Source organism: Pinus tabuliformis, chromosome X (assembly GCF_031772625.1).
Source record: "Pinus tabuliformis cultivar Carrire ecotype Pingquan chromosome X, CPIR1, whole genome shotgun sequence".
Lineage (NCBI taxonomy): Eukaryota > Viridiplantae > Streptophyta > Pinopsida > Pinales > Pinaceae > Pinus > Pinus tabuliformis.
The window spans coordinates 719936274-720224631 of record NC_142308.1 but is presented as its reverse complement, the minus strand read 5'-3'; positions in this window follow the sequence as shown (position 1 = coordinate 720224631).

Genomic DNA, 288358 nt, shown 5'->3' with positions numbered 1-288358 from the left:
ATAACAGTTCATTTATAAAAGAGTAAAATCGTGACCAACACAGAATTTAGAAGAAACTTATCTTTATTATCAATCTTCAACAATACATCCAGATCCACCCTACGCACTTAGCTACAGGGGTCCACGCACATAGCTGCTGACTTTCTAGGCCTCTGCACACCCAGCTACAGAGCCTCTACCTTCTACCCTACTCCCTTGATTCAAACTTACAGACACTTTCAAGCTATTTCCTTGCAAAACCCATTACATTCCATCTTTGAAAAGAACTACTTTCCCTCATAGAGCCCCGCTCTATTTATTCTTTCCCTTGGCCCACGGTCCCTCTGCGGGCTGACTCTATTACTATTTATTTACATTATTTTTGGGTGGACTACCCTTTGACTCAACCTACTATATTTCATGCTCTGTGCTTTCCATGGAGTCTTTTACCCTAATATTACCCAACATTCTGGGCTTCATACCCTATACTCGTTCCGCAGGGCTTGCACTACCCAACAGTCCCCCAACACAATCATCGTAACTCATCCCGAGTCACTTAGCTGGTGCATCCACTTTTGGGCAAGGGTCGTTTAACAAGTTCTGCACTATGCGTGTCTCTTCAAAAAATTCTGTAGCAGTTCGTTGTACCAGTGCCACTCGGGTCGCTGATGTATCTGTGTCTAATGGACTCGCTTGCTCAGAATCACAGGCTACTTGCATCTATTCTATATTTCCCTCCATCATTATAGAAATGGTAAATTCTTCATCGATCCATGGTTGAATGCGGTCTTTAAGTTATGCCTCCTTTTTCCTTGCAACATCCATTTGGGCCTTGAGAGTCTGAGCTTCCCTCATTGTAGTTAGCTGTTGTGTGATAGTGACCATTTGTGCCTCTCCACGAGCTGTATCATAGGCTTGCTACAATGTGTGTACCTTAGCTTCAACGCGCTGAATGGTGGGGTCCTCCTATAGAGATGTAAGTAGGCCAATGGACTGATCCAAAAGTCCTGAATATTCTCGGACTGTGCTTCGCATGGTTTCCATGCCTTCTTGAATTTCCGCACGACGGTGTTCATCATCGGGCCAGGGTTGTTGTGCCTAGAGCCGAAGCTCTGTAATCTATAGGGCAATCTCTCCTTTTTCTTTTGTGGCCTCTTCCTAGACCGTGTGGACTTCTGCGGCCATGTGTTGTACCTTGGTCAGAGTTGGAAGATCCTCAGGGATAGGTACCCTCAGAACTGTGCGGCATGCTTATGTGACGGCTTGTTCGATGTTCCTGTAATGCTCGACCCAGATAGCATGTTGAATATTGACCTGTTCGATATCATCTTTCTGCTTCCGTAAAGTGTGGAGGGCACGACCTTCCCTAGTGCGGAGTTCACTAGTGAGCCCCTCCTGTAGTTGAAAAAGTATGCTACTAGGTAGGGCAGCCAGATCTAAATCCCAACTACCCTCATCACCGAGTCTTGTGATAGCAGTAGCTGGAAATATTATAGTGTTTGGTGTGGGTGTGCTCATCAGTGACTCAGTCATACCTGTGTTGTTGGTGAGGTGAACCTTCCCCCGAGATTGTGCCTACAATATTTCCACCATCTTCCGGATTTCCCCCAACACAGTTGTCTGATCTGTAAGTAGAGTAGACAATGCAGGGCTTGCTGTGAATTCATACTCCATCCCTGTTATTACTCTATACTTTTTCCTAATAATTTGTGGGTCCTCCCATCGTGACCGTTTGCCCTGTTCTCTAGGAGCCTGAGTGTCTGTCTCCTGTGCTGGTTCCAATTCCTGCGCTACCGAAGTCGCATTAGCTAGCGGGTTTTGGGAAACTGCTTGTTGCGAAGCGAGCTGTTGTTCCTGTCGTGATTTTTCCACCAGATGCTGGAACCACTGTTATTGTTCCTTCTCCTTCTATTTGGAAGCGAGTTGTTCTAGGATGGCCTTGTCCGGAGTGCGCCATTTGAGAGGATATTTTTCCAAAACCCCATATATTGCTTCATCCGCTGCGATGAACGGAAGTGTGGTCCAAGATTGGTTCGGGTTCTTTCGCACCCAGATGTACACATGATGCATGTTAGCTTTAAACTTGGCCATGCTTTGGAGATTATTGTAGATTGTGGGAGACATGTGCGGTCGGTGAGCAATCCGGATCCGTATTTGTTCTACCATGGAAGTCCAAAATGCTTGAATTGCAGAAACCCTTGTCACGTCCCTTGTTGAGCATAGTGCCATAAACCGTATGGCCTCAGGTAGGTCATCTGTAATGCTAGGGAACTGGCTATCCACTGGCAGCGTGCTTGTTACCAAAAATATTGACAGAAGCAACCAAGCATAATGAAATGTCTTACCTTTGTCCTGTGCTTCTCAGCAGTTGGTCAAGAACTCTGTGCATAAGAATTGTGCCCAATTAAACTGCACCCCTTAGGTGCACTGCCCGGCCGGTGCAATAACAGACGTGGGTACCTCATCTACACGACACTTCCTCATGAGTTGTCCCCCGAGGAGTTGTGTAGCCACTCAAACGGCCCGGTCGTTGATGCTAGCTATGACATATCCGTGCTTTCCTTTTACCATCATGTACCACGTCTTCATTGTTTCGGCAAGGTCGACCTCGCTTCTAGTTCCTGTGGCATTAGCGGGGTCATGTCCTTGCAGTGGTAGGTGCATTATGCAGTGGATTAAATTAGCTGTGATCGGAATTGGCTCTGTCATAACAAAAGATCTCAACCTAGGCCGAGGCACTAGAGACAGCTATGAGGTTATACGTGACCCCGATTCTGAACCCAAGGTTGGGAGTTCAACAACTCCATGTGTAACTTCAGAACTTAAGTTTGGAAGTACAAAGTTTGAAGCAAGGAAGAATGCCTCGATCAGGGGTACATCTAGAGGTATGATGTATTAAATGTAAAAGCCATGCACACGACAAATACCATTGCCCAGTCTTCGCAAAGTATCTGGAAAGAGGAGGTCCGATGCCATTAAAAGTGGAAGTCCAGACAGGAAAAAATGCCACGCCTACGCTCTGGTGCACGATTTTCCAGGTGGGAGGGAAACATGCAACAGATAACTGCCATCTATTACAGAAGTATACCCAGACCTCACAATAGTTATATTGCAATTTTTGTCGATCAGTAGGACACGATGAGTGAACATGTTGAAGTTACGACTTAATGATGGAACGGACCCCAGCCTACAGGTATAGGCTGAAACACAGGGAGGATTTCAAGGACGAGGTCGGGGAAGAGGATGGGGACCCGGCCGAGGTCACAGACAGATAACTTGTTATAATTGTGGTGAACAAGGACACTATGCTCGTGAGTGCACGAACCCAACTAGGATCTCATGTCCTTATTGCAAGTAGTTCGATCATGAATTGGTAGATTGTCCAACATTGATTGCCCAATTAAATGAGAAAGTGGTGCTTCAACCTCAACCAACCCATAATGTCTAGATGATGCGTGCAGGACCCATCAAAGAGAACGCTAGTATAAATATGGTGCAAAGAAATGGCGTAATGGAAGGTGGGAACACAGGAGGGGCACGAGGCAACCCGCCTATGCGGAACCGTACTGTTGAACTAAAGCAAGGAAGGGCGGGGCCAAACGAAGATCAGCTAAGCTTCGCGAAAGCCACTACCTTATGTGAGAGGGACCAAACGGAAGCCAAAATGGACCCTTATATGATCAACTCCTTTCTTAACACCTGCATGAAATTTACTGTGGAATCAGAAAGTTGTCCAAGGGCTACAGGAGTTGATTACCAAGAGTGTCGAATTCAGCGAACCCCAGGTGGTCCGGAGGATAGGACGACATGCTCTACGCACTAGACGAGAAATGAGAATGATGGCACAAATAGGAGATTATGAGATGGATCAAGTCCTCTTGGATTTAGGCTTGGATGCAAGTATACTACCTAAGCAATCTTGGGAGTGTATGGGAAAGCCTGTACTACAATGGTCCCTGATTCAACTACGAATGGTTAACCAGCAAAAAATCTTACCAGTGGGCCAATTTCAAGGGATGACGATAGCTATCAATGGTGTAATGACCCAGACCAAATTCAAAGTCATAGAGCTTATCGATGATAGCAATCCTTACCCTGCTTTGCTTAGGATTGATTGGGCCATCGACATGAAAGGAATCATCAACTTGAAAAGGCACAGGATGACCTTCGAAATGAAGTCACTTCGCGTAGTAGTTCCACTAGACCCAGCGGAAGGGGAGTGCTACACAGAACCTGTTCGTGACGAGGAAAATAATGATGAACCAGATTACATTTATCAGATAACAGCAAAGAACCCCGATCAGATGCATTACAATGACAATAGAAGAACCTCATGGGAACATGAGAGTATCTGTACTATCGATTTTGAGGAGGAGACGGAGCGCTGGCAGAGTCGATTGTAGGGAGTTACAACACTCAACTGTAATAGGGTGACTCAATTGGCACGATATGAAGAAAGACACCACCCAAAAGAGAAGGATGTGACCACTGAAGACCAGCGCACATGTGTAGTACAAGAACTGCCCAGTGCGTTGTCATACAGGGTGCGCACACCAATAGAAGGATCGGGGAAGTTCAGATACATGAGAAATTTTCGACTTTGAATTGGAAGATATGTGCGGTGGTTAAGTTGGCACAAAATGATAGCATGAAGCATACGGGTGTATGGCGGATGACCGACACTTCAAACAAACCATAGTGGACCACAAGATCATCACGATAGAGGGAACCTCCCCCATACAACCCAATCGGACACTATAAGCAAAGCTTCTCTCACTAGACATGGTGACCACGACACGGTTTAGCAATTGTGGGCTGCCATTCGGCGTGCAAAATGACGACTTGATGAGTTGGAACAAACTGAGGCCCGAATCCGTGACCAAAGTATGAAGTTGGACAAAGCCATCGAGAAACTTCAATTAGAAGTAGCCGCTCTAGATAATGAAAAGGAATGGCCCAAGGAAACTAACATGGCTGACTTTCCTACCCTGATATGGCTGCACCAGAAGCCATAGGGGTGCGCACACCATAATTTCGTGATAGAAGCAGGAGGACATCAAGGATGCTCGCAACCCAGGTCAGTGAGAAACTGGGGGATCCACAGGAAGGGTTTTCCCTTCTGACTATTCGTCGAGGGTTCAGTCCCAGCACCCCAAGCAGTTAGAAGAGGTGCGTGACTATAAAATAGGCTGCTATACAATGGCGCGATATGACCACTGGCCCCCTGCAGAAACTGCATTTTCGACCTTGGGGATTCGCTACTACAAAGGAAAGATGGAAAGTGATCGTTAAAGATACTGCTCATGGTATGATGGTTCATTTAAAGCACCTTGAAGCAAGTGATGGGCCATTAAGGCAAAAGCATAACCATCCAAATCGCATTTATGAGCTATGGCAAGAACAAGTCGCTGATTTTCAGGTTCAATCAATATATAAACAGTGCAAAGGTCACACCACCACGTTGTACTGTCCAGCAAGAAAATTGGCCCGTATTACCTACGTCATGAGAAACGAGGAAGTTGAAAATAGTTTGTGGTTTCTAGCATTGCCACAACAATACAAAGATGTCATCTTGAAAGCTCAAAGGCCTACTGCCGGTAGTCCACAGCCAGAGTCACCACATGAAGCAAAACACTCTAAATCCCCATGGACGCTGAACACCAAGAAGAAACCTCCACTCCCAGAATTAGTTCAGTGGTCACCATGACACCTGCAGGTTGGCAAGTCCATAACGAAGGAAAAAGGTAAAACTGTTATCATTGATAGCGAGGAAGAAATAGAAGAGTCTCCCACGAGGCTCAAAGAGGACATTTCTAAGGAATACCATATACAACCAGTGTGACGACCCAAGTATATGCCTCCAAGTAAGGGGACGAACAAGGTACCCGCAAACCTGGACAAATTCAGCAGTATAATCACTACCCCCTCTCTCTCAAAAGACGTCGCAGCAGAAATTTCAGTGGTTGGCCGTGTCACCACGATGAAATTCAATGATTGTGACCTTGCAGATTGAACAAAATTTCGCCATCTAGCGACGGATGCCTTAATGGACCATACGATGGAAGGCATGGTGACCACTCTACAGCCAAAGGAGTGGCAGTGAAAGGTGGATGAAGCTGGATTACTTTGTCTCTTGGCAATTCCACACTTTCTCTGGCCCCCTATTACTATGATAGTCATCAAGCAGTTGCTCTTTCTAGTACACGAAGATACACTATGGGTCGGTAAACCCGTCTGTATCACAGCAGAACTTGTTCATCGAGTCTCACATCTGCCCTGCGCCAGATGGAACCCTCAGAAAATTATAGCCAAAAGTAACGATGTAGGAATGATAGAACAACTAAAGAAGATGTATAAGCTCGCCAAGGGAATGCGAGGGTACATCATTGACAGTATCTCCAACAACGTATTCTGGGTGGCCACTTTGTTTCTGGCAGGAAAAGTAATGAGGAAATGTTGGAGCTCTAAGGTCTCTGCCATAGTTATTGCACTAGCTGAAGAATGTGCCGCTGGTGTATGATTCAATTGGTCACAGTTTCTTTGTGAAGAATTTCTAGCCAATTGTCGTGAAGTCCAAGAAGAGGGCAAACCATTCTATTATGCGTGGTTGCTACTGTCCCTCATGCTGGTCGCTACTGAGTTGCCTAACGACAACCAGTTTCCTGTCTTAACCCCTGAATGGCTGAAAGTCACACAATATGCCTCCCTCTGGACAACCGAGCACGTAAGCAGAATTCAGGGAATTAAGATCTTTTGGGTATTAATGAACACGATTATGCGTTAGTGGATCAATACGTTACCCCAGTTAACAAATGAAGTTTAAGAGAGTATGAAGCACATTGCGGAATTCAAAGCAGATATGCATCACATCTACATCCGAGCGCGGAAGGACCCAGCCAAGACATGGACCCCTCTCTGATTCATTGTCACTAATGACGTTGTTCACAAGATTGTGGAGGCTTGGCCTGCGGCTTGGCTAGGACCCGCGGCAGTGGAATGAGATGAGGCTGTGATTTGAAAACAAAAAGAGGCAGCCAAGCGTGCCACACAACAAAAGAAGAATGAACAGTATGCTGCAGAGGTTAAGGCAGCACGAGAGGCAAAACTTGCAGCAACAGAAAAAATAGTACCAGGCGTGCAGATACCGGCAAAGGACAAAGGCACTCAGAAGGAAACCACTCAGCCGGCCACAACGGGTACCCCATTAAAGCACTCAACCACACCAAAGCGACCAAAGGCACCAAAGAAAGCAAAAACATCTAAGCCTGATAGTGAAGTTACCACCCTAACGGAGGACAATCTAAATGACATCGAAAACATCGTTTGTGAAGCTACTCAGGAGGCAATCGATGAGGCTATGTCGGAATAGCACATTGTTTTGGGGGAGCTCCGGACACAGTTATGTGAATTGGGATCAAGAATCACACAGGTAGGCCCTAGTGTTTCTACAGAAGCCTTCGGTATGACAGCTACAGAACCATTGCTCTGAGCCAAGGATTCTCAGTCTACTCTGATTCCGGCAAGCGCGTTGGTCACCAACCAACCAGAAGACTGAGTAATACTAGAATGACTTACCGGAATGGGACTAAATGTGTTTGTACTCCCATGCAATAGTTTGCAACAACTTCACGATAGCACCATAATTGAACTTCGTGCAAGGGCCGGCTGCGCCGACCAGATACTCCAAGAGCAGAGAATTAATATTGAACAGCTACGGCTCCAACACGATGAAGTAGTCACCCACAAACAGTAGATCGAAAAGGTAGTAGCAGACACTTGTTTGAGTGCTCAGGCGATAAATATTACAGGGGACTTGACCGTTGAAGCACATATTCATACGTTGGCTACGGAGTTTCAAAGGACCAAGGAAGAGGCCGCACGACTGTAGCTCGAACTCAGTGCGCAGATCATAGAATTGAAATTGCAGGTCCCACCACTGATACCTCCAGGGGTAGTAGTATAGTGCCATAAAATTATTGATATGGAGCGTGCGATGCTTGCACGGCCACTCGAAGAATGTACTAAGTTGCTAACTTAGTCGATTGATATGCTCACTATCCTTCAGGAAGATCCCACACTCCACAAGTTGGAAGCAGAGGTCTGGGAACTTTAGCATGCCTACGATCAGCTCCGAGGAATCGCGCAGACTGTTGCCATCCCGCAATGGCTGGCTAAGATGAGGGAGGTGCAGGACATGAAAATCCAAGAAGAAGCCGCGAGACAAAAGGAAGTCGTGTTGAAAGCTCGTATCCAGCCATGGTTGGATGAGGCATTTGCAGTTTCGACCACCATAGAGCATAAGGTAGCACACATGAAGTCCGAATGTGCTAGGATGGAGACATCTGAGATAGGGGCAGAAATATCGGTACCACAGGTGGAACGAATGCATCGCATGACAAAAGAATTTGCTGCTAGTACCAGTGATGCACGAAAGTTGTTGACTGATGTTTGTGCAAAGATGGATGCACCAACTCAGTGACTCAGGACGAGTCATAATGATTGTGTTTGGGGACTGTTGGGTAGCGAAAGCCCCACAAAAAGAGTATAGGGTGTAAAGCCCAGAATTTTGGGTAATATTATGGTAAAAGACTCTACGGAAAGTGTGGAGCGCGAGCTATAGGAGGGTGAGTCAAAGGGTAGTCCACCCGAAAATATTGTAAAGAAATAGTAATAGAGTTGGCCTGTGGTGGGATCGTGGGCCAAGGGAAAGTATAAATAGAGCGAGGCTCTATGAGGGAAAGGCAGTTTAGTTTTTGGATTTTTGATTCTATGATGTAATGGGTGAATAGTTTGAGAGCAGTTGTAAGTCTGAGTCAAGGGAGTAGGATAGAAGGTAGAGGCTCTGCAGCTGTGTGCACAGAGGCCTATAAAGTCCGCAACTGTGTGCGTGGACCCCTGTAGGTGAGTGGGCAGGGTGGATCTGGATATATTTTGAAAGATTGATAATAAAGATAAGTTTCTTCTAAATTCTGTGTTGCTTACAACTGTACTATTTTATGATAAATGTACTATTATGATTTCTGCATTTGCTACGATTGAATTCATGTGAACTGGATTAATCTTGATGTGCGAAGTAACCAAAAGTAATAAATATTTGCTTAAAGATTGTTTTAACTAGATCAAACCAGTAATAAGTGATTCAATCTATAATAAACGCGATAAGGGTATTCTGATCTGCGAGGATCTAGCGTAGTGCGAGGCTGCAGAACAACATGTGAGCCCCAAACCACATCCAAGACATCCCCACGGTGTGGAAACCTGGTTCTAGCACCCTCCCCTACTACCTCGAGTGAGACCCCAATCCGCACTTCGCGAGCTGTTTCCAAAAGGGTCGGTAACTACAAGATTTGTTTGGCTAAATAATTCTTCTGAACCTGGGTCAAGCCCATATAAGCCAACATATGGGTTAAAAAGAAACCTTGTTGAGGCTATGTATGCCTGTTGGAAGCAGAGGCTCTCCTTATGGTATTAAAGTTATATCTTATCGTCAATTACTACTATAATACCCTCTTCTTATTCTTTCTTTTTATCGGAGAAATTATTTCCTTAATTTTCCCCTGTTTTGAACCATTATGCATGAGATAATGTCTTTCGAGAAATTGTATCATTCTCAGCTAGAATACCATTAGCAGAGTACCTTTTTGGCATATTGTTGTCCTTTTCTTTTTTGCATAACTTATCATCAACCCAAAGCATCCTATCTCTTATTCATAACTATTGTTACACACTCCGCTCTCATTATAACCATACTCCCTACCATCCTATCATTGATATGCGTACTCTGCTTCATTTACTGCCATATTGTTCATTCCCTTTCCTTGTCGTCAGAACAACACTTTTCCTGTCTACTTGGTCATAGCCGACCTCTCTTTTAAGGAGGGGAAAGGATTTCCATCATGCCTTTGCATGTGCTATATTTATTCCGCTTATTCGACTTGATATGTTGCTGTAATATCCCATGATCAAATGACATGTGGAAGTATGCCAGTCCTTGAATTAATGTTATTAATTCTCATGGAAATTCCACTTATTATTATGGAATTTAGTTGTTACATGTAATTGCTATTCTATTTCACCAAATCAGTTGTTGTTATTTTTTGTTTCTTTTCTGTTGTGTTAATCCTTGAAATTGTAAGACAAACATTTGAAGAATTCGAGCATTACGGGTGGAAAATTAGTTCACTGAGAACCCTTAGTGTTGGAGATTTTTGACACAGCCAGTGAAATTCTGGAGCATGCAGGATGGATATCATATTTCACTAGACTTCAGGCCCCCAGTGAAGAAATCACTATCAAGTTTTTACAACACTTACAGAATGGACAGTCCACAGTAAAAGGAATAAGAGTAACATTATCAAAGGTTGTGATAGCTGAAGTTTTCGAGTTGTCGACAGAAGGAGCAGTATGGCCTAAAAATCACATAATGTTTCATGATGCAGTGGAGATTTTCAGAGACGCAGACGAGGAATTAACACGAAAAGGAAAGGGCATTCAACCATCCTCTCTGGGAGAACCATGACGCGAATTGGCAAGTGTCATCCAAAAGTACATCACCTGTGATGGTCACCAGGATGTGGTAAAACCACGACAACTCAAACTCCTAACTGTTTTAAAGCAGAAGCTCACTGTCAATTTACCATTTTTCTTGAATTCATTATTGCATGACACAGCAGATAGAATAAGACGGGCTAGACATCCTAAGACTGTAGTCAGTCACCATGGTTTGATCAGACTAATTGTTAGTCATAATCTTGTTCAACAAAACTTAACCTGGGATTTCTCATAGTGCCTTTAGAAATTAGTCAAGTTCCCGTAGTTCAAAACTCTGTAACTTTGGAAATTAGCTAGTAGAACCCTGCTCCAAAGAGGAAGAGGACCGTTCATTCAAAAATTGGACCTCATAAGTGCAGGCGGTCTGCGAGGTTGAACCCAATCCTGAGGACACTTGAAGATCCTCAAGGTAGCATCGAACGATCGGTGGAGCCATCTAGTCTAATTAATGTACAAGAATCTGAGTCAAAACGAGAGGAAAAATGCAATTCTAAGCCTGAACCAGAGAAATAAGGTAATTCAGAGCCAAAGTCGGAGGAAGAGTGCAATTCTGAACCTAAACAAGGGGAAGAAGGTAATTCTGAATCCGAACCCAAGGAAGAAGGAAATTTGGAACAAGAACCTGAGGAAGAACATAATTCGGACTCAGAACAAGAGGAAGCACAACATTTCGATTTTGAACCAGAAAATGTAGCAGGCCTCCTCAAACACCACCTATGAGCCCCCAAGACGATTTCTTGAAAGACTTTGAGGAATGGATGGCCCAAGTCCTAGGAAATTTAAATGCATACATGCAACCTGGAGGATCACTTGATCCGAACCTGAATGAAGCCCAATCTTCAAGAGATTTTGGTCATATAGAAATTATGCCTTCCCCAGAAGTTGTAGACCAGGAAGAGGAAGTAAACACAGAAGTCATTCACGAATCTGACAAATAGTCTAGTGACGTGGTTATATTGGAACATAGCTAGGACAAGCGCCAAGAACCCTTAGATATAGAGGGTATTGAAAAAACCATTCTTACAAAGGAGGCTCCTCAGAAAAAGCGAGTAGCTAAAACAAAACTAAAGAAACTGAGGAAGAAATACCAAAAGCTTCAGAAGATAGTTAGAAGGCTACGTTGGAAATTGAAAGAAACTGCAATTAGAGAAGCCCATAGTACTACTCCTGAGGTAGTCACTGTGGCCACACAAACAGAAATATGTGAGGGAAGGGAAACAAAAACCTAGACCGAACCTATTTCTACTCAGATAGTAGCCACCCAAACAAATTTGCATGCAGACTTAATGGATACAGCAGTTCAGACAGAGGATTATTCCTCCCATAATAAAAGAACTTAGACCGAGACTATACCCGCTCACAACACAGGCACCTAGAGAAAGGAAATAATCAATAATGCTCCATCATGGAGTGATCATATTATTTCAGAATTACAAGAGGAGCTAGCACAAGCCCAGCTTGCTTTAGAGCAATGTCAGATGGAGATAGTTCCTCTGCAAAGGTATCAAGAGTTGTAGAAGCAATGCAAAGAATTGACCATAACTAAGAATGAAACTTTTGATAAGTTTAGACAGGAGGAAGAAAAGCAGAGGAAAATAAAAGCCAAGCTAGATCAGGTCATGGGCCAGGTCGATGATATTTTCTCTTTATACTCTATTATCTTATCTTGCAAGTCTCCTGCCACAAATTATGCTCTGTTTTTATTAGAAAGATATTTGATGTTGAAGATTAAAGCTGTTAAGGCTGGCAAGTCAGTTGAATTGAAGACAACTGACGAATTCATAAATTGTTGTAAGGAGCATGGGACAAAGGTCCAATGTATCCTCTGTGAATTCTATTTGCACAATTTTGTATTAGAAGGGGAAGTGGATAATAATCCTAGTCCTTTTGTTGGGGATATTCAGTTCCAGGCCTTTATTTCTTTTACAGTAAACCAACTCTAGTGGTCTAAGGCTTATAACGCCTTTCAAAGAAAAGAACATGGACTGGATTTGTGGGTAAGGAGTGAACCTACACACCCCTTGCAAATTTTTATTAAACACAAAAGGCTCATGACACAGGAGGGTGTAACTAAGATTCTGGGGCCTATACATAAAGAAATCGTGCAAACGAGAAGGGAGTATTTCTTATCCATTCAGGAAAGATCCTTGATTGCATCCATGTTATAGACATTTTTGTGCCTTACAGAATTGAGCATGAAATGTCCATAATCTAAGGGATCCAAAGTCCCTAAACATGATGTTCCTACCCCTAGAGGAACAAGGCTAACTAACCACATCAATTCACAAAAGTTCTCCACCTGAAACCACTCAAAAACAAGTCAATTCAGGATCATGTCAACTGCTCCACTGAGCATCTACGCTAAATGTCAACTGCTCCACTGTCTACCTGCGTTGAATGTCAACTCCAACAAAGGCTACCTGCGCTGAGCAAGTTTGGACAAGTGGCAGGCTCATTCCTCAATGTTTCAATGCTCAGGAAGCTTCCAAAATGACACTTGCCTGAGGGAATTCGACTGGTGATGAGTAAGAGGTTCCAAATCTCCAAGTGGAAGCAAGAACCTCCAAGTGGACTCAAGAACTGATAGAGGGAGAGGACACTAGTCAAATCTCAAGCTGACTCATCCTCTCTCCAAACATCTATATATGGATCTCTTCTCCATGAGATCTAGAGGGTGGAATTTTGTTATTGCAAAGAATTGTTGTTGGTTTGAGACTGGAAACATTGGGTGCTTAATGCTTTGAAGGGAGCTGAAGAAGGAATTCCATTCTGCTGGGAAGGAGATGCTGGATTGGAGCCCTCTGGGTTGTATCTCTTCCTGAACCTTGTTATCAATCAATAAAGCTATCTTGGTTTTCTCCTATATACTGGTGTATTTGTATGATTGCATTAGTGTATTTGATTTACTTCTAATCCTGAATCATTTATGAATATGAATATTTGCCTTTTTGTTGTGTTCTTCTCTTGTCGCAAGTAGCTGTTCTCTTATAACAGGTAGCTGTTCTCTTGTGATCTCGTGGGAATCAAGTAGCTATTCTCTTGAGCAAGCGAGGAGGCAAGTAGTTGTGAACACCCAAAGAGAAGAGGATCTAGATCGAGGGACAAACGGAAGACAACAGTAAGTCTATCGATCTCCCCTCTTTCACATTTCATAAAGGAAGAAATCAGAATAGCTGTATCTGTTTGTTGCTAAGGCACTGTCACACCTTAGGTGGATAGGATCGTCCTGCATAAGCATTTTTCCCCACAACAAATTGGCGACTCCACTGGGGAAGAACTTGTTTATTCATTTCATTTGTGTTTCTGTCGTTTGTTTACTTCATAGACTTGACAACAACAATCGAACTGCATCTTTCCCGGATGCAAAGTAGAAAGTTGCTGCTTTGATCCAGTTGCTGGACTTGTCTATGATCTGAACAATGGACTCACAAATGACTTGATGATCCTTCATGATAGTCTTTAGTACCCTCTCAAAGCATCTCTTTGATTATACCTTGCTTATGTTTTTGATTTGGCCTGAAACAGTTGATTTTTGAGCATTTTATGACCCAGAACCCAAGGGAAACGAGAGTTTCTCCTTCAGCGCAACTGCTGTGAAGGCAGTCTGCATTTCAATGCAGGTCCCGTGAAGGCTACCTGCGCTGAATGTCAAACCCACAGTGTTGGACTTGCGCTGAACCAGTTTAGCCTTGTGCAGCTGGGGTTCTCTGCTGTCTGTTGCCCTGTTTTGATCTCTGTTTTTTGCAGCCTTTAACCAGCATAGGTACCAGTCTCATAACCCCTTTTCTTTGCTTAGATTCTGCCTCTTTTGTACAAAAAGACTGTGAATGTTTTTATGTGTTTGTGGCATCATTTACAGTTTTCCTTTGCATTAGTAAAGTGGTCATCCTGTAGCCTTTGATTCAGATCTGATTGATTGTGGTCTTAGAAGAGAGTTCATTGGTTGTTTGCAGATTGATTATAGATTTACTTTTGCTTATTGGTTTGAATTTGTATCTTTTAAGCATCAAAACAAGTCTTTATTTCGAAAATCGTTAAGTGTTGTAATCTCTTCTATCTTCTCTGATTTCGAAAAAGTGAACTTGTTTGTATTGATCTTTTAAAAGCAAATTCAAAGTTGTGCAAAAAGCTTTCTTTGTAGGCATTTATACTAAGAAAGTGGAAAACAAACACCTGCATTGTGCATTTTTCATTTGATAGTTTGCATGTTGGATTTAGGAAAAGTGCATTAGAGTGTGCTGATTTCTCTTTGAGAAAAGATGGTGTCTTTATTTTCCCTTAGTAGCTAGGATTTTCAAAGTTGAAAAGATAATAAAGCTTGCTTATCATCTTAGACTGCATTTAGGAATTGTACCATACATCTCGTGGTGATCCTGAAAGGCAAACTTCTAAAAAGATCAACTTAAAATAAACTGAATGAACCTAAAAACGCTTTGCAACATAACGCACAACATAGAGGTCTAGGCTAGAGACATGTTCCGACGTCGTTAAGCCTAGTGACTGTCGATCTCGTGGAAGGTGGGTGATTCCTCTTGAGGGACGATAGCGCTAGTACGGATTGTGCTCCCACGTACCGTCGCGTATATATTGGGAGACCCCTATAGGCATATCCTTTATCCTTAGGAAGTCGTGTCGGCCGCCCTATTGATCGCAATGCAGTGAACACAGCATTCACGAAGATCGACCACCCGTACCTTAAAAAGTATTCTGCGGTTTTGCGAAAAGTTTGGCACACCCTCTGCCTAGAACTCCAGAGCAGTTTCTTTTGGCCTTTTTCAGACTCTATAATAGAAAAAGTCCATCCGAGCATTTGTCACTTCGGGCTCATTAAAACATCGAAGGAGACTAGAGTCATCTTTAGCTTTTTCTCGACTCTTTAAAATTGAAAAAGCAAGTTGTGTCTAAGCATCGTTAAAATTTATTTTAAACGGAATAATCATCACCATTCCCTCGTTGGTCTTCGAAGTTAGTCTCTTTTCATCGCAGGTTCTTGTAGAATCGCTAGAAAATCTTTTGGATAGACTAAATATGTCTGAACAACCGTCGACATCCAGGACTGTGTCATCTGACGCAGCAGCGGTAGAGCCTCCTGCTGCTACTCCAACGATGTTCGCTGGTATACCATATGTCCCGGAAAATTGTCAACAACAAGCTGGAGTCCAATCAGAGACTATTTCGACGACATGGTTAGTTCCTATTTCTTCATCTGGATTATCGTCTGGTATTTCTTATGTTGAAACTCAACAAATTGATCCAATGTGTCTTCAAAGGCCAATCTACCCTTTAAGTACTGGATTTCCGCCATATGGAGGGTAGTATGCCTTTTCATTGTTCCCTCCCGGAGAACAACCATATGGGAGTTTACAACAAAGTTCAGGTCAAACTGGAATTACATCCAGCGGTTGGGTACCAATACTGCCTCAGCAACCAAGGGTTGCATATTCAATGCAACCAGTCCACCCTGTGTCGAATATTCCCACTATACCTGCTATGGTGACTGCATCGCAAGTACAAGCGCTACCTGTTGTATGTCAACCCCAACAGCCTCAGGTTGCAATACAATAGCCTCTTGTCTCAACGACTCAATCACAACCTCAGGTTAGTGCCTCCTTATCTGGAGCGACTCAGGCTCAAACGAGTACTACGACTCCTCATCTTGGTCAATCATCCAGTATTGGACAACAACAAATGATCCAACAACCAAGGCTGGTTCAATCAGAACAACCGCCATTCCAGCAATCATATCAAGGATATGAGCAACAATTCTTTGTAAGTAATGGGCAACCATATTATAGTGGTTATGCCCATCAACCTTGTCAAAGTTGCCAGCATTATGCTGGTATGCAAAGACCCACTGCTCAGGCAATTCCATTGTATCCTGGGTATGCTTCGCCTAACCTGAATCAACAGTTGCCCTTCGTAGCAACTCTAGAATTACCAGATCTAAACCGACTGACGAATGATCCAATTGCTTATGCCCCTTGGTGGCCAGCGATTCCGCATAAACTTCCGTCAGATATTCCTAAATTTAATGGAAATCCAGGTGAAGATCCATCGAATCACGTGATGACATTTCATCTATGGTGTTCATCAAACACCCTAAATGATGATTCGATAAGGCTTCGCCTTTTCCAGATGACGTTAACGGGTCCAGCGACAAAATGGTATATTGAATTACCTAGAGCCTCGTTCGACAATTTTAGCTCCCTAGCCACGACTTTCTTAACCCATTTTCAATTACCGATAAGGTATGAAACTGGAACAGAAATATTGACCAACTTCAAGCAGACGACAGCCACACATATATCCGATCATATACATGAGTGGCGTCGTCGTCGCAGGATGGTGAAGACTTACGTTCCCGATCAGCTATTAGTTGAATGGTTTATAAAGTCGTTACTTCCCGCCATAACAGAAGATGTGGCAAAAGGAGGAGTCGTAACAAAGGAGCAAGTTATTGCTCGTGCACAATATCTAGACTTAGTTTATACTCAGTCTGGCACGCTCTACGATAAAATACCTGACACCCCTAGACCGGAATTTTCAATTCCTCCTCCTCCAAAATCCAATAGTGACTCTCATGCCGGCGATGGTGTGATTGGCACGGTAAACGCGAAATCGATAAAGGCTTCATCTAAGAAAGCCCGTAAGAATTGAGATTAAAATGCGAAAGAAGAAATTCTTGCTTCGGAAGTAAATGCCGTATCAGTAGATAAAGGCAAAGAAACCAATCAACCAGGAAGCAAGAAGAAACAAAACAAAGGGAAGAAGAAGAAACAGGGTGAGTCATCTCCTGGAAAAACTTCTTCAAACCCTCCTGGGAAAGGGAAACAAAATTATCCATGTCAAATATGTGATGAAGAGGATCACCGGACAGGAAATTGTCCATAAAAAGCTGAGCTTAAAAGGTTCTTTAAAAGTTCACAAACCTCAGCTGTATTAACTGATCCATTTCCCAACCCAGGTCAAAATCGGGTTGACAGTGGAAATGCTTCCCCGTCGCAAGTGCTTATGTTGTCGGTTTCAAAACAGCAGAATGATGCTTTGATTTCGACAAGGAACAAATATTACGGGAATCCGCAGCTGTCGAACGACAAAGGTAAAGATCAACCAAGTAGTTCGGCAACAACTTCGACAGAAGTTGTACCGCCCATCACTCCTGAATTAACAATAAAACCGCCAAAGGGAGTAGTACACAAGTCGACATTTAATCCTCGCGCCAGAGCGGCGCAGCATTATAACATAGTGGAAGATTTGGCCCAATCGCCATCCGCCATGTCGACTCTTGAAGTACTACAAAATTGCCCATCCCAAAGGCAGGCTTTGTTATTGGCTATTGGTGGGGTTGATCCTAAGGATTCCAATCTTGTATCCTTTGATCCTTATTCAAGTGAAATCCCTCAACAAAACTGTTCATCGAACAATTATTGATGAGGGGGAATCTACATGCTTTATGTCGATGAGTTGCTGGAAAAATTTAGGCTCACCACCCTTGTCGAAATCGTCAACGACGTTAAAAGCATTTGATGGACGATCATACACTCCATACGGGATTTTAGGTAACTTGCAAGTTGAACTGGGGGGCAAAACAGTAGAAGTTGATGTTGAAGTAATCGATGGAAACCTCGATTACAACATCCTACTGGGAAGGCCCTGGATATATTCCATGGCCGCAGTTGTGTCGACCTACTTCAGGAAGATTGCATTTCCCTTTCAAGGAGGAATTACAGTCGTCGACCAACAAACTTTCCTCCCCGACAGTTCACAAGTTACGGGAAGCACTCCAAAGATCCATGGAAGCAATCATTCACTTCAAAACATTGGAGTAGGTCTCCTAAAAGACCCTGCCTTAATGGGTACTTTTGCCCTACCGCCTGCGAGTAATCTGGCGGAAGTAGCCACAGTGGAAACCTACAATATGAAATCTTCTATATCTAATGGATTCGGAAGATTCCTAAACATTTTGTTAGCATGGATCATCGCCCTCATAGAAATACTGTAAATACAATGGGCTCCGAGGACGGTTCTAATCTCGTGTCAACCTCGTTAAAAAATGAAACAAGGAGTCATGAGGATAGTTCTTTTACTGTGTCAACCTCATTAAAAAATGAAACAATCTCCTTTCCAAATCTCAAAGGTAAACCTTCATTCCAACCACCGAGTTGAATGCAATGAAGCTTGGGGGCATGCACCTCGATTTTTGTTATTATGCTGGGGGCATGCAAACTTAACGCAATAAAGTTCATGCTCGTTAAAAAATAAACGCAATATCGAGCAGTTTTAACGCGGAATTTATGCTCGTTAAAAAATAGAAAAGCGATATCGAGCAGTTTTAACGCGGAATTTATGCTCGTTAAAAAATAGAAAAGCGATTGTGAGCAAGCTTTCCCCTAGAGTTCAAGCTCATTAAAAATGAACCTATTCCAGTAAATAACCACTGTGATTGTAAATTTATCAGCCATAAAAGCCTTGGTCGTGTGTGCATCGTCACCTCCACTTTTCATTTGGCCGATCGTTCACCTCCATATGATTGTTTACCCATTTTGACACCTCCATATGATTGTTTACCCATTTTGAGGAACAGCTGCGAAGAGTGATTTCACCTAGCCATCCTTGTGACAGTGCCGTGATTGGAAAATTCGAACCTGTACCTGGAATCTGCTGCTAACCCTGTTTATCACTCGTTCCTCAAAAGACGAGTCTTCTTTAAGCTCTTTTTAGCTGACTCGTAAAATATGAAAAGATTTCCGAGTTTTGGCCTTCCAGCTCGTTAAAGTGACCAGAAGAGCTATCCCTCCTCTAGATTTTAATCTTTTTGGACCTGAGGGATTATTGCACAAAAAGATCGAGCGCTTGTTTTATTCGGCTCGTTAAAACTATCGAAAATTCATCCCTTCCGTATTGTTTTATACTTTTTCGGACTTAAGGGATTAGATGACGAAAAAAGGAATTTTGGAGTTGACTTTATGTACCTTTTTAGACTCTCTAAAAATGAAAAGGACCGAGTTATCCTTGTCGTTAGACTCGTTAAAATTATTAAATAGCGACAAACTTGTCTTTAGACGAGAATGAGTTTCACTATCGCTAGGGTCGTTAAAACATAGCGATGGGCTTGCTCGAAGGGCAGGTTATAGAACAAGCATATGTTATCCTCCTCAAGCTTGACGAAAATAAATAGGTACTGGTCAGCAATGACTGGGGAAAAATTGGGAGAAAATCGAGAAAACTTTGATGGTAGCAGGTCGCTCTTGAACATGACACTTTTCCTCCGTACCACAATCGGGTTGGGTTGTCTCATTCACCGGTCACATCACCATGGTCTCGCCATACCATCCGTATTTGGGGTAATTCTACCGATCCATCGCATCAGTGTCGCCATATGTTCAAGAGAAGTCGTTCAGAAAGAGTCAACCGGGTCCCATCCACTGCCATACATTATCCTTCATCCATTCATGACCGCCACCCTGAATCATATGCCACAGATCATTTTCACCTCCATTAAAATCATTAGCTCCGTTCCGTGTCACTGATGTGGGATTCATCAAGGCCCCCCTTTGACGGATCGCTTCTTGTCGACATCAGCTCATTATCCAAGAAGTTGATCTAGGAACAACCCCTTCAGTACTTTTAAGCTTGCATGCCTCAATGGCAAGTTTCTCACTTCCGGCGACAGGTATACATCAATGACCTTCGACCAGAAGATTTTGCGTGGTGTTCGACGCCAAGTCCTTTATTCACACCACGTGAATTGTACTGCAGTACCTTGAGGGTCATTATCATTATCGGTGATTCCTCTCGCGCTTGTTAACGGTTTACATCATTGACCGGTAATCAAGCGATGTCTTTCCATGTTCGACTTCAGCGCAATTCTCACATGGATCGACTTGTACTTAGAGTGAAGATCGAACGAGTTTGAAGACCCCGGATCTAGTTTCATCCATCCGGGCTGTGATATATATTCAGGAAAAATAAAGACATTTGACATGTACATCATTGCAGCAAATGATCATCCTACTCAAAGGATGATAATTTCGCCAAAATTATCAGTCTACCATCAGACGATCGTCTGTTCTATGTACAAAAATGAATTTATAAAGCTGAGAATGGGAATGCCCGCCTCAGCTAGATCATGAAAGCAGTATGAATAATAATGTATTGTATTGTATCTTATTACAGGTCTCCTCCCAGCAAATGGATGAACTTCGGACCCTCCTGGATAAAGCATTTCACCCGATAAACGGCCTCATACTTTAGGGGGCAACTGTTATAGACATTTTTGTGCCTTACAGCATTGAGCATGAAATGTCCATAATCTAAGGGATCCAAAGTCCCTAAACATGTTGTTCCTACCCCTAGAGGAACAAGGCTAACTAACCACAGCAATTCACAAAAGTTCTCCACCTGAAACCACTCAAAAACAAGTCAATTCAGGATCATGTCAACTGCTCCACTGAGCACTGAATGTCAACTGCTCTGCTGTGCTGAATGTCAACTGCTCCACTGTCTACCTGCGTTGAATGTCAACTCCAACAAAGGCTACCTGCGTTGAGCGATTTTGGACAAGTGGCAAGCTCATTCCTCAATGTGTCAATGCTCAGGAAGCTTCCAAAATGACACTTGCCTCAGGGAATTCGACTGGTGATGAGTAAGAGGTTCCAAATCTCCAAGTGGAAGCAAGAACCTCCAAGTGGACTCAAGAACTGATAGAGGGAGAGGACACTAGTCAAATCTCAAGCTGACTCATCCTCTCTCCAAACATCTATATATGGATCTCTTCTCCATGAGATCTAGAGGGTGGAATTTTGTTATTGCAAAGAATTGTTGTTGGTTTGAGACTGGAAACATTGAGTGCTTAATGCTTTGAAGGGAGCTGAAGAAGGAATTCCATTCTGCTGGGAAGGAGATGCTGGATTGGAGCCCTCTGGGTTGTATCTCTTCCTGAACCTTGTTATCAATCAATAAAGCTATCTTGGTTTTCTCCTATATACTGGTGTATTTGTATGATTGCATTAGTGTATTTGATTTACTTCTAATCCTGAATCATTTATGAATATGAATATTTTCCTTTTTGTTGTGTTCTTCTCTTGTCGCAAGTAGATGTTCTCTTATAATAGGTAGCTGTTCTCTTGTGATCTCGTGGGAATCAAGTAGCTGTTCTCTTGAGCAAGCGAGGAGGCAAGTAGTTGTGAACACCCAAAGAGAAGAGGATCTAGATCGAGGGACAAACGGAAGACAACAGTAAGTCTATCGATCTCCCCTCTTTCACATTTCATAAAGGAAGAAATCAGAATAGCTGTATCTGTTTGTTGCTAAGGCACTGTCACACCTTAGGTGGATAGGATCATCCTGCATAAGCATTTTTCCCCACAACAATCCAAGAAAAGATGGATAGTCTCAACCAATAGTGTCAAGGATAAAGATCCGTTTAATTACAGGAATTTTAAAGTTTTCGCAGGTCGTTTTGTTAGTTATAGCAATGTTATCTTGAGGGAAGGACCATATTGGTTGGGATGTCGATTTAGGAGTCCGATTATTTGGTACCCACCTGAAGGATATCGTTTTGATTATGAGTTTCCTGGAGGTCATGAAGGGACAACTTTTGTAGATTTAATACAAAAGTATGGTTTTAGGTCAAATAAAGAAAAAGTCTTTCATGCTTACTCTTTAACTGCATTACATAATAACTATTTATGTTCACGAGGATGTGAAACAAGGTAAGCAGGGGAGAATGTTGGGCTGTGCAACAGGTATAAATTTACCCTTGATTACACTATCATTTTCCTCCTTTTTATGCATTTGTGTCATGACGTAATAATGTTTTGATAAGATTTCGATAGAAAATGAATGCAACTATTTTTTATGCGATTTGACTGACAAAACTAACTTTCATTGTTTATTATGCAGAAATTGGTGAAGGGAACAACTTTTGTTCAAAATATTGAACAACAAAGGTTAAGCAGAGGAAACAACGCATGTCTTGTGCAGTCAAAATGAGAATCAGATCAGGAGGATCAGCGCATGATAGAAAGACTATCTGATAATATCATTTAGTTGCGAATTCCTCAGGATCTCCTGATCTTGAGGAATTGCATTTATCTCTTTTTTCTCTTTGGCTATAAGAAGGGAAAGACACATAGAATAAAGGAGAACTTTTCCACCATTTACTTCAGTTGTAATTTTAATATACAAAGCGTTATTTTGAAACACATTGTGTTGTAATGACATTTGGATTCGATGAATAATATATAATTTGCGTTGTTGTTCATTTACGAGATTCTGAAGTAATCAAGCAGTAATCACTGGCGTCTTGGCCCCAGTTATTGGTGGATTTCACTGTTGTTCCCTATTTTATAGTTTACCTTTCGGCAGTTCAATTACTTTGTTTTATAGTTTTATGATTGATTTATTTTCGCTAGTGTTGAGTTTGTATGTTCATTGCATAGGTTCTTATTCCTATTGATTATTTCATTTATTTAATATCGTGGATTGAGTTTATTAAGAATCATTTCTTGTTAATTGAATGCTAGAGTTTTATTGATTATATCATATGTATTCCTTTTATGTAGAATCCTAGATTCAGTTGAAAGAGCTATGTTATCACTACGGTGCACTTGGTTGATGTAATTGCAGTTAGAGCTTTCGGTTAAGATTGGATTGTGATCTTGCTTAAGATTGAGTTTTGATGTTTGAATGAGTTAATTTCCTTGAAGTTACAAATTGGTAGTTTATGGTTTGATTCGTTTACTCTTGTATTGAAATCAATATGTTATTTTAAAGCATTACTCTCTATAGATTCAACGATTTACATCACTTGCACATATTGTGTACACTCTTGAAACAAAAGACTTACCCAGGTTGATAATTAATGTGAGGAATTTAAGAGTTCTAAAAGACACCTTATTTGTGCCCAACAATTGCGCATGTTCTTACCTCACATCTTATATTCCTACTTCCCCATATTAAATTTGTTTATACTATAAGGCAGAGTAAAGAGAATTACTAAATGTTTTCCTAAGCACTAGTTCATTACACTTCCCCAACAACGGTGTCAAAATTTCAAGTAATATAGTGGACCATATTTATCAACATTTATTTGTCAACCCAGGGTAGGTAAACTATGAGGCGGAACACAATATGTGTAAACTGGCTACGTAGGTGTTTTCCTATGCAAAAATAAAGCACAAACAAAGTAAAAGTAAAACTCAAAATTGATTCCAGCTTAAAATTATTTTCATAATTCTAAATTCAATTATTGACCTTATTGGAATAAGATTTCAGATTCAAACATATACATTACACTTTCACACTAAATGCTCTTTCTGAAATCATAGTTATTTGGTCAAAATTGGTTTGAGAATGTAATGAAAAATAACTCTAAATGAAATCAATGTTCTAAGTTTATAAGAAAATTCACACCAATTTAATGACAATCACTCTTAAATTCAAAACTCAATTCCTTATAATCATGATTTCAATCATTAAATTAAGCATTATTGAGTCCAATAAATTCTAATAAATATCTTTAAATCACAATAGTAATCAATTTCTAATAAATCTTGTCTTTTACCCACGTTCTGACATCAAAATTGTGTTATTACAGGAAATTTTGTGTGATTACAGGATCACTACAGGAAAATTACAGGGAATTATGTGTAATTACAGGATCACTACAGGAAAATTACGGGAATTTATAGATTGTGTGTTAATTGATGAAAATGACTAATGGAGTGAATTTAAACATGATTAATCATTTCTAAATCAATTAAAATCAAATAGACAACACATACCAAAGGGCCCTCCTGTAATATGATGTGAAATCTACTCAGAAGCTTTAAACAAATTCTAAACCATGTCACAAAAGAAGTTTGTGTATTACAATAGCTTTAATCTTTAGTACAATTAACAATCCTTTATTAGAATAAGCATATGAAAAATAATTATTTACTAACTCGTTGCTCGGATTGATCTATACATAAATTATCAATAAAAAATTATTGAACTGAATTTGATCAAGAATGGGGTTCATTTCAATTATTTAGGCAAATAAAATATCTCAAATGGATAGTAGGGATCTGATGTGATGTTGTATAATATTCCTTAATCTTATTTGACTTCAAATTCTAATTCTCCAGTCATGATATTCGAATTCCATCTCTTGGAGACAAATTTGTGGGTTTTTCTAACTAATTACAAGAATTTCTGAACTGATTGCAGGAATTGTTGAGTAGACACCCTATGTTGACCAGTCATTGAATTGAGGGTTGTGACCATCTACAAGGAGGCTAGATAGGTATTTATCCATTAGATGAACATTTTGAATGCACTCCAAGTGTCATAATCAGATTGGATAACTTGGAACCCCATAGAGCTTAGAATAATTATAGGAATTATTCTTTTGTTGATTTTCTGTAATTACGAGAATTCCTGTAGAATGTTGTTTTGCAAATTAGTACATGAATAAATGATTATAATAAATATTTTTATCTTAAAAATAAAATATTTTTCTTATGAATGATAATTACCTTTATTTTAACCTTGTCATGCTATTATCCTCACAAAATTGATAAAAGGGAAGAATTTTGGTTCAAATTTGAAGATAGAAAAGGGTGGAATAAGGTGGTTAAAATTACCAAATTTGTACGCAACACTATTAGGTCCCTATAATACTAGTGACTACCCCATTACTATTGTAGTTGTATCCCTTATTAATATTATTGTGCCCCTATTCTCCCCATATTGTTATTACTGTGCCCCATAGAATCCCTCTATTGTTATTTTTGTGGCTTTATATTATTATTGTTAGGTTGACTGGGTTATATTGTGACTCCCTAGACTCTTATATATAGAAAGGAGGTTTTGTCATTTGAATCATCGAAAAATTGTTCATTTATGTAATGTAAAGGAGGTTGCCCCCTCAAAGAGGCTGAATTCTGAGGCATTGATCTATCTTTTCTATCTTTTGTGAGCTGGTTCATAACATTTGGTATCAGAGCTTTGGATTCTAGGGTTTCACTGCTCCAAATAGGTCATTGTGGAATTTTCGCTATAAATTTTTTCTACGACGTTTCAGAAGCTAAAAAAAAAACCCATTTGAGACGAAATCACACTGAACCTCAGTTCTGAATTTAAAAGCTTTTAGCACTATATTTGTGGAGATATGATCTAAGGAAGTTGGTCTTTTTGCAGACTCCTGAATTATATTCCAAATAGGTGACCTGGGGAAATCATCATAACTTTCTCTCTGAGCATCAAATTGAAATTTCATAAGAAGGTACAGAAAGAGGACAGACTGTAGCTTCTTTTATATATTTTTCAGAGCCAAAGGTCGAAACAGTGACTCGTGGCACGTCGTACAATTTTGCTCTACTGAACTAGTCTATAATCAGGTCACTGTGGGAGATTTGGCATAACTCTTCCCTGCAGAATCAAATTTGGATCAGATTGGTGGCATTTGAAAGAGGACGCAGAGGGATACCACAGGTTGCAATTTTAGAACTGGATGATTTGAAATTACAGAGATACATTAGATTCAATATCAAGCTCCTACAAAGTGAAAAAAGGTGTATAGTTTTTTTAAATTTTTTCATAAGCTTGGTTTGAAAAATTAGTTTGAAGGAATTCGAAGGGCATAGTAAAGCATTATTATCAGTAATTGATGCTTCAAGGAAAGAAAATGCAAAAACTTAGTAAGCAACCTGAAAGCTCTAGCATGACTCATGAAGAAGAGGAAGAAATGCAACATGATATATCAAAATTACGAGACCAAGTGCAACAAGTGTCACTTGCACAAAAGGTAACAGAATCTAAGATGGATGGTTTCAAGAAAGATGTAGAAGCTAAGATGGATGGTTTAAAGAAAGGCGTAGAAGCTAAGATGGATTGTTTAAAGAAAGGCGTAGAAGGTAAGATGAATGACGTGGAAGCTAAGATGGACGATTTGAAGACAGGCATGGAAGATTTGAAGACAGATTTGACAAAGTTTCTACAAGAAATGCTTCCTAATGGTGAAAGGGTGGTAAAGGAAACTCATGAGGAGAAAAAAAGAAATGTTAGTCATGATTTCATAGACTCTAATTTTGGATCAAAGACCCACCATATTCCAAAAATCGATATGAGGAAGTTTGATGGCAAGGATCCCGCAACATGGATATTACAGATGGAGCAATTTTTCGATCTCAAAAATGTGCAAAACACACAAAAGGTACATATTGCAACTTTATATTTGGAACCAAATCAGTTTGTATGGTATCAATGGCTTTGCTATCGTAAACAAATTATCACTTGGGAAATTTTTACGGAAGAATTGACAACACATTATGAGGATACAAAAAGCAACACTTTTTTTAGCCAATTGATAAGTCTCAAACAAAAGGGTTCAATAATGGAGCACATTGAGGAGTTCCAAAAATTTAACATAAGGGTAAAAAATATTCCAAAGGAGCATAGGATTGATGTGTTCATAGGGACTTTAAAGGATAATATCCAACATGATGTTCGCCTTTGGGAACCTGATTCATTAGAGAAGGCATTGATGTTAGCAAGAAAAAAGGAAATCAAAATTATGGCAACGAGGAAGCATACCACTCACAACTATAAATATGGAAGTATTGTTGCCCCTAGTCTTCCACAACCTATAAGATTGACACTACAACAATTGGAAGAAAAATGAGCAAAAGGGATTTTTTACAGTTGTGATAGCAAATACACTAAAGGTCATAAGTGTGCTGAGAAGAACTTATTCTACATGGATTGTGAAGAGGAAGAAGAAAAGGAGAAAGAAAGGTAAAAAGAAGAGGATATACTCCAGGAACAAAGCCTAGATAAAGAAGAAATGAATCCGACCATATCTTGTAATGCATTGGTTGGAATTACCACACCTCAAACCATCAAGATAGAGGGACAAATCAAGAATAAAAAGGTAATAGTGTTGATTGATTCAGGAAGTACCCACAATTTTATTCATTGTTAGATAACAAAAGAATTGAATTGCTTCCTATATCCAGCACCAGAGTGTCAAGTGATGGTTACAAATGGGGGAACCATAAATTTCTCTGGAAGGTGCCATAATATCAAGCTATCCATGGGAGAATATGTATTGACTAGCCCAATGCTTTCCATTCCAATGGGAGGTGCTGATGTTGTACTAGGAGTCCAATGGCTACAATCCTTGTGTACAATACCTTTTAATTTTCAAGAACTTTTCATGAAATTTTCTACGAAAGGAAAGGAAGTTGAATTAAGGAGTATTGCAGGGAAACTGAGAAAGATAATCAGCTCTAACAGTATGACAAAGCTTCTAAAAAAGGAACAAAGAGGTGTAATTGCAAAATTATGTTCGCTAGATGTTTCCACATTAGAATCATCTATTTCTCCATATCTCCAAAAAGTCTTGGACAATCATTCCAATGTATTTGAGACTCCCAAAGGTCTCCCACCTATTCATGATCATGATCATGCTATTCATATGATTCCAGGAAGTGTTCCTCCAAACATCAAGCCGTACAGATATCCCTATGCCTAAAAGAGTGAAATTGAACATATGGTTGCAGAAATGCTAGAGGCTGATATAATTCAACATAGTCAAAGTTCTTTCTCTGCTCCAGTAGTATTGGTGCACAAGAAGGATGGATTATGGTGCATGTGTCCAGATTATAGGGAGCTCAACAAGCTCACTATTAAAGGTAAGTTTCCCATTCCTGTCATTGATGAATTACTGGATGAATTGCATGGATCAATTTACTTCATCAAGTTGGATCTTCGTTCAGGATATCATCAAATCAGAATGAAGACTGAAGACATTCTGAAATAGCATTTAGGACTCATGAGGATTATTATGAATTTTTGGTCATGCATTTTGGCCTTACCAATGCACCTTCTACATTTCAAGGTTTGATGAATTCCATTTTCAAACCCTTCTTTAGAAAATTTGTGTTAGTATTTTTTGATGATATACTAATCTACAACAAGCCTTGGAAGGATCATGTTGAACATGTTGACAGGGTGCTACAACTATTGGAGGAGAAACAATTATATGCAAAAAGATCCAAATGTTTCTTTGGAGTACAAGAGGTGGAATATCTAGGTCATATTGTATCTCATGAAGGAGTTAAGGTAGACCCTAGCAAAATTAAAGCCATTAAGGAATGGAAAACCCCCACATCCATAAAGCATATGCGGGGATTTCTCGGGTTGACAGGGTATTATCGCAAGTTTGTTAAGAATTATGCGAGAATAGCAGCACCTCTAACAACATTATTGAAGAAAGATGCATTTTCATGGACTCCAGAAGCAACAAAGGCCTTCGAACATCTTAAAGAGGCAATGTGCCAAGCACTGGTCTTAGCTACATCGGACTTCACAAAAACCTTTATTATGGAATGTGATGCTTCAGGAAATGGAACTGGTGTTGTTTTAATGCAAGATGAAAGACCCATTGCTTTTGAAAGTCGTCCAATCAAGGAAAATGTTTCACACAAAGCTATTTATGAGAAGGAAACGTTGGCAATACTACATGCACTTAATAAATGGCAACCCTACCTAATGGGAAGACACTTCAAGGTAAAAACGGATCATGATAGCCTTAAATACTTTTTAGAGCAAATATTATCCTCTAAAGAGAAACAAAAGTGGGTCACAAATATGTTGGGTTATGACTTTGAAATCATCTACAAAGAAGGGAAGCAAAATGTGGTGGCAGATGCACTCTCAAGAAAGGATGAGGATGTGGAAGCATTGTTGTGTGCCATTTCTATTATCCAACCAGATTGGATAAACGAAGCAAGGGAGGAATAAAATAATGGTAAAGAAGTGTGGGAACTTATTGAAAGCTACAGCAAGATTCCATTACATCTGATACATTTAGCTGGCAAAATGATTCGTTATGGTACAAAGATTTCTTATACCTCTGTAAGAATTCCCAACTCAAACAAAAGATTCTTATGGAATTGTACATTTCTCCCTTAGAAGGGCACTCAGGATTTTTAAAAACTTACCACAGGGTTAAGAAGGAATTTTTTTGGGATGGCCTTAAATTGGATATTTAAAAGTTTGTGGCAGAATGTTTGGTTTTCCAACAAAATAAAGTTGAAACAATTAAGACCCTGGGTCTATTACAACCTTTATCCATTCCAAGTCAACATTGGGAGGAGGTTTCGATGGATTTTATCACAGGTTTACCCAAGTTTGAGGGAAAGAGTGTCATCATGGTGGTAGTTGACAGACTTACCAAGTATGCACACTTTTGTGCATTATCACATCCATTTAAAGCCAGTACAATTTCTACTGCATTAATGGAAACAATTCAAAAGCTAAATGGAAACCCAAAGACTATTGTAAGTGATAGAGATCCCATTTTCACTGGAAATTTTTGGACAGAATTATTTTCTTGTCTTGGTACTCAGTTAACTCATAGCTCATCTTATCATCCTCAATTTTATGGGAAAACTGAGATATTAAACAAATGTTTGGAAGGATATCTTCGTTGCTTTGTATCTGATAAATAAACACAATGGGTCAAATGGTTGCCTCTAGCTGAATGGTGGTATAACACTTCCTTCCATACAACAACAAAAATGACCCCATTTATGGCACTTTATGGATATCAAACACCATCCATCACATCATATTTAAGAGAAAATTCTAAGGTTCAAGTAGTGTAACATCACATCGAACATCAACAACAAGTCCCCCAACTCTTAAAGGATAACCTTGTGCTGGCACAGAATAGAACGAAACAACAAGCAGATCAACATAACAGCGAAAGAAGTTTTGATGTAGGTGATTGGGTATCCCTACGGCTACAACCATATAAATAAATGTCCCTCAAGAAAGCTAAGAAGGATAATAAATTATCACCAAAGTATTATGGTCCGTACAAGGTGTTACAAAATATTGGTACTATGGCATACAAATTGGAGCTTCCTGCAGCTTCTCGAGTGCACCCAGTTTTCCATGTTTCATGTTTAAAGAAGGTTATAGGCAACAAGCTCCCAGTTCAAACGATATTGCCAAAACTTGATGACGAAGGAAAAATTATATTGGAATCGGAAGCAGTCACAGAAACAAGAACTCGACAACTACGAAATCGATCAATTTCGGAGTATCTCATCAAGTGGAAGAACTTATCCACTGAAGATTCCACATGGGAGGATGAGAATTTTATACAGAAGCATCCAAAACTACTCAAGCGTTGAGGACAACACTTTTTTGAAGGAGAGGAGCATGTTAGGTCCCTATAATACTAGTGATTACCCCATTACTATTGTAGTTGTATCCCTTATTAATATTGTTGTGCCCCTATTGTCCCCATATTGTTATTGATGTGCCCCATAGAATCCCTCTATTGTTATTTTTGTGGCTTTATATTATTATTGTTAGTTTGGCTGGGTTATATTGTGACTCCTTAGACTCCTATATATAGAAAGGAGGTTTTGTCATTTGAATCATCCAAGAATTGTTCATTTATGTAATGTAAAGGAGGTTTCCCCCTCGAAGAGGCTGAATTATAAGGCATTGATCTATCTTTTCTATCTTTTGTGAGTTGGTTTCATAACAAACACCTTGAAAAGACATAAGTTGTAAATGTGACATTGATTGCATTTATTGCATGTGTTATGGACATTGTAAATCGATTAGGATTTAAGCGATCAAGGCATGTCATAGCTTGAAGTAATATCACTTAGCATCTAGCACCTCCACTATCACTTACCTCACACATTTGTTTGTGGTTTCTACCTATATAGTTGGTTCTACTTGGAAAAATCTAGAGTTTGAAGCTTTTCCTCCTTAGAATAACTACACGTGTCTCATAGTAATTTAGAGAAATAAATGGCAGTTTATCCTGATATTCACTGTTAATCTTGAGGAGAAAATAGTTAAAAGAGGGTTTTGTGATGAAATTGGTAGTTGACCAGTGGATTATTAGAGGATTGTGTGGTAATTTTGGAGCACACAATTCAAGTAATTTGATACTCCCCGTGGTTATGTGAACGACAAACCTATAGGTTTCAATGAAAATGTTATTAGAAATTACAATTCATTTTCTTCTCAATTAGATCATGTTGAATTATACAAGTGCAATAACTATGGGAACAAGGAAAGTTAATGTAGAAGCAACTCAACACGAATTATTCCAAAAATCAATCAAAATGAATAAACAAAGGCATGAAAAAGGAATAAAGAAAAATAGGAAGAATGGGGTTTTCACTATTTACTCAAATAAAGAGAGCCAATGGTATGTTGACAATGGATGCTCAAGGAATATGAAAGGAGAATAAAGTAAATTTCTTACTCTAAAAGAAGAAAAATAAGGTAATGTGATTCTTGGAAATAATGCATCAAGAGGGATAGCTGGAAAATGCACCATAAATCTTGATAATTGAAGAAAACTTCTTGTACATTGAAGGCTTAAAACAGAGTCTTCTGAGTGAGTCAAATGTGTGATCAATAATATGATCTCACATTTCAGTTTAAATGATGTGGAATAAGAAAAGTAGGACTCAGCAGATTAGTGGAAAATGTAGCTAGAACCTCAACAAATGTATATATCCTAGATGAAGTAAAGGGAGAAAAATGTTGTCTGGGGTAATTGTACGAAATCTATTTATGGCATAGAAGGATAGGAATATTAGTTTTGACAATCTAGCGAATCTCAAATCACAAGTAGTGAGAGACATGCCAAAGATTTCAAAATTGAATGACACTATTGTAAGCCTTGTTAACATGGAAAGAAAACTAGAGTCAACTTAAAGGAAAAAGAGTATTCATCAACAAAGCCATTGGATATTGTTCATACAAACTTCTACGAGACAGGAAGAACAAAAACATTAATATGTGAGAGATATTTTATGTTTATGATCAATGACTACACACAAATGACATGGGTGACCTTCCTTAAAGAGGAATATGAAGAATTTGAATATTTTACAATCTTCAAAGCTCTTATTGAAAATGGAATTGATCTAAAGATAAAATACTTGATATATAAAAAAGGAAGTGAATTTACTTCTGATGAATTCAATTAATTTTGTGAAAATATGATTATAATACATTTCTTAGTATCAAAGACTCAGCAAAATGGTGTTGTTGAGAGCAAGAATATAAATTTGCATGAAATGGAAAGAATGATGTTGAATGAAGCAAACACCCAAATACCTTTTGGGAAGAAGTAGTTAATATAATAGTTGAATTTTGGATAGAGCTTAGATTGGAGTGAATTAGAACAAGAATCCTTATGAATTATGGGAAGGTATACCAACTACAGTCAAGTGCTTTAAAGTGTTTGGAAGGTATCAAGATAATGATGACAATTTAGGGAAGTTTTCTTCTACAAGTGATGAAGGAATATTCCTTGGTTATTCATCTGAAAGTAATGTCTATAAATGTTACAAAAGATAATACACAAGATAGTATAAAGCATTGATATAGGATATTGGACATCTAATCCTCTAAGGGTTGGTGTGGAAGCTGAATAATCAAAGGGAGTCCAAGAGGTCACTTGGAATATGAAACCAAGGGTCACTAGACTTGTATAAATATGTATCATTGTGAATAATAATACATTCAAGGTTGATCTTTCATATCTCCTATCTTCTCCATTGTTGTGTTTAACATGGTATCCGATTTGTAGGGGTATTCATGTCCTACTCAAGCTTAAGACACTTGTTTTATGGCCTTTCCTTGCATGTCAATTCTTCCTTGATACCATACCTTGTTTTTCTCATCATAACTATTGCCTATGATCGTTTCTCTTCTGGATTATGCTTTGAAAAAATATTTCCTTATCAACTCTACATTGGCCTAACAAAAATTCCTTGCAGGGGCGCCATTACCATAATAAGAGAGACAGGTCCCTATCTCTTCCAATTCAATTTCCTTAGCCAGTGGTAACACATTAGCAGACTAAGGTTTCTGCTCCACTCTTTATGCATGTTGTTATCACTCAGATGTCTTCCCTAGAAATTATCAAAGAAGGAATAGTCCAAGGTAACCACAAACCTAATCTTTTAGACTCAGGTTCTAGCCAGCCTAAGTCTAGAGAGGGCTCTCTCTTTATAATTTAACTTTTTTTTGTGTGGGATTTTAGGCTAGTTATTAGTGTTCTTGATGTTTTGTTTTGATTGGGTGGTGGAATTAAGAAAATAGATGGGCAGAACAAGTACTCAGACCATTGGGCTATGGATTCAATCTAAGAGTGGCTTAACTCGATTACATCAATCACTAATGTAACAGTTCACAAGGTAGGCTAGCACAGAAAAAGAAAATCTGCAAGTTCAAATGGATGAGGTAGTCCTAACTAGGGAAAAGGGCAATGAAGAATCCTTAACCAGGATTAAGATGAAGAAAAGAAGGATGATCAGTAGCAAACGTCAACTAATAATCCTTTACTATGGACCAAAGGGGGGAAACTATGGAAGTAAGGGAGCAATTAAGAATTCCTAGACCAAGATAGTTTAGTAGAAAACATATAGAAAGTAAACAGTTAAAACAATGAGTATTTAAGCTAATTCTGAGATATCATTCCTTGTTTACTTTTCAGATTTCATAAGAGACACATATGAATATTCATAACATGAAGAGAAAACAATATTTAAACATGAAGAGATAATGCTTATTTGTTCCAACTGTGCACAAGAATCTAGTGAAATGTCCTTAGCTTTATTTCATAATCTAGCAAAACTAGTCTAGTCTTGAGTACAATAGCTCCTTGGCTCAATATAAAATGTCTACAGAAATGTATTTTAATCCACACTAATTACTTCATTTTGTGAATTATTTATACAAAAATTGTTACAAAATATCTCATAACAATACGAGAATTATTCTAGGAAACCAAAAATATCTTGAAGCATGAAGATAGAGATAGATGGATAATTGTCTTCTTATTGTCCCTTTTATTGTGACTGTGCTGGCTGTTGTAATTTAGATTTGTCTCTTTCATTTGATTGATACTTATGTGTTGGATTAACTTTATGTCTTCTACCTACTGATACTCTTTACCTGCTACACTTTGACTCTGTCTTACCTGTTTTACTTGGCGGCCATGTTTTACCATATACATTTACTGCGGTAACTTTATAGTAAATATGTTAGTTTCATCTACCATTCACTATCAGGTAATTTCATTCTTATCATTTTTCTATATATCTCATTAGCTTTGGTATATTTGGATAAATTTGGCATGTTGAAAAATAAGTGCTTTACCTCATGCTCTATGAAAAATAGATTTTCTAGACTATCATTTAATACCTTCCTAGTGGGCAAAGATTTTACCCCTGAGGTACTAGCTTGGTTGCTGGCCAGCTTGTTTAGTCTTTCAATATAATCATCTTGGGTCATCAGCTTGTCATGTATTACCATGGGACTGGAGAGTCCTTTTTCACTTAAAATACCATACTTTGTCATGAATATATCAATGTCTGCTTGGATACTCTAGAATTTTTTTCTCAAGATTGAGCATAAGGTTCCTCTTAGTGAGAACCTTCTTGACTTCTATGATTGCTCCTGTTCTATCTGCTATTTCCAGTTCATCAAGCTGATACCTATTTTTGCTGTTCAGGAATGTTATCAATTAGTTGGCTTTTCACGCTTATCTCCTAATTCTTCCATTGTCTTATGGATTGCTTCTGTAGCCATTTTTACTAGTTTAGTATGTTCAAAAATAACTTGAATAGAAGGCTAAACATCATTGATGGAGACAATGATGTTGGCCCAAAGAATTTCCTTCATGTCTCCAAGTGGTTGTTGCAATGTCAAGTCCTTTTCAAGGATTTTTATCCTCACTCCCATTCTTTGATTCTCTTGAGTTTCTTCTTTCTGTTGTATCTGTGCAAGTTTGCAATTAGTTTCCAAACTTGACACTTGTTCTCTAAGTTTTTTGAGCTCAGTAGCCTGGATGGTCATTTCCTCCATGGCCTTTACTAATTCAGCTGTCTTTTCTATAGATGTCCCTGTGCTTGTTGATGTACCTGTAATTGGCAGAGCAGTAGCTGGTGGAACTGTTGGTGCTAATGAAGTAGCCAATGTGGAGGGTACTATTGTAGAGATTGTAGGAATTATAGTCTGAGGAGTGGTGGCCAACTCACTGTATCTAGACTGTATCAAGTTATCCAACTTTCTTTGTTTCTTTTAGTTGATCATTCAGCTTAAGGACGAAATCTAGAAGCTCTTCCTCCTTCTGAGTTTCCAATACTTCAGATGTCTAAGGATGATGCAGAGGAGGAATTTTGAGCTGCTTTTTCAGTGCAGCTATGTCATTATTTTTCTTTTTAATAAGCTTTTCTACAGCTTTCACATCTTTTGTATCATGGCCCAATTCTATGAATAAGTCCTCTAAGGACTTTATTCTGGTATCCTTGGCCTGTGAAGAGGCCTTTTCTAACTGAAATTTCACTGATATACTATTCAGCGAATTCTAGAGTTGGTGAGCTGTAATTGCCTTGTTGGTCAAGGTGGAGTAGACCATTTCCCCAGTCTACTTGTGTAATTCTATTTGGTCAATAGGATGGATATCCTTTGCCAATACTTCAAAGTCTGTTTTCAAATAATATACAATTGACCTAGGCTGCTATGTAGTTGGCTTCATAAAAGTCATCTACATTTTTCCTTCTTTCGCATCAAAGGCTGACATTAGCCTTGTCTATTTAGTAGGAGCCATTTTTACGTAATGTGCATAACTTCGGGCCTTCAATATTTCATTACTGGCCTTTATTTCTTTATATTTCTCTCTGATGTCTTGGCTCTAACCAGTTGGAGCCTTGAAGGAGGATACTTACACGCTCTGTTGTCTCTCTAGCATTTGAGCCTGTGAGGTGGAAGGTTCTTCTGTACCTCCTAAGGGAGTGGTCTGCTTGCTTTCTACTCTTTCTATTTCTTCAGTAAACTCTTGTTCTGAAAATGGATTCAACCTTTACCTCTTGACATAAGTTTGGGCAACAGGTTTGCTAGAAGGAGTGGCCTCCTCTCTATCTCTTTTAAGATTTTTCTCCTAATTTAGAGGATTCTGTAAAATAGGTGGATTACTCATGATATATTTTGGCTGAGCAAGTTCTTCTGATATCTCTGGCTATTTGGATTCCTTTGGCTACTGTGATGACTCTTACTCTTGTGGTCCTTCCTCTATTGTTCTCCGACTATGTCCCTGTGATTCCCTTTGAGATTGGGATTCTCCTGGGACCTGTACAAATGAATCTTCATCAAGTCTTCTTTCTAAATCAAACAATACATTATTGACATAAACTTCTGTGCTATCTCGGTCTACCAAAGTGTTTTCCACCCATTCTAGTTTATTAGCATACTGTTCAGTTTCAGGAATTCTGTGGTGGATATAAGGAGATAATTTGTTCTTTTGTCTCCTATTACAAATGAACTCTAAAGGGTCATAGCTCCAGATAAAATTTTGTTTCAATTTCAATCTTTGGAGAATTTCCTCTGCTTCCTTTCCTACTTCCCTATTGTTACATATGAATGGGCCAAGATGATCTTTTATCCTAAGTTGATATTTCTTCTTGGTCTTCACAAAATGCACCTCATATGATTTAATCATTTCCCTGTAGTACTCCAGAGGAAACAATCTCATGGGGAGGTATCTGGGCAGTTTGTAGGGAGCCAACTCACAACCATATATTTTGATTTCAGTGTGGTTTTGGTACAAGTACCAATTCCCCACTCTATATTGTTTGGACAATTGTAGGACCCTCCTGATATTTGCATTAATTCTAGGGGGAGGGCTTCCTAGTAACATAGTTGCCACTGGGTGCACAAAGAGATCTATGAAATAAGTATAATAATATGAAGAGTCATACATGTGGATTAATGAAGTCTACAAGACTACCGATCTAGGGTTGCCTCTAGTATCAAGATTTTGGAGTGTGATTGGGAATTTATCTGCTTGATAATATAGAAAAAGATGATATAAAATTGAAGAATATTTGAACACTCTTTCATTATCCATTCTCATGAATTGATCATGCATATTATCAGCAATGAACTTAGCATAGTCAAACATGATGGTAGGGGGTTGTCCATGAGTGTAAATGGACATAAAGGCTATAATAATCTCATCAACAAATTCACTTGTAGTTTGGCCTAACACACTGGATATCATATCTATGATGTCTTGGCCAAGATCAGATAATATGGTAGATGTGTATGGTGGAGGAAACTTTGGAAAGTATTGCTTGTCCCTAATAAAGGTCTGAAATAACCGAGCAAGTTTTATTGAGGTGAGTGTAGGGAATTTGTTCAACAAATCTCCAACAAAAAGAGGGGTCAGGCTTTGGCTTGGTTGCAACTGCATCATTTCATTTATGGACTCAGCAATGATGGTAAATAATAAAGAATGGTCAGGGGTCATCACTGCCCTTTAGCTGGGACTATAGTTCATATGGCAGTAGTGGATAATCTCTGGGAATATGTGAACTCTGGGGAATTGGTACTTGGGTAAACCTGATTCCCAAAGTCTTATGTACTCTGCATGTTTCAAGTACTAGTCTCTGTACCTACAGTATAGTTTCAAAGGGGATTCTTAGACAGAGGTATATTTAATCTGAAAATATTTACTATCTCCTTTCTCACACTCACTGTTTCTGAGTTTATCCTTAAGCGCCAACTTCCTCTGGTCACTCTTGCTTTGGAATAAATCTGTCAACACTTTCCACATCAAGTATGGAGAAGCCTTTCCATGCAGGCTGGATACAATGTGATCCTTCACACCCTCCAACAGAATCCTTCGACACTTTGTTGTCTTCTTTTGCCAAGCCTCAACGTGAGCAGCATCAGTAGACTTTAGGACCTCAGCCTCTATGAACTCCTTCAACCCATTTTCATCTAACACCGCCTCCATCCTATCTTTCCATGCAATATAATTCGAGCTGCCTTCAAGGGCATACTCCAATCGCAATCCATTGAAAGACATTTCAACTTCGACACCAAGAAAACACTGCTGCAAATTCGAATTCCACCAGCTCAAAACTCAACTGCTTCTGATCTAAAATTCGTGAGAACAAATTATTTCTCGTACAGAGATTGACTATATGGGCTTTTACCAGATATCTCACCTTCCAAAAGAAGGATGAATCCAGAGGCTACCTGGCCCGATTACAGACTCTGCCTGAAGAAATAAAATGTAATCACTTTCTGAATAATAGATCCGATGATCAACTCTGCTCCGATACCATGTAGAAATTTTGAATAATATAACACTTATTCACAGAGATTATCCTGATTATACACTATTTGCGGAATGCATGCATAATACATAACCTCCTCTATGTTGATCATCAATTTTGCAGAATTAAAAACAATGAAACATCAATCGCATGCACACATTAACACAGTATGTAATGGGGAAAGCATACAGCTGAAAACTAAGCACTATCTGTATATTATAATGATAGATAACATGTAACAATACATAGTACAATACTCCTCACAAGTACTCAGTACTATCTCCACCTGTTACACACAAACTAGCTCAGATCTGAATCAAGTCACAGGTTCAAATCTCCTCCGTTGTCTGCCTGCCTCTACTGCGCAATCCAAAGTAAGAATAGGAATGATCCAAGCTTTTTTTCCTTGGCTTATACTGCACAATCCTCTTTGGCAATCTCAATAATTGATTGTGCAAATCTCATGCACAGCTATAGTCACAACTGATAGTAGTCTCCACCTCTAACACCTGTCTCCACTGAATTGTCGATGCACTGAGTTAACTGATGTATTCTTTAGTTGCTTTATGAGTTAATAATTAGTGAATTAATTAACAATTAATTCACATCACTCATCACTAGTGTATTCTGCAGTTAGACTAAATACAACTAGTTCAACCAAGTCAAACTGAACACAACTCCATCAACTCCTCAATCAACTCCACCAAACTCAATCACTTGAGTTCTAACTGAAGTCCATCATGCAATAGCTCAACTGACCCATAAGAAAAGTGTATTTCCTTCTAGCAGTTGCATGCGCCACATCCGTAACTCGAACTGAAGTGCTCCAAGAGGATAAGATAATGTTTATAGTCCAAATATTATTAAGAGCTAATAATATTCGATTGTTCTATTTTTAGACTGGCAGCCTAAAAATTGACTCTGCCCATATGTCTAAAAATAGAAGTCCATCTATTTTTACCAACATGACCAATCATCCACAAATAGCATCCTACAACTCATAGACCATGATACATATGTCTAAAAATAGACATAGTCTAAAAATAGACTTTGCGCCAAAAATAGCCTGCGGGCCCACTTAGTGAAGGCGACTTCTTTTCACTAAGCTCCATCATCTTGTTGCATTTTCAACATGTTGAAATGGTGTTTCAGTAGATATAGGTTTCAAAGGTAATGGCAATAGTTTTCTTTTTCCTTCAAAAATCTGACATTTGTGGCATGAGGTTACAAATTTCTTCACATCAAAAAACAAATTGGGCCAGTAAAAACACGCTTTTAAGATCTTATCAGTTGTGGTCTTCCAGTAAATATGTCCCCCACAATCACCTGCATGAAATTCTTGTAATATTTTGTCAGATTCTTCCTTTAACAAACAATTGAGAAGGATGCCTTCATGATTTTTCCAAAATAAAGCATTGTCAATTATGCAAAACTTCAAAGGTTTCATTTTTAAGAACCTACTATTAGTTCTGGGCAACTCAGGAGGAGCTTGAAGATTTTGTAGAACGTATATAATGTTAGGATACCATGGTGAGTCTATAAAGGCCTGGCTAATCTGTGGAGTCACCATCTCCTCTTCGTTATCCAATTCTGCAATGAAATTTATGTCTAGGGCCTGACAGTTTGATTCAGCCATGAGCTTGGCTAAACCTTGGCCTTTGATCAATTTTGTAGGTTTAATTTCTAAATCATATTCTAATATGGTAGCTATCCACTTCCCTCTCTTTCCATTTGGTCCATCTTGTGTTAGAATTTCTTTGACTACAACATTGGGAACATAAGCTACTATATGAGAGTACAAGATATAAACTCTGAAATCTTTAATAGCTTTAACTAGAGCGAAAGATTGCTTTTACATTATTTTATACTTTAAAGTTACATCTCTCAGGGCTTTACTAAAGAAGTCTATTGGTTGTTCAAAACCATGATCATTTTTTTACAGTAGGATTGCAACCATTGTATGTTCTGAGGCGAAAGAAAAATGATGAAATCCCTATCAAACATTGGACTGATGAGAACCGGTGTTTGTGTTAAGGCTAGCTTTATATCTTTAAATGACCTTTTAGCCTCTAGAGTCCATTTAATAGTCGAATCTTTCTTTACAATGTTGTTTAGTAATCTAATTAGTCCAGCTAAGTTAGAGATAAATCTTCTCAAAAAGTTTATTTTACCTAAAAATGCTTGTAATTCTCTGATGTTCCTAGGATGTGGTATCTATAGAATGGCTTCAATTCTGGTTGGGTCAATACGGGTACAATCTTTGGAGATTATGTGGCCTAGTAATTTTCCCTCTTCCAACCCAAATAAATATTTTTTAGGATTCAGGGAAATTCCATACTTCCTACACTTGGTGAAGACCTACCTGAGATGATACAGGTGTTGCTGATATGATTTAGAGAATACTGTGATATCATCTAGGTATATTACCAGGAAGTCATGGATTTCCTTAGAAATGGCTATGTCCATTTCTCTTTGAAAAGTGGTCCCTGCATTTTTTAACCCAAAAGGAATTTTCACATACATGAAAGTGCCCCATGGAGTGGTGAATGCAGTTTTTTCTTGATCATCTGGGTGGACTAGGATCTGGTTATAACCAGAAAACCCATCTAGCAGTGAGATTCTGGTTGAATCTACTACCCTCTGTAATATTTGATCCATTTTAGGAAGATGGTAGTTATCCTTGAGTGAGACTTTATTTATATTCCTAAGGTCAACACACAGTCTAATTTCGCCAGTTTTATTTCTTGTAGGTACCAAATTATAAACCCAATCTGAGAATCTAATTGGTGCAATAATCTTAGCTTAATACATCCCTTTGATCTCTTTTTCGATAGAAGGTAATAGAACAGGGTTAATCCTTCTAAGCTTCTGTCTAAAAGGCTTCTGGTTTTCTTTTAAGGGAATGGTGTGTTGTATTATGTTGGTATCATAGGACTTAAGGTCCTCATAATTCCATGCAAAAACATATTGGAATTCCTTTAGCAGTTCTATGTATTCCACTTTTTCATTGGGAGGTAAAGACTTTGAAAGTTTTATCATTTTGGGATCTTCTTCAGAGCCTATGTTACATTCCTCAATGTTTGCTTTCAAGGGTTCCACTTTCGGCTTTTTAGGGACATCGTCTGAATCAAATAAGTCCTCCAAAGGATTTAATCCTTTGGGTAAAAAATTGTCTTTAAGATTGATGACTTCAGATTCTTCATCGATTGCTTCATCAATTTCCATTTGTTTTAGGTTTCAAATATCTGATTTTGTAAACTTTGTGGGATGGAAATTATCTATCTTTTCATCTTCTACTTTGTTAATTTCTACTTTATCAGTGTAATCAAAATCTAATGTTATGTCTGTGTCTATGTTGCTATTTACAAATTCATCATCTAAAGTTAGAAAATTGTTAATTTGTTGATCATTATCGAACACTTGCCAGTTCTTTAAGTTGTCAGGAATAGCAAGTCTATGCCTAACCTCAGCAATGTACTAATGGTTGGGCTGAAATGGCAACTTGCAAGTACTAGCAAACATCGCTAAACTATGAGCTTGCATATTGTGTTTTCTTGGAATAACAACAAGCTTGGTTTCTAAAAAAGTATTTAGTATTTCTACAACTGTTCCTCTATAAAATCCTAACCTAGGATCCCTAGTCATATAAACAACGTTAATTTGTTTTATTACCAACTTAGAATCTCCCATAATAGAGACTCTTATGGCTCCTAACCTTTTGACCAATTTCAGACCTAACAGAAGTGCTTCATATTCGGCCATGTTGTTTGTACATTTAAAGTTCAATCTGTAGGCATGACCCTCTGAATGATCATTTTCTAAGTTGTAAATCCATACTCCTGCTCCTGCACCTAGTTTGTTTACTGACCCATCGAATTCAAGATGCCAAAGAATTTCATGTTCATAATTCTTACTGTCTAGGGGAATAAAATCTTCTTTGACTAAAGTATCTAGGTCATCTTTATTATCTGAAATCTCATGAATTTGGACACTTTGATTTTCTTCTGTCACTGTAATTTCTTTTGGTTCTGCCATAATGCTATCTGAGGTGTTTTCTTGGTTAGATTCAGCATTGTAAAGAATGAAAGAATCAATATAAGAATGCATTGAATATATAGGAAAGTTTTGAGGCCTCTCCTAAGTACTCACTACATACTTCATCAGAGTCTCTCTATACAGTTTCTTAGGATGTCCAAAGACTGATATGGTAGCATACGACATGTCAAGTTGCAAAGATCCCTGGACTTTAACACCCCACGATCTAGACAAGAACATATCATACTTAGGTGGTATATCAGCAACAACTATGTCCATAAGAATGGTCTTAGCAGGGTACTCCACTAGGGAAACACAAAGGTCTCTTATAAGTCCTAGGCACTTAAATTGGCTTGAATCGAAGTGAAATAGATCTTTATAGGGTCTAGTGATATCCATGTTTAGCTTCTCCATAACGGATTTAGGCATAATATTGTGTGAAGCCCCAGAGTCTAGCATGGAATTATGTAGGATTTTATCGTGGATGTTAAGGCTAATGTAGAAGGGTGGTATCCCTCCTTCCACTGGTTTTCCATTAACATAAGGACCGAAAATTAACTCAGGTTGATCATCAAATAGGCTAACAAAGTATTCATTTTCAATGAAGTTTAAAGATTTGCTTATTTGAGATCCGTAAGTTTCATGTTTAACCAGTTCTGTTAAAGGAACTGAGATTTTAAGTTTGGCCACCTCTGCTCCCAAATTGAAAGGCAGAGGGGATTTGTCTGTTTGAACATTTGAAATCTTAGCAACAGGGTTTTGAGTAGTTTGTTCCTCTTTTTCAGTGTTTGGAGTATTTTTAATTGGATTTTCTAATACAATTTCTAGAGATTGTTCCACTGTTTCCTTGAGGGGAATTGAAGTGTAAGGTTTCTCATTAGAAGGTTGGTCATTGGTTACATCTTCAATGATGGGACTGGGAGGATTCTGATTTGGTCTGGAAAGGATTTGTAGGGTTTTTGTAACTAGAGGATTCTGATTTGCAGCTTTTACTTTCTTAGAGTGATTAGGTACTGCTTTCTTGTTTTCATCTGGAACATTAGTGTTCTTTTTTCTCCTCAAATTGTATTGTTTATGCACTTCAAAGATGGCAGAATCATACCCTTGCTTGTAGTCAAAAGATTCTCTAGTTTGGGTCTGTAATTGTTGAAGCATGTATAATTCCTGATCATCCTGAGTCAGAAAAATAGTTTCTTCGTCATCTAACCCCATTAAGTTGATTTGGGTGTCTAGCTCAAGGTCTTATTTATGGGAAGTTTCAGCATAATGCTCTTGGAAAGGAGGTCTAATATTCTGATCAGGCCCATTTTTACCAGTGTTTTGGTTCTGGTTCTTCCTAAAGTTTGGATTCCTTATTGGAGGTGCCTGTTGGCTATCCTAGTGAGGTTTCCTTTCAATGTTTTCTATTCTGTCCATCAATTTTTCCATTCCTTTAGCTAAAGCACCCATTTTTTCATCAAAGGGTGAAGTTTCATCTTTCGCAGGTGTTCCCCTTTCGTTTCTAACCCTAGCTCTTTTGGATAGCAAATTAGCTTCTATGCTAACCGCAACACTTTGCATATCTTCTAGTGTAGGGGGATTCCTTTCTCTAAGTTGAAAAGCCATGTCAGTGTCAAATCCGTCTGGAAACTTTATCAGGGTTAAGCCAGGTGGAGGCCTAAGGTCAAGTGGTATTGCGTTATATACATTGTTGAATATAGTACAGTGGTCCTGAATAGTTTCATTTGGTCCCCTCTTAAGGTTTTCATATTCTGAAAGAATTTGAAGAGGGTTCTTTTTCTTCTCCCACCTATTTAAAAATTGTTGGTAAAAAACATCTAAACTACCTATACTATTAGGTGGTAAGTATATAAACAATGTTCTCACATCGCCAGTTAGAGTTTGGACAAAAGTTCTCATTTGAACATCTCCTATGTCAATTTCATGCAGTTCAAATTAATGGCATTTTCTTTGTGTGCTTCTGTGTAGTGTAAGATCTAGTGCCATCGAATAAAACAATTTTACTCCGATAATCTACTGGTAAGGCACCTTGAGGAGCAGGCATGACAAGAGGGGCATATATGAGTGCCATAGCTCTAAGTTGGACAGGATTAAGAACAGGAGTTGGGGTAACAGAGGGATTTGGGACAACGGGGGGAGTTGGGGTAACACGGGTAATGGGTATTTGAAGGGTAGTGATAGGCTGATGGCGGAGTGAAGGTGTGAATGGAGATGAGGGATGATCTTCAGAAGTGTGAGGAAATGATGGTGAACCAAGAGAAGTTGAAGCAGTTTCAAAAAGTTCAGGGGTTCTATCAGTAGTAAGGGATGACTGAGGGGAATTCAGAAGATAATGATTAATTGACAAGTTTTCCCATTGGACTTCAAGTTCTGCTGTAAATTCTGGATCTAGAACTGTGTCCTCAAGTTCACTCTTAGACTTGGTTTTAAATAGGGAATGGTAAAAATACTCGTCAAAAGGGAGGTCTTCTATGAACAACCACTCAATAGGGCAGGAATTGGATCTAAATAAAGGTCTTGGGCTTACTAAACTTTCTTGTCTTCTAATTATTCTCAGAATAAGGTTGGGATTGTCAAATACAAGGGGAGGATTTGGATTAGGGTTGGCCCTGGTATAGTGAGCTCTCCCTGAACCCATATTTTGAGATTTTTCTAATTATTTTCTTTTTTTTATGAATTTTTGAAATAACTTCTAATAAACCCTTTAAGAGGCTTAAAAATAAAAATTTGAATTTCTTAAAGGTTTATTAAGACTAGGGGTTTGAGTCCCCAGTATGGTCGCCACTATGTTATCACTCAGATGTCTTCCCTAGAAGTTATCAAAGAATGAATAGTCTGAGGTAACCACAAACCTAATATTTTAGACTCAAGTTCTAGCCAACCTAAGTCCAAAGAGGCTCTCTATTTATACTTTGTTTTGGGTGGGATTTAGGCTAGTTATTAGTGTTCTTGATGTTTTGTATTGATTGGGTGGTGGAATTATGAAAACATATGGGCAGAAAAAGTATTCAGGCCATTGGGCTATGGAGTCAATCTAAGAGTGGCTTAACTAGATCAGATCAATCACTAAATTAAGAGCTCACAGGGCAGGCTAGCACAACAAAAATAAAATCTGCAGGTTCAAATGGATGAGGTAGTCCTAACCAGGGCAAAGGGCAATGAAGAATCCTTAACCGGGATTAAGATGAAGAAAAGAAGGATGATCAGTAGCAAAGGGCAACTAAGAATCCTTTACTATGGACCAAAGGGGGGAAAACTGTGGAAGTAAGGGAGCAATTGAGAATTCCCAGACCAAGATAGTTTAGTAGAAAACATATAGAAAGTAAACAGTTAAAACAGAGAGCATTTAAGCTAATTCTGAGATATCATTCCTTGTTTACTTTTTAGATTTCATAAGAGACACATATGAATATTTATAACATGAGGAGAAAACAATATTTAAACATGAAGAGATAATACTTATCTGTTCTAACTGTGCACAACAATCCATTGAATTGTCCTTAGCTTTATTTCATAATCCAACAAAACTAGTCTAGTCTTGAGTACAATAGCTCCTTGGCTCAATATAAAATGTCTACAGAAATGTATTTTAATCCACACTAATTACTTCATTTTTTGAAGTATTTATACAAAAAATTTTACAAAATATCTCATAATAATACAAGAATTATTCTAGGAAATCAAAAATATCTTGAAGCATGAAGACAGAGACAGATGGAGAATTGTCTTCTTGTTGTCCCTTTTATTGTGACTGTGATGGCTGTTGTAATTCGGATTTGGCTCTTTTAGTTGATTAATACTTATGCGCTGGATTCACTTTATGTCTTCTACCTACTGATACTCTTTACCTACTACACTTTGACTCTATCTTACCTGTTTTTCCTGGCAGCCATGTTTTACCATATAGATTTACTGCAGTAAATTTATAGTAAATTTGTTAGTTTCATCCACCATTCACTGTCAGGTATTTTCATCCTTATCATTTTTCTATATATCTCGTCAGCTTCGGTATATTTGGAAAAAAATTTCCTGTTGACGAAAAAGTTCTTTACCTCATGCTCTATGAAAAACAGACTTTCCATACTATCATATAATACCTTCCCAGTGGGCAAAGATTTTACCCCTGAAGTACTAGCTTGGATGCTGGCCAGCTTGTTTAGTCTTTCAATATAATCATCTTGGGTCATTAGCTTTCCATGTATTACCATGGGACTGGGGAGTCCTTTTTCCATTAAAATACCATACTTTGTCATGAATATATCAATGTTTGCTTGGATACTCTGGAATTTTTTCTCAAGATTGAGCATAAGGTTCCTCTTAGTGAGAACCTTCTTGACTTCTATCATTGTTCCTGTTATGTCTTCTATTTCCAGTTCATCAAGATGATACCTATTTCTGCTATTAAGGAATGCTATCAATTGGTTGGCTTCTTCAGGCTTATCTCCTAATTCTTCCATTATCTTGTGGATTGCTTCTAATAAATTTTTACTAGTTCAGTCTGTTCAAAAATAACTTGAATAGAAGGCCAAACATCATTGATGGAGTCAATTACGTTGGCTCAAAGAATTTCCTTCATGTCTCCAAGTGGTTGTTGCAATGTCAAATCCTTTTCAAGGATTTTTATTCTCTCTCCCATTCTTTGATTCTTTTGAGCTTCTTCTTTCTATTGTCTCTGTGCAAGTTTGCAATCAGTGTCCAAACATGACACTTGTTCTCTAAGTTTTTTGAGCTCAGTAGCCTGGATGGTCATTTCTTCCATGGCCTTTACCAATTCAGCTGTCTTTTCTGTAGATGTCCCAGTGCTTATTGATGTACCTGTAACTGGCAGAGCAGTATATGGTGGAACTGTTGGTGCTAATGAAGCAGCCAACGTGGAGGGTACTGTTGTAGAGACTCTAGGAATTACAATCTGAGGAGTGTTGGCCAACTCACTCTATCTAGACTGTATCAAGTTGTCCAGCTCTTTCTCTATTTCTTTTAGTTGATCATTTAGCTTAAGGACCAAGTCCATAAGCTCTTCCTCCTTCCGAGTTTCCAATACTTCAATTGTCTAAGGATGATGTAGAGGAGGAATTTTGAGCTGCTTTTTCAGTGCAGCTATGTCATCATTTTTCTTTTTAATAAGCTTTTCTGCAGCTTTCACATCTTTGGGATCATGCCCTAGTTCTATGACTAATTCCTCTAAGGACTTTTTCTAGTATCCTTGGCCTGTGAAGAGGCCTTCTATAACTGAAATTGCGCTGATATATTATTCAGCGAATTCTGGAGTTGGTGAGTTGTAATTGCCTTGCTGGTCAACATGGAGTAGACCATTTTCCCAGTCTGCTTGTGTAATTCTATTTGGTCAATAGGATGGATATCCTTTGCCAATACTTCAAAGTCTATTTTCAAATAATCTGCAATTGACCTGGGTTGCTGTGTAGTGGGCTTCATAAAAGTCATCTGCATTTTTCCTTCTTTCACATCAAAGGCTGACATTAGCCTTGTCTGATTAGTAGGAGCCATTTTTAGGTAATGTGTATAACTTTGGGCCCTAAATCTTTCATTATTGTCCTTTATTTCTTTATATTTCTCTTTGATGTCTTGGCTCTGGCCAGTTGGAGCCCTGAAGGAGGATACTTCCACGCTTTGTTGTCTCTCTAGCATTTGAGCCTGTGAGGTGGAAGGTTCTTGTCTACCTCCTAAGGGAGTGGTCTGCCTGCTTTCTACTCTTTCTGTTTCTTCAGTAAACTCTTGTTTTGAAAATGGATTCAACCTTTGCCTCTTGACATAATTTTGGGCAATAGGTCTGCTAGAAGGAGTGGCCCCCTCTCTATCTCTTTTAATATTTCTCTCCTCATTTAGAGGAGTCTATAAAATAGGTGGATTACTCATGATATGTTATGGCTAAGCAAGTTCTTCTGATATCTCTAGTTGTTCTGCTTCCTCTCGCTGCTATGATGGCTCTTGCTCTTGAGATCCTTCCTCTGCCACTTTGTCTCTGTGATTCCCTTTGAGATTGGGATTCTCCTGGCACCTGTACAAATGAATCTTCATCAAGTATTCTTTCTAAATAAATCAATACATTATTGACAACAACTTTTGTGCTATCTTAGTCTACCAAAGTGTTTTCCACCCATTCTAGTTGATTAGCATGCTATTCAATTTCAGGAATTTTGTGGTGGATATAAGGAGATAATTTGTTCTTTTGTCTCCTATTACAAATGAACTGTAAAGGGTCATATCTCCAGATAAAACATTGTTTTAGTTTCAGCCTTTGGAGAATTTCCTCTACTTCCTTTCCTGCTTCCCTACTCTTACATATGAATGGGCCAAGCTAATCTTTTATCCTAAGTTGAGCTTTCTTCTTGGCCTTCACAAAATGCACCTCATCTGAATTAATCATTTGTCTGTAGTACTCGAGAGAAAACATTCTCATGGGGAGGTATCTAGGCAGTTTGTAGGGAGCCAACTCACATCCATATATTTTTATTTCAGTGTGGTTTTGGTACAAGTACCAATCCCCCACTCTATATTGTTTTGACAACTGTAGGACCCTCCTGATATCTGCACTGATTCTGGGTGGAGGGCTTCCTAGTAACATAGTTACCACTGGGTGCACAAAGAGATATATGGAATCAGTATAAGAATATGAAGAGTCATACATGTGGATTAATGAAGTCCAGAAGACTACCGATCTAGGGTTTCCTCTGGTATCAATCTTTTGGAGTGTGATTGGGAATTTATCTGCTTGATAATACAGAAAAAAGATGATATAAAACTGAAGAATATTTGAACACTCTTTCATTATCCATCCACATGAATTGATCATGCATCTTATTAGAAATGAACTTAGCATAGTCAAACATGATGGCAGGGGGTTGTCCAGGAGTGTAAATGGACATAAAGGCTATAATAATCTCATCAACGAATTCACTTGTAGTTTGGCCTAACACATTGGATATCATATCTATGATGTCTTGGCCAAGATCAGAGAATATGGTAGATATGTATGGTGGAGGATCCTTCGTAATGTATTTCTCTTCCCTAATAAAGGTCTGAAATAACCGAGCAAGTTTGATTGAGGTGAGTGTAGGGAATCTATTAAGCAAATATCTAATAGAAAGAGGGGTTAGGCTTTGGCTTGGTTGCAACTACAACATTTCATTTATGGACTCAACAGTGATGGTAAATAATACAGAATGATCAGGGGTCATTACTGCGCTTTGGTTGGGACTATAGTTCATATGGTAGTAGTGGATAATCTCTGGGAAGATGTCAACTCTGGGGAATTAGTACTTGGGTAAACCTAATTTCCAAAGTCTTATGTAGTCTGCATGGTTTAGGTACTGGTCTTTGTACCTACAGTATAGTTTCAAAGGGGGTTCTTAGACAGAGGTATCTTTAATCTGAAAATTTTTATCTGCCAATGGGAGATGGTATAAATCCCTGTGAGGAGTAGAAATGGGCTAGATATTCAATGCAATTGGGACATCCATCCTTGGTTTGTGTGGTTTCAAGGATGGGGGTGAAGGGTTTCAGTGAAATTGGGGAAAAATGGTCTAATTCAGAGTATTTTGGAGTCACTGGGCAACTATCTTACTGAATTACTTAGTAATTTGAAGAAATTTGAGTCAAGGTTTGGGAATAAAACAAGGTTTCTCAGCGAATTTGGGTAAATACCTAGTTTCAGCTCTAAATGGAGTGATGGGTGACTATGCACTATTTGCAAGAAGTGCACGTGACTGAAAGGTGGTTTGGAGTTTCAGCGGCTTCAGCAGGTTGGCAGTTGGACGTGGGTTGACAGTTGCATGTAATCTAGTGCTTGCATGGAGGTTTGAGTGGTCTTTTTCACGATACAACTAAAAATAATGAGTTTTCTAGTTTTATTCACAAAGTCAACTATTTTGGCGAGTACACAGAGAAAGGGACATTTGGCATTAAGTGGGGGATGCGACGTTTTGTCGTTTAGCGGGAGGTGGTAAGAGAGATCACATCGCACTGCTTTTGGGCTAAAGTGGTTTTGGGGGGAGGTCGCCTGATGCCGTTAATCAGACGTCACGTAACGACGGGGTGAATAGTGAAACCACCCATATCAGGCGGGTAAAGGACAGCCTTCGGAGGTCGCCCGATATGATCGTGGACTATTGGATCAAAAGGGATCAGATCGTATCGTAGTCGGGGTGATGATTTGATATGAAGTTTAATGGAGGGGCATGGCGGGGTTTTAATGTGGTGGGATTTAATTAATGAAGGATTATGGAGGTTTAATGATGTCGAGAGTGATTTCATTGGCGGGGTTGATTATTAATTAATCATTGATTGATTAATTAATCTCTTTTATTCGGTGGTGGGTCTTGGTTATTAATTAGCTGTTGATCAACATAATTAACCCATTAATTATTCACTAATAAATTTTATGTTTCAAACTTCGGGGCAGGATATTAACATAGGGGTTTTTAATAAAGTATACGGTAAAGTGGTATTTTTGGGATTTAATACATAAAGTTAGAAGTTAATATGAAATGAAGGCGAAAAAACGAAGTGTGCTAAGTATAATGTGTTTTGAAATTTATTTACTTTTCACATAGAACATTATAACTTAAGCTAAATGTGCATTTGTGGGTTTTTGTGAAAAGGGGGTTTGCTTCGGGGGTGATTACTTTCCCTAGGAAAATGGTGCTTTTACCTTAGGAAAAGGGGTTTTTTAGGGGAAAATGAATGAATTGAAAGGGGGTGAATGATTATGACGGGATTTTAGTACTCAGAACCTATAAGTTATTGGTCCGAGGGTCCGGTCCCTCCAGAAGCCCTAGAAATGCTCTCAGCCCCTTTAACTTAAGGTTTTAGGTACTTTAAGATTTTCCTTGGAAATTAGTTAAGTGAAAAAATGTAATGAATGAGGGAGGTTAATCAATTTACTTTGTGTACTTTGGTAAATGCTCAATTATCATCCATACTTTAGAATTTTGATGGTGAAGGTAAATGATATGATTTAATCTAATCAATCATCACAATTTTGTAACCATTCAACTACTTACCCATCTACTCATCCTACCATTTTTTCTACTCTTTATTAGGGTGCACTTAAGCTGGCAAACCCTCATCAAAACTTTTCTTTTCTTTTTCAAAAGTAATCTATCTAAGTCTAACCTTATTACATCCAAGGGCTCAAATTAAATAGTTAAGCTCTGTTTATTTACTCTACCTAATCTAATTATCTACCAAGGTCAAACAGTTTGGTCAGATTTTCATTCTCTATTTATAAACATGAAATTCAAAACATGGAATAACCAAGATTAAACTATTTGATTACCATGGATTGTGGCATGAATAACAAGTTGCACACAATCATTTTTATGCAAAAAAGTAAATAGTAGTGGCATTTGGACTTGCACACTTTCATGGTCTTTTTCTTTTTCTTGGGGTTCATTTTTCATGTTTTTTGACCTTTTTCATTCTTTTTGTCCTTTGATCTTTCTTCTAGGACATACCCTCTTTACATTTTTTATTTTTTTTTATTTTTTGAATATGGAAAACATTTGTAGAAAGCAAAGGTATGTAAATATTACAGCTTTGACCTTGGCTATTCAAAAATTATGACTCCTATTGGTATAGGAACATAACATATGTTTCAATGGAACGCGTGATATCTGAGCGCATTATAAATGTTGAAGCCTGGTCTTTGCATCTAGAACGATTTGAGCTTCCCCTCTGTAATTTCCTATTGATTGCCTACATCCATGACTTAGGCATTTGACTACCTGACCTTCCCTCTTCCCAACAGTACTTCTGCATTGGTGTTTTTTTTTTCTATGTAAGACTAATTCTATTAAGAAAGTAAAAATAATGTTACAACGAGGCCCTTCCTCTACCATTGTTTCTGTAGTTCATCAAAACCATCTAAGCTGCCCCAAATTGGGGAAACCAGCTTGACATTGCAAACATAACCAGCAAAAAACCCTGAACAATCAGCAACTCCTCTAGACTCGACATCAGAACAATAAAATATCTTTGGACTCGACATCTCTGGACTAGACCCCATAGAAACAAAACCAATGCTCAGATAATCTAACTTCAAAGACATTAACTGACTGGACCAACCCGTCATCAGCAGAAGGAAATCTGGCTCATGGGTGGCACCGAATGCCACGAGGTGTCACTAGTCCCCTTCCTCGTCAGGTGGCTCCTCGACCACGAGGCATGCATATTGGTCCAATACAATACCTTTCCCTTTCGAATCACCACCTAGTTGCTCCACTTCATGACGGGTGCTGCTTGAGCTGCCAGCAAATCTCATCGTGAAGGCTACCCCTACAGAGCTATCGCCAGCCTGCTGTATGCCTCCTTCGTAAACTTCGCTTCCCTGCATTTTGCTGTGACCAAAGCTTTGGCCAGCATCCTTCAATTTTTTCTCAAGACCCCGTCCCAAATCTGGATGTTTCACCTCCTGTGAGAGCTCTGCAGGAATTCTTGCCTGCTCCCTGTTCAGCTCGTCTTCTTCAATGAAGATGATGGTCATGTTGGCAGTTATATGGGTCGATTAAAACGGCTTTGGAACCTGAATTGGGTGACATGGGGGACAAGGCTAGGACGCAGCTGAGGAATTGCAGAGTGGAACCTGAGGTCGTTGGGCAAATCCATGGAAGCCATCCCACGCACCCGCCCACTACGCGTATTGGGATGTCTAGGCAAAGACCTGGGAGGAGGCAGGTTTTCCTAGTACTGTGGAGGAGAGGGGGAGCCGATCTTGGTGCTACCTGAGGGCGAGCACTGCCACCTCAAGTTCCTCCATGGCGACTTCTCATTCTATGCCTTACCATGCCCGCGAGGTCAGAGAGCGAATTAGCAGGGTAAGCAGTCAGGAGGGGAGATTGGTTGTGAAAACAGGGCTTCTGAGCGGGATTTACAGGGCAGATCTGAGAGTGGGAGAAGTGGTTTCCATTCCCAAGATCAATACAATAGAGATTCCAACAATGTCTCCCTGTAGTTGTTCTACTACAAGAGAATTCGACCTGCGGCGGAAAGCAACTGAGGAGCGGTGGGTGGTCTGAAGGCTCAGAGGATTCCATTCTAATATCAATGATTTCCAACTCTCGGCCAGAAGGGCCATTTATTGCGACCTGCACGCTAGCCAGGTTTCGCCTGCTATGAGCTTGGGTTAGAGCGCAATTCACCAGCTGGCAGGTCCTTGTGCCGATAGTTCTAATGGCTTCCATTAATGCTCTTGGGAAACACCCGTATCCGGGTGTGCATTGGTGCTTTTATTACTAATGAAGATGCAAGAGAATTGCCAAAGAATTGATGGAGGGAGATATTGTTAGGTTGATGTCTGAGGTGCACAGAACTTAGCGTTGTTAAACTCCTTCCTTTCCTTTGGCACTGATACATGTACTGGTGTATGGGGAAGAATGTGACTATGTGCTAAATGGTAGCTCTTGGGTTTTTTAATCTAATCCTTAGCCTCTTAGTTTACATAAATGCACATTTACATTGCAGAAATGCACTTTGGTGTATTAATAAGCTAGTTACACCATTTTGTTTTTCTTTTTGAATGATTGGTTGAATGTACACCAACTCATCTCTTTGTAGTTTCTGTGTGTTGGAATGAAGAACATTTATGTGTGTTGGAGTGGAGTGTTGAATATATTTTGTTTAATCCTTCTCTGTAGTGATTGAATTCCATGAAAATCTTTGTGTGTTGAGTCCTTATGGTGCATTTGTGTGTAAGCTGGAGTGGAATTTGTGTGTAAGATGGTGTGTGCATTGTTGAGTTTGCCTCGACAATTTTACAGGAAATGGAATTTCAAAGCTAACTGCATATGATAACTATTCAATTGAGTGTAGACACTTAAAAAATAATTTTTTCAGACCAGTCTTTGACCCTCCAAGAAAAGGTGTTTCTACTTTTGAGTTCTAGTTGTAAAAAAACTATGTCATTGCCCTCATTAACTGCACCATGGATTTCTCGTTTTCAAAGAAAAATGTTTAAAATCATTTAATAAGTACATAACAGATTGATCGGCATTTATATATTTTCCAAGCGCACTCCTTCCAAGAATTGTTATGGTTTCCAAAGAAGACGACGAGTGACTCGACCCCCCTAGAATGAATGTTTCTTGTAAGAAATCCTTTCAATCTCTCAAAACTATTCTAAAAGTAGCTAGAAGTTGCATGAAGGTTGAGTGTTATAAGTTCTGAGGAGTTAGAATATGCTTCTATTGAGAAGTGAAAGCCTCATTTATTCACTCTTCAAATAGACGTGAAGATTTAATTAATCTGAGTGTTACTTTATTTTCCGAAAATTAGCCAAGGAGAATATCTCGAAAATCTTTTTGAGAATGATTTTTTATTAATTTTATGCCAGTATCATATTCTCACCCTATTTACCCAAGTGATGAATGCAACTAATACTTTATGCATAATTTAATCAAATCTTATTTTTCAGAAAAATTGGTGTTTAACATCTTTCTTTAAAATTCAGTGTCTCATTTATTCAAACTTAAAACAAACGGAAATATTTCATTAACGTGGGTGTGAGATCTCCAATGATTGTCCCATTTATATGAGTATTGAGAGAAGATTGTTTTATTTGAAGAAAGTGTCGAGTTCAGAGAATGTTGGTTCGTACCCTAGTCAAAGCATTTATATATATGAGCATGGTGTGATAGATGTTGAAGTTTTCATAGCCATCATTGTTGCTTTGAAAGTGTATATGTTGTAGCATTTTATAAGGTCGCATGTCAGCATTGGTTATTGTATTATTGAAGTCCAAGGGAACAAGAGAGTTTAGGTTTCTATATGCAACCATACTGTGCACAGGCTAAATTTTCAAATTTGATACTCTGGAAAGCTTCTCTAAGTAATAAAATATTGATGCTCCTCTAAATTACCACAAGTTCAGTAAGTATTGCAGAGTGAGATTGTTACTCCTATTGGTACACAGTGTTCATAAACATTAGGGACTATTTATATTCTTTAAAGTTGCAACTATTTGGCATTGTGTGAGATATTAGTTCATAAGCAAGTGCAACATTGTTATGAAATGGATCAAATCGATGACGCATTAAAGTTATTGAATAGCCTAATATGTTACACTATTGATGGGATGGTAAAAGTCAGTAAGGAAATTATTTTTAACATTCAAACTTTCTTGAAAATGCACAAGAAAACATTGAATTTTTGTAACTAGAATCTCAGTTCCAGCAAGATGAGCTTCAACAAATTTGTCATTCTAAATTATTTTCTTCTCGTAACAATCCTTTGTTCAAAGTTCAAAAAATCACCCATCAACAGCTAGCAAGTGATGAAATCAGTAAGGTTGAGGTTGATTCACATTTAGTGCCTAATGAAGGAGCATATTTGCAGAAAGAAGCAGAAATGCATTATACACTTCCCAAGCCCATCATTAAACCTTGGGAAGAGATTCTCCATAACAAGCATAAAAATAGTCTTGGTTATGACAAGGATGTGTCCTTTCATATTGCAGATTACTCAAATCCCATCCAGTTTCAGAGTTTTGGATTTCTTTATGAAATTTCATCTTCAGTTGTTCTAGATTCTAGTCCTCTTCCACGACAATGATAATAGAATGTTAAATGCCAACATTATGACAGATTTGTCCATATGAAAGATCAATGTTTTTATCTTCATCCATGTGAGCATTTTCATAGAACCACGCATTCTTCAAACAAATGCTTCAAAAACAAGCCTCTTGCAAGAAGAAATATTCATCTTGGATGGATCACTTCTTGGCAATGGGCTTCAACAACCAAGAAGATATTTCAGTCATATGTCAGAACTTGTTCTAGAGTATTGAATAGTCTTGCAATTGAGTTTTCTATATATCCTCACCTTGTATCTAACATGGGGGGAAGTGATGGCCATATACAAGCTTCAAAGCCACATCAAGCAAGCCTGAGCCACAACCTGAACCTGCTGCCTAATTCAAAGTTGTTCCTAGAGACAGAGATTCCCCTGATAATTCCTTTTCTTGGTGTCAACTATCTATGTGGGATTGATACCTCCCTTTTCAGGTTGAGCTTCTCCTTCTTCATACAATTAGGGACACTTCCTCTAGCATAATACTTCAGCTTCTTGATAGTTCTGGAAGAGTTCTAGAAATTGGATTAAGCATTCCAGAGTTGGTTGTCATCCTTAAACTGCCAAAAGTTGTAGACCTCCCTTTTCTAGCTTGAATTTCTCCCTCTCCAAAGCATTAGGGACACTTCCTCTAGCATAATATTTCATCTTCTTACTAGATTTGGAAGAGTTCTAGGAATTGCACTAAGCATTCTAGTGTTGGTGGTCGTCTTTAAACCACCCCCTTATAGCAACATTTCAGAGATAACATTCAACCTAGTGCTTCCATGTATATTTTTTCACATTTTGTATTACATCTCTCTTATTGGACTCATACATACCCCGTCGGATAAATGGGGGGAATGTTGGACACCTAATCCTCTAAGGTTTGGTGTGGAAGCTAAACAATCAAGGGGAGTCTAAGGGACCACTTGGAATATGAAACCAAGGGTCACTAGACTTGTATAAATATGTATCATTGTGAATAATAATTCATTCAAGGTTGATCTTTGATATCTCATGTCTTCTCCATTTTTGTGTTTAACATAAGAGTAGATGAAGAATTACCTCAAAAGGAGAAACCACAAGAAAATACATATTCAAAGGAAACATCCAACATAGGGCATGAAAAGGAAGAAGAATAAGAATAAGTGGAAGAACAGAAATAAAAAGATGAATAAGAGGGAAATGTAGAGAATCAACATCCAAATACTTCATATACATATATTTTTTGAAATATAATCCGGAAAATCAAATTTTTGGTGAAAAATTTTAGGAGTTCAAACCAAAAGGAGATTATTACACTCAACACATCATGAAAACAATTCCTTTTTCTCTAAAATAGAACCCAATATTTTTTCACAAGATAGTGAAGACAAGTATTAGATCTATGTTATGGACAAAGATCTAACGGATTGAAAGAAAATGAAACTTGGGAACTTGTACCTAGACAAAAAGATAAGAATGTTATTAGCACCAAATTGGTTTTCAGGAATAAGTTGAATGAGGATGGAAAAGTTATAAGAAATAACATTGGATTGGTTTACAAAGGATATGTATAGGTTGAGGGTGCTTACATTGAAAAAACATTTTCTCTCGTCTCTAGAATCAAGGCAATTAGAATGTTCTTAGAATTTCCATGTTTTAAAAAGTTCAATCTATCAAATCGATGTCAAGTCATATTTTCTGAATGGAGACCTAGAATAAGAGGTATATGTTGAACAACTAGAATGATTTCAATTATTAGAAAATGAAGACTATGTATCATATTAAAGAAATTTCTTTATGGACTATAGCAAGCTTCCATGGCCTAGTAATCAAGACTTGACAAATATTTATAGCATCAAGAATTCAAAAGAGAAGCAACAGAAAATAACAGTTACATCAAAAAAACAATTGTTGATAATTATTGTCTATGTGGATGATATCATTTTTGGAAGTGATGTTGACATAATGAGTCAAGGGGTTGCAACATAAATGAAAAAAGAGTTTGAAATATCCATGTGAGGAGAATTTTCATTCTTCCTAGAATTATAGGTTGTTCAATCAAGTAAAGGTATATTCATCTCTTAGACCAAATATGTTAAGGAGATATTGAAGAAGTTTAAAATGGAAAAGTGTGCACTTGTTAGCACTCCCATGGTCACATGATGAAAGTTAAGAAAAGATTATGAATCACTAGATGTGAATCAAACCTTGTACAAATCATTCACTGGAAATTAATTATATTTGACAACATCAATATTTGATATCATATAAGCAATAGGGTTGGTTGCAAGGTTTCAATCTACATCAAGGGAGACACATGTGCAAGCAGTGAAGATAAGTTTCAGATATATGAAGGGGACTATGGACTTTGGCTTATGATACTAAATAAGCAAGGATTTCACCTTAACAATATTAACTGATACATGTCAGGTAGGAAGTGTTGATGATAAGAAAAGAACTAGTGGCAGAGCATTTTTCTTGAAAAATTGTTTAGTATCATGGTTGAGAAAGAAGTAGACCATAATATCTTTGTGCATATCTAAAGAAAAATATGCTCTAGCAACAACATGTTACACTCAAGTCCTCTAGATTAAGTAGACTTTGAAATATATCAAGATATATTATGATCGACCTATATCGATTATCTATGATACTTAAAGTGAAATCAATATCTCAAAGAACCCTGTCATGCATTCAAACACAAATATATTCCTAACAAATATCATTTCCTGGGAGAATAGTTAGTTGATCAGAATGTTAAGTTGGAATACATTGTACTAAAGAAAAAAATGAAGAAATCTTTACGAAGCCCCTTCCTAGAGAGACATTTGAATAACTAATATTAAAGTTGGGAATGATGCATGTCCCATATCATTAATGAAAGGAAACTTAACGTCAGGGGAAGTAAGCTCTTTCTCTTGATTTATTAAAAGTGGAAGGATTGTACATGGAGATAACCATCAGATCAAGGGGAGCAACCCTTTTCCATTGATGTCAAATGGGGATAAATTGCATGCAAATGAAGAAGTTGTAGTCAAAACGAGAAGTTGCAGTGACAGGGGGAGTTTGCGAATAGGGAGAGTTCCTAAATAATTTGCCAAAATTGTCTAAGGGTTATCATCAATGACAAAGGGAGAGATTGTTGATTCATGCATTTCCACTAGTGTCAAATTCAGGTGGAAACTTGAATAAATACATCCCAAAGTTAGGGGGGACCCTTTTCTATATGTAAGCTTTTCTATATGTCAATGTTAATTGTTGGCCTATGAAGTTTATTAGAGATATTTTGGTTGTTGATGTTCTACAAATAACACAATTTATGAACACTCTATGTAATGATTTTGATAAGAAAAAATGTGATATGATGGTGAGGAAAAAAGCAACATGGAGTAGTGAGGGATGAGGAGCAAAGTTGTGCAATTAGAATCATAAGGAAGATCTAAGGTGGGGAGAAAATATGTAGTGCTAAAGGTGTTCTAAGGCGTAAACAACTAAAATTTAGGAAAATATCAAAATTTCATATAATGGGTAAGCATTTTCATGTTCAATAATTTTTTAGTCTCTCTATCAATTAATGAGACAGGAAAATTGTTATCAATAAACGGCCCATCTATAGACCCTCAACATATAGGAGTTGTTATACAAGGGAAATTCTACAAAATATATAATACACCAATATTTTATACTCCTCTGCCACATCCTTGGTTACAAAGGTTCTATGGTGTAGCATATGAGGGCTAAGAACCCTCGGGATATCACCATATCAACGTTGTATCAAAAGGTGCATGCCCTTGGAATTTCCAATATCACAAAGGTGTAGGTTATTGGTCACAAAGGAACTAAGGTGTAGCACATGAGGGATAACATCCCTTGGCATATTCCCATATATACATTTTGATAGAGGCCCATAATTCACCAATATCAAGTAATGCGTTTGGTTGTAGACGTGTTAGCTTATAGCCTTGAGGGTTGAAGACATTGACATATCAACCACAAAAAGTTTTAAAGGTGTAGTGAACATTGAATACCACTATATCCTAATATCCCATTGCCCATGTCTGTCAATAAATAGAAGAATTTTTTACAAGAGATAAAAACAATTTCCTTTATCGAGGACCCAAAAGTACTTTTTTTATGAGCATTTTTGGTGCTAAATTTTTTTGGGTGATTTCTAGATGTAGAGATTCCTTGTAGATTCAAATTGTTAATTTTAATTTACTAAAACAAGAGCTTGAATATACTCTAGTCATCAACGGAAAAAATTAAACGGTCGCGAATTCACGAAGCATACAAGAGAAAGACTTCATTCAACACATTACATAATGATTTCCTGGGGAAAGCCACAGCTTAAAACCTCTAATATTTGTATATTTCATTAGTCAGAAAATATAATAATATTATAATGCTTTGCTTAAGCCTGAGAAACCGCTACATTATCTCTATCTATCTTGCAGCTTCCTATACAAGCCTAGGCCAATACTTAACCAATTTTATACTTGCCCAAGTCCTTATTTCTTTGTGTTGTTTCCATGGGAATTAGCCTCCTATTAATTAGGGAAATTCCTCAATATGAATTTCACAATCCTCATAGGCCTTCTTCTGACTGCATGCACCACCTGTACATTTTTCATGATTATACAACTGATAGTACATGTCCCTTGAACTTCAATCTCAACTGGGTAACTCTCAAATCTGACATGCATGAGTTATTTATAATTGGTTAACTGGTAAAACACATGAAGCAACACCACATTGTCTGACCTTCTACTAGTTACTCCATCATTTGGAACTAGTTTAACTAACTTTACCTCATTTAAACTGAATTAATTAATTACAACTCAAAATAAACTCAACCAAGGATCCTATAAAGTAGGACACACTCTACATGACTCAAGTTAGACCCTCACCTAGAATTAACTGATCCAACTAAGTCAAATTAACTTAGTTAACTCATACAAGTTGTCTTTTAATGTGGAATTAGAATTTTAATCTTAATTTAGTTCAATAACAAAATTAAATCAAGATTTTCTTGTTGCATTTTCAACACTCCCTCTCAACAAGAAATGGATTATCAGATACCCCAATCCTTCCTCTATGGAACTTGAATTTGTCACTTGGCAGTGCCTTAGTCAACATGTTTGTATCATGTTCCTCTGTAGGAATGTACTCCAACAACATGGCTCTCCTTTGCACACAATCTCGTAGATGGTGATACTAGATGTCGATATGTTTGGACCGACCATGCAAAACTGCATTCTCAAAGAGTTTGATACAACTTGGATTGTCATAGTAAATCATTATAGGATCAATCTACTGACCAAATAATCCAACAAGGGTCTTTCTCACCCAGATAGCCTCACAAGTTTCTTGACTAACATCCATGTACTCTTCTTCTGTCGAATTGAGTGCAAATGATCTCTACTTCTTATTGTACCAAGAAATTTATGCTGACCCAATATTGAAGATTCCCCTTGATGTTCTCTTCCTATCTGATGGACTCCCTACCCAATATGAATATGTGAAGCCTTAAAGATTCACTCTCTCTATTCGGATGTACCGAAGATCAAACTAAGTGGTGCCTATGAGGTATCTCAACACATGTTTAGTTTCCTTCCAATATATTTTGGTTGGCTTAACCATTGCCTGAATAAGATGTTGAACTAAAAACATATATCTAGTCATGTGTTCACCAAATACATAATTTAACCAACAAGTTTTGTGTAAATAGTAGCCTCCACTACTTCACCTGAAATAGCATCTTTCTTCCTTCAATTCCCTGCTACAGGAGTCTCCATGGGTTTGTTTCTCTCCATGTGGAACTTCTTCAGTATCTCGTTGGCATACTTTCCCTGTGAGACAAATAGTTATTTATCTCCTTGCCATACTTCCATACCAATGAAATAATGCATGAGCCCCAGGTCCTTCATCTTGAATTCCCTTAGAAGATCCTCTTTTCAAGTTTTACTAGCTTCTCATCACCTGTTAGAATTAAATCATCGACATATAATACTATAATCAATAATCTACCTTCAACCACAATATGGTAAAGGTTTGCATTTGCTTCACTTTTGGTTAAGCCCAACCTGATGAAATAGTTGTCGAGCCTGGGGTACCAAGCACAGGGTGCTTCTTTCAATTCATACAGCACTCACTTGATTCTACACACATGTGACTCTCTGTTGAAGGTATCAAATCCTTCCGGTTGCTTAATGTACACCTCTTCCTCAAACACTTCTTTGAGGAATGTTGTCTTCACATCCATTTGATGTATCTTCCATCCCATCTACACTGGAAGTGCTAGAATAGATTTGATTGAAGAGTAACTTGCTACTGGAGAAAAGTTCTCCTCATAATCAATTCCCTCCACCTGAGATAACCCTCTAGCCATAAATTTGGCCTTGTGTTTCTCAACACTCCCATTTGCTGCTTGCTTTACCTTGTAAAGCCATTTGGAACTCACCACTAACTTGTCTACTGGTCTTGAGACCACTTCCCAAACATTGTTTTTGATAATAGAGTTATATTCCTCTACCATGGCATCAACCCATATTGGTTTCTGTACTTCTTCTTTGAATGAGAATGGCTCAACATCTACACTCTTGCTCATCAGATCCATGTAGGTAGTGTATGGATATGGTGACCTCCTCCTCCTATGTTGTGATGTGGGTGCTCCCACATTCTCTATAGCATCATGCATCAATCTATCATCTTCTCTAGTTCACTTACTTCCATCTGTGGAAGTCTTTGCATGAGTGGTTTCTTCCACTCTCTTCTCCTCTGCATGTGGCTGCTACACATCATCCTAAGGTTCTTTCTTTGGAGCTGAAAGGTCCTCACCTACATTTAATTCAATCTCCCTCTCAAGGGAACATCCCATGGCCTTATCTTCATTAAAATTCACATATCTACAAACCATTGTCATCCTGTGATATGGAAGGTACACCCAATAGTTGTGAGGTGTATCAGTGTACCCCAAAAATATGCCCAACTTAACTATTTGCTCTAGATTTTTCCTAGAATCCTTCGTAACATGGCAGTAAATTGATGAACTAAAGATCTTGAAGTGTGCCACATATGGTTTCTTACGTGAAAAAACTTCTTCTAGTGTACTCATCCTGAGAATCCGATGAGGACTCCTGTTCTACACATATACAGTTGTGTTGCATGCTTGAGCCCACAAGTGCAAGGGTAGGCCCTAATCATGTAACATCGCCCATGTAGCTCCCACAATACTTTTGTTCTTCCTTTCATCCACACCATTCTATTGTGGGTTATGGCGTGCTATTAAATCCTATCAAATCCCTTCTAATGAACTAAAATTCTTGAATTCATTCGACACATATCCTCCACTGTTAACACTCTTGAGAGCCTTCACTTTCCTACCAGTGTATTTCTCAACAAGTGCTTTAAGTTCACAAAATTTAGAGAACGTCTGATATTTCTTCTGCATGAAGAAAATCCAACACTTATGTGAGAAATCATCTACAATTATTACATAATACCTGTGCTCGGACGTGGAGGCTATCGAGAACTATCCACACACATCTGAGTGAACTATTTCAAGGATCATTTATGATCGACTGTCCTTATCATGAAAGGTGGATTTGGTGTACTTACCCAATGTACACCCTTTGTATGTATCTCTCTGCTCTAGTGCACCCTTGGGAACTCCTGTAGAAATCTGTTGCATGATCTTCAAAGCTCCATGGTGAAGATGGCCCAATATTCTATGCCATAATTCACTAAGGTATCGACTCTACACCTTCTTTGCCTTTGTGTTCAATGCTGCACGATCATCTACATCCAATCTGTAGAATTTCTTTACTTGAACCCCGATCTACTTCACTTGTATTGTATCTATGTGATGAAGGAAAACCTTTCCTTTGCTAAATATGACATTGTAGCCATGGTCCTCTAACATAGAAACTTAAACTAAATTCTTCTTCAAACCCAGGACATACATGACATATTTTAATATGAGAGGAGAACTAGTCTCCCTCTTAAAAGTAAAATTATTTCATTTCAATCGCATTATACCTTCCATCATCTCTCATTTCGATGTGCATCTGGAGGTCCTTCTCCTCCAATTCATTGAAAATTTATTTTTTGTCAGTCATCTGGAATGAGGCTCCACTACCTAGATATCACACACTACCCATCACCAATGTCACCATGCAAGTTATTGAACCTTGGGAGACAACCAATGGCTGAGTAAAGGTCAGTGCCTAAGACATTTATTAAAAATGATAAAAAAAAATATTTGTTGTCCCATTGTAAAACTTCAAAAGTATTTTCTTTTACAGGTAATAATTATGAAATCTTCTTGGAATGAAAACACCTTTCAAAGTGGCCTCTTTGACAATAAATGTTATTTTAAGTTGTAGTAAAGAGATGAAAAAGATATTTGAAAGTTTTGAACAACAAGCTACTTATAGAAGAATCTCTTGCTTCAAAATTTAGCAGAAATATGGAAAATAGAGGAATGGAAATAAAGAAAAGAGGATCACATATTAAGGTTACTTAACTTCAACTTACAGATATTATGAATTCAATAAAACTATATCATTAAAAACCAATTGATTAATTACTCTTACCCATAGAAGAAAAACATTAAACGATTGCATAGGGACATAATAACACATGTCACATTCAAAGATATGTTCGGAATCAATTTGAATTTTTTTTTTTTAAATTCCAAGAAGATGAGAAACATTACACAGAAAAAGTCTTTGCCTTCTAAAGTCAAAAACCTAGAACCCTTCCTGCTTCTCCAAAATTTATTTTTGTAGGATCACTACAATGATGACAGTTACAGAACTGTTAACTGTCAAAAACTACTAACTACTTCAACTACTTTGGTCTATTTGGTCCTTCGAAGGACTTTATCTATGATAAATTAATAACAAAATTATATCACTATTACAAATTCAATTCTGGAAAATTATAATAAAATAACAAGTGGCATTTCTTCATTGAGTAACTTATGATTCGTGTGCACGGTCATTTGTAGAGGGTCTAGCTTCTGTTCTTGTTACTGTAGGGGGCATCTGCTCTCTACATTTCTTCCAAATTGTCACATCTGAGCTATGACTCTTTACAAGCCTTGTGTGATCCATTCTGAAATTAGTAATTCAACTGTAAGTTGGCTTCTCAGTAAAAATAGGCTTGATCAACCATAATAGTTGAAAATATCTGTGAAGATAATTAACAATTGTTTCTCCTTTCAAAAATATTGTTTTTTCATGAGAGGCACCAATCTTCCTTTTACATTCTACCAACAAAGCTTCATAAGCTTCCCAGGGAAGAAGATTTCCCTATGTTGATGGTGCTGAACCTGCCAACATCAGGGGATCTCCCCGTATGAAGTCCCAACTAGACCTCACATTGTTTAGTGTAGGAGTCCCATCTAGTACAATGGATGGTTCCCATTGTCTTAAAGATTTTCCTCAACTCTTGCTTGTCAGCACAGGAGAGTGGTTCACTTTTTCTTCGAGAAGTGAGATTCGCGTGCCTGGTGAGCGTAAGTGTCACTTGTGTCAATGGTTCTTTCACTGTCGAGGGAGAGGGTGAGAGTGAGTTCTAGGTCGATTGGGAGCAGTCCCAACACTACTAGGAACACACAACACAATATGACATGCACATCTTCTGGCGGAGCAGTCCACACAGATGTGGTAGTCACAACATACAAGGTAAGATAACACATACAACACTCATATATCAGTCTGAACGAGTGCAACGGTTGTTACAACAAGCTTCATGTGAAAGGTCTGTCTGATGTCCGGGAGAGCAGTCTACACGGGCGAGACAGCGTTAACAGCATATACAACACATTTCCATTAATAGATTATGCATTACAACAAATGAAGCAGTTCAAATTAGAACACAGTTTAAAGAAACATGCATTACAAGTGTTAAAGATAATTCTTACAACAGATACAATACATGTGTGAAAATGTGTTGGCCTGCTAGCAGGCTTCTGAATAAAGAGAAAGTTCCAAGACCAATCGTTACACCATACATCACTAACCCTGAGTGAGGGGCATTGGAGCAACTACTTACTCCTCAAAGAATAGATTACAGACTCTCTTAGCTATGTGGAAGGAGCTAAGGTGAAAATTCCTTTCCATGTACAAATGAGGGGGTATTTATAGCCAAGGGTGAAACTGACCCTTGTGGTTGTTTGACTACCCTCATGACCGTTTGGCTTCCATGACTTTTCAACTTACATGACTCTTTGTTCAACCAGTGGGTCTCTTGGACTTCCATGTCACATCACATTGATGACAACATAACCCATAGTGGAGATGTGGGTAAAAAGACTCATAACATGACTTGACATCACTTGACATGACAATGCTGGTACATTCGTGTTGCTGCTGGAGTGCATGTCGAGCTACAGTGCTGCTAGGTGATGGATGTCTTCATGGTGTGTCATGGCTTCACCTTCGTGTGGTGAAGTGCATGGAGTCTTCTATGGTCATTGGTTCACTTGACAAAGCTTTAGCATGTTGTTCCTTTCTTGCATGCTGGAAGGCTTGATAGGCTTATCTGTTCGTGAAGGTGCATGTTCGTCACATCCGTATGCTTTTCATGCTTCGTTCATTTGTAAGTTGGTGAACTTGTCTTTCTACATGTGCTCCCTCTGTTCATCCCATTCATCACCTTGCCATGTTTGTTGGTGTACCTGTACTTGTAGTCACTCACGATGAGACGACATCAAATCCAAAACCTCCTAGTCTACCATGGCACATGATCATTTTGGATGCAGGTGACCGGGAGAGGTGGCAAGGCTGTGAAGCAGGAGAATGGCTCTGGGTACTGCTGATGAAAACTGCACAAGAGTCACTAATTGATGGAGACGGTCAATCTGAGTCAACAGTGATTGCATGTGAGGTCTGGCTCGACTGGGAGGCAAAATTGCACAAGTTTTGGGAGGGACAGCCCAGGCTGTAGGAAGGAAAAGTAGGCATGCTCTGTGCATTTTTCGGAACGAATGGGAAGCAGGGGATGGACTACCAGATTTGCATAACTTTTGTAGGTTTTAACCCCATATAGAAATTACCTGCATACAAATTCTAAAACACATAAAATAAACAATGCGAGATCATGACACATGAAACACATATACACAGAGATTTTCCCCTAGATCCCAAAACCGGGACTACCAACTTGATTTTTCATTATGTTCCTTTCAATGTACATATTTATACATGCCGAAGCATCCAATACCATGGACTGAAAACCATCCTGTCCAATACCATGGACTGAAAACCATCGCGTCCAAAAAACATGTGCGAAAATCATGCAAAAAACCATAGGTGGGTCCGCCCATCCTAACATAGGGTCCAAAACCAAAATTTACCCCATAAAGTTGGGTTATGGGTACACCTCAAACCCCTGTGACCCCCCCCCACTACACAATCAGCACAACGAAGGGGGGCTTCGCCCCCCCTCTAACCCCCCAGTTAACTATGTGGGCTAGTCGTGGAAAGAATATAACGCAACCCAATATAACGCAACCCAACATTTCCCCATTGTCTCTCTACACCAAGATAAATTCTCAGAGCTCACAGATTTTGTCAATCCATCTGCAGTATTCTTTAAAGTCTCCACCTTTACCAGCAACACCTTTTTGTCATCTATCATATCTCTCACAAAGTGATACTGAACATCAATGTGCTTTGTATTTGAATGATATGTGGAGTTATTTGCCAAGAAAATTGCACTTTGGCTATCACAGTCTATCCTTATAGCCTCCTGTACTAACCCCATACTTGAACACAATCTCTGCAACCAAACTGCTTCCTTGCTTGCATGAGTGGCTGCCATGTATTCTACCTCTGTAGTTGATAGTGCCACTACATATTGTTTCTTACTCATCCAACTGACTGCACCTCCAAATAGGTTAAACACATACCCACTTGTAGATCTTCTCTGATCCAGATCTCCAGTCCAGTATGCATCAACAAAGCCATGAGTATCCAACATTTTGTCCAATCCTGATCTTCCTTGGTAGCACAAACCATAATCACTAGTGTCATGCAAATATCTGAAAACCCGCTTCATTGATGTCCAGTGCTCCTTCCCTGGTTTGACATAAACCTACTTAATACTCCCACTACATGTGCAATGTCTGGTCTAATACAGACCATTGCATACATCAGGCTACCGATTGCACTTGCATATGGAACACGATACATGTCCTCTTCCTCTTCTTGTGTCTTGGGACACTGTTCAGCAGATAACCTCACACCTATAGGAATAGGACCCTTCACTGGTTTACTATCCTGCATATTAAACCTCTGGAATATTGTCTCGACATACTTCCTCTGGTTTAACCAAAGCTTACTCATTGCCCGATCTCTTTTACTTTCCATGCCCAAAATATAGTTTGCAGCACCAAGATCTTTCATGTCAAATTTGGAGGACAAATGGGTCTTCAAATCCTGGATAATTTCTTTGTCATTTCCAACTAGAAACATATCATCCACATACAAGACCAGATAAATAACACGGTCACCAATTTATTTAAAATACACACAGTGATCTTCTTTGCTTCTGGTGAAGCCAAGTCCCCATATAAATGTATCAAATTTCTGATAACACATCTTTGGTGATTGTTTTAACCCATACAAAGACTTCTTTAACTTGCATACTAGTTCTTTCTTACCCTTCACCGCAAAGCCTTCAAGTTGCTTCATGTATATTTCCTCTGCCAGATCCCCATGAAGAAATGTTGTCTTCACATCCATCTATTCTACCTCAAAATCAAAAGTAGTAGCAACAGATAAAAGTAATCTAATAGAAGTTCCCTTGGCAACAGGAGAAAAACTATCACCAAAATCAATTCCCGGCACTTGGGAATAACCTTTTTCTACCAACCAAGCTTTGTACTTCTCTACCTTTCCTTCTTCATTTGTCTTCTTCTTGAAAACCCATTTGCTGCCAATGGGTTTCCTTCCAGCCGGCAACTCCACTAGATCCCAAGCCTCATTTTTGTGCAAAGATGCCATTTCATCAACCATGGCCTCTTTCCAGAGTTTTCCATCCTCTGAATCTACTGCTTCCTTCACAGTTCTAGGATCATCGTCATTAATAGATAAAGCAAAATTTGAACAGAAAGCAGATGGACTATACCTTTCTGGCTGCCTTCTTTCTCGAAATGATCTTCTCACACTCAAAGTTTGTGGCTCTTCATCTTCTGATTCCTCCTCTGCTGTAGAGTCTGATTCTTCCTCCTTAAGCTCAAACTCTATCTTCTCAGGTTCCTTTGGTTGGACCTCATGTTTAATAACATCTTTTACCTCTCTAAACACCACATCTCGATTGTACACAACCTTCCTTGTTACTGGGTTCCAAAGCTTATAACCCTTTAAACCATCCTTATACCCAACAAAGATGAAATTTTCAGATTTACTATCCAACTTGGTTCTTTTCTCCTTTGGAACATGTACATATGCATCACATCCAAATACCCTCAGATGTGAAAGAGAGGGTTTCTTACCAGTCCATACCTCTTGTGGAGTCTTATCCTCCAAAGCTGATGAAGGTGATCTATTGACCAAGTAACATGATGTCTCCACTGCCTCTGCCCAGAATTCCTGTCCTAACCCGACACCACTGAGCATGCTTCTTGCCCTTTATATTAACGTCTTGTTCATTTTTTCTGCAACTCCATTTTGCTGAGGTGTATACGGAGTAGTCTCCTGCTGTGCTATACCACACTTCTTACAAAATTCTTCAAATTCCTTACTGTAAAACTCTCCACCATTATATGTCCTCAACACCTTTATCTTCTTCTTTGTCTGGTTTTCCACTAGAGCCTTAAATTCTTTAAACCTGTCCAAGAATTCAAATTTATTCTTAAGGAAATATATCCATGTATTCCTTGAGAAGTCATCTATAAATGATACATAGTACACAGATTTACCCAGTGATGGAACCTTCATAGGTCCAAACAGATCACTGTGCACAAGCTCTAATATATGTTTCGCCCTCTTACCACTAGAGGGGAAACTCACCCCATTCTGCTTCTCGTATACACAATTTTCACATAAATAAAAATCTAGAGAGATATTACTCATACCTTATACCATACCTTTACCATGAAGTATCTGAAGGCCCTTCTCTCCAATATGTCCAAGCCTTTGATGCCACAGCATGGTCTTCTCTCTAGAGACCATTAGATTTTCTGCTCCACTTTCAGGAACCACAGAACTGTTCAACCCATCAATAACAGTGCTACATTGCAGCTTGTAAGGAGTTCCAATCCGAACTCCCTGCATCAATACCAGTGCTCCCCGAACCATCTTGCAAGTATCCTTCTCGAACACTGTTTTTACACCTGCATCATCTAGCTTGCTTACAGAAATCAGATTTCTGGCTAATGTAGGAATATGTAGAACACCCGGAAGTGTTCTAACTCTTCCACCTTGCAACTTTACTTTTCCATGACCAACGATTCTAGTCTTCCTATCATCCCGCAAGAAGACATCACCACCATCATATTTCTCATACTCACAGAACCACTCTCTATGGGGAGTGAAGTGAAAGGATTCACCTGAGTCAATCAACCATGCCTCATTATCTACATGTGTACTTAAAGAAGCCAAGTACACATCCCCACCTTCATCTAAGGTGGTTTTCACCTCTACAGAAGGAGCATCATCAGATCCCTTTCCTTTGTTAGGAGCTTTAGATTTACAGTCCCTTCTGAAGTGTCCTTCCTTTCCACATTTCTAGTATACCACCTTTATAGGTTTTCCTGGAGATTTAGATCTCCCACTCGTTGACTTATTTTTGTTTCTATTCTGGGACTGTCCTCATCTAGACAAGGCATCACCATTCTAGCTCTCCATATTTTCCCTTCTCATCTCCTCCATCAGCAAGGCTGAGACTATTTCATCAAACTGCAAGGCAGTTGCATTGCTACCTATTGCAATAACCAGACTATCCCACGAATCTGGTAGAGAACACAACAAACTGATGCACTTATCTTCATCTAAAATTTTAATATCAACAGATGCTAATTGACTTACCACAATATTAAATGCATTTAGATTCTCTTTCACCGAGTCTCCATCTTTCATCCTCAGGTTATACAACTTTTTTCGCAAGAACAATTTATTCACCAGAAACTTAGATTGGCACAAAGTCCCTAAATTATCCCACAAAGCCTTCACCGTAGCTTCCCTTGATACATTCAACAATACTAAATCTAAGACACACAATCGTATTGTGCTTTTTTCCTTCTGATCCAACTTCTTCCATTCTTCATCAGACACTCCCATTGGTTTAGTACCCAGATCTACCGCAATCCACTGATCTTTATCCAGCAACAGATCCTCCATCTTGAGTTTCCACAACTCAAAACTCTGACCATTAAATTTCTCGATCTCTATCTTTCCACTACTCGCCATCTTCTTTTACAATCAGAATCGATCTCGCAAATCTCCCACTCAACAGGGTCTACCACAGGCCTGAGCAAAACCCCTCAGCAACAAAGGAGTCCCTTGAAGCCAAAATAGCTCTGTACCAAATGTAGGTTTTAACCCCATACAGAAATTACCTCCATACGAATTCTAAAACACATAAAATAAACAAGCAAGATCATAACACATAAAACACATATACACAGAGATTTTCCCCTAGATCCCAAAACCAAGACTACCAATTTGATTTTTCATTATGTTCCTTTCAATGTTATAATACATACTTATACATGTCGAAGCATCCAATACCATGGACTGAAAACCATCGTGTCCAATACCATGGACCGAAAATCATCGCGTCCAAACAACATGTGTGAAAATAATGCACAAAACCATAGGTGGGTCCGGGTTTGCCTCAAACCCCCTGTGACCCCCCCCCCCCCCCTCGCTACATAATCGGCACAACAAAGGGGGGCTCCCCCCCCCCCCCCCCACTCTAACCCCCCAGTTAACTACGTGGGCTAATCGTGGAAATAATATAACACAACCCAACAATTTTCCAGAGGAACGGGTTGGGCTACATGAAGGGTCAACAGGCAGAAATTGTGCAGTTTTTTGGAGGAGCTGCCCAGGAGACTGGCAGCTAAAACTATGAAAGTCCCAGAGGGAATTGGAAGTTGGCTGTTGGGTCACTGGCAGCTAAAACTATGCAATTCCTAGATGGAACTGGCAGTTGGATACTCAATCACTGGCAGTAGAAACTACACAATTCCTGGACGAAACTAGCAGTCTGCGGCTAGGAACTGCTAGCGAGGAAATTGCATTGAAGCTAGGAAGCTGACTTGCTGATCATCTCTGTGCAATTTCTGAGTTGAGTGGACTGCTAAACAACATAAGGCCTGCTCATGAAAACTGCACAATTTCTTGGATGAGAAGTCGATTGACTGTCCAGATGACTGACTGGGAAAGCAATGCAATTTTCTGAAGGAGACATGGATGGGCACTTGGTTTCCATTCATCCTATCTACGTAATTTCCTCAATCAGTTGAGCAAGTGAGGTCAGTGGCCTCTGCACAATTTTTGAAGGGAGTCAGTCCTGGCATGACTTTTGGGTCCGACTGTCCAGGTGGTCAACATGGAAGCTGATTGAACTGGTTGTGAGCAACGTAGCTTGAAAATACTAGCATTGTGCTTCTGCGCTATTTTGGTTGATAGTCGATAGAGTCGATGGTGGGGTGATAGACCGACTATCAGAGGGGAGTTTGGTCATCAGGACTTCAGCAAAAATTACTAAGCATGTGATCAATCGAAAGATTCATAGGTGATCATGCAAACACACACTCACATGACTCGACGACGAAATGACTCAAACCATCCAGACACACATGTTCGACATGTCTGACCGACGGTTCAAGTGACAAGCAAGGCACCCATGATTGACTGTTCATTGATCAAGACGATGCTTGCACAACAGCGAATGTGACTCTATGTGTGAGTGTGAAATATGCTTTCATAGCGAACACAACAACCACATATGAAGCAAAGACTTCGAGCATAACCAGAACATGGTCGCAAGCATGACTTAGACACCAGCATGCAGAAACTTGAATGAAATGAACAAGCAAGGCGGATGTGAGGACTCAAATGAGCTCACGGAGCAAACCCGCATGTGTGCAGTCATCAAGTGGAACTCTCAAGGGAGGCTCTAAAATTGGTGCATACCAAAATTTTGTAGGATGGTTGTAGCCACTACAATACTTGGAAACACATTGGTAGAACTCCAACTTCTTTGTTTCGATTCATTGCTAGCATAGGGCCTTGGTCTTTCTAGGAGTATTGAACCATTGTGTGGGTTACTTCAGCTTCCCCACTTACCCCATGGACATACATGGTTCACCCTTTTCCAACTCAGTCAAACACGATCAAAAGTTCAGCTTAGATCTCAATGTTTCAAACCCAGGAAGGGTAGTTTAGCTCACGAGTTGAAGATTTCTAGAGTATTAGTTTTCATCTCTGGTGTTGCTCCACTACTAGCAAGCCTGGACAGTACCTCGAAAAATTCACACAAGAACACACACATTGCTCCATTGCTAGCAAGCTTGGTCAATACCCTGGTGGAGTTGCATGCTTCACCTCTCTGTGCAAGAAGCCTTTCTCTTCTTTTGCCTTTGTATTTTTCAAGAGGATTGTGCATAGGCACTTATTTATTTTTGGGGCGGAAGAGGGATCCTGACTTATTGAGAGTAGAAGAGGTTGTTCCTTCAGAGAAGCATGTAAGACCTCTAACATATGTTTTCTCGTTTAGATTTCCCCTTCTCTATTTCTACTAGTTGGATGAGCTTGAACACACAGAGCAGAAAGCTGAGTATAAGCATGGGGCTTCCCAGTGTGGACATAGGTTCATGGTTGGACCAAAACTTCCCTTGCAGATGGTTCATATTTTTCGTCAAGACTTCATCGGCCGAAGATTACAACCAACCAAGTGCTGCAGTGTCACGAATTTTCCTAAAATTTCAGCCACATACTCTATTCAAAATCTAGAACGTAGTATTTGGTAGCACTTATTTCCGAAAACAAAAATAGTAATATACCAAGCATACAAAACAATGTAAACAAAAATAGTAAGCAAAGCAAAGAAAGTGAAAGCAACAACAAGTAAGCAAAGCAACCAAGTTAGCAAGCAAACAATCATGCAAACCAGAAAGAAAAGACAAGAGAAAAAGAAAACACTAACCCTACTCCTAAGCTAATGGTGCATGGGCCATCTCACGTGAGGTGATACTTCCAATGCAACCACCGGTGCATTGGTTGACCCATGTTGGTGAAGGCATGGTTCGTGAACAAGACAGCTATGTGAACCAGCAAACAAGAAAGATATAACAGTGAAGAGAAACACACTCCGAGTTTACACGCGACCACAAAACAAAGATGAGTGAATGTGCATGACATGCAATCTATGGAGCTACCATGGTGTTGTGCTACATTGCATGTAGATGTTGAGTGTGTGCATTCTCTTAACTGCGACATGCAAGAAAACGTGAGAAAGGTAGGCCACTTATGTTGTGCATGTATGCTTGTTGTGTAAGATTCCTCCAACTCATGAGCGATGGGATTGTGTATCTTGAGTGGAGGAAGTGAAATCTAGGTGTTTGGTTGATCTTCAATGCAAATCAGAGAGTGATGAGGATCCTTGAGTGTTTCAAAAATTTCCTGACTAGAAATGAAATCAACCTCAGGACAGTGAGGGCCTGACATAACCATCAGCTTGGGCCGAAGTGGCTCGAAAGTCTACAGGGTTTCGACTTCGTTAACAGATATATCATCATAGACCAGTGTCTTGGACATATTGACAATGGTTGAATCAACAACGTGATCTGATGAGGAAGTGGATAGATCATGACAGCTAAGATCAAAAAATTCAAGATGTTTGTCGGCATTCTCATGATTTGATGAATAGGGCAGAGGGGTAGATGAGAAGCAAAGATGTTCACCCTCTGTGTTTTCAAGAAATATAAATGACAGATTGAACAGATTTTTGAGGAAGATGTGTCCTCCCCGCACTGTAATGACAGACTGACATCTGAGGTGTCCTGTGAATGATCAGAAGTAGACACATCTGGAAATTAGTTTTCACAGGAGAAATCAATAATGGCAGAATCACCAGGGATATCAGGATGAAGCGGATGAGGCGCAGCTAGAAGGGAGGCATCGTTCACCGCGGGTTCTTCTTTAGATTCTCGCACACACTCATCATGAATGATGGCATAGGTTGGCTGCATAATACCAACTCTGTTGATAGCTTGATCCTCATTCACAACAAGTGAGGGGTCTGGAATGGGAGAACACAAGACAGTACAATCTGGAGGATCAACAGAATGCGAGGATGGAGGTCGAGGGAAAGATTCCACATGACAACCAACAGGCTTGCAAGGTAAATCTTCAAAAATCTCAAGAGTAGGTGGGGTGGGAGAGTGTGACAATTCAACAGAGTCATGTGCATGATATCCCACATCACTCCACGGTGGTGGAGATGTTTGATGAGGTGAAGGCGGACAGTCACTTGTGATGGAAACTGTGCCTGCCTATGATTTCCAGCTCCATCATCGAAGCATGCTGAGTGGGGTTCAGATATGTGAAGAAGATACTCAAATCTTCCATAAAGAAATTCCCAATCAATTTCATCTTCAGGGAATCAGTATGCAAGATTACAAAAGCATGTGTAAAATTGATCAATGGATTCAACGGGTACTTTTTGTAATTTTAGAATTTCTTGATCAAGTGCATTCCAATTAGATTGATTAAAAGCATGATCTATCTCTATGACCAGATGAGAAAGAGAATGAATATATTTTTCCAATAGCGTGGCACACCAGTGCATGGGGTGCCCTCGAAGCGTGTAGATGAAAAGCACGCGGCTCATGTATTCTTCAAAGAATCCATGTCTTTCGCATGATCCTACAATGCCGACCATGTGCCTAACCAAGGCTACGTAGCCTCCACCATCAAATGTTTTATGAGACAAGTTATCAGAGAGATTTTCCGAGATGATGAAATTGTTTCCATAAGGCATACACTCCGGAAGAGCAACTCGGTTGTTAGTAATGATAGATATGTAGAGATTCAAAATAGATTTCAAGACTCAGCCTATCATCTGGCCCTCCTTCTAGCACCAAAATTTTGATGGTTCTTGACCCACCAACATCAGGATATCTCCTCGGTATGAAGTCCCAACTAGACATCACACCGTTTGGTGTAGGAGTTCCATCTGGTACAATGGCCCTGTTGCCATTGTCTTAAGGATTTTCCTCAACTCTTTCTTGTCAGCACAGGAGAGTGGTTCGCTTTTTCTTCGAGAAGTGAGGTTCATGTGTTTGGTGAGTGTAATTGTCACTTGTGTTAATGGTTCTTTCATTGTCAAGGGAGAGGGTGAGAGTGATTTCCAGGTCGATTGGGACTAGTCCCAACACTGCTAGGAACACACAACACAACAGGACATGCATAGCTTCTAGTGGAGCAGTTCAAATGAATGCGACAGTCACAATATACAAGGTAATATAACACATACAACACTCATGGATCAATCCAAATGAGTGCAACAGTTGTTACAACAAGCTTCATGTGAAAGGTTTGTCTGATGTCCGAGAGAGCAGTCTACACAGGTGAGATAGTGTTAACAGCATATACAACACATTTCCATTAATAGATTATGCATTACAAAACACGAAGCAGTTCATATGTAGAACATAGGTTAAAGCAAAATGCATTACAATTGTTAAATATCAGTCTTACAAAAGATACAATACATGTGCGAAAATGTGTTGGCCTATTAGCAGGCTTCTAAATTGAGTGAAATTTCCAAGACACATCATTACACCATACATCACTAACCCCAAGTGCGGGGCGTTGGAGCCATTACTTATTCCTAAAAGAAAAGATTACAGACTCTCTTGGCTATGTGGGAGGAGATGAGGTGAAAAGTCCTTCGCATGTACAAATGAGGGGGTATTTATAGCCAAGGGTGAAACTAACCCTTATGGCTGTTCAACTACCCTCATGCCTGTCTGGCTTCCATGAATTTTCGACTTACATGACTCTTTGTTCAACAAGTGGGTCTCTTGGACTTCCATGTTACATCACATTGATTGAAAACATATCCCATAGTCGAGATATGGGTGACATGACTCATGACATGACTCGACATGACTTGACATGACATTGTTGGTACAGTCTTGCTATTGTTGGAGTGCATGTCAAGTTACAATGTTGTTGGGTGATGGATGTCTTCATCGTTTATCATAGTTTCACCTCCGCATGGCGAAGTGTGCAGAGTCTTCAATGGTCCTTGGTTCACTTGATGAAGCTTTAGCATGTTGTTCCTTGCTTGCATGCTAAAAGGCTTGAAAGGCTCATCTGTTCATGAAGGTCCATGTTTTTCACATTCATCTACTTCACATGCTTCATTTTTTCATCCGTTGGTGAACCTGTCCTTCTACATGTGCTCCCTTCATTCATCCCATTTGTTGTCTTGCGATGTTTGTTGGTGTACCTGTACCTACAGTCACTCATGACGAGATGACATCAAATCCAAAACCTCCTAGTCTAACATGGCACATGATCATTTCAGATGCAAGTGACCAAGAGTGGCAGCATGGATGTGAAGCAGGAGAATGGCTTTGGGCACTGCTGATGAAAACTACGCAAGAGTCACTAAGTAATGGAGATGGGAAATCTGAGTCAACAGTGACTGCCTGTGAGGTCTGGCTTGGATGGGAGGTAAAATTGCACAAATTTTGGGATGGGCAGTTTGGCATGTAGGAAGGAAAGGAAAGCATGTTCTATGCATTTTTCAGAATGAACGGGCAAAGGGGCCTGGACAGCCAGATTTTCATAATTTTTTAGAGGAAGGGATCAGGTTTCATGAAGGGTCAACAGGCAGAAATTGCACATTTTTGGGGAGCAACTGCCCAGGAGACTAGCAGCCAAAACTACACAATTCCTAGAGGGAACTGGCAGTTGGCTGCTGGGGTCACTGGCAGCCAAAACTACACAATTCCCAGAGGGAACTAGCAGTTGGCTACTCAATCACTGGCAACAAAAACTGCACAATTCCTGGAGGGAACTGTAAGAGCTGTTGGCGGGGAAAATTCACTGAAGCTGGGAAGTCGACCTGTTGATCATCTCTGCGCAATTTCTGAGCTGAGTGAACTGTTGGACAGTAGAAGGCCTGTTCATGAAAAATGTGTAATTTCTTGGATGAGTAGTCGGTTGACTGTCCTGATGGCTGACTGGGAAAACTGCACAATTTTCTAAAGGAGACAGAGATGGGCACTTGGCGTCCATTCGTCCTGTTTGCGCAATTTCCTCAATCAGTTGACTGAGTGAGATCAGTGGCCTTTGGACAATTTTTGAAGGGAGTCAGTCCCAGGGTGACTTTAGGTTCTGACTGTCTAGGTGGTCAACATGGAAGTTGATTGAACTGCTTGTGGGTAGCTCAACTTGAAAATAGTAGCTTGGTGCTTCTCCATTGTTCTAGTTGACAATCGATCGAGTCGATGGTGGGGTGATGGTCCAACTGTCAGAGGGGAGTCTGGTTGTTAGGACATCAGCAAAAATGACTAAGTGTGTGAACGATCGAAAGATGCATAGGTGATCATGCAAACACACACTCACATGACTCAATGATGGAACAACTCAAACCATCTAGACACACATGTTCAACATGACTGACCGACGGTGCAAGTGACAAGTGCGACACTCATGATTTACCATTCATTGATCAAGATGACGCTTGTGTGACAGTGAACATGACTCTATGTGTGAGTGCGACAGATGCTTTCATAGCGAACACAACAACCACATACGAAGCGATGACTTCGAGCATAACCAGAACATGGTCACAAGCATGACTTAGACACCAGCATGAAGAAACTTGAATGGAATGAACGAGCAAGGTGGATGCAAGCACTCACACGAGCTCACAGAGCAAACCTGCGTGTGTGCAGTCATCAAGTGAAACTCTCAAGGGAGGCTCTGAAATTGGTATAGGCCAAAATTTTGGAGGGTGGTTGTAGCTGCTACAACACCCTATTGATCCCAGCATGAGGGAAATCCTTCCCTTGTTCTTTTATCAAAATTGGTGTTGAATTTTAGAATGGATTCTTTAATTTATCCCAGCTTTGTCTCAACTGTCTTTATATATAAAATTTTCAGTACCATTTTATTAATCTCCAACGCTAACTTTGTCCTATCTTCAATTTGCATTTCTCTTAATTCCTATGATAACTTGGAATTAAGAAAATCAATTATCTTCTTGGCTAGTTGTGCATGTTGCTTGATATTCTGTTTACTGGAAGTAATGATGCCCTCCAAATCTTTGATAATAGCCTTCTCCTCTGCTACAATTGATATGAACTCCCAAATTTTTTTCACTGTGTGAGTAATATCGTTCCAGATAATTTCCCTAGCTTGAATGAGGACAATATTTCCCTTTACTCTTTCCTTCAACTCTTTAATCTCATAGCAAGCATTCTGGTAGTCATTCTGGTATTTTGATAAAGTGTCTTTGGCCATGGCCAACTCCATTTCTTTTATCTTAAGAATCTGCTTTGTATCATCTAGGTTTATTTGCATTTTGTTTATTTCATCCTCTGATATTTTCAATTTAGTCATTACCCTGGTCCATTTGTCTGTTGGATCATCAACATCTAGTTGTACCAAGATAGTACACACATGTGTATATAGATTCTACTATAGGCTAAAATTCATCTCCTTGAGGGAAGCTATTTCATTCTTCCTCTATAAGAGTTCATTTGTCAATATCTTTTTCTTTCTTTACTTGGGCTACCTCTGGAGCCATGACATGCTCCACAAAAGGTAATTTCAACTTTTTCCTTCGCACTTGAATTTTAGTTTTTTCCCCTTGCAAGAGTTTTTGTACACCAATTCTTTTCTCAGGATTGACACCAATTTTGACAATCAACTTCTTCAGCTCTTCATTCTAAGTGCATAATGCTCTGTAATTTTCCTTCTCCAGCTTTAGTTGATTTACAAATTTTCCTAGTAAAGCTTTTGCCTTACTGGAAGTCAAAGATGTTTTACTTAGATCACTGTAAACTAATTCTCCAATATGCCTGTGCAAATTGATTTTGTCAGGCAATGGAATTTCTCTTGCATCCACAGTCAATTTGACAAACTTAAAACCTTCTGATGTTAAAACAGTTAGAGAAGAAGGATAAGAAAAATATAATTTTAATTGGCTTCATTCAAGATCCATGGCAGACAACAATCTTGTGTGATATTCATAAATAGATTATGTTTCAAGCTAAGACTCAACACTTTCCTTTATCTTCCTATTTATTTCCTCAATTTGACTATATAGTTGTTTTAGAACAAGAACAGAGCTCTGAGAAGTTTCTTCAGGCACATGGGAGGAAGGTGTACATGTTACTTCTCCAAATTGCAACTGAAAACCCATTGCAGCTGAGGAGCTTCCAACAAGATATTTAGGATCCTTTTTAAACAACCTTGGAGTTTTAGAGACTTGATTTGTCTCACCCTCCAAATAAATTATTTCTTCACTGCCTCTCTTCAAACCCTTCTTTGTAGGATGTGGAGTTTCAATCTCCAGCCTTTCTTGTTATTCTATATTACCACCATTTTCCAATTTTTCAATATATGGTTGTGGTTCATGTATGTAGGGAGCATATGGATTCTCTAGTCTCCTTTTGGAAATGATATGATGAGGATCATAAGACCATTTCCCATCATGTTGCAACTTAATGTCTTTGATCATTTTCCCAACCTCTTCCATGGCCTATCTATTGTTCACAATAAAAGGCCCAATTGTTTTGGTCAATTCGAAAATATGCCCCTTATTTGATGGTACAAAGTGAATATGGTCAACATTCAAGCTTTGTCTCATGAAATCTAAAGAAAATAATCTCATGGGTACAAATGTTGAAAGTCTATAAGGGGTAACCTTTTCTCCATACATTCTGATTTTAGCATAATCTTCAAATTGGAACCAATCACCTACTTTAACATATTTACTAAGCTACAGAAGGGATTGAGCTTTTGGAAAAAATCAAGGTGGAGTAGAACTATTTATGATTGAATAGAAAACTAACATAAAAGAAGTAGTGAAATATGTGAATCCTTCATAATTTGAATGATTGCTCAAGGTGTCTGTTCAATTCACTATTGATTGCATTCTTTTATGTACACCCATTATATTCAGACCCGAATGCATGAAACTCTCAACATGAAAATAAATAAATAGATAAGTTACTAACGATGGAAATCTAAAAAATCATGTAAGAACTAGGTCTGACAGCTGAGAATTGACAATGTTTTCCCAATAAGTTGGTATATCAAGCACAGTTTCATGTTGCAGAATTAAATTGAACATTCACAAAACAACTCATCAGTGACAATTATATCTTCCCTTATCAAAACCTTAGCAATTATCTGCAAAACTAGTCTCACATCTTCAACAAACATTTCTAGAGGAAATTGAGTGGGATCCAAAGGTAATTGTTGTCCTGTCGGCACTAAAAATATGGTCATTTGGGCATAATCCTTCCCATACAAAGTTTACAATATTATCAACAAGGTTTCCTTGGAAAATGGAGTGTGAAGGATTGAAGGTGGAAAAACTACTGCTAGATGCATTAAAAGAATAGATATCTGAAGGATATTTTCACCTAACACATATTACAAAACAATTCTAGGGATAAGGAGTAGAGACCAACCTGTTACACAGTATTTTGTCACACCTCCTGTTCACTTCATGTTCCATATCCATGCCAAAATGTTGACTACTCTGTAGCATATTCGTCATGATATACAGACCAAAAAATCCCTAAAGAATCAAAGGAAAACTGCCCTAAATCCATTCTAAAGAAGGTTGCCTAAAAACCTAACTTTTGGCATCAACGCATTTTTCTCCATTGCCTACCGTGATGATGGTAGGTTCCTCAATTATACACTCACACTGACATCACGTTTTCATAAGAAAACCTGCACTGAACCTCTTCTAGAGGTTTTTCTAAAACTGGAGGAAAAGCTTTGCTCACTAGAACCTCCAGGAACAATGAGTTGGATATTGGTTGTTGTTGATATGGTAGAGATCTCTCATTTGGGCCTCTTGATCTTATAATAATGGGCCTTCCCCTTGATATGTGGACCTTCCTCCCTCTTTTATGGATCCCTAACTCCCTCTCCCTTCCTTTAAATTCACGCCCTTCCATTCCCAAATGGTTGGTCATTGATTACTGCATCCCTATGCTGAGATTATGCTTACATGCTACCCATTCTAGCTTAGAGAATGAGTGCTTGAAGAGTATTTTCCTGGACTTGTACATCCACCAAAAGGAGGTCTCCAACATCATGTCATAGGTTGTATGCTTCCCTTTTTAGCTTATTAATATATACATATGGTGTTCACTTTCCATAATTGTGTAAATGTTTATGCTATTTGCTTAATGTTTCTTGATGTGTTAAGTAGTTTATGTTTGATGTATGCCATATATTCTTTTGTATCTTGCATAGTACTTTGATCTTCCTAACAGGTACCTGGACGTGAATAACAACTAAGGAGCAAGGCCTGGAGTGAAATATTCAAAGCCATCTCCAAGGATCAAGCGATTAGCATCAGAGCGGGGTAGGTTTCTCCTTCTCTCTACATTTTTCTAACATAAGCTAGGAAAGTGTATGTTAGTTTGTTAAATTTGTTGCTAGACCCACTCATTGGGCTAGAGGGATCACCTCTATCCGCAGAGGTGAGTTTCCTTCACAAAAAAATGGAGACTCCATTGGGGAATCTATAGCCTTTTCATCCTCCTTTCTAAACTAATCTCTTGATCAGTTTGATCGACCATCATGTTCTCAATTAGTTTGGGTTTGTATAGATCTACACAAACATTGGTTGCTATCTTAGAGTGCTCATTCTGGAAGTGTTTGTGAAATTCTTTTATTTTTTTCCTTATTCCTCACCCAGCGTGTTTTTTTCTCTAACATTTGCACTACCAGTGTGCTTTTTATTAAAACAGTAGAAATGATCCATGTTTAGCACCAGTTTGGCCATAACAGCCATGTTGATCCCTAAGATTGGAAAAAAAACCTACGTTTTTATGTCAAACTCCAGTGTGTCTAAGCCCCTGAGGTCTTGTTTTTTCCTGCATGACTGGATTTGCTGATGTTTTGATTGATTACCTCATTTTATTAGAAATTTCTTACTTCTTTGAACTTTCAATTTTTTGAGTGCAATTGGATTTATTTTAGGGTTTATAGGTCTTTTGATTGTCACTTGCCACTTGTGAGTGTCTTTGCGTCTATGGTTAACTAAATGATTAGGTCTATTCATCTAGTAAAATCACTTGGAACATTGATTTACATTGGTTTTGGTTTGTCTTGTGCAAAGTTGTTTTTCATGTGTACTAGGTCATCTTGCATTTGAAATCCATCTTTGTCATTTATCAAGCATAGATTACATTGTTTGGTTTGCAAACTGAAATGAGTATATTTTCTTATCTATTTGAAAGAGAAAGTGAAAGACATTTTCATTTAGTGCTTTTGAATTTGGTGTTACTTTGATTAATGCCTTGTTTGCATTAGGAGTGCTTTCAATTAAAATCTTTGTTTTTTTCTTTGAAGCTTAGTTGCATGTGAGCATATGAAAATCAAAGAGAACATCATATAGGTAAAATGCATGTTAGTAAAGTAAAATTCATTTTTTCTTTCAATAGATCACATATTCATTGTGAAATTTAAGTTTAGTTTTTTTCTTTCATTTTTCATTTGGAAAAGTTAGTGGAGGCATATTGTTTGATGCATTCTCTTGTTTAATGCATTAATTCCTTGAACAATCCTCCTTCATTAGTATAGAATTCATTGAAATGAAAGGTTCCATTTTTCTCATATAGTTCCATTCTAGGATTCAGGTGACATCATTTGAGCCCAAAATTGAAACTTAAACCAAGAAAAACATTTAGCCTAAGGATCATTTGGAACTTAATGCAAACATTTAGAGGTCTAGGCTAGAGATGTGTTCTGATGTCTATAAACCTAGCAACTATCATTAAATACCTGCATTGTATCCCAGGGGTGAAATCTCATTCCAATACGGAATTATATCGGAGGTTCTCCATTACTCTTGGGTATATCAAAGGCACTCTAGTATGGAAAGTATATGGGAACTCTCTCACTGAATGGTTATGCATTAGACAGTGCTAACACGAACTTGTGCTCCATGTACCGTCAAGTATATATTGGGAGACCCCACTAGGTTGCTATCCTCTAGCCATAGGTAACTGATTCAGCCACCTTGTAAACATGATAGACCGAACACAACATTCAGGGATATCGATCATTGTACATTAAGTCCTTGGTTCTGGCTAAGGTGTATATAACGGTTCACGGATAATTGGTTAGCCCTCTTTCCTAGTACTCCCTTATTTATTTATTTATTGTTTTTAAGAACAAAAATTTGACTGCACATGATAGCATGACTTACCTATGCCATTATTCTTGACCTCATATTGCCTCATTAATAGTAAATTTTAATTGTATGCTCAAATCAACCAGCCCTTATTGCTTTTGAGAAAAGGTCATCATGGCTGAACCACCGGATTCACATTACATTTCCCCTTCATCATCTGACACTGAAGGGTCATCACAAGGAGTTCATCCTGAATTTTCACAGTTACTTGAAGGCCAAGGTTTTGAGCTTGGAATTATCTTGAGTATTCAACCCCTTGGTTCTCGTCCTCCACCTCGAGACTCATCATCTCCGAAATCTGATCCAGAAACACTTGAGAGTCCACAGAGGTTTTTTTAATTCCCTCTAAATTCGCTTTTTGATCCAGTGGTTATATCTCATCAACAGCCTTATAGTCCATACAATAATCCTAGTGTACCTTTGGAGTTATCTCCACGATCATCTCGGATTACTCCTTGCCAAATGTTTCCACCCATGGCTTCAGAAGTTGAGTTTCCAGCCTCTTCTCAAGGTCCTCTAGAAGTCTCGGCTACTGATACTCTTGGTTTTGACAATGATTTTGAATACGACTTTCCATCTTAAGGTTATCCATATGTGGAAAGTGTTGCACCTCCACCACCACCTGAAAGAAGTAAGCCTTTGTTTCTAGTTGGTTATACATCTTTGGCTCAATTGGTTTTAGGTAATCCAAGTGCATATTCACTTTACAGAATCCCATTTGTTCATTGGGCACCATGCCTACTTCTGTTTTGTTTGTTTCAAATGTGGCCTCTCAAATTCCTGTACCGACTATAGTTTTGTCAATTCCTGTACAACCAATAGTTATGGTTGGGGCAATTAATGTCCCTATAAGTTCCTCAGGTCCTCCATTAAGTAAACAATATGTACCACCACCTATCCCACCGCATGGGAGGAAAAAACCACTTCTTCCTTATGTACCTCTTATTTCGAGTGGACCTTATGTGAGTGCACCTCAAACTCATGCTACTGGAGCTAGTCAAAATGTTGGCAGTGTACCTTATCCTGGTGGATCATCAATTCCATATGGATCGGGCCATATCCCATATCAACAGCCTCTTTCAGCTTAGATACACTACTAGCAACCGTACCCTCATTATGGCTGACAAAAGCCTCAAAATCCAATCTTTACTCAATAGGCAGGCCCCCAAATGCAGCCTGGTTCAAATCCCTCATTTGGGGCATCTGGTCAAATTCAAGTTGGAACTTATCAGTACCAACCTTGAACTCAACAAATTCCACAAGGAACTTTCCACTAATAGCAACCTTATGTACAGTAACAAACTTATGTACAACAAGGACCTTATGTGCAACAAGGATAGCCCTTGGAGTAGTAAAACCAACCCTTATATCAACAAGGTCAACCTTTACAGCCACAAGGTCAACCCCTATAGCAGTAGGGCCAACAATTTTACCACTAGGGTTAATAGTTGCAACAACAACCTTATAATCCATATGCCTTGCAAGTTTTTTATCTACCTTATGCTTCTCAATGGACCATGGCGGTCAGTATCAACCTTACCCTAGTCAAAACCCACCTTTGTGGGGGCAGAATCCACCTTTGTATGGTCAAAATACCCCTCAGTGAGGGAAATATCAAGTTCCTTATGGTCAACATTTGCCACTTTTGGGGCAGGACCCATACCAACAAATATGGAATCCACAAGTTGGTCCTTATCAAAGGCCTCCCATGCCTTTCAATCGATAATTTCCATTTCTAGCAATGTTGGAACTACCGTATGTGTCAAGACTCACTAATGATCCAATACTTCATTCATCATATTCACCTCCGGTTCCTGCTAAGATTCCTCATGATTGTCCAAAATTCAAAGGAAATTCTACAAAATACCCCTAGACCCATGCTATGACTTCCCATTTATGGTGTTCATCCAATTCCTGGGTTGAAGACTCTGTTCGTCTATGTCTTTTCCAGCGAACCCTGATGGGTGTTGCTAAGAAATGGTACATCGAGTTACCTCGAGGTGCCTATCAAGACTTGAATTCTTTGGTAATGGCATTCCTCACTCACTTCTAGTTACCAATTCACTATGAAACTGGTACCCATCTTCTTACATCTTTGAAACATAATACTGCTACGCACATCTCTGATCATATCCATGAATGGAGACATCGGCGTTGCCTTTTCAATTTTGAGATACTAATGAGTTGTTAACTGAATGGTTTAAAAAATAATTCATCAACAAAATTTCCAATAACATAGATATGGGAGGTTGTGTAACCGAATATCAAGCCATTTCCCATGCCCAATATTTAGATTTGGTGTATTCCCAATCTGACATGTATATGATCTCTTGCCTGATGCTCCGAGACCATCTACAGATCCAGCATCTTCTAACCTCCAAATGTACCACATGTCGATGGTTTTATTGGATCAGTGACTCAAACTTCCAATAAATCTTATTCAAAGAAAAAATTCATCTCTAATAGTACATCCAATTATCCTTTGAATCCCTCTCCAGATCCTGGTAAAACCTCTGAGTTTAATGTCATGTAGTCTACCACAGTAGACAAAGCCTCCAAGGGTAAAAAGAAGGGTAAAGGAAAATAAAAATCTAATACCCAAAAACAATATCCTGCAAAGTGATCTATTGATGATGCATCTAAACGTAAGCCCAAATATCATTGGCTCATTTGTGAGGAATATCACTATACAAAGGATTGTCCCCATCATGCGGAAGTTAGTCTCTTGTTAAAAGGAACTCAGGGGACACCGGTTGTACTGAAAGAACCTTTCCCATCACAGCAGACCCAATTGGTAGAACAACCACAATCTTCTACATCTTCGGGTTCTCAGGTTTACATGAGAGGAACAATGCCTATTTCTATTGCCACCCGATCAAAAGACTATCCAACTCCTCCAAAACAGACCGTGGAGAGAGAAGTTACTTATACATCTTCTACTTCTACTCCACCTAGTTCTCATCCTCTTCATATTGAGAGACCTAGTAATGACTCTATTATCCGACCACCTCCCAAGGGTGTCCTTCAGAAATCATCGTACAATCTAAATGTGCGAGCTACCTAAGATTAAAATATTGTCAAAGATTTAGCTTAAGCACCTTCAAAAATTTTTGCCTTAGAATTTCTCCATACTTTTCCAACGCAATTGAAAGCATTACTATCTGCTATAGGAGGAATTGACCCTACAGATTCGAGTTTGATTACTTTTGACCTGGAAAATCATGTTCCTCATCTTCCCCATCAACTTGTGTTTTTAATCCAAGTCATTATAAAAGGGAAGAAGATTCATTAGACTATGATTAATGAGGGTGCTTCCACCTTCATCATGTTTTTTTCATGCTAGAAATCTATAGGCTCTCCACCTCTCAACCAGTCTCTGAACACCTTAGAAGCCTTTGATGGCAGAGGATCTTGTCCTTACGGTATTCTCATGAGCTTTCCCATCACGTTGGAAGGGAAAAATGTTGAATTAGAAGTAGAAGTTGTTGATGCAAATTTGAATTATAACCTTCTACTTGGACAAAGTTAGACTCATGTTATGTTTTGCATGGTTTCTTCTTTGTTCCGCGCGCTCTGTTTTCCTCATGAAGGGAAAATAGTCATCATTGATCAGTTAGCCTTCTTCTCTTTTGGTTCTTCAAATGGCAACATGCCATATGTGGGAAATACTGACATTCCTTATGAGAGCATTGGGGCAAGTCTTTTTAAATACTCTGTTCTTATGGGACCTTTTTCCCTCCCACCTCCACACGTTGCTTCTGTCAACATGATCTCTACTTCTTACGATCCTTGGATCATTCCTCCCCCCATTTAGGTTGATTCTTTTGGCAATGCCATGCCTCTCAGCCCAACAGAACAAGCCTATCGAGATGTTGTTTTGGCTTTGGCAACCACTTCTAAAATTCATACTACTCTTAGTATGCTTCTAGACACGTATTCATAGTCCCCGTGGATTGGCTCTTGGGATTCTCCAGATCCCTTAAACAAGACATTTCCCACTACTGAGAGTATCACTGAGGTTCTGTCTCTTGAGAAAAATCCCTAGAATGATGCTGATGCAGGAGCATGAGACTTGGAGGGAAAAAACTTCAAGCTTATTCCAAAAAAAAAAAAAAAAAATCTACAAGCAAAGGAGTGGGATCCTTTAGCCATCAATTTCCATGCTTTTCTAGTTTAGCATAGAGATAGAATCTAGGAATAAATCATGATGTAATAAATGTTAAATAGTTAAGTTGTAGTGGAGGTTCTCGAGGAGAATACCTCGCTAAATAGATAGGATTAGTTAGCATAGTGGAGGTTCTCGAGGAGGATGTCTCGCAGTACTAATAGTTGAAACAAATTTAAGCCTCTGTGTTAGGATCTGGTTGTTAACATGAACCAGTATATATGTAATTTGGATGCTATTGTAAAGGGATTTTGAACGCGTGCTTTTATCACATATATCTCAAAGGAAGAAGAGGATTTCTCTATGTATTGGTCGATCCCGGAGGCGTGGTGACCTCTGAAACCCTTTCTGTTCATCTGAACTTGTATTTGTCTGTTAAACTGGTGTTTATGAGTAATTTTGGCTTCACGCAGCGTTATCTGTTAAACTTTTATAACAATGTTTCGGCCTTGTTTCCCAACTAATACTTTGATTGAAGCTTGTTGGAGTGTGTTTCCTTCATATCGACGTGTCTCATTTCCTTTAAATGCATTGTTTAGTTCCGCAGGCGAAACTCTGGTTTACACTGAGAAACCATGAAAAACTTAGTCTGAATTGAGAATCTGAACTTGAAATTTTATTAAGTGTGGCTAATACCCATATCGGGTCCACAAACATTATCACATCGCAATGTTTGAGTAGAGAGGAACTAACCCTTTGAAGGGACGAAGTCCGAAGTTGCGACATTCAGATCCGAAACACTATAAAGGAGGTTTTATAAACTATCGGGTCCGCGGGGCTTATCGCATCGCAAGTCTTGAGTAGGAAGAGCTTAGCGAAGGAGCATTGGAATCACCAATTGCGATTGCCAATAACACTATAGTGTTATCGCATTGGAAAGGACCGTTAGTGGAGCGTGATGTTATTGTTTCGTTACACGTGGAAGTGTCGATAGCGACTGCCGATAGTGTTATTCCATTCCTATGGAATAAAGACCCCGCTAATAGTGCATTTGCATATTAACGCATTCCTTTGAAAAACTGCGTCGATAGTGTGTTTTCGTATTAACGCATTCCTTTGAAAAACTGCATCGATAGTGTATTTTCCTATGTAATAGCTCTACGAAAATTAAACCCCGCCGATAGTGTATTTCCATGGATAATAGCATTATGGCGATTTGAAATTGCCGATAGTGTATTTTATGCATAATTGTGTTATTTCCATTCAAAAGCCTGCTGATAGTGTATTTCGTAATTCCCATGGAATTACAACTTCAATAGTGGAAAAAGGGCCCTGTTGTGTAAATTGTTCCTGATAACAAGGGTTGGGGCGATTAAGGGAAAAGGATTGGTAATAGTGCTAAAAAGGGGAAAATTTATAAAACAGTCAGTCTAGGAATAGATGACTGATACTCCAGTTGGGACTGAAGAAGATATTCAGCCATAATTAAAGGAAATTGTATCAAGGTTTGAACGTTTGTCCATATCGCTTGCACCCAGGCCACCATTAGTGGTATCAGAGAAACCTATTGACACTGAATTGAATCTTAGAAGCATGAGAAGGAAATTTAATATGGCTTTCAGAGTTGGAAGAGGACAAGGACATGGTAGAAGAGGATGGCAAGTTTCAAATGCTGAAGTGATGGAAGTTGTGCAATAGATGCAGGCTAGAATGGAAGCATTAATAGCAGGTAGAAATATAGATGATGGAGATGTTAGTGAGCCTGAGGTTGAAGCTGAAGGAGAGGAGGTAACTATAGCAGTTACTCCTAAGATTAGGTTCTTCCAATCAGTGTTGAGATCCACAGCTAGGCCAAAGACCGAGGTTTCAATATATGGAGGATTGGATATATAAGAATTGATAGACTGGATTAATGGCATGGAGAAATTCTTTGACTATGAAGAAACAGAAGATGAGAAGAAAGTAAAGTTTGTTGTCACCAAGCTAAAAGGACATGCAGTGCTTTGGTGGGATGGAGTGAGTGGAAAGAAAGAGACTTGGCAAGATACCTATAAAAAATTGGAGCAGGATGGTTGCAAAGCTAAGAGGTAAGTTCCTACCAAGTAATTATCAGCAAGCCTTTTTCAGACAGATGCAAAATCTTAGACAGAGATCTATGACAGTGAAATAATACACAGAGGAATTCTATAAGGTAAGCATAAGAGCTGGACAAACTTAGGATACTGATGAGAATACGCAGAGGAATTCTATAAGGTAAGCATAAGAGCTGGACAACATCCATTAAAATTGTTTTATTTGGGTACTGGACAAGGGAAACACATAGATCTTTTATCAAGCCTAAACACTTAACCTGGCCGGAGTCAAATGAAAATAGGTCCTTATATGGTCTTGTGATGTCTAGATTCAATCTCTCCATTACTGAATTAGGCATAAGGTTATGAGAGGCGCCTGAATCAAACATTGCATTGTGTAATATCTTATCATGAATATGCAAGCTGACATAAAAAGGTAAGATTCTAGTACCTCCTGTCTTTCCATCAACTTCTGGACCGAAAAGCAATTCTGGGGTGTCATCCAACACATTGACATCATCTTTGTTGTGGGTCAGTTGAAGGGACTTCTTGATTTGTTGTTTGTAAATGTTATGTTTAGCTAGCTCTGAAAGAGGAATGGCTATCTTTAATTTACCAATTTCAGCTTCTAAGTCGAAAGGTTTTTCAGATTGGATCTTGGTGTTCTGGTTAACAACTTTTTCTTTGTCAATTGACTTTTTAGAGGTTTCTTCTTGACTTTCTATCTGATCTTGAGGTTTATCTTTTTTGCTCAACTTTTGAGAAGTGTTACTTGGATTGTGCTGTAAAGGCGGTGTAGCCAATGGCTGTTGATTTGAGGGAAATGCTTCAGTTACCTCTTCAACTGTTACTTCATTTGTAATTGAATCAGTTTTGTCAATTGGCTCTGTGATAATAACCTTCCTGGGCTGTTGGCTATCTTTTGTTTTCTCAGGCTGTGTCACGTTTATAGTTCTGCTTCTCAAATTGTATTATTTATGAACTTCAAAAACAACTGTGTCATAGCCTTGTTTGAAATCAAATGATTCACCTGATTTAGTTTGGAACTGATTAATGTCATCATCCTTATGATCTTCTTGACTCAGAAAAACTTGTTGATCATCGTTCAGGCCCATCAAATTAATGTGGGTATCATCTATCTGCTCACTAGAAGTGGATGCTTCAGCATAGTTTTCTTGGAACGGAGGCCTAATCTTTGGTTCATGGCTGGTCTTGCCAACATTAGGATTTTGATTTCTTCTAAAATTGGGATTCTTGATAGGATTATTCTTTGGTGCCTCCCATGATGATTTCCTCTCAACTGATTCTACTTTGTCACCTAATCTGTGCATACCAGTGATTATTGCATCTAATTTCTGATCCCAGCCTGAAGGCTCTTCTTTGAAGGTAGTTTTCCTTTCAGTTCTGGTCCTATTTCTCTTAGCTATCAGGTTGGCTTCTACATTAACTGCTATATCTTGCATCTCAGCTAAAGTTCGGGGAGCTCTTTCTCTCAATTGGTATGCCATATCTGAATCAAACCCATCAGGAAAGGTGTATAGGGCCAGATCAGGTGGGGGTCTCAGATTTTGGGGCATAGCATTGTACACATTGTTGAATCGAGCACAATCGTCCAAGACAGTTTCTTGGGGACCTCTTTTGATAGCATTGTATTCAGATAAAATATGGAGTGGATCCTTTTTCTTCTCCCATCTGTTAATAAAGGTTTGGTACAGGGCTTCGGGGTCAGCTATAGAGTTTGCTGGAAGTGACCTGAACCATGATCTTACATCTCCGGTTAGACTTTGCACAAAAATTTTCATTCTAACCCCATCATCATCTATCTCATAATTTTCAAAATAATCCTGCATTTTCTTAGTATGTTGAAGGGCTGAATAAGAGCCAGTACCATCAAAATATGAAATCTTGGTTTGATAATCTTGAGGCATAGGCCCTGGATTGGCAGGTAACTACAGTGGAGCATATCTATTAGCCATGTTTGGTGGGACAATAGGGATAACAGGAACGAATGGGACAAGTGGAGGAAAGGGGATGAGAAGGGTATGTGTAGTTGATGGAGGGGTTGAAAGGACACCTTGTGAAGTGGATGAAGAACTGGGAGAGTGTGGAACGGTTGTATGAGGATGTAAAGAAACCTTAGCAGGGGTTGGAATATTAGTTTGAACTCCTGCCTCAGAACTTGAATCAGATAAAGTCTCTTCCGATTTTTGTTTCTTAATGATTCTTGGAATCAGGTTTGGATTTTGGAACTCAGGTGATGGATCTGGATCCTGGTTAGATCTTGTATAACGAGTTTTCTTCTTAGGAGCCAGCTTCTATGATTTTCTTTGGGAGAATTTTCTAAGAATATTAATCTTTGAAAAGGACTGATCAAGTATAGAAAAACTGTATGGAACTTAAGACTGAATAAAGATTGACTGAGGCAACCTTTATATAATCCTGCAAACGGAAAGCAAAGGCAGTTTCTGAGGTTGTATGGCTATCACTTAGGCTTTATCTACAGTTTTAAGAATCAGACAGGGGCTTATGAATTTCACTCAGGTCCCCAGTGGAGTCGCCATTTATGTTAACACCCAGGTTGTTCCCTTTGACTCCTGAGGGAATACGGCCGGGGTAACCACTAACCAAGCTTTGGATTACAGGTTCTAGCCTACTTGTAATCAGAGAGGGCTCTCTCTTTTTAGTTTTAACTTTGTTTTTTTTTTTTTTTTGAAGATTTTAGGCTAGTTATGAGGTGGGAGTTTTGTTTGAATTTTGGTTATCGGCTATTGTTCAAAGAAGGGCAAGCAAGTATTAAAGAGAGTTCAATCCATTGGGCATGTGGAGTCCAGAAATGAATAGCATTCGATATCTGTGATAAAGAGAGGTTCACTGCAGGGCCAGATGGGTATTTATGATACAAACTTTGATTTGTTTTTTAGACAAAAAACAGTATAAATCACACTAGAAAAAGGCAGTTAATGGTTCTTTCACAGTGTAACAGGGAATAACAGACAAATCCTAATCAGCAGCAAGTGAGAATTACTGAATACAGACTTATCATGTGATTAGAGCAAATAGGAGCATTTAAGAATTCCATAGTCGCAGCTAACCCTGGAGAAAACATATTTAGTAGTAAAGATTGAGTTTAGGGTGTTCTTAATGGACAAATCCTGAACTATTCTTTTTCTTTTCTACCAAGACTAATCACCAAACATCATAAATAGATTAAGCAAGAAAGGAAACACAAATACAGTTAGGAAACACTTATTGTATCACGCCATAACACGAGAATCCTGCAGCAGTCAATAGTTTCATCACATCACGCCCAAGCCAAACTCATTTTTTTGGAAACCAACAGCTCCTTTGCATTATATCTTTCAGAGGATATACAGCCGAGTTCTCTTGAACAACTGAGCAACAACAACCCCCAATAAGCTATGCGGGGGTGCATATATACAAAATATCACAAAAATATCTCAGCAATGAGTTATTGCACAATAACTGTTGTGGGGAAAAATGCCTATGCAGGACGATCCTATCCACCTAAGGTGTGACAGTACCTTAGCAACAAACGAATACAGCTACACTGGTTTCTTCCTTTATTAAATATGAAAGAGAGGAGATCGATAGACTTACCGTTGTCTTCCGTTTGTCCCTCGATCTAGATCCTCTTCTCTTTGGATGTTCACAGCTACTTGCCTCCTCACTTGCTCAAGAGAACAACTACTTGATTCCACGAGATCACAAGAGAACAGCTACCTGTGACAAGAGAACAGCTACTTGCGACAAGAGAAGAACATAACACAAAGGCATATATTCATATTCATAAATGATTCAGGATTAGAAGTAAATCAAATACACTAATGCAATCATACAAATACACCAGTATATAGGAGCAAACCAAGATAGCTTTATTGATAAGTAACAGGGTTCAGGAAGAGATACAACCCATAGGGCTCCAATCCAGCATCTCCTTCCCAGCAGAATGGAATTCCTTCTTCAGCTCCCTTCAAAGCATTAAGCACCCAATGATCCAGTCTCAAACCAACAACAATTCTTTGCAATAACAAAATTCCAGCCTCTAGATCCCATGGAGGAGAGATCTATATATAGTTATTTTGGAGAGAGGATGAGTCAGCTTGAGATTTGACTAGTGTCCTCTCCCTCTCTCAGTTCTTGAGTCCACTTGGAGGTTCTTGCTTCCACTTGGAGATTTGGAACCTCTTACTCATCACCAGTCGAATTCCTTGATGCAGGTGTCATTTTGGAAGCTTCCTGGGCATTGACACATTAAGGAATGAGCCTGCCACTTGTCCAATTACGCTCAGCGCAGGTAGCCTTTGTTGGAGTTGACATTCAACGCAGGTAGACAGTGGAGCAGTTGACATTCAGCGCAGATGCTCAGTGGAGCAGTTGACATGATCCAGAATTGGCTTGTTTTTGAGTGTTTTCAGGTGGAGAACTTCTGTGAATTGCTGTGGTCAGTTAGCCTTGTTCCTCTAGGGGTAGGAACAACATGTTTAGGGACTTTGGATCCCTTATATTATGGACATTTCATGCTCAATACTGTAAGGCACAAAAATGTCTATAACAGTGGCCCCCTAAAGTATGAGGCCGTTTATCGGGTGAAATGCTTTATCCAGGAGGGTCCGAAGTTCATCCATCTGCTGGGAGGAGACCTGTAATAAGATACAATACAATACATTATGATTCATACTGCTTTCATGATCTAGCTGAGGCGGGCATTCCCATGCTCAGCTTTATAAATTCATTTTTGTACATAGAACAGACAATCGTCTGATGGTAGACTGATAATTTTGGCTGAATTATCATCCTTTGAGTAGGATGATCATCTGCTGCAATGATGTACATGTCAAATGTCTTTATCTTTCCTGAATATATATCGCAGCCCGGATGGATGAAACTAGATCCGGGGTCTTCAAACTCGTTCGATCTTCACTCTAAGTACAAGTCGATCCATGTGAGAATTGCGCTGAAGTCGAACATGGAAAGACATCGCTTGATTACCGGTCAATGATGTAAACCGTTAACAAACGCGAGAGGGATCACTGATAATGATAATGACCCTCAAGGTACTGCAGTACAATTCACGTGGTGTGAATAAAGGACTTGGCATCGAACACCACGCAAAATCTTTTGATCGAAGGTCATTGATGTATACCTGTCGTCGGAAGTGAGAAACTTGCCATTGAGGCATGCAAGCTTCAAAGTACTGAAGGGGTTGTTCCTAGATCAACTTCTTGGATAATGAGCTGATGTCGACAAGAAGCGATCCATCAAAGGAGGGCCTTGATGAATCCCACATCAGTGACACGGAACGGAGCTAATGATTTTAATGGAGGTGAAAACGATCTGTGACATATGATTCAGGGTGGCGGTCATGAATGGATGAAGGATAATGTATGGCAGTGGATGGGACCCGGTTGACTCTTTCTGAACGACTTCTCTTGAACATATGGCGACACTGATGCGATGGATCAGTAGCATTACCCCAAATATGGATGGTATGGCGAGACCATGGTGATGTGACCGGTGAATGAGACAACCCAACCCGATTGTGGTACAGAGGAAAAGTGTCATGTTCAAGAGCGACCTGCTACCATCAAAGTTTTCTTTAGTTTTCTCCCAATGTTTCCCCAGTCATTGCTGACCAGTACCTCTTTATTTTTGTCAAGCTTGAGGAGGATAACATATGCTTGTTCTATAACTTGCCCTTCGGGCAAGCCTATCGCTATGTTTTAACGAGCCTAGCGATAGGGAAACTCGTTCTCGTCTAAAGACAAGTTTGTCGCTGTTTAATAATTTTAACGAGTCTAACGACAAGGATAACTCGGTCCTTTTCATTTTTAGAGAGTCTGAAAAGGTACATAAAGTCAACTCCAAAATTCCTTTTTCGTCATCTAATCCCTTAAGTCCGAAAAAGTATAAAACAATACAGAAGGGATGAATTTTCGATAATTTTAACGAGCCGAATAAAACAAGCGCTCGACCTTTTTGTGCAATAATCCCTCAGGTCCAAAAAGATTAAAATCTAGAGGAGGGATAGCTCTTCCTGTCCTTTAACGAGCTGGAAGGCCAAAACTCGGCAATCTTTTCATATTTTACGAGTCAATTGAAAAGAGCTTAAAGAAGACTCATCTTTTGAGGAACGAGTGATGAACAGGGATAGCAGCAGATTCCAGGTACAAGTTGGAATTTTCCAATCACGGCAGTGTCACAAGGATGGCTAGATGAAATCACTCTTCACAGCTGTTCCTCAAAATGGGTAAACAATCATATGGAGGTGAACGATCGGCCAAATGAAAAGTGGAGGTGGCAGGTGCAAACACGACCAAGGCTTTTATGGCTGATAAATTTACGATCACAGTGGTTATTTACCGGGATAGGTTCATTTTTTATTTTAAAATGAGCTTAAACACTGGAGGAAACTCTTGCTCACTTCTTATATTTATTTTTTAACGAGCATGAAGACCGCGTTAAAACTGCTCGGATCTTGCGTTTATTTTTTAACGAGCATGAACTTTATGCTAAAACTGCTCGATAACCCAGTCATAAGATAAGAGTGTCTCATCAAGATTCTATTTTCTATGGACCTTCATCTCACTAAGCTTTGCTCCCCATCCTCTCTTTATGCAAGTTTGGAAACGACTACTCCTACGAGTTTAAAGGGTTAGAGGTCCTAAAAATTTAAAAAATAAATAGTTGCCCCTTGCTTGCACTCCGAAAGGTTTGCATGCCCCCAGGTATAAAATAGAGTTTCAAGGTTACCTCTACTTCCCTTCCGCCAAAACATTTGTTTTAATCGAGAGAGGCTTACCTCTTTCAGGTTACCCAAAGATTGTCTCGTTACTCTTTCAAACAAAACACTTCCTTGGCAATGTCTACCGAAATAGACAAGGGTGAATGACTCTGGCGCCAAACACGTAACTTTGACAAAAGAATTCTATTCTAGAACAACCCCTCTTCCATCCACGGACGGGGTACGGACTAGTCATATTCTCCCGTGGAAACCTACCCTATACCCAAAGTTTTTCTGCCGAAGCAGACCAGGACGCATGCCCCCTGGGTTCTAGTCATATCCTCCCGGATTACTAGCGCTCATCAGGAGGAAGGACCGTGGGTTGAGACACTTCTTGCGTGTATAGACCATTTAGGGATGGTACATGACTATTTGCGATGTGTGATCCGGGAAACGAAAGTTGGTCTACGAGCTTGACCATTCTTCCTTCATGCGGAAAACACATTACTCTAAAGAGTGAGGAGACTACAGCTCCCATGCAATATATATAGTCTTGTCCAAGGAGTAGGTTATAATCCAAGGGTCCTTGAACGACCATCACGTTCATTTGAACGGTCTTCCCTTTCAATGTTATAGGCACATTGGGGAGGATCCCTAAAGGTCGACTGGTTCCTTTATCAAAACCTGATAGATTTCTCATCTCAGGTAAAAGCGCTGGCGAACCAAGCGCTTTCCAAGCAATAGAGGAAAGGATACTCACAGATGCCACCTCATCAATGATAGTGCCACCCATTACCATTCTGTATATTTGACAAATAATTCTGAATGGTATACTGGCTGGCAACCGGGGTCTGCCTAGTTGGTTCCAGTCAAAGGACACAACTAGGTTGCTTGGTGGTGGGACCGAATATACGGCCAGATAACACTCTGATGAACTTCCTTCCTGCGATAAAGGAATGGTGGCATTGCCCCCTTGATCGTCAGAGTCAGTGCTGATGAAGAGAATTTGGACGGTGTCGTCTTTATTCTCCTCTGTGATGGTGTCATTCGAAGATGGAGCCTCTGAAGGAAAAACTGGGTCAACTGCCGTATCAACCTTTTGACTTTCGTTAGGCATGGATCCAGATGGTTCATCTTCAATGACAGGTGCTTCGGCTGACCACCTGGGCGGGTCAGCCGGGTTCTCAACTAGTGAGGGACTTGGCAGGAGTCTTTGATATCCAGGAGGAAGTTGCGCTCGTAAAATCGGGCGATCTTCCAGGACTCTTTTTGCCTCGTCTAAGAAGGGACAACGATGGATGGCGTGATGGCCTTCGCACAGTCTGCAGGAAAATTTAGCTTTCCCGCTCTGTCCTGGAGCTTCACTCCCACTAGTTGACGGTGAGCAGTTGACATGGCTATTAGAGGTCGATGCTACCGAATTGTGCAAACGGGGGGACCAGTCCCTTAGTATCCGGGGGATACAGGGACAATCTCTATGGAAGTGGTCTCCCTTGCATATGACGCATGGCGATTTAGGCCTTACGAGTGCCGTGTGTGGATTTTTGTTAGATGACATCTGTTTGCCCCCAGTCGCCTTAGGCTCCTTCTTCTTCTTTTCTTTCTTCTTCTTCTCCTTCTTCTCTTTAGGAACCCGGTTTTTTGTTCGACCAGTTCCGTCAAGCGAAGAGGAAGGAGGGGAGGAAGATGAAGTGGAAGGCTGGGAGGTAACTCTTGTCTGATCTAACTGTTGACTCGACTGTTCAGGAATGGTGGTATTCTGAACGACATTGGTTGAAAAGAGCCAAACTGGTAGGCCAATTGTCAGTCCTGGAAGCGACAATGTGGCCATGTGGCGCGTACCAACATCTCCCCAAGAGGAGAAGGGACTGGGATTTCCACCAAGAGGAATTCCTTGGTTGGTGTGCTCCATCTTTTCAACCTAAAGATCAACGCAGGAATTAAAGGGTGATTGTTCCGTTTAAAATAAATTGTTAACGACGCTTTAGACACAACTTGCTTTTTCAGTTTTAAAGAGTCGAGAAAAAGCTAAAGATGACTCTAGTCTCCTTCGATGTTTTAACCAGCCCGAAGTGACAAATGCTCGGATGGACTTTTTCTGTTATAGAGTCTGAAAAAGGCCAAAAGAAACTGCTCTGGAGATCTAGGCAGAGGGTGTGCCAAACTTTTCGCAAAACCGCAGAATACTTTTTAGGGTACGGGCGGTCGATCTTCGTGAATGCTGTGTTCACTGCATTGCGATCAGTAGGGCGGCCGACACAGCTTCCTAAGGATAAAAGATATATGCCTATAGGGGTCTCCCAATATATACGCGACGGTACGTGGGAGCACAAATCCGTACTAGCGCTATCGTCCCTCAGGAGGAATCACCCACCTTCCTTGAGATCGATAGTCACTAGGCTTAACGACGTCGGAACACGTCTCTAGCCTAGACCTCTATGTTGTGCGTTATGTTACAAAGCGTTGTTAGGTTCATTCAGTTTATTTTAGGTTGATCTTTTTAAATTTTGCCTTTCAAGGTTCACCACGAGATGTATGATACAAATTCCTAAATGCAGTCTAAGATGATAAGCAAGCTTTATTATCTTTTCAACTTTGAAAATCCTAGCTACTAAGGGAAAAGAAAGACACTATCTTTTCTCAAAGAGCAATCAGCACACTCTAATGCACTTTCCTTAAATCCAACATGCAAACTATCAAATGCAAAATGCACAATGCGGGTGTTTGTTTTCCACTTTCTTAGTATAAATGCCTACAAATAAAGCTTTTTTCACAACTTTGAATTTGCTTTTAAAATGATCAATACAAACAAGTTCACTTTTTCTGAAATCAGAGAAGGTAGAAGAGATTACACTACTTAACGATTTTCGAAATAAAGACTTGTTTTGACACTTAAAAAGAGACAAATTCAAACCAATAAGAAAAAGTAAACCTATAATCAATTTGCAAACAGCCAATGAACTCTCTTCTAAGATCACAATCAATCAGATCTGAATCAAAGGCTACAGGATGACTACTTTACTCATGTAAAGGAAAACTGTAAATGACGCCACAAACACATAAAAACATTCACAGTTTTTTGTACAAAAGGAGGCGAAATCTAAGCAAGGAAAAGAAGTTATCTGACTGGTACCTATGCTGGTTAAAGGCTGCAAAAAATAGAGATCAAAACAAGGCAAAAGACAGCAGAGAACCCCAGCTGCACAAGGCTAAACTGGTTCAGCGTAAGTCCAACACTGTGGAGTTGACATTCAGCGCAGGTAGCCTTCACAGGACCTGCGTTCAAATGCAGACTGCCTTCACAGTGCCTGCGCTGAAGGAGAAACTCTCGTTTCCCTTGGGTTCTGGGTCATAAAATGCTCAAAAATCAACTGTTTCAGGCCAAATCAGAAACACAAGAAAGGTATAAACAGAGGGATGCTTTGAGAGGGTACTAAAGACTATCACAAGGATCATCAAATCATTTGGGGATCTATTGTTTAGACCATAGACAAGTCTAGCAACTAGATCAAAGCAACAACTTTCTACTTTGCATCCGGGAAAGATGCAGTTCGATTGTTGCTGTCAAGTCTATGAAGTAAACAAAAATGACGGAAACACAAATGAAATGAATAAAAAAATTATCCCCAGCGGAGTCGCCAATTTATTGTGGGGAAAAATGCCTATGCAGGATGATCCTATCCACCTGAGGTGTGACAGTACCTTAGCAACAAACGAATACAGCTACACTGGTTTCTTCCTTTATGAAATATGAAAGAGAGGAGATCGATAGACTTACCGTTGTCTTCCGTTTGTCCCTTGATCTAGATCCTCTTCTCTTTGGATGTTCACAGCTACTTGCCTCCTCGCTTGCTCAAGAGAACAGCTACTTGATTCCACGAGATCACAAGAGAACAGTTACCTGTGACAAGAGAACAGCTACTTGCGACAAGAGAAGAACATAACACAAAGGCATATATTCATATTCATAAATGATTCAAGATTAGAACTAAATCAAATACACTAATGCAATCATACAAATACACCAGTATATAGGAGCAAACCAAGATAGCTTTATTGATAAGTAACAGGGTTCAGGAAGAGATACAACCCATAGGGCTCCAATCCAGCATCTCCTTCCCAGCAGAATGGAATTCCTTCTTCAGCTCCCTTCAAAGCATTAAGCACCCAATGATCCAGTCTCAAACCAACAACAATTCTTTGCAATAACAAAATTCCAGCCTCTAGATCCCATGGAGGAGAGATCTATATATAGTTATTTTGGAGAGAGGATGAGTCAGCTTTAGATCTGACTAGTGTCCTCTCCCTCTCTCAGTTCTTGAGTACACTTGGAGGTTCTTGCTTCCACTTGGAGATTTGGAACCTCTTACTCATCACCAGTCGAATTCCTTGATGCAAGAGTCATTTTGGAAGCTTCCTGGGCATTGACACATTGAGGAATGAGCCTGCCACTTGTCCAATTACGCTCAGTGCAGGTAGCCTTTGTTGGAGTTGACATTCAACGCAGGTAGACAGTGGAGCAGTTGACATTCAGCGCAGATGCTCAGTGGAGCAGTTGACATGATCCAGAATTGGCTTGTTTTTGAGTGTTTTCAGGTGGAGAACTTCTGTGAATTGCTGTGGTCAGTTAGCCTTGTTCCTCTAGTGGTAGGAACAACATGTTTAGGGACTTTGGATCCCTTAGATTATGGAAATTTCATGCTCAATGTTGTAAGGCACAAAAATGTCTATAACAATAACTGCTCTTACCAACTTTCTAAGATATTTTTTACAAAATTAAAAGCTACTTAAATATATATACAACAACTGCTTGTTGTTTGTCAGAAATTCTTGACTTTTGGGTTTATGGGCCATCAGAGCTCCTTGCGGCGATTTCGATTGCTTTTGCCTTTATGCTACCCCGTCAGGGCACTGCTGTATTCGGACAGCTCATCTGTGATGCTCAAGCTGTACATAGCCACTGTCCACCTCATCCAACTCCTTTCCTGTTGCTGTGAAAAACTTTTTAGACCAAAATTTAGACTTGATTTAAAGCAAAGTTTTAATCATATTTGTCCACCACTCTTCAATGCGCATTTGATGTCTCTGCATCTTGATTAGGGTCTCATCTGCCTCTGTATACTTATAATAATTAGGGGGCACTTCAAAAATGTGCTTAATTTCATGTGCAATGAAGAATAAATTCTCTAATTTATCATAAATCTCTTTCCCTGATGGTGGCCCAACTCCTTCTGGACTGCTTGCTGTAGCTGTCAACTGATTAGCTGCATAATTGTTGACCCTTTTAGCATACTGTTCATGGGACAACAGTCTTCCTACACTGGTTACTAGGCTGGGAAGCCCTCTGCCATGTAATGTTGTGATTTTGGTGGCAAAAGCATTGACCTTTACTTGAATATCTTGGCACTTTCTTTCTAATGTCTGCAAATAGTTCCGGAGGGTGAGCACCCTTTTGATTAACAAAATTGTATCAGTCCTATCCCTGATACCCATTTTTGCCAATTGAAGGCCAGTTCTATTATTCAGGACATTGATCATCCTGGTAGCAATATTAGGCATACTTCCCAGAGAAGCTCTGGCCCTTTGACTTTCAGCATGAGCATTGTTCAGCAGATCCATTTGCTCATGAATTGTCTCTATGTATTGCCACTGATCTGTGATTGACTGGCCAATCTTAGCCCATAGGATATTCTTGACCTCAGTTATGACCTTGCTCATGGTGAGCTCCTTTTCAAGCTCTTTGATCCTTCTTTCTAGTGTCCTAACTTCCCTGGTCTTTTCTGCCACTTGCTGCTTAGATTTGTCATATTTCTCGTCCAGCTAGGCCAGCTTTTCTTTGGCATCCTTCAACTCAATCATTTGGGTTTCAAGAGCTTGTAGCTCCTTTATCATATCTCGCATACCGAGGCCTGGGACTTGCTCTGCTACTGCTTCCTTTTCTGTGGCTTGAGGCCCAGCAATTGAGGCACTTGCTTCTGTTGTTTGCACCAGGGGAGGACTTATAATTTGAGGAGGCTCCTCAAGATTTATTACTGGCTGAGAGGGCTGAGGTATCTACTCTCCTTGTTTTTGTTTCAGGGCTGCCTCTAATGCACCCTCTATTGCTACCAATCGTCCTTCTGTTTCTACCAATTGTTTGTGTAATGTCAACAGCATGGCCACTACATCTTGATCCTTTCTCTGCTGAGCAACATTTTCTGTTTGGGGGTGAAGGGTTGCTGGAAGTTTGACCATCTTCCTCAAAGCTAATATATCTTCATATTTTTTCTTCATTAGCGCCTGCACAGCTTTGGGATCACTTGGGTCATGCCCAAGCTCTATGATGATATCTTCCAAAGACTTAATCCTATTGTCTTTGGCTTGAGAAGAAGCTTTCTCCAATTCTAGTTGGGCAGTAGTATTATGGAGAGAATTTTGCAGTTTGTGTGCTAGAAGTGTTTTATCTGCAAGAGTAGAGTAGACCATCTCACCCGTTTTCTTATGTAGCTCTATTTGGTCCATTGGGTGGATGTCTTTTGCAAACACTTCTAGGTTGGTTCTGATGTAATCTGCAGCTGACTGTGGCTGCAGCATGGCAGGCATAAAATGGCTCATAGTCATCTTCCCCTCTGCAATGTCATATGCTGACATGAGCCTCTGTTGATTGGTGGGAGCCATCTTGAGCAAATGATTGTAAAGCTGGATTCTGACTGGCTCATTCCTAGCTTTTATATCCATAAATTGTTTTTTGATTCCAGACTCTGCCCTTCTTTGCTGGCTTGAGGAGCTGACCTCTCCTCCAAGTGGTCTCTCTTGTTCCTGCTGGAAGGAACTGGCTGATGCTTCCATACTAGGGGGGCCCATACCCATGGATGGTCCAATAGGCATCTCTTCTTCAGAAAAAGGGTTTAGTCTTTGCCTTTTCTCCCCTTGTTGACTTGTTGATGTAGTAAGGGGGGTTTCTTGCTGTGTGTCCCTCTTCCTGGCTCTCTCTTCATTCATCGGGGTTTGGAGCACCCAGGTCTCCACTGCTATTTCCTGCCTTGGAGGCACACTTTCTTGAACCTGTTGCTCTGTGGATACAAGGGCCTCATCCATTTCTTCTTGTTGTTCTATCTGTTCTTTCTGCTGTTCTGTTGTTGGGAGTGTCTGATCCTGCTCCATTTCTTTTCCCTTATTTGTGCCAACTGCTAGAGTAGTGGTTTGAGCTGCTTGTTGGGGAGCTGTAGAAGATGAGGCAGCTGCTCCAAGTTGAGTATAATGAAAAGAAGAAACCTGTCCACAATATTCCAAGTCAGCTTCCTTCTCAAGTTTCTTTGTTGCTTTTTGTGCTATTTCCTCTTTAGAACTTGCCTCTTCTAGGGTGCCCTCTTTCCATTCTAATTGATTTGCATATTTTTCAATATGTGGTAACCTGAGATGATCATAGCTAGCCAATTTATATTTGACCCTTCTAAGACTAATGAAGTGATTGGGGTCATAGGGTAACCAGAGGAAACTGGTTTGCAACTCGAGGCACTTCAAGATCTTATCTGCTTCTTGCCATGCCTCTTCTCTTTTGTTATAAATAAATGGGCCTAGCTGGTTTTTGACTTTGAGCTGTGCCTTTTTATTTTTGTTGTGGAAATGGATCATGTCCGCATTTCCAAATTGTCTGAAATATTCTAAAGCAAAAAGTCTCATAAGGACATATCTTGGTAGCCTGTATGGGGCTAACTCACAACCATATATCCTGATCACTGTATGGTGTTGGTAAAAGTACCAATCCCCAATGTTGTAGGCCTTTGAGAGCTGGAGGATTATTTGCATCTGATCTGTCAATCTTGGAGGAGGGGAACTCAACAGTAAGGACATGGTTGGATGGATGAAAAGGTCTATGAATTCACAGTAGCTATATGTTGAAAAAGATGTGTGATGAAATATTGAAGACCAAAATACCACAGACCTTTGGTTCCCCTGGGCATCAAACTTCTTGAGAGTAATAGGGAAGCTGTCAGGCTGATTAAATAGGAACAAGTGATAGATGTAAGAAGTGTATCTAAATATCCTTTCCCTCTCTAAATTCATCAATTGCTCATGAATTTTGTTGGAAATGAATGTAGCATAATCATAGTGAACCGAAGGAGGCTTTCCAGGGGAGAAGACAGACATCATAGCCAGAATGGTTTCATCAACATCCTCAGATGACCTGTAACCCAGGATATAACTGATCATATCCACAAGAATCCTGCCCAACTCATTGAGATATACATTTCCAATAGGAGGAGACCTCATAGTTTGAGAGCCTGATTGAATGAATAGTTGATTAATCTTTACGATTTGGACACTGGACAGCTTGCCTCCTTGGTCTATAAGGTGCATCATGGATAGAGGAGTCAATGGCTTTGTAGTATGAAAGTGCAGCATTTGATTTATAGCCTCTGGGGTGACATAGAACAAGACTGAGCCTGAGGGACTGAGGACAGCTCTCTAACATGGATCGTAGTTGGCACTGCATCGATGGATTAAATTTGGGAGGAAATTGACTTGAGGAAGATTGAAAATGGGCAAATAGGAGTCCCAAATCCCTAGAATATTAGTCCCAATGAGATGTTTGGCTTTTAGCTCATTGATTAAATGAATATGGTATTTGTTGTAATTTGGGATTACTTCTGCCATTTGGTAGTCTCTATCAGCCAGGGGCAGCCATTCTAGCTCTCTGTGTGGGGCATTTAAAAGTGGAACGTTTAGAGCTACTGGTGTCTCCATGTGTTTGGTGCTCTTCAAGCAGAATTTCACTTAGGAATGTCGGCAAATGCGACTTTGCGTGGCAAATCGAGGTAAAAAGGATTTACAGCGAAAACAAGGCAGTTCTGGTGTAAAAAGGGGCACAATTGGTCACTCTTGGAAGAAATTGAATCACTTGCAAGACGAGGAAGCTTGAGTTTTAGGAAAAAAGGCAGTTCCGGGCATTTTTTACAGCGAAGAACCAACTGAACCAGGTGCAGGAAGAATTGGTAAATACCTGGTCACGGCGCGATGGGTGGAGGCTTATCCAAGCTGAATTCTGGGCGGCCACGGCTTTGAATCAGTTTCTGTAGGTTGGCAGCAAGAACGTCGTGAAATTTCATGCAGGAGGCACAGTAGTTTTTGGTGAAAAATGCGAAAAAACATGATTTTGGGCAAAAATATAGAAAATTTGGCCTTTGGCGCGCTTTTGCCGGATGACGTCAGCCTGACGTCATAGGTGGGGTCATGGTACGGAATGATGACGTAGCGGTCTGTGAGGGGTCCACGTGGACGGGGGACGTGGCAGACAGCTCGGAGTGATGGCGGGTCGGGCGGTGATGTGGTGCTGACTCGGCAATGGCGTGGAGGTGACGTAGGGTTGACTTGGCGGGCGGTAAACAAAAGGTGTTAAGCGGTAATTTCGGACCGCTTAACGTATGGGTGCGGTTTTGGCAGGAGGCCGCCCGATACAATTAAATTGTGACGCATGTCCAGCGCCCTACGTCATCATTCTGACATTTTCGGGCGCTAAAGTACCGCCACCGGAGGCAGCCCGATATTGCAGAGGACCGTCGAATGGGAGGGCCCAGATCCGACGGTCGACGGGGAGCAGATGTGATCGGACAATAGGGCGGGGAGCGGATAATAAACAATTATTTTTTCTAGGAATGCACGCCAGGGCGAGACTTTAGCCATCGGCGGGTTTTTGGGTTTTTCCAATGTTTTGTGGACAAAATGGGTTTTAGACATTTGGTTAATAAAACGCAGTTAGGCTGTTAAACCAAGCAGGTCTTGATTTAATCCCGAGACATAGTTCTAGCACTATTTTTCCTTTCGCGCTTCAATTCCTTTGCATTATTACCTTTTGGAGCTATAAGGCTATATTGCCTAGGGGAAGGGGTATATACATTTTTGGGGTTTTTTTTATATACAATAGTGATATAATAATAGGGAAAAGGGGAACATATGGAGTTAAGTAATGATAGAGTTAGTAGTTAGTATTGGATGGGAGATATGGAAGAGAGGAAGCAAACACTAAGTTTTTGGGGAACAAACTTAGTTATGAGAGTAGATCAAAATGAAAAGATTTTTACACAAGAAATGTGGCTCTTCTATATAACAAGAATCAACAAGTGAGTTTAATTTCTGTCATGAACCAAGGTGATAGTGGGATGTTAGAAAGAAGTTTGATAGGGAATGATTGGGAAATTAGACATGCTTCACTTTGTTGCCACAAAATTGCTAAATAGGAAGATCTGCACTGGCCACCATGTGTTCCTTTGCTTAGGCCAGTGATATGAAACAAATCATGCTTCTGCAACCCCATCTACCTACCCATTCTATTGCCTAGCATTTTTTGTTACTTCAAGGAGGGTGCACTTAGACTGGCAAACCCTCAGTTGCTCTCTTTCTTTTCTTTTTGCATTTCCTTTTGATTTTCTATCTAAGGCTAGCCTTATTACTTCCAAGGCCCCAGATTAAACAGTTGGGAACTTTCATTCTCTACCTAACTACTGATCTGCCAAGATTGAACAGTTTGGACAGATTTCTCTCTCTAATCTACAACAAAAATTGAAATATGGCATGACCCAGCTTAGACTGTTGGATCACCCATTCAGAAGTAGGACAGTATCAATCAACTGTAGATAGGTGTCTTCCACAAAAATATGAGATCTTTGCATCACCAAAGTAGAGCATATTTGGCATTCCCATGCCAATCATGAAAAATGAAACCTATTGGTATAGGTAGCTAACAGTGGCTCCACTTGGGGATGGTTTTTCTACTTGAAAGACCAAGAACAGTAGGTCAGACTGCCTTGGCTCTTGACTTCTTATCAAAACTTGAAAGCTTTCTCCTTGAATTTCAAAACTGGAATCTTCCACCATTTGGGGACTTCAGAAGCAAAAAATTCCAAATTCTTCAAGAAATAGGTGTTATTTCCTTGTACTGCTTGAATTACAAAGGGTCCCCTCCAAAGGGAGTCAAATTTGCCATGCTTTCCCTTGTCTTCTCTTCTTGAATCCCATTTAAGCACTTTATCACCTATGAAAAAATCTTCGGCCTTTGATCTTCTATCAAAGGCTTTCTTCAACTTCTCTTGTAGGAATTGAACTCTGCTGTACACTTGATCTCTGGTTTGTTGTAAACAAATTATCTAGTTGATTCTTCTTTGCATGTTATTTGGTTCAGCCTGACTTTCTTGAAGTAGCTTCATGACAGGGACCCCTAATGATGAAGGGAATTTGGCTTCCATTCCATAAACCAACTCATATGGGCTGACCCCAATAGATCTTTTAGTTGTTAGACTGTCTGCCCATAAGGCATTTACAAGCTTCTTATGCCAATTTTTCTTATTCTCTTCCAATATCTTCTTAATGATGTTGATAAGACTTTTATTAGATGATTCAGCTAAACCATTGCCTTGAGGGTAGTATGCAGTAGAATGGCCCAAAGTAATATGGAACTTGTGGCAAAAGTTCACCATATTCTTGGATCTGAAAGCAACAGCATTGTCTGTGATAATCTTGTCAGGACAACCAAATCTGGAAAGAATATTAGTTTCAAGGAACTGAAGGATAGTAGAATCATTTGCTTGTCTGCATGGAACAACCTCAATCCATTTAGTAAAATAATCTGTGGCTGTTAGGATCCATTTATGTTGGCCTGAAGATGAAGGATGAATTTCCCCAATGAAGTCCAAGCCCCATTGCTAAAAGGGCCTTTCTGTTGCAATAGGCTTTAAGGGAAGTGGTAGTAACTTTGTTTTTCCCTCAAACATTTGACACTTGTGACATGAAGTGGTAAAATTTTTAACATCAGAGAACAGAGTGGGCAAATAGTAACCTGCCCTTAATATCTTATCCACAGTGGACTTCCAATACAAATTTCCACCACAATCACCTGCATGAAATTCTTTCATAACATTGTTAGTCTCATCCATATTCACACAATTCAGCAATATACCTTCATGATTTTTCCATAGTAAATTACCATCTATAACACAAAATCTCGAAGCTTTCATTTTTAAAAATCTAGATTTCGTTCTGGACAATCCTGGGGGAGCACACAGGTTTTGCAATACATAATAGATATCAGAATACCAAAGGGATTGTTCAAAGGCTGCACTGATCTTTGGAGTCGCCAGCTCCGGTTCATTGTCCAGTTGGTTAATATCCAAGGCTTGGAAGTTTGCTTCAGACATCAATTTAGCCAAACCTTGCCCTTTTATCAGTTTTGTAGGTCTTATTTCAATGTCAAATTCTAAAATGTTAGCAATCCATTTTCCTCTTCTGCCCTCTAAACTTTCTTGAGTCAATATGTCTTTCACAATGGCATTTGGTACATAAGCAATAACATGGGAGTATAGGATTTAAATCCTAAAGTCTTTGATGGCCTTGACCAAAGCATAAGCTTGCTTTTCCATGATTTGATATTTAAGAGGTGCATCTTTAAGGGCTCTACTGAAGAAAGCAATCGGTTTTTCATCCCCTTGATCATCTTTCTGCAATAAGACAGCAGCAATGGTATGCTGGGAGGCAAAAGAGAAAATGATAAATTATCTGTCAAATTGAGGATTTGTTAAGACTGGGGTTTGGGTAAGGGCCAATTTAATACCTTCAAAAGCTTGATTTGCTTCTAATGTCCACTTCACTTTTGAATCCTTTTTTAGCATGTTGTTTAGTAATCTGATCAATTCTGCTAAGTTTGAGATAAATCTCCTTAAAAAGTTGATCTTTCCCAAGAAGGCTTGTAATTCTTTAATATTTCTTGGATGGGGCATTTGCAAGATGGCTTGTATTCTGTCTGGGTCAATTCTAATGCCATCCTTTGAAATGATATGACCCAATAGCTTACCCTCTTCCAAACCAAATAGAGACTTCTTAGGATTTAAGGAAATTCCATATTTCCTACATGTTATGAATATTTGTCTCAAGTGTTTCAGATGTTCTTGGTCAGACTTTGAGAAAGGTGTGAGGTCATCTAAGTAAATAACAAGGAAATCACGAATCTCTTTAGCAAAAGCAATATCCATTGCTCTCTGAAATGTAGCTCCTACATTTTTCAACCCAAAAGGCATTTTGACATACTTGAAAGTTCCCCATGGGGTTGTGAATGTTGTTTTATCCTGATCATCAGGGTGGACTAGGATCTGATTAAAGCCTGAAAATCCATCAAGTAATGAGATTCTTGAAGCCCCCACCACTCTTTGGAGAATGTGATCCATTTTGGGTAAGGGATAATTGTCTTTGAGGGACACTTGATTCAAATTCCTTATATCAACACAAAGCCTAATCTCACCAGTTTTCTTTCTTGTGGGGACCAAATTTGAAATCCAGTCTGAAAACCTGATTGGTGCTATGATACCGGCTTTAAAGATTTTTTGTACCTCTTTCTCAATTGAAGGGAGAAGCATAGGATTGATTCTTCTTAATTTTTTCTTGAATGGCTTTTGATTAGGCTTGAGAGGGATGGTGTGTTGAATAACAGAGGTTTCATAGGATTTCAAATCCTCATAACTCCATGCAAACACATCTTGGAACTCTTTAAAGAGGTCAATGTATTTGGGCTTCTCGTCGGGAGGTAAAGATGCAGACAATTTTATTATCTTGGGTTTTTCAGTAGTTCCAATGTTGCATTCTTCAATGGCAGCATTAAGGGGTTGCATTTTTGGTTTCCTAGGAACATCATTTGAGTCAAAAATGTCCTCCAAAGGAGTCAGGCCCGTTGGTAGAAAATTGTCTTTTAGTTGTATGACTTCAGCCTCCGTACCAGCTATTTCATCAAAACATAATTGTTTGAGTTCTTGTATATTTACCTTGTCAAAGTTTGTTGGACAAAGTATTTGATTTGTTGTTTTGGGTGATATAGTTGTTTGGTCCTATTCACTTAGTGGCTGTGTGTCTTTCACAGAATCAACATCAATGTTTAAACCTGAAAATTCATGCTGCAAGGTCAAGAAACTATTTATCTGTGTGTCATCCTCAAATACTTGCCAATCTTTGACATTGTTTGGGATAGAAGGTCTGTGTTTTATCTCAGCTGTAAAACAATGGTTGGGTTCAAAAGGCAATTTGCATGTACTGGCAAATGTAGCTAAACTATGTGCATGAAGGTTGTGGGTTCTAGATATTTTGGTCATCTGAAATTCAGTGAAGGCCTGGAGTATTTCAATAGCAGCAGACCTGTATGATCTTAGTCTTTTGTCATTGGTGACAAAATTGCCTTTCACTTGTTGAATAATGAGGTCTGAATCTCCCAGGATTGAAACTTTTGTGGCCTGTAAGGATTTTACCAGTTTGAGGCCTAGCAAAAGAGCCTCATACTCTGCCACATTATTAGTACATCTGAAATTAAGCCTATAAGCTCGACCTTCTGCATGATTGCTTTGTTTGTTATGAATCCATACTCCAGCTCCTGCCCCTGATTTGTTGACTGATCCATCAAACTCAAGAAACCAAAGGATTTCTTGATTTAGGGGAGGTTTAACAGCCTCTTTATGACTTGGAATTAAAAGCTGGGGGTCTTGTTTTTCATCTGGTTTGTCTTCTAGAACGGTCTCATCAATTGATTGCTCAACCTCGATTTCTTGGGAACTTGATTGCTCATTCATATGCAGATCTTGTTCACGTATGACAGATTTGTCATCACTTATTGGACTTATATCATCATTGAACAGAATGAAGGAATCCATGTCTGAATGGACTGCATAAATAGGGAAATTTTGAGGTTTTTCTTCACTGCTCACCATGTATTTCATGAGTGATTCTCTGTATAGCCTCTTTGGTTGCCCAAAGACAGAGATGGTGGCATATGACATGTCCAATTGTAGGGAACCTTGGAGTTTATCTCCCCATGATCTTGATAACAACATTCCATATTTAGGTGGGATATCAGCAACTACAACATCCATTAAAATTGTTTTATTTGGGTACTGGACAAGGGAAACACATAGATCTTTTATCAAGCCTAAACACTTAACTTGGCTGGAGTCAAATGAAAATAGGTCCTTATATGGTCTTGTGATGTCTAGATTCAATCTCTCCATTACTGACTTAGGCATAAGGTTATGAGAGGCGCCTGAATCAAACATTGCATTGTGTAATATCTTATCATGAATATGCAAGCTGACATAAAAAGGTAAGATTCCAGTACCTCTTGTCTTTCCATCAACTTCTGGACCGAAAAGCAATTCTGGGGTGTCATCCAACACATTGACATCATCTTTGTTGTGGGTCAGTTGAAGGGACTTCTTGATTTGTTGTTTGTAAATGTTATGTTTAGCTAGCTCTGAAAGAGGAATGGCTATCTTTAATTTACCAATTTCAGCTTCTAAGTCGAAAGGTTTTTCAGATTGGATCTTGGTGTTCTGGTTAACAAATTTTTCTTTGTCAATTGACTTTTTAGAGGTTTCTTCTTGACTTTCTATCTGATCTTGAGGTTTATCTTTTTTTCTTTTGAGAAGTGTTACTTGGATTGTGCTGTAAAGGCGGTGTAGCTAATGGCTGTTGATTTGAGGGAAATGCTTCGGTTACCTCTTCAACTGTTACTTCATTTGTAGTTGAATCAGTTTTTTCGATTGGCTCTGTGATAATAACCTTCCTGGGCTGTTGGCTATCTTTTGTTTTCTCAGGCTGTGTCACGTTTATAGTTCTGCTTCTCAATTTGTATTGTTTATGAACTTCAAAAACAACTGTGTCATAGCCTTGTTTGAAATCAAATGATTCACCTGATTTAGTTTGGAACTGATTAATGTCATCATCCTTATGATCTTCTTGACTCAGAAAAACTTGCTGATCATCGTTCAGGCCCATAAAATTAATGTGGGTATCATCTATCTGCTCACTAGAAGTGGATGCTTTAGCATAGTTTTCTTGGAACGGAGGCCTAATCTCTGGTTCAGAGCTGGTCTTGCCAACATTAGGATTTTGATTTCTTCTAAAATTGGGATTCTTGATAGGATTATTCTGTGGTGCCTCCCATGATGATTTCCTCTCAACTGATTCTACTCTGTCACCTAATCTGTGCATACCAGTGATTATTGCATCTAATTTCTGATCCCAGCCTGAAGGCTCTTCTTTGAAGGTAGTTTTTCTTTCAGTTCTGGTCCTATTTCTCTTAGCTATCAGGTTGGCTTCTACACTAACTGCTATATCTTGCATCTCAGCTAAAGTTCGTGGAGCTCTTTCTCTCAATTGGTATGCCATATCTGAATCAAACCCATCAGGAAAGGTGTATAGGGCCAGATCAGGTGGGGGTCTCAGATTTTGGGGAATAGCATTGTACACATTGTTGAATCGAGCAGAATCGTCCAAGACAGTTTCTTGGGGACCTCTTTTGATAGCATTGTATTTAGATAAAATATGGAGTGGATCCTTTTTCTTCTCCCATCTGTTGATAAAGGTTTGGTACAGGGCTTCGGGGTCAGCTATAGAGTTTGCTGGAAGTGACCTGAACCATGATCTTACATCTCCGGTTAGACTTTGCACAAAAAATTTCATTCTAACCCCATCATCATCTATCTCATAATTTTCAAAATAATCCTGCATTTTCTTAGTATGTTGAAGGGCTGAATAAGAGCCAGTACCATCAAAATATGAAATCTTGGTTTGATAATCTTGAGGCATAGGCCCTGGATTGGCAGGTAACTGCAGTGGAGCATATCTATTAGCCATGTTTGGTGGGACAATAGGGATAACAGGAACGAATGGGACAAGTGGAGGAAAGGGGATGAGAAGGGTATGTGCAGTTGATGGAGGGGTTGAAAGGACACCTTGTGAAGTGGATGAAGAACTGGGAGAGTGTGGAACGGTGGTATGAGGATGTAAAGAAACCTTAGCAGGGGTTGGAATATTAGTTTGAACTCCTGCCTCAGAACTTGAATCAGATAAAGTCTCTTCCGATTTTTGTTTCTTAATGATTCTTGGAATCAGGTTTGGATTTTGGAAATCAGGTGATGGATCCAGATCCGGGTTAGATCTTGTATAACGAGTTTTCTTCTTAGGAGCCAACTTCTATGATTTTCTTTGGGAGAATTTTATAAGAAATATTAATCTTTGAAAAGGACTGATCAAGTATAGAAAAACTGTATGGAACTTAAGACTGAATAAAGATTGACTGAGGCAACCTTTATATAATCCTGCAAATGGAAAGCAAAGGCAGTTTCTGAGGCTGTATGGCTATCACTTAGGCTTTATCTACAGTTTTAAGAATCAGACAGGGGCTTATGAATTTGACTCAGGTCCCCAGCGGAGTCGCCATTTATGTTAACACCCAGGTTGTTCCCTTTGACTCCTGAGGGAATGCAGCCGGGGTAACCACTAACCAAGCTTTGGATTACAGGTTCTAGCCTACCTGTAATCAGAGAGGGCTCTCTCTTTTTAGTTTTAACTTTGTTCTTTTTTTTTTTTTTTTTTTGAAGATTTTAGGCTAGTCATGAGGTGAGAGTTTTGTTTGAATTTTGGTTGTCGGCTATTGTTCAAAGAAGGGCAAGCAAGTATTAAAGAGAGTTCAATCCATTGGGCATGTGGAGTCCAGAAATGAATAGCATTCGATATCTGTGATAAAGAGAGGTTCACTGTAGGGCCAGATGGGTATTTATGATACAAACTTTGATTTGTTTTTTAGACAAAAAACAGTATAAATCACACCAGAAAAAGGCAGTTAAGAGTTCTTTCACAGTGTAACAGGGAATAACGGACAAATCCTAATCAGCGGCAAGTGAGAATTACTGAATACAGACTTATCATGTGATTAGAGCAAATAGGAGCATTTAAGAATTCCATAGTCGCAGCTAACCCTGGAGAAAACATATTTAGTAGTAAAGATTGAGTTTAGGGTGTTCTTAATGGACAAATCTTGAACTATTCTTTTTCTTTTCTACCAAGACTAATCACCAAACATCATAAATAGATTAAGCAAGAAAGGAAACACAAATACAGTTAGAAAACACTTATTGTATCACGCCATAACACGAGAATCCTGCAGCAGTCAATAGTTTCATCACATCACGTCCAAGCCAAACTCATTTTCTTGGAAACCAACAGCTCCTTTGCATTATATCTTTCAGAGGATATACAGCTGAGTTCTCTTGAACAACTGAGCAACAACAACCCCCAATAAGCTATGCGGGGGTGCATATATACAAAATATCACAAAAATATCTCAGCAATGAGTTATTGCACAATAACCTCTCTTACCAACTTTCTAAGATGTTTTTTACAAAATTAAAAGCTACTTAAATAAATATACAATAGCTACTTGCTGTTTGTCAGAAATTCTTGACTTTTGGGTTTATGTGCCATCAGAGATCCTTGCGGCGACTTCGATTGCTTTTGCCTTTATGCTACCGCGTCAGGGCACTGCTGTATTCGGACAGCTCATCTGTGATGCTCAAGCTGTGCATAGCCACTGTCCACCTCATCCAACTACTTTCCTGTTGCTGTGAAAAACTTTTAAGACCAAAATTTAGACTTGATTTAAAGCAAAGTTTTAATCATATTCGTCCACCACTCTTCAGTGGGCATTTGATGTCTCTGCATCTTGATTAGGGTCTCATCTGCCTCTGTATACTTATAATAATTAGCGGGCACTTCAAAAAGGTGCTTAATTTCATGTTCAATGAAGAATAAATTCTCTAATTTATCATAAATCTCTTGCCCTAATGGTGGCCCAACTCCGTCTGGACTGCTTGCTGTAGCTGTCAACTGATTAGCTGCATAATTGTTGACCCTTTTAGCATATTGTTCATGGGACAACAGTCTTCCTACACTGGTCACTAGGCTGGGAAGCCCTCTGCCATGTAATGCTGTGATTTTGGTGGCAAAAGCATTGACCTCTACTTGAATATCTTGGCACATTCTTTCTAATGTCTGCAAATAGTTCCGGAGGGTGAGCACCCTTTTGATTAACAAAATTGTATCAGTCCTATCCCTGATACCCATTGTTTCCAATTGAAGGCCAGTTCTATTATTCAGGACATTGATCATCCTGGTAGCAATATCAGGCATACTTCCCAGAGAAGCTCTGGCCCTTTGACTTTCAGCATGAGCCTTGTTCAACAGATCCATTTGCTCATGAATTGTCTCTATGTATTACCACTGATCTGTGATTGACTGGCCAATCCTAGCCCATAGGATCTTCTTGACCTCAGTTATGACCTTGCTCATGGTGAGCTCCTTTTCAAGCTCTTTGATCCTTCTTTCTAGTGTCCTAACTTCCCTGGTCTTTTCTGCCACTTGCTGCTTAGATTTGTCATATCTCTCGTCCAGCTGGGCCAGCTTTTCTTTGGCATCCTTCAAGTCAATCGTTTGGGTTTCAAGAGCTTGCAGCTCCTTCATCATATCTCGCATATCGAGGCCAGGGACTTGCTCTGCTGCTGCTTCCTTTTTTGTGGCTTGAGGCCCAGCAATTGAGGCACTTGCTTCTGTTGTTTGCACCAGGGGAGGACTTATAATTTGAGGAGGCTCCTCAAGATTTATTACTAGCTGAGAGGGCTGAGGTATCTACTCTCCTTGTTTTTGTTTCAGGGCTGCCTCTAATGCACCCTCTGTTGCTACCAATCGTCCTTCTGTTTCTACCAATTGTTTGTGTAATGTCAACAGCATGGCCACTACATCTTGATCCTTTCTCTGCTGAGCAACATTTTCTGTTTGGGGGTGAAGGGTTGCTGGAAGTTTGACCATCTTCATCAAAGCTAATATATCTTCATCTTTTTTCTTCGTTAGCGCCTGCACAGCTTTGGGATCACTTGGGTCATGCCCAAGCTCTATGATGATATTTTCCAAAGACTTAATCCTATTGTCTTTGGCTTGAGAAGAAGCTTTCTCCAATTCTAGTTGGGCAGTAGTATTATGGAGAGAATTTTGCAGTTTGTGTGCTAGAAGTGTTTTATCTGCAAGAGTAGAGTAGACCATCTCACCCGTTTGCTTATGTAGCTCTATTTGGTCCATTGGGTGGATGTATTTTGCAAACACTTCTAGGTTGGTTCTGATGTAATCTGCAGCTGACTATGGCTGCAACATGGCAGGCATAAAATGGCTCATAGTCATCTTCCCCTCTGCAATGTCATATGCTGACATGAGCCTCTGTTTATTGGTGGGAGCCATCTTGAGCAAATGATTGTAAAGCTGGATTCTGACTGGCTCATTCCTAGCTTTTATATCCATAAATTGTTTTTTGATTCCAGACTCTGCCCTTCTTTGTTGGCTTGAGGAGCTGACCTCTCCTCCAAGTAGTCTCTCTTGTTCCTGCTGGAAGGAACTGGCTGATGCTTCCATACTAGGGGGGCCCATACCCATGGATGGTCCAATAGGCATCTCTTCTTCAGAAAAAGGGTTTAGTCTTTGCCTTTTCTCCCCTTGTTGACTTGCTGATGTAGTAAGGGGGGTTTCTTGTTGTCTGTCCCTCTTCCTGGCTCTCTCTTCATTCATCGGTGTTTGGAGCACCTAGGTCTCCACTGTTATTTCCTGTCTTGGAGGCACACTTTCTTGAACCTGTTGCTCTGTGGATACAAGGGCCTCGTCCATTTCTTCTTGTTGTTCTGTCTGTTCTTTCTGCTGTTCTGCTGTTGGGAGTGTCTGATCCTGCTCCATTTCTTTTCCCTTATCTGTGCCAGCTGCTAGAGTAGTGGTTTGAGCTGCTTGCTGGGGAGCTGTAGAAGATGAGGCAGCTGCTCCAAGTTGAGTATGATGAAAATAAGAAACCTGTCCACAATATTCCAAGTCAGCTTCCTTCTCAAGTTTCTTTGCTGCTTTTTGTGCTATTTCCTCTTTAGAACTTGCCTCTTCTAGGGTGCCCTCTTTCCATTCTAATTGATTTGCATATTTTTCAATATGTGGTAACCTGAGATGATCATAGCTAGCCAATTTATATTTGACCCTTCTAAGACTAATGAAGTGATTGGGGTCATAGGGTAACTAGAGGAAACTGGTTTGCAACTCGAGGCACTTCAGGATCTTATCTGCTTCTTGCCATGCCTCTTCTCTTTTGTTATAAATAAATGGGCCTAGCTGGTTTTTGACTTTGAGCTGTGCCTTTTTATTTTTGCTGTGGAAATGGATCATGTCCGCATTTCCAAATTGTCTGAAATATTCTAAAGCAAAACGTCTCATAGGGACATATCTTGGTAGCCTGTATGGGGCTAACTCACAACCATATATCCTGATCACTGTATGGTGTTGGTAAAAGTACCAATCCCCAATGTTGTAGGCCTTTGAGAGCTGGAGGATTCTTTGCATCTCATCTGTCAATCTTGGAGGAGGAGAACTCAACAGCAAGGACATGGCTGGATGGATGAAAAGGTCTATGAATTCACAGTAGCTATATGGTGAAAAAGATGTGTGATGAAAGATTGAAGACCAAAATACCACAGACCTTTGGTTCCCCTGGGCATCAAACTTCTTGAGAGTAATAGGGAAGTTGTCAGGCTGATTAAATACGAACAAGTGATAGATGTAAGAAGTGTATCTAAATATCCTTTCCCTCTCTAAATTCATCAATTGCTCATGAATTTTGTTGGCAATGAATGTAGCATAATCATAGTGAACCGAAGGAGGCTTTCCAGGGGAGAAGACAGACATCATAGCCAGAATGGTTTCATCAACATCCTCAGATGACCTGTAACCCAGGATATAACTGATCATATCCACAAGAATCCTGCCCAACTCATTGAGATATACATTTCCAATAGGAGGAGACCTCACAGTTTGAGAGCCTGATTGAATGAATAGTTGATTAATCTTTACGATTTGGGCACTGGACAGCTTGCCTCCTTGGTCTATCAAGTGCATCATGGATAGAGGAGTCAATGGCTTTGTAGTATGAAAGTGCAGCATTTGATTTATAGCCTCAGGGGTGACATAGAACAAGACTGAGCCTGAGGGACTGAGGACAGCTCTCTGACATGGATCGTAGTTGGCACTGCATCGATGGATTAAATCTGGGAGGACATTGACTTGAGGAAGATTGAAAATGGGCAAATAGGAGTCCCAAATCCCTAGAATATCAGTCCCATTGAGATGTTTGGCTTTTAGCTCATTGATTAAATGAATATGGTATTTTTTGTAATCTGGGATTACTTCTGCCATTTGGTAGTCTCTATCAGCCAGGGGCAGCCATTCTAGCTCTCTATGTGGGGCATTTAAAGGTGGAATGTTTAGAGCTACTGGTGTCTCCATGTGTTTGGTGCTCTTCAAGCAGAATTTCACTTAGGAATGTAGGCAAATGTGACTTTGCGTGGAAAATTGAGGTAAAAGGGATTTACAGCGAAAACAGGGCAGTTCTGGCGTAAAAAGGGGCACAATTGGTCACTCTTGGAAGAAATTGAATCACTTGCAGGACGAGGAAGCTTGAGTTTTAGGAAAAAGAGGCAGTTCCGGGCGTTTTTTACAGCGAAGAACCAACTGAACCAGGTGCAGGAAGAATTGGTAAATACCTGGTCACGGCGCAATGGGTGGAGGCTTATCCAAGATGAATTCTGGGCGGCCACGGCTTTGAATCATTTTCTGCAGGTTGGCGGCGAGAACGTCATGAAATTTCATGCAGGAGGCATAGTAGCTTTTTGGTGAAAAATGCGAAAAAACATGATTTTGGGCAAAAATATAGAAAATTTGGCCTTTGGCACGCTTTTGCCGGATGACGTCAGCCTGACGTCATAGGTGGGGTCATGGTACGGGATGATGACGTGGCGGTCTGTGAGCGGTCCACGTGGACGGGGGACGTGGCAGACAGCTCGGAGCGATGGCGGGTCGGGCGCTGATGTGGTGCTGACTCGGCAATGGTGTGGAGGTGACGTAGGGTTGACTTGGCGGGCGGTAAACAGAAGGTGGTAAGCGGTAATTTCGGACCTCTTAACGTACGGGCGCAGTTTTGGCAGGAGGCCGCCCGATAAAATTAAATTGTGACGTGTGTCCAGCGCCCTACGTCATCATTCTGACATTTTCGGGCGCTAAAGTACCACCACTGGAGGCAGCCCGATATTGCAGAGGACCGTCGGATGGGAGGGCCCAGATCCGACGGTCGACGGGGAGAAGATGTGATCGGACAATAGGGCGGGGAGTGGATAATAAACAATTATTTTTTCTGGGAATGCACGCCAGGGCGGGACTTTAGCCATCAGCGGGTTTTTGGGTTTTTGCAATGTTTCGTGGACAAAATGGGTTTTAGGCATTTGGTTAATAAAACGCGGTTAGGGCTGTTAAACCAAGCAGGTCTTGATTTAATCCCGAGACATAGTTCTAGCGCTATTTTGCCTTTCGCGCTTCAATTCCTTTACGTTCTTACCTTTTGGAGCTATAAGGCTATATTGCCTAGGGGAAGGGGTATATACATATTTTTGGGGTTTTTTATATACAATAGTGATATAATAATAGGGAAAAGGGGAACATAGGGAGTTAAGTAATGATAGAGTTAGTAGTTAGTATTGGATGGGAGATATGGAAGAGAGGAAGCAAACACTAAGTTTTTGGGGAACAAACTTAGTTATGAGAGTAGATCAAAATGAAAAGATTTTTACACAAGAAATGTGGCTCTTCTATATAACAAGAATCAACAAATGAGTTTGATTTCTGTCATGAACCAAGGTGATAGTGGGATGTTAGAAAGAAGTTTGATAGGGAATGATTGGGAAATTAGACATGCTTCACTTTGTTGCCACAAAATTGCTGAATAGGAAGATCTGCACTGGCCACCATGTGTTCCTTTGCTTAGGCCAGTGATATGAAAGAAATCATGCTTCTGCAACCCCATCTACCTACCCATTCTATTGCCTAACATTTTTTGTTACTTCAAGGAGGGTGCACTTAGACTGGCAAACCCTCAATTGCTCTCTTTCTTTTCTTTTTGCATTTCCTTTTGATTTTCTATCTAAGGCTAGCCTTATTACATCCAAGGCCCCAGATTAAACAGTTGGGAACCTTCATTCTCTACCTAACTACTGATCTGCCAAGATTGAACAGTTTGGACAGATTTCTCTCTCTAATCTACAACAAAAATTGAAATATGGCATGACCCAGCTTAGATTGTTGGATCACCCATTCAGAAGTAGGACAGTATCAATCAACTGTAGATAGGTGTCTTCCACAAAAATATGAGATCTTTGCATCACCAAAGTAGAGCATATTTGGCATTCCCCTGCCAATCATGAAAAATGAAACCTATTGGTATAGGTAACTAACAAAGACAATGAAACATCCAACACCTTACAAGGTGTCATGGTTACAAAAGGGACATCAGCTGTTAGTAAATGAACCGTGTGAATTGGAGTTGCAGTTGGGAAAATATAAGGACAAAATTGTATGTGATGTGATGCCTATGGATGTGTGTCACATATTGCTTGGAAGAGCTTGGCAATATGACAGAGGAACTATGCATGATGGGAAAAGAAACACCTACAAGTTTGGTAAAGATGGTATCAATCATACATTGCTGCCTATGGGAGAAGATGCATCAGGAAAGAAGATTGATCCAAAAACTCTATTACTAGGAGGAAAGGAATACTTGCAATAGATCTAAGAGAATGAGGTAAATTTTGCTGTAATTTGCAAGCCCAAGGTAATAATGACTTCTACTAAAGTTTTTGATTTACCCATTGAAATTTAAGGAACGTTGGACAACTATTGTGATATCATTATTGATGATTTTCCTAATGAGTTACCACCCATTAGAAGAATTAGCTATCATATAGATTTGATTTTTGGAGAAAATCTACCGAACAAAGCAGCTTACAGAATGACTCCCATAGAAAATGAAGGGGTTAGGAGGTAGGTTCAGGAACTGCTTGACAAAGGATTGATCAGAGAAAGTTTTAGTCCTTGTGCAGTACCAATAGTGTTGAGTCCAAAGAAACATGGAGGCTAGAGAATTTGTATTGATTCAAGAGCCATCAATAAAATCACAATCAGGTACAAATTTCTTTAACCTAGAATTTAAGATTTGATGGATTGTTTGAGTGGAGCAAATTATTTTACAAAACTAGATCTTAAGAGTGGGTATCATCAAATAAGGATAAGAGAAGGGGATGAGTGGAAAACTCTTTTAAGACAAATGAAGGATTGTATGAGTGGAGAGTAATGCCTTTTAGGTTGTCAAATGCACCAAGTACGTTTATGAGACTCATGAATGAAGTTATTAAAGAGTTTATTGGTAAATTTGTAATAGTATATTTGGACGATATATTAGTTTACAGCAGGTCTAAGGAGGAGCACATGAGACATCTGAATTATGTCTTACAAAGGTTACAGTAAGAGAAATTATTGTTGAATTTGAAGAAGTGTTCATTCATGAAAGAGGAGTTAGTGTATTTGGGTTTTGTTATTTCTGTTGAAGGATTGAATATGGATCCAGAGAAGATCAAGGCAATCGTGGAGTGGCCTTCACCTAAAAGTGTCTTTGAGGTAAGAAGTTTTCATGGTCTTGCTAGTTTTTATAGGAAATTCATAAGGAATTTTAGTAAGATCAATGCTCCTATTATTGAGACCATAAAGAAGGATAAACAACCATTTAGATGGACTGCTGAAGTAGAAAAGAATTTTTAGTTGTTGAAGAACAAAATCACTGAAAAACCTATTTTGGTTCTACCTGATTTTAGTAAGCCTTTCCAAGTGAAATGTGATGCCAGTGCAGAAGCTATTGGAGTTGTTTTAAGTCAGGAAGACAGGCCTATAGCTTATTTTAGTGAAAATCCAAATGATTCAAAGAAGACGTATTCTTCTTATGATAAATATTTCTATGCAGTTGTGTAGTCATTGAAGAAGTGGAGACATTATCTAATGTCAAAAGAGTTCATAATTTATTCAGATAACCATGCATTGAAGTATATTATGCAGCAGCCAAAGCTTAGCCAGAAACATGCTAAATGGGTAGAGTATCTTCAAGGTTTCCATTTTGTTTTGAAGCACATAAATGGCCAATCAAACAAAGTTACAAACGCCTTAAGTAGGAGAAATGTATTACTTCAAGAGAGTCAAATTAAAGTTTTGGGTTTTGATTTTCTTAAAGAATTGTATGAGACAGATTCAGATTTTAAAGAGGCATTTGAAGCTTGTAAGAATCCTGTTTTGATGGATAGGAATAAATGGTTGGATTATTTCTTACAAGAAGGACTGTTGTTTAAAAGAAATCAGCTGTGCATACCAAACTGTTCTATGAGGGAGAATTTAATCAAAGAGAAACATAGTGGTGGACTTGTAGGACATTTTGGTACAGAGAATACTTATGAACAGTTGAACAGATTTTATTTCTGGCTGAAAATGAGATCTGAAGTGGAAACGTATGTGAAAACTTGTAAAATTTGGCAATATGCAAAGGGAAGAAGCCAAAACACAGGTTTGTATGTTCCATTACCAATTACAGATAGGCCTTGGGATATGGTAAGTATGGATTTTGTTTTGGGCTTACCAAAGACTCAAAGAGGAAATGATTCAATTTTTGTTGTAATGGAGAGATGGTAAAAAATGACACATTTTATTCCATGTTATAAAACTAGTGATGCTACTCACATTGCTAATTTGTTTTTCAAGGAGATAGTAAGATTGCATGGGTTGCCTAAGAGTATTGTCTCAGATGGGGATTCCAGATTTGTCGGACATTTCTGGAGAACATTATGGAAGAAGTTGGGAACTAAACTGAGTTTCAGTTCTGCCTATCATCCACAGACTGATGGACAGACTGAAGTTGTGAACAGGAGTTTGGGAAATCTTTTAAGGAGTCTTACTGCAGAAAATCCAAAACAGTGGGATCAAGTGTTATAACAAGCTGAATATGCATATAATGACTCACCTAATAGGAGTATAGGACAGAGTCCATTCCATATAGTTTATGGAATGCATCCAAGAGGAGTATCTGAGTTAAGAAACTTGGGAAAATATGAAATGAGAAGTGCAGAGGGAGAAGATTTTGCTTCAGAAATGCGAGCAATACATGAGCAAGTGAAACAATAGCTATAGGATAGCAACATCAAGTACAAAACCAGAGTATACATGAGAAGAAGAGAGGTGAACTTTGAAGTTGGAGATTTGGTTTTAGCACACCTAAGAAAGGAAAGATTTCCAAATAGGCAGTATAACAAATTAAAGTTCAAGAAAATTGGACCATGCAGAGTATTAAGGAAGTTTTCTGCAAATGCATATGAAATTGAATTGCCCCCTGATGTTGGAATATCTGCAATTTTCAATGTTACTGACGTGTACAAGTATGAAGCTGAAACTGCAGATGATATAGCACAAGATTAGGAGACACAAGAAATTAACTAGGTAAAACAATTACCTACAACAAAAGAATTACAGCCAGAAAGGATTTTGGACAAGAAAGTGTTCAAGAAAACCAGAGGACAGGAGTACTTTCAGTATTTGGTCAAATGGATGGATCAGCCAATTGCTAAAGCTACTTGGGTAACATCAAATATGCTACAGAAGCTGGGTAGTTCTGTAGAAGATCTCATAGATAGGAGCCCATGAAGAATTTTGTCCTCATCAGTCTAATGCGGGAGCATGAGACTTGGAGGGAAAAAACTTCAAACTTATTCCAAAAAACAAACAAAAAAAATCTACAAGCAAAGGAGTGGGATCCTTTAGCCATCGATTTCCATGCCTTTCTAGTTTAGCATAGAGATAGAATCTAGGAAAAAATCATGATGTAATAAATGTTAAATAGTTAAGCTGCAGTGGAGGTTCTTTAGGAGAATACCTCGTTGAACAGATAGGATTAGTTAGCATAATGGAGGTTCTCGAGGAGGATGTCTCACAGTACTGATAGTTGCAATAAATTTAAGCCTCTATTTTAGGATCTGGTTGTTAACTCAAACCATTATATATAAATTTGGATGCTATTGTAAAGGGATTTTGATTGCATGCCTTTATCGCGTATCTCTCAAAGGAAGAAGAGGATTTCTCTGTGTATTGGTCGATCCCAAAGATGTGGTGACCTCCAAAACCCTTTCTGTGCATTTGAACTTATATTTGTCTGTTAAACTGGTGTTTATGTGTAATTTTGGCTTCACACAACGTTATCTATTAAACTTTTATAGCAGTGTTTTGGTCTTGTTTCCCAACTAATACTTCAATTGAAGCTTGTTGGAGTGTGTTTCCTTCATATCGGCGTGTCCTGTTTCCTTTAAATGCATTGTTTAGTTCCGCAGGTGAAACTGTGGTTTACACTGAGAAACCATGAAAAACTTTTTCTGAATTGAGAATCCGAACTTGATTTATCAAGTGTGGTTGATACCCATATTGGGTCCACAAACATTATCACATCGTAGTGTTTGAGTGGAGAGGAACTGACCCTTTGAAGTGCCGAAGTCCGAAGTTGCAACATTCAGATCCAAAACACTATAAAGGAGGTTTTATAACCTATCGGGTCCCGAGGCTTATCGAATCGCAATTCTTGAGCGGGAAGAGCCTAGCAAAGGAGCATTTGAATCGCCGATTGTTATTGTCGATAACACTACAATGTTATCGCATTGGAAAGGACCGTTAGCTGAGCGCGATGTTATTGTTCCGTTCCACGTGGAAGTGCCGATAGCGACTGCCGATAGTGTTATTCCATTCCTATGGAATAAAGACCTCGCTAATAGTGTATTTGCGTATTAACACATTTCTTTGAAAAACAATGTCGATAGTGTATTTTCTTGTGTAATAGCTCTATAGTAATGAAACCCCGCCGATAGTGTATTTCCATGGATAACCGCATTATGGCGATTTGAAACCGCTAATAGTGTATTTTATGCCTAATTGTGTTATTGCTGTTCAAAAGCCCACTGATAGTGTATTTCGTAATTCCCATGGAATTACAGCTTCGATAGTGGAAAAAGGGCTCTGTTCTGTAAATTGATCCTGATAACAAGGGCTGGGGTGATTAAGTGAAAAGGATTTGTAATAGTGCTAAAAAGGGGAAAATTTATAAAACAGTCAGTCTAGGAATAGATGAATGATACTCCAGTTGGGATTGAAGAAGAGATTCAGCTAGAATTAGAGGAAATTGTATAAGGTTTTGAACATTTGTCCATATCACCTGCACCCAAGCCACCATTAGATGCTCAGCATCGTTCCTCGTTTCTCCCAAGTCTTGGGGAGAATCCATCGTGTCTGGATACCTTTGTTTCTCGTACACTCACCCATCCACTTCAAACACCCATTTTGGTACATGAAGTTTTGTTGAGGGAAACACGAGCAACATTACTACTTCCATGCCTATCAACATTTATGCTAAACCAGGAATTGTTAAGAACATCCATGTCGGGGTTTCTTGTTATCCTGATGAGATCAATATTTACATTGGCCTATTTAAGGAATTCCGCAATGTCTTTTCCTAGGCATATTAAGAAATGTCTGGCATAGATCCGATTATGTTTGTTTACAAAATTCCTACCTATCTAGATGTGAAGCTTATTCATTAGTGACTTCGTCCAATGCACCCTAGAAAGGTAGCCATTATAAAAGGAGAGGTTGAAAAACTGTTAAAGGTTGGTTTCATTTACCCCATTCCATTGATAGATTGAGTTTCAAACATTGTCCCTGTGACTAAAAAACAAGGAATTATCCACGTTTGTGCTCATTACTGTGATATCAATCAGGCGTGTCTCGAAGGCAATTATTCAACTCCTTTTATTGATCAAATCATTGATGAGTGTGCTGGGAGTGAGAAATTTTTTTTTATGGACGGCTTTTCTAGCTACAACTAGATTAACATTCTTCCCACCAATCAACATAAAACTTCTTTTATCTATCCATGGGGAACCTTTACCTACAAGAAACTACCTTTTGGTTTGAAAAATGTTGGTGCTACCTTCAAATGAGCGGTGTCTTATGCTTTTCATCACATTAAGAACATCTTTCAACCATATCTTGATGACTTACCAACTCATTCTGCTAAGCATCATGATCATCCTAACTGCCTACGAGAAATTTTTCTTTGTTGTAGACACTACAATATTCATTTAGATCTGCATAAGTGTGTTTTATGCATTGAATCTGGTCATCTCCTAGGGTTTTTGGTATCTAAGGAAGGAATCCAGATTAACCCCCTCAAATTTGAGGCCATTGTACATTTACCCCCTCTGTCATCTTTATATTAGTTGCAAAAATTGCAATGGAAAGCTAATTTATTTCATTGTTTTGTACCCAATTATGTTGAACTTGCCAAGGTATTTACTTGTATGCTGAAACAGGGGATCCCATTTATTTGGGATGAAATTGCTCAAAAATATTTTGATGCATTAAAGAACACCCTCATTAGTGATCCTTTGTTGCATCCCCCTAACTATCAGCGTGATTAATTCTTGTACTTGGCTGTAGCCGATAGTACTATTTACATGGTACTGGTGCAATATGATGATGAAGGAAATGAACACGTGATCTACTACTTAAGCCGTAAATCTTATCAATACCCAAACTTGATATGCCCATGTGTAGAAACTTGCTTTAGTAGCTATTCACATTGTTCAATGCTTTTGACATTATATTATCTTGCAGAAAACCACAATGATTTCTGATTGCAACCCCATGACCTACATCCTAACTCATCAGTTGATGGGGGGGAAATATTCTAAGTGGATTGTTATCCTTCAGGAATTGTATTTGGAGTTTTCTATAGCCAAATCAAAGAAACAGTTGGTTTTCGTTGAATTGATTTGTGACCTTCCCTTCACAACCACATCTACAAATTTTTATGATCTCATTCCTGATGGTGTTGGACCCACCAACATCAAGGGATCTCCTCAATATGAAGTCCAAACTAGACCTCACACTTTTTGGTGTAGGAGTCCCATCCGGTATGATGGCTCGATTTCAATTATCTTAAAGATATTCCTTAGATCTTGCTTGTCAGCACGTGAGAGTGGTTTGCTTTGTCTTCGAACAATGAGGTTAGCGTGCTTGGTGAGTGCTAGTGTTACTTGTGTCAAGGTTCTTTCACAACAGAGAGAGAGGGTGTGATTGAGTCTCAACTCGATGGGAGGAATTCCCAACTCTATTAGAGGCACACAACTCAATAGAACATGCACAGCTTTTGGAAGAGTAATCCACACGGATGCAACAATCACAACACACAAAGGAAGATAGCATGTACAACACCCAGCGGGCAGTCCGCGTGAGTGTGACAGTCGTTATAGCAAGTTTTGTAAAAGGTTTTGTACGATTTCTAGGAGGTAACCAACATGGGCAGGACAACGTTAACAGCTTATACAACACATTTTCATAAATATATGTATTAGAACAGCTAAATGAGTTCAATTGTTTAACACGGGTTAAAACAACATGTATTACAAGTGTTTAAGATTAATTCTTACAAACTGTTACAACACATGTGAGAAAACGTGTAGTGTTTTTTAGTGATGGATATCTTCTTGGTGTATGGTGGCTTCACCTCCACATGGCAAGGTGTACGGAGTCCTCAATGGTCATTGGGTTCACTTGATGTTGCATGTGCACATTTCTCCTTTGTTTGTACTTTGGCATGCTTGATATGTTTGTCCATTTGCGAAAATATTTCCTTTTGTGTTTCATCATTTATCCATTTGCAAAACTGTCTCTTCGCATGTTTCGTTCATTCGCGAAACTATCTCTTCACGTGTTTCATCAGTTCACAAAACTATCTCTTCGCATGTCTCGTCCGTTCACGAAATTTTATCTACGCATGTTTTTTCTGTTCATTTGTTCACAAACACATACCTTTGCATGTACTCTCCTTGTTCATCCCATTCGTCATCACATCATGTGTTTTCATGTACCTATCTCTGCAATCACTCATGAAGAGATAACATCAAATCCATAAACCTCCTAGTCTACCATGATGCATGATCATTCTCTTTTGAATGCAGGTGACCGGGAGAGAGGACAAAGATGTGAAACTGTGTGAGGCAAGTTTCGAGTTGGGATGCGAGTTGGGGCACTGCTAGTGAAAACTGTGTAGAGGTCGCTGGGAGACTGAGATGGACAATCCGGATCAGTAGTGACTATCAGCGGGGTCTAGCTTGGTTGGAGGGTAGATCTGTGCAATTTCTGGGGTGAAGTAGTTTGTGCAGTAGAGGGCCTTGGTAGCAAACACTTTTCAATTCCTAGAGGGAGCCAGCTATGGGCTTCAGGAAGATTGGCAGAAAAAATTGCACAATTCCTCGAGGGAACTGGCAGCGAGATGTGGGGTTTTCTGGAGAAAAAAGTTGTACAAAGGCTAGGAGGCTGACCTGTTGAGCAACTTTGCATAGTTTCTGAGCTGAGTGGGATGTTGGCTACTGAGGGGCTTGCTCAAAAATCTTCACAGTTTTCTGGGTCTGTAGCCGATCAGCTTACTGGTGACTGCTTGGAAAAACTGCACAATCCTGGAGGTAGACAGGGACGGACACTCGATGTCTATCTAGCATGTTTACGTCGTTTTCTCAGTTATCGGAGTGAGCAAGGTTTGCAAATTCTACGCAATGTTTGAGGGGAGTGAGTCTTGGGTGACTACCTGGTCAAACTCTATGATTAACAAGCAAGAGGTTTAGATGATTAGCTTATAGTCAATGCAGATTGAAATCACTTGTTGGATACTTCTACGTTGTTCTGAGTGACAGTCGATTACAAGGTGGAGTTTTGGCTGTTAGAGGGTGGTCTGGTCATCAGGACTTCAGTAAAATGACTAAGTGTGTGAGTGAGTGAAATTTTGCATACTCGAAAATTGCAAACACACACTCAACATAACTTGACGAAAAGATGCCTCAAACCATCAAGACAACACATGCTCAACATGAGTAACTGAGAGTGCAAATGACAAGTGCCATGCTTGTGATGGATCGTTGAATGACCACGGTGAAGCTTGCATGAGAGTGCATACAACATTGTGTGAGAGTGCGATACATGTGTACACGGAAAACACAACTCAAACACAACCTTTAACATCACCAGGATGAGGTTACAAGCATGAAATATCAATCAACATGCGGAAGAAAACAATTGGTTGAACAAGTGAGAAGAAACAAGACATGTAGAGGAAACACATGAGATGACTTTTCATGTTTGCAAACATGCATGTTACTGAGGACAGATGATATGACAATGACAAGAAGTACTACAAACTCAACTAAGAGGTGTAATTCAGAATATGTTTTTTACTCATCATACTTACCATCAAGATGATCATGCATCTCGCAAAGTTTGCATGAGGACCTGAGCTTTTCCAGTACTCAGTTCCTTGGTCCTTCTCCTCAACTCCTTGGAAGCGATTTCAACATGTCACATTTTCCTGTAATCACTGAGAGGTAGATCTGCATTATTTTAGTGGACAGTATCTGCTGATGGAATGGGACCCTGGGAGGCCCATCTGCGCAGTTTCTACATGCAAGACAAACAAGACAACTTGGAAAACACTGCGCAATTTTGAGGCTCAAGGCACTGCTATGGGATAAGGGTCCTGAGAAGACACTTCTGCACAATTTCTGAGTGTAGTGTAGGCTGGGGCCTCTCTGGGCTGCGGGGTTTCAACAGGAAAAGGGAGGTTGGTGTTTATGTGCATTGCGAGGTTTCCACGGAAAACGGAGGAAGCTTGATGATTACAGAAGAAAATCGCATAGTTTCGGGAAGCTGGATGAGGCTAGGATGCTTGGGAAAATGGCTAAGTGTGAGATCAATTAAACATATGCACACATTGATAGGATTTGACTGTGATCATAAACATACACTTAGTGACACGACATAGATCATCCAGAATACATAAGACATACTTTTCTTGATGCAACAACCTTCGTGACATGAGTGCGTGAGGTGAGTGTGAAACATGTCTATGTGATGACAATCACTCATAAGCACACAAGTCCCTTGAAGTAAGACAACATTCCCTTTACATGACAAACTACAATCCCTATGCCCAAATATGACACATGCTACATGAAGATAAGAACATGGACAACTCTTAAGATCAAGGAGGGGAGCTTGAAATCATCATCTTAACAACAAGAGACCAAGGATAATCCATTAGTGGATCTGAGATAGGCTTCGAATTTTCATTCGAACCAAAATTTTGGAGGTTTTTGGTAGCTGCTACAACACTTGGCGACACACTGGTAGAACTCTAGCTCTCCAAATGGACCTTGTTTCGTGAAAAGCGAGTCTAGCCCTTCTGGAAGTATCATTCGATTCTTTGATCATCATGGTTTCCACACTAGCTTGATTGAAAGATGTAGTCCCTACTATTCTCTTGATCAATTAGCACACATTCCAAGACAAGTTAACTTAGTTGTTTCGATTGGGGATGAGGGGTATATTGGTGCACAAGTAATATGACAGTTAGAGTTTAAGCTTCATCTTTGGTGTTGCTCCACTACCACTAGGTATGGATAGTACCCCGGTGGAGTCACGCAAGAACACAGGCATCACTCCGTTGTCAGCAAGCCTAGTCAGTGCCTTGGTGGAGTTACTTATGTCACCTCTCTACGCAGGAAGCGTTTCTCTTCTTTCAGCTTATTCATTTTTTCAGAATTTTCATATTTTCATTTTATTTTTATTTTTTATTTTTCAAAGAACTATGCGTGGGAATTTATTTATTTTAGAGTCAAAAGAGGGATCCCGACTTATTGAGAGAAGAAGAGGTTGTTCCTTCAGAGAAGTATGTTATGTATACCTCTAACATACTTGTTAAGGTTTTCCCCCTCACCTTACTCTACTTGACTGAGCTGACAAGGGTTAAGCCTAAACAACCTGCTATAGTAGGTGGTGTTAATTATAACAAAAGCATTGTGTTTTCACCAAGACTCACTCTAAACAAAATGTATTTTTCATCAAGGCATCATCGACTAAAAAAAATAGGTTCTTCATAAGAGAGAGGACAAGAGATAACCAAATGTTGATAGTTGTACAAGTCCTCTTAGATTCACCCGGCTTGTCTCGAGAGCCAAACATGGTTTCACAAGAGGCTAACCTATAGGTACAAGCAAGTGAAGAAAGAAAAAAGAAAAAAAGTAGAAGTAAAGTGAAGGAAAAACAAGTAAGAAAAGAAAGTAAGCAAGCAAACAAAAGAAAGTAAGCAAGCAAGCAAACATGCAAACTAGAATACAAAGTAAGGAAGCAAACACTACTCCTACTCCTATGCTAAATAGTGCATGGGCCTACTTATGTGAAGTGATACTTCCAATGCAACCACTGGTGCATTGGTCGACACATGTTGGTGAAGGCGTGGTTCACGAACAACACAGTCATGCAAACCAGAAAACATGAAAGATATAATGATCAAGCACAATCTGGGCTTAAGTGTGTCCACCTAAAATAAATGAGTGAAAGTACATGACATGCACTCTGTGGACTTCCCATGGTGTTATGCTACGTTGTGTGAAGATATTAAGCATAGGCATTCCTTTGGCTGTGAGATGCAAGCCAATGTGAGAAAGGTAGACCATGTATGTTGCACAATTGTGCTTACTGTGTAAGATTCCTCAAATGAAAGAGCGATGGGATCATGTGATTCGAGTGGAGGAAGTGAAATCTGGGTGTTTGGCTAATATTCAATGCACAGTAGAGAGTGATGAACAACCTTGTGTGTGTTGGAAATAATACTGAGAGGGGGGGTGAATCAGTATTATCAGATCAGTAAAAAACTTTCCAATTTCATACTCAGAAACATATACGCTACTTCAATTAAGTGAACCCGCGTGTACACGCTACTATGTCTAATGAAACTCGCGTATATCTAGAGATCTTATAATTCAGTTAGCTTAATCTTCAGTAAATGCATTAGAACATTATTAAGCATATTAACAGTAAACAGGTGCAGAATAACAGAACAGAACATCACACAAGAGCCACACACATGAACACCATGATATAAGGTGGAAACCCAATGTGGGTGAAAACCACCTGCTGCAATTCATCTCTTTCTTCTTTAATAAGAAACTTCTTTTACAATGTACTGGTGCAGTCCTTTACCAGTACGCAGGCTACAACCTGCAGAGGGCTACAACCCTCTCTCGTTTTCCAACTACTTCTGGAAGGGAGCTACAACCCCCTCAGCTCTTGTACTAGCCGATCCATTTACTAGTACGTAGGTGCTGACCCTACAACCTTCTTTCCTTCAGGGACCACGTTTCATCAATTTTCAGACTAGATCCAAGAGTACAAAACAAACATTACTGCAATACAATCATCAACTTATACTTGCATCATAATTCATTAAACAACCCAATACTAAATCACTGAAACCCTGTCATCAAGATCACAGAACCCAAACCAGAGCCCAGAACTCTGCAACAACCACCAGAATCAGCAGCAACCTGAAATATCAAATCTTATTATGCATACGCTACTTCACTGTACCAAAACCGCGTGTATACGCGCTTTCACCAAAGGCAACCCGCGTGCAGATCTAGAAATAATTACTTATGCCTTCGCTGTCAGATCCGACCCTTGCCAAGCGTCCCGAACAAATAAACAGCAATACCAGATCTTCTCACTTCATCAGACACACAATGCTTGCATCCACTTGCCTAATGATCTTCTCCTTATATAGCCTTAGGTACTTCACAATACCACGGTCCAAAACCATAGTAACACAATACCATCAACCTCAAAACGAGGGATCGACATGCCCGTCGAGACACCATGGTCCAAAACCACAGGCACAACTTCCAAGGACTAACCGCCACGGACCAAAGGTACTTTTCCACATACACGCTCTTTTACTGAAGCCAACCTGCGTGTACACGCGACTTGATATATAGAGAACCTGCGTATACGCGACTTGGTATATAGTGAACTTTCTTGTATACGCGACTTGGGCTTAACGAACCTGCGTGTATGAACTTTCTTGGCATGCTGTACTAAGATCTGTCCTCTGATTAAGTTGCCATCACCTGTACCAACCTCTGAGCACCTGTACCAACCTTTGAGCACCTGTACCAACCTCTGAGTGAGTTGCCATCAAGGACAACACTTGAATCATAATGCCAACAATCTCCCCCTTTGGACTTGATGGCAACCACCACACCAAGTCACTCTCCCCCTTTGACATCAAGGGCAAAGGGCGGACCAAGATATTTTCTTCTTTGGTATACCTTCTGTTGTCCATACTCTCCCTGAGTACATGCTGAAGTTTCTGATTTGGCTCCCCCTTTGTTTATGTCAAAGTGTACCAATCTATCCACGCTCCCCCTGAGCAGATGTAGGTTCTAAGACCAGCCATTCAGATCTGTACCATAAGCATCAGCCTGCAATACTATTCCATTGATCAAACAACAAGATGTATCATTTAGTTTCATCAGCCACTTCTAACCATAATGCCAACAATGAATTATTTGAAGTATATGCTCCCCCTGAGTGTGAGCCAACCATGACTGAACCATTTCCTGAGTCTGTTCTGCTCCCCCTGAGCCTGAGCCAACCATGACTGAACCTGGGTTTGTTCTGCTGCCCTTCCTTCATATACATGACTTTGCAGCCTGTAACTCGCATATATACGTGACTTGTCTTCATTATATCAGCGTATGCAGGATGGAATACTGAATTTCATCACTTTCAGATTCCCCTGTGTCTGTTATGTCAGCTGTCTGAATTATGCCACGCCTTTCTGTCTCTGTCTTCTTCAGTTCCTAGAACTGTGATGATGTATGGTCCTCTTGTTTTGAATTTTGAAATCTGCTCCTGCATTCCCTTGCTTTATGCCCATAGTTGTTGCATTTATAACATCTTGCATATTTCATGTTCCTTCTATCGCAATCCATTGCTTTGTGTCCATATGCATTGCAGGCAAAGCAATATCCTCTGAAATACCTGGGATGTGATGATCTTTTGTAATGGTCTTGACCCATTCTACTTCTACATCTGGCTGCAACATGTCCAAGATTATGACATACATAAAATTCAACATTATTCAGTGGAGGAAATAATCGTCTATCACTTCCATAGTTAGGAGTAAAGGATCTTCCTTGAGGAATTTCTTTCCTTGGTTGTTCCTTGTTCAGCATTTCAGATTTCTCATTAGAATTCCTTGCCTCACCTTGTGAACTAGATTCACCTTCAACATATTCATGAAAACCAAGACCAGTTTTGATAGCAGGAGACCTTTGGCTATTAAGAATATCATCCAAGACTTTAGTACTATCTTGAAATCGTAAAAGCTTATCCTTTTCTTCTAGTTTACCTTTCAAGATATTTACCTCAACTTGATGTTGTTCTTCCTTTTTCAGATACTGATTCCTTAGGTCTTCTTCAGCTTTTCTTCCTTCTTCCACTTGTCGCTTTAGTTTGATCACTTCATGTTCTTGATCTTCAAGAGCTTCTCTGCTTTGTTCTCTTGATTTTTTAAGATCTTCTTTTAGAGAGAGGATCTTTGATTCAAGCCTTTGAATAGTTATGCTCTGATCCTTTACTACATCCTGCAATTGCTCCCTTACCCTGGTTACTGTCTCCAATTGTTCATTTAATTTGGTAACTTCTTCTAATTCTGCATTCTTCTTTTCATGTGCCATGAGACTTTTAATATCTTTGCTATTATTGGATGAAGCATTCTTCTTTTCATGTGCCATGAGACTTCTAATATCTTCACTATCATTGAATGAACTTGTAATATGGGTATAATAGCTTCTACCATCTTCTTCAGATATCTTTCCTTTGTTATAAGGGCATCTAGCAGCATAGTGACCAACTCTACCACATAGAAAACATTTGAAAGGTAGCTTACCTTTGAACCGTCCAGTTCCCCGTTCAAGATTCTTGACAAAATTTACCTCATCTTCTTCCTCTGACACTTCGAATGCGGCTTCTGGTGGTACCTCTTGTCGCATTTCAAAAGCAGTTAAGATCCCGTGAAGCTGTGACATGGTGATTTTCTGCACATTCTCCTTTTCTTCTATGGCAGATACTTTAGAATCAAATTTAGCAGACAGAGATCTCAAAACCTTTTCAACTAAGACAACTTCCTCAAATTCTTCACCCAGATCCCTCATACAATTCACAATCTCATCCATACGCAAGAAATAATTAGCTATGCTTTCATTACTATGCATCTTAAGAGTTTCATACCGGATTCTGAGAGTTTGAAGCTTTGCTCTTTTTACCTGATCATCTCCTTCATAGCTTGTGATGATTTTGTCCCATATTTCCTTAGCTGATTTGAAATGCATGATCTTCATAAATTCTGATTGTGTCAAACTACTCAATAGGACAGTAACAGCTTTGGCGTTGAGCTCATATTGCTTTTTCTCTGCTGGATTTGTAGGAGTTGCTGATGGGAATTTGTAACCTCCTTCTACGATTCCCCAAATTTCTGCTCCAAGTGATTGTAGATATGCAGTGGTTCTTATCTTCTAGTGAGTAAAATTGTTCCCGTCAAAGACTGGTGGCCTGATGTGTGCCTCTCTTTCTGGATTAGCCATTCTGATGGATCTTTTCCTTCAAGCGATCAAGCTTCCTCTGAAGGACCTGCTCCGATACCAATTGTTGGAAATAATACTGAGAGGGGGGGTGAATCAGTATTATCAGATCAGTAAAAAACTTTCCAATTTCATACTCAGAAACATATACGCTACTTCAATTAAGTGAACCCGCGTGTACACGCTACTGTGTCTAATGAAACTCGCGTATATCTAGAGATCTTATAATTCAGTTAGCTTAATCTTCAGTAAATGCATCAGAACATTATTAAGCATATTAACAGTAAACAGGTGCAGAATAACAGAACAGAACATCACACAAGAGCCACACACATGAACACCATGATATAAGGTGGAAACCCAATGTGGGTGAAAACCACCTGCTGCAATTTGTCTCTTTCTTCTTTAATAAGAAACTTCTTTTACAATGTACTGGTGCAGTCCTTTACCAGTACGCAGGCTACAACCTACAGAGGGCTACAACCCTCTCTCATTTTCCAACTACTTCTGGAAGGGAGCTACAACCCCCTCAGCTCTTGTACTAGCCAATCCATTTACTAGTACGTAGGTGCTGACCCTACAACCTTCTTTCCTTTAGGGACCACGTTTCATCAATTTTCAGACTGGATCCAAGAGTACAAAACAAACATTACTGCAATACAATCATCAACTTATACTTGCATCATAATTCATTAAACAACCCAATACTAAATCACTGAAACCCTGTCATCAAGATCACAGAACCCAAACCAGAGCCCAGAACTCTGCAACAACCACCAGAATCAGCAGCAACCTGAAATATCAAATCTTATTATGCATACGCTACTTCACCGTACCAAAACTGCGTGTATACGCGCTTTCACCAAAGGCAACCCGCGTGCAGATCTAGAAATAATTACTTATGCCTTCGCTGTCAGATCCGACCCTTGCCAAGCGTCCCGAACAGATAAACAGCAATACCAGATCTTCTCACTTCATCAGACACACAATGCTTGCATCCACTTGCCTAATGATCTTCTCCTTATATAGCCTTAGGTACTTCACAATACCACGGTGCAAAACCATAGTAACACAATACCATCAACCTCAAAACGAGGGATCGACACGCCCGTCGAGACACCATGGTCCGAAACCACAGGCACAACTTCCAAGGACTAACCGCCACGGACCAAAGGTACTTTTCCACATACACGCTCTTTTACTGAAGCCAACCTGCGTGTACACGCGACTTGATATATAGAGAACCTGCGTATACGCGACTTGGTATATAGTGAACTTGCTTGTATACGCGACTTGGGCTTAACGAACCTGCGTGTATGAACTTTCTTGGCATGCTGTACTAAGATCTGTCCTCTGATTAAGTTGCCATCACCTGTACCAACCTCTGAGCACCTGTACCAACCTCTGAGTGAGTTGCCATCAAGGACAACACTTGAATCATAATGCCAACAGTGTGTTTCAACAATTTCCTAATCGGAAGTGAAACCAACCTCAGGACAGCAAGGGCCTGACATAACCATCAGCTCGGGCTGAAGTGCCTAGACAACCTGTAGGGTTTCGACTTCTTCGACACATAGATCATTGGAGACCAGTGGTCTAGACATATTAACAATGAGTGAGTCAACATCGTGATCGAATGAAGAAGTACAGAGATCACAACAACAATGATCATAAAATTCAGGATGTTCATCAGAATCCTCATGATTTTATGAATCATGTAGAGGGGTAGATAAGAAGCAAGGATGTTCACCCTCTTTGTTTTCAGAAATTATAGATGGTAGATTAGACAGATTTTTAGAGGAATATGTGTCCTCTCCATAATGTAATGACAGACTGACATCCGATGTGTCCTGTGAACGATCGAAAGTAGAAACATCTGGAAATAAGTTTTCACAGGGGAAATCAATAGTGGCAGAATCACAAGGGATGTTGGCATAAAATGGATGAGGCATAGATGGAAGGGAGTCATCCTTCACCGTGGGTTCTTCTTTAGGTTCCTACACACACTCATCATGAATAATGGCGCAACTTGGCTGCATAACACCAACTCCATCAACAACTTGATCCTCATTCACAATAAGTGTGGAGGTTGAGGGATTGAATCCACATGAAAACCAACATTCTTGCAAGCCCAATCTACATAGATATCAAGAGCAGGTGGGGTGGGAGGATGTGACAGTTCAACAGATGTGTGTGCATGTTCTCCCACATCACTCTATGGTGGTGGAGTTGTTCGATGAGGTGAAGGCTGATAGTCACTTGTGATAGAAACTATGTCTTCCTGTGATTGCAGAGCTCCATCACTGAAGTATGCTAAGTGGGCTTCGATTGATTTCAAGAATTGTGGATTTTTTTATATGTAAAGAAATGTTAGGATTCCAAGAAACTCTCCTAGGTTGTAGCTCAGAGATTCCTGGTAACATATAAATTCAACTATTGTTGCAATGGATGAATGGAAGGAATGATGCTTGTCCAAGCTAGATAATCACTTCTACTTTGTTTCACTCCAGACATGCATGAACACCCCCAGACTACAAGGATTTAGACCACCAACTACTCACAGTTCAAAGATTAGGTGAATATGGAGAATACTGAACACACCAGCAGATGCACAAGACCATGTGATGGTCAACTGCAACCAATAAAGAAGTCTGTAAATCTATTCTACTAATGCACAAACAGGATGACAACTCTCTGTCACTAGATAGAAAGAAACCTGAATACCCTTTTCAATGATACATTCAATATTTTAACACGGAGATAGGATGACAACTATTCTAATGCTAAACATCAAGAGCTCAAGAACACAGTGTATCAGGCACAACTTAGAACAGAGGAAAATTGAAAGTGAGCAGTTAACAACAAAAGAAGCTTGTATTAGCTGAAAATGAAGATGAGACGCTGCAAGTGTAAAAATATCTACAGTCTCCAGAAGCTGAACCTTACATCAAATGCCAACCTATCAACATTGATTACGTCTTGTTTCTAGGTATTTATAGATTTTACATTACAGGGCCCTTAGGCCATTTGGCATAGAGGGGTCATAATTAACCACCAACTGCATTTAACTGCCTATGGAGTCTCTGACTATGTTTGTTTGCTGCAGTGGATAAATCCGATCTCCTCAAGTGCTGTGCTATCCTCTTAGGCAGTTGGAGTGCTCGTACCAGTGAAATCCCATAACTGATAAATGAAACTACAAGGTCGTGCTCTGTCCTTTTTTTCTTTGGGCATACTGTCTATTTAAACATGGTTGTTGAGGCTTTACTATGACTCATACTGATAGGCTGGTCGCCTTCTTCCTTCGAGAAAGCGGAGTGGTCAAAGGACGTGGAGTGCATGGGTGGATGGATAGTCGAGATGATAGGGGAGGATGACCATTGGATCAGGAGAATATACGACAGAGATGGCTCAGCAGAGGATATCGGACGAGGTGGGAGTGGGATGAATGTGGGCCGTTAGATCTTAGGTGGATAGATCAAACGATGATCAGGAGGTGAAGATATGTGGTCGTTATCGGGCGGGAGTGGTTTAGTTGGGAGGTAACGGTATCGAACGCACTGCTTTCGGGCCATAGGCGGTAAAAGGACAGGACCGCATGATTCCACTCAGCGCCTGACATGTAGCGGTGGATGAGAGAGAAAAACCGCTCTCATCGCGTGCTAACGTTTTGTTGAGTTGCGGGCGCGATAAGTGCAAAGGCCGTCAGATCTCAGTGGAGATGATCCGACGGTGGGGATTTGATCACGCAAGTTGCTTTATCGGGTGTGACGAGAGCCGTCAGATCTACAGGAGGAAATCAATGGTGGGGAAACAATGAAAGGTTTTAGCAAGCACACGAGGGTGTAATGAAGGTTTTTATGAGGGTTTGGGCTTTTGGTGCTTGGGGCTAAGGCCAAAGGGGTTAGCTTGTCGGGTTTATGAGAAAAAGAGAGGAATGGAGGTGGCAGAAAGGAAGCAGGGTGGAAGAAAAAGGAGGAATGACCAATTGTGAGCCCTCTTCTGGGCATAGACCAACAGAGCATGCTTTCCACTGCCCCTATAAAATTGGCATTACATAGTAGAGCTAACACTCGCTCCTTCTGGGGATGAGACCCTCCCTATGAGGTCTTGAGAACCGTAGACCACTTCATTCTACATAAAAACAAGATCAAAAACATTGCCTAGTATTCCATTGGGCATGGAGTCTAATTAAGTCTACACTAACACCTGATAAAAACAACATATTTACAACATTAAGGCCTGAAGACCTTAAACAACATAAACTTTCAAAAATCACCCATTAACTGGGCCATCAAAAACTGTCTCTCCTTTCATACTTTGCAGCATGAAGGTATTATTCCCCTGGATCTGAGTGATGACAAAAGGTCCAGTCCACAGAGCATCAAACTTCCCATGGTTTCCTTTCTTTTCTTTTAGTGCATCCCACTTAAGAACCAGGTCTCCCACTTGAAAGTTGTCTATCTTTTCCTTCCTGTCAAAGGCTTCCTTGATTTTCTTTTGATGTGCTACAAAATTTTCAACCAACTGATCTCTAATCTAATGTACTTCTGCCAAGTCAGTAATCCTCTTTTCCATGCCCTCTTTGATCCAGGTGGATATTGGTGGTCACCTGCCAAGTCCACCTGGACCCCCACCATTGTCTTTCTCAGCATTTTCAGTTTCCTTAATTGTAGCACCACTTACTATTTTTAGCATTTTTTCGGGTCCTGAACTTCTGGAGCCGTTTTGAGGCCCTAAACGACGTTTTTTGGGGAATCCAGGGGCAACATGGGTCCATGGAATGGACCGATGTTTCCCGTGGGTCCATGGAATGGACCGATGTTTCCCGTTCCAACAATGATAGTGCTCAGATAGATCTTTCTAATGAGCTATTGTACGCGTCAAACGGAGATCATATGCCAAAGTTACGACCCCGGGAAGTTGATGTACCAATTTACCCCCAAACGGGGCCCACAGTTTGGCGTTTCATCTCCTAGGGTTAGGTTTTGGAATGTTAAGGGTTTTCCATTATTTCTCAACAATAAATAGGCCTTTGAGCCTCATTGTAACACAGTTCAGAGGCATGTAGCCATCACATCTCTTCTCAGAGATAAGCTACCATCGCCCTAGCTCGTTTATTTCCATTTCTCGTTGTAAGCATATTTCAGTATTTTCCATTAATGAAATGAAGTATTATTTCTGCTGCATCTTTGTGTATATGGTTATCTCTGTAATTTGTTGCGTTCCTGTTTAAATCTGGATCAGTGGTATCAGATCGGTCTGCTTTTTCTCTGTTTTTCTTTGCATGTCCCCAACAAGGTCGGGATATAAGGAGTTAGGGCTTGAACTGGTTGAACCTTTGCAAGACCAGCCTCGCAAATCCCGACGGCCTCCCATGGTGGACGAGAAGAAAGATGAGGGGGCAGGAGATCCCATCAAAATCTTGCTCGAAGAAGCCCTCGAGCGACAACGGAACACGATGATGGACAACTTTGCCCAAATCCTTCAGCGGCTACCCAGAAGCAACGCATCGGCTTCCAGCAGCTACTCTGGAAACGCCACACCCTTTAAGGTACAAGTTAATTTTGAAATCCCCATATTCGAGGGTCAGATAGACGCAGATGTCGTAGATAAATGGTTAAATCTGCTAGAGGGTTATTTTTCTGTTCATGAATTTTCGAGTCGGGAAAAGATTGTTTTTGCTCTTCTCAAAGCAGCCCCCCACGTCAAGGACTGGTGGGAAACCTACTGCGAGTAGAAGGATGAAAGTACTGGCTCACTATTTTCAGCCGCACCCACCTGGGATTCATTCCGGGATGCCATCAAGGAGCAGTACTACCCTGTCGGAAGCTATGAGGATGAATACATAAAGTGGACAACGCTGCGGCAGGGAAGGGACCAAGATGTGCCGGAGTTCACCAATCTTTTCCATACCCTTCGCATAAAGTTGGGTATCAAGGATTCAGAGCAACATTTGATACTCAAATACCATGGCTGCCTGCACAAGTACATCCAGGAAGAAATACAATTCCTAAACATCCCCTTGCTCGGCGCAGCATACCGATATGTCGTCAAGGTCGAGCAGAAGTTTAAACAAAAGAAGCGAGACTTTGGATCTGCGAATCCAAAGCAGGGGAAAGGTGCCCCTAAACCACAGAACAAAGGACAAAGCCAAGGCGGGACAGCCCAAGACAACCAGACGAAGCTGCAAGCAAAGAACAGTGTCGCGAAGCCGAGAAAGGACACTGGAAAATGGTGCGAGTTCCATAAGAGCTCCACTCACAACACAAGTGAGTGTCGGGCCAAGCAGTCACTGGTGGCTGAGCTAAAGGTTTCAGAATCAGATGCATGTTCCGACTCTGAGTCAGAACCCGATAAGGGGTATGAAAAAGGGAAGCAGATCATTGATGCGGATCCCAGCGCCACTGTTGCTACCGCAAAGATCCAGAAAAATGAACCCGAAGATCTAGAGGAGGAGGAGCGTCTCTTCCACTCCCAAATGTGGGTAAAGGGCTCCCCGATACAGTTCATTGTTGATAGCGGGAGTCAAAAGAACCTCATTTCGTCAGAGGTCGTGAAGCGATTGGGCTTACCGACCACAGCACATCCACAACCATACACCATTGGGTGGCTTCACCAAGGACGAGATCTTCGCGTGAGCTAGCAGTGTCGCCTTCCATACAACATCAAGCCCTTCACGGATGAGGTATTGTGTGACATTGCTCCCCTTGAAGTTTGTGATGTATTACTAGGACAACCATACTTGTGGAAGCGACTTGCTGTGTATGAATCAAGGCCCCGTGCTGTTATTATTACATTGGGAAATAAGTTTTTCAGGATACCAGAGGTAGCACCACCTGTCGCCATCTCTTTGATTACTGCAAAACAATGCAGTAAGATCATTTCCAAAACCAGGAAATTTGTGTTCCTGATGATACGCCCTCAAGGAAAGAAGAAGACAGTGGTCGCGGCCTCCAAATGGGGTCCCTCTGCATGACAACTACAGATGGACAAGGTTGTGGAGGAGTACGAGGACATCTTCACCTCCCCGGCAGGGGTTCCTCTGCACTGTGAAGTCAAGCACTCCATCGATCTGACCCCAGGTGCGCCGCTACCCAATGGACCAATTTATCGGCGCTCTGTTCTGGAGAACGATGAAATCAAGAGGCAGATTCAGGAGCTCCTGCAGAAAGGTCACATCCGTCCGATTTCATCGCCCTGTGGGAGCCTGATCGTGTTGGTACAGAAAAAGGATGCGACGTGGAGACTCTGTATTGACTATCGGGCGCTGAACAAGATCACTGTCCGTAATAGGTACCCGATCCCGCGGATTGATGACCTCCTAGACCAACTAAAGGGGGCGAAATATTTCAGCAAGATCGATCTGAAGTCAGGATATCACCAGGTACCAATCGAACCCTCCGATGTGTGGAAGACTGCCTTCAAATCCAAGGAGGGCCTCTTCGAATGGTTGGTCATGCCTTTCGGATTGACGAATGCTCCTGCAACCTTTATGAGGCTGATGGATGACATTTTGCGGCCATTCACCAACTCCTTTGTAGTAGTATACTTGGATGACATTCTGATCTTCAGCCAGAGTTGGGAAGAGCACCTCCACCACATCCGACAGGTTCTCCAAACACTGCGGCAACACAAGCTATGTGCCAATTTGGAGAAATGCACTTTTGGCATGACCCAAGTTCAGTATCTGGGATACATCATTGATGAACAGGGGGTGCATGTCGATTTAGCCAAGATCCAAGTCATTCGGGATTGGCCCTCTCCAACCACTCTAACAGAGCTCCGTAGCTTTCTAGGTCTCGCCAACTTCTACCGCAGGTTTGTGTTGGGGTTTTCTCATATTTCTTGGCCCTTGAGTCAAGTCACCAAGGGCGGGGTGAAAGCAAAATTCTTTTGGTCTGAATCTCAACAGAAGGCATTCAGGGAGTTGAAGGATCGCCTCTGCACGACACCAGTGCTCGGGTTACCAGATTTACAACAACCATTTGAGGTCGAGACAGATGCCTCTAACTATGCTATTGGGGCAGTCCTTACTCAACATGGACATCCAGTGGCATATCACAGTGAAACACTTTCAGACACAGTCCGGAAGTACCCCACTTATGATAAAGAGATGTATTCCATTGTACAGGCTTGCCGACAATGGAAGCATTACATTTTTGGGAAGGAAATGGTCATCCACACAGACCACCGACCTCTGCAGTTCATACAGACCCAAGGGAAATTGCAGAATGATCGCCATCAGAAGTGGTCTACATACCTGCAACAGTTTCACTTGAATATCAAGTATAAAAAGGGCAGCACCAATAATGTTGCAGATTGCCTCAGTCGGCCACCGATCATGGCGCTAACCACCGTGCTCAACTCTTGTGGGCACGAGACTTCTGATTGGCCACTTCTCTACAAAAGCGACCCAGAATTCGGCCACACATACCAGACACTCTTGGAGGGTCGGCATGTTGCAGATTTTCACCTCCAGGACGCCCTATTATGCCACCTCGGTCACCTTTGTGTTCCTTCAAGCGAGCGTGCCAAGATGATTTGGGAAGCACAATACAGTCGGGCTGTTGGGCATTTCGGGGTCGAGAAAACAGTGGCAGTACTGCAAAATTACTTCTATTGGCCGAATCTTCGACAGGATGTTGGGAAGTACATCCGATCATGTACTGCCTGCGCCATTGCCAAACCGACCATTAAGAAGCACGGCCTCTATACCCCGTTGCCTACCCCTAGTCGACCTTGGGAATCCATCTCCATGGATTACATGTCAGGCCTTCCTTCCACTAAGCATGGAAATGACTGTGTTTTTGTGGTCGTCGATAGGTTCTCAAAGATGGCCATTATGATGGCCTGCAAGAAGAATATCACAGCAGAAGCCACTGCTAAACTCTTCTTTGAACGAGTGTGGGTGCACTTTGGGATCCCACAGTCTATCATCTCAGATCGAGACAGTCGGTTTCTCAGCACATTTTGGTCCAGTCTCTGGTCAATGCTGGACACCAAACTCACGAAGTCCACAGCCTTCCATCCTCAAACTGATGGCCAGACAGAGGTTGTCAACAGGATGATTGTGCACATTCTGCGCATGTATAACTCAAAGCATCCACGCACATGGGACGAGAGCCTCCCCTATGTTCAGCACAGCTACAACCGAGCTCTTCACAGCTCCACTGGCCATAGCCCTTTTCAGGTGGGTTTGGGATTCCAGCCACTATGCCCCATTGATGTGGCCATGCCCCTTGCAGCTACTCACATGAATTCAGCTCATGTCCAGTCCGAAACAGATAAGGCCACCAGCTTCATTGAGCGCATCCAACATATTCGCCAACAGGTCCATGACATTCTTGAGAAATCAAATGCCAAGTACAAGCAGCGACATGATCAACACCGGGTGCCGCACAAGTTTCAGGTGGGCGACAAAGTCTGGTTGCATTTGCAAAAGGAACGCCTTACTGGAGCCTATCGGAAATTGAGACCACTCCGATATGGTCCTTACACCATTACTAAGGCTATGGGAGACAATGCATTTGAGCTCAGCATTCCCCCATTCCTTGGCCTGCACCCAGTGTTCAATGTGGACCACCTTCGGCCATACTTTCCACCATTGCTAGACACATCCGACATTGCAGAACAACTCAAACCCACAGAATTAAATCCAGATTGCATGGAACAAGCTGCAACTGATCGGATCATGGACACACAGATCAAGAACACTTGCCAATAGAATATCCAACTGTATCGAGTTGTCAAAGCAAGCCAACTCCTTCAGCAGGGCAAGTGGCTCACCAGGGAACAAGTTCAGCAGAAGTTTCCTCATCTCATGGAGGAGCTCAACGCAATGGGGACCATTGCTTCCTAAGGGGGGAGGAATGATCCAGGTGGATATTGGTGGCCACCTGCCAAGTTCACCTGGACCCCCACCATTGTCTTTCTCAGCATTTTCAGTTTCCTTAATTGTAGCACCACTTACTATTTTTAGCAGTTTTTCGGGTCCTGAACTTCCGGAGCCGTTTTGAGGCCCTAAACGACGTTTTTTGGGGAATCCGGGGGCAACATGAGTCCATGGAATGGACCGATGTTGCCTGTGGGTCCATGGAATGGACCGATGTTGCCCGTTCCAACAATGATAGTGCTCAGATAGATCTTTCTAATGAGCTATTGTACGCGTCAAACGGAGATCATATGCCAAAGTTACGACCCCGGGAAGTTGATGTACCAATTTACCCCCAAACGGGGCCCACAGTTTGGCGTTTCATCTCCTAGGGTTAGGTTTTGGAATGTTAAGGGTTTTCCATTGTTTCTCAACAATAAATAGGCCTTCGAGCCTCATTGTAACACAGTTCAGAGGCATGTAGCCATCACATCTCTTCTCAGAGATAAGCTACCATCGCCCTAGCTGGTTTATTTCCATTTCTGGTTGTAAGCATATTTCAGTATTTTCCATTAATGAAATGAAGTATTATTTCCGCTGCATCTTTGTGTATATGGTTATCTCTGTAATTTGTTGCGTTCCTGTCTAAATCCGGATCACTCTTCCTCATTCTGCTCTTCCTGCAAGAACTTAGCCACAGGGAGTATTAATTGAATTGGGAATATGGCATCAGTGCCATATACCAACTTGAATGGGGAATTCCCCATGGATTTCTTAGTGGTGACCCTGTCAGCCCACAATGAATACTTCAGCTTGGAAGATTCTGCTAGGCCATTGCCTTGAGGGTAATATGAAGTGGAATGTACCATTTTAATGCCCATCGAGTCACACATGTCCACCAACTCTTTTGCCCTGAAGGCTGTTGCATTGTCTCTAACCAATTTGTGTGGGCAACCAAACCTGGTGAAGATGTCTTTAGTTAAGAACTTCATGACCACATGGTGATCAAATTTCCTAGTAGGGATGGCCTCAATCCATTTAGTGAAGTAGTCAGTGGCTACTAAGATCCATTTGTGTTGGCCACTGGAACGTGGATAAATTTCTCCTATGAAATCCAAACCCCACTGCTGGAAAGGCCCACTGGCATGTATTGGCTTCAAAGGCAGGGATTTCAACTGTTGTTTTCCTTCAAACCTCTGGCACTTGTCACAAGATTTTACAAATGAAAATACATCAGAAAACAAGGTGGGCCAATGGTACCCAGCTCTGAGAATCTTGTGGGCTATGGTTTTCCAATAGTGATGGCCTCCACAGATGCTGGAATGAAACTGATGCATGACCTCTATGGATTGTTCTTTGTCCAAACACCTTAAAAGAATTCCAAATGGGTCCCTCCAATACAGTAAGTTTTCATGAATGCAATACTTGGCTGTTCTGAGCTTAATAGTCCTGGATTGGCTTGAACTTAGGCTTGAAGGGACTTCTAGCTTCAGTACAAATTGAGCTATTGTAGAATACCATTCACAAGAAGCTAGATTTTCTGCCAATGACTGGTTCCACCCTGGTGCAACTATTTCCTCTGTCTGTCCATCTTCTGAAATTGTGCTTATAAGAATTATGTCTAGCATCTTACAATTTTCTTCAGCCATCAGTTTGGCAAGGCCCTGACCTTTGACAAGCTTGGTGGGCTTCAGCTCTATGTTGAATTAAATCAGCTTTTCAATCCATTTATCCCTTCTTCCATCAACATCTGGCTGTGTTAGGACATCTTTTACTGAAGCAAAGGGCACATATGCAATTACCTTGGAGTGCAAAATGTATATTCTAAAAGCTTTCAAGGATTTGATAAGACCATAGGCTTGTTTTTCTATAATGTCATACCTCAGTTCAGCGTCCCTTAAAGTTTTTCTAAAGAATTCCACTGGATGCTCTGAACCTTCATCATTTTTATGCAACAAAATTGTTGCAAGGGTGTCACCGGAGGAAAACGAAAATATATGGAATTCCTTGCTATAGTCTGGGCTAATCAAAGTGGGAGCTTCCATAATGGCTCTTTTTATGGCTTCAAATGATCTTCTCGCTGCATCAGTCCATTTGATTTCTGACCCCTTTTCAGCATGGAGGTGATGTGTTTCACAAGTTCTGCAAAATTAGGAATAAACCTCCTTACAAAATTTATTTTTCCCAGAAAGGATTGGATGTCCTTCTTTGATCTTGGGACAGACAAGGTTTGTATTGCTTTCACTCTTTCGGGGTCAATTTTGACACCTGCAGTGGAAACAATGTGTCCTAACAACTTGCCCTCTTCTAAAGCAAACTGTGACTTTTTAGGATTGACTGATATCCCAAACCTTCTGCACTTCAGAAACACTTTCTTCAGGTGCTACAATTATCTTGATGGCTGTTGGAGTATACTGTTATATCATCTAGGTAGACCAGGACAAACTTATCCTTCTCCCCTACAAATGCTATATCCATAGCTCTCTAAAAGGTGGCTCCAACATTCATCAGCCCAAAAGGCATCTTATAGTACATGAAAGTGCCCCAAGGAGTGGTGAAGGTAGTCTTTTCTTGATCATCTGGATGCATAGCAACTTGGTTATACCCTGAAAATCCATTTAGGAAAGACATCACTTTGGCTCCTGAGACTTTTTGCAACAAATGCTCCATCTTGGGCAGAGGATAATTTTCTTTCTTAGAGCATTTGTTCAGGTTCCTGAAATCAACGCACAGCCTGATTTCTCCACTTTTCTTCCTTACCACTACCAAGTTGGCTACCCATTTTGAATATCTCAGAGGAACTATGATTTTGGCAGCCAACAACTTCTTGATTTCTTTTTCAATAAAAGGAAGGAGTAGAGGGTTAATGGGCCTCAGTTTCTGCTTGAAAGGAATGGTGTCTTTTTCCAAGGGGACCTTATGCTGGATGATATTTTTATCATAAGTTTTAAGGTCACTATATTCCCAGGAAAAGACATCAGCAAACTGCTTCATCAAAGTGCAATATTCAGAACTGTGGGTAGCAAATAAATGGGTAGACAAATTTATATACTTTGGATGATCTGGACTCCCTATGTTATGCTTATGGACTGCAAACTAATCTTCTTTTTGGGCAACCTTATGAGGCACATCATTTTGGTCAAGCAACTTCTCTAAAGGCACCAACCCTTTAGGTATATAATTGCTAGGCCGCTGAAGAATGTTGTCTTGGCCAATTCTGTTCTTTAGCTGGGACTGGGGACATTCCTCCAAAGTTTCATTCTCTTGATCAATTTGCATTTCAGAGAATTCATCAATCACTTGGAGAAACCTATTTACTTCATCATCATCCTCAAAGACTTTCCAGTTCTGGACATTATTAGGCAAGGATGGTCTATATTGTATTTGGACTTCATAAACCAATCTAGGGGGCATGGGAGGGATGAACATGCTAGCAGACACAGCAAGGGAATCGGTGAGCTGATTTTTGACTCTAGGAATATATGAAATACAAAAACTATCAAAAGAATATTTGAGTCTCCATACCTCATCTCTATATGCTTTCAGCCTTGGGTGCTTTGCTTGAAACGTTTTATTCACCTGCTGAATGATGAGATCATCATCTCCAAACACCTTTATGTCCCTGATCCCTCTGTCTTTGGCAACATTTAAGCCCAATATCAGAGCCTCATACTCTACTATATTGTTGGTGACCTGAAAAGTCAGTGTAAAAGGTAGATGTGTGCTTTCTTGCTTTGGAGATATCAGCACCACTCCTGCTCCTGCAGCTTCCCTTGAACGTGCTCCATCAAAGAACATATCCCAAACCTAAGTTCCTTGTTCTTCCCTGGCCTGGCCTACTGGTTTCCTAAGCTGCACCAAGGCCTTATGGGATTCTTCAATTTAGAGAATACAAGCTCCAAAATCAGTGTTTACAGCATAGATAGGATGATTAGTGGGATTCTTCTCATCACTGACAATGTAGGCCAACTAGGCTTCCCTATACAATCTCCTACTTTCTCCTCCAAAAAACGCGACAGTGGCATAAGATAAATCATTTTGTAATGTCCCACCCAACCTCTTAATCCACCCTCTCGACAAAAGCATGCCAAACTTAGGGGGAACATCTACTACCACAATATCCATCATCATGCTCTTCATGGGAAGCTGAGTTAGGGTGATAGCTAAGTCCTTGATCAACCCTAGACATTTCACCTTTATTGAATCAAAGGAGAATAGGTCATGATAAGGTCTTGTGATATCAAGGCCCAACTCTTCCATGACAGCTTTGGGCATCAGATTATGACTGGCACTTATGTCCAGCAGACAGTTAAGGATGGTTTTCTCATGAATGGTCAAGGAGACATAGAATGATGGGGAGCTATTATCATAGGGCTCAGTCATTGGGCTAAGTACAACTACAGGTTTATCATCTTGCAAATTCACATAGTCATTGGAGGCTTGTGAGGATCTCAGCTCAAGGGCATCAAGGATAGGCTTTCTAAAGACTTCACTCTTTGCAAGTTCTATCAGAGGTACAAATATTTTCAACTTCTGGACTTCTAATTCGAAACTAAAAGGGGAAGGGAACTTTTTAGGGCCTCTTACCTCTTGAGCTGGTGTTTTGACGATGATGGGATCAGCTTCTGGCCTCTTTTGTTTGCTGGTTTGCTGCTCTGTGGGGACAACAGTTCTTTGGGAAGGGATATTCTTGACATTACTCATTTTTGACCTCAAATTATATCTTTTTTTATCTTCAGTCTTTAGAATAGCTTCTCTATCCCACTCTTGGCTGGTCTGATCTTTGAGTAATGACTCTTCAAAGGCTGCCAATGTCAAAAAGGCAGCACTGCCCTTGTCTTCCATGCAGTGAATCTCATCCTCTTCACCAAACTTCTCCTCCTCCATGACTACATTTTGGAAATGAGTCTTAACCCTTTGCTCTTCATTGACCTCCTTTCCCCTCTGAATGATCTGCAATTTTTCATTTTCTCTTCTAAATGGATTTGGATTTCTAGGAGCAAATGTGCTAGGCAGCCTTGCCTTCCCAAAACTTTTCTCAACCTTCAGCTTGGATATCTCAGCAGCTAATGACTCTATCATCTTGGTTATTTTATCTAATTTAGGCTCAGAAGATGAAGAAGAGGAGGAAGCTTCACCTCTCTGCCTCCTTCTGTCAACATGAATTTTGAGTTTTTCTGCAGCCATGATATTGGATTCCACCTCTAAGGCTGCATCTTGCATTTCTGCCAAAGTGGCACATCTTCTTTCTCTCAATAGCAGGCATAAATTAGAGTCAAATGCATTAGCATAGGCGAGTTTTGCAGAGGTGGGCGTAGGCTTTTCTTCAGCTGGTATCTTACTCTACATATGATTAAACCTTTTATAAAAATCAGACAATGATTCCCCATTTTCCCTCTTGAGGTTGCCAAACTCAATATGATAGTATAGCAAGTCTTTCTTATCTCCCCAATGCTTTAAAAACACATCATCTAATGCTTCAATGTCTGCTATGGACCTAGGGGTCAGCTCTCTGAACCACTTCCTAGCCTTCCCATCAAGACATTGGACAAACACTCTCATTCACACATCATCCTCATTGATATCAAGGTTATCAGCATAACTATAAAAAGACTCAAGGTGTTCTTCCGCTGTTACTCCCTCTGTACCAGTGAACTTAGGCATGTATTTCTAGTATTCTCCTGTAGGCATGGCATTCAAGGGTGTAGGCAGAACCAGGGTTCCATACCTAGAAACTATGATTCTTTCCATGTTAGTGGGTGCTTGTGGGCCTGCCATGACTAGAATAGATGGAAGGGTACTAGCAGTCTGAAAGGTAGGGAGCTGTGAAACAAATGACAGGGTTGAAGGAAAATGATGGAGTATAGGGGAGGTTTTCTTTGGACTGATATCCAAAGGGGAACTTACTGAACAAGGAGCTTTATGAATATCTGGAATGATTTCTTCACTAATAATGCTAGGTTCTATATTTTCAACATGTACATGCTCGGTTATAAGCCTCTCTTGCAGAGATACATAAGATTGTTTAGGCTTACCTGATCCTGATGCTCCTTTCTGTGATGTTTTTCTTTGCTTGACAATCTTCTTAGGGACAAGCACTGGATCAGCTAGTGATTTCTGAGGATTTCTCTAGGTATGCCTCACAAACTGAGCCAGAACTATAATGTGGAGTCGCCAAAGGTTGGTCCTCCAGTAGAGTCGCCAAATAGATGATTACAACCAAAAATATGTCCAGACTTTGTCTATCATCAAAGCTGGATCTGTGTCGTTCTCCCAGGGAAGCTGACCTTCAATCTCCTCTCCCGAGCAATGGTGCCAATTATGTTAGGATTCCAAGAAACTCTCCTAGGTTGTAGCTCAGAGATGCCTGGTAACTTATAAATTCAACTATTGTTGCAATGGATGAATGGAAGGAATGATGCTTGTCCAAGCCAGATAACCACTTCTAGTTTGTTTCACTCCAGACATGCATGAACACCCCCAGACTACAAGGCTTTAGACCACCAACTACTCACAGTTCAGAGATTAGGCGAATATGGAGAATATTGACCACACCAGCAGATGCATAATACCATGTGATGGTTGGCTGCAACCAATAAAGAAGTCTGTAAATCTATTCTACTAATGCACAGACAGGATGATAGCTCTCTGTCACCAGATAGAAAGAAACTTGAATACCCTTTTCAATGATACATTCAAGATTTTAACACAGAGATAGGATGATAGCTATTCTAATGCTAAATATCAAGAGCTCAAGAACACAGCGTATCAGGCACAACTTAGAACAGAGGAAAATGGAAAGTGAGCAATTAACAGCAAAAGAATCTTGTATTAGCTGAAAATAAAGACGAGACGTTGAAAGTGTCAAAATATCTACAGTCTCCAGAAGTTGAACCTTACATCAAATGCCAACTTATCGACCTTGATTACATCTTGTTTCTGGTTATTTATAGATTTTACATTACAGGGCCCTTAGGCCATTTGGCATAGAGGGGTTATAATTTACCACCAACTACATTTAACTACCGAATGGAGTCTCTGACTATGTTTTTTTGCTGCAGTGGATAAATCCGATCTGCTCAGGTGTTGTGATGTCCTCTTAGGTAGTTGGAGTGCTCATACTAGTGAAATCCCATAATTGATAAATGAAACTACAAGGTCGTGTTTTGTCCTTTTTTTCTTTGGCCACATTGTCTGTTTAAACATGATTGTTGAGACTTTACTGCGACTGGTACTGACAGACTGGTCGCCTTCCTCCTTCGGGCAAGCAGAGTGGTGAAAGGACATGGATTGCATTGGTGGATGGATGATTAAGATGATAGGGGAGGATGACCATCAGATCGGGAAAATAGATGGTAGAGATGGCTCGGTGGAGGATATCGGAAAAGGTGGGAGTGAGATGAATGTGGGTTGTTAGATCTTAGGTCGATAGATTAGGCGGTGATCAGGAGGTGAAGATATGCGGTCGTTATCGGGCGGGAGCTGTTTAGTTGGGTGGTAATGGTATTGATCGCACCTCTTTCAGGCCCTAGGCGGTAAAAGGATGAGACCGCGTGATTCCACTTAGTGCCAGACACATAGCGGCGGATGAGAGAGAAAAACTGCTCTCATCGCACACTAACATTCGGGTGATTTGTGGGCATGATAAGTGCGAAGGTTGTTAGATCTCGGTGGAGATGATCCGACGGTGGGGATTTGATCGAGTAGGTTGCTTTATCGGGCACGACGAGAGCTGTCGGATCTGTGGGAGGAAATCAAGGGTGGGGAAACAATGAAAGGTTTTAGCAAGCGCGCGAGGGCGTAATGAAGGGTTTTATGAGGGTTTTGGCTTTTAGCACTTGGGGCTAAGGCCAAAGGGGTTAACTAGTCAGGTTTGTGAGAAAAAGAGAGGAATGGAGGTGGCAGAAAGGAAGTGGGGTGGAAGAAAAAGGAGGAATGACCAATTGTGAGCCTTCTTTTGGGCACAAACCAACAGACCACGCTTTCCTCTGACCCTATAAAATTGGCATTACATAGCAGAGCTAATACTGGCTCCTTTTGGGGATGAGACCCTCCCTGTGAGGTCTTGAGAATCGTAGACCACTGCCTTCTACATAAAAACAAGATCAAAAACATTTCCTAGTATTCCATTGGGCATGGAGTCTAATTAAGTCTACACTAACACCTGATAAAAACAACATATTTACAACATTAAGGCCTGAAGACCTTAAACAACATAAACGTTCAAAAATTTCCCATTAACTGGGCCATCAAAAATTGTCTCTCCTTTCATACTTTGCAGCATGAAGGTATTGTTCCCCTGGATCTGAGTGATGACAAAAGGTTTGGTCCATAGAGCATCAAACTTCCCATGGTTGCCTTTCTTTTCTTTTAGTGCATCCCACTTAAGAGCCAGGTCTCCCACTTGAAAATTGTCTGTCTTTGCCTTCCTGTCAAAGGCTTCCTTGATTTTCTTTTGATGTGCTGTAGACTTTTCAACCAACTAATCTCTGATCTGATGTACTTTTTCCAAGTCAGTAATCCTGTTTGCCATGTCCTCTTCCTCATTCTGCTCTTCCTGCAAGAACTTAGCGACAGGGAGTATTAACTAAATTGGAAATATGGCATCAGTGCCATATACCAGCTTGAATGGGGAATTCCCTGTGGACTTCTTGGTGGTGACCCTGTCAGCCCACAATGCATACTTCATCTTGGAATCCCAGTTCCTCTTATTGTCCTCCAATAGCTTCTTGATTGTCCTTATCAGGCTCTTGTTGGAAGATTCTGCTAGGTCATTTCCTTGAGGGTAATATGAGATGGAATGTACCAGTTTAATTCCCATCGAGTCACACATGTCCACCAACTCTTTTTCCCTGAAGGCTGCTGCATTGTCTATAACCAATTTGTGTGGGCAGCCAAACCTGGTGAAGATGTCTTTAGTTAAGAACTTCATGACCACATGGTGATAAACTTTCCTAGTAGGGATGGCCTCAATCCATTTAGTGAAGTAGTCAGTGGCTACTAAGATCCATCTGTGATGGCCACTGGAATGTGGATTAATTTCTCCTATGAAATCCAAAGCCCACTACTGGAAAGGGCCACTGGCATGTATTGGCTTCAAAGGAAGGGATTTCAATTGTTGTTTTCCTTCAAACCTCTGGCACCTGTCACAAGATTTTACAAATGAAAATACATCAGAAAACCACACGGATGTGGTAGTCAGAACACACAAAGGAAGATAACACGTACAACACCTAGTGAGTAGTCTGCGTGTATGCAACGGTCATTATAGAAGGTTTCATGGGCAGGACATCGTTAACAACTTATACAACACATTCTCATAAATATATGTATTAGAACAGTTGAATGAGTTCAATTTTTTAACACGGTTAAAGCAACATGTATTACAAGTGTTCAAGATTAATTCTTATAAATGGTTACAACACATGTGAGAAAATGTGTTGGCCTGTGAGCAGGCTTCTGAATTAAGGGAAAGTTTCGAGACAAATCGATACACCATACATCACTAATCCCATGGGTAGGGCGTTGGAGCCACTACTCTCTCGTCAAAGAAAATATTATAGACTCTCAAGGCTATGTGGTAGGAGCCAAGGTGAAAATCCCTTTGCATGTACAAACAAGGGGGTATTTATAGCCAAGGGTGAAACTGGCCCCTGTGACTGTTCGAATTCCCTCATGACCATTTGACTCTCATGACGTTTCACATTACATGACTCTTCAGATTACAAGTGGCTCTCTTGGACTTCCACTTTACATTACGTTCATTGAAAAAAGTATGGCCCATAGTAGTGATTTGCCTGACATGATTCATGACATGACTCGACATGACAGTGTTGGTATGTTCATGTTGTTGCTGGTGCACATGTCGAGATGTGATGTTGTTGAGTGATGGATGTCTTCTTGGTGTATCGTAGCTTCACCTCCACATGGAAAGGTGTGGAGAGTCCTCGATGGTCTTTGGGTTCACTTGATGTTTCATGTGCACATTTCTCCTTTATTTGTACTTTGGCATGCTTGGCATTTTTGTTCGTTCACAAAAATATGTCCTCGCATGTTTCGTCGTTTGTCCGTTCACGAAACTATCTCTTCGCATGTTTTGTCTGTACACAAAACTGTCTCTTTGCATGTTTCGTCCATTCATGAAACTTTCTCTTCACATGTTTCGTTCGTTCATCCATTCATGAATACATCACTTTGCATGTGCTCTCCTTTTTCATCCCATTCGTCTTCGCATCATATTTGTTCATGTACCTGTACCTGCAATCACTTATGATGAGACGAAATCAAATCCATAAACCTCCTAATCTAATATGATGCATGATCATTTGCTTTTGGATGCAGGTGATTGGGAGAGAGGACAAGGCTGCAAAAATGCATGAGTCAAGTTCTGAGTTGGGATGGGAGCTCCAGGCATTGCTGGTAAAAATTGCACAAAGGCCACTGGGAGACTAAGATGGACAATCCATATTAGCGGTGAATGTCCGTGGGATCTAGCTTGTCTAAAGGGAAGATCTGCACAATTCTTGTGGTGAAGAATTTTGTGTAGCAAAGGGCCTTGGTAGCAAAAAATGCACAATTCCTGGAGGGAGCAGGCTGTGGGCTTCAGGAGGCTTGGCAGAAATAACTGCGCAATTCCTATAGGGAGATGGTAGTAGGTTGTGGAGTTTGATGGAGATAAGAACTGTGCAAATTTTTGGAGGTTGACCTATTGGGCACCTCTGCACAGTTTCTGAGATGAGTGGGATGCTGGGCCACTGAGGGGCTTGCTCGAAAATTTGCGCAATTTTCGGGGTGAGAAGCCGATCTACTCACCAGTGGCTAGCTAGAAAAACTACATAATCCTAGAGGGGAGATAGGGACAGACACTCGGTGTCTGTCCGACCTTTCTGTGCAGTTTTCTTAGTCAGCCGAGTAGGCAAATTCCACAGCGTCTATGCAATTTTTGAGGGGAGTGAGTCCCGCGGTGACTACCCAGTCAAACTATCCAATTGACCATCAGGAGGGTTGGAGGATTAGCCTGCAATCAGTGAAGATCGAAATGGCTTGTGTGACACTTCTCCGTTGTCCTGGGTGACAGTCAGTCGAGTCGATTGCAAGGTGGAGGTCCAGCTGTTAGAGGGTGATCCAGTCGTCATAACTTCAAAAAAATGACTAAGTGTGTGAGTGAGTGGATTTGTGCATACATGAACATTGCGAACACACACTTAACATAACTTCATGACAAGATGCCTCAAACCATCAAGACAGCACATGCTCAACATGATTGACTGATAGTGCGAGCGACAAGCGCGACTCTTGTGATGGATCATTGAATGACCACAACGATGCTTACGCAAAAGTGCATACAACATTGTGTGAGAGTGCGATAGATTTGTAAATGGTGAACACAACTCAAACACAACCTTCAACATCACAAGGAGGAGGTCGCAACTATGAAATATCAATCAACATGCATAAGACGACAATTGGTCGAACAAGTGAGAAGAAGCAAGACATGTAGAAGAAACACATGAGATGAATTTTCGCATTTGCACACATGCATGTTACTAAGGATAGATGATATGCCAATGACAAGCAATCTTGCAACTCAACTAAGAGGCGTGCTTCGAAAGATGTTCTTTACTTATCATACTTACCCTCAAGATGATCACGCATCTAGAAGAGTTCACATGCGGTCCTGATCTTTTCCATTACCCGTTTCCTTGGTCCTTCTCCTCAACTCCTTCGAAGCGATTTCATCATGTCACCTTTTCCTATAGTCATTGAAAGGTAGATCTACGCAATTTCAGCGAGCAATGATTGCTGCTAGAATGGGGCCCTAGGAGGATCATTTGCGTAGTTTCTGCATGCAAGACAAAAAACATAACTTGGACAACACTACGCAATTTTTAGGCTCAAGGCATTGCTACGGCACAGGGGTCCAGGGAGGACACCTCTGCGTAATTTCTATTTTAGTGCAGGCTAGGGCCTCTATGGACTATGGGGTTTCAGTAGGCAAGGGAGGTTGTTGTTTATGTGCACTGCAGGGTTTCATCATACAAGGGAAGAAGCTTGATGGTTGCAGAAGAAAAACACACAGTTCTAGGAAGATGGATGAGGCTAGGTTGCTTGGGAAAATGGCTAAATGTGAGATAAGTGAAACATATGAAAACATTGATAGGATTTGATTGCGATCGCACACGGACACTTCTTGATACAACGTAGACCATCCATAATACATGAGTAGTATTTTTCTTGATGTAAAAACCTTCGTGACGTGAGTGCGTGAAGTGAGTGTGAAACATGTCTATGTGGTGACAATCACTCATACGCACACAATTCCCTTGAAGCAAGACAACATTCCCTTTACATGACAAACAAAAACCCCTATGCCCAAATATGACACATGCTGCATGAAGATGAGAATGTAGACAACTCTTAAGATCAAGGAGGGGAGCTTGAAATCATCATCTTACCAACAAGTGACCAATGATAATCGATAGTAGGATCTAAGGTAGGCTCCAAAGTTTTCATGCGAGCCATAGTTTTTGAGGGTTATTGTAGTTGTTACAACACTTGGTGACACACTTGTAGAACTCAAGCTCTCTAAATGGACCTTGCTTCGTGTAAAGAGAGTCTAACCCTTCCGGAAGTATTGTTTGATTCTTTGATCATCGTGCTTTCCACACTAAATTGATTGAAAGATGTAGTCCCTACCATTCTCTTCATCGATTAGTACACATTCAAAGCCAAGCCAACTTAGTTGTTTCGATTGGGGATGAGGGGTATATTGGTGCACAAGTAATATGACAGTCAGAGTTTAAATTTCATCTCTGGTGTTGCTTTTCTGCCAGCAGGCCTGGACAGTACCCCGAAAAAGTCACACAGGAACACAAGCATTGCTCTGCTACTAGCGAGCCTGGTCAGTACCCCAACGGAGTTACTTGCATGACCTCTCTATGCAGGAAGCCTTTCTCTTCTTTTGCCTTAATCATTTTTTCATAATATTCATATTTTCATTTTTCTTTCATTTTTTAAATAACTGTGCATAGGCACTTATTTATCTAAGAGGCGGAAGAGGGATCCTGACTTATTAATAGCATAAGAGGTTGTTCCTTTAGAAAATCATGTTATATATACCTCTGACATACTTTTTAAGGTTTTCCCCCTCACTTTACTCTACTTGATTGAGCTGAAAAGGGTTAACCCAAAACAACCAACTAGAGTAGGTGGTGTTAATTAGAGCACAAACCGTTCTGTTTTCACCAACGCTCACTCTGAACCGAACGTATTTTTCATCAAGGCATCATTGACTGAAGACAACAGGTTCTTCATTAGGGAGAGGACAATAGATAACCAAATGTTGATAGTTGTACAAGTCCTCTTAGATTCACCCATCTTGTCTCAAAAGCCAAAAACGGTTTCAGAAGGGGCTCACCTATAGGTACAAGCAAGCGATGAAATCAAAAAGAAAAAAAGGAAAATTAAAGAGAAGGAAAAACAAGTAAGCAAAGAAAGCAAGCAAGAACACCAAATCAAGTAACCAAGCAAGCAAACATGCAAAATAGAATGCAAAGAAAAGCAAATCAAGGAAGCAAACCCTACTCGTACTCCTATGCTAAGTAGTGAATGGGCCTATTTAAGTGAAGTGATACTTCCAATGCAACCACTGATGCATTGGTTGACCCATGTTGGTGAAGGCATGGTTTGCGAACAACACAGTCATGAAAACTAGCGAACATGAAAGATATAACGATAAAGACAAACACACTCTAGGCTTAAGTGTGTCCATAGAAAAGAAATGAGTCAAAGCTCATGACATGCGCTCTGTGGACTTCCCATGGTGTTTTTCTACACTACGTGGAAATGTTATGCATACACATTCTTTTAGTTGTGACATGCAAGAAAACGTGAGAAACGTAAGATTCCTCCGATGCAAGAGTGATGGGATCATGTGCTTCGAATGGAGGAAGCGAAATCTGGGTGTTTGATTGATCTTTAATGCACAACAAAGAGTGATGAGGGGCCTTGCATGTTTCAACAATTTCCTAGCTGGAAGTGAAACCAACCTCAAGACAGCGAGGGCTTGACATAACCATTAGCTTGGGCTAAAGTTCCTCGACAGCCCGCAGGGTTTCAACTTCGTCAACATATAGATCATCAGAGACTAGTGGCCTAGACATATTAACAGTGAGAAAATCAACATCGTGATCAAATGAAGAAGTACAATGATCACGACAGCCATAATCAGAAAATTCATCATGTTCATCGACATTCTCATGATTTGATGAATCGTGCAAAGGGGTAGATGAGAAGCAAGGATGTTCACCCTCTCTGTTTTCAAAAATGATAGATGACAGATTAGATGGCTTTTCAGAGGAATATGTGTCCTCTCCGCAATGTAATGACAGACTGAGATCTGATGTGTCCTGTGAATGATCGGAAGTAGAAACATCTACAAATTAGTTTTCACAGGGGAAATCAATAGTGGTAGAATCACAAGGGCTTTTGAGATAAAGCAGATGAGGTGTGACTAGAAGGGAGTCATCCTTCACTGCATGTTCTTCTTTATATTCCCACACACACTCATCATGAATGATGGTGCAGGTTGGTTGCACAACACCAACTCTGTCAATAACGTGATCCTCGTTCACAATAAGTGTGGAGTCTGGAACGGAAGAACACAAGACAATACAATCCGGAGGATCAATGGAACGTGGGGACGGAGGTTGACGGAATGAATGCACGTGACAACCAGCAGGCTTGCAATCCAAATCTGCACAGATATGAAGAGCAGGTGGGGTGGGAGGATGTGACAGCTCAACATATGTGTGTGCATTCTTTCCCACATCACTTTGCTGTGGTGGAGTTGTTTGATGAGGTGAAGGCGGATAATCACTTGTGACAACAACTGTGCCTACCTATGATAGTGCATCTCTATCATTGAAGTATGCTAAGTGATTTCAAGAATTGAGGATTTTCTAATATGCAAAGAAGATACTTAAATCTTCCATCGAGAAATTCCAAATCAATTTCATGTTCGGGAAATGAGTATGCAATATTACAAAAGTGTGTGAGAAACTATTCAAAAGATTCATCGGGTGCTTTTCATAATTTCTTTGTTGAGTGCTTTACAGTCAAAATGATTGAAAGCATGGTCTATCTTTGTGACCATATGAGAAAGAAAATGAATAGATTTTTCAGGCAGCATGGCACACTAATGGATTGGATGCCCTCGAAGTGTGTTGGCGAACAATGCATAGGTCATGTAATCTCCAAAGCTTTCATGTCTTTCACATGAGCCTACATTGATGACCGCATGCCTAACCAAGGCTATGTAGCCTCCACTATCGTATGTTTTATGTGACAAGTTATCCTAGAGCCCTTCCGAGATTTCAAAGTTGCTTCCATAAGACATACACTGTAGAAGAGAAACTTTGTAGTTAGTCATGATAGATATGCATAGATTCAAAACAGACTGTGAGGACTTAGCTTGTCATCTGGACCTCCTTCTAGAGCTAGAATGTTGATGGTGCTGGACTCGCCAACATCAGGGGATCTCTTTGGTATGAAGTCCCAACTAGACCTCACACCATTTGGTGTAGGAGTCCCATCTGGTAAGACGAACCGTTTGCCATTACCTTAAAGAGATGCCTTATCTCTTGCTTGTCAACACGTGAGAGTGGTTTGCTTTGTCTTCAAACAATGAGGTTCACATGGCTGGTGAGTGCTAGTGTTACTTGTGTCAAGGTTCTTTCATAGTAGAGAGAGAGGGTGGGAGTGAGTCTCAAGTTGGATGGGAGGAAGTCCCAACTCTGTCAGAGACACACAACACAATAGGACATTCACAGCTTCCAGAGGAGTAATTCACATGGATGCGATAGTCACAACACACAAAGGAAGATAACACGTACAACACCCAACAGGCAGTCTGCGCGAGTGCGGAAGTCATTAGAGAAGGTTACGTAAAAGGTCATCTGATGTCCGGGAGGTAACCAACACAGGAAGGATAGCATTAAAAACTTATACAGCAAATTTTTATAAATATATGTATTAGAACACTTGAATGAGTTCAATTGTTTAACATAGTTTAAAGCAACAGGAATTATAAGTGTTTGTGATTAATTCTTACAAATAGTTACAACACATGTGAGAAAACGTGCTGGCCTATGAGCAAGCTTCTGAATTAAGTGAAAGTTCCAAGACACATCAATACACCATACATCACTAACCCCATGGGTGGTGTTATGCTCCTATACCAATAGGTGTCATATTTCATGATTGACTATTGAAGTGCCAAATATGTTCATCCTTTCCATGCTGCAAAGGTTCCATATTCTCAAAAAATCAAAAAATTAAAAAATGAAAAGAGAGTATGCCCTAAAATAAAAATCAAAGGGCAAAAAGAAATAAAATGAGGCCCAAAGAAGAGACCAGGAAAGTGTGCTAGCCCAAAATGCCACTGCTATCCTACTTTTTGCTAGGAAGTACAATATGTGCAATTAGTGACTTCTGTTACAGTTGATGGATGGCCAAACAGCTTAATCTTGGCCAGTCCATGTTTAAATTTCTTGTTTTAGAGGTAGAAAATAAGATTTGTCCAAACAGTTCAAGCTTGGCAGATAATTAGTTAGGTAGAGAAGCAAAGGAGCTCAATAGCTAATTCTGAGCCCTTGGAAGAGATAAGGGCAGACTTAGATAGGATGGCAGTTAAAAGAAAAGAAGAGAGTAAGGGTTTGCTAGTTCAAATGCACCCAAAGAAAAGGAAGAAAAAATGTTAGGTTTATTAGGCTGGGTAGGCAATTTTGATGTTCCAGAAGCAGGTTTGTGAGCAATTTTGTCTTTTGAAGATGATTCATCTCATGGATATCATAAAGCATGATGTTAACTATGTGGTCACAAAGCAAATGAACCATGACTAACTTCCCTTCCCATTCCTCCAAAAAACAATTACTAACCTCCCCTCAAGGACATTGAGATCTGCTCAGTGCTCCCAGTTCACTTCATTTTATGAAAAAGACTAAGTGAAACTCTGTTTCTACTTAGGACATTGAAGCCACATTTCTAAAATGTTTTTCTTCCATTATGCTAAGTTTCCAAAATTCATGACTCGGATCCCTTTTTATTTCCCTAAGCCTAAGTTTTACTTTTTAAACTTAGTGTCTTGATCAAACCTACCTTTCATATTAGCATGCTAACTTTACTATATAGTTCCTATATAATGTTTTCCCCACCCCTATTATATAAAATATATAAAAACCACAAAAAAAGTTTAAATATCCCGACCCTCGACAATTATAGCCATAAACCATAGTATTTCGGGAATTATGGGTTCTCTTGGAACCATGTAATAGCCCTCTGCGCATAAAAAACATTGGATTTTATTTAACATTTGGTTAAATGGATAGCCAGGCCCCATACCCCGATAATCAAAGGTTATACCCGCAAACATTATAAAACATTGAAATATTATTATGGTGGGTCCCCTTGATCCAGGTGGATGTTGGTGGCCAACCACCAACCCATTTGGACCCCCACAACTGTCTCTTTCAGTCTTTTCAGTTTCCTTAATTGTAGCACAGTTTACTATTTTTAGCAGTTTTTCGGGTCCTGAACTTCCGGAGCCGTTTTGAGGCCCTAAACGACGTTTTTTTTGGATTCTGGGGCAACATGGGTCCATGGACCCAATGTTGCCTCCCAAAGTGGTAGTACTCGGATAGATCTTTCTAACGAGCTATCATACGCGTCAAACAGAGATCGTATGCCAAAGTTACGACCCCGGGAAATTGATGTACCAATTTACCCAAACGGGGCCCACAATTTGGCGTTTCATCTTCTAGGGTTAGGTTTCGGGATGTGAAGGGTTTTCCATTATTTCTCAACAATAAATAGGCCTTTGAGCCTCATTGTAACACAGTTTTAGAACAGTTCAAAGGCATGTAGCCGCCACATCTCTTCTCAGAGATAAGATACCATCGCCCTAGCTGGTTTCTTTCCATTTCTGTTTGTAAGCATATTTCAGTATTTTACAGTAATGAAGTATTATTTCCACTGCATCTCTGTATTTATGGTTATCGCATCTCTGTATTTATGGTTATCTCTGTAATCTATTGCGTTCCCATCTAAATCCGGATCACCCCTGCACCATAGCCCTCCGCCACTTTCATTTGCTGCCAGTCGTCAGATCATAGCCCATAGATCCGACGGCCCACATGCATATCGCAAGCCCTTTTGTGTCGACCATTAGCGTCCGGGGAATGGGCTGTATTTTCGCCGTACAAAAGACAGGCGTCAGGCACCCGGTATGATCGCTGCCCCCCTCCAATACCACCATGGCCTAAAGGCGGTGCGGGGGCCAAACCGCTTACCGCCTATGCTCCCTCCCGCTGACTCCCTCAATGACGTCATCCGACACATCATCCGCCATCTAATCCAACATGTCATCCGCCACCTCAGCCTCCATACCCCCACTGCACGACAAATGTTGCATCATGCTTACGTCACCCGACCGAAGCACGCCAAAACCCGCCAAAATCAATTTTTTTGTCAAAAGGCGTAAAAGACTCATTTTCGCTCATTTTTGTTTGTTTCCTCTGTGCGACTGGTGCATACTATTTACGTTCAAACCATTGTTTTACCACACAGTCTACTACCAGGAAAAATCAAGCCCGCAAACCAGTTTGCTAGCTCGTTCTGCCACCTATATTTCACACAGGGCGCCCATTAAAACAGGTATTTACCCGAATTTTGCTCCCAAACCCCATTTTTCTTAGTTTTCTCTACAAAATTGCCTGGAGAACCCAAGTTTGAAATTAAAACACCGTGCTGCCTTCAAACCTGCGTACTGTAACTACTATTGTTGCCCATTTTTTACTGAGAAATCCCTCAAACTCCATCTCCCTCTACAAATTTCGCCCACTAAGCTAAAAAAAAATCGGTCTCGGCCTGCAAATTCTCTGAGAAAACACCCAGAAACTTTCATTTTACCTATTGTTGCTGCAAAAAACCCAAACTCCAAGTTGAAGATCACAAGATAATTTGAATAATGGAGGCTTCGGTGGCCCTCAATGTTGCCCCCCTCAATGCACCTCACAAAGACTTAGAGTGGTTTCCCTTAGCTGATAGGGACTTTCAAATACAAGACTTAATGGGTGACAAAAACCATCTACAAGCATTTTGTGAAATTAGAAACAGTTACCTAAACAAAACTGATCTTTATAGCATATGGGAATCCAATCTGCCCATATACTATCTCCACTCAATTAATGTATTTCTAGATATAATCCGCGTGTGTTGTGCCAACTATGAGCCTACTCAAAGAGCAGTCATGTCTCCAACTGGGACTGTTCTTTTTTATATAACTCCCGACTCAATCAATGAGATGTTGCACTTCAAACCTAGTCAGCCTCTCACTCCTCTTTCCATGAAATATTTGCTGGACCAACGCTTTAAACTATCCACTGCAGAAATAGGCTGAATTTCCAAGTTATTCATGAGCCCAGATTGCCAGCCCAGAGATTCACCTCCTTTTCACCATGTCTTGTTCAATGAATCTGGAAGATCTATTATTGATATGATATCCTATGTCCTGGGATTTGAGACAAGTGAGTATGTTGATGAGACCATTTTAGCTCTAATGTCCATATTTATTCCAGGACATCCTCCTGCTGTCAAATTTCACTTTGCTACCTTCATTAGCAAAAAAATCCATGAGAAATTCATGAGCCTAAACAGAGAAGGAGTATTCAAGTACACATCATATATATATATATATATATATATATATATTATTTGTTCTTATACTATCAAACAGATAGTTTTCAGTTCCCTATCAGGAAATTGGATGCTAAAGGAGAAAGGAGATCTGTGATATTTTGGACCTCAGTCTTCCATCAAGTCCATAATTCTCCTTACACTTACTGTGAATTCATTTATTTGTTCATAAACCCTGCCTCCTCTCTACTGATGAGAACTCCTCCTCCCAGACTCTCTGGTGACATGCAAAAAAATTTACAGCTCTCCAAAAGCTATAAAATAGGTGACTGGTACTTTTACCAGAGTCACACTGAGATCAGGATATATGGCTATGAATTGTGCCCCTATAAACTACCAAAATATGTGCCTATGAGACTATTTTCCCTCGAATACTTCAGGCAATTTATCAGCTCAGATTTGACACATTTTTATGTTGCCAAGAAAAAGGCTCAGCTGAAATTAAGAAACCAATTAGGCCCCTTCATCATTAACAAAAAGGAAGGATGGAAGGATGCTGAAAAGATATTGGGTGAACAACTCAAATTAAAAAGAAGCTTTTGGTGGGTACCCTATGACCCAAATGGATTCATCTGTGATAGAAAGGTAAAAAATAGGCTATCAGACTATGATCATTGTAGAATCCCTGAATTAGAGCAATATGCTAATCAAGATGAGTGGGTAGAGGGCACATTGATAGAAAAGCTTACTGAGGAAGAAAAGATGGAACAAGCAATGAAAAATATTGAAAAGACTCTTGACCTAGACTCTTTTGGACAGGTCTCTTTCAAATTCCCTCAGCAAATCGAAGTGGGCACATCTTCTGCTACAACTTCATAGCAACGTGCCCAAGAAAGCCTTACTCCAGCTACAGGGTCATCAAAGGGCAAAGAAGTGCTGGATTCAGAACAGCACATAATGACAGATCAGCCGACATCGTCAAAACAGCAAGGCCAAGGGGAAATTCCTCCTGCCCAGACCAAAGTACCAAAGATACCAGCATTGCAAACTCCTCTCAATCAGGAAAAGGGCAGAAAAAGGGACCGAGAGGAGAGCACACCTGTAAGTGGGCCAACAGAGCAACCAGAGGCAAAGAGGCAGAGAGTGGATCCTTTACCTGAAGAGGAAATTATAGAGGAGATCATAGAAAGTCCAAGAAGTGAGAGGGCAACCAGCCCAGAGACATCTCCAATAGTGGAAACATCCGCCAGTTCTCAGGTACAACAATTGGGGAAACAACATCGTGCGGAAATTTCCTCAGCATGGCCACAAAGCAAGTAAGGTTCTGATATCAAAAGAACATTCATGGACATCAAGGCACAGAATGAGCCAATAAGATTGCAACTTTATGATCAGTTTCTCAAGATGACCCCCGCCAAACAGCAAAGGTTGATGTCTGCATATGAAATTAAGGAAGGAAAGATGATCTTGAGTCATTTCAAGCCTAAAGTGCAGCAACCACAGTCAGCTGCTGATTATATTAGAACAAATCTAGAGGCTCTTGCCAAATACATTCACCCTTTGGACCAGATTGAGTTGCACAAGAAAACTGGTGAAATGGTCTACTCCACATTGGCAGACAAGGCCATACTATCTCAACAATTGCAGAATTCATTGAACAACACATCTACCCAACTAGAGTTGGAAAAGGCATCTTCTTTGGCCAAGGAAAATAGGATAAAGTCCTTGGAAGAAATTATCATTGAGCTGGGACATGATCCCAAGGATGCCAAGGGAATAAAGGCATTGATGAAGAAAAACGAGGATGACATAGCTGCCCTCAAGAAGCAATTAAAGCTGCCAATTACTATGCATCTACAAACCACAGAGGTTGTGCAAGAAAAAGTAGAAGAGACATGATGGACCTGCTATTGAAAATGAATCAAAGGTTAAATGAGACAGAGAAGGAATTGGAGAAGGCATTGAAGGAAAAGCAGGGAATGTCGACCTCCCAGCCATCTCAAATAACTCCAATAGTTACAACTACTCCTCCTACAGTTACAACAGCAGTCCCTCCCATTAGCCCAGCATCAGCAGCAGGTACTTAACAACAACAGCAGCAGGTAGCAGCACTACCATGTCCAATGAAGAATTGATAAAGGCTATGGAGGATCTAAGGCTCCAAGTGTCAGAATTAAAGGATGTTAAGGAGAAATTGGCCAAGTTAGAAATAAGTTATGACAAATCTAAAATGACTGTGGCAGAAAAAATAAGAGAGGTAAAGGCATTAGAAAACAAAGTAAGATCCTTAGAAAAGGATCTCTCTCTACATAAACCCCTCGCAAAAATAAAAACAATTTTGTGGACCAACATTGGCGAATCCCTCACTGATATATGGAAATCAATACAGATAATTCATGAGCATATTGATTTGGTGACAGCAGCTCAATTAGAAATTCAAAAGGCCAGGGATTTATTGGGACACATGCCCGAACAGGCCAATAGGCTAATACAGTTTTTGAACACCCACACCAAGGAAGAGCTGGCAGCACTAGATATCATGGACAAGACAGGCACTATTCTAACAATTAAAAGGGTTCTGACCATGAGAACCTTCATACAAAATCTGAAGAGGAAGTGCCAGGACATGCAAATGGAGATAAATTCTTTCACATAGAAGTTTACAGCTTTGGAGGAAAAGGGTCTACCTAGTTTATTAACCAATGACTATAGACTGATGACACATGCAGACTATGCTCGCAGGTTGAATACATATGTAGATAATCAAGTCTCAGCATCATCAAGTTTTGCAGGAGAGTAGGCACTCCCATCTGGACAGAGCCTGTATGACAATTTAGAAAATCTGTTTTTTATTGAGCATGAAGTGAGACATATTTTCACAGTCCAGCCTACTTTCTTCAGGTACACGGATGCTAATGAAACTCTAATAAAAATGCGTAGACACCAATTACCAAATGACCAGTGGTGGCAGAGTATGCTGGAAATTTTGTCGACGGATTTCAAAGTTTTGTTTATTTTTCCCAGAACACAACAGATATCATAAAGTGGAGGAAAAGAGCAGATAAAAATCATGTTGGGCAATGGTCTATTAAAGCACAATCAAATCACCCAAGAAAGCAACGCCAACAACATGGAATGTCAGTAAAGTATCCATTGGCCAAGTCGCTGAGCAAGTAATCAAATGCATCTCACCAACTGAGCGGCCAGCACAACATCTCTTACTTCTGCATTCATTTCTCCCTGTTTCAAGATCACTTACTTCTCCTGTAGAGTAGGTAGAAGAAGTTATTGCTAGATATTATCTCATTGAGATATTTTGTGAACATTTTTGTATAAATACATCCCCAAGATAAGTATTATAGGTTGGTGATACATTTCTAGAACTGCGATGTAACTCTGAGAACCCTTCTAAATAAAAAGTTGCTGGAATGCGTTGTTGCTGAACTTGTTGGATGTGGATTTGATAGCAGAGGACCATTTTACAGAATTCTCGAATTATTTCATGGATCAATAAGTCTTTTTAACTCACGTTTTACTGTTTCTGTGTTTTATATATCATATTCTAAATTACAAGAAAAAAGAATAACTCAGAACTTAATTAAATGTACTCTGTGTTCAATCCCTGCTATTTTTAAATGTTTTCTTCAGGATCAACATAGATAGGAATTCTTAACTGCTCTTGTTTCCCCTGGTTCTTGCATCTTGAATATAGCTAAGGAATTCTTAATTTCTCCCTGGATATATTCATCCACTTTCCCAATGTCAGCATGATGAAGGATTCTTGATTGCCCTTCACCCCCTGACTCCATTGCACCTGATTTCAGCTTATAGTTTGTTCCATGGTTAATTACCTTGCTCTGTAGTTCCTCCCTCTATCAAAGAAACCATACCCGGTAGTTCATCTTCATAGACTCCATTAACCCAATGGACTGAACTTCTAAGATTACACCCCTGTTCTATTAAAATTCACCATCCAAAAATCAAACAAACACCTGTACTTCATAACTATCCTAATATACCCCAAAAAAAAGCTAAATCATAAAGAGAGAGCCCTCTCTAGATGTAGACTGGCTAGAGCCTGCATCTAAAATATTGGTTAGTGGTTACCTCGGCCGTATTCCCTTTTTTTACAACTTTTAGGGAACAACCTGAGTCATAACATCATTGGCGACTCCGCTGGGGATCTAAATGATTGTTTGTTACTGTTGTTTATTTTCTAAAGCTACAGATGGAGCCTGAAGTTAGCCAGGTAGCCTTTGAAACTGTTTTTGCTATGCAATTACAGAAGTAAATAAAAGCCACTTCAGTCTATCTCCAGTCTAGTTTTAGGCTTTAAACCGTTGTTTCAAAGACTTGATTAGTTTCCTTATTTTAACATATCTGAAGGAAAGGCCAAAGCCTCCTATACTTCAAAAGCTTCCCTCAAAATATTGTCAAACTTGTATTCTTCAGATGCTTCCTGAAAATACTAAAATATACTTAGAAGCTGGCTCCAAAGAAGAAAATATGTTACACTAGATCAAATCTAGATCCAAATCCTCCACCTATCTTTGATCATCCTAATTTGATCTCTAAGAGCCATAAAAGCCAAGACAATCAAGATAATTCTACTGGTTTATACTTTGACACATCTCATCAGAACCTTACCCAATCTAAGCTTACTCCTAGAAAAGTAGCAGCCCTTTCTTCCATTGTTGTAGCTTCTTCTAGTTCACCATCATCACTTAAAAACATTGTTTCCACTCCTCCATACACTGCACTTTTCTCAGCTGTTATTCCTATGCTCCCAGCTGTCCCATTCATACCTGCAAATATGGCAAACCGATATACTCCCCTGCAGTTACCTGCAAATCCAAGGGCTATGCCTCAGGATTATCAAAGCAAAATCACCTATTTTGATGGTACTAGCACCTATACATAGCAAAAACATACTAAGAAAATGATGGATTATTTTGAAAATTATGAGATTGATGATAACGATGTCAGAATGAAAATCTTTGTACAAATCTTAACTGGTGATGTTAGGACCTAGTTTAGGGCGCTCCCTACAAACACAATTGCTAATCTAGATGCCCTTTATCAAACCTTTTTGAACAGATGGGAAAAGAAGAAGGACCCTTTACACATCCTATCAGAGTATGAAAGCTTGAAAAGAGGCCCACAAGAAACCGTTCAAGATTATTGTGCCAAATTTAATAATGTGTACAATGCTATTCCTCGGAACCTTAGACCTCCACCAGACTTGGCCTTGATCAAATTCCCTGATGGATTTGATTCTGATATGGCTTACTAGCTCAGGGAAATAGCTCCTCCAAGCTTAGAAGACATGCAGAGCATAGCTGTCAGTGTAGAAGCCAATCTTATCTCTAAGCAAGCTCGAGCTAGAGCTGAAAGAAGGACTCCCTTCAAAGAAGAACCTTCTGCATTTGAGCAAAAAAATAGATAAAGGAATGGATATACTGGGTGATAGAGTTGAAATAATTGAAAGGAAACCCTCTTGGGAAGGTCAACCAAGCAACACCGGAAGAAATCCAAACTTCAGGAAAAATCAGAATCCTAGTACTGGGAAGGCTGGTCCTAACCAAAACATTAGACCTCCATTCCAGGAAAACTATGTTGAAGCTTCAACCTCTAGTGAGCCAATAGAGGATACTCAAATTAATTTAATGGGTCTAAAAAGTGAACAACAAATTTTCTTGACCTAGGATGATCAAGAAGCTCACACCTTTAATCAATTTCAAACCAAATCGGGAGAATCATTTGATTTCAGAGAGGGATATGGTGCAGATGTCTATGAGGTTCATAAACAATACAAATTGAGAAGCAGAACGATAGATGTTCCTGAACCCAAAAAGCAGAAAGATACCAAGCAGCCTAAAAAAGCAAAAGATAAAACTTCCCCTATAGAACTCCATGCTAGAAAAGACATCAACCCAAAAGAGTCCACGGTTGAGGACATACCAGACTTACATCCATCAAACAGTTAGCCATCCACCTCCTTTCCTCCCAAAGAAAATGCAAAAAAATCCCCTGAAGTTAATTTTAAAGCAGATTCAGTTCAAAACAGCACTCTTGATAGAGAAAAGAACATTGAAAACATAGCAGAAAAAGAAAAGCTTGCTGCCCAAAATCCAAGAATTCAAATAGAAAACCCTTTCAATCTTGGAACCGAAATAGGAAAGTTAAAAATATCCATTCCACTGTCCGAATTGGCTAAACATGAGGTCTATAGAGAACAAATCAGCATGACACTTCAAATTTCCGAAAATAGGGATGTAGTGAATGTCCTAGATGACCAGCCAGAATTGATTTTTTTCCCTCAAGCAAATGGAAAAACAGCAAATGGAGGAATTCCTCCATTCTATGTAAGTCTGAACATTCATGACAAAGTGCTTCACAATGCAATGTTTGATTCAGGAGCTTCCCATAATCTAATGCCTAAGTCTATGATGGAAAAGTTGGACCTAGATATCACAAGGCCATATAAAGACTTGTTCTTTTTTTATTCTAGTCAGGTCAGGTGTCTAGGCCTAATCAAAGATTTATGTGTATCTCTAGTCCAATACCTTACCAAGACCATTTTAATGGATGTGGTGGTAGCTGATATCCCACCAAAATACGAAATGCTTTTGTCTAGATCTTGGGGTGCAAAGCTCTAGGGATCTTTGCAGTTGGACATGTCCTATGCTACCATATCAGTCTTTGGCCAACCAAAGAGATTGTACAGGGAAACTTTGATGAAATGTGTGGTCAGCAGTCAAGAGAAACCCCAAAATTTCCCCATTTATTCCATGCATTCTGATATGGACTCTTTCATACTATACAATGCTGAAATTTGTCCCAAAACTAATAAAAAGATTCTAGAATCAACAGAAGGAAAAAGCATAAATGAAGAATCTGTTGCTCAAACTCTAGAGAGCGCCAAAATAATTGACATAACAGACACACAAAAGGAACTACATAAAACTGAAAATCCAAATCTGCTCACTAAGCAAGTTTCTAAAACTTTTGATGCTAGTGTAATCAAGAAATCCTATTGTATCTAGAGTTTGATGGATCAGTTAATAAACTAGGAGCAGGAGTAGGAATTTGGATACATAACATGCAAAATGATCATGCTCAAGGACATGGATATAGGCTGAACTTTAGATGCACAAATAACATGGCTGAATATGAAGCCCTTTTGCTAGGTCTCAAATTGATCAAAAGCCTAGGGACAGTGAGGATATCAATTTTGCGAGACTCAAATTTAGTTATTCAACAAATGAAAGGCAACTTTGTCACGAATGATCTCAGGTTAAGAGCTTATAGAGGGGCAAAAATTGAAATACTCGATACCTTTCTAGAATCACAGCTTAACAAAATTCCAAGGAACCACAATTTTCATGCTCACAGTTTGGCAATATTTGCCAGCACTTGTAAACTGCCATTTGAGCCTAATCATCATTTTACTGCTGAAATTAAACACAAACCTTATGTTCCAGACAATGTTAAAAACTAGCAGGTGTTTGACAATGATACTCAAATCAATAATTTCCTGACTTCAAAGAAGAATTTGCCAGTACAAATACAGACACAAGCACTGTCTATGAAACTGATCAAATAGACAAAATTGAAAAATACATTTCAGTTGAAACAGCAGATCAGATTTTACATCCAACAACCTTTTCCAGAAAAATATTATAAGAGCTGAAAGAAATAAACTTTGATGAAATTGTTGAAGGAGAGTCCGAAGTGATTGAGTTAAATGATAATTTTTTACCCACAGGATTGACTCCTCTGGAGGATATTTTTTACTCTAATGATATTCCAAGAAAGCCAAAAATGTAGCCATTAAACGCAGAAATTGAGAACTATAATATAGGAACTGCAAAAAATCCTAAGATGATAAAATTATCCAAAGCATTGCCACCTAACCAAAAACTGAAATACATTGAGTTGTTTAAAGAATTTCAAGATGTTTTTGCATGGAGCTATGAAGACCTGAAGACCTATGATACTTCTGTAATCCAGCATACAATACCCCTAAAAGAGAAACAGAAACCTTTCAAGAAAAAACTTAGAAGGTTCAATCCTGTACTTCTTCCTCTCAATGGAAAAGAAGTCAAGAGAATGTATGAAGTTGGAATAATTGCACCTATCAGATTTTCAGAATGGATCTCAAATTTAGTGCCCACTAGGAAGAAAACGAGAGAAATAGGACTGTGTGTTGACTTGAGAAATCTGAATAAAGTTTCTCTCAAATACCACTACCCCTTACCTAAGATGGACCACATTTTACAAAGGGTAGTAGGTGCCTCAAGAATTTCACTGCTAAATGGATTCTCAGGATTTAATCAGATCCTAGTTCACCCTAATGATCAAGATAAAACTGCGTTTACAACACCTTGGGGAACCTTCAAGTATGTAAAAATGCCTTTTGGACTTAAGAATGCAAGGGAAATTTTTCAACGAGCCATGGATATAGCCTTTGCAAAGGAGATTCATGATTTTCTAGTCATATACCTTGATGATCTCACTGCTTTTTCCAAGTTAGATCAGGAACACCTAGATCATCTTAAACAAGTGTTTTTAATCTATAGAAAATATGGCATATCACGGAATCCTACGAAATCATTGTTTGGCCTAGAAGAAGGAAAACTGTTAGGTCACATAATCTCAAAATATGGCATTAGAATTGACCCAGATAGAATACAAGCCATTTTACAAGTTCCTCACCCTAGAAATATTGTTGAGATTGCAACAAGATGATGGAGCTTAGTGAAAAGAGTCGCCTTCACTAAGTGGGCCCGCAGGAAAATTATGGCGCAAGTTCTATTTTTGATCCCAGCATGGAGGATCACAGTGTGGGTGACCACAGTATGAGTGATCACAGTGTGGGTGACCACAGTGTGAGTGATCACAGTATGAGTGATCAAAGTCTATTTTTAGACTGGCTGTCAAAAATGGAAAAGTCAAATATTATTGTCTCATAATAATATTTGGACTATAAACTTGATCTTATTCTCTTGGAGCACTTCAGGATGAGCTACGGATGTGGTACATGCAGATCCCAGAGGGAAATACGTGGTTACCTATGGGATGACTAATATTTGCGTGTAGGACTTCAGTTAGAACTCAAGTGAGTTGAGTTTAGTGGACTGGAGGTGTAGTTAATGGAGTTGTGTTCAGTTTAGCTTTGTTAAACTGGTTGTATTTAGTCTAACTGGAAAATAGACTAGAGATGAGTTGGGTGAATTAGTTATTAATTAATTCACAAGTTATTAACTCATAATGCAACTATATAATACATCAGTTAACAGTTGCATTGCAGTGCATGTTTAGTTCAGCAGGGACAGGTGTTAGAGGATCAGATTGCTATCAGTTGTGACTATAGTTGTGCATGATGATTTTCACAATCAGAGGGATTGAGTATGCCAATGAATTGGCCAATATCAAGAATTGTATCCTGTGCTCACGTCCAACACAGTGTGAGTGATTCTTTGCAGGTGAAATACGAGTTTGGTAAACCATTCTCATCAGTTCTTGAGCAGGTATTGAGCTGGAGAGGCAGGCAAGCAGTGGAATAGATTTAGAGATTAGATCTGAGCTGTATTGTGTGTAACAGGTGGAGCTGGTACTGGAGTGCTTGTGATAAGCATTGTACTTTGTAATGTTACATGGTCTCAATCATTAATATACAGATAGTGTGGGGTTTTTAGAGAGATGCTTTCCCCGGGTTACATACTGTGTTAATGTGTGAATGCTCTTGATGTTTTGTTGTTATCGATGTTGCTATATTGATGATCAACGTAGAGGAGCTTATGTATTGTGTATGTATTCTGCAATAGTACATGATCAGGATAATCTCCATTGAATATGTGTTAAATTATTCAAAATTTCTACATGGTATCAGAGCTGGTTGATTTGTAGAAAAAGTTCTACATGGTATCAGAGCTGTTGATCATCAGATCTACTATTCAGGAAGTGTTTACATTCTATTTCTTCAGGCAGAGTCTGTAATCGGGCCAGGTAGCCTCTGGATTCATCCTTCCTTTAGAAGGTGATATATCCGGTGAATGCCCATACATTCAATCTTTGTACGAGAAATATTGTGTTCTCACGAATCTTAGACCGAGGCGGTTGAGTTGGTTGCTGGTGGAATTCGAATTTGCAGCAGTGTTTTCTTGGTGACAACGCAGCAATGTCTTTCAACGGATTACGATTGGAGTATGCTCTTGAGGGAAGCTCAAACTATATTGCATGGAAGGACAGGATGGAGGCAGTATTGGATGATAATGGGCTGAAGGAGTTCATAGATAGGGATATCCCAAAGCCTACTAATGTTGCTGAGGCAAAAGTTTGGCAAAAGAAGACCACAAAATGTCGAAGGATTCTGTTGGAGGGCATGAAGGATCACATTGTGTCCAGCCTCCATGGAAAGGCTACTCCACATTAGATGTGGAAATCATTAACAGAATTATTCCAAAGCAAGAGCGATCAGAGGAAGCTGGCACTCAAAGATAAACTCAGAAACATCAAATGCGAGAAGGGTGACAGTATTCCCAAGTATCTCACGAAGTTCACTCAGTGTCGAGATGAGCTGGGAAGTGTGTGGGTTACTGTCGATGATGAGGACTTGGTGAGCTTGGCTCTCCTTGGTCTTCTGAAGAGTTGGCATTCCTATCAGGACTCTGTCAATGGTCAGGAGAAATTGCCAGGATGGGAAAGACTATGGTTAGATCTTGTGCAGGAGGAGATCAGGCGGAGTACCAGGGATGGATCTTCGTCAAAGGGAGCTGATGAAGAGAATTGTGCTTTGGCTGCCAAAGAAAAGAAAGGGAAGAGCAAGAAAGCTTCTCAGTCTGGTGCGAAAGGCAAGAAGCAGGATATGTCCAAGGTGAAGTGTTTTCATTGTCACCAGCACGGACGCTATGCCACTAATTGTCTGCAGAAGAAGAAGAACAAGCAGGCTACTGGATCTTCAGCAGGAGAGGCTCTAGCCTCATAGTTTGAGCTTGATTTTTTATACATCGCATGCTTGGTTTCAAGTGTGATGGGATCAGTGTGGTTCTTGGACAGTGGTGCGTCTTTTCACATGACGGGAGATAGAGATTTGTTCTTTGATCTGGAGGACAAAGATCTTGGAGTGCACATCGAGATGGGCGGTGATGGTAGATACAGTGCAACTAGTATCGGTACCATTTCCTTTGAGAGGGAGTCTGGTAAACCCTTCATATTGAAGGAAGTCATGCATGTTCGAGGATTGAAGAAGAATCTTATCTCAGTGGTGATGTTAGAAGACAAGGGGTATGATGTTTCTTTCAGCGAGGGAAAGGCTTTCCTGCGCAACAAGACAACTTGTGAGACCCGGAAGATAGGGGTTCGAGTGAGGAACCTTTATCAGTTGCATGTAGATGGAGGCGCAGCAATGGCGGGCAAGGCAAAAGGATTGGTGAGCCGGGATGATGGCGAGTTGTGGCACAGGAGATTGGGTCACCTTCACCATGGAGCTTTGAAGATACTGCAGCATATCACTACAGGGCTTCCTAAAGGCACACTTGCGTAGACAGATCAGTGCAAGGGGTGTACTTTGGGGAAGTTTGTGAAAGCCACCTTTCACGAGAAGGATAGTCGCGCCACGAAGATCCTCGAGAGAATTCACACAGACGTGTGTGGACCTTTCTCAGTTGCTTCGACAGCAAAACACAGGTATTATGTGATTTTTGTTGATGATTTCTCTCGTAAGTGCTAGATCTTCTTCATGCAGAAGAAGAGCGAGACATATTCAAAGTTCTTTGAATTCAAAGCACTGGTCGAGAAGGAGTCGGGGAAGAAGGTGAAGGCTCTTAGGAGCGATAATGGTGGTTAATACATCTCGGACGAGTTCAAGGATTTCTGCAAGGCAGAAGGGATTCGAAGAGAGCTCATAGCTCCCCATAACCCACAGCAAAACGGGGTAGCTGAGTGGAAGAACAAAACGATTGTGGGTGCTGCATGGGAAATGTTGCATGATTAGGGCCTACCCCTTCACTTGTGGGTGGAAGCATGCAATACAACATTTTATGTGCAGAACAGTTTTCCTCATAGGATACTTGGCATGAGTACACCTGAGGAGGCTTATTCTGGTAAGAAGCCTGATCTTTCTCATTTGAGGATTTTTGGTGCTAACGTTTACATGCATGTGACGAAGGATGCCAGGACGAAGTTGGAGCCGACCGCAGAGGTTTGGATATTTGTGGGGTACACTAATACGCCCCACAACTATCGGGTGTATTTGCCAGACAGTGGTAAAACTGTCGTGCGACGGGATATAAAATTTCAGGAGGAGAAAGCCATGAAGTGTTCGCTTGAGAGGGAGCTACACTTGCATGCAGATGAGGAGCTATTAGTTCCTAAGGATGAGCTTCAGGACGTGGATCAGCCACAGGACGAGGTTCATGGAGTGGAAGAGACCACTCATGCAGCGCCAACCATCAGAGGGCGAAATCGCTTGACAGAAGCTGAGCGACTGGCTCAAGATGCAGAGAAAGTTGTGGGACCACCTACAGCCCAATGCAGGTAGAGACAGTCACCTGATCGGTACAACTGATACATGGCTCTTATGAGCAAGTGTGTTGTGACTGAGCCATCCTCTTTCGAGGAAGCTATGGAGGATCCCGCGTGGGTAGACGCCATGGTGGAAGAGTATGATTCTATTGTCAGAAACAGTGCATGGGAGATTTTTCCTAGACCGGAAGGGAAATCAGTGGTGGGTTCGAGATGGATCTACAAAGTTAAGCAAGTAGCTGATGGGAGTGTGGAGAAGTACAAGGCAAGATTTGTTGTCTGAGGCTTTTCACAGATAGAGGGGATCGATTATGAGGAGACCTTTGCACCTGTCGCAAGTTATTCTTCCATACGGACAATTCTTGCTCTCTCAGCACATATGGGATGGCACATTCATCAGATGGATGTGAAGACTGCATTCCTCAACAGAGTCATTGAGGAGGAGGTGTACATTGAGCAACCCGAAGGCTTTGAGGTATTCAGCAGCGAGTTGCATGTGTGCAGGCTCAAGAGAGCATTGTATGGGTTGAAGCAAGCACCATGTGCTTGGTACACACGGATAGACAGCTATTTCACAGGACTTGGATTCTCCAAGAGCAAGGTGGATCCTAACTTATACTAGATTGTGGTGGAGAGTAAGTTGCTTATCATTGTACTGTATGTTGATGATTTGATTCTAACGGGTGATGAGCTGTTGATACTGTCATGCAAGAAGGATCTTACTACAGAGTTTGAGATGAAGGATTTGGGCCTCCTTCACTATTTCCTAGGAGTGGAAATATGGCAGCGCAGTGGTGGACTGTTTATTTCTCAGGGCAAGTATGCTCGGGAGATACTGGAGAAGTTCAACATGCATGGCTACAAGCCTGTTGATACTCCTCTTCCTAGAGGTTGGAGGAAGGAGGATGCCACTTCAAGAGAAGAAGTGGATGCCACTGTTTATCGACAGTTGGTGGGGTCACTGATGTATTTGGTCAATACACGACCTGATATATGCTATGCAGTTAACCAACTTTCACAAGCTATGGTTAAGCCTACCAAGCTCTTCTGGAAGGTGGGCAAGCATGTATTGCGCTACTTGAGAGGCACATCGAGATATGGTTTATGGTATAGACAGGAGGATGAGGTGAAGCTATGTGGCTTCATGGATGCAGACTGGGCAGGGAGCCCAACGGACAGAAAGAGCACATCAGGAGGGGTCTTCAGTATTGGATCGACAGCAGTTTCTTGGTATAGCAGGAAGCAGAGATCCGTGGCACTCAGTTCAGCAGAGGCCGAGTATATGGCAACAAGTTTGGCTGCATGTGAGGCTATATGGATGAGGAAGATCCTGGTTGGTTTGTTGGGTTCTCATTTGGATCCTACTGTGATTTACTGTGATAACCAGAGTTGCATTAAACTCTCGTCTAATCCTGTATTTCATGATAGATCTAAGCATATTGACATCAGGTACCATCATATCAGAGATTGTGTGCAGCGGAGGATCATGTTGCTTTCATACATTCCAACGGAGGATCAGGATACTGATATTCTGACGAAGGCTCACCAGGAGAAAATTCGAGTACCACCAAGGCAGGATAGGGGTTGCTGATAATCCATATCTTGTCGAGAGGGAGTGTTGAGGTTGCAACAAGATGATGGAGCTTAGTGAAAAGAGTCGCCTTCACTAAGTGGGCCCGCAGGCAAATTATGGCGCAAGTTCTATTTTTGATCCCAGTAGGGATGATCATAGTGTGGGTGGCCACAGTATGAGTGATCATAGTGTGGGTGACCACAGTGTGAGTGATCACAGTATGAGTGATCAAAGTCTATTTTTAGACTAGCTGTCAAAAATAGAAAAGTCAAATATTATTGTCTCATAATAATATTTGGACTATAAACTTGATCTTATTCTCTTGGAGCACTTCAGGATGAGCTACGGATGTGGTACATGCAGATCCCAGAGGGAAATACATGGTTACCTATGGGATGACTAATATTTGCATGCAGGACTTCAGTTAGAACTCAAGTGAGTTGAGTTTAGTGGACTGGAGGTGCAGTTGATGGAGTTGTGTTCAGTTTAGCTTTGTTAAACTAGTTGTATTTAGTCTAACTAGCAAATAGACTAGAGATGAGTTGGGTGAATTAGTTACTAATTAATTCACAAGTTATTAACTCATAATGCAACTATAGAATACATCAGTTAACTCAGTTTCATGTCAGTGCATGTTTAGTTCAGCAGGGACAGGTGTTAGAGGATCATATTGCTATCAGTTGTGACTATAGTTGTGCATGATGATTTGCACAATCAGAGGGATTGAGTATGCCAATGAATTGGCCAATATCAAGAATTGTAGCCTGTGCTCACGTCCAACATAGTGTGAGTGATTCTTTGCAGGTGAAATACGAGTTTGGTAAACCATTCTCATCAGTTCTTGAGTAGGTATTGAGCTGGAGAGGCAGGAAAGCAGTGGAATAGATTTGGAGATCAGATTTGAGTTGTATTGTGTGTAACAGGTGGAGTTGGTACTGGATTGCTTGTGATAAGCATTGTACTTTGTAATGTTACATGGTCTCAATCATTAATATACAGATAGTGTGGGGTTTTTAGCGAGATGCTTTCCCCGGGTTACATACTGTGTTAATGTGTGAATGCTCTTGATGTTTTATTGTTATTGATGCTCTGATACCACTTGTTGTAGATCTAACCCAGAAATATTATAGATCTGATATGAAATAGCTCTGATGCCACTTGTTGTGGATCTAACCCAGAAATATATGATAATGGAAATAAACCCAGAAACAATAAGAGAGAAATAGATAGAAATGCTTCTTTATTGATATCAAAACCCTTAAGGTAGAGAAACACCATAAATTCACTCCTTAAGGAAGGAGAACACTCCAGAAGCCATATGTTTGTTCATACAATAATCCTTCACTATCCTCCATGTGGAGTCTCTAGCCTCTATATAGGCCTCATACATACAATACCATGGATCATTACCATGGTTCCCTCATACCATCAAACTATTACCATGGGCCCATTACATTGTTATTAACTACGTGTGGTCCCTTACATGATATAGGTTAACCACCTTATTTATTACTATGGCCCATCCCATTATTACATTATTACCTTGGGTACCTCCCTTTGTACCCCATATTATCCCCCCTAGGTATATGGCTCTGATACCACTTGTTGTGGCTCTAATACCACTTGTTATAGCTCTGATACCACTTGTCATAGATCTAACCCAAAGATATTATGATAATAGAAATAACACAAGAATAACAAGATAGAAATAGATAGAAATTATTCTTTATTATCAAACCCTTAAGGTAGGGCAACACCATATATTCACTCCTTAAGGAAGGAGAACACTCCACAAGCCATATTCCTGTTCATACAATAATCCTTGACTATCCTCCATGTGGAGTCTCTAGCCTCTATATAGGCCTCATACATACAATACCATGGATCATTACCATGGTTCCCTCATACCATCAAACTAATACCATGGGCCCATTACATTGTTATTAACTACTTGTGGTCCCTTACATGATATAGGTTAACAACCTTATTTATTACTATGGCCCATCCCATTATTACATTATTACCTTGGGTACCTCCCTTGGTACCCCATATTATCCCCCCTAGGTATATAACATTCCACCCCCCTAAGCATGTTTCATCCCCGAAACATGGGAAGAACACAAATAATAAGATCTACTCAAAAGAGTAGTCCACTGATACCATGCACGTGCATCTAGCTGTCCAAGAGAAAGGTGAACCCTCGATCTCGTTGATGCCTCGCTCGCTTGAGATGGAAGTTGACCGTGGCAGCTCTTTTGTGTTGATGTGTAGTAGGTGGATCTTCTCTCCTCTCTATCCGTCATACGGGGGTTGTTGTCCTTGTGACTACTTGGTTTCCATCTTGATGGTTGTCTTGCGAGGTGATGTGGGTGATGATATGTTGAAGTTTTAACCCACGATGTCTTTTTCTTTAATTCACCCTGCTGTGGTGCCTGTTGTGGTGTCTTCTTTTCCAATATCACTTCAACCACTGAGCCCTCCTCTGATGTATCAGCACCTGTAACCTTTTCTGCTTCAACCTCTGTTTGTGTTTGATTTTCTATCATCACTGGCTCATCATCTAATATGTCAGACCCTGGAACATCTTCTTCTTCTACCTGTTTATTAATGAAAATATCCTGTAATGTAATTTTCTTCTTTTTATACCAGAGCTTCAGGAATTTCTTCTGCACATTAATATTGATAGTACCTACAGATTCCATCCAAGGATATCCCAAAACAACATCCATATTATCCATCTTTGAAGTATAAAAATCACCATGCAACACATACTTATCCATAGAAATCTTCAAATCCTTATAAATTTGAACAACCTCATCATCAACCTGTGTACTTTCAATTTGTTTTGCTGGAACTTGCAATTTTTTTGCCAAATTAACATTGATGAAATTATGCTTGCAACTAGGATTTATAGAAACAATGATCTTCTCTTTCTGAATCAATCCATGAACATGCAATAAGGATATACCAGTAGAACATAACCCTTGACGTGTCTCATTCTTTTTTCTAGCACCAGACAATTTGTCCATAAAGAGTTTTTCAAATTCTTTATCCGACAAGTCGTCCAACTGTTTGATGCCAAGTGAATTCCACCATTTGTCATCCTCTTCTATCAAATTAAGTCATACTATAGCTTTCCAACATATCCCATATTTGGACTTTATTCTTTGTATGAATTCTTCAATAGTAAGACCATTATCTTTTCCTGTAAAATATAGAGTTGTCATGAAGAGGGTTTTGAGAAAAAATTTGCTGACTTGGCGAAAATATGAAATTGTCACACTTTCGTCAATATTGCTCAGAATCCTTATTATGACCTGTTTTCAGAAATGGAACAATCATTCTGCATTTGCCCATGTGATAGAAATCCTGATCCAGGCACTAGAATTCCAAATCTGCGCTGCTACTCTACTGCCGTCACCAAAATTTCTGCAAAAAGAGCTGATTTTAAATCAGCGATATCTCCCTCATCCGGACTCCAATTCGACTGATTTTTTTTTGAAATCGGGTAATTTTTCTCAAACAATCCAGATATACAATTAGATTTTGCAGATCTTCCACCAGGATGTCCAGATCTGCGCCACAAACTCGTTGCCCTGAAAAATTGTTTGCAACCCCACTGATTTTAAATCAGCGATATCTCCTTCATCCGGACTCTGATTCAACCGATTTTTTTTTTGAAACGGGTATTGTTTCACATAGAATCTAGATCTGCAATTAGAATTTATAGATATTGCACCAAAACTTACAGATTTGATCTACAAACTCAGCGCCCCTGAAACTTTGCAAAAAAAAAAAAAATCTCCATGGTTTGCCCAAGAAAGTGCTCTGATACCACTTGTTGTGGCTCTGATACCACTTGTTATAGCTCTGATACCACTTGTTATAGATCTAACCCAAAGATATTATGATAATAGAAATAGCCCAAGAATAACAAGATAGAAATAGATAAAAGTTCTTCTTTATTATCAAACCCTCAAGGTAGGGCAACACCATACATTCACTCCTTAAGGAATGAGAACACTCCACAAGCCATATGCCTATTCATACAATAATCCTTGACTATCCTCCATGTGGAGTCTCTAGCCTCTATATAGGCCTCATACATACAATACCATGGTTCCCTCATACCATCAAACTAATACCATGGGCCCATTACATTGTTATTAACTACTTGTGGTCCCTTACATGATATAGGTTAACCACCTTATTTATTACTATGGCCCATCCCATTATTACATTATTACCTTGGGTACCTCCCTTGGTACCCCATATTATTCCCCCTAGGTATATAACAATATTGATGATCAACGTAGAGGAGCTTATGTATGTGTATGTATTCCACAATAGTACATGATTAGGATAATCTCCATTGAATATGTGTTAAATTATTCAAAATTTCTACAAATATCAAAGAACTGCAAGATTTCCTAGGGAAAATCAATTTTCTACGAAGATTCATACCCAACTTGACTGAACTGATAAGATTGCTGAATAACATGCTGAAGAAAGATTCCAAAGTAAAGTGGACAATAGAAGCTAAACAAGCCTTTGAAGAAATCAAAATAGCTTTAACCAAAACACCAGTCCTCACAAGCCCAAAATTTTACAGAGACTTTATAATCTTCTCCTTTGCATCTGAACATACTATCGCTGCTGTCCTATTACAGAAAGATGACCGAGGATGTGAAAAACCCATAGCCTTCTTTAGCAAAGCGCTTAGAGATGCACCTTTAAAATATAAAATCATGGAAAAACAAGCTTATGCCCTTGTAAAAGCTATTAAGGACTTCAGAGTTTACATTTTATACTCTCATGTAATAGCATATGTGCCAAATACTGTGGTCAAAGATATTCTAACCCAAGAAGGAATTGAAGGCAAAAGAGGCAAATGGATAGCTAACATTTTGGAATATGACATTGAAATTAAACCAACAAAGCTGATAAAAGGACAAGGATTAGCTAAATTGATGACTGAAACTAACTTTCAAGCCCTTGACATCAATGAACTGGATAATGAACAGGAGATGGCGACTCCACAGATCAATAAAGCCTTTTTACAATCACCTTGGTATGCTGCTATAGTCTATGTTTTGTTAACCTACATGCTCCTCCAGGGTTATCCAGAACTAAAAAGAGATTTCTGAAAATGAAAGCTTCAAAATTCTGTATTTTAGATAATGTTTTATTTTGGAAAAACCATGAAGGGATTTTGCTAAGCTGGTTAACAAAGGATGAAACTGACAAAGTGGTGAAAGAATTTCATGCAGGGGACTGTGGTGGACATTGGTATTGGAAATCAACTACTGATAAAATCCTAAGAGCTGGATTTTATTAGCCGACCCTGTTTACTGATGTAAAGAAATTTGTAACTTCTTGCCATAAATGTCAAATATTTGAAGGCAAGAGAAAGCTTTTACCTCTACCCCTCAAACCAATTTCCACCAAAAGACCATTTCAACAATGGGGTTTAGATTTCATTGGGGAAATCCACCCTTCCTCTTCTGGCCAGCATAAGTGTATTTTGACTGCCACAGACTACTTCACCAAGTGGATAGAAGCCATCCCTTGTAGACAAGCCAATGATTCAGTGATCATGCAATTCCTAGAAACCAATATCTTGTCTAGATTTGACTGTCCGGAAAAGATTATAACTGAAAATGTTGTTGTTTTTAAATCCAAAAGAATGATCATTTTTTTTCACAAATACCATATTACCTTAGGCTACTCCACAGCCTATTACCCTCAAGGTAATTGTTTAGCTGAATCATCCAATAAAAGCCTGATCAACATCATTAAGAAAGTATTGGAGGAAAACAAGAAAAACTGGCATAAGAAGCTTATCAATGCACTTTGGACAGATAGATTGACTACAAAGAGATCCATTGGAAAAATCCCCTATGAATTGGTTTATGTCATGGAAGTTGTATTCTCTTCATCCTTGGGAATCCCTGTGATAAAATTGCTGCAAGAAATACAAGCAGAACCCAATGACATTCAGATAAGAATCAATCAAACAATTCATTTACAGCAGACTAGAGAAGAAGTGTATCAAAGCTCTCAGATTCTACAAGAAAAACTTAAGACGATATTTGACAAGAGGACAAAGGTACAAGATTTTTTCATAGGAGACAAAGTGTTGAAATGGGATTCCAGAAGGGAAGATAAAGGGAAATATAGGAAGTTTGACTTCCTATGGAAAGGACCTTTTGCTATTCAGGCTGTACAAGGAAACAACACCTACTTTTTGAAAAGCCTGGATGGTACAAAAGCAGAAGATTTTTCAGTCAATGGTTGGATGCTCAAGCATTATTTTGATCCACTTTGTTAAGATGATAGGACTATAACTTGTACATAAAAGTGTTTATTTTCTGCAGTTTATTACAGCAATAAGGTAGGGAAGGAATATGTAGCAAATTTTGAGAAAAGGTCAAGCAACTGTGCCACCTTTTTGTATTACCTTTTAGTTTATGAGAGGAATTGAAGAAGAAGACTTGGGAGCTGAAAATATGATGGCAAACATTCAAACAAACTATCAAAAACAGAGTTGCAATTGTTTGAATGAATTTATTAAAAATGTATATGTGTTGCAGAGATATAGCTTTGGTTATTTACAGTAAAGGAAAATTTTCAAGTTGCAGCAAGAGTTGAACATAAGGCCATCCGACCTGCTATTCTTGGCTTTTCACCTGGAAAAGCCATTCCCAAGTGGAGCCAGTGTTATGCTCCTATACCAATAGGTGTCATACTTCATGATTGACTGTTGAAGTGCCAAATCTATTCATCCTTTCCATGATGCAAAGGTTCCATATTCTCAAAAGATAAAAAAATGAAAAATGAAAAGAGGGTATGCCCTAAAAGAAAAATCAAAGGGAAAAAAGAATGAATTGGTCAAAAAGAAATAAAATGAACCCCAAATAAGAGACCAAGAAAGTGTGCTAGCCCAAAATGCCACTACTATCCTATTTTTTGCTGGGAAGTCCAATATGTGCAATTAGTGACTTCTGTTACAGTTGATGGATGGCCAAACAGCTTAATCTTGGCCAGTCCATGTTTAAATTTCTTGTTTTAGAGGTAGAGAATAAGATCTGTCCAAACAGTTCAAGCTTGGCAGATAATTCGTTAGGTAGAGAAGCAAAGGAGCTCAACAGCTAAATCTGAGCCCTTGGAAGAGATAAGGGCAGACTTAGATAGGATGGTAGTTAAAAGAAAAGAAGAGAGTAAGGGTTTGTTAGTTCAAATGCACCCAAAGAAAAGGAAGAAAAAATGTTAGGTGTAATAGGCTGGGTAGGAAGTTTTGATGTTCCAGAAGCAAGTTTGTAAGCAATTTTGTCTTTTGAAGATGATTCATCTCATGGATATCATAAACCATCATGTTAACTATGTGGTCACAAAGCAGATGAACCATGACTAACTTCCCTTCCCATTCCTCCAAAAAAAAATTACTAACCTCCCCTCAAGGACATTGAGATCTACTCAGTGCTCCTAGTTCTCTTCATTTTATGAAAAAGACTAAGTGAAACTCTGTTTCTACTTAGGACATTGAAACCACATTTATTGTGTAAAAATGTTTTTCTTCCATTATGCTAAGTTTCCAAAATTCATGACTTGGATCCCTTTTTATTTCCCTAAGCCTAAGTTTTACTTTTTAAACTTAGTGTCTTGATCAAACCTACCTTTCATATTAACATGCTAACTTTATTATATAGTTCCTATATAATGTTTTCCCTGCCCCTATTATATAAAATATATAAAAACCCCAAAAAAATTTAAATATCCCGACCCTCGGAAATTATAGCCATAAACCATAGTATTTCGGGAATTATGGGTTCTCTTGGAACCATGTAATAACCCTCCGTGCATAAAAAAATTGGATTTTATTTAACATTTGGTTAAATGAATAGCCTGACCCCAAACCCCGATAATCAAAGGTTATACCTGCAAACATTATAAAACGTTGAAATATTATGGTGGGTCCCTTGCACCATAGCCCTTCGCCACTTTCGTTCGTCGCCAGCCAACAGATCATAGCCCATAGATCCGACGGGCCACATGCATATCGCAAGCCCTTTTGTGCTAACCGTTAGCGTCCGAGGAATGGGTGGTATTGCTGCCGTACAGAAGACAAGTGGCAGGCACCCGGTATGATCGCTGCCCCCCCCCCTCCAATACCACCATGGCCCAAAGGCGGTGCGGGGGCCAAACCGCTTACCGCCTATGCTCCCTCCCGCTGACTCCCTCAATGACATCATCCAACACGTCATCGGCCATCTCGTCCGACACGTCATCCGTCACCTCAGCCTTCGTACCCCCACTACACGACAAATGTTGCATCATGCTGACGTCACCTGACCGAAGCGCGCCAAAACCTGCCAAAATCAAATTTTTTGTCAAAAGGCGTAAAAGACTCATTTTCGCTCATTTTTGTTTGTTTCCTCTGTGTGACTTGAGCATACTATTTACATTCAAACCAGTGTTTTACCACACAGTCTGCTACCAGGAAAAATCAAGCCTGCAAACCGGTCTGCTAGCTCGGTCTGCCACCTGCATTTCGCACAGGACGCCCATTAAAACAGGTATTTACCCAAATTTCGCTCCCAAACCCCGTTTTTCTTAGGTTTCTCTACAAAATTGACCAGAGAACCCAAATTTGAATTAAAACATTGTGCTGCCTTCAAACCTGCGCACTGTAACTACTATTTTTGCCCATTTTTTTACCGAGAAATCCCTCAAACCTCGTCTCCCTCTACAAATTTCGCCCACTAAGCTAAAAACAAATCGGTCTCGACCTGCAAATTCTCTGAGAACACCCCCAGAAACTGTCATTTTACCTACTGTTGCTGCAAAAAACCCAAACTCCAAGTTGAAGATCACAAGATAATTTGAATAATGGAGGCTCCGGTGGCCCTCAATGTTTCCCCCCTCAATGCACCTCACAAAGAATTAGAGTGGTTGCTCTTAGCTGATAGGGACTTCCAAATACAAGACTTAATGGGTGAAAAAAACCATCTACAACCATTTTGTGAAATTAGAAACAGTTAGCTAAACAAAACTGATCTCTATGGCATATGGGAATCCAATCTACCCATATACTATCTCCCCTCAGTTAATGTATTTCCAGATATAATCCGCCTGTGTTGTGCCAACTATGAGCCTACTCAAAGAGCAGTCATGTCTCCAACTGGGACTGTCCTTTTTTATATAACTCCTGACTCAATCAATGAGATGTTTCACTTCAAACCTAGTCAACCTCTCACTCCTCTTTCCATGAAATATTTGCTGGACCAAGGCTCTAAACTATCCACTGCAGAAATAGGCCGAATTGCCAAGTTATTCATGAGCCCATTTTTCCAGCCCAGAGATTCACCTCCTTTTCACCATGTCTTGTTCAATGAAGCTGGAAGATCTGTTACTGATATGATATCCTATGTCCTGGGATTTGAGACAAGTGAGTATTTTGATGAGACCATTTTAGCTCTGATGTCCATATTTATTCCAAGACATCCTCCTGCTGTAAAATTTGACTTTGCTACCTTCATTAGCAACAAAATCCATGAGCATTTCATGAGCCTAAACAGAGAAGGAGTATTCAAGTACACATCATATATATATCATCTATTCTTATACTATCAAATAGATATTTTTCAGTTCCCTGTCAGGAAATTGGATGCTAAAGGAGAAAGGAGATCTGTGATATTTTGGACCTCAGTCTTCCACCAAGTCCATAATTCTCCTTACACTTAATGTGAATTCATTGATTTGCTCATACACCCTGTCTCCTCTCTACTGATGAGAACTCCTCCTCCCAGAATCTCTGGTGACATGTAGAAAATTTTACAGCTCTCCAAAAGCTATAAAATAGGTGACTGGTACTTTTACCAGAATCACACTGAGATCAGGATATATGGCTGTGAGCTGTGCCCCTATAAACTACCAAAATATGTGCCTATGAGACTATTTTCCCTGGAATACTTCAGGCAATTTATCAGCTCAGATTTGACTCATTTTTATGCTAGCAAGAAAAAAGCTCAGCTGAAATTAAGAAACCAATTAGGCCCCTTCATCATTAACAAAAAGGAAGGATGGAAGGATGCTGAAAAGATATTGGGTGAACAACTCAAATTAAAAAGAAGCTTTTGGTGGGTACCCTATGGCCCAAATGGATTCATATGTGATAGAAAGGTAAAAATAGGCTATCAGGCTATGATCATTGTAGAATCCCTGAATTAGAGCAGTATGCTAATCAAGATGGGTGGGTAGAGGGCACATTGATAGAATAGCTTACTGAGGAAGAAAAGATGGAACAAGCAATGAAAAATCTTGAAAAGACTCTTGACCTAGACTCTTTTGGACAGGTCTCTTTCAAATTGCCTTAGAAAACTAGAGTGGGCACATATTCTGCTACCACTTCACAGAAACCTGCCCAAGAAAGCATTACTCCAACTGCAGGGTCATCAAAGGGCAAAGAAGTGCTGGATTCAGAACAGCACATAATGACAGATCAGCCAGCATCGTCAAAAAAGCAAGGCCAAGGGGAAATTCCTCTTGCCCAGACCAAAGTACCAGAGATACCAGCATTGCAGACTCCTCTCAATGAGGAAAAGGGCAGAAAAAGGGACCGAGAGGAGAGCACAACTGTAAGTGGTCCAGCAGAGCAACCAGAGGCAAAGACGCAGAGAGTGGATCCTTTACCTGAAGAGGAAATTATAGAGGAGATCATAGAAAGTCCAAGAAGTGAGTGGGAAACCAGCCCACAGACATCTCCAATAGTGGAAACATCCACCAGTTCTCATGGGCAGAAATTGGGGAAACAGCATAGTGCGGAAATTTCCTTAGCACGGCCATAAAGCAAGCAAGGTTCTGATATCAAAAGAACATTCATGGACATCAAGGCACAGAATGAGCCAATAAGATTGCAACTTTATGATCAGTTTCTCAAGATGACCCCTGCCAAACAACAAAGGTTGATGTCTGCATATGACATTAAGGAAGGAAAGATGATCTTGAGTCATTTCAAGCCTAAAGTGCAGCAGCCACAATCAGCTGCTGATTATATTAGAACAAATCTAGAGGCTCTTGCCAAAGACATTCACCCTTTGGACCAGATTGAGTTGCACAAGCAAACTGGTGAAATGGTCTACTCCACATTGGCAGACTAGGCCATACTAGCTCAACAACTGCAGAATTCATTGAACAACACATTTTCCCAATTAGAGTTGGAAAAGGCATCTTCTTTGGCCAAGGACAATAGGATAAAGTCCTTGGAAGAAATTATCATTGAGCTAGGACATGATTCCAAGGATGCCAAGGGAATAAAGTCATTGATGAAGAAAAAAGAGGATGACATAGCTGCCCTCAAGAAGCAATTAAAGCTGCCAATTATTATGCATCCACAAACCACAGAGGTTGTGCAAGAAAAAGCAGAAGAAGACATGATGGACCCGCTATTGAAATGAATCAAAGGTTAAATGAGATAGTGCAGGAATTGGAGAAGGCATTCAAGTAAAAGCAGGGAGTGTCGACCTTCCAACCATCTCAAATAACTCCAATAGTTACAACTGCTCCTCCTATAGTTACAACCACAGTCCCTCCCACTGGCCCAGCATCAGCAGCAGGTACTTCAACAACAACAACAGTAGGCAGTAGCACTACCATGACCACTAAAGAATTGATAAAGGCTATGGAGGATCTAAGGCTCAAAGTATCAGAATTAAAGGATGCTAAGGAGAAATTAGCCAAGTTGGAAATAAGTTATGACAAATCTAAAATGACTGTGGTAGAAAAAACAAGAGAGGTAAAGGCATTAGAAAACAAAGTAAGATCCTTAGAAAAGGATCTCTCTCTACATAAACCCCTGGTAGAAATCAAAACAATTCTGTGGACCAACATTGGCCAATCCCTCACTGATATATGAAATCAATACAGATAATTCATGAGCAGATTGATTGGGTGACAGCAGCTCAAGTAGAAATTCAAAAGGCCGGGGATTTATTGGGACACATGCCCGAACAGGCCAATTGGCTAACACAGTTTTTGAACACCCACACCAAGGAAGAGCTGGCAGCACTAGATATCAGGAACAGGACAGGCACTATTCTAACAATTAAAAGGGTTCTGACCATGAGAACCTTCATACAAAATCTGGAGAGGAAGTGCTAGGAAATGCAAATGGAGATAAATGCTTTCACACAGAAATTTACAGCTTTGGAGGAAAAGGGTCTGCCCATTTTATTAACCAATAACTATAGACTGATGACAAATGTAGACTATGCTCACAGGTTGAATACATATGCGGATAATCAAGTCTCAACATCATCAAGTTCTGCAGGAGAGAAGGCACTCCCATCTGGACAGAGCCTGTATGACAATTTAGAAAATCTGTTTTTTATTGAGCATGAAGTGAGACATCTTTTCACAGTCCATCCTACTTTCTTCAGGTACATGGATGCTGATGAAACTCTAATAAAAATGCGTAGACACCAATTACCATATGACCAGTGGTGGCAGAGTATGCTAGAAATTTTGTAGGCAGATTTCAAAGTTTTGTTTATTTTTCCCAGAACACAACAGATATCATAAAGTGGAGGAAAAGTGTAGATAAAAATCACGCAAGGCAATGTTCTATTAAATAGCAATCAAAGCACCCAAGAAAGCAACGCCAGCAGTGTGGAATGTCAATAAAGTATCCATTGGCCGACTCGCTGAGCAAATAGTCAAATGCATCTCACCAACTGAGCGGCCAGCACAGCATCTCTTACTTCTGCATTCATTTCTCCCTGTTTCAAGATCATTTGCTTCTCCTATAGAGTAGGTAGAAGAAGTTATTTCTAGATATTATCTCATTGAGATATTTTGTAAACATTCTTCTACGAATAGCTCCCCAAGCTAAGTATTAGGGGTTGGTGATACATTTCTGGAATTGCGTTGTAACTCTGAGAACCCTTCTAAATAAAAAGTTGTTGGAATGCGTTGTTGCTGAACTTGTTGGATGTGGATTTGATAGCAAAGGACCATGTTACAGAATTCTCGAATTATTTCATGGATAAATAAGTCTTTTTAACTCATGTTTTACTGTTTCTGTGTTTTATATATCATTTATATATCATATTATAAATTACAGGGAAAAAGAATAACTCATAACTTCCTTAAATGTACTCTGTGTTCAATCCCTGTTATTTTTAAATGTTTTCTTCAGGATCAGCATAGATAGGAATTCTTAACTACTCTTGTTTCCCCTGGTTCTTGCATCTTGAATATAGCTAAGGAATTCTTAATTTCTCCCTGGAAATATTCATCCACTTTCCCAATGTCTGCATGATGAAGGATTCTTGATTGCCCTTCACCCCCTGACTCCATTTCACCTGATTTCAGCTTACATTTTGTTCCATGGTTAATTACCTTGCCCTGTAGTTCCTCCCTCTGTCAAAGAAACCATACCCAGCAGTTCATCTTCATAGACTCCATTAACCCAATGGACTAAACTTCTCAGATTACACCCCTGTTCTATTAAAAGTCACCATCCAAAAATCAAACAAACACCTGTACTTCATAACTAGCCTAATATACCCCAAAACAAAGCTAAATCATAAAGAGAGAGCCCTCTCTAGATGCAAACTGGCTAGAGCCTGCATCTAAAAGATTTGTTAGTGGTTACCTCGGCCGTATTCCCTTTTTTTTACAACTTTTGGGGAACAACCTGAGTGATGACAGGTGGGGCATTGGAGCTACTACTCGCTCCTCAAAGAAAAGATTACAAAATCTCAAGTCTATGTGGGAGGAGCCAAGGTGAAAAGTCCTTTGCATGTACAAACGAGGGGGTATTTATAGCCAAGGGTGAAACTGCCCCTTATGACTGTTTGAATTCCCTCGTGACTATTTGACTCTCAAGCATTTTCAGATTACATGACTCTTCAAATTAGAAGTGGGTCTCTTGGACTTCCACTTTACATTAAATTCATTGATAATAGTATGGCCCATAGTAGTGATGTGGCTGACATGATTCATGACATGACTTGACATGATAGTGTTGGTATGTTCATATTGCTACTAGTGTGCATGTCGAGTTGCAGTGTTGTTGAGTGATGGATGTCTTCTTGCTGTATCTCAGCTTCACGTACGCATGGCAAGGCGTGTGGAGTCCTTGATGGTCATTGGGTTCGTTTGATGTTGCATGTGCACATTTCTCCTTTATTTGTACTTTTGCATGCTTGACATCTTTGCCCATTCATGAAAATATGTCCTTGCATGTTTCATCATTCGTCCATTTGCGAAACTGTCTCTTCGCATGTTCCGTCCATTCGTGAAACTATCTCTTCGCATTTTTCATCCATTCACAAAATTGTCTCTTTGCATGTTTCATCCGTTCATGAAAAAATCCCTTTGAATGTACTCTTCTTTTTCATCCCATTCTTTGTCATGTCATGTTTGTTCATGTACTTTTATCTACAATAACTCATGACAAGACAACATCAAATCCATAAACCTCCTAGTCTACCATGATGCATGATCATTCGCATTTGGATGTAGGTGCCCAGGAGAAAGGACAAGGCAATGAAACTACACGAGGCAAGTTTCGAGTTGGGATGTGAGCTCCGAGCATTTCTAGTGAAAATTTCACAGAGGTCACTAGGAGATTGAGATGGAAAATCCGGATCAATAGTGATTATCCACTGGATTAGACTTAGGTGGAGGGCTGATCTACACAATTTCTAGGGTGAGGCATGTTGGCCGGATAAATAAACCTTGCGGAAAAGACCGATCTCCCTAGTATCACAAGATAATCTAGCAACAAACCAACAAACAAACTTATCTTTTTCTAAACATATGCGATTTACAAATAAATACTACAAAGGTGTTAAGATCCTACCTCAGATCCAATGCTTGTTCGTTGTAGTCATCCCTCAATCGTTCGAAACAGTTATCTTTAAGGACCTACAATCACAGACAAGCAAACATTAAATAGCACCTGCATAGCAAATATCATAAATCATGTCTATTATGGTGATCAAGGAATCCATAAAATAAACCATAAATGAACAGCTTATTGAGAAAAACAAACTTATTTGTATTAACTTTAAAGTAGAAGAACCTTACAACCTTTTCAGCGTTGATTTTGAACAAGCTCTTCCTGGGGTCTGAAATAGGAATTTCCTTTACTTTGAAAAGCCTTACATTCTTCCAAATGAGATCTTATAGGTATGTAACCTCTCCTCATAAAAGCTCAACTAAAGAAGACTAAGTTCCAACAACATTTCACCTCAAAAATATTCAGCTTCTAACCTTCTCAGTAACCAGCCCAATGCTTCATTTTATAGTGTAGAGGAGGAGATTACAGGTCCATCTATCAAGGGATAGAATCCTCCTTCAAAGGGATAAGCTCCTCACATCAAGGGGTTAGCTCCTTAAGGTACAGGATGCATGAACCTTAAGAGAGCGAACTTGCCACCTCAATATTTCTTCCAAAAGCTTCTAGAAATGACTGAAAGTGAGTCTTTTCGAATGTACTCGCGCCTTTTTAACTTTCACAAGGGTCCGCACCCATAACATAGGGACAGAGCAGTCAGGTGCACAGGGGACATGACCATTAGGTGCCAGACCGCAGGTAATGCAAAGGGAAAGTGCGGAACCAGAGTTTTAAAGACTTTTAGCGCTTTTCTCTTACTTTCAAGGCTTGATATGAAGAATTGAGGCTTTAGACTTGCAAAGGAGGAAAGTATGAGTGGTAATGGACTCACACAGATTGCAGAATGTCAAGGTGACAATTTTTAGTGCAATAGATTTCCCCCTAAAGTGTGAAGTCTGTAATAGATGAAGATAGAGTCTGTCATTTATGAAGAGTGAAGTACTTTATCATTTCAAGGATCATCCTACGAACACCCCAGTCAAAACCTGTAAAAACATATAATATATATATATATATATATATATATATATGTATGTATACATATCATCGCTAAGGTAGGCATTCCCATACTCAGATCAAAACTAACTAGAAAAATGACTAAACTGTTCTGATATAGGAACGATTTTGTAATACATCAAGAGTATAGACATGTGTAGACACAGTATGGACACAACCATATGTTTATGAATAGTCCACTTTATAATGAATAACAAAACTCCTCACAGCCTGGATGGTAGAAACTAGATCTAGGGTCTTGATTTCTGCTTCCCGAACTAGTACGATTCTATCCATGTGAATGAATGTGTCGAAGTCGAACACGGTAGAAACCACTTGATTACCAGTCAATGATGTGAAATGTTAACAAGTGTGAGAGAAACCATCATTAATGTTAATGGCTCTCAAAGTATCGAGTACAATCCATGAAATGTGAATAAATGAGCTGAAGTTCAACATGTCATAGAATCATTCGATCAAAGGTCAATGATGCAACCTATCGTCAAAGGCAAGAAAACTGCCATTAGGGCATGCCGTTTTCAAGGTACTGATGATTTCTGGATCAATTTCCTAGATAATGAGCTGAAGTCGATAGAAAGTGATCCATCGTAGGCAAGCTCACAACACGAAATCATAGATCAAGTTTTGAAGAAATATATTGGCAAGGACTAACTCAGGGATGGTCAAAATGGATGACAGATATTTTGCAAATGAATGTTTTGTTTGAACTGTTCTCTTGAACACATAATGACACTGTAGATGGTTTGGTGATAATTGACCCAAAGCTAATACCCAGAAACTGGCTGAAGACTTTCAATATGGTTTGATTAACTTTTAGGCAAAGGATTTTCCCAATCCAGGTGAACAAAAAGTTTCATGTTCAAGAGTGGTTGACGGGTTTTTATAAAACAAAGTGTGACAAACAGGTTCATTTTTCTCTCTTTCCCCCACCATTTCTGGCAAGTACCTCTTTATTTTTGACAAGCTTGAGGAGGATAACATTTGCTTGTTTATAAGCTCATCCTTCGGATGAGTCCAACTTAGTTTAAAATTCGAACCCTAAGAAGGAGCGGTTCGTTCCTGTTTAAAATTGAAAAGGTCCTTTACTGTTAAATTTTAATGAGTCCAGTATAGGAAAAACTTGGTGTTTTCCAATTTTAGGGAGTCAGAAGAAAAACTTAAGAAAACTCCATGGGGGCACTTTTTCGTAAAATAATCCCTTAAGCCCGAAAAAAGATAAAATAATTCAAAAGGGATGACTTTTCAATACTTTAACGAGCTGAAAAAGACAAGCGCTCGACAATCTTTTCATATTTAATGAGTCTGAAAAGGTTTTAAAGAGGACTCTATTTAGCATATTTAGTCAACGTGTACCTTTTTTTTAAATAGTCCATTTTAGTCCATAAAAGGGGTAAACTTAAACTGAAGGGATGATTATTCATTTATTTTAACAAGTTCAAACAATCAAGTTCTCGCAATCTTTTCAATTTCGAGAGCCTGAAAATAGCTTAAAGAGGACTCCAATGTTTCGCTTTTTCGTAAATTTTTGAAAGAGTTCGAAAAAGTGATAAAAGTATGCTCTTTGTTGAAAAATTATGAATTTTCCCGGAAAAAATCTAATATTCTGCACAAAAACTCAAAACATTACACATATCTGTTTAAGATAAATAAAAATGATTTTAAAATTTTCCTTTTTAAAGTGAAAAAGTGAGAGCTTTTGGGTAAGAAAGTTCCTGTGAAGATTCTGGAAAATCCGTCTGTCAGAATCGAAAACCATCAGCTCTAGGTAATCCACATCCTCCTTATCTTGCATTTCATCTATTTACATTTTGATTTTAGGCTTTAGATTTAATTTTTAAGGGAAAAATTGGTTTAGAAATTCACTCACAGGGGTCCGCAGGTGCAACACACGGCCCCTGCGGACCCCGACTTTTTCTACAAAGAAAAAAGTTGTGGGTCCACACCTGTTGCTTACAGCCCATGCAGACCTACGCACTGTCTGTAAGTGGCGGGTGTGGACCCCGTGAAAATGAATTTTAAAATTTATTTTTCTCCATTTTTGCCCAAAATTTTCCAAACAAGATTGTTCTAATATGTCTTTTATGCACTGTAGGAAATTAAAAATGCTTATTTGGCGAGAATGAGAGCATGAGGATGTATATTTTTCCACGTTAAATCATATTCCCACAATGCAGGTATTGAGAGCATGCGGATTGCTAAATTTATGGGGCATACAGGGTATGACGGCCCAAGTAGACCTCTTGCAATGGCTGGTAGACAGATGGAACACACAGGACCAGTGTTTCGTGATTGGTGGCCACCAACTCAAAATCGAGCTGGAGGATATATATTTCTTGACTGGTTTGTCCAAGAGGGGTGAACAATTATCTCTTTTCAGGACTAGGCCAGGTGGCTAGTCTGTCGCTAGTCTCCGATTAGAGTTTTGTGATGATCAAACCAAGGACAGACGGATTGATATTAAAACTATCAACCATCCTGAGCTTAAGGTTATTGCATTCACTCTTACCAGGCTATGTGGGAGTGCAGCATTTCATGTTGCTACTAGATCCCAGATGCAGATGGCAGTAGATTGTTTTCGAGGCAAAATATTCAACTGGTGTGAGGCTGTGTTGGCAAATGTGAAAGGCCAAGTAACTAGAGCAAAGAACGGACAACTAAAAAAATTTGGATATGGATTCATCGTGGTTAGCTTTGCTCTAGATAGTATCCCCATGTTAGCCCCACAGCATATTCCTGTTGATGTTGGTCTTCCTCGAGAGCCTAGGATAGTGCGTTGGGTTGCTTTGATGGCTCGCCACCATGAGGAGGGTACAGAGGTTGTTCAATTTCCGCCTGAGTATTTTTGTTGGTTGAACAACCAACTTTTTGTGATTCAGGATTTTCCATACGCTGGGATGGATTATCGTGGTGACCCAGACATGATTCTTCCACCAGGAGAACAATGGGATGATTCAGGTAAAATCATTTTCAACACTTTCTAAGTTTTAATTTTTTTTATTTTTAAATCGTCCAAAACTGACAATCAAAATTTTAAATGCAGATGTGGGTCCACGACGACCAGCCGCTTTCTAGCCTTTCGAGAGGAGACACCCAGCTGTAGTAGCACCAGCCCCACAAGGCTAATCAGTAGAGATCCTGACCGATTTGGAGCATCATCTAGAGCACTTGACACTAGATATTATAGAGATGAATATACATGATATTCCACTTAGGTTATAGAGATATGTGATTGGGGTCCCAGGACCTTTTAGGAGGTTCCTACATAGGGTGGCCCGAGCAGTGGTTTCTTATCATGATCATCGCCAGGGATAGGATGATTGATTTTGTAGACTCATGACATTTTGACTTTTGTATTATCATTTTTGCCAATCATAAGGTGTTTTTCAACCTATGATCGAAGACGATGTATATTTTGAAATAGTACTTCTATCTATGATATAGCATTATTACCAGCTATCTCATGTAACATGTTGTCGAATGTTTTTAAATTTACTGTTTTGATTATTGCAAATTTCTATCTATCATACTAGAAGCTACTGCATCTACAGATGTATTTAAATGTCTTGGAATATGTTGATATTCAATGTAGTCAAATTCACGTTCCAAGAGACAAACTCTCAAAAATAACCTTAATAACACTGGATTTCTAATGGCATAAACCCTGTTAAGCTGTAACACAACGAGTTCAGAATCCAACCTAACAATCAAACTTCGAATCCCAAATGAGATGGATTCAGATAATAACTCAATCACTGCACTATACTTTGCAATATTATTTGTTTTTTGACTGAGGCTTACCCCATGCATAGATACTAACTCGTCAAAGGGTGAATAGATAACCCAAGCTGCGGAAGAAATGTTCCATGTATTATGACAAGCACCATCAGCAAAACCAATGTATGTTTGAAGAGATGTTGACATCTACAACATCAAGAGTAAAATCAAGATAAGTGGGAATAATGATAAGAGCACTCTCTAAACTACACACTTTTTAATCTAAAACACACGAGTAGTAAAGAAACTAATCTAACAAAAAAAATCTCCACCCAGAATTTAAGCAAAATATTTCTTCAGATAAAGTCCATTTCTGGGTTTACCCAAAGAGACACTGTCAAAATCTATCAATTCATAAGCCCCTTTTGCTAGATTTTGCTTAACAATGTAAGGACCATGCCACATAGGTACAAATTTTCCAGCCCCTAGCTTATCATTTGCTTGATCATATAGTAAAACTAGGTCTCCTTCTGAAAAATTACAAGGTGTAATATTTCTATCGTACTGAGCTTTCACTCATTTCGCATGAGTCTCGTTTGCTATTGCAGCAGTGCATCGATTCTCATCTAATTGAGCTAAGTACAAAAAACATTTCTCTTCTTCAGAAGTAGCTGGGAGTAATTCTATGGCTAATTATAGTGACGGAATTTTGCATTCAATAGGTAACACTGCTTCCAAACCGTAGACCAGTTGAAAAGGAATCAAACCAGTCGATGTTTTTACTAAGCTCCGATATGCCCAAAGTGCTGAAAATAGCATGGTATGCCAATTCGACTTATGAATACCAATGATTCGTTTGATCATAGTGACTAAAACTTTATTGATAGCTTCAACCAGACCATTAGCCTGCGGGTAATACGGAGTTTAACTATCGTGGCGCAGGCCAAGTTGATCTGTCAGTTCAGTCATCATGATGTTTCGAAAATGACTTCCATGATCAGTAATAATAGCTTGAGGAACACCGAATCTAGCAATTATATGATTGAATATGAAAGTTGTAGTAGTCTTGCCGTCTGCCAAAAATGTAGGCATCGCCTCGGCCCACTTAGTAAAATAATCTACCGCTAGGATAATATACGCATGTCCCCGACCGAGTGAGGGTTACATGTAATAAAGTCAATACCCAACTTTGCGAAAGGACCGATAGCAATTATAGGGTGAAGAGGATCATGCATCTTATGATCAAAGATTTGACAATTGTGGCATTTCCGGACTACATAGATACATTCTTTGAATAATGATGGCCAGAAATAACCATCGCACAATATCTTTTGGGCTGTGGCATACCCAGACATATGACCGCCACATTCTCTAGAGTGACAGCCATTCAGAACTTTTTCAGCTTCTTCATGAGTTAAACAATGTTGGAAAACAGAATCCGCTCCATGACGATAAAGTGTATCACCAATAATATTGTATTGTTGGGATTGGAAACATATTTTCCGTCGTTGAGATCATGAGATTTCAAGCCGAAAAGACTGGGTTTGGAGATAAACAATAATATCTCCATACCATGGATCAAGAGTACTAATAAGAAACAAGGATTCATCCACAATGGGTTCTTCCACCACAATTTAAGTATCAGTACGTGGGAAACCACACATCATTTCAGCAAAAACCAAAAATTTCGCCTTGGATTTTTCAAATTCCAAGTCAAATTCCTGCAAGATAACTATCCATTTTGAATACTTGCCCCCTAGCAATTGTTTGGTCAAGATATACAACATAGGGTTACAATCAGAAATTACGGTGGTTTTGAGTAATAAGATGTAGTGACGAAATCTTTGGACAGCTTGAACAGCTGCGAAGGCCAATTTCTCCACATGTGAATATTTAAGCTCAGTCGGATGTAGAGTTCAACTAAGATAGTAAATCACATGTTCATTGTTGAATTCATCTTCCTGAACTAAAACCATTCCAATGGTGGAATGAGAAGCGGTGAGGTACAAAAAGTAATCATGGTTGTAATTGGGAGGATGTAGTAACGGTGCATGGGTCAACGCATGTTTGAGTGCATCAAAAGATCGATCAACGATCTCATCCCAAAAGAATGGAATATTCTTCTTTAACAACCTGGTAAAACCTTTCGTTATCTCGGCGTAGTTAGGAATGAAACGACGTAAAAATTTTGCTTTCCCTTCCAAACTTTGGAGTTGGCAAAGAGTCAAAGGAAGAGGTAGATTGACAATAGCTTCCACCTTCGATGGGTCAACACGAATGCCTGCCGTTGATACGATAAATCCTAGTAAGCAACCCGTTTCTACAGAGAATACACATTTGTGTGGATTCAGTCGAATTCGATAATGCTTACATCTCATAAAGATAGCTCATAAATGAATGAGATGATCAGCTCTACGTAATGAGTGGGCAAGTAAATCATCGAGATAAGGCTGCACAATCTGTTTGATGTCATAAAATGCATAAGACATAGCCCTTTGAAAATTTGCTCCAGCGTTCTTCAATCTAAAGGGTAATTTGCAATAAGCGAATGTCCCCCATGGGCAAATGAAAGTTGTTTTAGCTTGATCAGCAGGGAGTATGTTGATTTGATTGTAACTAGAAAAACCATCCATAAAGGAGAACATTTCACTGTCGACACAATCATCAATAATTTGATCGATATAGGGGGTTGGATAATTGTATTTAGGAAAAGCTCGATTAATATCACTATAGTCGATACTTACTCTTATTGTTCCTTGTTTTTTGTTGACAGGAACAATATTTGATACCCAATCAGTTAAAGGAATTGGATAAATGAAACCTGCGTGAAGTAATTTCTCAATTTCGGCTTTGATAGCAGCATCTTTTCATGTATGTATCTGACGTAAGCGTTGTCAGATAGTTTTAGGATCCGAGTATGTTTTAATTTCATGAACAACAATTGACGGATCGATTCCTGGCATTTCTTCATATGACCAGGCAAACACTTCACGGAATTCTTGAAATAAGGCTTTATAAGTTTGGATTTCATCATCCGTACAAGAAGCACTTATATGAATGTTTTCAATAATTCTAGGCTTAACTGAAATGTCAATAGGAACCGTTTGAGAAATATTTTCCAAATTTAACTCAGAATCTGAATGTTGCAATTGATTCTATGGTTCTTTGACATAGTCAGTCGTAAAAATAGAAGAAAAATCATTTTCAAAATCATCAAGCTCAGGTAAAAACGAAGATCAGTGATGTAGATCTTCCCATGGTAAATCACCAACAGATAATAGTTCATGAATCTGCTCATCAATATGAACAAGATTAGGAAATGTTGTTGTAGCTGAGCTAGATATAGAAAGTGATTCCCCTTGGACCACATTCATTGGATCGGTTTCAGTTGAATAGGGATCAAAAAATGACTATACAGCCTGATATGCAATTTCGAAGGACTCAGAGGCATCGCGCCACCAAATGAATCCACCTCAAAATCGGAAGGTACGATCCAAGGATCATCAAAAGTAATAGTATTCGATGAAATCATATGAATAGTTGCAATAGAAGGTGATACGTTAGGAGGAGGGAAGGAAAAGGTTCCTAGTAAACCAGAATCTTTAATCAAACCTACGCCAACATCCTTGTAAGGGATAGTCATTTTACCGATGTGTTGAATACTATATGTAGAGGCTGGGTCGGATGAGAAATAAGTCAGCTGGTCAATCATAATGATCTTTCTGTTATAAGGAAACTTGATAAGCCGAAAGACCAATGAAACAATAACATTCATAGCATAAGACCAACTGCAACCCAGGAGAAGGTTGTAATCTAGAGGGGCATCAACCACTTCCACATCTAGATTTACGGTTTTGCCTTCAACCCCTATAGGTAAATCCTACAAAATACCAAAAGGATGGAACCCTAGACCATCAAAATCCTTTAGAATTGTCGGAGACTGATTGAGTGTGGGAGAACCAAGCAATTTCCAACACTGGATCAACATAATACACGTAGAAGCCCCTTCATCAATCACAGTCCGAAAGCAAGGTCTGTTTTTGACTAAAACTAGAATCTGGAAAGCCATTTGATGAGGGAGGCAGGGTGTACTATTCTCTAAATCGAATATTATTAGGTTCGAATCTTGAATATTGATAGTTCCTATAGTAGACAATAGTAATTTACATTGTGCGGGGCATGATTGCAGCACTTCCAAAGCCGACATTGCTGAAGGGGAAATAACTAAGTCTTCAACAATGTTATACTTCTGAGTAGCTCTCGCATATGGATTGAAAGCTGATTTCTGAAGTATACGTTTAGCAGGCTGTTTGATTACTAAGTCAGGGTTGGGTTTCTCGATTTGTAGTGACCGGAACCAGGAGGAGGTGTAGTTGATGTGTTTGAATTAGAAGATTCTACTTCTTTACCACCAAAAGGATTTTTACTACCATAATCTTGCGATCGCGTCGCAATCCTGACATGAGACATCATCATAATGGGTTCTTCTGAGGCATTCGAGGAAGAACCAATCATCTTACTATCCTGAGTAGGAAAAGGATCCTTCAAGACATCAGGAATTTGAGAACCTTTAACGATTTTTGAAACCTCTGCTCGATGTGGCTAGTCTTTGGTAAAATGATCCTTGTTGCAAATGAAACAAGGATAACGAGGTTTTCGTTTTTCGTCAGTAGATTCATTTTTATCTATTTTATCTTTTGAATTTTGTTTGTTTTTCTTCTTCCCCTTCTTTTTACTACCTGATTTTGATTTGTCCATAGATGATTCTACGACATGGATGTCGGCAGAAATTTCAGTGGAAGACTCCCCTATCGGGGAATTAGGTAAAGTTATTATAGGAGAAGATTTCTTTGAAGATTTCTTCTTACTTTTAGTGCTAATTGAACCAATCATACCATCAGCGGCATGAGACCCTAAAGGAGCTGCAGTTATTTGACCATGTTTTGGAAGATCAGGGATTTTTTCATGTAAACTACCTGACTGTGTATAGATGAGGTCAAGGTACTGAGATTGAGCAATGACTTGTTCTTTAGTAACAACTCCTCCCTTAGCTACATATTCAATAATTTTAGGTAACAATGATTTAATGAACCATTCCCCTAAAATTTGATCTGGAATGAAAACTTTCACTAAACGTCTTCTACATCGCCATTCATGAATATGATCAGAAATATATGTGGACGTGGATTGTTTCAGCGAAGTTAACAATTCCATGCCATTGTCATATCTGACAGACAACTAAAAATGAGTTAAGAAAGTAGTGGCTAACTAATTGAAATTATAAAAAGAGGCTCATGGTAACTCAATGTATCATTTGGCAACAAGACCAATAAGAGTTCGTTGAAAAAGATGCAATTGAATTGAATCATCAATGATGGAATTAGATGCACACCAGAGGTGATAAGTCATAACATGATTTGATGGATCCTCTCCTGATTTACCCTCAAATTTCGGGATATCACTAGGCAACTTACTAGGCATTGGTTGCCAATACGGAAGATAGTAAATTGGATCATTCGTAAGGCATGACAAATCAGGTAAATCCAAAGTTTCAATAAATGGTAACTGACGATTAGGGTCGTGCAAACCTTGAGTAGCGAGACCAGTTCTAGGAGGAGGATATCCAGGATAACCTGGAATTAGATTTGCATTAGGAATGTTATAACCTCCTGGGAAACCAGGATTAACCGAACCAAACTGGGGTTGTTGAGGTTGTTGATAAGTATAGCCAAGATACTGTTGATACTGATAAACTAGGTTTTGTACAGTAGGACCAAATTGATACTATCCCTGGTACGGTTGATACGTGAATTGTGGTTGACTTGTGGTAATTGTAGCAATCGTACTAGCTTGTCCTACAGGCATCTGGACTGAATTCTGAACCATAGGTCTTGACTGTGGCATAGAGACTTGAGGAATTTGCACTGATTCAGGGGTAGTAGAAACCGGAGCTACTGATACTCCAGAAATAGGTGTTGTAGGTTGAATAGAAGTTGCAGTAGTTGCAGCAGTTTGAGGTGGAGTACGAGGTGAGTTTGAGACAGATCCCACACCATGTTCATTCCGAAGTATGGACCCACAAAAGGTTCTGCATATGGAGGACCATAACCTGGTTGAACGTAGGGTTGATAATTAAGCGGTACATTTCCAGCGCCTTGAAAAAATGGTTGACCAGAAGGCGGTTGGAAACCTTGAGTTGGTACCGACCTTGGGGTTGATAAACCTGAGGCACATACTGAAACTGGGGCTGACCTTGAGGTATGTACTGAAACTGGGGTTGACCTTGAGGTATGTACTGAGTCTGAGGTTGAACTTGGGGTATGAACTGTCCTGAAGGTTGATAAACTTGAGGAAGCCCTTCAGGCGGTAATTGACTACCTTTAGGTTGCCCCCCAAGCGGTAACTGACTACCTTGGGGTTGTCCCCTAGACAGTAATTAACTACCTTGAGGTTGCCCCCCAGGCAGTAACTGGCTACCTTGAGGTTGAGGATTTGGAATACTACCAGAAATCATAAGGATTTTTTCTACATTCAATGTTTGAGTTCCATTACTTCCAGATGATAAAACTTGTTCAATTTGTCGAGGAGATGCTCCTAAAAAAGTACCAGAGAGTGACTGGTACCCCGAAGGAACAAAAGGATCGTCGGATAAAAATATTTCCGGTGTTTGGGAAAACATGGATGACTCTCTTGACATGATTGATGAAGGATAATAACCTCTTGCTGTAGGATGAAAAGGAATTCGAGGTGGTGAAAAAATAAGACCCGGGTTTTCTAAAAAAAAAATTCAATGATACATACCAAGCATCACTCCTAAAAGGATTGTAGAATATTGATTCATGCTCCCTAAGATTTAAAATCTGTTGGTTTTTGGGAAGAGTTACGTCTTCTTTTGGACTAACAAGTTCTTCAATATAAATGAGGCCAGAAGGAAGATTTTGAGTAATGATATTGCTTACCCTAGGTGAACCAGGATTACTAGAAGTTGGAGAAGCAAATCCTAAAGTTGGAGTCACAGCAGGTTCAGTGTCAGACTCAGAAATTTCAGGTTCTTCAGCTAATTCACTGGAAGGAGAAATACTACCAGTAAATTCGGAAAATGAAATCGGTTCTTGAATATACTCTGTTGTTTGTATTTGATAATCAGGATGAACAATTAAAGATGATTCTCTGACTTCTAGTGATCCAACTCTACTGTCACTAGGTGATACAAGAGCTCGTATCCCTTCAAGCTGGCTTGGTGTGTACTCAGGAGGTTTCCCTTGAAGTCTACAATATTGTCTCAGTAATTCAGCCACGATTAAATTAATTAATCACACGCAAACAAAGAAAATTTCAATAAAATCACCTAAAGTCTCTAAAGAAACAAACAATTGAATCACATGCCTAAAAAATCTAAGAGTTCAAACCACACACAAATAGTAACTTCCTGTACTAAAAACACTAGTTGGTGATGAAATCCAACTTAGTAGAAGTTTAATACAGAAAGGGCGATTGGAACAGTTACCCCGACAACCTGCTTAATGAAACAGACTGGCACAAGTTTCTTCACAAAACCATCTCAAGTGAAGAGAACCCCCCAAAGAGTCCAAGTGAGTCTAGTCGACGTTTTCTCCAAGTACAGTGAGACCCGTCCTTCACCGTCACCTTAGGAAATAATATTAAGTTTATGGACACTAAGGTTACCAACAACAACAAATACAACTGGGGAACAGTCTACGTTTCGATCTACGCGCTAGGGCAGAGTAACAATGCTCAATCCCCTTGAAGGCTCCTCAACATGATCAATCCGAGGTTTACCAACAACTGACCCCAAGCTCCTCAAAAATGGTTAATCCGAGGTTTACCATTTATAATACGCACAAATCTTCTATCTTTCCCAATGAAACAGACTTGATTGTCTCAAAGGTTCAGACATTATCTCGTGATTGACTCCTTTAAGAGAAGCTTCCCAGAATGTATCAATTACAATTGGATTTATTTCCTACCACAAGATGTATCTACTTGTTTTTTTTAACTATCTTGGAGAGTTAATTACTCCCTACTCCAAGATACTAGCCTAAGCTATATTGGTGATAAGAGCCCTAGAAATAAAAAAGATTACTAGATCAGTTTTAATTAAGCATTGCTTTTATGGGTTGTTCTTTAAGTCAATAGGTATGGAGATGAAACTTTGATGGTGTGAAGACCTGACTCCAAACATGAAAAAATGCACCTAAAATGATAAGCAATTCGTTTTTCTTTCAATGAAATTCTACCTAAAAGAAAGATTTCGAGAATGCAATTCCTTAAGAAACAATTATTTCTTTCAACATGGAAATGAAAAGAAAATATTTTTTGTCTTTTTCAGTAAGAACTCAAAATGAGACTAATAATTAATGCTCTCAATAAATCCCTTTCACTTTTCAAAACTCGAAACTGCAAGAAAAATAATGTTCTTTTCAAAAGAGATCTACAAGTTCTAGAAAAGCACTCAAAACTACCAAAACTAATTTTGAGATCTAAAAACTTTAAAATCTAAATTGAATAAAAGCTTCAATTCTTTTTGAGGACGTTTTACTTAGTTGTTCAGTAAACTAAGGATTCATTTGTTCAGAATAACAAAGAAATCAAAAAACATCCAGATATGTTTTCTTTTGTAAAAATTAAATTCAGAACTTATAACAAAGTTTGTTCAAAGATTTGCAATGAGAAAACTACATCTATTTCTCACAAAGGATAGATTTCACAACCAAGTCAGACTCATCAAGAAGACAAAAAGACACCAGGGTAATCTAAGGTTTCTCAAGCTTCTGATCTTTGAGTCACTACAGAGACCAAGTGAAAACCACTCCAAGCATGAAAACTTCTAGAAAATCATCTAAAACAAAAATACTATCGAAACTCACTCACAAGAGGTTTTTGACAGGAAAAATACAGATCTGGGTAGACACTAAAACTTCTAAATCAAACCTAAACCTAATTGGAAGAAGGTATTTTAGGTTTTTCAAAAAAATTTACAGGGTCCGCAAGCTCCAGAAGTAACAGGTGCGATCCCGCTCTGTTTACTAAAGGAAAAGTGCAGAGATGCCCACATTGTCTATGAAGAGAAAGTGCGGTCCCCTGAAAACTTCGAAAAAAACAAAAAATACTCCCAAATTTAAAAACTACCTAGGCCAGTATACATCAATCAAAAGCCAGAAACGAAAACACTTTTCTCAAGTCAAAACAAAGGAAAACCAAAAACCAAATCCATTCCCCAGCGGAGTCGCCAATTTGTTGGCTGGATAAATCGATCTTGCAGACAAGACCGATCTCCCTAGTATCACAAGATAATCTAGCAACAAACAGACAAACAAACTTATCTTTCTCTAAACATATGCGATTTACAAATAAATACTACAAAGGTGTTAAGATCCTACCTCAGATCCAACACTTGTTTGTTGTAGTCATCCCTCAATCATTCGAAAGAGTTATCTTTAAGGACCTGCAAACACAAACAAGCAAAAATTAAATAGCACTTTCATAGCAAATATCATAAATCATGTCTATTATGGTGATCAAGGAATCCATAAAATAAACCATAAATGAACAACTTATTGAGAAAAACAAACTTATTTGTATTAACTTTGAAGTAGAAGAACCTTACAACCTTTTTAGCCTTGATGTTGAACAAGCTCTTCCTAAGGTCCGAAACAGGAATTTCCTTTACTTTGACAAGCCTTGCACTCTTCCAAATGAGATCTTAGAGGTATGTAATCTCTCCTCATAAAAGCTCAACTAAAGAAGACTAAGTTCCAGCAGCATTTCACCTCAAAAATATTCAGCTTCTAACCTCCTCAGTAACCAGCCCAATGCTTCATTTTACAGTGTAGACAAGGAGGTTACAGGTACATCTATGAAGGGATAGAATCCTCCTTCAAAGGGATAATCTCCTCACATCAAGGGGTTAGCTCCTTAAGGTATGGGATGCACGAACCTTAAGAGAGCGAACTTGCCACCTCAAGATTCCTTCCAGAAGATTCTAGAAAGGACTGAAAGTGAGTTTTTTAAAATGTACTCGCTCCTTTTTAACTTATATAGAGTTCCACACCCATAACACATGGACAGAGCGGTCAGATGCGCAGGGGACTTGAAAAGGAGGAAAGTATGAGTGGTAATGGACTCACACAGATTGCATAATGTCAAGGTGACAATTTTTAGTGCAACAAAGCAGTTTATGCAATAGAGGGTCTTCGCGGCAAAAATTGAACAATTCCTAGAGGGAGCAGGTTGCAGGCTTCAGAAGGCTTGGTAGAAAAAACTGTGCAATTCTTGAAGGGAGCAGGTTGTGGGCTTCGGGAGGCTTGGTAGAAAAAACTGCACAATTCCTCGAGGGAGCTGGCAGCGGGTTTTGAGGTTTGATGGAGACAAAAACTACGCAGATGCTGGGAAGCTCTGCATAGTTTCTGAGCTGAGTGGGATGCTGGGCTGCTGAGGGGCTTGCTCAGAAATCTGCACAGGTTTCTAGGTGTGCAAATAGTCGGCTTACTGGTGATTGGTTGGGAAAATTGCACAATCCTGGAGGGGAGACAGGGACAGACACTCGGTGTTTGTCTAGCCTATCTGCGTAGTTTTCTTAGTGAGTGGAGTGAACAAGGTCTACAATATCTACGCAATTTTTTAGGGCAGCGAGTCATGGAGTGACTGCCCGGTCAAACTCTTTGGTTGACCAGCCAGATGGTTAGATGATTAGCTTGCAGTTAGTGCAGATTGAAATGGATTGTTTGACACTTATGCGTTGTTGTGAGTGACAGTCAATCGAGTCGATTTCAAAGTGGAGGTCCAGCTATTAGAGGGTGTTCTAGTCATTATAACTTCAGCAAAATGACTAAGTGTGAGAGCGAATGAATTTGTGCATACACAAACATTGTGAAAACACACTCAACATAACTTGATGACAAGACACCTCAAACCATCAAGACAACACATGCTCAACATGACTAATTGACAGTGCGAGCTACAAGCATGATGTTGTGATGGATCATTGAACGACCGCGACGACGCTTACACAACAGTGCATACAACATTGTGTGAGAGTGCGATAGATGTCTACATGGCGAACACAACTTAAAAACAACCTTCAAAATCACCAGGATGAGGTCACAAGCATGAAATATCAATCAACATGCGTAAGAAGATAGTTGGTCGAATAGGGGAGAAGAAGAAAAACAAGTAGAAGAAACACATGAGATGACTTTTCGCATTTTCACACATGCATGTTACTGAGGACGGATGATATGAAAATGACAAGCAATCCTAAAAAATCAACTAAGAGGCATACTTTGGAAGATTTTCTTTAATTATCATATTTACCGTCAAGATGATCATGCATCTGGAAGAGTTCGCATGTAGTCCTGATCTTTTCCATTACCCGATTCCTTGGTCCTTCTCGTCAACTCCTTAGAAACGATTTCAGCATGTCACCTTTTCTTGTAGTCACTAAGAGGAAAATTTGCATGATTTTAGTGGACAATGATTGTTGCTGGAATGGGGCACTGGGAGGCCCATTTGTGTAGTTTATGCATGCAAGACAAACAAGACAACTTGGACAACACTGTGCAATTTTGAGGCTCAAGGCACTGTTGCGGGACAAGGGTCCTGGGAGGACACCTCTACACAATTTCTGAGTGCAGAGTAGACTAGGGCCTCTGTGAGTTATGGGGTTTCAGTAGGCAAGGGAGGTTGGTGTTTATGCACACTGCGAGGTTTCAACAGAAAAGGGAGGAAGCTTGATGGTTGCAGAAGCAAAGTGCATAGTTTCGGGAAGCTGGATGAGGCTAGGTTGCTTGGGAAAATGGCTAAGTGTGAGATCAGTGAAACATATGCAAACATTGATACGATTTGACTATGATCACACACAGACACTTAGTGACACAATGTAAACAATCCAGAAGACATAAGACATAATTTTATTGATGAAACAACCTTTGTGACATGAGTGTGTGGGGTGAGTGTGAAACATGTCTATGTGATGACAATCACTCGTGCGAACACAATTCCCTTGAAGGAAGACAACATTCCCTTTACATGACAAACAACAACCCCTATGCCCAAATATGACACATGCTGCATGAATATGAGAACATAGACAACTCTTAAGATCAAGGAGGGGACCTTGAAATCGTTAGTGTTATAGACATTTTTGTGCCTTACAGCATTGAGCATGAAATGTCCATAATCTAAGGGATCCAAAGTCCCTAAACATGTTGTTCCTACCCCTAGAGGAACAAGGCTAACAAACCACAGCAATTCACAGAAGTTCTCCACCAGAAACTGCTCAAAAACAAGTCAATTCAGGATCATTTCAGTGGCTACACTAGCTGTTTGCGCTGAATGTCAAAGCCAACACTGGCTACCTGCACTGAATGTCAAAGGGAACACTGGCTACCTGCGCTGAGCGAGAGTGGACATGTGGCAAATTCATTTCTCAAGGTGTCAGAACCCAGGAAGCTTCCAAAATGACACTCGCCTCAGGGAATTCGACTGGTGATGAGTAAGAGGTTCCAAATCTCCAAGTGGAAGCAAGAACCTCCAAGTGGAATCAAGAACTGACAGAGGGAGAGGACACTAGTCAGATCTCAAGCTGACTCATCCTCTCTCCAAACATCCATATATGGATCTCTCCTCCATGAGATCTAGAGGCTGGAATTTTGTTATTGCAAAGAATTGCTGTTGGTTTGAGATTGGAATCATTGGGTGCTTAATGCTTTGAAAGGGGGTGAAGATAGGAATTCCATTTGCTGGGAAGGAGATGCTGGATTGGAGCCCTATGGGTTGTATCTCTTCCTGAACCTTGTTATTCATCAATAAAGCTATCTTGGTTTCTCCTATATACTGATGTATTTTTGATGTATGATTGCATTAGTATGTTTAGTTTATTTCTAATCCTTAACTAGTTATGAATATGAATCCATGTCTTGTGTAGTGTTCTCTTCTTGTGATCTTGCAGAAACCTCTTGAAGCTGGGCGAGCGAGAAGGCAAGTAGCTGGGAACTCTCCAAGAGGAGAGAAGCTGGATCGAGGGACAAACGGAAGACACCGGTTAGTCCATCCATCTCTCTCTTCATTCTTAATTCATAAAGGAAGAATACTAGAATAGCTGTCTCTGTTTGTTGCTAAGGCACTGTCACACCTTAGGTGGATAGGATCGTCCTGCATAGGCATTTTTCCCCACAACAAATTGGTGACTCCACTGGGGAGATCTGTTTAGTCATTTTATTTGTGTTTCTATCATCGTTTGTTTCATACACTTGACAGCAACAATCGAACTGCATCTGTTATTCCCAGATGCAAAGTAGACAATTGCTGCTTTGATCCAATCATTGAACTTGTCTATGATCTGAACAATGGACTCACAAATGATTTGATGATCCTTTGTGATAGATCTTAGTACTCCCTCAAAGCATCCCTTTGATTGTACCTTGCTTGTTGCTTTTATTTGGCCTGAAACAGTAGATTAAATAGCAATCTGTGACCCAGAACCCAGTGAGAAACTCTTGTTTCTCCTTCAGCGCGACAGCTGTGAAGAGGTTTTGCATTTCAACGTAGGTCCCGTGAAGGCTACCTGCACTGAATGTCAAAACCTCTGTGTTGAGGTTGCGCTGAACCAGTTTGGCCTTGTGCAGCTGGGGTTCTCTGCTCTGTTTTGCCTTGTTTTGATCTCTGATTTTTGCAGCCTGTAACCAGCATAGGTACCAGTCTGATAACTCCTTTTCTCTGCTTAAATTCTGCCTCCTTTTGTACAAAAAGACTGTGAGTGTTTTTATGTGTTTGTGGCATCATTCGCAGTTTTCCTTTGCATGAGTGAAATAATCATCCTGTAGCCCTTGATTCAGATCTGTCGATTGTGATCTTAGGAGAGAGTTCATTGGCTGTTTACAGTTGATTATACATTTGCTTTTTCTTATTGGTTTGAGTTTGTCTCTTTTAAGTGTCGAAACAAGTATTCATTTCGAAAATCGTTAAGTGTTGTAATCTCTTCTACCCTCTCTGATTTCGGAAAAGTAAACTTGTTTGTATTTGTCATTTAAAAGCAAATTCAAAGTTGTACAAAAAGCTTTCTTTTGTAGGCATCAATACTAAGAAAGCGGAAAACAAACACCTGCATTGTGCATTTGCATCTTGATAGTTTGCATGTTTGATTAAGGAAAAGTGCATTAGAGTGTGCTGATTGCTCTTTGAGAAAAGATGGTGTCTCTTTTCCCTTAGTAGCTAGGATTTTCAAAGTTGAAAAGATATAAAGCTTGCTTATCATCTTTAGACTGCATTTTGGAATTGTATCATACATCTCGTGGTGAACCTTGAAACGCAAACTTCTAAAAAGATCAACCTAAAATAAATTGAATGAACTTAACAACGCTTTATAACATAACGCACAACATAGAGGTCTAGGCTAGAGACGTGTTCCGGCGTCGTAAAGCCTGGTGACTGTCGATCTCGTGGATGGTGGGTGATTCCTCCTGAGGGACGATAGCACCAGTACGGATTGTGCTCCCACGTACCATCGCGTATATATTGGGATACCCCTATAGGCATAAAACCTTTATCCTTAGGAATCCGTGTCAGCCGCCCTACTGATCGTAATGCACTGAACACAGCATTCAGGAAGATCGACCGCCCGTACCCTAAAAAGTATTCTGCGGTTTTGCGAAAAGTTTGGCACACCCTCTGCCTAGAACTCCAGAGCAGTTTCTTTTGGCCTTTTTCAGACTCTATAATAGAAAAATTCCATCCGAGCATTTGTCACTTCGGGCTCGTTAAAACATCGAAGGAGACTAGAGTCATCTTTAGCTTTTTCTCGACTCTTTAAAACTGAAAAAGCAAGTTGTGTCTAAAGCGTCGTTAAAATTTATTTTAAATGGAACAATCACCCCTATTCCCGCGTTCATCTTTAGGTTGAAAAAATGGAGCACACCAACCAAGGAATTCCCCTTGGTGGAAATCCTAGTCCCTTCTCCTCTTGGGGAGATGTTGGTGCGCCCCATATGGCCACATTGTCGCTTCCAGGACTGACAATTGGCCTGCCGGTCTGGCTCTTTTCAACCAATGTCGTTCAGAACACCACTATTCCTGAACAGTCGAGTCAACAGTTAGACCAGACCAGAGTTGCCCACCAGCCTTCTACTTCATCTAACTCTTCCTCTCCTCCTTCCTCTTCGTTTGATGGAACTGGTAAAACGAAAAACCAGGTTCCTAAGGAGAAGAGGGAAAAGAAGAAGAAAGAGAAGAAGAAGAAGGAGCCAAAAGCGACTGGGGGAAAACAAGTGTCGTCTGACAAGAATCCACACACAGCACTAACCAGGCCTAAATCGCCATGTGTCATATGCAAGGGAGACCACTTCCATAGAGATTGTCCCTGCATCCCTCAGATACTAAGGGACTGGTCTCCCCGTTTGCACAATTCGGTAGCCTCGACCTCTGATAGCCATGTTGACAGCTCACCGTCGACTAGTGAGATTGATGTCCCAGGACAGAAAGGGAAAACTAGATTTCCCTGCAAACTGTGTGAAGGCGACCACGCCATCCACCGTTGTCCCTTCTTAGACGAGGCTAAAAGAGTTTTGGAAGATCGCCCGATTTTACGAGCGCAACTTCCTCCTGGATATCAAAAACTCCTGCCAAGTCCTTCACTAGTTGAAAACCCGGCTGGCCCACCCAGGTGGTCAGCCGAAGCACCTATCATTGAAGATGAACCGTCTGGATCCATGCCTGACGAAAGTCAAAAGGTTGAGACGGCAGTTGACCCAGTTTTGCCTTTAGAGGCTCTATCTTCGAATGATACCATCACAGAAGAGAATAAAGATGACACCGTCCAAATTCTCTTCATCAACATAGACTCCGATGAACAAGGGGGAAATTTTCCCATTCCTTTATCGCAAGAAGGAACTTCGTCAGAGTCATATCCGGCCGTCTATTCGGTCCCACCACCAAGCAACCTAGTTGTCTCATTCGACTGGAACCAACTAGGCAGACCCCGGTTGCCAGCAAGCATACCATTCAGAATTATCGTTCAAATATACAGAATGGCAATGGCTGGCACTATCATTGATGAGGGGGCATCTGTGAGTATCCTTTCCTCTATTGCTTGGAAAGCGCTTGGTTCTCCAGCGCTTTTTCCTGAAATGAGAAATCTATCAGGCTTTGATAAAGGAACCAGTCAACCTTTAGGGATCCTCCCCAATGTGCCCATAACATTGAAAGGGAAGACCGTTCAAATGAACGTGATGGTCGTTCAAGGACCCTTGTATTATAACCTACTCCTTGGACAAGACTATATATATTGCATGGGAGCCATCGTCTCCTCACTCTTTAGAGTAATGTGTTTTCCGCATGTAGGAAGAGTGGTCAAGCTCATGGACCAACTTTCATTTCCTGGATCACGCATCGCAAATAGTCATATACCATCCCTAAATGGTCTCTTTACGCAAGAAGTGTCTCAACCCACAGTCCGTCCTCCTGATGAGCGCGAGTAATCCGGGAGGATATGACTGGAACCCAGGGGGCATGCGTCCTGGTCTGCTTCGGCAGGAAAACTTTGGGTATAGAGTAGGTTTCCGCGGGAGAATATGACTAGTCCGTACCCCATCCGTGGTTGGAAGAGGGGTTGTTCTGGAATAAGATCCTCTTGTCAAAGTTATGTGTTTGGCGCTCGTTGTCACTCACCTTTGTCTATTTCGGTAGATATCGCAGAAGAAGTGTTTTGTTGAAAGAATAACAGAACAATCTTTGGGTAGCCTGAAAGAGGTAGGCCTCTCCCGGTAAAACAAATGTTTTATCTGCAAATTGAGGGGTAACCTTGAAATCGTACTTTATGCCTGGGGGCATGCAAACCTTTTGGAGTGCAAGCAAGGGGCGGCTATTTATTTTTTAAATTTTTAGGTCCTCCCTTTAAACCTGTAGGTCTAACCCTTTAAACTCGTAGGATTAGTCGTTACCGAACTTGCATAACGAAAGGATGCGGAGCAAAGCTTAGTGAGATGAAGCTCCATAAAAAATAGAATCTTGATGAGACACTCTTATCATATGACTGGGTAATCGAGCAGTTTTAGCACAAAGTTCATGCTCGTTAAAAAATAAACGCAAGATCCGAGCAGTTTTAACGTGGACTTCATGCTTGTTAAAAAATAAACATAAGCAATGAGCAAGTGTTTCCACCAGCGTTTAAGCTCATTTTAAAATAAAAAATGAACCTACCCGGTAAATAACCACTGTGAATGTAATATCATCAGCCATTAAAGCCTTGGTCGTGTTTGCACCGTCACCTCCACTTTTCATTTGGCCGATCGTTCACCTCCATATGTCTGTTTACCCATTTTGAGGAACAGCTGCGAAGAGTGATTTCACCTAGCCATCCTTGTGACATTGCCGTGATTGGAAAATTCCAACCTGTACCTGGAATCAGCTGCTAACCCTGTTTATCACTCGTTCCTCAAAAGACGAGTCTTCTTTAAGCTCTTTTCATCTGACTCGTAAAATATGAAAATATTGCCGAGTTTTGGCCTTCCAGCTTGTTAAAGCGACCGAAAGAGCTATCCCTCCTCTAGATTTTAATCTTTTTGGACCCAAGGGATTATTGCACAAAAAGATCGAGCGCTTGTTTTGTTCGGCTCGTTAAAACTATCGAAAACTCATCCCTTCTGTATTGTTTTATACTTTTTCGGACTTAAGGGATTAGATGACGAAAAAGGACTTTTGGAGTTAACTTTATGTACCTTTTCAGACTCTCTAAAAATGAAAAGGACCGAGTTATCCTTGTCGTTAGACTCGTTAAAATCATTAAATAACGACAAACTTGTCTTTAGACGAGAACGAGTTTCACTATCGCTAAGCTCGTTAAAACATAGCGATGGGATTGCCCGAAGGGCAGGTTATAGAACAAGCATATGTTATCCTCCTCAAGCTTGACAAAAATAAAGAGGTACTGGTCAGCAATGACTGGGGAAAAATTGGGAGAAACTAAAGAAAACTTTGATGGTAGCAAGTCGCTCTTAAACATGACACTTTTCCTCCATACCACAATCGGGTTGGGTTGTTTCATTCACCGGTCACATCCATGGTCTCACCATACCATCCATATTTGGGGTAATGCTACCAATCCATCGCATCAGTGTCGCCATATGTTCAAGAGAAGTCGTTCAGAAAAGTCAACCGTGTCCCATCCACTGCCATACATTATCCTTCATCCTTTCATGACCGCCACCCTGAATCATATGTCACAGATCGTTTTCACCTCCATCAAAATCATTAGCTCTGTTCCGTGTCACTGATGTGGGATTCATTAAGGCCCTCCTTTGACAGATCGCTTCTTGTCGACATCAGCTCATTATCCAAGAAGTTGATCTAGGAACAACCCCTTCAGTACTTTGAAGCTTGCATGCCTCAATGGCAAGTTTCTCACTTCCGGCGACAGGTATACATCAATGACCTTCGACCAAAAGATTTTGCGTGGTGTTCGACGCCAAGTCCTTTATTCACACCACGTGAATTGTACTGCAGTACCTTGAGGGTCATTATCATTATCGGTGATTCCTCTCGCACTTGTTAACGGTTTACATCATTGACCGGTAATCAAGCGATGTCTTTCCATGTTCGACTTCAGAACATTTCTCACATGGATCGACTTGTACTTAGAGTGAAGATCGAATGAGTTTGAAGACCTCGGATCTAGTTTCATCCATCCGGGCTACGATATATATTCAGGAAAGATAAAGACATTGACATGTACATCATTGCAGCAGATAATCATCCTACTCAAAGGATGATAATTTCATCAAAATTATCAGTCTACCATCAGACGATTGTCTGTTCTATGTACAGAAAAATGAATTTACAAGCTGAGCATGGGAATGCCCGCCTCAGCTAGATCATGAAAGCAGTATGAAAAATAATGTATTGTATTCTATCTTATTACAGGTCTCCTCCCAGCATTGGATGAACTTCGGATCCCCCTGATAAAGCATTTCACCCGATAAACAGCCTCATACTTTAGGGGGCAACTGTTATAGACATTTTTGTGCCTTACAGCATTGAGAATGAAATGTCCATAATCTAAGGGATCCAAAGTCCCTAAACATGTTGTTCCTACCCCTAGAGGAACAAGGCTAACAAACCACAGCAATTCACAGAAGTTCTCCACTAGAAACTGCTCAAAAACAAGTCAATTCAGGATCATTTCAGTGGCTACATTAGCTGTTTGCGCTGAATGTCAAAGCCAACACTGGCTACCTGCACTGAATGTCAAAGGGAACACTGGCTACCTGCGCTGAGCGAGAGTGGACATGTGGAAAATTCATTTCTCAAGGTGTCAGAACCCAGGAAGCTTCCAAAATGACACTTGCCTCAGGGAATTCGACTGGTGATGAGTAAGAGGTTCCAAATCTCCAAGTGGAAGCAAGAACCTCCAAGTGGAATCAAGAACTGACAGAGGGAGAGGACACTAGTCAGATCTCAAGCTGACTCATCCTCTCTCCAAACATCTATATATGGATCTCTCCTCCATGAGATCTAGAGGCTGGAATTTTGTTATTGCAAAGAATTATTGTTGGTTTGAGATTGGAATCATTGGGTGCTTAATGCTTTGAAAGGGGGTGAAGATAGGAATTCCATTTGCTGGGAAGGAGATGCTGGATTGGAGCCCTATGGGTTGTATCTCTTCCTGAACCTTGTTATTCATCAATAAAGCTATCTTGGTTTCTCCTATATACTGATGTATTTTTGATGTATGATTGCATTAGTATGTTTAGTTTATTTCTAATCCTGAACTAGTTATGAATATGAATCCATGTCTTGTGTAGTGTTCTCTTCTTGTGATCTTGCAGGAACCTCTTGAAGCTGGGCGAGCGAGAAGGCAAGTAGCTGGGAACTCTCCAAGAGGAGAGAAGCCAGATCGAGGGACAAACGGAAGACACCGGTTAGTCCATCCATCTCTCTCTTCATTCTTAATTCATAAAGGAAGAATACTAGAATAGTTGTCTCTGTTTGTTGCTAAGGCACTGTCACACCTTAGGTGGATAGGATTGTCTTGCATAGGCATTTTTCCCCACAACAGTTAGCGTGCCAACAAGCGACCAAGGATAATCAATCACAGGATCTGAGGTAGACTCCAAAATTTGCATGCAAGCCAAAATTCTGGAGGATTGTTGTAGCTGCTACAATACATTCTCAAACGAGTTTTACAAAAAGGTGCCAATGATTTAGTAGACTGTGAAGGAAATTCTTTGGTTGAGCCTCGAAACAAGCTTTACCTAAATAAATATTATGTGTGATTATCCTTGTAAATACTTATGTACATTAGTGTGTTTTCATTAGTGTGAATTGTTGTTTTGGTGTGTTAGTTTTGTTTTGAAAATTTTTCCTATGCTTACCTCATTCTCTACTTGGTTTGAAGATGTCATCCAACCATTACGTCATTTTTTTTTATGGTTCTTATCACAATACATGAAATCTACCTTCCCTTGCATGGGCAATCTATGACCCTAATGGTGATTTAGTGAATTTTCAAGGTATATGTTTAGGTAAGATGACTAATAACATTTCCGAATATAGTGTGGTCATCGAGCTTTTGTCAGAAGCTATTGCTCTTGGCATTAGAGAGCTAATCAGAAAAATTGATTCACAACTCATTGTGCTACAACTTAATGGACAATATTTAATTAGAAACCCTTAAATTTTGAGAATTTATTTGTGAGTTCATTTATTGGAACATGAATTCGTTTTTATTATTTATCAACACACTCCAAGATGCATGAACACATTAACAGATGCATTGGCTAACTATGAGTTAGATAGACATTTGCAAAACTTGTAAATCATAAAGCATCACATATTGAACATGGTAAATAGGAAAACAGATATATATATATATATATATATATATATATATATATAGCGAGTGAAATTTGTGTTTCGAGACACATGGATTTATAAGCCTACAATAGTGTGGTTGGTTATTCACCCACATGGTGCTCATGATAGCACAAGACAACCCTAATGACTTGGCTCAGTAGCTGATGCAGTATGGCAGAAACCCCTACAGTGTGCCTTCGGTATCGTAATGGCACCTCATCAATCGAGACATACTCTGGAATCCCCCTAGTTAAAACTTCCAGGTTACGCTCTACCTCGACGATAGGATCCGCTCCCTCCTCATATGGAGGAGCCTCCTCAATTTGGCATGCCACTTGCCTGGCTATTGTAGAAACCCTAAGAGGTCTCTTTGGTGCAACATCTGCAAAACATCATAATTCAAATCTTAGTACACATATAAAAACAAATAAAAACTTCAAAAATAGTTTTTTACCGAAATCGGTCCACTATGCCCTTGGAGGGAGTGAAAGATCTAAATCTCCTCGAAAATCCTTGCCTGCATACACCCAATCATTGACCATGATTAGCTGTTGATGCATCCATCCAAAAAATGTTGGAGGGAATGACATTTGTTGAATGCATCCATGTCGAGCCATCAACTCTCCCCATCAGAGCAATCGTGGATCTCTAGGCACTGGTGGATCCACTTCCAACCATTGATAATAGAATAATAACACACTTTCTAGGATGAATGTCATTAGAATAGATTTGAAACTAAATTGTTTCAGATTCCTTGACTTACAGTTGGTAAGTTGATGCTTCATGCACACCAACAAAGATTTGCACCAATTAAAACCGTGGGATTTAGGCACTCGATTGCATACTGGAAATGAGACTTTTTTGCCTCATGCAACACTTGTGCCCCAGCTATTCATGCCATAGTGTGTAGGATTGTTCATAGTGGGAGGTTGGTAATGGTTTTTATGTCAATTTTATCGTTGTGAGTCTCCTTGGACCCTGAACAATGCCTCACAATGAGCATATGTGTGCTCTCTCATCCATTGCATGATCCTGACAAGTGCACCTGTGATGAAATAAATGTCAGAAACCTTTATTTCAATCTCGTGATCCCTGAACATGAACAATTGGCGATCTAAATCCCACCAACTGATTAGGTGCTTCAATAACTTAGGTTGTGATCTAAGCCTAGGAATCATGAAGAACTTGAGCAATCCACATGATCGTAGGGCATCAATACAATCTTGATCCTACATAGCCTGATGGTCTTCAGCTTCATGACCCCTCTCTTCACATCCAATCACCATTTTGGACTAGTTATCTTGAAAAAAATCAACAAACCAACATTTCATGAGAATTCATGGAGAGAAAATCCAAGATTAACTATTTTACATGGAATATTTCACATTAAAATTTTTACCTCAGTGCCAATGTGTATGTTTAGGAATTTTCTCATGCTGCCAGTGTGAGGGCCTAACTGACTGCAGGGTGAGCAGTGTGAGTTTGATGGGTGAAACCCACGCTAGTCACCCATGATATGAATTTTTTGCAAGTATTCCTTGCAACCTACCCTATGGATGAAAATGCATAAAATGACTACCAAAATGAAGGGGAGGGACAGATATCTTACCTGCAACAAGCGGCTCAACAAATGGTGTCCCGGATTGATCATGCTCCTTGCCTAAAAATCAAGGTAAAATGAGGTAAAAATGCTCTCACAATTGAAAATTGGTAAAATGGTAAAAATAACTTACTTTTTTCCCTATTTATAAGTTTTAAATAATATTTTTACCAAATTAGGGCATATTTCACTCATTTTTTAATATTTTTCCTTGAAATCGGTAATGTGTGTTTCCTTGTGCAGTGACAAGTCATATGTTCTTAGTGATGGTGATTTATCTTGACTGATTCAACGAGTTTTATTTTATCACTTTTTTGGACTTGTCAAAAATAAATGAAAAAGCGACCCCCTAGAGTCATCTTTAAGCTCTTTTCTGACTCTCGAAAAATGAAAAGATTGTCGAGTACTTGTCATTTCGAACTCGTAAAAGTAAATGAAATGACGTCGAATCAGTCTAAGTTTACCCTTTTCCGGACTGAGATAGACTATTGTATGAAAAAGGAATAACTTAGTCAAACATGTCTAAGAGGTTCTCTTGGATATTGTTTTCTACCTTTTTGGGTTCAAGAGACGATTTACAAAAAGGGACCTTTGGAGTTTTCTTTTTCGCTTCTTTTTCAAACTCTCTAAACATGAAAAAGATGTCGAGTTTCAACTCCTCGTAAAACTTAAAACGACACGGGACTTGTCACCATGACGAGACTGATTTTCGCCTTCCTAGGGCTCATAAAACTTACTAGGATCGATTCATCTAAAGGGTGAACTTATGCGGCAATCATATGCTATCCCCTACAAGATTGGGATAAAAAATATATGGGGTACTCGCTAGAAATGGTGGGGAAAAGTGAAAGCGATAACTTGTTGTATTCCATAAAGGCAGCATGTCACTCTTGAACATGACACTCATCTGTTATTTGTGTCGGGTTTGGTATATCCTCACTTGGTCACTTTCCTTCTTGGGTTTGGGGAATCCATTTTTCCTCTCATATGATTATACCATTTCATCATCATGACCTCTGATTTTATGTTGAGTCAAATGTTTCCAAACTCCGAAGTCATGTCGCTGATATGTTCAAGTGAAGTCCTATCTACAGTTCTTTACTGCTTATATATTGTTTGACTTGCTGCCATAGTCTTGGATCACACTTATCTACTCTACTACATCCTTTTGTTTCACGTTGATTATGTGGGATTCATCATGGCCCTCCCTCGATGAATCACTTCCTGTAAACTTCAGCTCATTATCCGGGAAGATGATCTAGAAAATCCCTTCTAGTACCTTGGAGCTTGCATGCCTCAATGGCAATTTTTCACATTCAACGACAGGTTTACATCATTGACCTTTCGAACGGATGATTCCACAAGTGTTTGACTTCAGCTTCACTCTTCACACTCGTGGAATGTGTTGATTTTACCTCAAGTGCCATTGTCATTATTGGTGGTTTTTATCATGTATGTTAATGGTTTACATCATTGATAGGTAATCAGGTGGTTCTCTATCATGTTCAAATTCGAAAAATCTATTCGCATGATTAGAATTCGTACATTGATCAGGTCGAGACAGGAGTGCAAGAACCTAGATTTTATCTTATAAATTCCAGGTTGTGTGGAGTTATGATTCATTAATGATTGGACACTTGTTTCCTCTGGATGGATGGATGCAACCATACTGTGGGTCCATATTTATGATCCTTTTTATTCAGATGGTGGCAACCATAATGAGGATCTTTGCACATGATCCCTCTTATTCGTATGGTTGTGCCCATATTGTGGATTCATGTATTATTAGATACCTATTCATGTATCATTAGGCATGGTCATCAGAGATGTCAGATACGAATATGTATGTGTATATGCTTGATTTGCAGGTCTCTTGATGGTGTTTTCCTCATCCTTGCACTAACTTGTAAAGCATCTCAACCATCACTCCATGTTTTGCCTTCATGATTTAGGCGGTATCTATTACACTACTTTGTTGCACCTTCTATTCACATCCTATTCCATATCCCAAAGTGCCAAAATGTTGAATATTTTGTAGCACATCCATCATGATATACAGACCAAAACATCCCTGAAGAACCAAAGGAAAACTACCCTAAATCCATTCCGAATAAGGTTGCCTAAAAACCTAATTTTTTGCATCAGTGTGTTTTGCTCCACTGCATGCTTGTGCTGATGGTAGGTTGCTCAGTTATACACTTGCGCTGCCAGTGCAAGTTTTCATAGGAAAACCTGCTTTGAACCTCTTCTGGCTGGTTTTCCCAAACTGGAGGAGAAACTTCTCTCACTAGAACCTTCGGATACAACAAGCTAGATATTTGTTGTTGATGATATGGTCGATCTCTCCCATTTGGGCCTCTTGATATTATCATCATGGGCTTTCCCCTTGAGATGTGGACCTTCCTCCTTCTTTTGTGGATCCCTAACTCCCTCTCCCTTCCTATAAATTCACTCCCTTCCATTCCCAAATGGTTGGTCATTGATTGTTGCATCCTTATGCTGACGTTATGCTTACATACTACCCATTCTAGCTTGGAGAAGGATTGCTTGAAGATTATTGCTTGGACTTGGAAATCCACCAAAAGGAGGTCTCCAGCATCAAGGCATAGGTTGTATTCTTCCCCTTTTAGCTTATTAATATATACATCTGATGTTCACTTTCCATAATTGTGTAAATGTTTATGCTATTAGCTTAATGTTCCTTGATCTCTTACATAGTTTATGTTTGATGTATGCCATATATGCTCTTGTAACTTGCATAGTACTACGATATTCCTTACAGGTACCCCAACGTGAAGAAAAACTAAGGAGTGAGGCCTGGAGCAAAAGATTCAAAGCCATCTCCAAGGATTGAGTGATTAGCATCAGAGCGAGGTAGGTTTCTCCTTCTCTCTGCATTTGTCGAACATAAGCTAGGAAAGTGTATGTTAGTTTGTTAAATTTGTTTCTAGACCCACTCATTGGGCTAGAGGGATCACCCTTGTCTGTAGAGGGGATTTTCCTTCACAACACAACCAGTAAATGAAATCAGGGAAGACATAAGTTTTGGGAATTAGAGCAGAAAATAGACCAAAACTTATAACTGCAACATACACAAGAGACTATTTTTTATTAACTAGAATGTGCTGACGAAGTTCCATTTAATTTAGTGACCAAATAGGATAAAAAACATCCCTCTCGGTGTCCATGAGAGGAATGGGGGTTGAAGAACCTGACAGAGCAGTTTTTTTAGACATTTGGAAGATGTTAATAGTTGGATATGACGTATAAATACCTAGATAGCAATGGTTGGTGTTAAAAAATTTGAATTCAAGTGGGATAGTGACAGCAACATGCTACAAACACTGGGAATTGAAAATGATAATGTGAAAAATGAAAATGAAATGGACATTGCAAAGAAAATAGAAAAATGGGAGGGAAAACGGGATTTAATGTTGAAGTGATGTGTATGAGATGGGATGAGGTGGCAAAAATGACACGACGATATGCAAGGTGACATGGTAGTGACGTGGCGATGATGTGGGGATGACTTGGTTAACTATCCTGCAGAGTCATGCTCGCTTGTCGCAGGGTTACGGGATCACCCACTATGATGGGCGAGGCCCACTAGTAGTGATCCCGCAAACAATATGGGTCATTGGTTGCTGGTCAACCCATCTATTGTTTACTCCTTTGTGGATGCACCTGTTCGCGTAACCTTTGAGCCATTTGTAGTGTGGGGTTTTTGCCATCGGGAGGTTCCGACACAGCAAATAAGTCCACACGACTAACTAAATTGACCTTTAATCCTTTGAATTTTAAAATTCCTCTAGGGCCCCACCCAAATGCTTCATGTTAATGTTGCATCATGTCTAATCTCAATGTTAATCCACCATTTATTTTTTGAAAATCTTAACACTATTTTTTATTTTGATTTTTTCTTTTCTTTTTTTGAAATATATAATCTTTTGTTTATTTTTCACAATTTAAAACATAGTGAAAATGAGCTACGAAATCTCACTCCATCTAGCGATAGTTCTTTAAAACAAAGCACTAAGAACCGTATATTAATGCCGTCACTTCGAGCATGGAGTCATATCATAGCTTAGAACATTACAATGAGCAACTCACTAGATACTTACAATGAACAAGTCGATATTTACAATGGTAAAATAGAAATATTTAATACTGGAAATAATGATTTAATTATTTTCCACTTAGAGGCAACTGCAATAGTTCACCATCCAATTTCTCCAAAATAAAAGTGTTATTGGCTTTGATTTCTACAATTTTGAATGGTCCAAACCATAGAGGATCAAATTTTCCATGTTTTCCCTTATCCTCTCTTCTCACATCCCATCTTAAAACTAGATCTCCAAGTTAGAAATCAATATCCCTAGCTTTCCTTTCAAAAATATGTTCCAATTTCTCTTGATAGCTGATTATATTTTGCATTACCTTTTCTTTATTTTCATTCAACTCCACCAGCTAGTTCATCCTCCTAGTTATAGAATTGGGTTCCTCCTCATCATCTTGAATAAGTGCAATTACTATTTTTTCTAATTGAATTAGAAACAGGGTTGCTACTCCATACACCAATTCGAAAGGTGTCTTTCCATTAGATCTCTTAGTAGTCACCCTGTTTTCCCATAAGGAAATCTTCAGCTGAGAATCCTTATTTTTCTTGTTCTTACAATTGTTTTCTTAATTATCCTTACCAAAGTTTCTTTGAAGGTTCTTCCAACCTGTTTCCTTGGGGATAACAGGTGGTAGAATAGGAGAGTATCACATTGTATTTCTGGAAAAAATCAATCAACTTTGGAGACCTAAAAACTTGAGCATTATCTATTACTAACTTCTTCGGACAACCAAATCTTGTGAAAATGTTTTCTTCTAGAAACTTAATTACCACTAAATTAGTTTCCCTCCTGGTTGGAATAGCTTCCACCCATTTAGTAAAATAATAAATACCTGTTAGGATCCATTTATGTTGTCCACTGGAAGGTGGATTTATTTCTCCTATAAAATCTAGACCTCGTTGACTGAAAGGTTCCTCAATAAACAGAAGAATCAATGGGAAAGGTGCCAATTTCTTCTTCTCAGCAAAAATTTGGCACTTTCTACAACTTCTTACTAGTCTAGAAACATACGAAAACAAAGAAGGCCAGTAAAAACCCACTTTCAAAATGTTATGTGTTGTTACTTTCCAATTATAATGGCCACCAAAAAGACATCTGTGATATTCATTAAAAACTTCAATAGTTTCTCCTTCTATCAAACAGAGTAACAAAACACCAACAAGATCTTTCCAATACAATTGACCATTCATTATTACATACTTTTGGGCTTTCAATCTGAGGGATTTGTACTTTGTTCTGTCTAAGGAAGTTGGGAAACTAAGAAAATATAAATAATGGACAATATCCTTATACCATTCAGAGCAGAGGTACTTATATTGAATTTTATTATCAGGTTCTTTCTCCTTACCTTTTTCTTTTGTTGTTTTTGATTCAAAAACCTCAGCTAGAAAATTAATCCCCATCACTTGACAATTATCTTATGTCAGTATATTTGCGAGCCCTTGTCCCTTTACCAATTTTTTTGGTTTAATGTCCATATCATACTCTTGAATCTTTTCTATCCATTTTCCCATTTTTCTATCACTATCACTTTGAGTCAGCACATCTTTGACAACAGAGCTAGGAACATATGTAGTGATTTGAGATTGTAGGACATATATTCTAAAAGATTTCAAAGATTTAACTAGAGCATAAGCCTATTTTTCTAAAATTTTATACTTCAATTAAGCATCCCTTAATACCCTGCTAAAAAATTCTACTAGTTGTTCTTTATTATCTTGATTTCTTTCAAAAACTATTGTTGCAATAGTGAAAGGAGAAGCAAATGAAAAGATTTGAAAGGGTTTTTGATAATCAGGACTCACCAATATTGGAGCTTCTCCAAAATATTCTTTGATTCTTGTAAAATATTCTCTAGTAGTTGGGGTCCATTTGACTTTTGCATTCTTTTTCAACATATCAGTGATCTCCTTCACAATCTCTGCATAATTAGGGATGAATCTTTTGAGGAAATTGATTTTTCCCAAAAAAATCTGAATTTCCTTTTTACTTCTAGGCATAGTTATATTCTTAATTGCTTCCACTCGTTTAGGATCAATTTTTACTCCCTCCTTTGATACAATATTCCCAAGCAATTTTCCTTCTTTCAAAGAAAAATGAGACTTTTTGGGATTTAATGATAAGCCATATTTTCTACACTTCTCAAAAGTTTGTTGAAGGTGTTTTAGATGCTCCTCATCAGATCTAGAAAATACCGTAATATCATCTAAATAAATGACCATGAACTTCTCTTTTTCTCCTACAAAGGCTATATCCATAGCCCTCTAAAAAGTAGCACCATAATTCATCAACAAAAATGGATTTTTGTATACATGAAGGTTCCCCATGGGGTTGTGAAAGTGTTTTCTTTTGATCTTCTGGATGCACTGCAATATGATTATAACCTGAAAATTCATCAATCATAGATAATCTGGAAGACCTTGTTACTCTCTGCAAAATGTGATCCATCTTTGGAAGGGGATAATTATCTTTTAGTGATGCTCTATTCAAATTTTGGAAGTCTATACACAATCGAATTTCTCCATTTTTCTTCCTCACAGGTACTAAATTAGCCACCCAATATGAATATCTAAGAGGAACAATTATCTTTGCTTGTAATAATTTCTTGACTTCCTTTTCTATTGATGGAAAAAGTATGTTGGAAATAATACTAAAGAGGGGGGGGGGTGAATCAGTATTATCACATTAATAAAACTTTTTCATTTCCATAATCAGATTCATATATGCTACTTCCACAACTTCTTATGATTAAGTTAATTGATCTTCAATGAGTGCATTAGAACATTATCAACCATATTATCAGATAACAGATGCAGTAATAGAGAATAGATCATCACACATAAGGCACACACATGAACACCATGATATAAGGTGGAAACCCAATGCGGGAGAAAAACCACCTGCTGCAAGTCATCTCAATCTTCTTCTTAATAAGAAAATCCTTTTACAATATTTGTACTGGTGCAGTCTTATACCAGTACGGGAGCTACAACCCCCTTTGCTCTTGTACTGGCCGATCCATTTACTAGTACGCAGGCTGCTACCTGCTACAATGCTCCAAAGATCTCCCTTAGCTTTTGTACTAGCTTAGATACTAGTACATAGGCGCTGGCCTACAATCTTCTCTCCTCCAGGTACCACGTTTCATCAATTTTCAGACTGGATACACTGAAGCACAACACATAATATGAAAGGCCACATTTCATCCAATTTTCATGCTAAACCCAACAACAACTTTGAAGCTCATAATCAAACAACCTTCTGAATTACCCAATCACCAGATCCATACATATACAATGATATTATGAGAGTTATCAACCAGATCTAGTACATCAGATCACATGAAGATAAGTCATTTTAAACCGATCCAAAACTGAAGTTAATCATAATCATTCACTCAATTACTACTGTTATCTGAACATAATATCAGAACCAAACCTCACTTCAACAACCCAGATCATAAAAATGATTCTGGATTTGAGACCTCTGTGGTACAATATTTTTGATTCAGTCATCGGAGTTTCCACAGTAAGAGAATTGTTCTGCCAACGTTTCAAACCCCAACCGGGATCCATCATCAGGGCAACTTGAAGCTTGATAGAAGAAGAGCAGCTTATTATGTTATAAATAGAGATGAGGAAAGAAGAGGGGAAGGTCGGCTCTCAATTTCTTGAGAAGTCGGCTGCCTCTTGATTATTATTTTAATTTTAATAATTTTTAATATATAATTTTTAAATTAATTATTTTTTAATTTTTAATTTTTTTGAATATTACTTTAATAATTATTATTAGTATTTAATGTTTATAATAACAAACTACTATATATGTTTTAATAACTTATTATAGTAAATAATAATTAGATAGGTTAATTATTATAATTTTTTTCTATATAATAATAAATAATTAATATAGTATTAATAAAATAATTGGAAAAGCTTGTAAAACCAAATAAATAATATAATAATAATAAATAAAATATTATAGTTATTTTAATTATTATTATAATGTAATAACTAGTTATATTAATTATTTTTATAATAGTTAAAAAATTTTAATAATGAATAATATTAATATAAAGAATTAATACATATAATTATTATTAATTATTTAGAAATTAATTATTATTATTAACATGAATTAATTATTGATATTTATTATTTGTTAGTTAACGGTTAGTTAATGGGAGATTAATCATTTATTTAATAACTCTAATTATTATTAATTAAAATCATTAATTATTAATTGTTATTAAAGAAAATGTTGTTTTAAAAATATAGAAATGAAATATAACTACAATAATTAATGTTGTTAATCTAAAAATTAGAATATCAACTATAATAAATAATAATAATAAATAAATAATTTAAATAAATTAAATTAATAATTATTAATATGATAATTAATATAATAATTAATATTTAATATAATAATTAATGTAATATTCAATAAATCATATTAATATAGAAACATAAATAATAATCTTAATTAATATTATTTATTATTTATAATAAAATTCTTATAAAATCTTTTGAATCTTAATGATTGTTATTATTGTATTAACTATATTAAAAATAGGTTTCAATTGACTACCTAATTGATTAATATTATAAATTTCTAATGGAGAATTATTATTATTATTATTATTATTATATTATATTATTATTATTATTATTATTATTATACTGTTGGGTTAATTTTTTGATTAGGGGAAACCAGCTTCCACTAATCTCCATACCGTTGTCTCTGTTGAGATTGTGCGGGTGTTTGATAATCTCCAGGGCTTCTCTGATCTTTCGCTTCTGGTGCTGTTCTTCCTTCGCGATAATGGAGGCGCTTTCCAAGAGGACATGGTGCTTAGTTTTTGATGAGTGTTCTGCAAGGGCGGAGGAACGAGACCTTTCATTTTTAATATCAGCCCCGTGTTCTTTGAGTCTTGTCTGCAGCGAACGACCAGTTTCACCAATGTAGCTTTTCCCACATGAGCAGTCGATTTTATAGACCCCTTTAAGCTGATGTTTATCAATGTTATCTTTAACTGATCTCATACTTTGCCTGATTGTCCCAGGGGCTGAGAATTGCGTGCTTATGTTTTTCTTTTTTAGGACTTTCGCAATCTTATCCGTGACTCCATGAATGTAAGGAAGAAAAACCCTACCACCCTCAGGTTGATCTCTGGTCTTAGGTTCAGAAGATAACAATCTTTTCTCGGCTTTCTGAATAGCTCTTTTAATCTCGTTTTCTTTGTAGCCTAAACCTTTAAAGGTTGAGACTAAATGCCTCTTTTCTTCATTCAGATGATCAGCGTCAGAAATTCGAAAAGCCCTGATAGCAAGAGTGTTTAGAACACCAAGCTTCTGGGCTGGGTGATGGTGGGAGTCAGCATGGAGGTAGTTCTCAGTATGGGTAGACTTTCTGAAAACTTTGTGCCCAATGGAGCCATCATCTCTTCTCATGATGAGGATGTCTAAAAAAGGAATGCTCATGTTTTCTTCAAGCTCCATAGTGAATTTTATATCTGAGGAGATGGAGTTCAGGTGAATAAAGAATTTGTCAAGCTCGGCTTTACCATGCGTCCATTTTATATTAGTATCATCAACGAATCGCTTCCACCATGCTGGTTTTAAAGGGTAAGAATCTAGGGCCTTCTTTTCAAAATGTTCCATGAATAGGTTTGCCACGATTGGTGAAAGGGGGGATCCCATTGCCACACCAGTTGTTTGTTCATAATATGTTCCTTGAAAGGTGAAAACAGTTGATCGCAGGCAAATTTCGGCTAATCTTGCAGTCACTGGATCTGTAACCTCTTTAATAACTTGGATGGCTTCTTCAAGAGGAATTTTGGTGAATAGGGACACAACGTCAAAGCTAACCAGGAGGTCCTCCGGCTCTAACTTCTCATTCTTAATCAGCTTTACAAAGTCATGGGAGTCCTTGATGAAAGAATTAGTGTTTCCGACCAGGGGCTTGAGGATTCTTGCAACATATTTAGCGAGCTCATATGTTGGGGATCCAATTGTATTGACAATTGGTCTGAGAGGGGCACCTTCTTTATGGATCTTTGGTAGCCCATAAATCCTAGGTATGCATTCACTGGAGGGAGTTAATTTCTTCTTTAATTTATCATCAAGGTTGGATTCCAAGATGGCCTTTTTCACCTCTTTCATAATTTTGGGAATCGGGTTCTTGTTCAGCTTCCTATAACTCCCACAATTTAGGTGATCGTTCATTTTGCATATATAATCTTCTTTATCCAGAATCACTGCTGCTCCTCCTTTATCTGCCTTAAGAACCACAATTTTTTCATTGTTGCGCAGGGACTTGAAGGCTATTTGCTCTGCTTTACTTAAATTACTCTTGGGAATCCTGGCCTTCCTCATAATAAGGGAGCATTCTTGCCTTAATGCTTCCTGATCTTCCAGGGTAAGGTTGCTAATCCCATCTTCAATATTACAGATCAATTTCTCAACAGGGAGGTTTTTCGGGGCAACAGCAAATCCAAGGCCTTTTCTGAGAACACTAATGACTTCAGGCTCTAAACTCTGGGAAGATAAATTTACGACTTTCCTCTTTGGTTTGAATTCTGATGTGTTGACGAGTTGAAAGGGCGCTCCATCCTCCATACGTGAGCTTATGCTAACCGAATTTCGGTCAACCTGCTCATTGTATAAAAATGATAAACAGAGATTTTAAGAGAAGTAAGCAGCTTCACCCATGTACTGCCTGCTTACGTAAGCACCCTGCTCAACTGCTCGCCTGCTTACGTATGCACCCTGCTCAACTGCTCGCCTGCTTACGTACGCACCCTGCTCAACTGCTCGCCTGCTTACTCCGCTCTGTGTCCATTGAACTGCCTGCGGACCTCCGCACCTGCAACCCTTCTGTGCCTGCGTACCGGCGCACCTGAAACGCTTCGTTCCTGCATATGTACGCACTTTTCCTTCACTGTACCTGCGTACCTTCGGGCATAGATGATTTCAAGGCTTCAAGAATAACCCAGACAGTCAGATCTACAGATCTGATCATGCGCCGAAGAGATCTCAATCCATCAGTAGATTCGCCTTATTTAGATCTAGACATTACTCCCAAGAGATCATCATATTTCAGATCTAGCTCTCATAATATGTTCAACCCAAGCACACATCCAAGCCAAATGATCTCCTTTGCTTTATATAGGAAAGCTCTTCCTTAAATCATGGATTAATACCACGGGCCGACACCATAATAACACAAATACCGTTGGCTAAATACCAAGGGTAAAACATGAGAAACCCCACATATGAATTTCTTTGCCTTGAAATGTGTGCACTGGGGGTACGCACCTCCTGAATGGGATAACTGCGGGTATGTACGCACTTTATGTAACACCGACCTGCGTGTACGTACCTTATGTAAGGTGTACCTGCGTACCCCTTATTTTCTTCAATATTTGATAGCTGATCATCAATCTCTGCTGCTGACTTGAAGTACTGTGATCTATCACCTGAATGGGTTGCCATCAAGGACAACACTTTAGCCATAATGCCAACAATCTCCCCCTTTGGACTTGATGGCAAAGCTTACTAAGAACTTGCCATTTGATTCCTTTGAGCTGTCCCGCATCTATGTATTATGTCACATCTGATATCTCTTCTGTAGATTCATCTGAATGTATATAAGTGAGATGATATTCTATGAGAGGGTTGTCATCAAGTACAACACATGCATCATAATGCCAACAATATCCCCCTTTGGACTTGATGGCAACAACACCAAATCACTCTCCCCCTTTGACATCAAGGGCAAAGGGTTATGCTCCCCCTAAGAACATGCTCTATAAACCAGATCTGTTGAAGTCTCTGAATGAACTCCCTCTTTGTATATGCCATGGTGCTCCAATCTGATAATGCTCTTTCTGAGAAAAAGCTGAGATGTCTGCTCTGCTATATAGTGTTGTTCATGCTCAAGCTCCCCCTGACTGCAAAAGGATGTTCTACAAGAAGAACATGACTCTATATATCATAAGTGACCTTCCTATCACCAAAAGACTCAATACATACATTTATCACAATGGTGATACATCAAAAGTTTACATATGATATCATTCATCCCAGGCATAGTGGGGAAACAAAGGCCGTTACATGACCTGAAGAGATAACTACAAAAGAGACACACTATTACATAAAGACCAATCACCTAAGATAAATATCAGCAATCAACACTGTATGATCTGCTTCGTAGTATCTGTCAACATCAACTTGCATTAGTGCATGAATCTCCAAGGTATGAGAAACACCATAGCCATCCAGATCTGCATGAACTAAGAGTCATCAAATTGGAGTATCTGCATCAATCAACATATGAATGAAACCTATCATCATATAGGTAAGATCTCATCATCATCATGTCTCCAACAATGCAACTTTGAATAATCATCCATGTATCCAGCCAACAATCTTCATCCATATATGTACCAAGAACAATAAATACTCCATGCAAGCACCATTAGAGAAACAACCACAAATCTGATCCAAGAACCATGTGACCAACTCATAACCATAGCAAGATGAATCATAAGCATCATCACCAAGGACCATAATGCCAACAATGCATTAAGAACATATGCTCCCTCTAAACTGGTGCCATCTGTCAGATCTGATCAATAAGAAGAGTCAGCCAATAAATACCTTAAGACAGGTACGCAGTTTTTCTTTATCTTCCCTGCGTAGCCACGCACTTCTCCTTCTGGTCCCCTGCATACACCCGCAGAGATCCTTTTGCTGCACTGCGCATGTACGCAGACAATCTTCTACTACAACGCGTACCCACGCAGCTGTTCCATCAGATGCGCCGCGTACCCTACACAGCCTTTGCTTCTATCGCGCCGCGTACTTTTATATACCTACGCAGGTTATCCTTCTGTCGCGCCGCGTACCACAGATCATGATACACACCTTTTCTTATGTCTCGCCGCGCCCGTCCACATATGCTCTTCTGATAAGCCGCGTACCTCCGCACAGGAACTGTGCCTTGACTTGCGAACATCCGCACCCAGTCTTACGCTCTGCTGCGTACGCCCGCACTTTCACAGTTAATGATCTACGTACTTCTGATTAGGGCCAAATTAACAGCCCTCCTTTGTGCCACTAATAGTCAGATTCCCAGATCTAATAGATTCACTTCCAACTTCACTTTCCTACTGCCTTCAAACAAGCATATGCGCGATTGTGCAGTATCCAACTCGCGTATATATGCGACTTTCCTTTATGAGGTTTGCATATGAGATTCAGGACACTGAAGTTTTGTACTTTCAGCTCCCTCTGATTCTGGTATGTCTATACATTGTGCTGTGCCACCTTTTTCTGACTGTACTTCCTTTTTCCTCCATATCTTCAAGCGTGATGATGACATTTTCTCCTTTTGATATGGTGCCCACACTTTGTTCCTACATTCCTTAGCTATATGTCCAAGCTTGTTACATGCATAACATTTTACATGTTTCATATTCCTCCTGTAACAATCAACAGCTTTGTGACCAAACATATTTCAAGCAAAGCAATATCCATAAAAATACCTTGATTGAGATGACTTGTCTGCATAATGGTCTTGAACCCTTCTTCTTCTACATCTAGCTGCAATATGTCCAAGATTATGACATACATAACACTCAACATTATTCATAGGAGGAGTAAAGGATTTTCTTTGAGGAATCCCTTTTCTTGGTTGATGATGAGATTGATCTTTCATTTCTTTGTTGATCACTTTAGATTTCTCTTTAGAGCTCCTTGCCTGACCTTGTGAACTAGATTCACCTTCAACAGATTCATGGAAACCAAGACCAGTCTTTATAGCAGGAGACCTTTGACTACTAAGAATATCATCCAAGACTTTAGAGCTATCTTGAAATCATAAAAGCTTATCCTTTTCTTCTAGTTTACCTTTCAAGATATTTACCTCAACCTGAAGTTGTTCTTCCTTTTCAAGAGATTGCTTTTTCAAATCTTCTTCATCTTTCCTTCCTTCTTCCATTTGTTCCCTTAGTTTGAGAATCTCCTTTTCTTGTTCTTCATTCAGATCCTGCTGCATTTGACGAACTCGAAAGGCACATTCTAGTTGAGATTTTAAGCTGGTGACTTCGTTTTCTTGTTTTGCAATAGCTTGGAGTAGATCTGTATTCTGCTTCTTTGATTCTTCAAGATCTCCTTTTAGTGAGAGGATCGTGGCTTCAAAACTTTCATAATAACTGGATCGATCTTTGAGCTCCTTGATTGTTGTGTTCTTTTCAATGACTTCATTTCTTAGAGATGTTGCTTCATCCTGCAACTTTCGATATTTCTCCTTGAATAATTCTCGTTGAGCCTTAGCAGTACTATCCTTTATGTTCAGAAGATCTTCTTGAGTTCTAATTTTGCTTGTTAGTCTTATAAATTCTGCTTCTATCTCATTTCTTTCTTTTTCACCCATAAGAGCTAATTCAGTAGTTTCGCTATCACTTTCATCTCTTTCACAAGGAAAGATAGTTGGAACATCAGAGGGTAACACATTCATACCTGATAATGATTCTGAATCTGAAGAGCTTCTTATGCCTAATCCCCAATCGATTCTTCCACTGTCATAGTTCTTCTGAGATGACTTCTTTTTCTTATGAGATTTCTTCTTAAGCTTATTTCCCATTGTTCCACGGATCTCCTTCAAGCGATCAAGCTTCTATCAAAGGACCTGCTCTGATACCAATTGTTGGAAATAATACTGAGAGGGGGGGGGGGGGGTGAATCAGTATTATCACATTAATAAAACTTTTTCATTTCCATAATCATATTCATATATGCTACTTCCACAACTTCTTATGATTAAGTTAATTGATCTTCAATGAGTGCATTAGAACATTATCAACCATATTATCAGATAACAGATGCAGTAATAGAGAATAGATCATCACACATAAGGCACACACATGAACACCATGATATAAGGTGGAAACCCAATGCGGGAGAAAAACCACCTGCTGCAAGTCATCTCAATCTTCTTCTTAATAAGAAAATCCTTTTACAATATTTGTACTGGTGCAGTCTTATACCAGTATGGGAGCTACAACCCCCTTTGCTCTTGTACTAGCCGATCCATTTACTAGTACGCAGGCTGCTACCTGCTACAATGCTCCAAAGATCTCCCTTAGCTTTTGTACTAGCTTAGATACTAGTACATAGGCGCTGGCCTACAATCTTCTCTCCTCCAGGTACCACGTTTCATCAATTTTCAGACTGGATACACTGAAGCACAACACATAATCTGAAAGGCCACATTTCATCCAATTTTCATGCTGAACCCAACAACAACTTTGAAGCTCATAATAAAACAACCTTCTGAATTACCCAATCACCAGATCCATACATATACAATGATATTATGAGAGTTATCAACCAGATCTAGTACATCAGATCACATGAAGATAAGTCATTTTAAACCGATCCAAAACTGAAGTTAATCATAATCATTCACTCAATTACTGTTGTTATATGAACATAATATCAGAACCAAACCTCACTTCAACAACCCAGATCATAAAAATGATAAACAAATATTTTAAGAGAAGTAAGCAGCTTCACCCATGTACTGCCTGCTTACGTAAGCACCCTGCTCAACTGCTCGCCTACTTACGTACGCACCCTGCTCAACTGCTCGCTGTTATAGACATTTTTGTGCCTTACAACATTGATCATGTAATGTCCATAATCTAAGGGATCCAAAGTCCCTAAACATGTTGTTCCTACCCCTAGAGGAACAAGGCAAACTAACCACAGCAATTCACAGAAGTTCTCCACCTGAAAACACTCAAAAACAAGCCAATTCTGGATCATGTCAACTGCTCCACAGTCTACCTGCGCTGAATGTCAACTCCAACAAAGGCTACCTGTGTTGAGCGAGTTTGGACAAGTGGCAGAGTCATTCCTCAAGGTTTCAATGCCCAGGAAGCTTCCAAAATGACACTTGGATCAAGGAATTCGACTGGTGATGAGTAAGAGGTTCAAAATCTCCAAGTGGAAGCAAGAACCTCCAAGTGGACTCAAGAACTAAGAGAGGGAGAGGACACTAGTCAGTTTCATACCAGCCTCAAGCTGACTCATCCTCTCTCCAAAAGATCTATATATAGATCTCTCCTCCATGGGAAAGAAGAGGATGGAATTTTGTTATTGCAAAGAATTGTTGTTGGTTTGAGAATGGATCATTGGGTGCTTAATGCTTTGAAGGGAGCTGAAGAAAGAATTCCATTCTGCTGGGAAGGAGATGCTGGATTGGAGCCCTATGGGTTGTATCTCTTCCTGAACCCTGTTACTTATCAATAAAGCTATCTTGGTTTGCTCCTATATACTGGTGTATTTGTATGATTGCATTAGTGTATTTGATTTGCTTCTAATCCTGAATCATTTATGAATATGAATATGTGCCTTTGTGTTATGTTCTTCTCTTGTCGCAAGTAGCTGTTCTCTTGTCATAGGTAGCTGTTCTCTTGTGATCTCGTGGAATCAAGTAGTTGTTCTCTTGAGCAAGCGAGGAGGCAAGTAGCTGTGAACATCTAAAGAGAAGAGGATCTAGATCGAGGGACAAACGGAAGACAACGGTAAGTTCATCGATCTCCTCTCTTTCATATTTCATAAAGGAAGAAACCAGTGTAGCTGTATTCGTTTGTTGCTAAGGTACTGTCACACCTTAGGTGGATAGGATCGTCCTGCATAGGCATTTTTCCCCACAACAAATTGGCGACTCCGCTGGGGAGAATTTGTTTATTCATTTCATTTGTGTTTCCTTCATTTGTTTACTTCATAGACTTGACTGCAACTATTGAACTGCATCTTTCCCGGATGCAAAGTAGAAAGTTGTTGTTTTAATCCAGTTGCTGGACTTGTCTATGATCTAAACTAGATCCACAGATGATTTGATGATCCTTGTGATAGTCTTTAGTACCCTCTCAAAGCATCCCTCTGTTTATACCTTGCTTGTGTTTCTGATTTGGCCTGAAACAGTTGATTTTTGAGCATTTTATGACCCAGAACCCAAGGGAGACGAGAGTTTCTCCTTCAGCGCAACTGCTGTGAAGGCAGTCTGCATTTCAACGCAGGTCCCGAAGGGGCTACCTGCGCTGAATGTCAAGTCCTCAGTGTTGAGGTTGCGCTGAACCAGTTTTGCTTTGTGCAGCTGGGGTTCTCTGTCCTCTGTTGCCCTGTTTTGATCTCTGTTTTTTGCAGCCTTTAACCAGCATAGGTACCAGTCTGATAAACCTTTTTCTTTGCTTAGATTCCGCCTCCTTTTGTACAAAAAGACTGTGAATTTTTTTATGTGTTTGTGGTGTCGTTTACAGTCTTCCTTTGCATGAATAAAGTAGTCACCCTGTAGCCTTTGTTTCAGATCTGATTGATTGTGATCTTAGAAGAGAGTTCATTGGCTGTTTTCAGATTGATTATAGATTTACTTTTGCTTATTGGTTTGAATTTGTCTCTTTTAAGTGTCAAAACAAGTCTTTATTGTGAAAGTAGCAAAGTGATTGTAATCTCTTCTACCCTTGTTGTTCTCGAAAGAGTGAACTTGTTTGTATTGATCATTTTAAAAGCAAATTCAAAGTTGTGCAAAAATCTTTCTTTGTAGGCATTTATACTAAGAAAGTGGAAAAAAAACACCTGCATTGTGCATTTTGCATTTGATAGTTTGCATGTTGGATTTAGGGAAAGTGCATTAGAGTGTGCTGATTCCTCTTTGAGAAAAGATAGTGTTCTTCTTTTCCCTTAGTAGCTAGGATTTCAAAGTTGAAAGATAATAAAGCTTGCTTATCATCTTAGACTGCATTTAGGAATTTGTATCATACATCTCGTGGTGAACCTTGAAAGGAAAACTTTAAAAAGATCAACCTAAAATAAACTGAATGAACCTAACAACGCTTTGTAACATAACGCACAACATAGAGGTCTAGGCTAGAGACGTGTTCCGGCGTCGTTAAACCTAGTGACTGTCGATCTCGGGGAAGGTGGGTGATTCCTCCTGGGGGACGATAGCGCTAATACGGATTGTGCTCCCACGTACCATCGCGTATATATTGGGAGACCCCTATAGGCATATATCCTTTATCCTTATGAAACCATGTCGGCCGCCCTACTGATCGCAATGCAGTGAACACAACATTCACGAAGATCGACCACCCGTACCGTAAAAAGTATTCTGTGGTTTCGCGAAAAGTTTGGCACACCCTCTCCCTAGATCTCCAGAGTAGTTCCTTTTGGCCTTTTTCAGACTCTATAACAGAAAAAGTCCATCCGAGCATTTTTCACTTCAGGCTCGTTAAAACATCGAAGGAGACTAGAGTCATCTTTAGCTTTTTCTCGACTCTTTAAAAGTGAAAAAGCAAGTTGTGTCTAAAGCGTCGTTAACAATTTATTTTAAACGGAATAATCACCCTTTAATCCTGCGTTGATCTTTAGGTTGAAAAGATGGAGCACACCAACCAAGGAGTTCCCCTTGGTGGGAATCCTAGTCCCTTCTCCTCTTGGGGAGATGTTGGTGCGCCCCACATGGCCACATTGTCGCTTCCAGGATTGACAATTGGCCTACCAGTTTGGCTCTTTTCAACCAATGTCGTTCAGAATACCACAATTCCTGAACAGTCGAGTCAACAGTTAGATCAGACAAGAGTTGCCTCCCAGCCTTCCACTTCATCTTCCTCCCCTCCTTCCTCTTCGCTTGACGGAACTGGTAAGTCAAAAAACCGTGTTCCTAAGGAGAAGAAGGAGAAGAAGAAGAAAGAAAAGAAGAAGAAGGAGCCTAAGGCGACTGGGGGCAAACAAGGGTCATCTAACAAAAATCCACACACCGCACTCGTAAGGCCTAAATCGCCATGCGTCATATGCAAGGGAGACCATTTCCATAGAGATTGTCCCTGTATTCCCCGGATACTAAGGGACTAGTCCCCCCGTTTGCACAATTCGGTAGCATCGACCTCTGATAGCCATGTCGACTACTCACCGTCAAATAGTGGGAGTGAAGCTCCAGGACAGAGCGGGAGAGCTAAATTTCCCTGCAGACTGTGTGAAGGCGATCACGCCATCCACCGTTGTCCCTTCTTAGACGAGACAAAAATAGTTCTAGAAGATCGCCCGATTTTACGAGTGCATCTCCCTCCTGGATATCAAAGACTCCTGCCAAGTCCCTCACTAGTTGAGAATCCGGCTAAGCCACTTAGGTGGTCAGCCGAAGCACCTGTCATTGAAGAAGAACCGTCTGGATCCATGCCTGACGAAAGTCAAAAGGTTGATACGGCAGTTGACCCGGTTTTGCCTTCAAAGGCTCCATCTTCGAATGACACCATCACAAAGGAGAGTCAAGACGACACCGTCCAGATTCTCTTCATTAGCACTGACTCTGATGATCAAGGGGGCAATGCCACCATTCCTTTATCGCAGGAAGGAAGTTCATCAGAGCGCTATCCGGCCGTATATTCGGTCCCACCACCAAGCAACCTGGTTGTGTCCTTTGATTGGAACCAACTAGGCAGACCCTGGTTGCCAACCAGTATACCATTCAGGATTATTTGTCAAATATACAGAATGGTAATGGCTGGCACTATCATTGATGAGGGGGCATCTGTGAGTATCCTTTCCTCTATTGCTTGGAAAGCGCTTGGTTCGCCAGCGCTTTTACCTGAGATGAGAAATCTATCAGGTTTTGATAAAGGAACCAGTCGACCTTTAGGGATCCTCCCCAATGTGCCTGTAACATTGAAAGGGAAGACCGTTCAAATGAACGTGATGGTCGTTCAAGGACCCTTGGATTATAACCTACTCCTTGGACGAGACTATATGTATTGCATGGGAGCTGTAGTCTCCTCACTCTTTAGAGTAATGTGTTTTCCGCATGAAGGAAGAATGGTCAAGCTCGTAGACCAACTTTCGTTTCCTGGATCACACATCGCAAATAGTCATGTACCATCCCTAAATGGTCTATACATGCAAGAAGTGTCTCAACCCATGGTCCGTCCTCCTGATGAGCGCGAGGAATTTGGGAGGATATGACCGGAACCCAGGGGGCATGTGTCCTAGCCTACTTCGGTAGGAAAACTTTGGGTATAGGGTAGGTTTCCGCAGGAGAATATGACTAGTCCATACCCCGTCCGTTATTTGGAAGAGGGGTTGTTCTAGAATAAGATTCTTTTGTCAAAGTTGCGTGTTTGACACCAGTCATTCACCCTTTTCTATTTCGGTAGACATTGCCGAGGAAGTGTTTTGTTTGAAAGATTAACGAGACAATCTTTGGGTAACCTGAAAGAGGTAAGCCTCTCTCGATTAAAACAAATGTTTTGGCGAAGGGTAAGTAGAGGTAACCTTGAAACTCTGTTTTATACCTGGAGGCATGCAAACCTTTTGGAGTGCAAGCAAGGGGCAACTATTTATTTTTTAAATTTTTAGGTCCTCCCTTTAAACCTGTAGGTCTAACCCTTTAAACTCGTAGGATTAGCCGTTTCCGAACTTGCATAAAGAAAGGATGGGGAGCAAAGCTTAGTGAGATGAAGCTCCATAAAAAATAGAATCTTGATGAGACACTCTTATCTTATGACTGGGTAATCGAGCAGTTTTAGCATAAAGTTCATTCTCGTTAAAAAATAAACGCAAGATTCGAGCAGTTTTAACGCGGTCTTCATGCTCGTTAAAAAATAAATATAAGCAGTGAGCAATGTTTCCTCTAGTGTTTAAGCTCATTTTTATCTAAAAAATGAACCTATCCCGGTAAATAACCACAGTGATCGTAAATTTATCAGCCGTTAAAGCCTTGGTCGTGTTTGCACCTGCCACCTCCACTTTTCATTTGGCTGATCGTTCACCCCCATATGATTGTTTACCCATTTTGAGGAACAGTTGCGAAGAGTGATTCCACCTAGCCATCCTTGTGACACTGCCGTGATTGGAAAATTCCAAACCTGTACCTGGAATCAGCTGTTATCCCTGTTTATCACTCGTTCCTCAAAAGACGAGTCTTCTTTAAGCTCTTTTCAATTGACTCGTAAAATATGAAAAGATTACTGAGTCTTGGCCTTCCAGCTCATTAAAGGACCGGAAGTGCTATCCCTCCTCTAGATTTTAATCTTTTTGGACCTGAGGGATTATTGCACAAAAAGATCGAGCGCTTGTTTTGTTCGGCTCGTTAAAGATATCGAAAACTCATCCATTCTGTATTGTTTTATACTTTTTCGGACTTAAGGGATTAGATGACGAAAAAGGAATTTTGGAGTTGACTTTATGTATCTTTTCAGACTCTCTAAAAATGAAAAGGACCGAGTTATCCTTGTCGTTAGACTCGTTAAAATTATTAAATAGCGACAAACTTGTCTTTAGACGAGAACGAGTTTCCCTATCGCTGGGCTCGTTAAAACATAGCGATAGGCTTGCCCGAAGGGCAGGTTATAGAACAAGCATATGTTATCCTCCTCAAGTTTGAAAAAAATAAAGAGGTACTGGTCAGCAATGACTGGGAAAAATTGGGAGAAAACTAAAGAGAACTTTGATGGTAGCAGGTCGCTCTTGAACATGACACTTTTCCTCCGTACCACGGTCGGGTTGGGTTGTTTCATTCACCGGTCACATCACCATGGTCTCGCCATACCATCCATATTTGGGGTAATGCTACCAATCCATCGCATCAGTGTTGCCATATGTTCAAGAGAAGTTGTTCAGAAAGAGTCAACCGGGTCCCATCCACTGCCATACATTATCCTTCATCCATTCATGACCGCCACCCTGAATCATATATCACAGACCGTTTTCACCTCCATTAAAATCATTAGCTCCGTTCCGTGTCACTGATGTGGGATTCATCAAGGCCCTCCTTTGACGGATCACTTCTTGTCGACATCAGCTCATTATCCAGGAAGTTGATCTAGGAACAACCCCTTCAGTACTTTGAAGCTTGCATGCCTCAATGGCAAGTTTCTCACTTCCGGCGACAGGTATACATCAATGACCTTCGACCAGAAGACTTTGCGTGGTGTTCGACGCCAAGTCCTTTATTCACACCACGTGAATTGTACTGCAGTACCTTGAGGGTCATTATCATTATCGGTGATTCCTCTCGCGCTTGTTAACGGTTTACATCATTGACCGGTAATCAAGCGATGTCTTTCCATGTTCGACTTCAGCGCAATTCTCACATGGATCGACTTGTACTTAGAGTGAAGATCGAACGAGTTTGAAGACCCCGGATCTAGTTTCATCCATCCGGGCTGCGATATATATTCAGGAAAAATAAAGACATTTGACATGTACATCATTACAGCAGATGATCATCCTACTCAAAGGATGATAATTTCGCCAAAATTATCAGTCTACCATCAGACGATCATCTATTCTATGTACAAAAATGAATTTATAAAGCTGAGCATGGGAATGCCCGCCTCAGCTAGATCATGAAAGCAGTATGAATCATAATGTATTGTATTGTATTTTATTACATGTCTCCTCCCGACAGATGGATGAACTTCGGACGCTCCTGGATAAAGCATTTCACCCGATAAACGGCCTCATACTTTAGGGGGCAACTGTTATAGACATTTTTGTGCCTTACAGCAGTGAGCATTAAATGTCCATAATCTAAGGGATCCAAAGTCCCTAAACATGTTGTTCCTACCCCTAGAGGAACAAGGCAAACTAACCACAGCAATTCACAGAAGTTATCCACCTGAAAACACTCAAAAACAAGCCAATTCTGGATCATGTCAACTGCTCCACTGAGCATCTGCGCTGAATGTCAACTGCTCCACTGTCTACCTACGTTGAATGTCAACTCCAACAAAGGCTACCTGCACTAAGCGAGTTTGGACAAGTGGCAGAGTCATTCCTCAAGGTGTCAATGCCCAGGAAGCTTCCAAAATGACACTTGGATCAAGGAATTCGACTTGTGATGAGTAAGAGGTTCAAAATCTCCAAGTGGAAGCAAGAACCTCCAAGTGGACTCAAGAACTAAGAGAGGGAGAGGACACTAGTCAGTTTCATACCAGCCTCAAGCTGACTCATCCTCTCTCCAAAAGATCTATATATAGATCTCTCCTCCATGGAAAAGAAGAGGCTGGAATTTTGTTATTGCAAATAATTGCTGTTGGTTTGAGACTGGATCATTGGGTGCTTAATGCTTTGAAGGGAGCTGAAGAAGGAATTCCATTCTGCTGGGAAGGAGATGCTGGATTGGAGCCCTATGGGTTGTATCTCTTCTTGAACCCTGTTACTTATCAATAAAGCTATCTTGGTTTGCTCCTATATACTGGTGTATTTGTATGATTGCATTAGTGTATTTGATTTGCTTCTATTCCTGAATCATTTATGAATATGAATATGTGCCTTTGTGTTATGTTCTTCTCTTTTCGCAAGTAGCTGTTCTCTTGTCACAGGTAGTTGTTCTCTTGTGATCTCGTGGAATCAAGTAGTTGTTCTCTTGAGCAAGCGAGGAGGCAAGTAGCTGTGAACATCTAAAGAGAAGAGGATCTAGATCGAGGGACAAACGGAAGACAACGGTAAGTTCATCGATCTCCTCTCTTTCATATTTCATAAAGGAAGAAACCAGTGTAGCTGTATTCGTTTGTTGCTAAGGTACTGTCACACCTTAGGTGGATAGGATCGTCCTGCATAGGTATTTTTCCCCACAACACTCGCCTGCTTACTCCGCTCTGTGTCCATTGAACTACCTGCGGACCTCCGCACCTGCAACCCTTCTGTGCCTGCGTACCGGCGCACCTGAAACGCTTCATTCCTGCGTATGTACGCACTTTTATTTCACTGTACCTGCGTACCTTCGGGCATAGATGATTTCAAGACTTCAAGAATAACCCAGACAGTCAGATCTACAGATCTGATCATGCGCCGAAGAGATCTCAATCCGTCAGTAGATTTGACTTATTTAGATCTAGACATTACTCCCAAGAGATCATTATATTTCAGATCTAGCTCTCATAAGATGTTCAACCCAAGCCAAATGATCTCCTTTGCTTTATATAGGAAAGCTCTTCCTTAAATCATGGATTAATACCACGGGCCGACACCATAATAACACAAATACCGTCGGCTAAATACCAATGGTAAAACATGAGAAACCCCACATGTGAATTTCTTTGCCTTGAAACGTGTGCACTAGGGGTACGCACCTCCTGAACGGGATAACTGTGGGTATGTACGCACTTTATGTAACATTGACCCGCGTGTACGCACCTTATGTAAGGTGTACCTGCGTACCCCTTATTTTCTTCAATATTTGATAGCTGATCATCAATCTCTGCTGCTGACTTGAAGTACTGTGATCTATCACCTGAATGGGTTGCCATCAAGGACAGCACTTTAGCCATAATGCCAACAAAGTAGAGGATTAATTTTGTCTTAGTTTTTGTTTATATGGCTTAACTCATGGCTTCGATGAAACCTTATGCTGAATGATATTGGTAACATGAATTTTGAGGTCTTCATAAGACCATGCAAACACATCAATATATCTTTTAAAAATATCTACATACCTTTATTTATAATCTTCTGGGATACCCTTTTCCAGCTTCACCAATTTTGGTTGTTTCTCTATCCCAAGGTTGCAATCTTCAATATCATCCTCCCAGTTTGGTTTGCTTGCATTTACAACAACATCATTTGCATTGAACAATCTTTCCAGGGGTACCAAGCCTCTAGGGATCACATTATTTTTCAATTGCACAATATTTTGACCTCCACAAAGTATTTCCAAGGAAATTCATTATTAATTTCTTCTTCTTGGAGATCTTCAATTCCATCTTCTTGATCAATCTCTAAATTTGAAAATTCCCCTACCATTTCCAGAAATCTTTTAATCTGTTCTTCATCCTCAAAAACCTGCCAGTATTTTATATTATCTAGAATGGAAGGTCTGCTTCTAATTTCAACTTCATATCTCAATTTGGGATTTAATGGGGGCTTAAATGTGCTAGCTTCCACTGCCAGTGAATCAGATAATCAGTTCCCTTTCCTCAACAGGAACTGAATATTAAAAGCGGAAAAGAAATTGTCTACTAAATCCAAAACTTCATTTCTTTAGGCTCTAAGCCTCAGATGTTTAGTTTTCCATTGATTCTTGATCTGTTTTACAATTAATTAAGAGTCCCCAAAAACAGAAATACATTGTATCCCCATATTTTTAACAGCTTGTAAACCAAGAACTAGAGCCTCATATTCAGTTATATTATTTGTGGAGTCAAATTCTAATTTGTAAGAAAAGGGAATAATCTAACCTTTAGGGGAAAGCAGAAGAACCCCAACTCCATTCCCTTCCTTTGAGTATGCTCCATCAAAATACAACTTCCAAACTCCACTTACTACTACTTCCTTGCTTTGAATTATTGAAGGAACCTACACTTTTGTATCTTCAACAATTTCTTGAGATTCTTGCAACATAAAACAGGAAAAATCATCTTTTTCGTGACTATAAATAGCAGAATTACTTTAACCATCCATGTTGATAGTATTCCCAAATCTAGTCTCACGATACAATCTTATTTCTTCTCCACAAAAAAATGGAATGATTGAATAAGTGAAATCTAGTTTCAGCACTCCTCCCAGCTTGTCTCCCCAAGACCTAGAAAGTAGCATTCCAAAATGGGTTGGCATATCTACAACAACAACATCCATTACAATTCTTCTGACTGGAATTTGAGCCAATGACACTATAAGGTCTTTTATAAGTCCCACACACTTAACCTTTTTTTACTCAAAGGAATACAAATCCTTGTAACGTTTTGTAATCTGAAGATTAAGTTGCTTCATAACTGAGAGAGGCATTAAAATATAAGAATCTCATGAATCCAACATACAATTGTGAAGACTAAAAGTATGCATTAGAAGAAAAATATAAAAAGGAGTGGAAGAATCTTGTTCCTCCACATGAGGGCCAAACATCACCACTGGCCTTTCTTCTTGTAGATTAATTGTATCAGTTGCATGATTATTCTGAGATAAATTAATAAAATCAGAGATCTATTTTTTGTAATCATATTTCTTCACTAATTCAGTTAATGGAATAGGAATTTTAATTTTCTCCAATTCTTTCTACAAATTGAAAGAATGAACCTCCTTTACAACTTTTGATTGTTCTTCTTCCATTGTCTTCTCTTTTGGCACATTTTTTGATTGATAATAGGTTGATGAGACTATTTTTGCAGCATCCATGTGTCCTGCTGACTTCTTGAACTCTCCCCTTGGTGAATTGGGATTGTTTTCAATGGTTGCTTTCCTTTCTCATCTTGTTTTGGTGTTGCTTGTTTAGTTGTCCATTTTGATTGGTCCTCTACATGATCTTGAGTTCTTGACCTTTTCCTCAACCTCAAATCATATTTTTGTGTAATTATGTATGCATAAAATTTGTGAATCTTTTGCAGTATTCATCAATCTCTTCATCATCCAGGGAAATTTGAGGTTCCCAACTTGAATCCTCATTAGTCATTATTTCTTCTTCCTCTTCAAACAAAGTAGAATATTGGTTTTCCTGCAATCTAAGAGTCTCCTCCACTACTTCTTCTAGTTCATCTTCAATGTATAAGGGTGGTTGAACCTGATCTTGGTCCTTCTTGTCCCTCTGCATAATTTTCAGTGGTTGTCTCCTAAACTGAGGATTAAAATTTCTATTATGTGCTTGTTGAATCTGCCTAGGATGATTTTTGCTTTCCAACTCCAATTTTACCAACTTATTAGACAGATTCCTGATAACTTTGGTCATTTCATCCAATTTTTTCTCATGAGAATCCTTTGGTTGATTAGCAGGTTTGGATTCCTCCTTTCCTTTCTTCTTATCATCAACTTGGTATTTTTGTTTAATTTTCCCTACTGCAGAGAAGTTGGCTTTAATCTCAAATGCAACAATATAAATTTGATCCAGAGTAGGGGACCGTCTTTCCCTCAAAGTAAATCCAAAATAAGCTTCAAATGCTCCTGCAAACACCACTTTTTCACCAGCAGGTGGTGGTTTTATCTCTATAGGAAGACTATTATATAGCTTATTGAATCTCTTGATAAATTCAACCACCTCTTCATCTGGTTTCCTCTTAATTGCATTAAATTTAGTCAAGAAATAACCATGCTTTATTTTCTCCCCATCTCTGTATAAATGTATTTTCCAATTCTTCCCAAGTGTTAATTGAATTAGCAGGGAGGGTTTTAAACCATTTCCTTGCTTCTCCATCCAATGACTGTACAAAAAGCCTCATTACCACATCCAAGTATTCAACATTCAAATTTTTAGCAAAAGTGCATAAAGTTGCCACATGTTTTTCTATTGTTATGTCATCTTCTCTTGTAAGTATTGGTAATAATTTCAAACAATCCTAAGGCATAGCATTCATAGGCTAAGGAATATTCAAAGGAGCATATTTGTTTAAAATAAACCCTAGAATAGCCATATTTTTATTTTGAGAAGGAATAGAAGAATTTCCTGCCTGAAATACAAAAGGATGAGGGGGACTTACAGATATAGGAATTGGATGAGAAATAATAGAGACATTCTGATATGAGAATGATAAATCAATTGTTTTAATTTATTCAACTTCTCGAAAGGAGAAAGAGACAGTGATGTAGGAGCATCGATGACCCAAGTCAAAATCAAATTTTGGAACTTTCCAAAGGATAATGCGTGGCATGAGGACGAGATTTCCTCCAAATTTGATTGAGTTTATTTGTAATTTGTTGTTTTACGCAGATTTTGAGGGATGTGAGCGAAGATAGGGACTGATCAGATCTCACTTGATCTGATTCATATTGTGTTACTCTATTTAACTGTAACTGTGAGTGCGTAGAAGAGGAGGCCCAGTATTGATGTAGGACCTGGTAGAGGGCCACCACTCCATGGGGCATATGTAATAATTTTCTGTAATACAATTATCTGTGTGTTAAATTCATGGTTTTTTTGGTTCTCTGGGTTAATGAAGATCACGTTGCCAGAGTAGTGAAGGATCTGCGCTAAATGACTCTTTGTTTTGTATTATTTGTGAAATTTAGTTGTGTGGTAGCATTCGTAGGTGGTAAGAAGTATATCGCACACCCTAAAAGTTGTAAACGGTATTTTGCAAATTCACGCGATTAACCTTAGCGGTCGACACCTAGCATGATAAAACTAATTTTCTCACACGCTCTCGATCTGATATCGGGTGTGCAAGAATTCACGCGAGATTGCACAATAACTGTTGGATCACGTGGGATTGATCGACGGTGGAGATCAGCCAAGCTAGTTGCCAAGTGGGTGACATGATAGCCATTGGATCGGACGGGACAGATTGACGGTGGAGATTTGGAGTGCACAAAATTCAAATGTTGAAATAAATACGTCATCTATGTGACACACAGTTGATGGTGATTGGTCAGGTTTTTTTGTGAAGTCCGCTGATTAAAATGCTTCTGATGTATATGTGGGCCCATAACCCACAGGTCCACATGCAAATTATGTAAAGATGCAGTTTTGTTGCATCAGATAGACTGAAATGACTTTTCTTCAAGAGTGGGTTCTGTTAAGATGCTCTGAGAAGGGAACAAACTTTCTTTAGAAAATCCAAGTTTCTTACAAATTCTTCTAAATGATGAACCTTAGGGTATTGTGAGACAAAACTAGTTTCAGGAGTTGATAGAGTAGGACTTGGATCTACTTAAGAATTTTCTCTCCAAACCCTTCGAGAAACTAATTTTTCAGGATTAGAAAGAACATGAGCCTTTTGTTATGAGGTATTTGACCTCGTTTGAGGCCTTCTGGGAGCCAGGATTGTTATATTTATTTATTCTTGTTGATAAAAATCAACCTACACACTTTATTTTCTCACCAAACAAAGAAATGATGTATAAAAGAAAACCCAGGGAAAAATTACTTTGCTCTTCGTTCCTCAGCAATGACGCCAAAAATTGTTGTACCTTAGGAGACAACCCCTAGCTAAGTAGAGGTCAGTGCCTAAGAAATTTATTCAAAATGATAACAAACTTTATTTGTTGTCCCATTGTGAAACTTCAGAAGTATTTTTTTTTACAGGTAATAATTACGAAATCTTCTTATAATTAAAGCACATTTCAAAGTGGCCTCTCTAACATTGAATGTGATTTTAAGTTTTAGTAAAGAGATGAAAAATATGTTTGAAAGTTTTGAGCAACAGGCTACTTATAGCAGAATCTCTTGCTTCAAACTTTAACAAAAATATGGAAGACAGAGGAATGGAAATACAGAAAAGAGGAGCACATATTAAGGTTACTTAACTTTAACTTACAAATACTATGAATTCAATAAAAGTGTATCATTAAAAACGAACCGCTTCATTACTCTTTCCCATAGAAGAAAAACATAAAATGATTGCACAAAGACATAAGAACACATGTTGCATTCAAAGATCTTTTTGGAATCACTTTGAAAAACTTTATTTAAACTTCCAAGAAAATGAGAAACATTACACAGAAAAATTATTTGCCTTCTGAAGTCAAAAACTCATAACCCTTCCTGGTCCTCTAAAGTTCCTTTTTGTAGGATCATTACAATGATGGAAATTACAGAATTGTTAACTGTAAAAAAACACTAACTACTTGAACTACTTTTGTCTATTCAGTCCTTCGAAGGACTTAATCTATCATAAGTTAATAACAAAATTATATCACTATTACAAGTACAATTTTGGAAAATTTTAATAAAATAACAGGTGGCCTTTCTTCATTGAGTAACTTACGATTCTTGTGCAAGGTCGTCTGTAGAGGGTTCATCTTCTATTGTTGCTACTATAGGGGACATCTACTCTTTGAATTTCTTCCATACTGTCACATCTGAGCTCTGTCTCTTTACAAACCTTGGGTGAACCATTCTGAAATTAGTAATTTGGCTATAAGTTGCATTCTGAGTAAAGAGAGTCATAATCAACCATGACAGCTGAAAATATGCGTGAATTTTATTAACAATTGTTGCTCCTTTAAAAACTATTGTTTTTTCATGAGAGGTGCCAATCTTGTCTTTAGCTTGTACCAAAAAAGTTTCATAAGATTCCTAGGGAAGCAGATTTCCCTGTTGATACCAACATGAGGGAAATCCAGTCCATGTTATTTTATCAAAGTTGGTGTTGAATTTTAGAATGGAATCTTTAATTTTTCTCAGCTTTGTATCAGTTGTATTTCTATATAAAATTTTAGCACCATTTTATTAATCTCTAGCACTAACTTTGTCTTATATTAAATTTGCATTTCTCTTAATTCCTTAATGAATTGGAATTAATAAAATCAATTATCTTCTTCGTTAGTTGTGCACATTGCTAGATATTTTTCTTACTGGCAGCCAATATTCCCTCCAAATATCCAATAATAGCCTTCTCCTCTGCTACAATTGACATTAACTCCCAAATGTTTTTCACTATGTGAATAATATCATTCCAGACAATTTCCCTGTCTTGAATGAGGGACATATTTCCCTTTGCTCTTTCCTTCAACTCTTTAATCTCATGGCAAGAAACTTGGTAGTCATTCTGGTATTTTGATGTAGTGTCGCTAGCCATAGCCAACTCAGTTTCTGCTATCTTCAGAATCTACTTTGTATCATCCAGGTTTCTTTGTATTTTCTTCATTTTATTCTCTGATATTTTCAATTCAGTCATTACGTTGGTTAGTTTGTCTGTTGGATCATTAGAATCTGGTTGTACCAAGATAGTACACACATGTGTATCTTGCTTCCGCTGCAGGCTAGAATTCATCTCCTTGAGGGAAGTTATTTCATTTTTCCTCTGTTAGAGTTCATTTGTAAAAATATATTTTTATTTCTCTACTTGGGATACCTTTGGGGCCATAACATGATGCACATAAGGTAATTTCAACTTCTTCCTTAGCACTTGAATTTTAGTTTCTACCCCTTGCAAGAGTTTTTGTACAACAGTTCTTTCTTTAGGATTGACACCAATTTTGACAATCAGCTTCTTCAACTCTTCATTATGAGTGAATAATGCTCTAGAATTTTCATTCTCCAACTTCAATTCATTTAGAAATTTTCATATCAAAGCTTCTGCCTTATTGGCAGCTAGGGATGTTTTACTTAGATCACTGTAAATTAATTCGCCAGTTTTCTTGTGAAAATTGATTTTGTCAGGCATTGGAATTTCTCTTTCATCCAAAGTCAATTTGAGAGTCTTAAAACATGTTGATGATGAAACAGTTAGAGCAGAAGGATGAGAAAAATGTAATTTTAATTGGCTTCTTTCAAGATCCATGGAAGACAATAATCTAGTGTGATATTCAAAAATATATTGTGTTTCAAGCTGAGACTCAACACTTTCCTTTGCATTCCTATTGATTTCCCCAATTTGACTATATAGTTGTTTTAGAATAAGAACAGAGCTTAGAGAAGTTTATTTAGGCACAGGGGAGGAAGGTGTACAAGTTACTTCTTTCAATTGCAACTGAAAACCCATTGCGGTTGAGGAGCTTCCAGCAAGATATTCAGGCTCATTTTCCTTTTCAAACAACCTTGGATTTTTAGAGCTTTGATTTGTCTCACCCTCCATATCAATTATTTCTTCACTACCTCTCTTCAAACCCTTCTCTGTAGGATGTGAAGTTTCAATATCCATTCTTTCTTGTGCTCCTATCTTACCATCATTTGCCAATTTTTCGATATCTGGTCGGGGTTCATGTATGTGGGGAGCATATGAATTCTCCACTCTCTTGGAAATGATATGATGAGGATCATAAGACCATTTCTCATCCTATTTCAACTACATGTATTTGAGAATTTTCTCCACCTCTTCCATGGCCTATTTATTGTTCACAATAAAAGGCCCAACATTTTGGGCAATTTGAACAAATGGCCTTTTTTTTCTTGTACAAAGTGAATCTAGTCAACATTCAAGCTCTGTCTGATGAAATCTAAAGTAAATAATCTCATGGGTACAAATGTAGGAAGTCGATAAGGGGCAACCTCTACTCCATACAATCTGATTTCAACATAATCTTCAAATTGGAACCAATCACCTACTTTAATATCTTTACTAAGCTTCAGAAGGGATTGATCTTTTGGAAAAACACAAGGTGGTGTAGAACTATTTATGCTGGAATAGGAAACTGACATAAAAGTAGTAAAATATGTGAATCCCTCATAATTTGAATGAATCCTCAAAGTGTCTGTCGAGTTCACTATTGATTGCCTTTTTTTATGTGCATCTATTATATTTAGACCCAAATGCATGAAACTATCAACATGAACATAAAGAAATAGATATGTTACTGATGATAAGAATCTAAAACATCCAGTAAGAACTAGGTATGACAACTGAGAATTCACCTATTTTTCCAAATAAGATGGTATATCAAGCACAATTTTAGGTTGTAGAATTAAATTGAACATTCCCAAAATAGCTCGTTCAATGAAATTTGTATCTTCCCTTCCCAAAACCTTAGCAACTATCTACAAAACTAGTCTCACATCTTCAACAAAAGTTTCTAGAGGAAATTAAGTGGGCTCCAAAGGTAATTTTTGTCATGTAGGAATTATAAAGAAGGTCATCTGTGTTAGGAAATTATATATTACGGAGCAATGGAACACATAAAATATTGCAGAAATATAAACACAGAAAACGCACAAAACAAGAGAGACACAGATATACGTGGTTCACCCAGTTTGGGCTACATCCACCCCGAACAGCCAATCCTTCCTTTCTATTATCCAACAAAATGAAGAGACACAACCTACAGCAAATCCGGTGTAATATCCTCTGTTTTCTCTCACAGTCTCACCTCTCTATTTCTCGCTCACAGAATACACATCTATCACACAGCCTCAAATACAATACCCTCATACAAAGAGAGGGGTTGCCTTCTAGGGCAAAAAACCCTAAACTAAACATAAGTTCTACCGTCAGATCATCCCCCTAATGAACGGCCCAGATTGACTAGAAATTACTATACTTTTACAAGGCAATTTTATAGCTGTTTTTAGCTTCAGGGGCGCTGCCCCCAAAACCCCCCGCCAGGGGGGCGCTCCCAAAGGTCGCAGCCGCCCCCCCTTGGACCCCCCCTGCAGCGAATATTTTACGGGCGGCAACATTTCAAACTGGGGTCCTATGTGGCGATACCTTTGAATATAGAAGATAATCAGGCTCCACACCCAACAATCTGGGCATAATCCTTACCAGACAAATTTTGAAAGACTGTCAACAATGTTTCCTCTAAAAATGGAGTGTAAAGGATTGAAGGTGGAAAAACTAGTGCTTATTGGATTAATAGAGAAGATATTTGAAAGATATTTTCACCTAAATCATTCATTACCAAACAACTCTAAGGATAAAGAGTAGAGATCAACCAGTAAATGAACTCAGGGAAGACATAAGTTTGGGGAATTATAGCAGCAAATAGACTAGACCTTATAATTGCAACATACACAAGAGACTCTGTTTGATTAACTAGAATGTGATGACGAAGTTCCATTAAATTTAGTGAGAAAATAGGATCAAAAGCATCCCTCCCCATGTCCATGAGAGGAATGTGGGTCAAAGAACCTGACAGTGAAGTTTTCTTAAACATTTGGAAGATTTTGATAGTTTGATATGACCTATAAATACTTGCATGACAATGGTTTGCATTAACGAATTTGAATTCAAGTGGGACAATGATAAAAACGTGCTATGAACACTGGGAATTGAAAATGATAATGTGAAAAATGAAAATGAAATGGACTTTGTGGAGAAAATGGAAAAATGTGAGGGAAAACAAGATTTAATGATGAAGTGATGTGTATGGGATGTGATGAGGTGGCAAAAATGACATGATGATATGACAAGGTGACATGGTAGTGATGAGGTGATGATGTGGGGATGACTTGGTTAATTATTTTGCAGAGTCACGCTCGCTTGCCGCAAGGTTACGGGAGCACCCACTGTGATGAGCGAGGCCTACTAGTAGTGATCCCACAACCAATCTGAGTCATTGGTTGCTAGTCAACACATCTGTTGTGTACTCCTTTATGAAGGCTCCTAGGCATGTAAACTTCAAGCCATTTGTGGTGTCGGGTTTATGCTATTGGGAGGTCCCGACACAACAAATAAGTCTACCCGACGAACTATTCCAACCTTCAATCTTTTAAATTTTAAAATTCCGCCAGGGCGCCACCGAAATTCTTCATGTTAATGCTACATCATGTCTAATTTCAATGTTAATCCTCTATTTATTTTTTGTAAATCTTAACACTATTTTTTATTTTTATTTTTTTGAAATATATAATTTTTTGTTTCTTTTTCACAATTTAAAACATAGTGAAAAATGAGCTACAACACAAGGAATGAGGGTGAAATCTAAATCTAATTGTTAAGTAAGAGCTTCACCTGCCTCTCCTCCTAAGGGATTCTTGTTGACCTTCTTGTGTGGACACTTTGTGGCATAGTGTCCCAGCTCATGACAGTGAAAACATTTAATCTTCGACAAGTCCTTCTTCTTTCCACCATGACTGGAATCTCCTTTGGATTGGAACTTCCTTGCTTTCCCTTTCTTTGCCTTTCTAGTGAAGGCACAGTTCTCCTCGTCATCATGCTTAGGTGAGGTTCCACCTTTGGTGCTCCGTCTTATCTCTTCTTGCACCACGTCAGACCAGAAACACTCCAAATTTGGTAGATGCTCCCTCCCATTTACCGAATCCTGGTATTTATTGTAGCTCTTAGGAAGGCCTAGAAGTGCTAGGTTTACCAGATCATCTTTAGAAACTATAATACCGACACTCCCAAGCTCGTCCCTACATTGTGTGAACTTTCTCAAGTATTGTGGTATTGTGTCGCCCTTCTCCATCTTGATCTTCCAAAGCTTTTCCTTTAGTGCCAGCTTCCTATGGTCATTGTTGTTCTAAAACAAGTTGATCGAGGCTTGCTACATTACATATGGTGTATCCTTCCCATGTTGGTTCAAGACAATATGATCTTGAACTCCTTCTAGTATGATCCTTCTAGCCTTTGCAACACATTTCTTCCACTCTGCCAGATCTTGAGCATTTGTTGTTGGAGGCTTAGGAACATCTTTGTCTATGAATTCCTTTAGCCCATTTTATTCCAACATTGTCTCCGTCTTATCCTTCCAATAAATATATTTTGAAATACCCTCAAGGGAATATTAGAGTCTCAATCTATAGAACGACATCTTGCTGGCTCTAAAGAATGATACTACAAATTTGATTTCACCTGCAAAAGACAAACTGATATTCTCCTCTTCTAGAGTGATTTATGCTCTGATACCATGTAATAATTCCTTGTAGATTCAAACTACTAATTGTAATTTACTAAAACAATAGGCTTGAATCTACTCTACTCGTGACCGGAAACAATTAAACAATCATGAAACCATGAAGCACACAAAAGAAAGAATTCAATCAACACATTGCACATTGATTTCCTAAGGAAATCCACAACTAAAAACCCCTTCTATATGTATATTGCATTAGTCAGAAAATATGAGAAGATTGCAATGCCTTTCTCAAGCCCAAGCAACCTCTACACTATATTTATTTATCTCACATATTCCTAGACAAGTCTAGGCCAATACTTAACAAATTTTCTACTTACCCAAGTCCCTATTTCCTTGTGTTGTTTTGTTGGGAATTATCCCCCTATTAATTAGGCAAATTCCTCAGTATGAATTGTGCAATCCTCACAAGCCTTCCTCTGACTACCCCTTGTACAATCTGGATAATTATACAATTGATAGTACACTAGCCTTGAACTCCAATCTCGACTGGGTAACTCTCAGATCTGACATGCATGATTTATTTATGAGTGAATCATTAGTTAACTGGTTGAATACATGAAACAACACACCACTATTTGACCTCCTATTCAATCCTCCATCAATTGGAGCTAATTTAGCTGACTTTAACTTAGTTAAACTTAATTAATTAATTACAACTCAAAATAAACTCAACCAGGGCTCCTATAAAGTAGGAGACACTCTACATGCTAGAGTTAGACCCTCAACTTGAATTAACTACGCCAAATAAGTCAAATTAACTTAGTTAACTCATACAAGTTGTCTTGTGATGTGGAATTATAATTTTATTCCTAATTTAATTCAAGGGAAAAAATAAACTAGGATTTTCTTATTGCATTTTCAGCACTAGATATCCCAATATAAAACAAAATTTGGTGTTTGGAACCCCCAAGTCCTCCGGTTATGACATTTAATAGTGAAAATTGGCAATAAAAGTAAGTATATCACTTGGGACAAATCTATACTAAGAAAAATAATAGGTACAACATTCATCCAGCCTCTGGTATTCCAATATCCTAGTGGACCTAGCTGCTAACTAATAAAGGAATTGTCAACTTATGACAAATCAAATTCTTGTCTCAAGGACCAAAAGGATAGTGTTTTGTGGTCATTTATTTAGTTAATGATTTTTGGATTTCACTTAATATCTCGATATTGTAAGTGAAAGAGCATAGTGTAAGGTTGCATGTAATATATATGTATAGGATATAATGTTTATTGGCTACACATTGTTTATAATAAGCACTTAGAATTATGAGCACCATATTTTGAAAGTTTATCGAAGGAAGATTATATTTTAAAAGTTGAGAAGGAAGAGGAAATTTTGACAATTTGAGTTGAAGGAAGCACCTATTCCAAGAGTTTGAGTTGGAGTTCTAGATTCAAAATGACATAGTAAGGGGTGACTAGACAGAGGAAGAGAACAAAGCAGATAAGCAAAGTGGACCGTTGCAAAAAATATATAGATATGATAACAAAGGGGATTGATGTCTTTTGTAGGTTGGTTCCTATGAATTTTTGAAGTTGAGGGGATTGGTGTCTCTTGTAGGTTATTGCCTACAAATTGTGGTAACAAAAGGTTGGTGGCTATGAAGGACTATCATAATAAGAAGTTTCTAGGTTTTATCTCGAAAGGGTTTCCATGTATATCTTATGTTCATTGAAGTATTTAAAATATTATTTTTTTATGGTTCTTGAATGTTTTAAATAAGTAAAAATTGTCTTATACTGATTCACCTCCCTCTTAATATAAATGTGAATCCAACAAATTGTTACTAGGGAAACCTTTATTGTGTTGGATTTATCCAACCTAACAATATGGAAGTAGTTATCTAGGTGACAATGAAAACTCTTCCATGTTGCATTTGACCTTAGTAACTTGTGAGGGATTTGCAATAGGGTTGCAAGATTGTGATAACATTTTGGTGTCGTTTATGATGAACAAAGTTTTTTCCTTGGTTATCATAAGACTATGCCTCAACCATTTTGGATGTACAAATCAAAATCTCATTTATTTAGTCATCTTGGAAATTGCATGGAGGAATGAAGTTCCCATTCCTTGCATATTATTAATCTTATTCTTGTAATCATGTAGCATTTTGAAGGCACTGAATATTCACCTTGATGAATCTACAGATGCTTGGTATGAGGTATAATATCTTATTTTTATATTCCATATCAAGTATTTTGAGTAAAACAATATGGCACCATGGGAATTTCATGAAATATATCATATTATTGATTTTGAGAAAATTCCTAGGTACCCAAATCATTATTTTAATAGTTGGAGCACCTCCCAAATTTTGATGATGGTGCTCTTTGTGATATTCAATATATCAAATGATTTTTGAAATATGTTTCAAAGCTCCATGTTTGACATGAGGACATCTTAATAATTATATTTTTAACTTCTTTGGAAGGAGATCAAGGGAATTGTGTTCACTATTGTAGTAGCCTAGTGGAAATATCTTTTTTAGGTTTAATACAAGTCTTCCTCGAACATTGGGCTCCTCCTGTTAAAAGCATGCGCAGATTCTTGAAGACCTTATGGAAAACCTACATGATGATGAAAAGAACCTAAGACCCCATTATGGACCAAGGGCATGAAGAAGTTGAGGAAGAATGTCATCGAGCACTAGAAGAACACATTTATGAAGCATGTCATATTGAAGATCAAGTCCATGATCAAGGGTGAGAGCACTCATGCTTGAATCTCTCTTCATGTTGAAGAGTGTTCGGTAAACCTTAGATATTTTTAAAATTCTGAATTGGTTGATTTTTATTATTATGATTTTGAGAAAAATGATGTTGAAGAAAAGTCCTTGAGTGATTAAAATTTTGAAAATATATTTTTTTCTCCCGTTAATGAAGATGAGAGCAACTAAGGATGTGTTATTATGAATAATTATTGGATAATTTTGGAGACCCTATCCATATCGCTTGTAGTGGAGAAAGTGCATATTTTGAAGCAGTTGGACATCCTAATACATTAGAGGAAATTTCAGAAAAAAATCATGATCACTTCCAACCATACATATAAACTAACGATGCATATTTTTGGCAACATAAAGAGGATATTTTTATAGATTTATTTCAACCATCTAAAGTTGATTCATTACAACATTTTTATTGCAATTTCCAGCCATATTCTATGGGGTATGATGCATATTATTTTCAGTATCTGGGCCTATTTTATGAGCATAAAAATTCAGAAAGTTTTCAGCCACCTTTGCGTTCTGATTTTGATAAATATGCATGCCTGAAATCAGCATTAGAACACCCTTTTGAGGCTGTAATTTACTCACGGCAGTAAGATTTTGTACCATAAATTTTCAATGATGTATTTCCTCATATTTTCTTCAATTTGTCATTAACAACTAGTTGGGAAATGTGTTTTTAGTGCTGAAATATCTATGCAGAAAATGTGTTTTTAATTTATGGCTTGTAAGGATTTTCAATTTATGGCTTGCCATAAGGATTTTCGACCATATATATAGAGACGCAACAAGCTTTAAATTGGGAATTTTTTTATTTTTATTTTTATTTATATCTCATTTTCATCTACATATTTGTTGGGAAACCATGACCGATTGTTTTTAAGATTTCTTATGATTCCATCTGAAACCTTGAGGAGTGACATTATACATAAAGGCCAAGGAGGTCATCTGGTGGAGATGCAGTTCAACATTATGGGATGCAAGCATTGGATCATAAATACCTGTTTTGGAGAAAGGATGAACCATTAGTGCCATATTATGTCTCGATAGGGGTATGAAGCTTGTGGATGCACATTTCAATCTTGGCATGATTTTGGTGCTCTTGTCATGAATTGGATTCTATTTTGTGCTCATGTGCTTGGTGCTCTTGTGTTTGGTGCTCTATAGATGCTCATGTGTTTGGTGCTTTTGTCAATCTTGGCATGATTTTTGTGCTCTTGTCATGAATGTAATATTTCTATTGACTCATGATCACTTTGCATTTGAAATATCCTTGTTTTAAATCATATCCAAACACAAGGTATAGCTCATCATATCCAAACATGAGGGTATAGCTCTTGATATTGATGTAGGGTTAGCTTGGCTTCATTGGTTGTATGATTATACCTAGCATTTTCTTTATTTATGTCAAGTACAATAACTGTAGGAAATGTAAGTTTTTGAAAAGAAAATATTTAAATGAATAATCTTGTTAGAAGTAGTAGATTGGTTCTTCTTTCTTTATGCATCTTGGTTACATTTCCTCACTTTGTTATCTTGCTTTGAATTATTGCTTGACATCATGCATCATGAGCTAGTTTCATTTTATTTTGTCTTTGTCTTAAAAAAGGTGAAATAAGGGATTTTTGTGGTATTTCCTTTTGATTTTCTAAAGCAAGCTGATCGTCTTTCCCTATCTTGTTGTTCCTAATATTTTGGTAGCGAGAATTATCAAGACTTGATGATTGGTGCAAAGTGTAGGTATTGGATTTAAAGTGACATATGAGGTTATCATGAACTCTATCTTGAGCACCAATGGGAGCCATATGTTATCCCCTAACATGTAAGGATAACTAGAGGATTTTTTTTTTCCTTCATTTGGGATTTTCAACATAATCAGCAGTTTCACAAATAAGATCTATGATTTTCCATGGATGTTTCACCAGAGATATTCCCTACATTTGTTCAACTAATCATTATCATATTTTTGACAGATATTGTGGCATGCATTGCTATATCATTGTTTTTCTCACATTTAATTAATAAAAGGCAGTGTAACCTCAAGGGGAGTAATCTCTTTTTCTTAATTAATGAAAAGTTGAAGGATTGTACAAGGAGAGAATAGAGAACCATCAATTCAAGGGGAGTAACCCCTTTTCCATTTATTTCAAAGGAGGAGAAATTGCAAATAAATGAAGTTGTAGCTAAAAGGCAAAGTTGCAAACAAAGGGATTTTTCAAATAGCAGTAGTTCCTAAACACTTTGCCAAAATTGTCTAAGGGTTTCCATCAATGAAAAAGGAGGAGATTGTTGATTAATGTGTTTCCGCTGATGTCAAAGTTAGTGTTGACGGTGCTAGACCTGCCAACATGTAAGGGGACCTCCCCGGTAAGAAGTCTCAATTAGACCTCAGACCGTTTGGTGTAGGAGTCCTAGCAATGGGTCGTATAGTAATTCCTTGACCGCGATGTCGGGCAAAGGCAAGTAAGATAACTTTGTCGGTAGAAAGGGTGTGACCACTACAGTGAGTCAAGGAAGGTGTATGAGAGGTTTCTAACATAGGTGGGTTGAGATGAGTGCGCCCCTCGGCAACCTGTAAGTGTACTCAGCTGGGAAGGGAACACACGAGCGAAGATGCATAACAAGCTAGAAAGCAGGTCAGTCTGGAAATCCAAAGTGATGGTTAAACCAACAACACATCTGCAACAAGATTCATATAATTGCATACAAAAGTGTTCATACACAACTTCATAAGTTAAACAATATACATTGTTATAGCAACAGGAACATTCCAACTACAATAACAACATATACATGAAAACGTGTTGGCTCTTATTATATAAAGAAGTGTAAGTTCCAATCATACAATACATCCATGTAAACCTACTATCTCCAACATTGGAATGCTATAGCAACATCTGCCTACTCCTCCAAAGAGATGATCTAGCTCTGTGCAGTGGATAAGCCAAGGCACGTTACAATATTGTCCAAGCTCTTTCCAAGATAGTCTTATCAAAATCTTGGTTGACCAAAGCCCTTACAATGAGTTATGAGGGAATATTTATAGCAAAGGGTGGGGTGGCCCTTGACATTCCCCTTTGTCATAGTTCAACTGCCCTCATGACTCTTCACCTACTCTATGACTATTACATCCAACTATTGACACTTGACTTACACTTGACATGACTCAACATTGCAATGCACATGTACTCATGTGAGACAAAATGGCTTGAGCAAGCCATGCAAGACATCACTGACACTCAATCTGATGTGATGAGACCAACTCTTTGACATGCTTATGACGGTGAAGGTCATGAGTAGATGCCAAGCTTGGTCATCCGTGATGGTGTGCATGCACCCCATGGTGACATCTTGTTGAAGCAAACTCTTGCCTCCCTTGCATCCAGTGCATTGGTTCGGTTACTTCATCCAACTCGTCTGATAACATGTGCATGGTATTCTTGGGTGTGGCTGAACCGACACACACTGATGCCTAGTGTCTGTGTTGATATTCAAGTGTGTGTTGGTGGTCATGCACATAAAATTGCCAAAGTATATGTTCTGCTTTAGTTGGACTTGCTTCTTGTCTTCACCTTGGTGAGTGCGTTGAATGGGTTGAATTGCATGTGTGTGAAAAATGACATGCACACTACTGAATCCCTTGCATGAGATCAACAACATTGCTCACCATGTCTACATCGTGCCAGCTACTGGGATAGATCTTTAACTTGTATGGGCACAGTTTCATCTATGAGTGCATGTTGCGCCCACTGTTGTTCCTATTCCTGTTGCAACTCATTCGTCTGTCTGTGTAGCTTCATTTTCTTCCTTGACTTGTCACTTCAGCACATGCAACTCCTTATTTGTTCCATTCTCTATCTTCGAGCGATATTCATGTCGCTTCGTCATCTCATAGCCTGAGTCTCTGAAGTTTCTTTCATCGTCAGTGGATCTGCTTAATCTTGCAACTTTGTTCCGCTTACGTGCTGTCAACAACCTTCCTTTTTTCATTCATTGCATTCAGGCATTCGTTGCATTCCATGCGTACGTTGTGTTCGCTGCATTCTCTGTATTCGCTACATTCACTGCGTTTGGTGCATTTGCTGCATTCGGTATGTTGCCTTCAACTGTTGTTCATGATGTTGCTCACTGTGATATCTTGATGTTCTTGTCTATGAAAAACTTGATGTCTTCGTGAGTAGGCAAGCTCATAGACATTTGATCGACTTCATCTCCAAGTGTGCTCTGAATGGTGTCTTCGACTCTGCCCTCTTGGAAACCATTGTGCGTGCACTGCTGAGAGGCAGATGAACACCTACAATACCTGGAGACATGGAAACACTCATGGAAAGCAATCCGTCAGTCGAAAATCAAAATGAACTTGAGAACTGACTTGCAACATACCTGTGTGACTGATCATGAAGGTTGCACAATTTCAGCCAGGAGGTCAGGAGATTGAATGCCAAGGCTGCACAAGGCACAGTCTTGGCTGCTGGGAGACTAACTGAATGTTGGAACTATGCAATGAATATTCGATTCTAGCTGTTAACTACTGGAATTGCGCAATGTGCAATCTCAGCTAGCAATGGCTACAAGCTCAGTGACTACATTACGCAATTTTCTAAGCTAGCAATCATTTTCCCTCAGAAATGCGCAAAAAATTCTTGGAGGATAGTGCCTGGGTAGAAATGCGCATTTCCTAAGAGGAAGACAGAGCCTTCCCTCTCTGGATTGTGCAATGCTATCTTGTTGAGGCTCTTGGTGAGGCGAGTCTGGGCCAAGGCTGCCCAAACTTATCGACGGGCAACTAAAAGTGGATGTAAGTGTGAACGCATGGTGATACTAAGTGTAAGCATAAGTGAATGATCATGCATGAAAATGGCGAATGAAAAATTCAGAAAATGGAATAACATGCATGTGGGTGAGGTGAGTTGTTGAATCAGAAACCATTCATCAAAAATAGTTTCATGCATGCGGCAATAGTGAGATAGCAACGAAAACTAAAAGAGTGCTATGATAAGCTACTATACATGTAAACAACAACAAGCACTCAAATAAATGAAGCAAATAGTACTCACATAAGCGAAAACACAAAAAGCAACAGAAATGAAACACAAGGCATGAAAAGCGGGCTTACGCCAAAACAACGAAGTTGAATGTGTTGACTGATCCTAAATATGATGTGGGATGATAGAGCTGCCAGGTTGATGTGAGGAGTGAGCTCTGAAGCATTCGGTTGATGAGTTTTGATAACACCGAGGTTGTGACGAGCATGCCACAAATCTATGGAAAGCGACACTTGGTGGGAGGTTTTCGAAATGATCCTTGCATGTAACCTCCAATTGCTAAACATAGATCCCTAAAACAAGGGATGCCTTTCCATGTTGCCTTGGGAGAAGCAGCTCATGCATGTAAGTCAGTTTTTCTTGGTCCTGGAGGGAACCGATCAACTCAACTGCACATGCAAGAGGCTGCTCGACTGTTGGGAGAAAATGTGCATTTCTAGCTGGGAGGTGGGCTGGCTGCCCAGAAGATTTGTGCAATTTTTAGGCAGAGCAGCTGATTGCTACCCAGATTTGTGCAAATTCTAAGCTGAGCAGCCCTGCTGGGGAAAATTGCACAATTTTCTCTGTGAGGGTTGATTGGAAGAATTGCGCAATTCTGGAGCTCAGCAGGTTACCAAACAGGATTGTCAAATTTCTGGAGGGAAGGCTGGTTGCCTTCCAGAATTGCGCAATTTCTTGGGGGAGCTGTTCAACTTGCAGCTAGACCAATTCTAAGTGATCAGCCTATGAGGGGAATGCATCGAGTTGTGATCAACAGGCTACCTTTGTGCAAGCAAAACCCTGAAGCTTGTGAACTTGATGAGGCAAGGAAAGTTGTTGTGAAAGTTGGAAGGGAGGCTCAAAAATGAAGCTAAGGCAAAATTTAGGAGGGTGGTTGTAGCCACTACAATGCTTGGTGACACACTGGTAGAACTTCAGCTCTCTGAATGGACCTTGTTCGTGAAAATCAAGTCTAACACCCCCGAAAGTATTGTTCAATTCTCAGCTCCTCTTGGTTTCACACCAGCTTGATTGTAAGATGTAGCATTTGCCAAGCTCTTTGTTGATTGACACACATTCCAAGCCAAGGCAACACAGTTGTTTTGATTGGGGTTGAGTGGTATATTGGCGCACAAGCAGTATAGTTGTCAGAGTCTTAGATTCATCTCTGGTGTTTCTCCACTACCAACAGGCCTGGACAGTAACCTGATGGAGTCACATAGGAATAGAAGCATGGCTCCACTTCCAGCGAGCTTGTTCAGTACTCCGACGGAGTTACTTGCATCACCTCTGTGCAGGAAGCCTTTCTCTTCTTTTGCCTTATTCATTTTTCATTTTTTTCAAACTTTTTTCACTTTCACTTTTTCGTAACTGTGCATAGCACTTATTCATTTCAGAGGTGGAAGAGGGATCCTGACTTATTGAGAGCAGAAGAGGTTGTTCCTGTAGATAAGTAGTTTATTATAGCTTTGACATGCCTGTTAAGGTTTTCCCACTCACCTTACTCTACTTGACTGAGCTAGCAAGGGTTAACCCAAAAACAACCGACTAGAGTCGGTGACACTAGTTAGTGTGCAAGTGTTGTGTTTTCACTAAGGTTCACTTAAAACAATACATATTTTCCTTCGACGTATCATGGACTAAAAGTAACAAGTTATTCATACAGAGGCGGGGTGACAGATAACCAAGTAATGATAGTTTTCGAAGCCCTCTTGTACTTTACCCAGCTTGTTTCAAGAGTCATACATGGTTTCATGCGAAACTAACCTACGAAACGAAGCAAGCGAACTAACAAACAACAAATCAAAGCAAGTAAGCAAACAAGAAAGAAAACAAACAAACAAACAAAGCAAGTAAGCAAACAAACATTAAAGCAAACTGATTGAAAGCAAACACTACTCCTACTCCTAAGCTAACGGTGCATGGGTTGTCTCATGTGAAGTGATACTTCCAATGCAGCCACTGTTGCATTGGTTGACCCATGTTGGTGAAGGCATGGTTTGTGAACAAGACATATGTGCAAATCGGCAAACAAGAAAGATGTAACAATGAAGACAAACACACTCCAAGCTTACAAGTGACCACAGAACAAACATGAGTGAAAGTGCATGACATGCATTCTATGGTGCTACCATGATGTTGTGCTACACCACGTGCAGAAGTTGAGTGTATGCATTCCTTTCACCGTGACATGCAAGAAAATGTGAGAAAGGTAGACCACTTGTGTCGTGCATGTGTTCTTGTTGTGTAAGATTCCTCCAACACGTGAGTGATGGGATCGTGTAGTTCAAGTGGAGGAAGTGAAATCTAGGTGTTTGGTTGATCTTCAATGCAAAGCAGAGAGTGATGAGGAGCCTTGAGTGTTTCAACATTTTGCTGACCAAAATTGAAACTAACCTTAGGACAGTGAGGGCCTAACATAACCATCAGCTCGGGCTGAAGTGCCTCAACAGTCTCGGGGGTTTCGACCTCATTGAAAAATAGATAATCGTATACCAGTGTCTTGGATATATTAACAACGGTTGAATCAACATCATGATTGGATGATGAAGTGAATAGATCACGACAACCAAGATCAGAAAATTTAGGATGTTGGTCGACATCCTCATGATTTGATGAATTAGAAAGAGGGGTAGATGAGAAGCAAAGATGTTCACCCTCTTTGTTTTCAAAAAAGATAAATGATAGATTGAATGGATTTTCCAAGGAAGATGTTTCGTCTCTGCACTGTAATGATAGACTAACATCCTAGGTGTCCTATAAATGATCGGAAGTAGAAGCATCCAGAAATGAGTTTCCACTAGTGAAATCAGTAGTGGGAGGATCACAAGGGATGTCAGGATGAAGCGGATGAGGCACGATTGGAAGGGAGTCATCCTTCATTGCAGACTCTTCTTTATATTCCCACCCACACTCATCATGAATGATGACACAAGTTGGCTACATAACACCAACTCCGTTGACAGCTTGATCCTCATTCACAACAAGTGAGGAGTATGGAATGAGAGAACAAAAGACAGTACAATTCGGAGGATCAACAGAATGTGAGGACGGAGGTCGAGGGAATGAGTCCACGTGACAACCAACAAGCTTGAGAGCCAAATCTGTGCAAATCTTAACAGCAGGTGGGGTGGGAGGATGTGACATTTCAACAGAGGTGTGTGCATGATCTCCCACATCACTCCACGGTGGTGGAGCTGTTTGATGAGGTAAAGGCAGACATTCACTTGTGACAACAACTATGTCTTCCTATGATTACACAACTCCATCACCAAAGTGTGTTGAGCGGGGTTCAAATATGTGAAGAAGATACTCAAATCTTCCTTCAAGAAATTCCTAATCAATATCATCTTCCAGGAATCAGTATGCAAGATTACAAAAGCGTGTGTGAAACTGTTCAACGGGTTCATTGGGTGCTTTTCGTAATTTCAGAATTTCTTTGTTTAGTGCTTGATAGTTAAAGTGATTGAAAGCATGGTTGATCTCTGCAACCAAATGAGCAAGAGAATGAATAGATTTTTTGGGCAACATGGCACACCATTACATTGGGTGCCCTTGAAGTTTGTAGATGAACAACGCGCGGCTCATGTATTCTTCAAAGAATCCATGTCTTTCTCATGAGGCTACAATGCCGACCACATGCCTTACCAAGGCTATGTAGCCTCCACCATCAAATGTTTTATGACACAAGTTATCCGAGTGCTTTTTCGGGATGATGAAATCATTTCCATAAGACATAAATTCCAAAAGAGAAGCTCGGTAGTGACTCACGATAGATGTGTAGAGATTCAAAACAGATGTGAGGACTCAGCTTGTCATTTGGCCCTCCTTCTAGCGTGAAAATGTTGACGTTGTTGGACCCGCCAATATGTAAGGGAATCTCCCTAATAAGAAGTCCAAATTAAACCTCAGACCGTTTGGTGTAGGAATCCCAGCAGTGGGTCGCATAGTAATGCCTTGACCGCAATGTCGCACAGAACCAAGTAAGATAACTCTGTCAGTAGCAAGGGTGTGACCACTGTAGTGAGTCAAGGAAGGTGTATGAGAGGTTTCTAACACAAGTGGGTTGAGATGAGTGCGCCCCATGGAAACCTATAAGTGTACTCAGCTGGGATGGGAACACACAAGTGAAGATGCATCACAAGCTGGAAAGTAGGTCAGTTCAGCAATCCAAAGTGATGGTTAAACCAACAACACATCTGCAACAAGATTCATATAATTGCATACAAAAGTGTTCATACACAACTACGTATTAAACAACATACGTTGCTACAGCAACCAGAACAATCTGACTACAATAACAAAATATGCATGAAAACGTGTTGGCTCTTATTATATAAAGAAGTGTAAGTTCCAATCATAGAATACATGTAAACCTGCTAGCCCCAATAGTGGAATGTTACAACCACGTTCTCCTGCTCCTCCAAAGAGATGAACTAGCTCCGTACAGTGGAGAAGCCAAGGCACATTACAATGTTGTCCAAGCTCTTTCCAAGATAGTCTTATCAGAAGCTTGGCTGACCCAAAGCCCTTACAATGAGTTATGAGGGAAAATTTATAGAAAAGGGTGGGGTGACCCTTGACATTCCCCTTTGTGATAGTTCAACTACCCTCATGGCTCTTCACCTACTCTATGACTGTTACATCCAACTATTGACACTTGACTTACACTTGACATGACTCAACATTACAATGCACATGCACTCATGTGAGACAAAATGGCCCGAGCAAGCCGTGCAAGACATCACTGACACTTGGTCCGTTGTGATAAGACCAACTCTTTGACATGCTTGTGATGGTGAAGGTGGTGAGTTGATGCCAAGCTTGGTCGTCTATGATGGTATGCATGCACCCCATGGTGACATCTTGCTCAAGTGAACTCTTGCCTCCGTTGCATCCAGTGCATTGGTTCAGTTCCTTCATCCAACTCATTTGCTAACATGCGCATGGTCTTCTTGGGTGTAGCTGAACCAACACACACCGATGCATAATGTCTATGCTAATCTTCAAGTGTGTGTTGGTTGTCATGCACATCAACTTTCTGAAGTACATGTTCAGCTCCAGTTGGACTTTCTTCTTGTCTTCGCCTTAGTTAGTGTGATGAATGGGTTGGATTGCATGCATGTGCACAATGACATGCATGTTGTTGAATCCCTTGCATGCAATCAACAACACTGCTTACCATGTCTTCTCCATGCCAATTGCTAGGATGGATCTTTAACTTGTACAGGCGCAGTTTCATCTGTGAGTGCATGTTGCATCCACTATTGTTCTTGTTCCTGTTGCAACTCATTTGTCTATTCGTGCAGCTTCATGTTCTTCCTTGAGTTGCTACTTCAGCACATGCAACTCCTTCTTTGTTCCATTCTCTATCTTCATGCAATCCTCATGTCCCGTCGTCACCTCATAGCCTGAGTCTCCAAAGCTGCTTTCATCATCAGTGGATCTGCTTGATCTTGCAACTTTGTTACACCTTTGTGTTGTCAACAACATTCCTCTTGCATTCATTGCATTAGTGCGTTCATTTCATTCGCTGCATTAGCTGTGTTCGTTAAATTCGCTGCATTCGTTGTGTTTGTTGCATTCACTATGATCACTGTGGTCGCTACATTCCCTATGCTACCTTCAACTGTTGTTCATGATGTTGCTCACTGTGATATCTTGATTTTCTTGTCTATGAACAACTTGATGTCTTCGTGAGTAGGCACGCTCATAGACATTTGATCGACTGCATCTCCAGGTGTTCTCTAAATGGTGTCTTCGACTTTTCCCTCTTGGAAACCATTGTACCTACACTGCTGAGAGGTAGATGAACACCTGCAATATCTAGAGACATGGAAACACCCATGGCAAACAATCCGTCAGCCAAAAACCAAAATGATCTTGAGAAATAACTTGTAACATACCTATGTGACTGATCATGAAGGTTGCATAATTTTGGCCGGGAGGTCGGAAGACTGACTGCCAAGACTGTGCAAGGCACAGTCTAAGCTATTAGGAGACTGATTAACTGTTGGAACTGCGCAATTCACAGTCCAGTATGGCTACTAAATGCTGGAATTGCACAATGTGAAATCTCGGATGGCAATGGCTGCAGGCTCAGTGAGTGCATTGTGCATTCTTCTAGTCCAGTAGTCACCATCCCTCAGAAAATGCGCAAAACAATCTTGAAGGACACTTCTTGGGTAGAAATGCACATTTCCTGAGAGGAAGATAGAGCCTTACCTCTCTGGCTTATACATTTTTGTCTTGGTGATGCTCTTGGTGAGGCAGAGTCCAGGCCAAGCCTGCCCAGACTTACCGACAGGGAACTGAAAGTGGATGTAACTGTGAATGCATGGTGATATTGAGTGTAAGCATAAGTGAATGATCATGCATGAAAACATTGAATGACAGATCCAGAAAATGGAACAACATATATGTGGGTGAAGCGAGTCGCCAAATTGACAACCATTCATGAAAAATAGTTTCATGCATGCGACAACGGTGAGATAACAACGAAAACTCAAACAGTTCTAGGAAAACCTACTATACATGTAAATGACAGCAAACACTCAAAGAAATCAAGAAAATAGTACTTGTTATCACTCCAAGAAACTCTCCTAGGTTGTAGATCGGAGATGCCTGGTAACATATAATCTTCAATATTGTTCTCTGAACTATTGGAATAAATTATGGTTTGGATCAAGCCAGATAACCATTTCAACTATGTTTTAACTCAAGACATGCATCAACACCCTCAGCTTTTAAGGCTTTAGACCACTAATGCTCAATAGATTGTAGATTCAATGAATGGATGGAGAATACTGACCATACCAGCAGATGCATACATAAACATAAACGAATGGCTAGCTACAAGAAGCAAAAGAGAATAATGAATATACTGGCAGATGCATATATGACCACATATGAATGGCTAGCTACAGGCAACAAAGAAGCTTGCAAATCTAATTTATCAAAGCAAAGATAAGATGACAGCTATCTAGCCTTAGACACAAAAGAAAACATGAACAAACTGTTCAAGTGCAAGCTTAGAACAGAAGAGAAATGGACATTGAACATATAACAGCAAAATAAGCTTGTATTACTAATGAATGAAGATGAGAAGCTTGAGTAGCAAAGTCTCTATAGTCTCTAGAAGTTTGAACCTCTATTACATCTTACTTTTAGCTATTTATAACCTTTACAATGATACTCAGCCTTCTAAGGCTTGAGAGGTCTTAATCGGTCACTTTGTCTTGTTTAATTGTTTGATTCCCTGAAGGAAAGCATGGCTTGGAGGTTTTTCCCCTTTTGACAGAGGAATAACCGCCTTCAGATATTTTGGATAGTCTCTTGTGCTGTCCGAGAGTTTTCCTACGTCATATATGCTCCAAAATGTTTGTTGGTGTGGCTGTTGCGCTGTCTGCGCTGTTGATGCTCCCTGATCTTGTTTGATTCGAGTTGCAGCATGTTGTGGCCCTTCCAATGATTGAACAATGCATGCTTCTGTTATAGCAAAACAATGCTGCCCCTGTGGTGGACCTCTGTTGAAAGCAATGTATATTTCTATTTTAAACAGAAAATGTAGCCAGCACTGCTAAATCCCGCCTTCTCTATCCTTTCGGACTTCAAAGGTCTTCAACACTGGTTTACTCTTCTCTTGGGTTCGCCTTTGTCACCATCGTAATTCGCAAAAGCCTTCTCTTGTGTGTTTTCATTGTATTTGGAAATCCACGAAAAACACTGAAAAACACGTGAAATCGGCTTTGGCGGAGCTGAAATAGTATAAATTTTAACTCTAAAACCCTTTTGGGTCCGGGCTGTATCACTATCAGTGCTGCCAAGTTCCCTTTTGTTATTTCATTATAACAATGAAAATACACGAAAACACTAAAATATGGCATTCCCCATACCTGAAATATTATATAATATCATTCTCGAACCCTTTCGGGTTTGTGCTGTATCACTATTGGCGTTGTCATGTGTTCATTTTTATTTCGTTTAAACAACAAAATACATTAAAATACATTAAAATTTGGGCTTTTCACAAACTTGAAATATGATACAATATTGTTTATAACCCCGTCGGGTCCAGTTATTAGGTCTCTATCACATATATGTAAAGGCCCCACCCCTTGGTCAGTGCCCATGCAATATTGCGATGCGATCTGATCACAATCGCATATCGCTCTTACCCCAGGTCGTTTGTAAGCTCTCCATACTATCTCTGATAGTGATCGTCGATCGCAATCACCATTTCCCTTGGGCCTGCACCGATTTCTGCCAATTGCCTATGCCGATGCGACCCGCTGATCAAATCTGGACCGTTGATCGGCCAGATCTGATGGCTACTGTGCTTTGACTGTTTTAAGCCTACGCTTTTGGTTTTTCACGATTTTCAAGAGTTTTTTGCTTCCTTCTAGTGAATTTTTTCCCTTCCAAGGGCTCTCCTCTTGCATTTTCTTTTACCTTGGGGTGATTTTGAGCAGATTCTGAAGATTTCAAGAGCATTTAAATCATCCCTTGGGATGATTTTAAGCAAATTTGGAAATTTTTAAGAGCATATATGGATCCAATTTTGGGCCTTTTGCTAGCAAGACTAACACTGGCTCCTTCTGGGGATGAAATCCTCCTTGTGAGGTTTCAATAACTACAGATCAATGCCTTTCCTATAAAACAAGATCAAATCTTCCTCCTAGTGTTGCATTGGGCATGGAGTCTATTTAACATGAAATAAAAACTCAAAAACAACATATTTACAATACCAAGGCTCGAAATCCTTAACGGAAATAAAGTTTGAAGAACAACCCATTGAATGGGCCATCAAAAACTTATCCTCCTTCCTTTGATGCATTCCTTTTGAGAAAACAACCATTAAACTGAAAATTGACCCTCTTACCTTTCTATGAAGGTTTCTTTGTCTTGGTCAATGTGCATATCGGCCAATTCATCAAAGACTTGCAAAAGTTTATTGATTTGATCCTTTACTTCAAAAACTTTCCAGCATTAGGTATTATCAGCCAGAGATGGTCTATATTTCACCTCATCTCTGTATGCTTTCAGCCTTGGATATTTTTCTTGGAAGGTTTTGTACACCTACTGAATGATAAGGTCTGCTTCATACTTCGTTGTGTCATTTGTGACCTGAAAAGTTAATATGAAGGAGGAATCAATGCATTCTTGTGTGGGGGACACAAGGACTTCACCTATTCCTGTAGCTTTGTTAGAGTAAGCTCCATCAAGGAACATGTCCCAAATACGTGAGCCTTTTTCCTCTGTGATCTGGAAAACTGTTTTTTTAAGCTGTGTAGAGGCCAACTAATAAGGCTTGGTAATGTCAAGACTGAGCTTATCCATGACAGCCTTGGGCATTGGATTATGGCTAGATCTAGTGTCCAGAAGACAATTATGAAGGATTTCATCATGAATAGACAGAGAAACATAGAATGATGGGGAGTTGTCTTCACAATTTTCAATGATTGGGCTGAGAATAACAGTTGGTTGGTCATCTTGCAGATTTACATATTCAATGGAGGCTTGGATTTCTTTAGGCTCAAGATCCTCAAGGATGGATGCTTTGAAGGACTCATTCTTCACTAGTTCAATCATAGGCATAGGTATTCTTGGCTTCTGAATTTCTGATTGAAAATTGAAAGAAGAAGGGGACTTGTTAAGGCCTCTTACCTCTATGGGGAGCTTTGAGGATGATACGATCAACTGCTAGTTGCTTCTGCTTATTGGCTTGTTTTTCTACAGGGACAACAGCTTTATGAACAGGAGTTTTTTTGACATTATTCATCATAGACCTCAGATTATATTGGTGCTGATCTACAGTTTGTAGAACAACTGCACCATCCCATTCTTGGCTGATCTGGTCATTGAATAATGACTTCTCATAGGTAGATTTGGTTAAAAAAGTGGCGTTGCCTTTGTCTTCCATACAATGGATCTCATCATCCTCTTCAAAGTGCTCTTCCTCCATGACTACGTTTTGAAGAGGGGTATTCACCATTTGGTCTTCATTGGCATCTTTGTTTCTTTTCAAAATCTGCAATTGCTCATTTGCTCTTCTATATGGATTTGGATTTGGAGGAGCAAAGGTATTAGGAATCCTTCCTTTCCAAAAATGTTGCTCAACCTTTAATTTGGAAACTTCAGAGGCTAATGACTCTATCATCTTGGTCATTTTATCGATCTTGGATCTGAAGATGATGAATGCTCGCCCCTCTGTCTTCTTCTATCAGTATTACCTTTGAGCTTTTCTGCAGCCACGATGTTTGATTCTACTTCCAGGGCTACATCTTGCATATCATCCAAAGAAGAATATTGCCTCTCCCTCAATAGTAAATAGAATTCAAAATGAAAGGCATTGGCATAAATGAATCTAGCAGAGGTAGTGGTGGGTCTTACTTCAGCTGGTATCTTGTTGTACATGCAGTTAGCAGCTCACGATTTTCTCTCTGTAAGTTTCCAAACTCATTGTGGTAGTAGAGGAGATCCTTCTTATCCCCACAATGCTTTAGGAATGCATCATCTAAGGCCTCAATATCTGCTATAGATGTTGGGGTCAGCTCCCTGAACCATTTTGTATCCTCTCCATCTAGGCTTTGAAAAAAGACTATCATCCAGACATCATCTTCACTAATTTCTAGGTTATCAACATAGCTATAGAATGACTCAAGATGTTCTTCAGTTGAAACACCTTCAGTTCCAGTGAACTTAGGCATATACTTATGATATTCTCCAGTCGGCATGGCATTCAAAGGAGTGGGTAGTATTAGAGGTCTATACCTAGCAACTATGGTTCTTTCCATTTTGGTAAGTGCTGGACCTACAATAACTATGGTGGCTAAAAGAGTACTGGCAGTTTGAATGATAGAGGGCTGAGGAGTGACTGATAAGACTAAATGAGTATGATGGATAGGAGGTGATGTTTCCTTTGGGCATACAACAAAAGGAGAACATAAAGAATAAGGAGCTTTATGAATCTCTAATATTTTTTCTTCACTGCTAGTATTAGAAGCTATACTCTCAACATATATTTGTTCTATTACAGGCCTTTCTTGAAGAGATATAGGAGATTGTTTAGGTTTACCTGAACTTGATGCTCCTTTCTGCAATACCTTTCTTTCTTTGATGATGTTTTCAGGGTCAGGTTGTTATAGACATTTTTGTGCCTTGCAGCTCCAAGCATGAAATGTCCATAAACCAAGGGCTCCTAAGTCCCTAAAAGTGTTTTTCTAACCCCTAAAGGAACAAGGTCAACAAATTACAGCTTCTCCCAGAAGTTCTCCACCAGAAACTGCTCAGAATAAGTCAAAAAAGAATCATTTCAACTGCTACACTGGCTAGGTGCGTTGCATAGCACCTAAACACACTAGCTAGGTGCGTTGCAACACACCTAAATGCACTATGAGGATGCGTTGAGCGGGAAATGACAAATGGCAGTGCCATTCCGCGAGGTGGAAAGACAATGGAAGCTTCCAGAATCTTATCCTATGACACTTGCCTCACTGAATTCGACCAAGGATGAGTAAGAGACCTTCAGTCTCCAAGTGGAAGCAAGAACTGATAGAGAGAAGACACTAATCAAATCACAAGCTGACTCATCCTCCTTGCATACATCTATATATGGATCCCTCATCCCAGAGATCCAGAGGTTGGAATTTTGCACATTGTAAGGAATTGTTGTTGGTTTTCAGACAAATATCAGAGTATTGGGTGATTTATGCTTTGTTGGAGGTGAAGAGGGGCTTCTTTGCTGGGAGGTTGATGCTGGATCAGGGATCATCGGTTGTAACTCCTCCTGGATCTTCTTGTATATCAATAAAAACTATTTGAGTTTTTCCTCCATACTTTTGTATCATTGATGTTTGTTACATTTGTATGGTTAGCTTAAATCTGATCCAAAGCTGTTTATGAATATATATCCATGTCTTTGTATAGTTTTCTTCTTCTGTGATCTTACAGGTACTTGGTGAAGCTGGGCAAGTAAGGGAGCAAGTAGCTGGAAGCTGTCAAAGAAGAGAGGGATTGGATCAAAGGATTAGCGCAAGACATAGGTCGGTTCTTTCTATCCCCCTCTATCTTTAATTCATAAAGGAAATAGAAAAGTAGTTTTCTCTGTTTGTTTCTAAGGCAGATGTCACACCTTAGTGGGATAGAGCAGTTCTAAATAGACACTTTTCCCAGTAACAAAATGGCGACTCCGCTGGGGAGGAGTTTAATTAGTTTGTTTGTGTATCTTTTGTTGTTTGTTTCATAAACTTATAAGTAGCATTCGAACTGCATTTGCCATAACAAATGCAAAGTAGACATCTGTTGCTTCTATCCATTCACTGGATTTGTTTATGATTTGAACAGCTGATCCACAAATGATCTGATTGCCCTTGTGATAGCTCTTAGACCCTCCTTAGTTCTACCCCTAATTATGCATTACTGATTGCTTTTACTCGGCCAAAAACCAAAGACTAAACTGCAAACTGTGACCCAGAACCCGGACAGATTCTCGTTTCTGGCCCAGCGCAGGTACTATTAAGAGTTCCTGCATTTCAGCGCACTTCCCGAAAGGGAAACCTGCGCTGCAATCCAGTTTCTTTGTGTTACAGGTGCGTTGATCAGACTATCCCTATGCAGCTGAGGTTCTTGTGCTTCATTCTTTTCAGTTTTGTCTCTGAATTTTGCATCTTGTGATCAGTATATGTCTGTTTAAAAACCCCTTTTCCTTGTTGTTATTCCGCCTCCTTTGTACAAAAGAACTGTAGATGTTTTTGTGTGTTTGTTGAGTCGTTTACAATTTTCCATTGCAATAGTAGAATAGTCGTACTATCATCCTTTGATTTAGATCTGTCGCAAGTGTCGATTTCGATCATAGGAGAAAGTTTGATTACTGTTGATAGTCGATTATACTTTTACTATTGCCTTTGGTCTGAATTTGTGACTTTCTAGTGTCAAAAACGAGTTTTTATTTCAAAATCTTAAAGTGTCGTAATCGTCTTTATCTTTTGATTTTGAAAAGAAGCTTGTTTGTGTTTGTCGCTTGAAAGCAAATTCAGATTTGTACATCAACTTTGTTTTTAGCATCAATACTAAGAAAGTCAAAAACAAATACATGCATGTGCATTTGCATATTGATAGTCTGTTTGGTTTGATTTAGGAAAGTGCATTTACAGTGTGCTCTTTGCTCTTTGTGAAAAGATTGTGTCTTTCTTTTCCCTTAGTAGCTAGGATTCTCATTGCGCAAAAGAGATAAAAGTTTGTTTATCATCTTTAGATTGCATTTTAGGAATTACATCTACATCTTGTGGTGAACCCAAAAGGCAAACTTCATAAGCAAGATCAACTTAAAATAAATTCAATGAATCTAACAACGCTTTGGAACTTAACGCACAACATTTAGAGGTCTAGGCTAGAGACGTATTCCGGTGTCGTAAAGCCTGGTAACTATTGTCCTCATTGATGGTTGGGTGATTCCTCCACTTTGAGACGATAAGTGCCAGTACGGACTTGTGCTCCCACGTACCGTCGAGTATATTTTGGGAGACCCATATAGGCTTAAATCCTTTATCCATAGGAAGTTGTGTCTGCCGCCCTATCGATCGCAATGCACTGAACACAGCATTCGGGAAGATTGACTGCCGTACTGTTACACAGTAATTTGTCACCATTGGTCACCGTCCCTGTTACCCCTTTCTCGTACTTTGGAGGACTCATTCCGGGACCTGTGAGCAGTGACATAACTTAAAACCACTTGCATTATGTTCCCCCGAGTATGGACTTCATGTGCCCTGAAGACACCTCCTGCAAAATATCCCTGAAAAGTGCCCTTTTTCTATTAGCGTGGGTCCACAATGTACTACCCACGCCAATGAATGAGATCCTCAAAAGAAGGTGCGACCATTGGCGCTCTGTCTTAGAGTAACACCCGCGCCAACCAAGTTTGGAAAAGATTTTTAACAAACGCGCGCCCAGATGTTTTTTCCCTTCAAGTCATGAAGTCTTTTGAGGATAAAGCTCATCTTCTAGATGTCGGGAGTCATCATCTATCCTTTACATCTATCCACAATGGCTTTTTGGAGATAATGCCAATCCATAATGGGTGTCTTGATTCATTGTATTTTCTTCCCCTTCTCCATCTATAAAAGTCTGTGCTCATGCATTTGACAAGCTAGTTTTTGGAGTGATGCTAGTTGTGATAACGCTTGTCTTGAGTGATAGTAAGAGTCTTGGAGCATAGGGAGGTTATGCTGCCGGAATTCTGAGAGAGAGAAGGTCTATTGCAAGACATGTATAGCTGCTCGCCCAGCCAGAGGAGAGTTTCAACGTCAGAACTTTGGTTGTATCTTTCTCTGTTGATTATTCATTAATGAACGACTATCATTATGGTTTCGATCTTATTGTTCGCTATGATAATGTTTGATCTATATCCTTTCTGACTGATATATAGTTGTGTTTAGTGGATTTTATGCTTGTATTCGCTTCGTTCTTTGCATGTGCAGGTATCCATTCGTGGAGATCGTGAGGATCGTGACCTGCCGGAGCAAGGGAACAGGAGTATCAACTCTTCTACGACACTAGCATTGGACTCTAGGTTGGTTCTCATAATCCACTTTCAGTTTGCAACTAGGAACTTGCATGGTAGCGTGAATTGATTGTTGCTAGACCCATTTTGGACTAGTGGGATCGCCTCTGTCCGCAGAGGGGATTTACCTCTCCAACAATTTGGCGACTCCACTGAGGAATAGCTATTTGTTGTTTGATTCATAAACCTTGCACGGAGCTTGAAGAACGGCCAGGAAGCCTTCGAAATGCTATTGCTTTGAATTAGCGAAGTAGATCAACGCCACTTCAGTCAATCTCCGGTTTGGTTTATGAACCGAACAGCTTGGAGTTTGTCTTGTATTTTGGTTTTCTCTTGCTTGCTTGCGTAAATAAGCTTTCTGGGTTGGTTTTCAAGTTGTTTCTTCCTGTTTGATCTGTCTGAATACTGTCGACCAGACCTTGGACTGCTTGTTTTATTTTTTAGGCCAGCAAACTGTATTAGCGCGTTTTTCTTCCTGACAGTCGCGCCAGTTGGCGCATGTTGCACAAAAGCAACTCGCGCTAATTCCTTAATAGCGCTAGTTACAGGCTGACAGTCGCGCCAGTCTTGTGAACTTTGCCAGTTTGTTTGTTGGAAGCTTGTTAAATTCAGATTTATGTCTTTTTACATCCTTTTCAGCTACTGGAGTGTGTCAAAACTCTGTTTGACTGGTTTTTTACCTTTATCCTTCGGGTGTTTGCCTATTTCTATCGATCTTATATCCCAGCCCTAAAGCATCTAGTGGCTTTGTATATCGAGCCTTCCATGGGAGTTTTTGGTTATTTGATTGTCCAGTCAACTTTTTGGTTGTTTTCCGCACTTGTCTAGTAGTTGTTAAAGCGTATTATTCTGTGCTTCGAGCAATTCACCTCTAGCTCGTTTGCATTTTGCTTGACTTCGTTTGAGCTTAGATCACATGGTTCATTGAGGTCTTTGTGGTTCTCCTTGTTTTGACAGTTTATCTTGGTGTTTCAGACTTGGTTCTATTTGCATTGAGTGAAATTTGCTTGTTTATACTTGTTAATGTCTCTCGAGATTTGTTTAAGTGCATTATGCCATTTTAAAAGAAAAAAAAAACAATTATATTTTTGCATTATATTAGTTAGCATTTTTTATTGTTATAGGCAATTAGTCACTTTTAAAAAAGAAAAGAAAAAGAAAAAGTTTCATTTATTGCTATTAGCTGCATTAGGATCTTTGTTGATTATTTGGTGATCATTTTGTTTGTTTGAAAAATCTCAACTCTTCTGCAGTTAGCATTCATTGAACGGAATGATATATTTTGGCATATAGTTTGCATTTAGGAAATTCTGAGAGATCACATACGGTAGGACCTAAAAACTGAAACCTAATTGAAGATCAACTGTAAAATAAACCGAATGAATCTAACAACGCATTGGAACCTAATGCATACATTCTAGAGGTCTAGGCTAGAGACGTGTTCCGGCGTCGTTAAACCTAGTCACTGTTGTTTCACATTACGGTTGGGTGATTCCTCCTCTTGTGACTCGATAGTGGTCTAGCACGGACTGAGCTCCCATGTACCGTCGCGTATATAAGGGAGACCCCACTAGGTTATCATCCTTTATCCACAGGAAGCCGTGTCTGCCGCCTTACAAGCCGTAATGCACTGAACACAGCATTCGGGAAGATTGACTGCCGTACAGGAAGTCCTTGGTTTTCATCTGATTGCCAAGGTGTATAAGCAGTTTTACGGATTGTTTGGTAAACCCTTTGCCTAGAGTCTCTAGAGTAGTCACTTTTGATCCTTTTCGGACTCCTTAAAAGAAAAGGTGCCAGTGAGCGTCTTGTCACTTCGTGCTCATTAAATATTCGAAGGAGACTAGAGTCACCTTTTTGTCCTTTTCTCGACTCTTAAAACATGAAAAGGTCAAGTTGTGTCTTTGCGTCTTAAAATTTATTCGGCCACGATACACATTTACCTGGTTAGATTTTGTTTGCGTTAGTTTGAGTAGGGTTTAGTCTCGTTAGATTCCCTAGGATTTTGTGAAGTTTCATCCTGGCGGAATTACCAATTTCGTCTTCCGAGATACCGGTTGTGAGTGCAACTCTTTCTGTTGTTCCGAGTATACAACCGATTAGTTCTCGTGCTCCAGGCGACGAGACTTACGAGTTTCATTGGAACCCTATTTGGGAACCTTCTGAGGACGGTATCCCTTTTTGGGAATACACTTCTCCTCGTGTTCCAGCCCCACCAGTTTCTTCCGACATGGAAGACGTATCCCCTACTTCGACTGACGAATCCGTTGCGACGAGCGGTGAAATTCCCACCGCAACGGAACCTACACTTGTTAGTAGCACTCCTACTACTGGGAACCTACCTCCAGGCTATAAAGCATTAAGAGATGTTATGCCCTCTGGAACTCCTTTCACGGGTTCTATTTGGTCACAACTCGCTTTTCCCACCACGGAGCCTTTTACTCCACAAAGTCGCAGTACGTCTGTCACCTCAACCACAACCGCTCCAACGGTATGTGTGGCTTCTTCGACTCCTATTTTTAGTCGTCCTTCGGCTTCTTTATTCGGAGTCTTCGATCCTACATCAAACGTCCCACCAGAGGGGCCATACGATCGATATTTGTCGTCTCAACCGATTGTTGAGATTTCAGTTCCGTTGTCAATTGATTGGGGTTCCACCTCTTTTCATGGTGGCCAAGTATCGTCTGCGCAATCCCCAAGACCACCTCATCAAGACCAACAAGGGCAATCCTTCCAGGGAAACCCTTTTGCCGCTGGTGGTCCGTTTTTCCCCTCTTTTGTTCAACCTTCTGGTAACCCAGGTCAATCTTCTGTTCAACAAGCCCAACCTGGTATCCAGCAAGGTTATCCTACTGGACAAATTGGTCAATCATATGTTAACCCAAACCAATCCAATGTCCAGTATGGTCCAATATCTGGACAAGCTGCTCAACCACATGGTCAGCCTACCGTCCAGTATAGTCAACCTTCTGGGCAAGTCGGTCAACCTCAAATCCAATCAGGCCAACCAACTGCCCAGCCCACTCAGCCATCTGGTCCTTTAGGACAACCTTCACCTGTGCAACAACAACTCCACTCCCAGCAGGTACAACCTTCTGGGCAAGGAGGCCAACCTCAATATCAACAAGGTCATCCTTCTGGCCAGATAGCCCAACCTTCAGGACATCCTTCTGGCACTGCTCAATCCGGTTTTTTGCCCCAGGCTGGACCCCAGACCCCATCCGGTCTTCAAATGCAAGTTGGAGTTCAATCCCAACCAGTCTATCAAACTCCACCTATTTCTCAAACTCAGTTTGGAGTCCAGCCACCGTATGGTTACCAGCAACCTCAAGGGCAACCTTTGTTTGCCCCATATCAAAATTACCAACAACCGCAGGCGACTCCTTATCAGAATTATCCGCAACCATATGGTGCTCCTGCAGGACCGTTTGGTAATCCATGGAACGCTGGGGGGCAGAACCCAAATCCCTACGGACAAAACCCTATGGGGCCAAATCCGTCCGGACCAAGCCCTTGGGGGCAACCGCCAGTTGGTTGGAACCCTGGTGTTCCATCCCACCAGCAGCCCCAGATGTCCTTCAATCCTCAATTACCTTTCTTAGCGACTTTAGAATTACCGGATGTGTCCAAATTGACCAATGATCCTATTCTCCATAATCCATATTGGCCTCCGGTTCCAACGAAAATTCCCGGTGACTGTCCAAAATTCGATGGTAAAGCTAATGAAGATCCACAAGCTCATGTCATGACTTATCACCTCTGGTGTTCATCCAATTCATGGCTTGATGATTCAATTCGGCTTCGCCTTTTTCAAAGGACTCTCACTAGCTCTGCAGCTAAGTGGTGTATTGAGCTCAATCGCGGATCCTTTCAGGATTTCAACTCGTTGGCTATGGAATTTCTTACTCATTTTCAGTTGCCCATTCGATATGAAACGGGTAAAAACCTCCTCACATCCTTAAGACAGACAAAGGCTACGCATATCTCTGATCATATCCATGAATGGAGACGGCGTAGACGTATGATCAAATTTTGGATTCCCAACCAACTTCTTACCGATTGGTTTACGACTTCGTTCGTTCCTCCAATTGCTCGGGACATTGCCATGGGGACGTGTGTCACTGAAGAGCAAGCTATCGCACGCGCTCAGTACCTCGACTTGGTGTATTCTCAGTCAGGTACATTGTATGATTATTTGCCTGATGCCCCGAGACCAGGAACATCCAAAGCCCCGCCAACGCCAACTATTGACGGTATTATTGGTTCTGTTAATTCGTCCTCAAAGAAAAATCCCGCGAACCCTGGGAAGCAAAAATCAAGTGCTTTGAATGAACCCACTTCTCAGGTAACACCCACTTCGAATATTACTTCCGAGGTCAATGCCGTCCAGTCCACCACGGCAGACAAAGCCTCGAAAGCAAAGAAAAAAGGGAAAGCGAAGAATAAACCAGATCAACCGAAACAGTATTCCCCTAAACCTCCACCCGAGGAAGGTGCCAAGCCCAAACCCAAGTATCATTGTCTTATCTGTGATGAGGATCACTATACCAAAGACTGCCCTAGGTGATCCGAAGTTAGTCGTTTGTTGAAAGGCGCTCCGGGACTCCTGTGGTGCTCAAAGAACCCTTTCCCTCACAACAAACTCAAAAAAATCAAATGGTGGCTGACCCCTCTCAACCTCCCTCTTCCTTCGGTTCTCAAGTGTTTATGGTTGGAACGATACCTGTCAATATCAGTACTCGAACGAAAGATTATCCGCCATCTGCCGGGAAAGAGCCTGAGATCCCCTCTAGTGCTCCTCCGTTCAGTTCAGGTCCGCTCCACATCGAGAGACCTAGTACTGAGACGCCTCTTCGACCCCCTCCAAAAGGAGTACTCCGGAAATCTTCTTACAACCCAAATGATCGTGCTGCACAGCACTACAATATCATTGAGGACTTAGCTCAGACTCCGTCGACTATGTCCGCTTTAGAATTTCTCCAGAGCTGCCCTTCTCAGAGGAAGTCCATGCTATCTGCTATCGGTGGCATAGACCCGGCCGACTTGGATTTAATTACTTTTGACTTAGAACGCCATACGCAGAGACTGCCTCCCCAAATCGCATTCCTTATACAGGTTATTATTGATTCCAAAATGATTCATCGTATAGTCATTGATGAAGGTGCTACTTGCATCATGTCTGTTGCCTGTTGGAAAGCTATTGGATCTCCAACGCTGAGCCAATCTCCCACGACCTTGGAAGTCTTTGATGGAAGAGCATCCCGTCCTTATGGTATACTCCAACGCTTGCCCATCTCTTTGGAAGGGAAGACGGTCGAAATGGAAGTTGAAGTTGTTGATGCTACTCTTACCTACAACCTCCTTCTCGGACGTAGCTGGATATACGCGATGAAAGCTGTAGCTTCATCTTTGTTTCGTATCATTCGTTTCCCTCATCAGGGGAAGATTATTACCGTAGACCAGCTATCATTCTTCGCTTCCTCTTCGGAAGGCAACATCCCTTTTGTGGAGCATACCTCAAATTTATCTGAGAGTCTGGGAGCCGGACTTTTCAAAGATCCCGCCCTTATGGGTGTTTTTCCGCTCCCTCCTCCTAACGTCGCTTCTGTCAATATGATTACTACTTGTTCTGATCCGTGGATCATCCCTCCCACAGACCAAGTAGATTCGTGGGGCGACCAGATGCCGTTGAGTCCTGCCGAGCTCAACTATGTCGAAATCGTTGCTGCATCGGCTCCCTCTTCTGAACTTGCTCCTTCGAGCAAGGTTCTCTACTCGTTAGCTCCATCCTTAGGGCTTATAGATGAGACTTCTTCGGACCCTTTAAAAGAAACATTCCCTTCCGATGAAGCCATTATTGAGACTATGTCTCTCGAGGAACCTCCTTGGCATGATTTTCACCATCGTTCCTCGTTTCTACCTGCCCAGCAGGATATGCTTACGTGTTTCGAGCGGTTTGCTCCTTGTCTCCCATCTCAAATCCTTCAAACACCTATCCAAATTTATCAAGTGTCCTCTAAAGGAAATATGGTGAACATTACGCACACCCAACCCATTGACATCTCTGTGGAACCAGGGATTGTCGAGCATCTTCACATTGGAGTCACTTGTACTCCAGAGGAGATTCAACTCTATTCCAATCTTTTTCGCAAATTTCGTGACGTCTTTGCATGGTCCTATGAAGAAATGCCCGGCATTGATCCCAGCATAGTGGTGCATGAGATAATCACGTACCCAGGTGCTAAGCCTGTTCGTCAATGTTTACGCCCCGTACACCCCCGAAAGGCTGCAGCTATTAAGGCCGAAGTCGAGAAGCTTCTTAAAGCTAGTTTTATTTATCCTATCCCGTTCACAGATTGGGTTTCCAATATCGTACCTGTGACTAAAAAACAGGGTACAATCCGTGTTTGTGTTGATTATCGTGATATAAATCGGGCCTATCCTAAAGATAATTTTCCCACACCATTCATTGATCAAATTATTGACGAGTGTGCTGGAAGTGAAATGTATTCTTTTATGGACGGTTTTTCTGGCTATAACCAGATCAATATTGCTCCCGCTGATCAATACAAAACTGCCTTTATCTGTCCATGGGGCGCTTTTGCCTATAAGAAGCTCCCTTTCGGTCTCAAAAATGCCGGTGCTACCTTCCAATGTGCAATGTCCTATGCTTTTCATGACATTCGACACATTGTACAGCCATACCTGGATGATCTTCCAGCTCATTCAGCCAAACGTCAGGACCACCCTATTCACCTTCGCGAAATCTTTCTTCGCTGTCGATACTACCGAATCAGACTTAATCCTCACAAATGTGTCTTCTGCGTTGAATCCGGCCGACTTCTTGGGTTTGTCGTCTCCCGAAAGGGCATCCGTTTGGATCCCCTTAAAGTTGAAGCTATAGTGAATCTTCCTCCCCCTGCTTCTTTACAGCAATTGCAAAGCTTGCAGGGTAAAGAAAATTTTCTACGACGTTTCGTTCCAAACTATGCCGAGGCGGCGAAAGGTTTCACATGATTACTAAAGCGCGATGTCCCTTTTCATTGGGATACCATGGCTCAGGAATCTTTTGAGAGTCTCAAGGCTCTCCTTATTTCTGCTCCATTGCTTCGTCCTCCAAACTATCATCGTGACTACATTCTGTATTTGGCCGCCACCGACACCACTATCGGCATGGTTCTCGTTCAAGCTGACGATGATGGCACTGAATATGTTATATATTATCTCAGCCGCAATCTTTTAGATACGGAAACTCGATATGCTTATGTCGAGAAGTTGGCTTTGGCCGTCATTTGTGCTGTCCAACGTTTCCGTCATTATATTCTGCTGCGCACCACTACCGTGATTTCTGATTGCAACCCCATGACGTATATTTTGTCACGCCAGTTGCTGGGGGGCAAGTACTCAAAGTGGATTTTCATCCTCCAAGAGTTCGACTTGGAATTTACCACTGCCAAGTCCAAGAAATCCCTTGTCTTTGCTGAGTTACTTTGCTCTTTGCCATCTTCTTCCCCGCCCTCTCACACAGAGGATCAAATTCCGGATGAGACTTTGTTTCTCATTAGCACCCTCGACCCCTGGTACGGGGATATCCTTATATATCTGCAAACGTCCTCCTTTCGCCCTGGCATGTCCAAAGACGCTCGGTGAAGGATTCGTCATCAGTCTCAACCATACCGTATCATTAGTGACACACTCTATCGCCTCGGCGCCGACTCTGTTCTCCGCTGATGTTTAACTCTCGAGGAAGTTGAGCGTGTCTTGAATGACTGCCACTCCAGTGCCTGTGGTGGTCACATGTCCGGATATGCCACTACCCAAAAAAGCCTCCGTGTTGGCTACTTTTGGCCCTCTATCTTTAAGGATTGCATTCTTGTCGTCCGCTCTTGTCATGAGTGCCAGATATACCAGCGGAAGATGCAAGCGCCTCTTGCTCCATTGCACCCTGTTGTCACCGTCGGCCCTTTTGCTAAATGGGGCATTGATTATATGACCTATAACCCTCGCT